At 48.1% G+C, this 220,214-nt stretch overlaps 10 protein-coding genes, 2 non-coding genes and 1 pseudogene across 28 annotated transcripts; 11 read left to right on the top strand and 2 right to left on the bottom strand.

Moving 5' to 3' along the window:
• Positions 1-6,609: 6,609 nt before the first annotated feature.
• Atp5f1b (ATP synthase F1 subunit beta) lies at positions 6,610-13,775 on the top strand. The gene is made up of 10 exons (XM_075954095.1): positions 6,610-6,771; positions 7,210-7,392; positions 7,628-7,802; positions 8,306-8,427; positions 8,654-8,838; positions 9,270-9,428; positions 9,517-9,639; positions 11,640-11,852; positions 12,114-12,315; positions 13,529-13,775. Exons 1-10 carry the CDS (start codon positions 6,645-6,647, stop codon positions 13,627-13,629), a joined length of 1,590 nt encoding a protein of 529 aa, XP_075810210.1. The 5' UTR covers positions 6,610-6,644; the 3' UTR covers positions 13,630-13,775.
• LOC142839072 (small nucleolar RNA SNORD59) lies at positions 7,476-7,550 on the top strand. Its single transcript, XR_012908679.1, has one exon. It is a non-coding gene; the product is annotated as a small nucleolar RNA SNORD59 (small nucleolar RNA).
• On the top strand, positions 8,500-8,571 carry LOC142839071 (small nucleolar RNA SNORD59). The gene has a single exon (XR_012908678.1). It is a non-coding gene; the product is annotated as a small nucleolar RNA SNORD59 (small nucleolar RNA).
• A 2,054-nt stretch (positions 13,776-15,829) lies between the features above and the next one.
• On the top strand, positions 15,830-56,296 carry Baz2a (bromodomain adjacent to zinc finger domain 2A). 11 transcript variants are annotated; one of them, XM_075954540.1, is made up of 30 exons: positions 15,830-16,012; positions 20,784-20,868; positions 34,342-34,479; positions 35,985-36,578; positions 38,163-38,348; positions 38,976-39,194; positions 39,950-40,363; positions 40,915-40,975; positions 42,311-42,419; positions 42,542-42,643; positions 42,791-43,001; positions 44,619-44,719; positions 44,967-45,089; positions 45,329-45,562; positions 45,683-45,937; positions 46,916-47,130; positions 47,419-47,493; positions 47,677-47,851; positions 47,947-48,006; positions 48,190-48,334; positions 49,786-50,405; positions 50,533-50,755; positions 50,872-51,027; positions 51,122-51,273; positions 51,762-52,051; positions 52,133-52,265; positions 52,377-52,523; positions 53,053-53,279; positions 53,365-53,508; positions 53,603-56,296. In XM_075954540.1, exons 3-30 carry the CDS (start codon positions 34,344-34,346, stop codon positions 53,766-53,768), a joined length of 5,673 nt encoding a protein of 1,890 aa, XP_075810655.1. In that variant the 5' UTR covers positions 15,830-16,012; positions 20,784-20,868; positions 34,342-34,343; the 3' UTR covers positions 53,769-56,296. The 11 variants fall into 11 exon arrangements, with proteins under 11 accessions (XP_075810655.1, XP_075810654.1, XP_075810651.1 ...); XM_075954539.1 differs by having other exon boundaries at positions 45,024-45,089; XM_075954531.1 differs by lacking the exon at positions 15,830-16,012 and adding an exon at positions 17,082-17,171.
• A 184-nt stretch (positions 56,297-56,480) lies between these two features.
• Positions 56,481-113,867, bottom strand: Rbms2 (RNA binding motif single stranded interacting protein 2). Of its 5 annotated transcripts, none has more exons than XM_075954546.1 (16): positions 113,551-113,867; positions 106,616-106,702; positions 102,336-102,396; positions 80,202-80,368; positions 74,628-74,686; positions 73,809-73,900; positions 70,895-71,052; positions 64,546-64,625; positions 64,349-64,458; positions 64,075-64,121; positions 63,853-63,946; positions 61,999-62,076; positions 61,426-61,536; positions 60,696-60,776; positions 60,275-60,359; positions 56,481-60,051 (listed from the first exon to the last, which is right to left on the bottom strand). In XM_075954546.1, exons 4-15 carry the CDS (start codon positions 80,342-80,344, stop codon positions 60,279-60,281), a joined length of 1,134 nt encoding a protein of 377 aa, XP_075810661.1. In that variant the 5' UTR covers positions 80,345-80,368; positions 102,336-102,396; positions 106,616-106,702; positions 113,551-113,867; the 3' UTR covers positions 56,481-60,051; positions 60,275-60,278. The 5 variants fall into 5 exon arrangements, with proteins under 5 accessions (XP_075810661.1, XP_075810662.1, XP_075810660.1 ...); XM_075954547.1 differs by having other exon boundaries at positions 56,481-60,170; XM_075954545.1 differs by lacking the exons at positions 106,616-106,702; positions 113,551-113,867 and adding an exon at positions 102,530-102,815.
• Positions 113,868-113,937: 70 nt separating this feature from the next.
• Positions 113,938-131,345, top strand: Gls2 (glutaminase 2). Of its 2 annotated transcripts, none has more exons than XM_075954542.1 (18): positions 113,938-114,614; positions 119,507-119,606; positions 119,973-120,094; positions 120,590-120,719; positions 122,114-122,193; positions 122,624-122,787; positions 122,972-123,030; positions 125,380-125,412; positions 125,692-125,750; positions 126,292-126,358; positions 126,497-126,547; positions 126,685-126,861; positions 128,609-128,740; positions 129,028-129,120; positions 129,269-129,330; positions 129,981-130,057; positions 130,524-130,587; positions 130,687-131,345. In XM_075954542.1, the coding sequence occupies exons 1-18, from the start codon at positions 114,502-114,504 to the stop codon at positions 130,841-130,843; spliced, it is 1,740 nt and encodes a 579-aa protein (XP_075810657.1). In that variant the 5' UTR covers positions 113,938-114,501; the 3' UTR covers positions 130,844-131,345. The 2 variants fall into 2 exon arrangements, with proteins under 2 accessions (XP_075810657.1, XP_075810656.1); XM_075954541.1 differs by having other exon boundaries at positions 113,938-114,373.
• A 522-nt stretch (positions 131,346-131,867) lies between these two features.
• Spryd4 (SPRY domain containing 4) lies at positions 131,868-133,261 on the bottom strand. Its single transcript, XM_075954550.1, has 2 exons — positions 133,155-133,261; positions 131,868-132,772 (listed from the first exon to the last, which is right to left on the bottom strand). The coding sequence occupies exons 1-2, from the start codon at positions 133,237-133,239 to the stop codon at positions 132,234-132,236; spliced, it is 624 nt and encodes a 207-aa protein (XP_075810665.1). The 5' UTR covers positions 133,240-133,261; the 3' UTR covers positions 131,868-132,233.
• An 11,513-nt stretch (positions 133,262-144,774) lies between these two features.
• On the top strand, positions 144,775-148,247 carry Mip (major intrinsic protein of lens fiber). Its single transcript, XM_075954482.1, has 4 exons — positions 144,775-145,134; positions 145,942-146,106; positions 146,459-146,539; positions 148,062-148,247. The coding sequence occupies exons 1-4, from the start codon at positions 144,775-144,777 to the stop codon at positions 148,245-148,247; spliced, it is 792 nt and encodes a 263-aa protein (XP_075810597.1).
• Positions 148,248-149,859: 1,612 nt separating this feature from the next.
• On the top strand, positions 149,860-168,857 carry Timeless (timeless circadian regulator). Of its 2 annotated transcripts, none has more exons than XM_075954431.1 (29): positions 149,860-149,944; positions 153,860-153,986; positions 154,120-154,273; positions 154,360-154,474; positions 154,569-154,631; positions 155,801-155,902; positions 156,041-156,196; positions 156,419-156,552; positions 156,737-156,824; positions 157,079-157,255; positions 157,809-158,026; positions 158,255-158,358; positions 158,460-158,629; positions 161,916-162,050; positions 162,150-162,301; positions 163,515-163,612; positions 163,697-163,817; positions 163,904-164,105; positions 164,344-164,489; positions 165,096-165,172; positions 165,261-165,372; positions 165,457-165,539; positions 165,751-165,893; positions 166,237-166,417; positions 166,502-166,570; positions 166,662-166,780; positions 167,795-168,008; positions 168,098-168,214; positions 168,319-168,857. In XM_075954431.1, the coding sequence occupies exons 2-29, from the start codon at positions 153,905-153,907 to the stop codon at positions 168,387-168,389; spliced, it is 3,603 nt and encodes a 1,200-aa protein (XP_075810546.1). In that variant the 5' UTR covers positions 149,860-149,944; positions 153,860-153,904; the 3' UTR covers positions 168,390-168,857. The 2 variants fall into 2 exon arrangements, with proteins under 2 accessions (XP_075810546.1, XP_075810547.1); XM_075954432.1 differs by lacking the exon at positions 149,860-149,944 and adding an exon at positions 152,701-152,776.
• A 4,154-nt stretch (positions 168,858-173,011) lies between these two features.
• LOC142838703 (apolipoprotein F-like) lies at positions 173,012-174,444 on the top strand. The gene is made up of 2 exons (XM_075954294.1): positions 173,012-173,171; positions 173,326-174,444. Exon 2 carries the CDS (start codon positions 173,346-173,348, stop codon positions 174,087-174,089), a length of 744 nt encoding a protein of 247 aa, XP_075810409.1. The 5' UTR covers positions 173,012-173,171; positions 173,326-173,345; the 3' UTR covers positions 174,090-174,444.
• Positions 174,445-176,268: 1,824 nt separating this feature from the next.
• LOC142838708 (chronophin pseudogene) lies at positions 176,269-177,438 on the top strand (annotated as a pseudogene).
• Positions 177,439-189,294: 11,856 nt separating this feature from the next.
• Positions 189,295-190,651, top strand: Apof (apolipoprotein F). Its single transcript, XM_075954158.1, has 2 exons — positions 189,295-189,461; positions 189,694-190,651. The coding sequence occupies exons 1-2, from the start codon at positions 189,446-189,448 to the stop codon at positions 190,467-190,469; spliced, it is 792 nt and encodes a 263-aa protein (XP_075810273.1). The 5' UTR covers positions 189,295-189,445; the 3' UTR covers positions 190,470-190,651.
• A 510-nt stretch (positions 190,652-191,161) lies between these two features.
• On the top strand, positions 191,162-211,356 carry Stat2 (signal transducer and activator of transcription 2). The gene is made up of 25 exons (XM_075954159.1): positions 191,162-191,341; positions 196,337-196,474; positions 196,600-196,747; positions 197,053-197,148; positions 197,482-197,571; positions 197,662-197,737; positions 198,152-198,237; positions 198,368-198,519; positions 200,071-200,229; positions 200,338-200,430; positions 200,906-200,965; positions 201,767-201,784; positions 202,366-202,459; positions 202,571-202,615; positions 202,694-202,777; positions 203,086-203,184; positions 203,280-203,415; positions 203,523-203,575; positions 203,688-203,782; positions 204,669-204,805; positions 205,158-205,340; positions 205,517-205,574; positions 208,983-209,236; positions 209,439-210,991; positions 211,133-211,356. Exons 2-24 carry the CDS (start codon positions 196,344-196,346, stop codon positions 209,579-209,581), a joined length of 2,490 nt encoding a protein of 829 aa, XP_075810274.1. The 5' UTR covers positions 191,162-191,341; positions 196,337-196,343; the 3' UTR covers positions 209,582-210,991; positions 211,133-211,356.
• Positions 211,357-220,214: the final 8,858 nt, after the last annotated feature.

Genomic DNA, 220,214 nt, shown 5'->3' on the forward strand with positions numbered 1-220,214 from the left:
GTGAGCTCAAGACAGGCGCTCTTTGTGTAAAAGTCCTGGAACTTGCTTTTGTAGACCAGGCTGGCCTCAAAATCACTGAGAGCTGCCTGCATTTACATATCAAGTACTGCAGCTAAAGGCTTGCACCACCAACCACCTGGCTGCCACTGTCTCTTCCCTTTCTTCCTGCCTCTTACCCACCCCCACCCTGCCACTGCCGCTTTTGTTTTTGTTTTTGTTTTGTCTCTGTAGCTTTGGAGCCTGTACTGGAACTCCCTCTGCAGACCAGACTGGCCTCAAACTCGCAGAGTGTGTATATGTCTGAGGATAGATTATATATATACACACTACATGTAAAGACTGACTTGCTGGTGCACACTTTTTTTTTTAAAGATTTATTTATTTATTATGTATACAACATTCTGCCCCGATGTATGGCCGCACGCTAGAGGAGGGCACCAGATTTCAGTACAGATGGTTGGGAGGCCGGGCGGTGGTGGCGCACGCCTTTAATCCCAGCACTTGGGAGGCAGAGGCAGGAGGATCTCTGTGAGTTCGAGGCCAGCCTGGTCTACAAAGGGAGTTCCAGGACAGGCTCCAAAGCTACAGAGAAACCCTGTCTCGAAAAACCAAAAAAAAAAAAAAAACCAGATGGTTGGGAGCCACCATGTGGTTGCTGGGAATTGAACTCAGGACCTCTGGAAGAGCAGCCAGTGCTCTTAACCTCTGAGCCATCTCTCCAGCCCCCTGGTGCACACTTTTGATCCCAGCGCTATATGAGGCAGAGGTAAGTGGTTCAAGGTCAGCCTAGTCTACGGAGCAAGTTCCGGGACAGCCATGGCTGTTAAAGAGAAACCCTGTCTTTAAAAAGCAAAAAATAAATTGCTCCATGTATGTGCAGGTTTCCTCACATGCAAGGAGACTGTTAAAGCCCCTTGAACTGGATACAGTTATATGTGGGTCTTGGAAATTGAGCCCAGGTACTCTGCGAGCAGAAGGTGCTCTTCTTTTTCTCTATAGCGCCTAAATTTGGGGGTTGGCGGGAGGAGGTATTGGTCCTTTAAGAACTCCAGTTGAATAACAAGTTCACATAACTAATGAGTTAGGATCACTGAGTGAAAAGGACACACATATATCACCACATCTAGCTCTTAAAATTTTAACATTTAACTGGGCGGTGGTGGCACACACCTTTAATCCCAGCACTTGGGAGGCAGAGGCAGGTGGATCTCTCGAGTTTGAGGCCAGCCTGGTCTAGCTAGTTCCAGGACAGGCAGCAAAGCCACAGAGAAACCCTGTCTCGACAAAAAAAAAAAAAAATTAACATTTAATCTGTACATTTGGATACAAACCTTCGAACATTCCTAAGACAGGCAAGAACAGCTTGGTAGCTCTCAAATGTCCTGTAGGTATGGACAGGGCAATCCGTTCCTTGGCTACATAAGGTTAAAATCAGCCTGGACTAAGAACCGAATCTGCATAGCACAAGCCTTGCTTCAGAGCAATGCTGTGTCTTGTCAAAGCAGTAGGGGACTAAATACCTTTAGTCTGAACACTAAGACAAGAGGCAAGCAAATCTTGTCTATGGAGCAAGTTCCAGGACAGCCAGGCCTACACAGAGAAACCCTGTTCTTAAAAAAGCAGTAGAGGGAACAACAACAGTAGAGGGAGACTTGGGAAACTTGATATACTTTGTCCTTGTCCTTATCAGAAATTCTATTCTTGGTAAACTATCCAAACCTTTTGTTGCAGTGTGGTATATGGAACAGATAACTAATGTGGGTAAAATTCCAGGGATTGGTCTCACAGCTTATAAACATTTGAGACAACCCAGAAATGAGTAGTCTATGATCTACCAGTAATGGTGGTGTATTCCTTTAGTCCTTGCACTCAGGAGGCAGATCAGGAGTTTGAGGCCAGCCTGATTTGTAGGGCCAGTTCTGGGACAGCCTGAGCTACACAGACACTCGTCTCAAAAAATGGGGGTGGGAAGGGAATGAGTGGAAGTGATGTGTCAAACATTTAATTTTTAGTGCTGGACATTTGAGTCAAGGTACTCATACACAACAGGAAAGTGCTCTACCACAGAACTACTTTCAGATACTGTTAAACATTTTGGTTATTTCTAAACAAGTGAAGCAGGATTTAGGCGAGGGTATAATCTAAGATTTTATGAGTGATCTGCATGCATATGTATATGCAATGCCTATGGAGTCCAGATGAGAATGTTGAGACTCCAGAATGAGTTAAAAGTGGTCGAGCTGGGGCTGGAGAGATGGCTCAGAGGTTAAGAGCACTGACTGCTCTTCCAGAGGTCCGAGTTCAATTCCCAGCAACCACATGGTGGCTCACAACCATCTGTAATGTTATCTGGTGGCCTCTTCTGGCCTGCAAGTATACATACAAGCAGAACACTGTATATGTAATAAATAAATAAATCTTTGAAAAAAAAAGTGGTCGAGCTGCTATGTAGGTGTTGGGAGCCAAAGCCTAACCCTTTGAAAGCACTAAGTCTCTGAACCATCTCTAGCTGGAGGGAACTAAGTCATCTTTTACACCACTTTAAGCAGTCCTCAGCCTATGGGTCTTTGGTTGCCTAAAAATGAAGAGTTATCAAGTTGCTACTCTGAAGTTTGCTGCTGTTAGGAATCATCTGAAGATGTGTTTGCTGACCCAAAGGGTTCACAGCCCACAGGTTGAGAACCACTGACAGTATGTTGCTGTAGTAATGGAATAATAGCAAAAACGAACATGTCAAAGTCATATTCTGACGGGGGATATTGCATGAGTTTGAAGGAGGGGTTTGTTTTTGGAATTTGGGGTTGTCTTCTGCTTTTATGCATGTGTGTGTGTTGACTGCATGTATGTTTGTGTACTCTGTGTGTCTGATGCCCTTGGAAGCCAGAAGAGAGCATCAGGTACCCTGGGACTGGAGTTGGATTTTGTGAGCCACCATGTGAGTGCTGGGAATTGAACTTGGGTCCTCTGGAAGTGCAGCCAGTGCTCTAAATTGCTAAGCCATCCATCTCTCCAGGCCCATGTGTCTGTTGTTTAGGTAACTGGTGTTGTCTTTCAGCAATCCTGCTTCCAGCCCTGTTGAGATTACAGGTATTGCCCCAGTATACTCTGCTCCTCGTGGTGTTGGGGGTAGGTTCTGTAGTCTCCTGTGTCCTTGGCAGGCAAGCACCTGCTACTTGAATTACTGCCTTCTGCTCTTTGCTGTTTACAGTCCTAGGAGAAAACTGGGCTGGAAATGGCAGTGGAAGTAGGCTAAGTAGATGAAATGCAAAGGCTAGCCATAAGTAAAGAGGATAAGGATCTCTGAAGCTGGACTACTGGATGGATTGTTATAGTTCCTAGCCTTAGTTAACAGTAGCCCAACGCTAACTCATAACTGTTGTTCACCGCCGGGCGGTGGTGGCGCATGCCTTTAATCCCAGCACTTGGGAGGCAGAGGCAGGCGGATCTCTGTGAGTTCGAGACCAGCCTGGTCTACAGAGCTAGGTCCAGGACAGATTTCATGAAGTATCACTTGTATTGTCTGGGTGTCCAGAAAGAGCCAGGGGTGGTGGTACACGACTTTCATCCCAACCTACAGGAAGCAAAGGCAAGTGGATCTCTCGAGTTTGAGGCCATTCTGGTCTACAGAGAGAGTTCCAGGATAGCCAGGGATACACAGAGAAACCCCCGCTCAAAAAAAAAAAAAGTCTGTTTCCAGTTTTTGCTTATATGCAGCACATACATGCCTGGTTTCAGAAGAGGCAAGAGAGGCTTCCAGATCCCTTGGTACTGAAGTTCTAGATAGATGTGAGCCTCCATTTGGGCACTGGAAACCAGACCCTGGTCCTCTGCAAGAGCTGCCAGTGCTTTTTAACCACTCAGAAATTCAGCTCTTAAAAGTTAATTTGAGGGGCTGGAGAGATGGCTCAGTGGTTAAGGGCATTGTCTGCTCTTCCAAAGGTCCTAAGTTCAATTCCCAGCAACCACATGGTGGCTCACAACCATCTGTAATGGGGTCTTGTGCCCTCTTCTGGCCTGCAGGCATACACACAGATGGAATATTGTATACATAATAAATAAATATTTTTTTTTAAAAAAAGTTAATTTGAGATGGCTTAGCAGGTAAGAGAACTTGGGTGCTCTTTCAGAGGATTGGGGTTCAATTCCCAGAATTATAACTCCAGTCCCAGGGCATCTGACACCCTCTTCTGACCTCGGAGAGGACAAACATGCAAGCAAAACATCCATACACATTTTTTAGAAAGTACAAATAGTAGCTAACATGTATGGGTCATACAACAGATATTTTTCTTGTTTTTTTTTTTTTCCCCCAAACAGGCTTTCTCTGTCTAGCTCAGGCTGTCCTGGGATTCTTTCTGTAGATCAGGCTGGCCACAAACAGATCCACCTCCCTCTGCATCCTGAGTGCTGGGATTAAAGGTGTACACATCACCATTGCCTGGCCAGATTTTGTTTTGAATTGTTTTTCATATATTACTCTGTTTAATGCTATGAGCAGCTGGTGAAATTATCCCATTACTGAACCTTTTGTACATAAATAAATGATATAGAGATAAATTACTTACCTGGTGATGTCTAGTAAGTGACAAGATCAATGTTTTACCCCAGTCTGGCTCCTACTTTTCTTAAGTGAGGATGGTGGGGAGACTGGATCTAGTGTGGACTTATTTATTTATTTATTATGTATACAGTGCTCTGCCCACATGTATTTCTGCAGGCCAGAAGAGGGCACCAAATCTCATTACAGATGGTTGTGAGCCACCATGTGAATGCTGGGAATTGAACTCAGGACCTTTGGAAGAGCAGGCAGAGCTCTTAACCACTGAGCCATCTTCACAGCCCTAGTGTGGACTTCTGAAACTTCAGAGCCCACACCCCGTGACACACCTTCTCCAATAAGGCCCTATCTCCTAATCCTTCTCTAGCACTTTCATTCCCTGGTGATTAAGCATTCAAATATATGAGCCTATGGGGGCCATTCTCATTCAACCACTACAGAGACTCAAAGTGGGAGAGGTGGTGGCCTTTAGTTCTTCCAGGGTTCTAGTCCCAATACCCATGTCAGATGGCTCACAACCATCGGTAACTCCAGTTACAGGAGATCTGATAGTATCTTTTGGCCTCCCAAACACTCAAAATACCCAACTGCATTAAAAAGCAAACGAAAGGGATTGCTGTGGAGCAAAGCAACAGCGCAAACTCAGCACGTGGTCTGTAGGTGCTGTCTGCTATTACAGCACCTGTGATGGAGGACGGCGGCAGGAGGATCTTGAGCGTAAGCGGGTGGGTGGAGAGAAACAGCTCACTTGTAGAGTGTTTGCCTAATATGTGTGAAGTCCCAGTACCACAAACACCAAAAAAGTATGTCCTGTGCTTAGACACAGCACATGGAGCTTAGCATCCCCCGCCCAGCTACATACAATGCAGCCTTTGCTAGCTCCCCACTGTCAAACGGTAGGAAACTACTTGTCATCATGCAGAAAAATGAGAAGTAATGGAAGTCTACAGCTATGTGTTCTCAGGAAGATCAAAGGTCTCAGGAAGATCAAAGGTTAGATACCCCCACTTCATCCCCATTGTTGCTGAATAAAAATGCTATTTTAGGAATAGCTGTCATTGACCCTGACTTATTCTGGAGGAACACACACTTATGGCTAGCTTCTACTTTCATTCAAAAGTCCTTTTGAGACCTGGTTCGGGCTTCTCACTCTGAACTCATCTTTTCTCTATACAAGCTTTTCACCTTAGCTCCAACTAAACAACAACAAAAAAAACAAAAAACAAAACCCATTATTTCAGGCAAACATGACCTTGGCATATTCTTCCTTTCTACTTTATCTTAGGGATTTCTAATACATATTACAGCCAAAGTCTATTACTTCTGGTCTTTCGTTTTGTGTTTGAGACAAGGTCTCAAGTTGACCACCTTAGGATAGAACTCTTGATCCTCCTGCCTATACCTGTCAAATTCTGGAATTATAGGGTTCTGCCACCACGTCTGGTTAGGACAATTTCTTCTTTGACTAGGTGACCTAAATTTACCCCTCGAGTGTTATAAATAACCTTGTCTCCTCGATGAAGTGCGTGCGCCTGTCGAAGGATGGTTTGCTTAGGCTTCTTTTATTGCATGCACGGCTTTAAATGAAGAACTTCCAGGTTTCTGACTTGCTGAGCCGCTTGGAAACTTCCACCCTCACTACTGTGGGGGGAAACCCACGGTTTCATGCCACAGAAGGCTCCTGACTTTGAGGGTGCAACCATTTGGGTTAACCTCCGAGGCTGTCACCTAACTCAAGGCCCAAGGACAATCAAAGACAACCTAGTCCACACGTTCAACCGGAACCCCGCCCCTTCACCTAAACGTAGTTCCACCAAGTACCGTTTCCAATTGACATTCCTATGGCCCAATTAGGTTTCGAAACTCAGAGCGCTGCTCCGCCAATTAAAAAAAGGCGTTTAAGATTGGCACCAGTTTAGACCAATGAATGAGGAGCTTCGAGCCTTTTTCCCTATAGGAGCGGCCCTGAAAAAGATGAGCAGCAAACTCACCCAATAGCTGCGCCGACCGCAGAGGCGGCCTCGCCCCAACTGCAGGACCAGCGGCGGGGACCGCTGCGGCGTTCAGTCTCCACCCGGACTCCGCCATGTTGAGTCTTGTGGGCCGTGTGGCCTCGGCCTCGGCCTCCGGGGCCTTGCGGGGACTCAGCCCTTCGGCGTCGCTACCCCAGGCGCAGCTTCTCCTGCGAGCCGCGCCCGCCGCGGTCCATCCGGGTAAGCGCCTTCCTCGAGTAGCGGGGTCCGTTTCTTCTCCTCGTGACCTTGAGCCTGGGCCCATCGAATCCGTGTTCCTTAGGGATTCCTGGGGCAGCGGACTACTGTCCAGCGGCGGGGGGACAAGGACAGTGGCTTGTGGGAACGTTAGTGGAAGCAGCAGTGCTCCATTTTGCGATGGAAAAGGCGGGCAGCTGCCTTGACCTTGTGCGGAGGGGATACCAGACTGAAGAATAATGGCGGTTTTGTGCACGAGGTTGGGCAAGCAGCGCGGGCGGGCCCTCGGTTGCAGGGTGGCCTTCTCTGCACGCCTTCTGAGCTAGCTGGAGACCGAGTCTGGGCGGAACGAGCCTTTCCTTGGGGATTAATCCGTTGACCTTTAGCTGTCCTGACCCCCACCCCACCCCCACCGCTGTCCAATATCTTCTTGTCTGTTAGCCAGAGACTATGCGGCGCAGACGTCTCCGTCGCCGAAGGCTGGCGCTGCCACCGGGCGAATCGTGGCGGTCATCGGCGCTGTGGTGGACGTCCAGTTCGATGAGGGATTACCACCCATCCTAAATGCCCTGGAGGTGCAGGGCAGGGAGACCAGACTGGTGTTAGAGGTGGCCCAGCACTTGGGTAAGTAGGATTTTTTTTTTCTTTTCTTTTTTTTTTTAGGAGTGGTAAGAGCTTCTTAAGTGTCAGAAAATCCACGCGTTCTCCCTTCCGTGATGATTTTATCAAAATGACTTTCGTTCTTCTGAGTTTGCTGAAGCCGCATTTGATTGCTGAGGGGGAGTTTCGTGTGCTTTTAGGCACACTTCTTTTTTTGTGGGCTTTGGGGCATGTAACCTCTAGTGCGTTTGTCCGACAGGGGAGAGCACGGTCAGAACCATTGCTATGGATGGTACTGAAGGCTTGGTTAGAGGCCAGAAAGTACTGGATTCAGGCGCACCAATCAAAATTCCCGTTGGTCCTGAGACCTTGGGCCGAATCATGAACGTCATTGGAGAACCTATTGATGAGCGAGGTCCAATCAAAACCAAACAGTAAGTTCCTCTCTTTGCATTTGTGAACCAGGAACTTTTTCTTGCAGGTTTACATGTTAGGGTAATGACTTGTAATAAAGCAGAGTTTGGATTGTTGAAAACTTGGTACTTAGAAGCCTCCATTGGTTATTTAAAGCTTTATTTACATTAAGGTTCAGGAAAGGGGGTTATTTCTTCCTGAGACAAAGTCTTTTTTTTTTTTTTTTTTTTTTTTTTTTTTTTTGGTTTTTCGAGACAGGGTTTCTCTGTGGTTTTGGAGCCTGTCCTGGAACTAGCTCTTGTAGACCAGGCTGGTCTCGAACTCACAGAGATCCGCCTGCCTCTGCCTCCCGAGTGCTGGGATTAAAGGCGTGCGCCACCACCGCCCGGCCTGAGACAAAGTCTTTATTGCAGAAAGTTAGATGTCACGTGACAGCTTACCTGGGCAGGATTAGACTGTTGGCAGGGATTTGAGTGTATTCTCAGCACATTGAAGTTACTGAACCTCTATTTAAACCTTACAGATTTGCTCCCATTCATGCTGAAGCGCCTGAGTTCATAGAGATGAGTGTTGAACAGGAAATCCTGGTGACTGGAATAAAGGTTGTGGATCTGCTGGCCCCGTATGCCAAGGGGGGCAAGATCGGTATGTTGGTGGTTGATACATGTTTTCCAAACATAGTAAGGAAAATGCCAACTTCTGAGTGTGTGTTGCTATCCTTCACTGATGATTAGCTTCTGACTTTCGTTCTTCTGAGTTTGCTGAAGCCAGATGCCATTCCTGAGAAGGGAAAAGATGACAGAAGTGGACGTTTTTTGAAGGTTGCTCAATTTGGGAATGCAGAAATCTGAAATACTTCTTCTTGACCTAGGACTCTTCGGTGGGGCTGGCGTTGGAAAGACAGTACTGATCATGGAGTTGATCAACAATGTCGCTAAAGCCCATGGTGGTTACTCTGTGTTTGCTGGTGTTGGTGAGAGGACCCGTGAGGGCAACGATTTATACCATGAAATGATTGAATCTGGTGTTATCAACCTAAAAGATGCCACTTCCAAGGTGAGTGCTGAACTCATTGCTGTCCACAGTACCTATTCAGAAAACTAGTGCCTGCTGAAACCGTGTTTTATATTTGATGTTAGGTGTCCTATGACCTGCAGACAAAATCCTTTTTTCCACCATGGTTTTCCAGTATACCAATGTACATTTTTCTCAAGTGTGAGGAATTAGACTTTGATAGATAATCTGGTTGTTGGAAAGCTAATTTGCAGGGGTTGTATGGAATTCAATTCACATGTCTCAGACAACCCTGTTGTATATATTTTGTTTCCAGTTCAGAAATGATCTGTAGTGTTTGGAATCTCATGTCTAATGAATGGGGAGAACAAATTTGCAAAGAGAAACAGTGTAATCTGAGTGGGAGACCCCAGGGTGGTTTCTTTCTCTGCTCCGGAACCTGCTAACTTTTCTGATTTGTGTACTTACCACAGGTGGCGTTGGTGTATGGTCAGATGAATGAACCACCTGGTGCTCGTGCCCGGGTAGCTCTGACTGGTCTAACCGTTGCTGAATACTTCAGAGACCAAGAAGGTCAAGATGTCTTGCTGTTTATCGACAACATCTTCCGCTTCACCCAGGCTGGCTCAGAGGTATAAGGGAAGCCTAGAGAGGACCAGTTGGGCATATTAGGATAGAGATGTAGGCACATAAATCTTGTTCTTCACTTGTGTCTTTTAGGTGTCTGCCTTATTGGGCAGAATCCCTTCTGCTGTAGGCTACCAGCCCACCCTAGCCACTGACATGGGTACAATGCAAGAAAGAATCACCACCACCAAGAAGGGGTCTATCACCTCTGTGCAGGTAAGGAGACAAAAGTTTTAGTTGGTGGAAAGGAATCCAGGAAGATAGGCCTGGAGAGACAGTTCATTAAGAACACTTCTAGCTCTCCAAGGCTTAGCTTTAGTTTAGTTCCCTATAGGCAGTCAGATGGCACGGAGCCATCGGTAACTCCGGCCCAGTGGATCTGCTGCTCTCTTCTGGCCTCTGTTGTAGGCAGCCTGCACACATGATGAACATATATAGACTCGATCATACATATATACGTACACATTAAAAAAAAAACTTTATGTCTGGGTGGAGTGGCACACACCTTTAATTCCAGCACTCAGAATGCAGAAACAGGTTGAGCTCTGAGTTCAAGATCAACCTGGTCTGTGTAGAGAGTTCCAGGAAAGGGGGGTTTATTTATTTACTTACTTTGAGAGTGGCTGTTTTAGACAGGGTTTCATCATTATTATATAGCCTTGTAACTTGATATGTAGACCAGGCTGGTCTTGACTCCAAGATCCATCTGCCTCTGCCTCCCAAATATTGGGATTAAGTGGATGCATACTCCAAAGGGGCTTTTGAATAGGGAGAGTTAACCAGTCAGAATGATGTGTAAAATTTTGTGTTTGCATGCTAGGCTGCAAAGGGTTAATTCAAACAAGCGCTCACTATCTGGGGCTAGTAGTATAAGCCTGGTCATAGCATATGGGGAGAGGCAGGGAGGTTGGAAACTCAAGGCTGTTTCAGCTACATAGTAAGTTTCCAGCTAACTTGGCTACATGACACTTAAGGTTTATCTCACAAAACTTAGAAAATGAAACATTCATCTACTTGAGGGATCTGGGGCTGAAGCAATGGCTCAGCAGGTAAAAAAATGCTTTCTGCTCTTGCAAAAGATCTGGATTCTTTTCCCAATGTCTATTGGTGGCTCACAACCACCTGTAACTCCAGTTGTAGGGGATCTGACAGTCTCTTCTACCTTCTACAGTGCATATTAACTCATGCGGGCACACAATAATAATAAAATACAACTTTTGTTTTTGAGATTAGATCTGCTGTGTAGTTCTAGCTGGCCTGGTGCTTTACTATCTATGCAGCTTAGTTTCCCGGCTCAGCAGTTCTGCCTCTGCTTTCTAAGTGTTGGGATTGCAAAGGGAGCCATCACCATATCTGGCCTTCATTGTTTCCTTGTTTGTGTGTTGTGGGGCTTGACCTCAAGGCTTTGAATGCTTGAAGATATCTTACCTCTTACATTCATGTTCACTTAACTCTTGGCCACTCTTTTTAGTTTTTATGTGGATTGGTATACATTTGTTTATTTATTTATTTATTTATTTTTTGCTTTTTCGAGACAGGGTTTCTCTGTGGTTTTGGAGCCTGTCCTGGAACTAGCTCTGTAGACCAGGCTGGTCTCGAACTCACAGAGATCCGCCTGCCTCTGCCTCCCGAGTGCTGGGATTAAAGGCGTGCGCCACCACCGCCCGGCGATTGGTATACATTTGTGTCTGTGTGAGGGTGTCAGATCCCCTGGAACTTACAGCCAGTTGTGAGCTGCCATGTGGGTGCTGGGAATTGAGCCCAAGTCCCCTGGAAGAGCAACATCTGAGCCATCTTTCCAGCCCCTTGTTATGCACTTTTATGTTCATGTTCACTTAACTGTTGTAATAGTGTAAGGTTTTGGGGGGGGGCAGTTCGAGACGGTCTCTAGCCTTGGTTGTCCTTGATCTCACTCTGTAGACCAGGCTGGTCTCAACTCAGAGATCTGCCTGCCTCTGCTTCTTGGGTACTGGGATTAAAGGCATGCTACACCAGTAGCCCACCTTGTTTTTTAAGAGCAAAACTTCCCCAAAAGTTAGTACCATTGCTATGGAGTTAAAGTATAGCATAATACATGGACCCAAACAAGAGAGTGCATAGCTGTAATCCAGCACCAAGGATGCAAAGACAAGGGTGTTGATTTTTGAGACAGGTTGGAAAGTAGATGGCCTAAGTAGGAGTTTGGTTGTACTGATCTCAATGTATTTTTGACTTAGGCTATCTATGTGCCTGCTGATGACTTGACTGATCCTGCCCCTGCAACTACCTTTGCCCATTTGGATGCCACTACTGTGCTGTCTCGTGCTATTGCTGAGCTGGGCATCTATCCAGCTGTGGATCCTCTGGACTCCACCTCTCGAATTATGGATCCAAATATTGTTGGCAGTGAGCATTATGATGTGGCGCGAGGGGTGCAGAAGATCCTACAGGTGAGTGCCTCACGTCAGGAGGACTGGATTTTCTCCAGTCATTTGTGGGATTTGTTCTGGAGCAAGAAATGTTGAGAATGGATTTTTACTGCTGCTGAGGTCTCTGGTTTCCAGGGTACTTCGCCTTTAGAGTCCAGGTTTTCTCTTGTACTTAATCAGGACTGGGAAGAACCAGACACAAATCTTGGCTCACCCAGAACTTTTCTAATAGTTGTAAATTAAAGGAATTGACTCTGTCCTTTTCATTTTGTTTTCTTTTAGGACTACAAATCTCTCCAGGACATCATTGCCATCTTGGGTATGGATGAACTTTCTGAGGAAGATAAGTTGACTGTATCCCGGGCAAGAAAAATACAGCGCTTCTTGTCTCAGCCATTCCAGGTTGCTGAGGTCTTCACAGGACATATGGGAAAGCTGGTGCCCTTGAAGGAGACCATTAAAGGATTCCAGCAGATTTTGGCAGGTGAGATTTTTCTACCAAGCGAACTGTACAAATGTTAAGAGAAATTGAAGCCCAGAGTGAATATTCTTTGTGGTGTATTGTAGCCCTTTCATTAAAGGAGCATCACCCTGCTTTGGTGACAGCACAGAAATTTTTTTTGTCTTTTTGAAACAGCATTTGTCTTTACCTTTGGGACCTGTCCTGGAACTCACTCTGTAGACCAGGTTGGCCTCAAACTCAGAGATCTGCTTTCCTCTGCCTCCCGAGTACTGGGATTAAAGGCAGGCACCACCACCGCCTAACTAACACAGAAAATATTAAACTGTCCCATTACACTGAGCCAGACTTCGAACTCAGGTGCTCCAAGTTATCTATGTGTATGTTTTTCGGTGCTTATATGCCTTTAGTGTATGTATGTTTGTGCATACAGGAACCAACAGGGGTTAGCTCCCCTGAACAGCCAGTGGAGACCAGAGGGTTACAGGTCAGGGCTCCCCTGTAACTCTGGCTGTACTGGAACTGGCTCTATAGACTTGGCTGGCAATGAACCCATAAATCTTCTGCCTCTTCCAGGTGCTGGGATTAAAAGGTGTGTGACACAACACTTAATTATGTGGGTTATTTTTTGTTAGTTTTTTGTTTTTTTCTAGACAGGATTTCTGTGAAACAGTCCTCACGCTGTAGACCAGGGTGGCCTCAAACTCACAGAGATCCGCCTGCCTCTGTCTCCCAAGTGCTGGGATTAAAGTAATGCGCTCCCACTGCCCAGCCTTAATTATGTCTCTATGTCCTATGTCTTGTTTTAAATTCTACTTGGAAGGGGGCAGGTGTAGCAGTGCACACCTTTAGTCCCAGCATTCCCAAGTAGATTTTTTTTCCCCTTGAGACAGGATTTCTCAGTATAACAGTTCTTTCGTGGAACTTGCTCTTGTAGACCAGGCTGGCCTGGAGGAACTCATGAGATTTGCCTGCCTGCCTGAGCCTCGTGAGTGCTGGGATTAAAGGCATGTGTTACCACCGCCTGGCTTGACTTCTGTGGGTTCCAGGCCAGCCAGGGTTAAGTAATGAAAACTTGTCCTACAAAACAAAAAGTAAATTTTACTTTGAAGTTTAACAAAGTTTCCTTGGATGAAGAATTCGTCCATCTGGCCCAAGGCCTCCTTTGGTGAGGTTGTATATACTGTGGAGCACTGATGTAACTCCACTTGTTACTAATTGTATTTCCCCTGTGTAGGTGACTATGACCATCTCCCGGAACAAGCTTTCTATATGGTGGGACCCATTGAGGAGGCTGTGGCCAAGGCTGATAAGCTGGCAGAAGAGCATGCATCTTGAGGGGTCCTTTTCTGCAAACTCACTCTGTACTGTATTCTCCGTGCTGAAAGCTCAGTTTCTGTGTAGGCCACACAAGAGCCTGGTTGAAGATGCGATGTCCCATCTGAAGAGTATTTAAAGTTTTCAATAAAGTGTACACCCCCTCATTTGTCTGTCTGTCTGTCTTGCTTCTGAAACAGCTTACAGTGCAGTTGACCATGAGAGGCCGAATTTAGCATAATCAGGTTATGTTTGTAACAATTATCAAAAATGAAAATCCACTCATTAATGAAATTCTTCGGGTCTTGTTAAGTTTCCTGTGGTTAGGGAGGCCTAATATCCTAGCCTTGGTTCTTAACAGTATTTGTCCAGACAAATCTTGCTTCCAAGTATTTCATATGACTTTTTTTTCTTGTTTTAGTTTTACAAGACAGGATTTCTAAGTGTCTTTGGCCATGCTGGCCTTGAACTCTGAGATGAGTTTGCCTCAGCCTCCCCAGTGCTGGGACTTCTTTTTTTTTTGAATCTCACTGGGTAGTCTTGATTTGGCCTCAATGATCCTGTCTCAGCCTTCCAACTGCAAAGATTACATGTATGCTCCACAATATCCATGCCCCACTCTTTAGCAGAATAGTAGTTTTTGGTTAAAGGGCAAGATGATTTTGTTTGAGACAGGGTCTCACTGTGTACCTACCCCTGGTTATCCTGGATCTCCCTTTATAAAAGCTCCCACTCAGAACCTGCTTCTGCTTCCCAAATGGGATTAAATGCACACACTGGCCTGGTGCAAGCAAGGTTTTTGATTGTTTTTGTTTTTTGGTTGGTTTTTTTTTTTTTTTTTTGAGACAGGATCTCTAGCTTTGGAGCCTTCCTGGAACCAGGCTGGCCTTGAACTCCCAGAGATCCGCCTGTCTCTGCCTCTTCCAAGGATTAAAGGAGTGCATCACCACCTCCCAGAGCAAGGTGATTTCAGTCCAGGAGTCTGGAAGAGCATCAGTTCCTCTGGAACTAAAGCTATAAACAATTTGAGTCCCACAGGGGTGCTAGGAGTTGAACAGCGGTTCTCCAGAGCAGCCACTAAACCCATCTCTCCAGCCTGCAGGATGATGGTTTGTTTCAAGACGGAGTAAATATTTTAGGAAACATTAACAGTTGAGGGTCTTCTGGGCCTTCTTCAGGCCTTCGTTCTTGAGAAAGTACCTAAAATACAGCATCAATATATTTCAACAAGCCTAGACGCAAGTTTTGTGCTTGAGGTTCTGCTGGCTAAGATCTCTTATGAGAATTTAGGAAGATTTAATGTTACAAGGAAAGACCAATTGTTAGTGTTACCATTGGGGTTTTTGTGCACCTTAGTGCAATATACTAGGATATATTTTGTGCCCTACAGCATGTCTGCCCAGCTAGTGTCCTCTGTGGCAGCATGTACGACTATAAGAACTGTAATCTCACCATTCTGAAATCTATTAAAGGCTATTTGCTAGGAGTATTTCTGTCATCTAATGACTGTTCACAAATGGGCTGGAGCTTTTGTCTTGAGAAAGCCTGCATCTATAAGCTCCACCTTTGCAAGGTTGTCCACACAGGATGGAAGTTGGGCAGTGACTGCTGAACTCCAATACTCCAGTTCTCAGCGGCTCCCCCCCCCCCCCCCCCCCCCCCCGTGGCCTAAAGGGTTGAGGAAGGGCTCTGGGAGAGGCTTCTGGGGTGGAGTAGAAGCCTCGAACTTCCTCCTATCTGTCTATGACGTCCTTGACTCCCGCCCGTGTCAAGATCTGGACAGAAGGTGGCGCCCCTGAGTTGTTTGTGCTTGGTAGTTTGCTCTCGGAGCTTAGATTGGGGAAACGCTGTTATGGGGGTGGGGACACCTCCTCTAGCCTGAATACAGTGGATAAGAAGCTGGCGGAGACCTAAGAGTACAGGTCACCTTTTCTGCTTTGTCACCGAAATACAGACTTGGAAACGGATCTTCTGAAGGTCATTTGCATCTCGGTGTTCACGTCTTCCAGTATTTATAGAGAACCTTCTGAACCTTTACCTCTCCTTAGCTGCAACTGTTCCCTTCTCCGATTGCTATCCTCCAAGACCACGGTCCTGGAGTGTTAACAGAGTTCTAACCTCCATATTTCTCCTGGTCGGCCCTGTCCTCGCCTCCTCCCTCTCTCCACCCAGTGAAAGCCCCGCCCTTCTCTCCTCCCTCCCACCCCAGTCTGTCATACAGGGACATCACCCTACAGCAGTTCAGCCTGTGTGGTTCGCAGGAAGCATACATTGGCTTCTTTTTATTTTTTTCGAGTTCCCAGCTCACAGTTGGGGAGAACCTAACGCCAGCCTTCGACTGAAGCGAGACCCAAGGACAGTGAGAAGCTGGGTCCTAATCTGGAGTCCTGCCAGCCTGACATGGGTAAGTATGATAGCCGCCCCTGGGAAAGGCCTGAAGGGATGCCTAGATCCCTCCCCGGCTGACTCAGCAGGGGTGGGGCCTAACCTTTGCTCTTTTGGGGGGTGAAGGAGAGGAAATGGACCGTCGGGGGGACACAGGGCTAATGAGCTTCTGGACATGAGACCCTAGCATTGGCAAACTCCGCTCTAAGGAAGAGCCTGGGGCTGTATCTTGTTAGGGCTTTCTTCCTTCCCCATGAAGCGCCCCCACTGTCCTCTGTCTCCCTATTCCCCCACACCCCCCCATTAAGCTGCTGAGATTCAGGTAGTATTTTACCGTATTCACTACTAAGTCCAGTCTTAGTCCTATTAGAGAAGCTTCCCCTACCCCTTGTTTCTCTCAAGCCTTTAAACTCCAGTCTTTCCTCCTCCCCATTCTAACCCACCACCAGGTTGGGGCTGCACTGAGCAGCTGCTTCCTGTTGCCCCAGAGGTTGCTGCAAGGGTGGTGGTGGTGGTGGTGGTGGCTGGGGCCAAACTGAGCTATGAATAAAGCCGATTCTCACAGTCCTGCACAGCCTCACTCCGCCGTTGTGGACGGCCTCTACAATACCCAGAGGGTTGACAGACAGGACAGGGAGGGTTTCTGCCTTTGTGGCTTCCTGATTCCAGAGTCTCCACAGCTGTAGTACGGATCGGGCCCGGAAGAAGCATGTTTGCCTAGCAGGGCGCTGTGCGTGACCCTGACACGCTCGGCCTTGAGTTCCCTCCGCTGCTCCCCTAGGCCTCCTTGAATCTTTGTGGTTCCCACCGTCTTCCCAGCGTCCTTTGTGAATAAGTCTTTGCTGGCGCCCCGAGAGTGTCCGCAGAAAGAGAGATCTTCAAGTACTCCAGTTCTGACCCACCGCCATCACCAACTACGTCGTCAAAGTTTGTCTTCTCCTGCATCTGGGATCCTTTCTGGTTCTGGCCCCTAGGAGACGCCACCCGCTTTCCCCTCCCCCAGCGGATCCTTCGCGACAGCCGTCCCTGAGCGCTCGTCCTCACCCGGGTAGCTCCTGCCCCTTTAAGCGCCACCTCCCCCCCCTCCACCGCCGCCGGTCTCGGACTGGGGGAGGAGGCGCCGCCGCCCGGCTCCGCCACCTGCGCCGCCGCCGCCGTCCGGCCCGGCCCTGCTTCAGGTGAGGCCCGGCATCCACCTCCAGGCCCGGAGTCCCGGGCAGGGCGTCCCCGCAGCCGCCTCCTCCCGTGGGATCCAGGGTCTGACCTTCCCTGCGCCGGCTGCCCTTCGTCTTCTCCCCCGCACCGTCTCCTCACCCATTCCTCCCCTGTCCTCTGTGACCGGGATGCTTCTCACGCCTCTCCGCCATCCTCTCCCGGGAACCCCTGTTCCGGCCCAGGAGCTCCCCCTCCCCCGCGCCTTCCTCGCCAGGAAGATCTCCCGCGGTCTAGGTTTCGCCTCCCCTTCTCTGGAACTAGCGCTTTCCCACGCCATCCTAACCCCAATGGGAGGGGGAATAACCGCCACCCCAACAACTCCTCGTCGTAAGGGGGCGGGAGAGACAAGGCACACTACGGGCTCCGTTCGCCTCGCTTCGCTCACCCTTCAAGTTCATTTAAGTCCCACCTAAAGCTTATGCCCGGGAGTTTGGGGTCGAACCCGAGCACCGCCCCGTGATGCAGGTGGGAAGGGCCCTCCGCCCGGCTTGGGGTTGGCCCCTCCCCTAGTCGGGTGCTGGGGGCAGCCGCGCTGCGGGAACCTTGTGATACCCGGCCTTAGCGGCTGTTGCGGCAGAATAGACTGAGGCTGAGTCTCTAAGGGATTTGGGGTGCCGGGTAAGGCTGAGGAAACCCGATCTTCTCTATTTCACATTTCTCCAGGAAAAAAAAACTGTCGCCGTCTTACATTTCCACCGTGGAGCTGTCCGTTGGGAAATTTGGAAATAAGGCTAAAACTGAGGGGCGCAGGCCCCCTTGGAGAAGGGGAGGGCTTATATTCCTTTATGTTCCTTCTGATGTATTATGAGAGACTAGCCTTCCCAAAATAACTTTGCGATTGTCTTGCCTGAACCTGAATGGCGAAGGGGACCAATGGGAGAGCCGTCGCTTCGGTCAGCGTGTGGGCGGTCTTTATAATTACCCCAGCTTCAATAGGGAATACCCCTTCGGCCAAGTCCAGCTGAGCCCCTAGCTCCTTCTCTGGAGCCTCTGCCTCTAGAGTGATAGGCCTGGGCGTCAGGATTCCTTCTACTATTCTGAGTCACGACCCAGGGTGCTGGGAGGTGTGTGTGTGTGTGTGTGTGTGTGTGTGTGTGTGTGTGTGTGTGTGTGTGTGTGTGTGGTGGGGTGAGCCTGTGGTGCTTGGATTCGGCGCTAGGAGTGTCTGGAAGGGGAAAGGGAAGAGAACTAGGCTGTTACACCATCAAGGCTCTCCTAGCCCCAACCATCTGCCTCCACCGTGGCTGGCACGGTGGCAGCTGACCCAGAGTTAGAGAGGTTCAGCAGGAACAAGGAGAGTGTGGCAGAGGAGGAGCAGGTGTTCACCCCCCCCTTTCAGTTCTCATCCTCCGAGGAGGTTCAGCCTATCTATCCCCCACTCTTCTCACAAGTTGCTGATGAAATGACGGTTGGCTCCTTTTGTTAGTATCCAAGGCGAGGCTTGGTGGACAACCATTTTATGGGATTGAGAAATGTTTGGGGACATATGGGGTCAGCCTGCCCTCTGTTGTCCAAATTTGGCGGGGGGGGGGGGTGTCACAGGGGCTGCAGGTCCTGGCGTCGGGCACGAAGTAAACACTTAGCTTTGGGGCATATTCCCAGTCCACCCATATCCTTCAGAGAGCAGGGGAGATCCCAGATTAGATGGGATAAAGGAGGATTTTATTCGGGGTTGAAGGTGATCGCTGTCAGCCCTTCTGTCCCCTGCTTTTCTCTTCTGATCGCAGGTGGTCTTCTGGCACACACCTTTCTTTCCCGGCTCAGGGCTGGGTTAGGGCCTAGAGGTTGCCCAGGAGACAAGGCCTGGGGCTCGGAAGGGGTGGGGACAGTGGGGCACAGGAGCAACCGGCTCTTCCGGAGCCAGCAGTGGGTGTGTGTGGGTGTGTGGTGGTGAAGCGAAGGGGCGTGGTCACGGACGTCTGACTGGCGCAGGCTCCTCCCCTGCCGGCCCCGTCTCGGACTGGTTAGCCCGGTGGTGAGGTAGGAAGAGTCCCCGCTGGAAAAGGAAGAGGAGGAAAAAAGGATACCAGCTTTTTCCTGTGCACCTGCCTCCTCCCCCTCCTGCCCACAGGTGCCAGTTCCAACGTAACATTTTTTATTTTTATTTTGTTTTTAATTTTGGGGCTAGCATTCCTTAGCGAAAGTTCACTTCTCCTTTCTCCAGAAGGACAGATTCCCGGCTTTGAGCATAGCCTCTAGCAGGTCTTGAGGTTAGTGGACTGTCGGAGGCGTGAAGTTTATCCCCCAGGTGACCTATATCCTTTTGGTTTTTCCAGACAAAGTTTCACCGTGTTGTCCCGGCTAGCCTGGAACTCGATATGTAGACCAAGCTGGCCTTGAGCTCATGGCGGTCCTCCCATCTCTGCCTCTTTAGTGTGTAGAAATTACAGGCGTGGGCCACCATGGCCGACTTTATGAACCCATTTGGACGGGAAAGAGAGGATTTTGTTTCTGCCTGTCTTCTCCTTCCCTCCATAATTTCCTCACCTCGGCTGGGGAGAGGAAGCCCTAACCTCTGCTGGCACACATTGTTGGCAACTTTTCTAAGATCTTAATGCTTTCTGAGCTGAACTTGGAAAGATGGGTGGGATATGTTTCCCACGCTCAGAATCCTCCCTCTGAAGTGGGGAAATCCAGTTTAGACTGCTGGATCTGGAGCTACCATCTTCTATCCACACCCAACTTCCCAATCGCTTAGCATCCCCCAAGAGGAAAGGGTATTTGGTGACACCACCCAACCGCCCAGGATTTTTTTTTTTTTTTTGGTTTTTCGAGACAAGGTTTCTCTGTGGCTTTAGAGCCTGTCCTGGAACTAGCTCTGTAGACCAGGCTGGTCTTGAACTCACAGAGATCCGCCTGCCTCTGCCTCCCGAGTGCTGGGATTAAAGGCGTGCCCCACCATCGCCCGGCTCGCCCAGGATTTCAGTATCCTTTCTCTGTGCGTTTTCCTAGGTATTCAGCCTTTGCTTTGCATAGTTTAGGCAATTGTTTGTATCCTAGAACGGCATTTCATTGACCTGAATGGAAATCACGGAGCCAGAAAAGGCTTGACTTGTAAGGGAAGGGGACGAAGGTTCTTTTCTGGTTGTGTAGTAGCGAATGTATGACCTTGAGCAAGTCAGTGCATTTCCGCAGCTCTTGATTTCCTCAACTGGCAAATGATGAGTGTGACTTTAAAAAAAAATCAATAAGCCTGGTTGGTGGTGGTGCACACCTTTAATCCCAGCACTCCGCGAGGCAGAGGCAGGCGGATCTCTGTGAGTCCAAGGCCAGCCTGGTCTAAGCGCCAAGTTCCGGGACGGCCAGGGCTGTACTAAGAAACCCTGTCTTGAAAAAAAAATCAATAAACTGACATCATACGACGCTATTTCCCATCGTGGTTCCCGGAAATACACATTTAGGTGAAAGCCAAACTCGAATTCCTTGCTAAATTTTACTTTCAGCAACGTTGTTAGAAGAGGTATGGGAAGAGTAAACACTAGGACATGTTATTTGTTGGTTGGTTTGCTGTTCATTTTCTACTTCTGGCCACATTTGGCTAGACTCAGAGCCGAGTCTCCTTTCCTCATGTGCAGGAATCTCTCCGACGTCCAAGGCCCTGCAGATGTCACCAGGAAAGTGGTGATCCAGGCAGGACAAGGTTGATCCTACAGAACATAGGTGAGTGGACTTCTGCTTCCCTTCATCCCTTCACCTGGTGTCAATCTCTCCCTAACTATCAATTTCCACTTTTTCGCCACCCTGCTGAAGATATAAACAGCCCCGAAATGATCCTCCAGGTATTCCCTTACAGTTAGAAAAGCCTCATCTGCCTTTGGTCCTAGAAATGTGCTCTAGTCGTTTAGACTAACCCTGGGATGGGGCTCGCCTTTCAGTCTGACCTGGGCATAGCAAGGCTGGAGATGCGGGTGAAGCGGGGACCTGGGGTGAGGGCCTCAGAGCGGCGCTAGGACCCAGATCTGGGTCTGAAAAGGAGGGAGCCGGGCACTAGGACCCTGTGGCCGCGGCCTCGGTGGGCGGTCCGTCGGCCGCAGCTTCCCCGCCCCCTCCGGCTCCGACTCACTCCTCCCCCGCCGGCCATGTTGGCTCCGCTCGGGCCCCGCGGTTGAACCGCGACCCCCTGCCCCCTCCCGGACCCCGTACCCTGTTCCCCTCTCCCCGCGGGCGTCTCCTCCCCTCCTGGCGCCCGGAGCGTGGCCATGTGAACCGCCTGTCCCCCGGGGAGAAGCGAGCCCCAAGCTCGGCTGGACGCGGTCGCCTCAGGTTGGTAGGGTGTGTGGCCCCGGGGCCTGAGGGCCGGGAGCGCAGCGCTCCTCGGGGCGTCCCTCAGGCAGCTGGAGCTCGGGAGCGGACCGGGCCTCCCTCCCCGCCGGAGCGCCGCCCGACGCTGGGTCTGCCTGCCCAGGGGGCTGGTGAGGCTGTGGGGCACCCCGGCCGGGGGCGGGAGTGGCGGCGGCGGAGCTGCTGGCTGGCGGGGCCCGGGAGGGGCTCCACCTCCTGGGGCGGCGGCGGGGGTTGCCCGCGTGCAGGGCTGGATCCGGGGGTTCCCTGGGTGCCTTAAACTGGAGGTTCGTGTGGAGCGGGGGTTTTGGCGGTGGTGAGTGCGCTGCGGAAGGGGTTTCCAGGGGTCGCAGGGTGACTCCCCGGGAGCGCTCTGGTTTCGCCTGTGACCCTGGAGAGGGACTGGCTGGGGCGAGTGCCGGCTTGCAAGGCTCGGGGCCCTTGAGCCCCGGGAGAGTCCTCTGCTCTGGAGACGGAGGTAGAGAGGACTCACACTAGGCGTCTGCGCTTGAGTCGGGAGGAGAACTGCGGGGAAGAATAAAGAGGCATTCCTTTCCAAGGAAATCCTCTGTGAAGGGGATCCCCCGTTTCCGTGCGGAAACGATGCTCTCTCATCGTCCTCCCTCCCCCCCCCCCCGCGTTCCCGACGTGTAGAAGTCAGTGCCGATAGCAGGCAGGCATCCTTTGTGGAGCTTCTTGGAGTGAGGGATTGGTATCCTTCGGGGGAGTGGTGGTGGTGGGGATGGCGTCCACCACCTCCATCTGTACACAAACTGCCCCTCCCCCAGCCTCCCGCAGGAAGTGGCCGGGAAATGGCAGCTGTGCGTTCGATGCTGCGTCTCTTGTTGTTTTGAAATGTCCATTTTAATCTGATTTGGTTTCATTTTCTGAGGGCTTGTGGGTAAACTTGAATCTTGCAAACGTGTGGCCGGAGAGACCTTTCGTTCGGCTCTTTACCCGGTAACATCCGTTTGTCAGCCAGGAGTCAACTGTAGTTGACCCACTGATCTTGATACTCCTTTGCAGACTTGTCTGTCTCTTCTGGGCACCCCCCCCCCCCCCCCCGCTTCCCCGCTCCAAGCTAGAGGTCATAGGGAATCAAACTGAGTTCTTACCAGATTGGGATCTTTGTGGAATGAAAGTGTCTTCTTGATTGGTGTAGTGTTTTTAGGTGTGACAGCGTCTTTATTGCAGAGCTTTCTTGTGAAAAGAAGGGCACTTGGAAGGGAGGACATGAGGAAGGTGTATGTTTTATGATTTGTATATAGGGATGGGGACTGATTATACATGAGAGCTGTAAGCCTGTTCCTTAGTGACGTGTCTAGCCTAGTCCTGCAGGGAAATCTCTTCGTTGACTTGGGTTCCTGGAAGTTTTACCTTCTACAGAACTAATAGGGGAATTTGCTATCATGATTTAGCTCTTTAGGCTGTTAAAAAACATTTCTTGTGGGAATTTTTTTCCTCTTGTGTAGAGTTGTTCCTGTGCCCACATTTTCTTTTCCCTTAAAAAAGACTTTGTTTTTAATTGTTCTACTTTATGTGTATGGGTATTTTGCCTGCGTATACGTATTTGTGCATCACGAGTGTGCCTGGCGCCCATAGAGACTGAAGAGAGCTTTGGACCCCCTGGAACTGGGGTTACAAGATGGTTGAGCTGTCTTGTTAGTGCTAGGACCTGAACTTGTGTCCTCTTAATTGCTGAGCCATCGCCAGAGTTCTTTCTCTGTCTCTCTGTCCCTCTGTCCTGGAACTAGCGCTGTAGACCAGGCTGGCCTCAGACTCACAGAGGTCCGCCTGCCCCTGCTTCCTAAGTACTGGGAGTAAAGGCCTGTGCCATCATACCTGGCTTAAAATAATGTATTTTTTATTTTGTTTCTTGTTTTGTTTTTCAAGACAGGGTTTCTCTGTGTCATCTGGCTGTCCTAGAACTCATTCTACAGATCAGGCTGGTTTTGAACTCAGATCCACCTGCCTCTGCCTCCAAAGTGCTGGGATTAAAGTGTGTACCATTATACCACAGAAACTTATTTTTTTGTGCCAGGGTCAGGCTGGCTTAGGACTATTTGAAATTTAAGATGGCTTTGAACTTGCAATAATCCTTCTGCCTTTTCTGCCTTTCAAGTGTTGGGCTTAACCATTTTGGGGGTTTTTTGTTTGTTTGAGTTTCTTTTTCACCCTCACCATACCACCCCCACCACAACCATAAGACAGTGTCTCATTAGTCTCATCTGTAATTAGAATTTACAGAGATGTGACTGCCTCTCTCTCCCAAATGCTGGAATTCGGTGTGTGCCCCATGTCTGGCTAAATCCCATTTTGTTGCCATTTGGGTTTCGTTAGAAACAAGAGTTTAAATCTTCAGAATTGAAATAAGATCATTTGAGATCATTTGAATTGCCCTGAAAACTACACGCACCTGTCATTGAAATCATGTTTTTTTTTAATCAGAAACTTGCCAGTTGCATATAAATCCATAGATTAAAGCTCTAAGATAGGAGCAGGCCTATGTGATTTTTGTGAAGTGGTGTCCTCATTGTTTTCCCTAGGTGCTGATAATCTGGGTACTGATGAAAACAAGTGTGGTGTCTGTTGTCTCTGACTGGTGGGTCCCTTTGACTTGTCTGTTGATCTGGGTGGCATCAGGCATCTAGATGATACCAGCTGTCTTGTGTGCTGGGGGATTTAACTCAAGGTCTCAGGCATCTATACTTAATTACCATTTTAGTTTTATTTGGTGTAGTTGTGTTTGCCACAGGTGTGGGTGCAGATCAGAAGACAGCTACCTACCATGTGGGCTGTGGGGTTTGGTAGCAAATACTTTAACCACTGAGCCTCCTCACCAGCTCCACCACATTGATTTTTAACTTCTCCTGTTTTCAGCCTTACTTACTTACTTAAATTGGGATCTGGCTGAGTAGTAAATTGGTTTTCCTTGTTGGGGTAAAAAGAGGAAAGAGGCCTGGAAATAAGAGTTTAGTAGTAACGCCAGGTCGTCATGGCGTACATCTTTAATCCCAGCACTTGCAGAGGCAGGTGGATCTCTGAGTTTGAGGCCAGCCTGGTGAGTTCCAGGGCTACACAGAGAAACCCTGCCTGGAAAAACAAAGAGTTAGTAGTAAGAGGACTCTTGAACCATAAGGTCCAAAGCCACCCTTCCACCCCAACTCAAAGTTACTTCATAGTTAAAACTCTGGTGACCTTCTTGTAAAACAGATTCATTTTCCTATCTGAAGTAAATTCACTCTCCTCCCTTTCTTTTCTCTTTTTTGTAAGATGGGTCTCCCTATGTAACCTAAGACTGCCCTTTGCCAAGTGCTGGAATGGTGATAGTATATACCTTCACATTTGGTGAGAAATCTGCAGAGAAGTAGATTTCTTAATATTCACTGGTCACTTTTTTTCTTGACAGGGGGTGAGGGAGTAGTTTTCTGCTCATTCCCTTCTTACCTCTCTTTTTGTTTTTGTTTACTGGGGGAGGGAGGGTGTGTGTGTGTGTGTGTGTGTGTGTGTGTGTGTGTGTGTGTGTGAAAACCAGACCTTTAGAAACATCGGGCTATATGCCTAAGACGCCTTTTTTGCTTGCTTCTTTTTTCTTTTTTTATTTATTTATTATTTATTTATACAGTATTCTGTCTGCTTGTATGCCTGCAGGCCAGAAGAGGGCACCAGACCTCATTACAGATGGTTGTGAGCCACCATGTGGTTGCTGGGAATTGAACTTAGGACCTTTGGAAGAGCAGGCAATGCTCTTAACCACTGAGCCATCTCTCCAGCCCTTGGGTTTTCTTTTTTCTTTTTTCCCCCCTTTGATTTTTGGTTTTTGAAGACAAGGTGTTAGTGTGTAGCCCTAGCCCATCCTGGAACTGACACCGCAGACCAGGCTGGTCTCAAACTCAGAGATCCACTTCCTCTGCTTCCCAAGTGCTGGGATTGAAGGCGTGTGCCACCACTGCTTGGCTAGTTTTGGACTTTTAAGAACTCTGGTATATCATTGATTGGCCTTGAACTCAGAATGTTCTGACCACCTCTACCTCAGTACTGGGATTAAAGGCGTGTACCACCACCCTGTCCCACAGGCTTCTAGTTTGTTTCTTTGTTTTGGTTTTTTGAGACAGGGTTTCTCTCCTGGAACTAGCTTTGCTGACCAGAGTTGGCCTTGAACTCAGTGAGTTCAAGGCCTGTACCTCCCCGAGTGCTGGGTGTAAAGGCCTGCACCACCACCACCCGGCTCGTTTTTTGTTTTTCAGAGACAAGGTAGCCCTGACTGTCTTGGGAATTATACAGACCAGGCTGGCCTCAGACTCAAAGAACCGTCTGCCTCTGTTCCCTGAGCGCTGCGCTGGGTTTAAAAGGTTTGCACCACCACCACCCAGCCTGTGTTCTATCTATTTTGTAAGTCTCTTTCTAAAAAGAAAAACAGGTAATGTGAAGAGAATTAGATGGACTGACCTCACCTTCTCAGAAGTCTAGAAGATTCCGAGAGGTTCATTTGGAAACCTCAGCATTGTGGAATCAGGTGTGCCTGTCTGTCTTCCTGATGATTTTTTTTCACATTTGAAGAAATTAAGCCAAGCTGTTCTAGCCTACTATAGAGTAATGTAAAAGTTACTAATTGATGGAGGGTTTGATCTTGTGTGTTGTGTGTAAAGAGACAGGAATGTGAGTTTTATTTTAGAACATAGAGGGATTTTCTGGGTTTTTCCTTTTTCTTTCCCCTTTTTTCTTAATTTTGCAATAGGATCTCATATAGCTCAGGCCAGCTTTGCTTTTATTTTATTTTATTAGTGAAACAGGGCCTCTCTGTATTGCCCTGATTGTCCGGAATATCTCAATGTAGACCAGAGTAGCCTTGAACTCAGAGATCAGTTTGCCCCTGCCTCCGTTAAGGATGATATAGCTTGCCTCAGGTGTACAAGGCCTTGAGTTCAGTCTTCAGCTCTGTGGGAAAGGGGAAGTCAAGAGATCCGGCCCACGCTCACTAAGAGTATTGTGTCTTGGCCTGGGGTGATAGCCCTGCAAAGTGTTTTGTTTTGTTTTGTTTTTCTGACGCAGGCTCTCACCAGACTGACTTCCAACTCACAGAGCTCCACGTGCCTCTGCTCTGGTTGAGTGCTGGGATTGAAGGCATGTTCACCACTACACCCAGCTCTGGCTGGCTTTGAACTCCTTTAGCCCAAAAGGCAGTGCTTGAATTTGGGATCCTTCCACTTTATTCCTCTGTATTTGGCTAAGATTACAGGATACACCACCAGATCCAATTCCAGATGTATTTTTCTTTTCTTGAATCCTGGGGATCAAGATCATTTTTTAAAAATCTATGTGCATGTATTGATTGCACTTTTGTGTGTGTGCTATATTCGTGCCTGGCTCCCCGGAACTGTAATTGCTGATGTTTGTGAGGTGCTACATGGGTGCTTGAAATTAACCTGAGTCCTCTAGAAGAGAAGCAGGGGCTCTTTAGCTTCTGAGTGATATCTCCAGCACCTCAAGATTCTTTTCTAGAAAAGATTTATTTCATTTTTAACATGTTTGTGGGTATGTGCACATGGGTACGGGTGCCTGTGGAGGCCAGAAGGCACTGGGTCCTTGGGAAATAGAGTTACAGGTGGTTGGGAACTGCACAGATCCTGGGAACTGAACTTGAGCCTTCTACAAGTGAAACAGCACTCTTAACTGCTAAGCCATCTCTCCAACCTCCTCTCCATCACGTTATCTTGTGATGCAGGACTTGGTATATGGTAGGGAAGTATATTGTACTAGGAAACTACATGAAACTGTTTCTTGACAATGAAGTAAGAACTATGGCAGAAAACCAGGTTACAATATGATATTTAGTTCATATAAAAAATGTTCTTACTGGTTTAGAATATATCCACAGATGACCTTGAACTTTTGAATTTCTTGCCTCTACTCACTGAGTGCTGAGATGATAGGTACGTACACCCATGCCAGTCTGGGTATTAGGAATAGGATTCCAGGGCTTTGTGCATGCTAGGCAGTTACTCTACCAATGGAGCTAACAGCCTCAGTCTTATTTTAAAGACTCTTATTTTAAGAACTACTCTTGTTCTTGGAGTGTGTAAGTCTAACATTAAATTTAGAACTAAGTTTATTGATTCCCCCCCCCAGACAGGGTTTCTCTGTAGCTTTGGAGCCTGTCCTGGAACTAGCTCTTGTAGAACACGCTGGCCTCGAACTCACAGAGATCGGCTTGCCTCAGCCTCCCAAGTGAGCCACCACAACCCAACTGTTTATTGACTTTTTAATATTGTCAGTACTTCTCTATTCCTTTGCCTTATTTTTGCAAGGGATAGCTAGTCAAAAGTCTGCTAAGGATGGTATAGCTTGCCTAGTGTGCACTAGACTGGAGTTAGTCTGTACCACAGCACTATAGGAAAGAAGTCAAGAGATTGGGGCCTTTCCTCTCTAGGAATTTTATATATATATACAAAATCTCACTGTGTAACCCTGGCTGGCTTGGAACTCCATGAAACATAGAACAGACTGACCTTCAATTCATAGACTGCTTTGACTGTGTAATGGGATGGAAAACCTCGTCTACCATGCCTGGCTGAGGACTTGAGATTGATCCCTAGAAACCAAGTAAAAATGTCAGGCAGGCTTGGTGTTGCATGATTGTAATCCTAGTACTAGAGAGGCAGAAACTGGAAGATTCCTAGGGCTCGCTGGCTGACTAGTTAGCCTGATTGATATACTTCAGGCCATTAAGGGACCCAAAGGAGATGGGTGGTGTTTCTGAAGTTGTCATCTGATCCACATGTATATGGACACACATAAACATATACATACATTAAAAAAAATGGGGGCCGGATATGGTGGTGCATGCCTTTAATCCTAGCAGATTAAATGCAGATCTTTGAGGCTAGTCATAGTGAATTCCACTCTAGCCAAGGCTACATAGTGAGACCCTATTTTAAAAAACTAATTTTTTTAAAAAAAAAGGGAGAAGGGACTGGGGAGATTGCATGCATGCTGCTCTTGTAGAGGACCCGAGTTCAGTTTCTAGCACCCACCTCAGACTGCTCACAGCAACCTGCAACTCTGGCTCCAGGGGATGGATCCAACACCTCTTGGCCTCTTGAGGCACCTGCACTCACATGTAGAAGACCTGGGTTCCATTCCCAGCACCTAAAACAGTGGTTCAAAACCATTCTTAACCTCAGGAAAAAAAAAGTGAAAAACTAAATTTAAGTCTCTGAAAACAGAAACAAGCTTGCACTAAGTTCATCATGGCAATAACAAAAACCCTAAGCCACATGTATTTAACAAATGCTTCACCAAAAAAAAAAAATGCTTCATTTGGTTCTATTCTCTACTTAGTATTAAATTAAATCCTGGAAACGTATTGGTGGAACTTAACATCCAGGTGTCTGGACATTGCGATTTTCTTTGAGTAGCGCCTTCCTACCTTAGTATAAAATTTCATCGCCTTCCCTCTCCCTCGCTTGGAATTCTGGTTTGAAATGGGTGTTAAAGAAAGGACATTTTTGAAAGAGACTGAACCTTGGACAGAACATGTTATAGTTTGTCTGGATCAGAGTTCCCGGAGAAGTTTGTTGAATAGGCCAGATAAGAAGCATCCTTCAATATGTCTTTGCCATTTGGAACTCTAATGGGAGAAGATGACTTAGGCAGGGGGAGGAGTTTTTTAGATATGCAATTTAAAGATCACTATAACGTGTTCTGGTGTGCAGGCATACATGCATGCAGAACACTATTCATAATAATAAATCTTTAAAAAATAAGAAGAAAGGAAAGCTAACATGGCTGGGCATTATGGACATTCCTTTAATCCCATCTCTTGGGGGTTTGAGGCGGGGGATTTCAGAATCCCTGGCCACGTGACTCTACATAGCTAGGTCCTATTTCAAACAAACAAAGCACCTAACTTTTGGGGGATCTGGGGGGTTGTTAGAGATTGGGTTTCTTTGTGTAGCTTTGGAGTCTGTCCTGGAACTTACTCTGTAGACCAGGTTGACCTCTTAACTCACATAGTTCCACCTGCCTCTGTCTCCTGAGGATTAATGGCATGTCCTCCTGCTGCCCACCAAAACCTATCATTTAATACAAGGGTGTGTGTGTGTATTTATTCATTCTTGCTTAACCCTCAAACCGTAGAAGCTCATAATGAAATTTTTCTAAATGAAGGCTCAGCAAGAAATTTGTCCAAGGCAAAGGTGCTAGGAAGCAGTAGAATTGAGATTTGAGCCTGATTTCTTATGCCGATCTCATAACATGTCTAGGAATGAATGAAATAGCTGTGGTTCCTGTGACCCTTCAGCTGGGGCAGGTATGGACATAGACTCAAATAGCTTTTGTTCCGTTAACATCTCTGATTTCTTTGCGTTGTCCACTTACCGTTAACAGTATGCCATTTATGAAGTAGGATGTGCTGTTTCCTCAGAGTTTCCTTGTAGATTCAACAACAAAAACAAAAAAATGAACTGTGACCCATTTTTGAGGGTATAATCAAGAGGACACAGGAAGAAAGATGTGTTACTTCGTGCCAGGCGGAGTGTGACTGCCTAAATTGCAGGAGAGAGGACAGTGCAGATCAGGTGGGATTGCTTCCTCTGGCTTCTTCCCAGAATTTCCAAAGTGAACCCCTGCATGTTCTTTGTTCTGTGGAAGCTTAAGGAGAAACCCAACCTAAAAACAAGGAGTTAGTTTTATTTTTTGTGTGTTTTAGTCAGGATTATTAATCTTACGATGCTTGTTTTTTGGACTTGTGTTCTAAAGAATGGGCTTTCCCTATGATGGGGAAGATCTGGAAGACTGCAGTCTATTCTCTGTTGATTGGATTTTTCATGGATGTGTAGCAGATTGAAGTCTGCTACTTAATTTACACTTGATCTTAGCCAAAAGTGAGACGTGATCACGACTTATGTTAACGTGTGTATATGCGTGTGTGTTCATGTCTGCACTTGTGCCTGCTGGTGGATAGGTGTCACAGCAGGCGTATAGAGGAGAGAACAGTCTGAGAGTTGTTTCTCTGTTCATCAGGCTTGGCTTGCATGCACCTCTACCTGCTGAGCTATTTGCTAGCCCTTACTGTAATTTTAGAACGAACCTGGGACATTCTATAAGAAAGATAAACTAATACTAAAAACTTCTCCTGAGTTGAGCTTGGTGACATATGCCTGTAATCTCAGTACTCAGAAAATTGAGGCAGGAGAGTTGCTGTGAGTTGTTGCCACTCAAGACTACCTGGAAGATTGTCTCAAAAAAACAGTTTAGCTGTAGTGACTCACGCCTTTAATTCCAGCACTTGGGAGTCAGAAGCAGGTGGATCTCTTGAGTTCTAGACCAACCTGGTCTATAGAGTTCCAGAACAACCAGGGCAACACAGAGAAACTCTGTCTTGAAAAAAATTAAAGAACAAAAAAGCAAGCAAGCAAAACCTAATTAACTCTCCCCTACCTCACTGCTCTCTTAAGTAGAACATAAATTGCTTTTATTTTTATTTCTTTTAGTTAAAATTGACTGTGACAATCATGATATCTGAACTATAAAATTCTAGAATTATCATGCTGTTTGCTACATGGGATTTATATTTTATATTCAAAATTATGTTGTGGATAGTCTGGAGAGATGGCTCAGAGGTTAAGAGCACTGACTGCTCTTCCAGAGGTCCTGAGTTCAATTCCCAGCAACCACATGGTGGCTCACAGCCATCTGTAATGAGATCTGGTGCCCTTTTCTGGCATGCAAGCATACACGGAAGAAATGTTGTATACATAATAAATAAATAAATCTTAAAAAGAAATTATGTTGTGGAGGTTGAGGAGATGTTTTAGGTAAAGTTTCCTGCTGCCAGACCTGAGGACTGAATTAAGTCTCTGGGACCCACAGGAGACCTGATTTCCCCAAATTATCCTCTAACCCCTGCATATATGCCGTGGCCCGTGCCTGCAAACATGCAACAGCTAGTGTGTATGTGTGTAGACTGTTGACACATATACCGAGTGGTGTCTGATTTTCAGTATATAGCATATTCATAAACCATGATTGCTTGCTTTGAAATAGGATTTTACTGTGTAGTTCAGTCTGTCCTTGAACCTTGATCTGCTTGCTGTAGCCTTTTGAATACAGGGCTTTGTAGGCACGTGACAGCAGGTATATGTTGACCAGTGATCATGTTTTCATAACCAACTTATTTATCCTTTAAAAAATATAATTAAAATATTACCTACGTTGGTTATTTCCTCAGTTTAGGAACTTAATAAAGATAGCTTTCTGACTCCTTGGTGTGGTGGCCAATGCTTTTAATCCTAGCACTTTAGAAGTAGAGATAGGCAGGTCTCTGAGTTGACGCCAGCCAAGGCTGTGACCATTTTAACTTCGCTTGTGTGATGTCTCAACAAAAATAGGAAAAAAAAGAAAGCTTTCATTTTGAATTATTATGCCCTCCAGAAGCTGTTAACATAATCCAAGAACTTTTCTTTTTTTGTATAAAAATAAGAGTCTCACATATTAGGTTAATAATCACTAGTACATCGCAAATAGCAGATCAGACTTTTCCAATAATTTTTGTTTCTGCTTTTGTTCCTCCTGGATGCTCTCAATCAGAGTTAAGTTTATTTTGATCAAGGCCTTCATTTCTCACTATTTCTAGTAATATATCATGTTATATTCAATAGATATTGAGGCCTTTAGCCATACTGTTCCTCAGTGAGCCAGTAAACTTTATAATTTCACATATGTGTAATGTACGTATTTCTTTTTCATTTGTTTTGTTTCTCTGTGTAACAGTTCTAGCTGTCCTGGAGCTCACTTTGTAGACCACATTGGTCCTGAACTCACTAAGATCTGCCTGTCTCTGCCTCCCAAGTGCTGAGATTAAAGGCGTGGGCCACCAACACCCAGCTAATGCATATATTTCAAACCATTATATTACATTAGAGGTTTTTTGTTTGTTTGTTTTTCTTTTTTTTAAGACTTATTTATTATGTATACAACATTCCTTCCATGTATGCTTGCAATGCCAGAAGAGGGCACCAGATCTCATTACAGATGGCTGTGAGCCACCATGTGGTTGCTGGGAATTGAACTCAGGACCTCTGGAAGAGCAGTCAGTGCTCTTAACCTCTGAGCCATCTCTCCAGCCCCTGTTTTTGTTTTTCAAGACAGGGTTTTTTGGAACTTTGGAGCCTGTCCTGGAACTCGCTCTGTAGACCAGGCTGGCCTCGAACTCACCAAAATCTTCCTGCCTCTGCCTCCCGAGTGCAAGAATTAAAGGTGCGCACCATCACTACCCGGGCTGTTACAGTGTTTTTATGTCTGGGGCTATAGATGGAAAACAATGGACACTGTTATCCCAGTACTTGGAAGTCTCAGGGAGAAGGATTCAGAGTACAAGGCCTACGTGGACTACATAAAGAGATTCTGTCAAAACAGAATAGTAATGAAACAGGATATACATCAAGTATACATTTCTTGCTAACACTGTGTGTTGTGTGTTTTTGTTTTTTTCCCTTGAGTCAGGGTTTCTCTGTAGCCTTGGGGCCTGTCCTGAAACTAACTCTTGTAGTCCAGACTAGCCTCTAACTCAGAGGTCTGCCTGCCTCTGCCTTCAAAGTGCTAGGATTAAAGGCCACCACTGCCCAGCTTGGTGTTGTTTTGTTCTTCCTCTTTGGCTTTTTGAGGGGCCTACCACCTGGCTCCCAAATAAATTCACACAGCTTATTCTTAGTTATAAATGCCTGACCTTAGCTTGGCTTGTTTCTAGCCAGCTTTTCTTAAATTATCCTGTTTATCTTTACCTCTGGGATTTTTTTTTCTTTTCTTCTGTGTATCTTATTTTCACTCTTACTCCGTGGCTGGGTGGGTGGGTGGGTCGCTGGTCCCTGAAGTCTTCACCCCTGTTCTCTTGTTGCTCCTCATTCTCTCTCCTCCCAGATTTACCCTTCTATTTATACTCTCTGCTTGCCAGCCCTGCCTATCTTTGCCACTGCCTCACAGTTGGCCATCAGCTCTTTATTAGACAGGCAAAGAGTCACACCTTTACAGAGATAAACAAAAGTCACACACCTTAAAATAGTGTTCCCCAACAACCTTGCATCCATAGCTTTCTGCCAAAAAGATGGCTTTGACAACTTTTGTGGACCCATGGTCAGGGTGAAAACAAAAGGATAAAGAGTATCATGTGGGGCTGTTTCATGAGAGATGGTTCAGTGCTAAAAGGCATTGGCTGCTCTTCTGGAAGACTTGGGCATCACTCTTAGTGCTCATATGGCAGCCAACAGTGTCTGCTAACTCTGGTCCCAGGGGATCAATCCACTCTTCTGGCCTCTGTGGGCACCACATATATGTATGCAGACATACATGCAGGTAAAACATACATACACATTAAAAAATTAAATCTTAAAAAAATGCACAAATCCTAACCCTAATGTTAAACTAAAGAGCTAATGTCTAAGAAGACTATATCCTGGGCCAGCAATTAAGCGGGTAGAACTTAATATAAGGTTAGGCTCTTCCAGGCTTATTGTTTTTTTTCACACTAACTTATTTTTCTCTATCACTGATAGTTAACTTTATCTCTCTGCCTATCTTAACAACTTGCTTTTAGACCGTGTGTAAAAGCTTGCCTTAAACCTGTGATCCTTTGCCCCAGTTTGCTGTGTGCTGAGTTTATAGGTGTGGTACTGTGTTTGACTTAACAGTTGGGTCTTTGACCCCGTTAAGGCCGTATTTTCTTCTCCTTTTCCACATGCACCTTCTCACAGCACCCCCAAATTGAAGGGCTAGTAAAGGGATGGCAAGGGGCACTTCCTCGATGATATAACTTCACTTAACCATGAGTATTTTTTTCTTTTCTCTCTCTTGCAGAAATGGAAGCGAACGACCATTTTAACTTTACTGGCCTTCCCCCTGCACCAGCTGCCTCAGGACTGAAACCCTCTCCTTCATCAGGGGAGGGCCTCTACACTAACGGGTCTCCCATGAACTTCCCCCAGCAAGGGAAAAGTGAGTGTGGAGGCCTTAAGACCTGGGGAGGGAATGGCATCATTTCTTTAGATCAGAGATTGAGATCTACTTTTGGCTAGCTACCCCACAACAACTGTTTCCTGGCAGGTAGTGACAGAGGAAATAAATCCGTAGAACTTACTAATTGCTAGGGAGAAATCAGACTTCTGAGAACAAGTTATAGGGGCTTATGGAAGCTGCTTTTTTTGTCTTGACTTTGGATTTCTAGAAGATTAGAAAAAACATAGAAGCTTTTTCATCTTAGCCTGCTCTTTGTCAGTCCTGTTCCCTGGCTACTGGGAACAGAGAAGGAGGTAGCTGCTGTTGTTAATAATGAGGAGGTGAACCTGTGGCACGTAAAGCTCTCTGGGAGCTGTCTTAAGGATTGGGAAATTGGTTTGGACTAGGGGTGAGGGAGGTGGGCGAAGGTTATGATAAATACACTCTAACTTGTGCAGCAGGGAAGGCCTGCCGTAGAAGTGCTATGCACAGAAGGTGAGGGGCGCAGTGCTTCCTTAGAAAGCTTTTCATTCTCTGGAAGTGCTGCTGTGGAGGTGATTTCCTTTTCCTGTTTTCTTCTGGGGTAGTGACTTGCTCTAGCCAAGGATGACCTTGAACACCATGGTGGCAGTCCTGCTTCAGTCTTCTCTCGGATTCCTTTCTAAATTTTCATAGAAGTAGAATTTCATGTGCTTTTTCCTTCCTTGCAGTAGAAAAATTCTGACTTGTACTTACTTTCTCTTCTTTCGTATATAGGGCACTTGCAGATGAATGCAAGCCCTGTTATTTCATTGGACTTTCCCACACATACATACCCACCCACCTGCTGTAGTATCCCCCCATACACAGACACCTGCTTGAAGTTTCTTTAGTATCTTGGTCCCGATAATTGTTGTCTGATGCAAACTCAAAGATGGCTATTTTCAGAGCTGTATTTTGCAGCACTGGTCATGCAAAGATTTTTACCTACTCCATATTACCCTCCTGGGGCTATGGGGAGGGGCTAAACCCAGCCTTCTGAGCTGGAATTTTGTCACTGTGGTGACTGCAAATTCTATTCTTAGCCCAGCACAAAGTGCTGGATCTGCATGTGCCAGTGAGGTGGAGGCTGTCCCTTCTGGTGCCACTGTAGGGCCAAATAGGCACTAAGGAAAGAGGGTATTGGGAATTGGAAAATTCAGTCATAACCCCCCCCTCCCCAAAAGAATTCCCATAAGGAATAAGGGTGGGAAAGTCATTATGCAGCTCCATGTAGTAGAAAGCTTGCAGCAGCAGTATCCATGGCTGCCACTAGCTCCTGTGGCACACCTAGGCCACTTCCTAGCCCCTTACTTATCTGTCTCAGCAGCAGTGCTAAGCTTAGACACGGGAACATCCAGGTTTAGTGTTCCCTTGAGACCCAAAAGCTGAAGTTAACAGAGGAGTCCCTTCACTGTTTTTGAGGTTTATTTCATAGCGTTATTGCATATATATTCATAGCTGACTCTTTTCTATTTTTCTTCCAGGTTTGAATGGGGATGTGAATGTTAATGGCTTATCTACTGTATCTCACACTACTACTTCAGGGATTTTGAACTCTGCTCCCCACTCCTCCAGCACCTCACACCTCCAGCACCCTAACGTGGCCTACGACTGTCTTTGGAACTACTCACAGTACCCACCTGCCAATCCCAGCAACAACCTCAAGGACCCACCCCTTCTTTCTCAGTTCCCTGGGGGACAATACCCACTCAACGGTATCCTTGGGGGCAGCCGACAACCTTCATCCCCAAGTCACAACACTAATCTTCGAGCTGGGAGCCAAGAGTTCTGGGCCAATGGTACCCAGAGTCCCATGGGGCTTAACTTCGATTCACAGGAGCTATATGATTCCTTTCCTGACCAGAATTTTGAGGTGATGCCCAATGGACCTCCAAGTTTTTTCACCTCCCCACAGACTTCTCCAATGTTGGGATCTAGTATCCAGACCTTTGCACCTTCCCAGGATGTAAGCAATGGGATCCATTCTGATGAGGCAGCAGAAAAGGAGCTGACTTCAGTTGTGGAGGAAAATGGCACTGGCTTGGTAGGCAGCCTGGAACTGGAGGAAGAACAGCCAGGTATAACTGGGTCTGTGAGCTGGGTGGGTGTGGAGAGAGAAAGTGCGGTCATGGGGGGCAGTGGCCTTTTGGGGTGAGGAAAACTTGTCTTTCCAGCTCTCTGCAGTAAAGACTGATTTGCATGTTGGTGATTAGCAGAGCCAAGTGGCTGGTGTTTTTGTGGCAGCAGCACCAGTTCAAGAGTGGGAGTGCGAATTATTTCAAGCTCTTGCAGAGCTGCTGCCCAAGAGAGGGCAAGTGGGCGCTGGGCAAGCCTGAAACAGCCCAAACACATACTGCATCAAGAATGGCTTTTTGGGGAGCTGGAGCTCCGTGGTTAAGAACACTGACTTCTCTTCTGAGGACCTGGGTTCAATTCCCGGCACCCACATGTGGCTCACATCTCTCTGTAGCTCTGGTTCTAGGGGACCTGACACCCTCACACAGATATACATACAAGTAAAACACCAATGCACATACAAAATAAAAATAAATAAATTTTAAAACGAAGAAAAGAATGACTTCTTGGGCTGGGAATGTCACTCAGTGGCTAGTGTATGCCTGCGTAGCGTGCATGAATGGGTTGAATGGGTTCTACCTACCTCCAGCCCTGCGAACATCATACCGGCACATGCCTATAATCTCAGCCCTTGAGAGTGGAGGCAGGAGGAGGTCAGCCTGGGACACAGAAATGAGATAGGGTGGGGTAGGGGCTTCTAAAGCAGATGAGTGGTGAGCACTGAAAGCATGAGGCTATTTTAACTGTGGCAGGATTAGGTACTGCTGAAGTGGCTCAGCTCTGGTAGTGACTTACTTACTAAGGTGAGAACACAATAGGTAGAGTGCACCATTGTGTGTCTATTCAGCTCCCTTTCTTCTCGTTTTGTTTTGTTTGTTAATATTTATGTGTGGCAACCTATTTTGTTTCCCTAAAAATAGATTAAAATATTAGTTTGTATTTGTACTTCATATTCACTGCAAGGGTGACTGCCCTATAAAAAAGTCAAAGAATAATTTCTCTGTTCCACTTGTTGGAAAAAAATAACTAAATATGCGGTAGGGTTCTTGTCTCCGCCTTATTGTCCATCTTCCCCTTTGATGTAAGATTTGTTTTAGCAGCGTGTCTCTACTCATTAGATGCTGGATAGGGTCCGTTCCTGGTTTAGACCTAGCAATAAATGTTGACTAATTAGAGCTTACTAAGAGAATGTTGTAACACAGATTTTAGTACTGGTGTGGTGGGGAAGGGGCTCCTAGGAAAGAACAGTGCACACCATGTGCTCGTGGACTTCCTGAAAGAGTTGCTTGAACATTTTTTTCTTTTTTTTAAAGCATTTTTAGTGATTTTTTTTTTATGTGCATTGGTGTTTTACCTGCATATATGTTTGTGTGAGGGTGTTAAATCCCCTGGGACTGGAGTTATAGACAGTTGTGAACTGCCTTGTAAGTGCTGGGTATTGAACCTGGGTCCTCTAGAAGAGCAGCCAGTGCTCTTACCTGATGAGCCATCTCTCCAGCCCCACCTGAACACATTTTTATAACCAGCTAATACAGCTAAATTGAAGGCACAAATTTTGACTTTTGCTCTCTCCTGGGATTACCTAGAATTAAAGATGTGTGGCTACAATGGTTCTGTCTCCTCTGTGGAGTCTTTACACCAAGAAGTCTCAGTCCTGGTTCCTGATCCCACGGTGAGCTGTTTAGATGATCCTTCGCATCTTCCTGAGCAACTGGAAGACACTCCAATCCTCAGTGAAGATTCCTTGGAGCCGTTTGACTCGCTGGCACCAGGTGGGCTTTAGAGGGTGTGTCTCTTTCCTGCTTACCTGAGCAGAAGGTGACTAACCCGTGACCTGGACAAGTTAGAAACCCAAGGAAAGTTTTAGGGAATCTGGGGTGTTGGTTTAACTGCTGGCTGAGCCGGCTTTACTCAGATGCATTGGTTCATTTCCCAGCCTCTTTCTGTCTTCCAGTTGGCCAAGAGCCCTTGGCTGCAATAATTCAACTGCCACACAGTTGGGCTATTTGGGTTCTAACTAACTAGAAAGGAAACATTTGCCAATTAAATATAAAAACAAGGCCGATTTTATGATAAATGCTAGATTTCTACAAGGATCTATGGATAGATACAAAGTCTTTATCTTGCCTTCATTTTCAGAGTCTTCTGTCCCCTACTTTTAATGCTAAATGGGGTTGCTGAGGTAGGAGGGCGTGACTTTGCCATCCTGCGAAGTACACAAGTTTCAAGTCAACTCTGAGCTAGAACTGAGATCCTTCCTTATTTCCTCCCTGCTTCCCCAGTTCAGACCCTAGAAACTAGAGTTGGATATTGCTTTGGCAAGTATTTCCTAAGGAAATCTGGCTTGTTAATTTTTTTCTTAATTTCTGCTTGTAATTTCTTTTCGCCCCCATATGCAGAGCCAGTGAGTGGAGGACTTTATGGGATAGATGACACAGCATTGATGGGTGCAGAAGACAAGCTGCCTCTGGAGGACAGCCCTGTGATCTCTGCTCTCGACTGCCCTTCTCTCAATAATGCTGCTGCCTTCAGTCTCCTCGCAGATGACAGCCAAACGGCAGCCTCTCTCTTTGTCAGCCCCACCTCTCCACCTGTCTTAGGGGAGTCTGTCCTACAAGGTGAGTGAGGAGAGGTAGGAGAAATAAAAAAGTCTTCCCTTGCAAAACAGTGCGTGTGTTCCATAGCTAAGCCCTTAACATGGGAAGTGTGTACCGCTGTCATGCTGACAGACTATGGGATGCTGTCTAGTGGGAATAAAAAAGGTACTTTGACCTCTGCCCTCTGTGGAAACATGAAGGACTTGGGAGTTGTCAAAGAAAAGATGGCCAGAGGCCTTTCTATCTTGAGGAGAAACTGTTTCTCTCTTCATTGGTGAACATGACCATCACCAGTTTTACCTTTTAACTTCAAAGATGTTTGGGGTAGGGAAAGAGCCAGCACTGTTTTGGTTTTGTTTGGTTTTGTTTTTTTGTGGTTTTTTTGAGACAGGGTTTCGCTGTAGCTTTAGAGCCTGTCTTGGAACTAGCTCCAGGCTGGCCTTGAACTCACAGAGATCCGCCTTCCTCTGCCTCCTGAGTGCTGGGATTAAAGTCATCTGCCACCACCACCCAGCTAGCACTGCTTTTTTAAATTTAATTTTATGTGTATGAGTGTTCCTGTATGTATATCTATGCACTGTTTGTGTTGTGCCCTTGGAGGCCAGAAGAGGGTTTCACACCTCTTGGGATTGGCGGTACAGAAGGGCAACACCATGTGGGTGCTAGAAATCAAACAGTGGCCCTCTGAAAGGATAACTGTGTTTACCGTAGTGTAGGTTTGATTGAATAAACTCTTCTACCATTTTCTTTGATTGATATTATGCTTTGGATTTTAGATAACAGCTTTGACCTGAATAATGGCAGTGACTCTGAACAGGAAGAAATGGGGCCTGAGTCTTCAGACTTCCCACATCCCCTGACTGAGCCAGCCCCTAACCAGCCACCTACTGTTGAGCTACATCCAGCAGCCTCCCCAGCAGCCTCCTTGACAGCCTCTCCAGCAGCCTCTCCGGCAGCCTCCTCTCTTGTCCCTCCTACGATCTTCCCAACAGTGTCTCCAGCTCCTTCCCCTGCCCTCCCAGCAGCCTCTTTGACAGCTCCAGTGACCTCTCCTCAAGCTTGCCGTGCTCCTTCTCCAGCACCCGCCTTCCAGACAGTTTCCCAAGCAAGTGAAGACAGCACCAGCATTCCAGAAGCTTCTGCTGGTTTAGAAGAGACCACTGGAGAAGCTGTCACAGTTTCTGGTAGTGGTAAGTGTCCAGATTCTGTTTTGTCCCTGACTGATTTCTACATTTTTTTTTTCTTTCTGAGAGAGGGTTTCTCTGTAGCATTGGAGCCTGTCCTGAACTAGCTCTTGTAGATCAGGCTAGCCTTGAACTCACAGAGATCCACCTGCCTCTGCCTCCTGAGCGCTGGGATTAAAGGCACTACCACCGCCTGGCCTGTACAAAAGTTTTATGTCACATGCTGCATCTATCCCTCCTATTAACCTGTAATTTTATTTTCAGCACTCAGGAGGCAGAGACAGGCAGATCTCTGTGAGTTCAAGGCTAGCCTGATCTACAAGAGCTAGTTCCAGGACAGACTCAAACTACAGGGAAACCCTGTTTTCAAAAACAAACAAACAAAGAAAAAGTTTGTTTGCGACAGGATCTTATGTAGCTTTGGCTGGTCTTTATGTAGACTAAGCTGGTCTCCAGTTCACAGAGCTCTGCATGCTACATCCTCCCAAGTGCTGTGTCAACCAGCTCAGCTCTATTCTGTAAACTTGCTTGACCTTTATCTCTGGTCTTCCCTCAAGGTGATGTACTTAAGAGACGCATCGCTACCCCAGAAGAAGTTCGTCTTCCCCTCCAACATGGGTAAGTGCTCCAGATTGCCGCATGCATTGACCTTCACAAGCCTAGGAATGACTCTTAGATGTGGGATAGTTGGGAGTAGAGTACAGGACAGTGAGGAGGGTGTACAATCCCTGAAGTTGGAGTTGCAGGCTGTTGTGTGGATGTTGAGTCTTCTGGCAGAGCAGTGGGTGTGCTTAACTGCTGGACTGTTCTCTAGACCAATTTCCTCTTTCTTATTTCTTTCTTTGGGTGGTTTTTTTGGTTTTTCGAGACAGGGTTTCTCTGTGGCTTTGGAGCCTGTCCTGGAACTAGCTCTGTAGACCAGGCTGGTCTCGAACTCACAGAGATCCGCCTGCCTCTGCCTCCCAAGTGCTGGGATTAAAGGCATGCGCCACCATCGCCCGGCTCTTTGGGTGATTTTTGAGACAAGATTTCTCTGTGTAGTCCTAGCTGTCCTGGAACTCACTCTGTAGACCAGGCTGGCCTCAAACTCACAGAGATCCATCTGCCCCTACCTCCCGGGTGCTGGGATTAAACATCTCCTGGCTACAATTTTCCCTTTCTTAGGGTCTGTCTTCCCTCATAAATAAATTCTTCACTCATCTGCTGGTTACTTTTTCTTGATCAAAGATCCTTTTCCAAGCTAAGGCTCAAGTATCCAGAGTAGCTAGACAAAACTGTTTTCAAAGAGAGGGATAGCAGTGTGGAAGAGAGACTTTCTACCAGTGAATTGGGTGGTTTTGTGATGTAATAGTTTCTGTTTTATTGCTCTCTGGAGAGCTAAGCTCTGGAACGGTAACTATGTAATGACCAAACCAGTTATCATCGAAGACCTTCTAGAAATAACTGTCTTTCTTCCCAATTTCACCACAACCACTCTGGTCTACTGGCTGTCACCAAGTCTTAGTACTAATGCAACATTGGCGATGAGGATAAGGCTGGCTGTCATAACCTACTGCTCAGATCATAGCTACTGACTAAACCTGCCCTACTTAGGTCATGGCATCAGCTTCCAGTTTATTCTTACACTTTCCTCTGCACCTGAGCCAGGGCTATTAAGAGTTTCTAGCTGCTCATTTCAGTAGCTTCATAAAAAGGAGGGGTGGAGATCTTTGTGCATAGCTGCCATTTGGTGTATTGTTTTCTTCCTGAAGTATTTGCTTAAGCAATGTGAGCCTGTTTGTCAAGCTCATGTGCTGTGCTGTTTCTGTATGTAGGACTGTCTGTAGGTCGACGTGTATGCAGGGCTAGTGAGACAGATGGAGAGGGCATCTGCTCAGTGGGCTTGGCTCCTGGGTGGCATGGGAGTGGGTAGGGGTGTGACCTGGTGGCAGGGCCCATGTGCTTCTCTGGCAGGTGGCGGAGAGAAGTGCGCATCAAGAAGGGCTGCCATCGGTGGCAGGGGGAGACTTGGTATTATGGCCCCTGTGGGAAGAGAATGAAACAGTTTCCGGAAGTTATCAAGGTAACAGCATTTGTAGCTTTTAAAGGACTTTTTCTGGCGTCGCCTGTTCTGAGACCTATTCTGGTTGTGTTATAGCTGACATGGTAGGGCTATGGCTTTACTAATGTCACTTTTCCTCTCAGTACCTGAGCCGAAATGTGGTACACAGTGTCCGCCGTGAGCACTTCAGCTTCAGTCCCCGCATGCCTGTTGGAGATTTCTTTGAAGAAAGAGACACACCAGAGGTGCTAACCCAAGGGTTAAATAGTTGGGGAACAAATTATAGCTTCTTTTCGTATAATTTGGCAGCTCAAAGAGTCTGGGGTAGTTTAGAGGGCTTAGCGACCTGCACTGATTGTCTCCTTTCAACACCAGTGTCCTTGTTCCTGTAGGGCTTGCAGTGGGTCCAGTTATCCGCAGAGGAGATTCCTTCCAGAATTCAAGCAATTACTGGCAAACGAGGCCGACCTCGAAATAATGAGAAGGCCAAGAACAAGGAAGTTCCAAAAGTGAAGCGGGGCCGAGGTCGACCACCGAAGGTCAAAATTCCTGAGCTATTGAATAAAACAGACAACCGACTTCCAAAGAAACTGGAAACCCAAGGTACAGTGTTACTTGTAGCTCAGGTATTCTGCTCCCTCCACAAGGTATTTAAAATGTTGCTGAATTGCAGTTGGTACCTGGAAAGATGAATCTAAATTCGCTCTCCCCTTAGAAGGTATGACCGGAATCCTAGCATTTGCTATACTTTTTCCAGGCAACTTCTTCCTTTGAGCTACTTTTATTAGTAAAGCCTTGGGCTGTCCCCAGATAGAGTAATGCCAACAGAGAAGAGTTCCATCTTTTCCTGTCCATCTTCCAGCTCCTTGCATATACTAATTGCATTCATGCAGTTGCCATCGTTATTGTTGTAGGGACCTGAATCCAAAAGATAATTGACATACTATTTTAGTCAGATGGGTAAATGGGAAAGTGTCTGTGATGTTTTCATTTGCGGCGGAGGAGGTTGTTTTGAGACAGTGTAATCCTCACTGTCCTGGAACTTGGGCTATGGACCAGACTGTCCTTGAACTCATAGAAATCCGCCTGCTTCTACCTCCCCCGTGCTGGGATTGAAGGCATCTGCCATCACCACCCAGTGAAAATGTCTAATTTTCTAAGTAAGCATTGCATGTACAGTATGCAGAAGATGAAATAGTCTTGTTAATTCCATTCAGGGTTCCAGCTCTGCTATCGTCTATATCTTTTCCCCAATCCTAGGACTTTGCTCTTGCCTAGCAAGTACTTTACCAGAGTTAAAACCCCAAACGCAGTGTATTTCCCATGTTTTACACATAGGCATTACTTGTGTGCCTGGTGCCTGTGAAGGTCATAAGAAGGTGTTGGATCCCCTAGAAATAGAATTGTAGATTGTTGTAAGCTGTCATGAGTGCTGGGAACTGAACGCAGGTCCTCTGCAAAAGCAGTGAGAACTCCTAACCACTGAGCATCTCTCCAGCCCCATATCTCACTTTAATAAAAGCTTTAAGTGACTTATTTGCCCATGATACTGTAGAAGGTTGCTATAAAAATGTATGATGATGTTTCTGTACCACAAAGGAAAGAATAGGTACTATTATGTCAAAATATCAATTAAAAATGAGGTATTTGCAGATTTCTACTTTGATTTGGATCTTTCAGTGGAATGAGCTGTGGAAGCTGAACGTGAGCACTGGCTTTGACAGTGTTGTTATTCTTCTCTTTCTTGTACACACTGGGTTGCCAGTGTTACAAATCAATACCGTCTTTCCTGACAGTTTAGATTCCTGTTTCCTTTCTCAGCTCTCTTTCACTAAAATCAGGCCATGTACATCAGTCTGAGCATTGCTACCCTTGCTCCATAGCCTGGGAAAGAGACAGATCATAAAGGCACTCTGCAGTTGTAGCCCCTTCCATCAGTTGGACCACTTCCAAAGCAGTTCAGTTGGAGTCAGCCTGTGGCTTCTGGGCTGCTGATGCTGTTTGAGCGCTTTGTACAACTACCTGAGCAGGTGCCTCTCTGACCTCTATCTCTTTAATGCTTTATTATGTCTATTCAGAAAACAAGCCAAAAGCAAAAGAAAATAAAACTTGTTCATGAAGCTGCGTGAGAAGCCAGCTTTGTAATAGGCATGTGCTGCCATAGATGCCAAGCATTTTTTTCTACCTCACCTCTTTCCTGTTTCCTTCCTGCCTTCATAGAACCACTGAATGAGGAGGATAAAGCAAAGATGAGTAAAAGCAAAAAGAAGATGAGGCAGAAGGTACAGCGGGGAGAGAGTCAGACTGCTGTCCAAGGGCAGGTGAGGAGGGGCAACAGTGGCTAACTTTCTATAACCAGCTTCATATTTTCTTCCATCCCCATTTCCCACCATCAGTAGAGCAGCACACATTCATTAAATGAAATTTCTTGGGCTTGATTTAGAAAAGTGGGCTTGTTCAAGAAAAATAGGGTATCTCTAGAGTGAGAGAATTGATCCATTGCCAATCCCTCATCATCCCATCTCTCACCTCTCCTCCCCAGCACCCTTTTCTGTTTTTGAATCCTAGCCCAAGCAGAGGTGCTTTCAGAGTTTGAGGAGAAATGACTTCCCTTATGGTTTACAGGCCAGAAACAAGAGGAAACAAGATACCAAGAACTTAAGGCAGAAGGACACTAAGAAGAAACTCAAGGTACATATGAATATATGTCCCAAGGTTAATTTCTTTTTTTAGGGTGCATTGTACATGCTAGACAGATATACTACCACAGAGCTAAATTCCTATCTCAAGTCTGATTTTGAAGCCACCACAGAGATTTTCCAAACAGTGTTATAGATGTATTTTGTTTGGACTCTTGGTTGGGAGGGACTAAGACCAGGCCTGGTGAGACAGGTATCTATGACTCTTGTTCCTCTCTCCTGGGTGGGTAGGCTGAGAAAGAAAAGATGAAGACAAAGCAGGAAAGACTGAAGGACAAAGTAAAGAGGGAAAAGAAAGAAAAAGTGAAAGTGAAGGTAAAGGAAGAGGTGGCCAAAGCCAAACCAGTCTGTAAAGCAGAGAAGACCCTTGCCACACAGAGGCGTCTGGAGGAACGGCAGAGGCAACAGGTTATCTTGGAGGAGATGAAGAAGCCCACGGAGGATATGTGTCTGGCTGATCACCAGGTATTAAGGGTCATGGATGGGCCAGTTCTGAGGACAGTTGTATTAACAGAAGGAGCTCTGAGTAGCCAGATGAGTGCCTGTTGGTAATCTAACAGAATGCTCTCTCACTTCTTTCTCCAGCCCCTGCCTGACTTCAAGCGCATCCCTGGTTTGACATTGTCCAGTAGGGCTTTCTCAGACTGCTTGACCATCATGGAGTTCCTGCACAGTTTTGGCAAAGTGTTAGGCTTTGACCTTACCAAAGATGTCCCTAGTCTGGGAGTCCTGCAGGAAGGTCTCTTGTGTCAAGGGGACAGCCTGGGCAAAGTGCAAGACCTGCTGGTGCGGCTGCTGAAGGCTGCACTCCACGACCCTGGTCTGCCCTCCCACTGTCAGGTGAGCTTTGCTTTCTCTCTGAGAACATTGAACAGTCACCCCTCCCCCATCCCAGAGCAATGGGGATGTGGCTCCTTCCTGTTTCTGGTTGTTTGTGCTTCATTTGTTCTTTTCTCTGTCTTTCATCTTTTTCTAGTAACTATTTTCCATAATTGTCCTTATTTTATTTTCCGTGGATAGGGGTGTTTTGCCTGCCTTTCTGTGTACCTGGTGTCCACATGTGTGTCTGGTTCACACAAGGACCAGAAGAGAGGGTGTTGTCTCTTATAACTGGAGTTACTGTTGTGAGCCACCATGTGAGCTCTGGGAACTGAACCCGGTTCTCTGGAAAAGCAGCCAGTTCTCTTAACTGATGGGCCATCTCTGCAGCCCCATGACCTGGCAGTTTTCATTGTTTTTCTCTTTTTTTAACAAAAATATCTTTTAGCTGTGTGTATGACGTACACCTTTAGCCTTAGCACCTGGGCGGGAGAGGCAGACAGGCCTCCTTGAGTCTGCTCTGCATAGCAAGCTTTAGGCCAGTCAGGATTACATTTTTTTAAGATTTATTTTTATTTTATGTGAATAAATGTTTGACTGCATGCATGTATGTATGTGTATCAAGTGTGCCCGGTGCCCCCAGAGACCTGAAGATAGGGTTGAGTCCCATGTAATTGGATTATGGATGGTTGTGAACCCTGTGTCCTTTCAACAGCAATAGCCATCTCTCCAACTGTAAATTATTTAAATTTGCATTTAGGGTGTGTATGTGCACGTGTGCATGTCTGTGGTCAGAGGACATCTTACGGGGAGTCAGTTCTCCTTCCACCACGTGCATGCTAGGAATTGAACTCAGTTTTTCGGACTTAGCGGCAAGTTGACCTCGTTCATTTTTTTTCTCTTAGAGTTTTATCTTAACCCTGTAGTTCTCTCCCAGGTTCACCCAGCTTGAGTTGTCCTGTTGCCCTTCTCATTCCCATTATGCTTTCTTTCAAATAGTCCCTAAAGATCCTGGGGGAGAAGGTGTCCGAGATTCCACTGACCAGAGACAATGTGTCTGAGATACTCCGCTGCTTCCTCATGGCATATAGAGTGGAGCCAGCCTTCTGTGACAGTCTGCGCACCCAGCCTTTTCAGGCCCAGCCACCCCAACAGAAGGCTGCTGTCCTAGCCTTCCTTGTACATGAGCTCAATGGCTCCACCATCATCATCAAGTGAGGAGCTTGGGGGGTAGTAGTTAATCCTGTAGCTTGTGTAGGAGTGGGTGGGGGAGGGGCTCAGCGCTTCCCAAGTTCCAGGGTAATGTGTCCATTGCTCTTCTCTGAGGATGCTGGGGTGACTTGAGATAGAATCTCAGACCCTCCCTTTCCTGGGAGAATGTAAGGCTTCCATTGTAATTCCTGCAGTCTGTGTACAGACAGAAGTCCCTGTTGTAATACTTTATCTTTCTTTTCTTTTTGCTGCCACGTCTCCCTCAAAAATCATCTGCTGTTGCTCTGCAGTGAGATTGACAAGACGCTGGAGAATATGTCTAGCTACAGGAAAAACAAGTGGATTGTTGAAGGCCGACTCCGGAGGTAGGGACAGGACAGAGTGGAGCCCAGAGAGAGAATGAGACATAGCCAGGATGTTGTCTGGATGTGATGCCCTTCTTTGGTTGGCACCTTGCCAGGGTTCTAAAAAATGTACAGTTAACGTCTTTCTTTTTTGGCATTATGTTCTTCACCATAGTCTTTCTTCCCTAATCTCTGTATTTCAAGACTGAAAACTGCTCTGGCCAAACGAACTGGGCGGCCTGAGGTTATGATGGAATGGCCAGAAGAAGGCCTGGGACGAAGGCGCAGTTCTCGGATCATGGAAGAAACCAGTGGCATAGAAGAGGAGGAAGAGGAGGAAACTATAGTCCATGGTCGCAGAGCTCGAAGAGATGGAGAGGTACTGACCCAACAAAAGGAAGGTGGGGGTTAGAAAGCATTCCTTCGTAGATCTGGTAACCTCCCTACTCTCAATGTCTGTTTGCTTCTGCCCAGATTGACATTGCAGCATCCAGCATTCCAGAGTTAGAGCGCCAGATAGAAAAACTCAGTAAGGTATTGCGTTTTTAATCTCCTAAAAGTTGGAAATATGAGTTGGGCAAGAACTGTTCCCTTGTTTAGAATTTTATCTATTATATAGGGAAGTTGATAAGCCTCAGTTCTCTCCCGTATATTAAAATCTTTCATGCCATTCTGGAAATGTTTTTATTCATCTTCTTTTTCTAATTTCCTACCCAGCGTCAGCTCTTCTTTAGAAAAAAGCTGCTTCACTCATCCCAGATGCTTCGAGCAGTCTCTTTGGGTCAGGACCGCTACAGACGCCACTACTGGGTATTGCCCTGTCTGGCTGGTATCTTTGTAGAAGGATCAGAGGAGAACATAGGTAGGTGTATCTGTGGACACTTGAATTCTGAGTTCCAGTAAAAAAAAAAAAAAGTAAATGCTTTTGTTTTCTTCTGCCCAGTACTCCTGAGCTTTAGTTTTCTGATGCAGTGGAGTTTATTAAGAACACGGGCTCTAGAGTAAAACTGCTTGTCAGATGTATGCTTCAGTTTCTTCATTTGTAAACTGTGTACTTCATAAGACAACTGAGAAGTAGAGCTGAAGGCGGGCACAGTGGTTAAGAGCATGCGCTGGTCTTTCAGAGGACCTGAGTCGCAGTGCCTGAACCCATGCCCCACGATTCACAGCCTACATGTAACTTCAAGGAATACATACATATACATAATTAAAGTTTTTCAATGACTACTAAGAATTAAAATGTGTAAGCCAAGTGTGGTGGCGCACTCCTTTAATCCCAGCACTCAGGAGGCAAGTGGATCTCTGTGAGTTCAAGGCTAGCCTGGTCTACAGAGTTAAGTTCTAGGACAGCCAGGGCTTTTACACAGAGAAACCCTGTCTTGAATAACCAAAAAGAAAAGAAAAAAGAAATTCTTACTGGGAGGCAAGGGCCAGTCAGTCTCTTGAGTCAAGGCCAATGTAGTCTATGTAGTGAGTTTTAAGGCCTGCAAGGGCTACGTAGATTCTGTCTTAAAAACAAGATCTCTGGGCCGGGGGATGGTGGCGCACGCCTTTAATCCCAGCACTCGGGAGGCAGAGGCAGGCGGATCTCCGTGAGTTCAAGACCAGCCTAGTCTACAGAGCTAGATCCAGGACAGGCTCCAAAGCCACAGAGAAACCCTGTCTTGAAAAACCAAACAAAAAACAAAACAAAACCAAGATTTCTGGGGCTGGAGAAATGGTTCACTGGTTAAGAGCACTGCCTGCTCTTCCAAAGGTCCTGACTGAGTTCAATTCCCAGCAACCACATGGTGGCTCACAACCATCTGTAATGAGGTCTGGTGCCCTCTTCTGGCCCTCAGGCATACACGCAGAATATTGTTCACATAATAAATAAATAAATAAATATTAAAAAAGTATGAATTAAAAAAAAAAAACCAAGATTTTTTTTTCCTCAGGTACTTTGTTCCTTGACATAAGCTGTTAGCCAGTAGAATCTTAAATAGATTTTTTTCTTTCTTTTTTTTTTTTTTTGGTTTTTTTCGAGACAGGGTTTCGCTGTGGTTTTGGAGCCTGTCCTGGAACTAGCTCTTGTAGACCAGGCTGGTCTCGAACTCACAGAGATCCACCTGCCTCTGCCTCCCAAGTGCTGGGATTAAAGGCGTGCGCCACCACCGCCCGGCCACTGCCTGGCTCTTAAATAGATTTTTAAAAGCAAGTATGTTCTGTGTTTAGAATGTGTCTCATTCTTTTCCAGTGTACGTGTGTGTGTGTGTGTGTACACATTATACAGCTGTTCGTCTTTTTAAAAAAGCTCTTTTTTTCTTATTACAGTTACTGAAGATGGAATAAAGCAGGAAGCTGAGTACTTGACGGAAGCAGTCACTTCGCCACCCTGTTCTGCCCCAGTCTCTGTAAAGAGAGAGTTAACTGGCTCCAACCCCCCTGCTTCTCCTGCCCGCGCCCGAGGCCGACCTCGAAAGTCTAAGCCTGGGTCTATGCAGCCTAGGCACCCTAAGTCCGCTATTGGAGAACATGATTCAGAACAATCCCAGGCTCAAGTTCAGCCAGAATCTCAGCCCCATCCTCAGTCCCAGCCCCCACCAAATAATGGGTTCCTAGAGCCAGAAGGCTCCCCTCTGTCTCTGGGTCAGAGCCAGCATGACCTTAGCCAGTCTGCCTTCCTGTCTTGGCTGAGCCAGACTCAGAGCCACAATTCCCTATTGAGCAGCTCAGTCCTCACGCCTGATAGCAGCCCAGGGAAATTAGACCCAGGTCCATCCCAGTCCTTGGAGGAACCTGAGCCTGAGGAGGCAGAATCCTGCCCTGCTCCTCAAGGACCCTGGTTTAACTTCTCAGCCCAGATACCCTGTGATGCTGCCCCTACACCACCCCCTGCACTTCCTGAGGACCAGCCTGCTCCCTCCCTCCATCTGCCTGCCGCCTCTAAGCCAGTAAGTAGCCAGAGCAATCTGTGTTATCTCACCCCGAACTCCCATTCTGGCTGTGAGACTACAACCTGAAGCTAGGAAACCTGTAGACATAAAGTATCTTCATTCCTTCATGTTTTCTTATTTACAGATGATTACTTCCGGTGCTGCCAATCCTTGTTCTCCAGGGCAGTTCTCTTCCACCCACTTGCCTGGAAGGGGCTCTAAGAGGCCATCAGAAGACTCTGAAGAAATTCCACAGAGTCCCACAGGACTGGGACAACCAAAACGAAGAGGGAGACCTCCTAGCAAGTTCTTTAAGCAGGTGGAGCAGCGTTACTTAAGCCAGCTGACAGCCCAGCCTATCCCCCCTGGTAAGCAAGCTTGGCTAGGATGGGGTAAACATGGAGGTGATAGCAGTTTCCATTGTGGGCAGTGCGACTCGTGTGGTTTCCACCCCTTGCCCATATACACAACCCTCTGTACATAGAGATGTGCTCTGGCTGGTGGTGGATCCGAGATCCTGAGACACTGGATGTCATGCTGAAGGCACTACATCCCCGAGGCATCAGGGAGAAGGCGCTACACAAACATCTTAGCAAGCACAAGGACTTCTTGCAGGAAGTTTGCTTACAGCCCTTAACTGGTAAATACGAAACCTTGACCTAGCCTGAGCTGGAGTAGCTGCTGTGCACAGGAGCTTGACAGCCCACTCCTCTGCTTTCTCTCTCTCTTCCCAGATCCCATCTTTGAACCTTGTCAGCTGCCTGCCTTGGAAGAAGGAATTATGAGCTGGTCCGCCAAAGAGAAGACTTACGAGACAGACCTGACTGTGCTTCAGTGGGTAGAGGAGCTAGAGCAGCGTGTTGTCCTGTCTGATCTGCAGATTCGGGTACACTGGGGTTGGCACTGGGTAGGGAGCTGTTTACGGGAGGGTTTTGTTTTTGTTTGTTTAACTCTCTGTTTTGATTTTTGTGTTGTGGATGTTTTGCTTGCATGTATGTCTGTATAGTGTGTGTGTGGTGCCCTCAGACCAGAAGTGTCAATAGCCTCTGGAGCTGGGCCTTACAGATAGTTCTGAGCCCCGTGTAGTGGGTGCTGGGAATTGAACCTGGGTACCCTGGAAGAGCAGCCTGCACTCCTAACTGCTGTGCCCTCTCTCTAGCCCTAGGTTCTGGTTTTTGAAACAAGGTCTCTGTAGTTCAGACTGGCCTGGGATTCAAGGCATTCTTCTGCCTTGGCCGTCCAGGTGCTGGGATTGCCCACATGAGCCACTACATCTAGCTGCGGGGAGCGTGTCAGGAAGAGCCCTTGAATGACCTACCATGATATGAAGTGTTTCCTTTTACAATGTGTTTTATTCCTCTTTCCCACTGGAAGGGCTGGACATGCCCTAGCCCAGATTCTATCCGAGAAGACTTGGCCTATTGTGAGCATCTCCCTGACTGTCAGGAGGACATCCCCTGGAGAGGACGGGGCAGGGAAGGGGCAGTACCTCAGCGGCAAAACACCAACCCTCTGGACCTTGCTGTGATGCGGCTGGCTGCTCTGGAACAGAATGTAGAGCGGCGTTACTTACGGGAGCCCCTCTGGGCAGCCCATGAGGTGGTAGTAGAGAAGGCCCTGCTGAGCACACCCAACGGCGCCCCAGATGGCACCACTACTGAGATGTGAGTGACTCCTGCTGCCTGTGTCTTAGCCTGGGAGGGCAGAAGTCTTCTTGTTCCTCATCTTAGATTTCCCCCACCCAGATCATATGAGATTACCCCTCGTGTTCGTGTCTGGCGGCAGACACTTGAGAGATGCCGTAGTGCAGCCCAGGTGTGCTTGTGCATGGGCCAGCTGGAACGCTCCATCGCATGGGAGAAGTCTATCAACAAAGTGGTAAGAGTCTGAAGATGGCCTGGAGAACGCTAGAGACAGCTTGGTAAGAGTGGGGTCGGCAAGGGGCAGATGGTTAGGGATTCACTCTGCTTCCTCACAACTTTGGTCTAGACCTGCCTAGTCTGCCGGAAGGGTGACAATGATGAGTTCCTCCTGCTTTGTGATGGATGTGACCGTGGCTGCCACATTTATTGTCATCGGCCCAAGATGGAGGCTGTCCCAGAAGGAGACTGGTTCTGTACTGTCTGTTTGGCACAGGTAAGGTTCAACTGTTTGATTCCATTCTTAAGCAAGAGTCAGAGTCAGAAATTTTTTTTTTCAGCTTTTTGGTTTTTCAAGACAGGGTTTCTCTGTAGCTTTAGAGCGTGTCTTTGAACTAGCTCTTGTAGACCAGGCTGGCCTCAAACTCACAGAGATCCACCTGCCTCTGCCTCCTGGGTGCTGGGATTAAAGGTGTGCACCACCAACATCCAGCGCCTTTTTTTTTTTTTTTAACCACCAGTCCCACAGATAATCCCCTACCCTCAGGCTACCCTGGAATAGGCCTCTGACAACGTTTTTTTTTTTTTTGAGTCCTTCCTTCTTTGAAGAAATCACTTACATTCTTTAGCCCCAGTCATTTCCTCCATAAAATAGTAATAACCATTCTATTTACTGCCCCTCCCATTGATTAACTGAATGAGTTCACATGCTGGCTGATGTGTGAGCATCTGAAGCCACAGTCACTCGTAGGCAGGATTCTGAGGAACAGCACACTGCTGTTCTTACTGTGTACGCCTATCCTCAGCAGGTACAGGAAGAATTCTCTCAGAGGCCTGGTTTTCCAAAACGAGGCCAGAAGCGGAAAAGTAGTTTCCCACTGAACATACCGGAGGGTGACAGTCGCCGACGCCGAATGCTATCGAGAAGCCGAGAAAGCCCAGCAATGTCTCGGTGCCCAGAAGATGGACTGTCTCCCTCCAAGAGACGGAGGCTTTCGATGAGAAGCCACCACAGTGATCTCACATTTTGCGAGTGAGTTGATGAATTATAGGGATAGCTGGCTCTGTGTATTCCAGAAGGGCTGGGAGGAATCAGAGTATGCTTCTTATACTAACAGGATCATCCTGATGGAGATGGAGTCCCATGACGCAGCCTGGCCTTTCCTGGAGCCTGTGAACCCTCGGTTGGTGAGTGGGTACCGGCGCATCATCAAGAACCCTATGGATTTTTCCACCATGCGAGAACGGCTGCTCCGAGGAGGGTAAGAAGATATTGTGTGCGCCTGCTCTCTTTTTTTCTTGTTCTTTTTTTCTCAGCTCTTAATAGTTCACAACCCCATTTTCCCCTTGACCCAGGTATACTAGTTCAGAGGAGTTTGCAGCTGATGCCCTTCTGGTTTTTGACAACTGCCAGACCTTCAACGAGGATGACTCTGAAGTGGGCAAGGCTGGGCACATCATGCGCCGCTTCTTCGAGAGCCGCTGGGAAGAATTTTATCAGGGAAAACAGGCCAATCTGTGAGGCAAGGAAGGTGGGGGCCACCTTGTGGTGTGTTTTCCAACCTTCCTAACAAGAACCTGCCATTCTCACCTGCTGACGGCTGCCCTGGGTGGACTCATCAGACAGTGCTGATGTTTGCCTCTGCCCTTGGCAGCACCACATCCTCTTGTCCCTAATCTCCTTTTATCCCTTCCTCCTATTGCTCCTCAAATAAGAGATGTAGAGATGAGGTCCTTTTGGACAGAAAGCCAAAAAAGCAAAAGAATTTTTCCTGGTTTTTTTCCTTGATTAAAATGGAGAGGGGTAAAGAAGTCCCTTCCTCTTCCCGGCTTCCTCCCCTCCCTGTACACGCCCCAGCATCCTGGGGCTATTTAACAATAGCAATAGTTCTAGTGAATGTGTGAAACCGAGAAACACTCTGTACTGTGTGCGGACCCGCAGTGACGGCCAGTAAAGTGGACTTAACTCCCAAGTGTGTCGAGCCGGACACCGGGCCCTGAACATGCTGCTTCCATGTTCAGTCCCTTCCCTGCTTCTTGCTCTCTCTCACATTTTCTTTTCTTCCCCTTCTCCTTATTTTTACAATTTTTGTCCCACCCAATAATGTAAAACTATCGTGTACGGGTTCTTTCCCCTTTCCCCTTACGTAGAAAACAAAGTTCAGAGCTCCCTGTCTCTGTGCTCATCTTCCTGCCAATAAGTAACCCTCTAAAATGTTGGATCCTCCTCACGTGCTGAGTTTCTAGCCTTTTCTGAAACTCTGTGACTGGGGAGAGGGCAGGCGGGCAGGTGGGTGCCCTGGGCCTTCCAGCCTCCTTCCCCGCTTCCCAAACCTCCCTCTTGGGAACTCCTCAGGGACAACTACTGCTGAGTCTGAGTGCTGCTCCGAGATGGAGGCCCTCAGAGAGAGGGGGAGAGGTGTGTGTGTGTGTGTGTGTGTGTGTGTGTGTGTGTGTGTGTGTGTGTGTGTTGCGTGCCTGCCCTTGCACACAGATGCTGAGCTGTGATTGTGATCCTGTTTTTGTGTAATGGGACCCATTTGTGTTTCCTCGACTATGTTTTATTTTCCCACCTTTGCCGTTCTATACCATCACTTTTTGTCTTTGGGAAAACACAGGAACTATTTCTCTGGGGACAAGGCCGTCCTCGTGGTTATTTCTGTTCCAGCCTCTTCAAACTGTGCAATCTTTAGCAGGAACTCCCTCTCCTCTCAGTAGCTTTGAGTCTTGAGAGTTTCTGGGAGAGGGGTAGAACTGGATCTTTCCTAAACCATGAGTATCTGGGTTTAGTTGTGTTTTCCTTCCTTGCATCTACTTCATATCCCCAGCAGCGGCTCCTGGAGCACAGGATGGGTAGAGAGGAGAGATTCTGGTTCTGCCACTGCCCTGTGTGTGACTAAGCCCAGGTTAAGCCCCCAACACTTGAGAGGAAAGCTGCTAACTCCAAGCTATAGCCATGGGCCTCTGGCCCCCTGCTTTCCTGCTCAGCAGAGCCCCTCCCATCAGAAATTACGGGTACTTGCACTGGGGAGGTGGCTGCTGGCTGGCCTAAGCAGAGAGCTGAGGCATCCAAGCAATGTTCCATTGGTGGGGGCGGGGTGCCAGGTGAGGTGGAGTGTTTCTTGTACTCCAGCAGTACTGGGGGTGGGGCAGTGCAGGTTCCTGGGCAGCCCTTACTCCTTTTCACCCTGCCCTCACTCCACTCCCTATTGCCTATTTCTAAAGTCGCCTTTTCTGTCGAAAAACCTCAAAACTTAACTTTATTTGAGATTTTTTTTTTTGCTTTTAAATAAGAGGTGGATTGAAGAATATTTGAATTGACTTTATATTATGCATAAATATTTATATTTTATCTAAATAACTGCGCCGTAACAAACTTTGTGTCAGTCAGATGTTTGGAACTGTTATAATTGGGGATAACTCCCCCCATAGCAAGTTTCCTTTGGCATAAAATGTACTGGAGTCTTTCATTGTTGGAGGTGGAAGGGAGAGTGTGGCCTTCGTTGTCCACTCTGTGCTCCTCTCCAGTTCCAGCTCTTTCCTAGGGACCAGGCACTCGTAAGGCGGGGTGGAGGTCCTAGACTTGATCTGAAGAAGTGGGGTAGGGCATGATCAAAGGGGCCATTCCTCACTTTCCTTTCCTCGTCTTCACTGCCCCTGGAGCTAGGTGGATCTTCTCTATTGACAGAGTATTTGGTAGGGAAAGCAGGTTAAAAATAAAACAACCCACCCCTGCCCTTTGTGTCCCCTCCCCTATCTGGTAACAGCAAGAAACCATCAACACCAACAAGTTTCCATGTTCCTTTTACAACAAAAGGGACTGACTTTTTATATAACCAAATGTGGTGTTTTAGTGACTTTTTGATAATGTACAGTTTTTTGTGAATTTAAATTTATTTCTTTCTATATTTTTAGGACCAATCTCATTTTTAATAAGGTTTAAAAAAGGAAAAAGTGTAGAGAAAAAAACCTCGTTTTTGCCATGTGATGTTCCACAGGTGCGGCTGTAGAAAAGTGCTTGTCATTGAATAAAACCACATTTGATAGAGACTCAAGAAGACTCGTGTTTCTCTCCTGAAGCAGCTTCCCTAAGGCAGAGTGAGTGTGGGGTGGGTCTGACTCCCAGGTTGACTTGTTTTCTGGGCAGAGCAGCCCCATCCAGTGTGGAGCAGACCCTGTGTGCCGTGGTGGCAAGAGCAGGCAGATCACCAGTTTTCATGGATAAGACACTAAGACCGACTTTTGTGTTTTATTTTAAAAAAGAAAGAAAGAAAAAAGATTGAAGTTAGCAAAAGTAAAGCTCTTCCAAATTACAGGGCAGGGATGTCAGAAGTGAGCCGAGGAGAGCGGGCGAGAGGTAGCACTGCAGAAGGGAGGGTGTGAACTACAGGTCTCTGGGTAAAGGGGAAATGTACAAAATGTGTTTTAAGTATAAATTAAGCTTCCTCTCCAGGGCGATAAGTGCATCCAGTAGAGTTGTCACCTGCCCCAGAGAGGGGCAGGAGCAGAGACGTCCATACTGGTCCTCTCAGCTCTGTGGCAGCCTCCAGTCTATTCTCTTATTCTCCAAGGTCTTAAGTCTGCTCCAAAGCTGGTGTTCCTGGGGTAACTAGTAATTTGCCCAAGGCGGTCACTGCACAGCCTAGGCCCTGGCTCGTCATACAGGGACCGATCTGGAGTGCTCATGCTCACACTAGGAAAGGGAAGACAATCCAGAAGGCAGTTTCGGCTCTTGAACTGAAGAGTTTGCTTTGTTTCAAAGACGAGGGCGGTGAAGGGTTAGGAAGCAGGTGCTGTGCCTGAGCTGAACTGTGAGACTGAGGTAGTTGAGTAAGGAGAACAGGAGTTGAAGGAGCAGATGCCAGTCCGAGAGCCACGGTCACAAGGGTGATGAGGGCATTGATCTTTCTGGTCACTGCCATATGGAGACCACCTCCAGCAAGGGTCAGCACAGAGCAGAAGAGGCATCCAGAGGTTTTAGCTGCTGAGGAAACGCTCTGCTGCAGCCTGTCAACTTCAGGACTTCTAATGCGTACAGGAACTTTGAAAGGGCAGGCTGCTCAGAAGTGGAGTACTTGGTTCACAGAGGAACTGGGAAGAACCATGTGACAAGGTATAGATTTGATTTGCCTGTATAGACCAACTGTTGTTTATGAGACCGGTCCTGCTCTCTGAGTTCAGGTCTAGAAAAGGCTGGGGTAAATTTGGACCTGACTCGGCTGTATTGCTCTTGGCTAAGAAGGCTTCACCAGCCTTCAGTGAATGCAGTTCTGACACTTTTCCAGAAAGTGGGAGCATGTCTGGGAGGGAAGGACAGCAGGAACAACAAACTGTCCATCTTTATTACTGACAAGAGCTGTTCCCTCTTTAGAGGCACCTAACTTCACAGGCTGGGCAGTTCTTCAAATCCTTGGCTTAAAAACACTCAAGAATCTCTCCTCATCATTGTCCCCACAGTGTCCTAAAGGCCAGTCCATCTACAGCCTGGCCCCTAAGCCTGGGAGGGATGCTGGTAACCCTGAGGTGGGTTGGGTAGGCCTGGAGCCTGGTAAAGTATGACACTATCCTAGGACTGAGGTGTTCTAACTGGAAACAATTTGGGGGTGAGATGTAAAGAGAAAGGTCTGACCTCCATGCCGGCAGGATTCAGGAAGCACTGGGCATGGTGTTGAGAGCCTTGGGTAGTGTGGTGGGGTGCTTCCTGTGGAGCTGTGTCCTGCGGACCATCCCTCTACAGCCCACATCCTTCTTTCCTGTCCCCAGTCACTACTGAGTAATGAGCCAACATGAGAGGGTGGCAATCACTAAGCAGAATTACACAGTGCCATTAGCCACTATAAAAAAAAAATTATAGGTTACCCTCATTTCCCATGCTCGCACCTGCTCAACCAGAAACACTGGAAGCTAAACAGTACTCACAGAGGAAAACCTCAGAAGGTAATTTAAAATTTTAGAACCATAAGCCGTTCAAGTTGCTTTTAGAGCTACGAAAAAGAAACAAGTTTTAAGAGGCAGTGACAGGGCAGTGGTGACAACAGGACCCTACTGGCCCTGGCCATCAGCAGAGCTTCCAAACAGTCCACTCAGTAGAGTTCTGGGCTTGGTTTGGTTTGGTTTTCCTTAAAGACCACTAACAAGAAAGCTACCTTCTTAGTGTTCCGTCACTGAGGGCTTTAACTGGATATAGCTGACCTTCCTGAGGTTGGAAGCACCAGTGGAAAAAATCTGGTAATTTTATTCTTTTTACTTATTATGTATACAGTGTTCTGCCTGCATGTATGCCTGCAGGCCAGAAGAGGGCACCAAATCACACGTGACCTATGGAAGTGTACCCAGTGCCCCCAACCTCTAAGCCATCTCTAGCCCATACTATGCTCACCACTGCCATGAGCCCTTTATTCCCAGAATGCACTGAAGTACAATCAGACCAGGATTCCCAGTTCTGCAGTATGTACAGCTGCTGCGTCAGTAAGCCAGTGTCTTTCCACCACCACGGTCAACCCTTCCTTCCCTACACAAGCTTCTGAACACACTTCCCGCTCTCCATTACTTTGATTGTCTAGTGGAGGTGAACCTGGATTTGACAGTTAACAGACATGCATTTCAAGGTCTCTCCTGCGGTAAGGAGCTGATGTATTGCCTCTTCCTAACCTAGCACCCTGTTGTCCCTCCACAAGAAGGAAAGTGATTTCTTGTGTTCTGGCTCCTTGGGGGAAGGGGTTCAAACACTCCAGGGCTGGGCAGGGTACTGCACAAAGAGCTTGGTCCTTTATCAGGCACGCCCAGCACAGTGAACAGTTCTCACCTTCAGTCCTTCAGACTGCGTTTGGCTTACGCACATGAGCGAGCCCTGCTGAGAGATAGCTCCTGCTGAATTTCTAAGCTTTAAAGACTGTTGAGTACACCCATGTGCAGCTGGGACTCCTGATGAACATTAGGAGGCTCTGTCCAGGGCTGGGCTGGGGATTTAGCCATTCCAGAAGGCAGGGAAATACTGTCAAAGATGATAGACACGGCAACAACCTCATAGGGGCGGAACTTGCACACGGGGGAAGGATGTTTAGAGGGACTGACTGAGCAAGGCCACAAGCAGCAGGGATGGGACTGTGAGACCTGGGATAGAATGAAGACCCTCCAGGAGGCAGAGCAGGCATTGCTGAAGCTGAAGCTGGGCACCAGTCAGACCCATGTCTGTCGTGGTTATCATCCTTTTGGAACTGTCACGTGTCTGCTTCCCAAAGTCAAAACTCCAGTCTCTTTTTTTCAGAGGAAAGCCACCTCCACTGTCCTTTTCCCGGTCCCACATGAAATTTAAGGCAAATTCATAAGATTAAAAACTGTAAAAAGGCAAAGCAGGCAAGGCTCAGCTGAACGGAAAAGAACACTCTAGACAAGAAGTTAAAAAAGGAAAAAACAGCAGCCAGGCATAGTGGTGCACTCAGGAGACGGAATGGGTTGGATCCCTGTGAGTTCAAGGCCGGCCTGCCAGGGCTACACAGAGACCCTGTGAACTGAAAGCTTTGCAAAACAAAAACTTTTAGGTCCGCATATTTAAAACACATGACACCTCAGAAATAGTCCATAACTAAACTTGGCAAGCAGGGCTCCTTCATCGATTTTCCAGCACTTTTTTTCTTTTTAAAGAAATCATTTGACAAGCCTTCCTAAGTAATTCCAACATACCCCAACCTCTCTGTGAAGATGGGAGGCAGCTCAGCCAGTGAAGAGCGACAGGGTTCCCTAGGCTCCATCAACAGGAAACTAGCCCAAGGCAGGCATGCAGTCTTCTTTTCTCAGGCCCTGGCCTAGGAGGAAATGATGGCCACGTTTAGTGCTCAGTGTGGTCTGCAGATCGCCTGTAACCTGGAGTCTGGGAGCATTCTCCAGAGATGCATTTCTGTTTAACAAAGATGTGGGCTCTTGCCTAAAGGAGGCAGAAGGTAGAGAGGGTGTGGAGGGGACATGACGAGACCACGCAGCCATCTCCCAGCTCAGCATAACAGCATGCCCCCAGCTTACAGGTCTTACCTCGTTACTTGCTGAACTGGAAAGGAAAGACCCCATGGTCTGTGGGTGTCTCCACTGCGACTTGACTCTGCTGACCACTGCTCTCCTGTATCACAGCCAAGGAAAGTTACTGATGCATTCCTACGCTCGCCTCCCACTGAAGAAGCCTCACTAATACAGCCAAAGCTGAGTGGCATCCTCAACTCACTCCCCAAATGCAAGTGTGCTCACAGCATCAAGCTGGAAAGAAGGTGAAGTGGTGCTACTTTGGGAAATACATAAACAACTGCCAATTTTCAGAGCATTTAAGCAACTCTAGTCAGCCCTTTCCTCCCTATACTCCGGAGTCACACCCCCTAGTGAGGACCAGAATCAGCAATGCTATGAGAGAAAGTGCTTGCTCAGGACAGAAGTCTGCCTCACTGCAAAGAAATGCTCCTACCTCGACAGAAACATTGGAGGAAGGCACAGGAGGGTACTGGGGGATGTAAGCTCCTTGCATAGCAGCGGCCGTTGGCATGAACTGGAATGAAAAGGAACATGGTTCTCAGACACTCGGGAGATTCCTTTAGTGGTGTGTGGACTTCTCACAATGGTCCCGATGATGTTCGAGGACATTGGCCTGGAGACAGGCCTGCTTGTTTTCACTGCTTTCCCAGCTGCTCCATCCCTTTTTTTTTTTTTAATATTTATTATGTATACAATATTCTGTCTGCGTATATGCCTGGAGGCCAGAAGAGGGCACCAGACCCCATTACAGATGGTTGTGAGCCACCATGTGGTTGCTGGGAATTGAACTCAGGACCTTTGGAAGAGCAAGCAATGCTCTTAACCTCTCAGCCATCCCTCCAGCCCCATCCCTTCCTTTTAGTATTCTGATGAATTCTAGGAAATGTGCGCTGATTCCTGAGCAAATGCACAAATGTTTAGAACTTCTGGGAGCCACCTAGAAGTAGGGAGTAGAGCAGAATGGCTATATTCACAGCTTGTCCTTGAACTTTTAAATATCTTCCTCAGCCTCCTGGTGCGGGGGATTAGAGGCATTTACCCCCCCCCAGGTCTGAGTGCGCCTTCACTGATTGAAAGCACAGTTCCATCCTTCGGAAGGACTGGCGCTAGCATTTCACGGGCAGCCTTACTCTGGAGGAATGATCTTAGAGACAACCCTTTACCGTGCCCAGGCTGCTGAGTGACAGGTGACTCAATTGCTGGGTAAGAGGTCCCATCATGGAGGCATGCTGGAGAGAAAGAGGGTGGTCCATCCCTGGTGTAAGAACTGAGCCCTAGAGGAGGCAACAAAGAAGATGGTTAGGCAGCAGCCTCCCGCAAAGACACCTCAAGCAGCGGCTGATGACAAGCAGGGCCATCTTTTTTTTTTTTTTTTTTTGGACAGTGTCTCTGTAGCCCTGGCTATCCTGGAACTCTAGATCAGGCTGGCCTTGAATTCACAAAGTTCTGCACGTCTCTGCCTCCCAAGTACTGGGATTAAAGGCTTGGGTGAGCAGAAGGAGATGACACATGAGCTAGAGAATCATCTGCTACCATTTTCAAGGCCTCGAAATTAAATTCTGGGACAGGAGCAGCACCCTGACCTTCAGTCTGCAGAGACCTTTGTCTAAGAACTCACAGAACGAGCTTCACAATGCTCTAAGTCAGAACTCACACCCACAGATCCTGTCATCACAGCCCTTTGCTTTTCTTTACATCAAATCATCTCTGGCTTCTGCCCACTTCTGAACACTCACTGAAGGCTGCATGAGGTACGACTGGTGTTGCATCCAGGATGGGTTAGGAACTTGTAGAGGAGATGTCTGGGTCACTCTCTGATATAAGCAAAAACAAATAAAAACATTAACTGCCTAGATTCAGTGCCCAAGAAGTTCAGCAAAGCCCCCACCAATTGACATGTGACATGGTCCTTCAGAACACAAACAAGCTGCTTTTTTTCCGGGCTATGGATATAGTGATACTTCATTTGTATTTTTTTTTTCGAGACAGGGTTTCTCTGTAGCTTTTTGTTTTGTTTTGTTTTTCGAGACAGGGTTTCTCTGTAGCTTTAGAGGTTGTCCTGGAACTAGCTCTTGTAGACCAGGCTGGCCTCGAACTCACAAGAGATCCGCCTGCCTCTGCCTCCCGAGTGCTGGGATTAAAGGCATGCGCCACCACCGCCCAGCTTGTTCTCTGTAGCTTTGGAGCCTCTCCTGGAACTAGCTCTTGTAGACCACACTGGCCTCTAGCTCAGAAAAATCCGCCTGCCCCTGCCTCCCGAGTGCTGGGATTAAAGGCATGCACCACCACTGCCCAGGTTCATTTGTATTTTAATACATAAAGCTTGTCTGAAGCTCAGAGAGCAAAGCAGCCGCACTGGTCAGCTTTACAGACCAGGTAGTGGTGACACACACCTTTAATCCTAGCAGTTAGACTAATTTGCCATAGAAACTGGGCAGTAGCCGGGCGATGGTGGCGCACGCCTTTAATCCCAGCACTCGGGAGGCAGAGGCAGGCTGATCTCCGTGAGTTCGAGACCAGCCTGGTCTACAGAGCTAGTTCCAGGACAGGCTCCAAAGCCACAGTGAAACCCTGTCTCGAAAAACCAAAAAAAAAAAAACAAAACAAAACAAAACTGGGCGGTAATGGTGCACATCTTTAATCCCAGCACTAGAGAAGAATATAAAATTGGAGTAGACAGCTCTCAGTCTCTGTGACTCTGAGAATCTCTGTGAGTTTAAAGTCAGCCTGGTCTACAAAAGCTAGTTCCAGCCCAGGTTCCAAAGCTCAGTCACTTTGGAGAAGAGGGTGGTGCACTAGCTCATCAGGGCACGGCGTTCGCCACCAGATCTGAAGTCCTGAATTAGATCCCTAGAAGCCCAAGGTGGAGGGAGAGAACCTGCCACACGTTGTCTTCTGACCTGCACAAACACGTAGAATGAGAATAAATATTATTTTTCAAAAAGGTATTGAGGGATGGGAGATGGCTCAGCAGTTCAGAGCACCTGATGTTCTTCCAGAGGACCCTAGTTTGATTCCTAGCACCCACGTTGTGGCTCACAGGCATCTGTTTCAGGGGATCCCACACCTGACCTCAGGCACACATGAAATATACATATGTACATACATAAAAGCAAAACACACTAAAATGTGAGAGTGACAATATATGTTAAATATGGCTATATTTATAAAGGAAGTTTCTGCCGAAGCCCTGTGTATCTGTTTTCATCAACATGAGAGTGTCCGTCGTAGGGTGCAAAGCTGCCTTTACTTGTGGGGCGGTAAAAACAGAAAGAGGATGGCTTTTCTTTTGAGGCAGGGTCTCTTTTATGGAGACCAGGCTGTCCTGGAGACCAGGCTAGCCTATGTCCTATATAGAACAGGCTGGCCTCGCAAGTGCTGGGATTCAAGGTGTGCAACACCATGCCGAGCTCATGAGGATGCCTCTAAAAGTGTTTATATACATACACACTGTATGTATGAGCGGATACATGCTATGTATATACACACATACGTCACACGTTATGCTCTTACATAACATTTTGTATGTGTACAATATAGAAAAGCTTCCTATTTTTTGACTTAAACAATAGGGGGCAAACATGCCTTACCTGATAGGAGGACACAGGAGATGGGAGATATGGGGAGAGCGCCGACTGAGCGAGCACCCTGCTGTGGGCAATGCTGTATGGTGCTGGGTAGAACCTGTGGGAAAGGCTTTGCTCAGGGAGGGAGCCCCCTCCATCCACTACCTGCTCTTTGAGAATCAAAATGAAACACCCGAATGCCTGGACATGCGTCTGGACATTTTCAGGTGACTGACACATCCTTACCCATTCTGAAGAGCTGTGGTGGGGTCATAGGTCAAGGCCATACCACCCTATAAGAAAGAACACAGCATTCTTACTTTGAGCCCAGAGTACCCACAAGTCCCACTACGGGGTTTTGGAACTCTGCAGGTTGCAAATCTGCACTGAAGAGCAAGGAAACAACCAGCAGCCCGCAGCTACAGATTGCTCTCGAGAGCCGCACAGAAACCAAGCCGAGGGCCACTGCCACCCCACATGAATGCCTTCAGGGTTTGTGTTTCCTCAGAGGTCTGTCTACCATGTCTCCATTCCTTGGCCAGGCCCGTCCATTTTGCACAATTTTTCCTTGGTTCTGGCGTTTCTTTGGCCCGCCATCAGCAAATTTGCAGAGCAGGGGGTCAGACGGTGCTGGCGAGAGAACAAAGCAGACAGGTGCTGGACCGCCACACTTGGCACGCTCCTCCATGGCCCCAGCCTGAGTCCCAGACGACTCACCTGCCACTCCAGGGGGCGTCTTGATATACTTCCCGTTAAAGTGGGTGATGACGGCTTCACACATCTCTGTGGACTCCATCCTAAGAAGCATGAGAGGTGAGGCTCTCCCTGTGCAGGGTACACACGTGTTCCACACACTCAGTCCCTAGTCCCATGCATACTCTAGAAGTTTTATGTGGTACACACATGGAGTTCCTGTCACACGTGTTCATCTCAGGCAGCTGCGTTTCGTTTGTTTGTTTTTAAGACAGAGTGTGTGTATTCTCCTGGCTGGCCTCGAATGCTCTAAGGATGACTTTGAACCTCCGCTGCTCCTGCCTCAGTGCTGCAGTTGCAGAAATGCTCCACCATGCCTGACTTTTATGCAGTACTAAAGACAGAGCCAGGGGCGATGCGGCTGCGACAAGCAAACACCTTACTGACTGGGTGTGTCCCTGGCCCTTTACTGTACAATTCCTAAGAGGGAAGATGAGGGGGTTCAGGGGGAAAGGCGCCTTCCAGCAGGCCCAGCGACTTGAGTTCCATCTCTGGAACCCACGTGATGTTAGGAGAGAGCCAACTCCTGATGGCTGTCCTCTGACCTCAACACATGCTGTACACACAAACGTGCACGTATGTACACACAAGACAAATTTAAAATTGTTTGCAAGTAGCTACTGAACCATTAAAAGAAAAAATTCCTCACCGGGCAGTGGTGGCACACACCTTTAATCCCAGCACTTGGGAGGCAGAGGCAGGCGGATCTCTGTAAGTTTGAGGCCAGCCTGGTCTAAAAGAGCAACTTCCAGGACAGGCTCCAAAGCTACAGAGAGACCATGCCTCGAAAATAAGTAAGTTTCAGTTGTTTTTTTGAGGAAACTGCACACGCAATGATTTTGCTAATATTTTTTATTTCTGGCAATAATTATCAAGGCCCAATTATCTATGGCACATTGTTATGATTGGCAATGAGGAGCTCACTGGGTACCACGGCCAAGCCCGATGACCTGAATGACCCCAGAACCCACACAGAATTGACTCCTGTGAGCTGTCCTCTGGCTTCCACCTAAGAGCCAGCTCTCTCCCCTACAGTTGATAAATAAGTGCTTTTTAAAGGGGGGCGGGGGGGAGGGCTCACAAAGGGGAAGGGGACAGAGAAAGAACTAAAGATGTGGGTCAGTGGCTGTGCACCACCCAAAGCTGTACGTGAGAACGCGCAGAAGATGCCCGCCTCCACCCCTCAAATGTGCACTGGACACAGGACCCACAGGCCAGCTCGATTCACAGTTCTGAAATGGGACCTTGCTTTACGAGCCACGCTAGCTGGGCTTTCAGTAGCTCTGCCCTCGGGCTGGCAAGATGCTCAGCAGGCCAAGGAGCCTGCGAATCCGATGTCACTCTTGTCAAGTCTAACGACACGAGCTTAATCCCTGGAACCCTCATGGTCAAAGAGGAAAAGTGATCCCTAAAAGTTGTCATGTGACCTGCACCCTCCTGCCATAGCACACCCACACGTAGAGACACACAAATTCATGAAATAATAAAATGTAATGAAATATAAATGGATAAACAGACACTGACCATCCTTTAGTCCCAGCTACAGGTGAGGTGGGATTCAAAATCTACCTTAGCTACAGAGTAGGGCCGAGGCCAGTCTGGTCAGCGTTTGAGACCCTGTGGAATGGTCAGCTTTGTCAACCAGACACGACCCAGACTCCCTGGGAAATCTCAGTGTCTCCAGGGAACAGTCTTCAGTTAATTCACATGGGTGGCACCAATTCCCTAGTCAGGGAACCCTAAACCGTGTAACCAGGCAGGTGAGCATGAGTTCATTCTGCTGTGGGTTTTGTTTTGTTTAACAGAGTCTCACTATGTAAGCCTTTTTGGTCTGGAACTTACTATATAGACCAGACCTAATCTCCACCTACTTGTGCCTCTGGAGTGCTGGGTTGACAGCAAGCATCACCGTAGCCAGCTGCTCTCTTGTCTTGACTGTGGGCGTGACTTTCCCGAGATGAACCACAACCAAGAACCATGAGCGGAAATAAACGTCTTTCCTAAGTTGTCTTTCGTCAGGGGATTTTATCACAGCAACAAAGACCGAACTGGGACATGATGTCACAAAATGAAAAGTCAAAAGGACAAAGATGTAGCTCAGTGGCATACTGCGTGCCTAGCGTGATGGAAGTCTGGGGTTTTAGCCCTACTGCAAAGAAAACAAACAGGCACAGGGGTGAGGAGATCTGCGTTCAGTCCCCAGCACATGCAGAGAGGACACCTCATCCTAACCCCCAAAAAGTCCACCCCAAACTGTCTGACCGTGTAATGACTTGACGTGTTGACTATTTCTTTTTGGCATGGAGGAGGAGATGCTATGCTAACTAAGGGCGCCATGAGCTAAGAGCATCTGCCCTCGAGGACACATGAGCTCAGCATAGTGGCCCAAGTCTGTAGTTCCAGTATTTAGGAGGCTGAAGCAAGAGAATCTCAAGTTCAAAGCCAGACTGGGCTTCACAGCAAGACCATATTATGTTTCAGTTTTTTTTTAAAAAAAATCAAAAAATTTAAAAAGTAAAAGAAAATATGTTTCAAAAGCAATGGACCCAAGCCCAGTGAATTTTCATCTTGTCATACTGGGAATTGCCATTAGGTGGCGCTACTCAGCTTGAGCTTATTAATTTTTTTTCTAACCAAAACCTCTATTAGTTAAAAAAAAAAAAGGGGGGTGGGGTGGAGGGATGTTTTGTTCCTCAAGATAGGTCTCATGTTGTCTAAGGGCTCCCTCTCCTCCTGCCTCTCTCCCAAATGTTAGGGTTAAAGGGTGGCCACCATACCCAGTTTACATCAGTCTTGGAATCACTGACTAAGGGAGGCTGAAACACAAAGGGCTCAGACCATTTAGTACAGTGTTTTCTGAGCTAAAAACAAGTATCAGCCCGGCAGTGATGATGCACACCTTTAATCCCAGCACTTGGGAGGCAGAGACAGGTGGATCTCTGTGAGTTCGGCCAGCCTGGTCTACAGAGTAAGTTCCATAACAGTCAGAGCTATACAGAGAAACCCTGTCTTAAAAAAAAAAAATAACAAAAACAAACCCCCCACAAGTATCAGAATCTCATTTCAAGTGAAACTCGCTTGTTTGATTTTTAATATTTTATGTATTTATTTGGGGAACCTCAGTGTCACCCTGGCTGGCCTTGAACCCCAAGTGACCCCACCTAGTTACAGCTCAGACCTTGTTCAGCTTCCGCTGTTGTTTCTGAGACAGGCTCTTAATAAGATCAACTCTGAACTTTCTAAGTAGCCCAGGTTAGCCTTGGAATTGTGACTTTCTTGCTCTGGCCTTCCAAGCCTAAGGGTATATACGACACCCAAACAGTTTTTGTTTTTATCTTGAAGACGTGGTCTCTTGACCCAAATTGACCTTGAACTTTTATTTATTACCTATGCAGTATTCTTCTGTCTGCATGTATGCTTGCAGGCCAGAAGAGGGCACCAGATCTCATAGAGCTCATTACAGATGGTTGTGAGACACCATATGGCTGCTGGGAATTGAACTCGGGACCAGAGCAGCCAGTGCTCCTAACCTCTTAGCTGTCTCTCCAGTCCGCCCTTGAGCTTTTGATCCTTCAGCCTCCACGTTTTGAGTGCCCAGATTACAGGGAAGAACATCACCGCATACCCATCTTATTTCGTGTTGGAGGTCAAACCGAGGCTTCATGATAGAGTCAAGCACTCTATCAACTGAGCAACATCGCCAGTCTGTCTCAAGCAGGGTTGAGACCTAGGTAGCCCTGGCCAGCTTAATACTCCCTATTCTATCAGATACACGGGCTCTGAACCTGGGGGACGTGTGAGCAGGGGATCGGAGGACCTGGGGGGGTGTGAGCAGGGGATGTGGAGCTTGGGGGGCATCTGAGCAGGGGATCGAAGGACCTGGGGGGCCTGTGAGCAGGAGGTTGGAGGACCTGGGGGGGTGTGTTTGAGCAGGGGATGGGAGGACCTGGGGGACGTGTGAGCAAGGGATTGGAGGACCTGAGGGACGTGTGAGCAGGGGATTGGAGGACTGTGGGGGGTGTGAGCAGGGGGGCGGAGGACCTGGGGGGGCGTTTGAGCAGGAGATCGGAGGACTTGGGGGAGTCCCTCTTCCTTCCACATGAGTCTGGGGGGCAAACTCAGGTCGGCAGGTTTGTCAGCACTAAGCACCTTTACCTTGCCAGCACCCAAACAAAATCTTAAATCAAAGAAAAGCAAATCTGACAAAGAAGCAAATATATATATATGAAAAAAGAAAGCATAAATTAACAAGCGGTGCTGGCATAACTGGATATCAACATGTAGAAGAGTGAAAATAGACCCATATCTATCACCATGCACAAAACTTAAGTCCAAATGGATCAAAGACCTCAACATAAAGCCAGCCACACTAAACCTCATAGAAGAGAAGGTGGAAAGTACACTTGAACGCACTGGCACAGGGAACCACTTCCTAAATAGAACCCCAGCAGCACAGACACTGAGAAAAACAATTAATAAATGGGACCTCCTAAAACTGAGAAGCTTCTGTAAAGCAAAGGGCACGGTCAACAAGAGAAAACGACAGCCTACAGAATGGCAAAATATCTTTACCAACCCCACATCAGACAAAGGTCTGATCTCCAAAATATACAAAGAACTCAAGAAATCGGTCACCAAAAGAACACATAATCCAATAAAAAAAAATGGAGTACAGACCTAAACAGAGAACTCTCAACAGAGGAATCTAAAATGGCTGAAAGACACTTAAGGAAATGTTCAACATCCTTAGTCATCAGAGAAATGCAAATCAAAACAACTCTGAGATTCCATTTTACACCTGTAAGAATGGCCAAGATCAAAAACACTGATGACAACTTATGCTGGAGAGGTTGTGGGGAAAAGGGAACACTTCTGCATTGCTGGTGGGAATGCAAGCTGGTACAACCCCTTTGGATGTCAGTGTGGTGATTTCTCAGAAAATTAGGAAACTTTCCTCAAGACCCAGTAATACCACTTTGGGGTATATATCCAAAGGATGCTCAATCATGCTACAAGGACGTGTGCTCAACTATGTTCATAGCAGCTTTGTTTGTCATAGCCAGAACCTGGAAACAACCTAAATATCCCTTGACTGAAGAATGGATAAGGAAAATGTGGTACATTTACACAATAGAGTACTACACAGCAGAAAAAATAACAACAGCTTGAATTTTGCAGGAAAATGGATGGAGCTAGAAAACACTATTTTGAGTGAGGTAACTCAGACACAGAAAGACAATTATCACATGTACTCACTCATAGGTGGTTTTTAAACATAAAGCAAAGAAAGCCAGCCTACAGCCACAATCCCTGAGAACTTTGACAAAATGAGGACACTAAGAGAGACTTACATAGAAGTAGAAAGTAGAAAAAGACAAGATCTCCTGAGTAAATTGGGAGCCTGGGGACCTTGGGGGAGGATTGAAGGGAGGAGGGGAGGGGAGCAGGGAAAAATGTAGAGCTCAATAAAAATCAATAAGAAAATAAAAGTAAATCATTTTTTTAGGTAGGCTAGGATCAGCTGAAGCTCCATGACACATGAGCCCAGAAGCAGGCAGCCTAGAGAACAGGAGCCGCTAAGGCTCAGAAATGTCCTCCATCACGGTGGTTGGCCAAGGCAGCAGCTGCTCTGCAACACATACATGTCCCCCTAAAGATCTAAGAAGTGGAGCAATCCTTCCTACTGACAAGGGGATGAAGTCTCCGCACTGTGGTTCATTCTCCATTAGTAGGAGGCGGTGGGGGAAGCACAGGAGCAGACAGCTGTACCGTGGGGTGGGGCATGCAGGGTGGGGCACGCAGGGTGGGGCATGCCTGGAATCCCAGCAACTGGGAGGCAGAGGCACCCATTCAAGTTACATGCTAGGACCATGTCACACACACACACGCACGGTTCACCACCAAGGGTTTAAACAGTTTTTTATTACATTTCATGTATTTATTGTGTGTGCGCACACACCACAGCACGTGTGGAGGTCAGAGGACAACTTGCTAGCATCCTTTCTCTCCTACTGGGTGGGTCCTGGGGATCAAATGCAGGTTATCAAGCTTGGTGTAAAGTGCCGTGACTTAGTAAAGTCACCTTCCTGGTTCTTAGCAGGTATTTTTGACCATTATTTTGGTCCATGTAAGGGGGAAGAGCAGTGTGTGTGTGTGTGTGTGTGTGTGTGTGTGTGTGTGTGTGTGTGTGTGTGTGCCTGTCTGTCTGCATGCCTGTGTGTCTGCTTGTGTGTACCTGTGCATGTGTGTGTATGTTGTTTCCCAAGTTATCTCTCTTTAGTCACCCTTAAAAACGTCTAAAAACGTCTCTTACCTTGCAAAGCCAACTCCCCTGCTGGTCCCACTAGTGTCTCGAAGGATTCGGGTGGAGATCACCTGACCAAATGGCTTCAGCATTCCTTCCAGTTCCTGCTCATCCATCGACAGAGGGAGGTTTGAGATATATAGATTTGTAGGGTCTTGCTCCTGTTGCTATGAACATGAAAAGTAAAAATTGATGGGATGGAAAGATGGCTCAGTGGTTAAGAGCATTGCCTGCTCTTCCAAAGGTCCTGAGTTCAATCCCCAGCAACCACATGGTGGCTCACAACCATCTGTGATGAGGTCTGGCGCCCTCTTCTGGCCTGCAGGCATACAGACAGAACATTGTATACATAATAAATAAATAAATATTTTTTAAAAAATAAATAATTAAAAAAATTGAGACTCACATCTTTATCCCCATCCCACCCTCAGGAGCCAGCAGTGATAGTGCACTCGGGAGGCAGAGGCAGGTGGATCTCTGTGAGTTTGAGGCCAGCCTGGTCTACAGAGCTAGTTCCAGGACAAACAGGACCACACAGAGAAATCCTGTCTCAAGAAACCAAAAGTAAATAACATTTGAGAAAAGAAACATTAATGGGGTTCCAAATAAAGAGAATCTTAGCTGCTTATAATATCCAATCCTATCATCACATACCATCTATCTAGCCCAGGAAGAAAAATTACAGTATTTACTATGTCTACTACTGCACAATCACTAATACAAGCCACCAGCAATGTTGGTGTCTCTGAGATCCAGGTAGAGCAAAGGCTCCTCTTGCCCAGCTTCCTGACCAGAGATTACAGATTCCCTGGGACTGGGACCACCTTGCCAGCTCCATAGTTCTGAGTAATCTCTCCCCGTTCCTTCTTAGCAGGCTTGTCTGAGTGGGTTCACCTGCCCACTCCTGGGTGGAAGGGAAGCAGGAGGGGAGGAGGAAACAGAAAGGGCCAGGCACACTGCTCAGTGCTTTACCTGGGGCCCTGAGAGTCCAGTATTCTGGACGCCCATAAGGTGAGAGGCTGCGCTTGGGGAGGGGGCGGTGATGGGGCTGAGGTCAGGGAGAGGGCGCGGGTGTCCTAGAGTACAGACTGCACAGTGGCCGTTCTGCCCTGGGGCTGAGTTATAGACAGTTGTGAGCTGCCATGTGGGTGCTGGGAATTGAACCAGGTCCTCTGGAAGAGCAGCCAGTGCTCTTAACCGCTGAGCCTCCAGGGCTGTTTTTGTTTGTTTTTTGTCTTGTTGTTTTTTCCCATGTATATGCACGTGTGGCCTGTTTTTGAGACAGGGTCTCACTCTGCAGTCCTGGCCGGCCTAGAAGTTGCTGAGCCGCCAAGGATGAACTTGAACTCCTGATCCTTCTGTCTCCTTCTCCCAGGCTCTGTGATCACAGACATGTTACACGGCGCCTGTCTCCAGAGCTGTTTTCAAGACTGTAAGTCCTCATGCTGCCTTCGTCAATAGTTCCCAGCAACCTTAATCTCATTTCCAACTTCTCCTTCCTTCCTTCCTTTTTCTTTGAAATATATTTATTTTGACTTTACATCTGTGGGTGTTTTGCCTGCAGGTATGTCTGTGTACCATGCATGTGCAGTGTTCATGGAGGCCTGAAGAAGGCATTGGATCCCCTGGAACTGGAGTTAGGATGGTTTTAAGGTACCACGTGGGTAATGGGACCTGAACCCAGGTCCTGTGTAAAAGCAATCAGTTCTCCTCTCTCCAGACTGCCTGCCTCCCTCCCTCCTCCCTTCTTCCTTCCATCTTTCCTTTCTTCTTTCTTTCTTTTGAGACTAGTTCTCAGTCTACGTTAGGCTGTCCTGGGACTCTCAGCAATTCTTCTTTGCCTCCCAAGTGCTGGGATCATAGGCCTGAGCCATCACACCCGACTTCATTTTCCTTTAACCATTAGAGAAAAGAACAGCTGTCTTGGGGCTGAGAGATGACTCAGCAGTTAAAAGCACTGGCTGCTCTTCCAGAGGTCCTGGGTCCAATTCTCTGCCCCGCATGGGGACACACAACTGTCTGTAACTCCAGTTCCAGGAAGGGCTGCCTTACCAGCTCCTTCACAGTATCTGAGACACCTCAGCAAGGCAGGGGACTGTCCTCCCTTGAGGAAGGATACCACAAAGGCTTCTAGCTTTCTAGGGACTGACATGGAAAAAAAGAGCGTACAAAATTCTCAGCTCCAGGGAGCTCTACCCAAGAGACACAGTTCTCTTCCTTGCATGCTCTAGGTCATCCGTTCCCCACCCCCTCCCAGCTCACCCCTGTCCTGTAGGAGCAGGGGCAGGCCTAGAGCATTCTGCAGAGCCTGAGTTGCACAGCTGGCTTCTTCAGAGAATGCTGCAAAACTGTTACCATCTGTCCCAGGAAAGTGGAGGAGGCAGCAGGGGGGCCAAGAGGCCTGGCCGCCTGTCTGCCACACAAAGGACAGTCTTCTCCAGCGGCTCAGCCTGTCTGTGTCCAGATGCTACCAGAAAGACGGCTCTGTGGTCAAGAGCACGTTCTGATCTTGCAGAGGACCTGAGTCCAATTACCATCACCTACATGAGGTAGCTCCAAGCTGTGAGCACGCGCGCACACACACACACACACACACACAAACAAATGCATACATACACACATATATACACACATACAAATGCACACACACATACATACACATATGTGCACATACATATATACACACATACACACAAACACGCACATATACATACACACATGTATACACATATACACACATACATGTACATACACATACATACACACACATATATACACACATATACATACATACACACATACACACTCATGTACACATGCTGTGCAAGCTGTAGATAATTCTTGCTCATCAATTTCATATTTGGGAGGCCCCAAACCAGTACTTTGGTGCTGATGGTCACCCTGGAAAGGCAGGTGGTCTTACCTTTGCCATTTGTGCCTGCACACCACTGGCTTTCAGTGCGGTGACAGCCTTCTGTGCCGCTGAGGGACTGTCAAAGTCCACAAAACCATAGCCTGGAACAGGGAAACAGCATCACGGGAGGTGGGAGGCGTAAGGAGGTAGGAGGCCCAGGCTTTTCAGGAGACAGAGGAAGGGTTATGGTCCGTGTAAATGATGTCGCGGGAGAAAGAGAAATTGAGTGTGTTCAGGCGACTGTCCATGCGACCCCTCACCCAGAGGCTAAGGATGCCAAGGGAAATGGAGCCCTTTCTCCTTCTCACTAAAAACCTGGGGCTTCAGACCTAAGGTATTAAATCCTAGACCTCAGGCACTGCTGAAGGACTCCCATCTTCTGACAGCCCCAGAAATGCCGGGCAGGGAGGAATAGAGCAGGTAGAGCAGGGCAAGAGGAATGGATGGGAGCTGCCCTTCCCTACTCTTCCCACTGCTACACCGAAAATGCTCTAACCCTCCATAGCTGCTCAGCACTGAAGAACACCTGTGGGCTGTCCTGTTTACAACGGCAGGTAGAGACAATGTGTCCTGCGTCCATCCACGGAGACTGTGGCCCAGAGTGCCCTCCAGCCAGACAAGGGAGCCCCAGGCAGTCTTCCGCGGTCAGACCCTAACAGCTCTTTCAGCTCCGGCTCTGGTTACCCAGGAGTCTAAATACCTATCATACCATATCATATCAGTCTGAAGGTCCCAAATCCCCAGCTCCTCCCTGGCACCGGGCGCTCAGACTCCCAGCGGGAGGAGGCAGAGGTGAAGGCTGGATCCCGCAGCAGCAGCCCTTCTTACCTTTGCATTTGCTCGTGGTCTTGTCCAGGATGGCCTTGGTGGAGACAATCTTGCCATATCTGAGGGAAGGAAACCACAAAGTCATGATCTGGGGACAGGGGCTAAGAAGAGGTCAAAGTGTCTCCAAAAAACAAACCAAAAAAAGAACAGGACAGAGAGCCCGGCGTGGTGGCGCAAGGCAGGTGGATCTCTAAGTTCAAGGCCAACCTGGTCTACAGAGCAAGTTTCAAGACAGCTAGGACTATACAGAGTAACCCTGTCTGTAAAAACAAAACAAAAAGACAAAAATTAATTTAAATTGCCATGTATATGTCTTTAAATCCCAGCACTCAGGAGGCAGAGGCGGGTGGATCTCTGTGAGTTTGAGGCCAGCCTGGTCTACAGAGTGAGTTCCAGGACAGCCAGGGCTACACAGAGAAACCCTGTCTGGAAAAGCAAAACAACAACAACAACAACAAATGTCATCTGTGCAGTAGGTGGTAGCAGAGGCCTTTGACTCCAGCACTCAGGGAACAGAAGCAGGTGAATCTGTGAGTTAGTAGACAGCCAGGTTGGTCTACGGAGTTGAGTTCTAGGCCAACCAAACCTATACAGTTTTGTCTAAAAAGAAAGAAAGACAGAAAAAAAAAAAGGCTGTTGTTGTTAGTTTTTATCGCCGTGACAAAATGCCTGGCACAAACACCTCTTAAGGGAGAGGCGGTTTCTCTCTCTCTCTCTCTTTTTTTTTTTTTTGGTTTTTCTTTTTTTTTTCTTTCTTTTTTTTTTTTGGTTTTTCGAGACAGGGTTTCTCTGTGGCTTTGGAGCCTGTCCTGGAACTAGCTCTTGTAGACCAGGCTGGTCTCGAACTCACAGAGATCCGCCTGCCTCTGCCTCCCAAGTGCTGGGATTAAAGGCGTGCGCCACCACCGCCCGGCTTTTTTTTTTTATGCTGGCGGTTTCTTTAGGTTCACAGTTTCATGGCAGAGAGGGTGAAGAAGCTCACAACATGGGAAAGGAAGGGAGAGAAATAGGAACCCCACCCTCTCCCCTCCCCCTGCACCAGTGAGCATCCTCTCTTTCCCCTTCTATTCCACCCCACCCCACCCCAACCCCATCTAGGGGAAGAACTCCCTATATTCAGGAAAGATTTCCCTGCTTCCCTGTCACACCCAGACTGCTGTGGTTTCCATGGGAATGGCCCCATGTCCTGTGGCTGAAAACTTGGTTCCCAGCTGATGACATTGCTTTAGGAGGTGGAGGGGCACTGGACGAACGGGCAGCCGGGACTTTACAGCCTAGCCCCGCCTGGCTGCCCTTAGCTTTGCTGATGTCGGTGTGACCAGCCACGGTGGATCGTGTCCTCTCAGACTCTGGCCGAATGGCCTTCTTCAGGAACTGCTTTCTGTCTGGTATTTATCATGGCAAAGAGGAAAGTAACAGCTATTCCGTGCTTTTCAGTCTAATCACGCCGATGAGACCGACTGTCGATTGTCCTTAACAACCCTAACCCCTCAAAGGCACCAGATGAAATAAAGTCACTACACTACAGTCCCCCCCCCCTTTGGTTTTTTTTTTTTGAGACAGGGTTTCTCTGTGGCCCTGACTGTCCTGGAACTCAATTTGTAGACCAGGCTGGCCTCAAACTCAGAGATCTTCCTGCCTCTGCCTCCTGAGCGCTGTGATTAAAGGTGTGAGCCACCACTACCCAGCTAGCTTCTTTTTTTTTTTTTAAGATTTATTTATTTATTTATACGGTATCCTGCCTGTAGGCCAGAAGAGGGCACCAGACCTCATTACAGATGGTTGTGAGCCACCATGTGGTTGCTGGGAATTGAACTCAGGACCTCTGGAAGAGCAGTCAGTGCTCTTAACCGCTGAGCCATCTCTCCACACCCCCCCCCCAACTAGCTTCTTGATTCTACTTTTCTTTCAGACAAACACATTCATCCTATTAAAAATAATAAGCCAGGCGGTGGTGGCGCACGCCTTTAATCCCAGCTTTTGGGAGGCAGAGGGAGGCAGAGCTCTGTAAACTAGAGGTCAGCCTGGTCTACAGAATGAGTTCCAGGGACAGCCAGGGCTACACAGAGAAACCCTGTCTTGAAAGCCTCCCAAAAAGTAATGATAATAATAAAATAGGTGCTGCAAAGACTGTTCACTGGTTAAGAGCACTGGCTGCTCTTCCAGAGGACCTGGGTTTAATCCCTAGCATCTAAATGACAGCTCGTAACTGTCTGTGACTCCAGTCCCAGGAGATCTGACATTCTCTTCTGGCCTCTGTGGGCACCAGGCATGAATGTGATACACAGACATGTATATACAGGCAAAACATCCATACACATAAAAAATAAAATTAAAGCGAAACATTTTGAAAATAATGAACCTCTGTTCCTCTGAGCCCCTCTTTCCAGCACCCAGCTGATGTCTTATGTGCGCACCAGCCTGATCCAAACTGTTCTGGCTCACATCTGGCTCTGTTGCCTTTCCACCGTGTGACCTTGGACAAGTCCTGTGACCTCCTGGGTCTCAGCTGGCCTCACCACCGCAACCTTCTCCCAACATAGATCACTGCCTGTGCTCTCTGACCTGGCTTTCCATCCCTCTGCCACCTTTATGAATGAGTTAAATCAATCTGTGGCTTGCTTTCAGTCTACATTCACGAGGTCTGTGTTTTTCAGCATTTTGGAAATCCTTGCTGGTGGTAGGGGCCCGCGCAGCTCCCAGCGCTTGAGCCCTGCAGCTCTCGCGTTGTGTTAGACGCCTCACTAGAAAAGCTGCTACATTCTACTCCAGTGTTGTGAACATAGCGGACAGAATAGCAGCCACGGCCAAGGTCAAAAGAACAGAGGCAGCTGTGGTGGGACAGAGGGGGGTGGGGACGGGGACAGGACAGGGACTGGGGATGGACGGGACTGCAGTTGGGATGGAAAATAAATGAAAAAATAATGTTATTTAAATAAAAAAAATTAAGAAAACAAAAAGAAGAGGGCTGAACAGAAACAGTTGGCAGGAACTAAGTTTGAGACTAAAGAAGCATTAAATAGATATCTCCTCTTATTCCTAAAGCTGGGATGACTGGTTGGTTTCCACTCCCTAGTTGCCCATCCTCCACCCCAACCTCCCAACCCCTGCCCCACCGACTTTTTCAGGGGAGCTTCTGGGACCTAAAGGATTAAGCCAGGGAACGCTCTGGAGGTTGGGAATAGAACGTGTTAAAAGGAGGTGGGGACCGCTGATCCTGGGGTCTTTTGAGGCTCCATACTTGGATTCTAGCCCAAATTTAAGCCAAGATGGAGGGGAAGTGCTGTCCGCCAGAGGACACCCAAGATGGTATCCCCATCAAGGCCCCAGGGTGGAGCCTGCTGTGGTCGAGCAGCCTGAGACTCTGAGCCAGAATTTCCAGTGCAGCTGGCAACAGCTGGGTCACAGCTTCCCATCCTCAGAAGGAGCCCCTGCAATAGAACCAGGAGTTCCAATCCCAGGCCACACCTCCCCTCCAGCCCCAGGCCACACCTCCCCTCCAGCCCCAGGCCACACCTCTCCTCCAGCCCCAGGCCGCACCTCCCCTCCAATCCCAGGCCACACCTCCCCAGCCCCAGGCCACACCTCTCCGTCAGGCCCACTAGAGTTTGGGTCTCAGCAACCCAGGAAGAGATCACTGGGACAAAGGCAGGAAGTCCTTCTGAGCAGGAGAAACATCCTTCTTAGAGAGGCTCAGCTCCCTGCTCCCCGCAATCAGGCTCCACCCAACCCGTTCCTTCTCTGCTGCACTTCACGCCTCCATTTTTCTTTGACTGATTTTTTTTTTCTTTTTGAGACAGGGTTTCTCTCGGTAACAGCACTAGCTGTCCTGGAACTTGCTCTGTAGACCAGACCGGCCTTGAACTCACAAAGATCTGCCTGCCTTCGCCTCCCGAGTGCTGGCGTACACTACCAAGCTGTTCGATTGATTTTTAAAAAGATTTCTTTTATTTTCAAATATGCGTGTGTCTGTGTGGCCATGCTCCTGTGACTACCGGAGGCGCTGGGCTGCAGCTACAGGCAACAGAGCTGCGCAATGTGAGATCAAACTCAGATCTTTAATAGCAGTTTAAGAGCCCAGCGAGCCAGCTGGTGGTGGCGCACGCCTTTAATTCCAGCCCTTGGGAGGCAGAGACAGGTGGATCTTGTTAGTTCGAGGCCAGTCTGGTCTACAAGAGCTTGTTCCAGGACAGGCTCCAAAGCTACAGAGAAACTCTGTTTCGAAAAACCAAAACAAACAAAAAACAACAACAAAAACCAGTTTATGCTCTTAACCATTAAACCATCTTTCTGGCTCCCGGATGTTTTTTGAGACGGGGTCTCATTCTATAGTCCTGACTGGCCCTTCCCACTCCCTTTCTCGACTCCTAACTCCACCCTCCATGCTGACCATGGGAGGGCAAATGAAAGCCGAAAAGAGCAGGGAAGTTTCTTAGACCAGAATGTAGCATCTGGGCAGAGGGCTTGCGGCTACAAGGCCTCAGGTTTGCAATGCAGCGAAGGTCTCTGAATCCCGAACCTTCTTGACTCCATTTCCTGAATGCTGAGATTACAGGCATGGACCACTATGCCTAGTAGGAAACCCTTATAGTATTATCTACCATATTTCTAGTAGACAGCTACCCAGACGGGTACCCTGTGAGCCAGCAATATACCCAGCACGAATATGTTCATAAGCACACACCAAAGCGTAGGTTCCCGGCACACTGTTTGCATCCAGAATAGCCACAAACTGGTTACAGTGCCAACATTTACAACAGAACGGGCGATTCTATACAGCAACAGCTAGTACAGGAGACTGGAGAGACAGCCCAGGGCTTAAGAGTACTGGCTGCTCTTCCAGAGAACCAGGGTTGGGATTCCTAGCATCCATCCATCAAGTGATTCACACCTGTCTGTAACTCCAGCTCCAGAACACCCACACATGTGGTACATATAAACTCACACAAGCACATACAAATACACATAAATAAAATTATAGCCAGGTATGGTGGTGCATGCCTTTAACTCCAGAATTTGAGAGGCAGACACAGGAGAACAAGGAGTTTAAGGCCAGTCTAGACTATATGATACCATGTTTCAACACACACACACACACACACACACACACACACACACACACACACACGCACACCATAGAGATTACTGGCATGTCTGTTGAGGGCCTCAGCCATCGTGGGCGGTGCTGCCCAGGCCTGGGATCCAGGACTACAGAAGCGGAGAGAGGGAACACAGTGGCAGCAGGGATGGTTTTCCCTTCTTCCCCGCTATGGGTGTGACCGGCAGCCTCACCTGGAAGACACCTCAAGCTATGCGACAAAAGAAGCCTTTTCTCAAGGTGATTTTGCTTGAGGCCAGCCTAGGATCCGTGAGAGGCTGTCTCAAAACAACAAAGCCAAAAAAGCAGCAACAAGAAAGAGTTCTGCATGCGTTGTGACCCTGCTGTGACTGCATGCCGTGGCTGTGAGGGAGAAACACACAACTGTCGCATTTCAGCTAAGAGCATGTGACAGGAAGCCGGCGATGGCAAATCTGTGCTGGCCCTGGAAGCCTTCCCCGGGGACCACGACTCACGGCTGACAGAGCTTGACAAGGTCCTGGTCGGTGGTGCCCGGCTGCAGTCCTCGGATGTACAGATTGGTTTTGCTCAGCTGCTCACTGCCGCTGCTCCCACTGCTACTATTAGGGGTACTGTTCCTGGGACTGGGCGGTGCCATCTGCTGAGACAGTGACACATACGGCTGCAGGGAGACATGAAGATCAGGTCAGGAAGATTCGACATGGAGGAGAAAGCAGTACCAGCAATGCATTCAGAAGGGGAATAAAAGAGGAAAAAGAATGATTGACGGGCCAATGAGATGGCTCAGCCAACCTACTGAGCGGAGCTTGGTGCACGTGGGGGAAAGCTGACCCCTAAGAGTTGCCCTCTGACCTCCACATGTGCACTGCACTGTGGCATACACACACACACGCACACATACGTTAACACACACAATAGATACAGAAAATATAAAAGCTATAGCCAGGCGGTGGTGGCGCACACCTTTAATCCCAGCACACGGCAGGCAGAGGTAAGCGGATCTCTGTGAGTTCGAGGCCAGCCTGGTCTACAAAGCTAGTTCCAGGACAGAGGGCTACACAAAGAAACCCTGTCTCAAAGAACAAAAACAAACAAAAAAGATGGGTGTGATGTCACACATTTGGAGGGAGAGGCAGGGGGATGATCTCTATGAGTTGGGAGTCAGCTTGGTCAGCCTGGGTAACAAAGCAAACTCCAGGCCAGCCAAGGCTCCACAGTGAGACCCTGTCTCAAAAACCAAACAACAATAAAAGAATCTAAGAGAGAAGAAAAGTGAGAAGTGCCCTTAAGTAACACTCATCTGGCTTCCCAAAGGAAAGGACTTGGGAAGCCAGTGTAAACCAAACTATGCTCACCTACAGGTAAGAGAGAAAACACGTTGTATGTGTAAGCAACCAGGGAGCCGGAATACTCTTACTGCAAGAAGGAAGAATACAAAAAGCTTTGTTTTGCTCAACGCCCTACACTGAACTGTCACAACTCAAAACTATTTTGTGTTGTTTTCTGTTTGGAGCAGGATCCCGTCTCTCCCAGGGTGTTCTTAAACTCCTGCTCCTCGGCCTTTGTTTTCTCAGTGCTGGAATTATGTGTGTGCGACCGGCCACACCAGGTTACAGTTCAAAACTCTGGTAGCCACTCATTTGCCGCCAAATTCGGTTTTTTGTTGTTGTTAAGATTTATTTATTGGGGCTGGAGAGATGGCTCAGAGGTTAAGAGCATTGCCTGCTCTTCCAAAGGTCCTGAGTTCAATTCCCAGCAACCACATGGTGGCTCACAACCATCTGTAATGGGGGTCTGGTGCCCTTTTCTGGCCTGCAGGCATGCACACAGACAGAATATTGTATACATAATAAATAAATAAATGATTTTAAAAAAAGATTTATTTACTGTGTATACAGTATTCCGCCTGCACGTGTGCCTGCAAGCCAGAAGAGGGAGCCAGATCTCAGTACAGATGGTTGTGAACCACCCTGGGGTTGCTGGGAATTGAACTCAGGACCTTTAGGAGAGCAGCCAGTGCTCTTAACTGCTGAGCCTTTTCTCCAGTTCACCAGATTCATTTTTGACCTGGGGCCCTTAACTTCATTATTAACCAATCACCAGGGCCAGAGAAAAATCCTTCCCATACATGAAGCCTACGTTCCTGGTGCGTAGTGAGCCGGAACTTAGGAAAATGAGAGAAATCAGCTTACGGAGTAGCTTCATTCCATACTTAAAGCTAAACAGTTTCACAGATGGACCAGGGATCCGACTTTATGACTGCAACCGCCACCGGGATATAAATGATCCCTACACGTGTCCTGAAGCTAGTGGTCTGTATGGCATGGAACACAGATGAATGTTTTTGCTTGGGTTCCAAGTCATAATATCTCCTAATAAGAGAAGGTGCGTCCTTGCTGGAGTAACAGATTCCCAGTGCTTGCTCACGAGACCCTCCAGGCTATTTCAGGCTTCGACGAACCCTTGACTTGCCAACTCCATGTGAGCACTGATTGGTCTTGTGAGGAATGATAGATTAATTAAATGGCTGGAATATTTCACAATGCTTTTTAATTTGTGCAGGTGCCAGGCAAGGACTGAACCTCGGTGTTTCTGACTTTTCATTTTGAACCATGGGCTAAATTGCCCGGGCAGGCCCTCCCACTTCCAAAAGTCAACCTGGTAAACTGCTGTCCTTTGCACTATGTGAATACATGTTGCTGTGATTGGTTTAGTAAACAAGCAGACAGACCAATAGCTGAACAGAAGAAGATTAGGCAGGAAAGCCAAACTGAGAATGATGGGATGAGGAAGGGCAGATGCAGAGGGAGCAGGAGATGAACGCACCATGTTAATAAGGTCCACCACATTGCAGAGCAGAAATAAGAAATATGGGTTAACTTAAAATGCAAGAGCTAGGCTGGGCACTGGTGGTGCATGACATTAATCCAGCACTAAGGAGGCAGAGGCAGGTGGATCTCTGTGAGTTTGAGGCCAGCCTGGCCTACAGAGCGAGTTCCAGGACAGGCTCCAAAGACAGAGAAACCCTGTCTGGAAAAACCAAAAAAAAAAAAAAAAAAAAAAAAAAAAACGGAAGGAAAGAAAGATGTAAGAGCTAATAGAGAGATACCTTGCTCAGTATAGACACGGGGGAAGGAGGGAAGGGTTCTTGGTCAAGCCTCAACCAGGTAATGGGACAGACTTCATTGAATGGGTGAATGGGGGGGGTTGGGGTGAGAGAAATGTGGGGGGAGTGGAATGAGGGGAGGGAAGGAGAACTGGGATTAATACACAAAATTTAAAAAGTTAAAAAGTAAGAGCTAGGGCTGGAGAGATGGCTCAGCGGTTAAGAGCATTGCCTGTTCTTTCCAAAGGTCCTGAGTTCAAATCCCAGCAACCACATGGTGGCTCACAACCATCTGTAATGAGGTCTGGTGCCCTCTTCTGGCCTGCAGACAAAATATTGTATACATAATAAATAAATAAATACTTAAAAAAAGTAAGAGCTAGTTAGTAATAAGCCTGAGCAATTGGCCAAGCATTTATAAGTAATATTAAGCCTCTGTTTGTATATTTGGAACTGGGCTGTTGGGACATGGAGATGTCTGTTTACAGTAAATCAGTGGGTTGTATTGGGGTTACTTACAGGAGAGTGAGTGAGGGGTTATTTCACCCCAGCCCACCCAGCACAGAACTGGATCAGGAAAGGTAGACACCTGGAGCACACTGTATAACCTACAGGCAACTTAACAGGTTGGTGGGGGTGGTGTGTGTGTGTGTGTGTGTGTGTGTGTGGTGTCTTCTCCAGGAGATTGGTTGGTCTGAGCTCTGAGCCTGTCCTGGCTACCTTTGCTGTCTGAGAACACCTCTTCATGGTCCTCACCACTTATCTAAGCCTGTGTGAACTTATTCGCACAACCCAGGGTGACTTCAGACTCCTCCCTCATGGGCTGAGTGCACAATAGTGCCAGGCCATAGTGTATTTAAACATACTCCCAAGCCTACTCCGTCCACTCTCATCCATCCACACTGGAGCAGCCGATGACTTTCACCGACTATAAGAAATTAGACGTTTCTAAAATGTGTTCAAATCCAGTCTTAAATGAGATTTAAAAACCGGTAACGGGCAGGAAAGCTGGTCCACACCTGCAATCCTAGCACTTGAGAACCGAGGGTAGAAGGATCAAGAGTTCAAAGCCAGCCTGGCCTATATGAGGCCCTGTCTAGAAAATAAATAAAATAGAATAAAATAAAATAAAAATTTCTAAAGAAACAGCCAGGCAGTAATGGCACACACCTTTAACCCCAACACTCCAGAGGCAGAGGCAGGTGGATCTCTGAGTTGGGGGTCAGCCTGGTCTACAAAGTGAGTTCCAAGACAGCCAAAGCTGTTACAAGGGGGAAATCTTGTTTTGAAAAAAATAAAAATAAATAGATTAGAAAAACAGGTGGAAAGTTTACAATAAACCATATTGTCCCCTCTGCGTCTTTTTAACGCCTGGAGTTGTGATTCTGTAGCAGGCTCTCCTCTGTGCATGTGCTGGGCAAGCCCACGTCACGCTTCGGTCCCAGCCCCCATTCACCAAAGACATCTACTAGGTTTAGGAGCTAGTCTGATATTTGCAAAAGGACCAAATCATATGAGTTCTGTCATCAGCACTAGACTGCAAACACATGCTCTCTGCCCCCGTGTCTCGCTCCAGAGGACCCACCCTGCTTCAGCCAGCGTCTTCAGAAGCAGCGCAGGCGCGGTAGCACAGGCCTGTCATCTGCCCCTGGGCAGGCTGAGGGAGCCAGGACACCAGCGGGGACCCAGCAGAGACAGGGACAGACAAGGAGGTTTCCCAGGGCCGGGAAGTTCCTACAGGGAAAGTCCACAGGTTTTTGTTTGTGGATAAAAAAATAATAATAATAAAATAAAAAAGAAAAGACAAAGAAAAAAATAAAGAAAGAACATGACAGTCCCTAGGGATGGTGGAGGAGGTTTACTGTGGATAAAGGGAGACATAGCCAGGGGCAGGGACATTTAGAGGAGTCCAGAGTGGATGTGGCCGACTGCGTTGGGCCCTGTGGGGAGAGAGGAAGGGGAAGGGACAGAGAACAGGGGAGCCCGGTGCAGCAGTCAGGAGGCCCCAAAGAGGAGAGGTAACCAAAATGGCTGGATTATATAGGGAAGGGCAGCCCACCCGCTGGGTTGGAAGCCAGTCAGGAAGGCCCTGCAATAGGCAGGTTGAGGGGTGCAGGGAGAACCTGGTGGCCACACGGATTTGGTATGTTAAACAGGCTCCTCAGCCTGAGACCTAACAGTTTGGTTTTATAGATACTGGAGATGAATCTGTCTGGTTCTAGATTTAGTATTAGAACACCCAGCAGTTTAGAAATGCAAGATCTCTTTTGTTTGGTTGGTTTGGTTTGGTTTTGATTTTTTTTGTGACAGGGTTTCTCTGTGTAGCCCTGGTTGTACTGGAACTAGCTTTGTAGACCAGGCTGGCCTTGAGCTCACAGAGATCCTCCTGCCTCTGCCTGCCGAGTGCTGGGATTAAAGGCGTGCGCCACCACCGCCAGTCTTGTTGCTTGTTTCTTTTTTTTTTAATATTTATTTATTTATTATGTATACAATATTCTGTCTGTGTGTACACCTGCAGGCCAGAAGAGGGCACCAGACCCCATTACAGAGCCACCATGTGGTTGCTGGGAATTGAACTCAGGACCTTTGGAAAAGCAGGCAATGCTCTTAACCTCTGAGCTGTCTCTCCAGCCCCTGTTGCTTGTTTCTTGACACATTGCCTAATGTAACCCAGGCTGGCTTTGAACCCCAGATGCTCCAGCTTCCTGAGTGCCAGGGTGACAAAGCTCACCACCACGTCTGGCCTGATAAAGGATCTTTTAAAGATTAGTTTTATTAATATTAAAAGTCCACTTTTATTTCTTTTGTTGGTTTTGTTTTTTGATTTCCGAGACGGTTTCTCTGTGGCTTTGGAGTCCACTGTTTTTCCTACTTAGCTCTTTTTTCTAGTTCTCAACAGGAGGGAAGAAGGAAACGCTCCAGATCAAAACCCTCAGACCTCAGGAAGTCTCAAAGTCTGGAACACGCTCTGGTGGTGGAAATGGCAGAAGAAATATCAAAGCATAGCCCTGCCAATTTTCAAATCCTGTTCCTGTAAATAGTGACGTTAGCCAGGAATGACAGCCTGCTCCCCAAGTTGCTTTGGTCACAGTGTTTCATTACAGCGATAGTAACCAGAACTGAGACAGTGGCCATGGTGCCACTGGACTTCTGATCCTTCTGACCCCGCCCCCTGATGCTGAGACACAGGCATCGTCATGACCAGTTTTATGCGGTGCTGGGACTGGGACTCCGGGCCTCGTGTATACCGGGCAGGCACTCAGCAACTAAACTACATCCCAGCACATCATTTAATGCAAGGTTTCCATTTCTCAGATGAGAAAAGATAAATTCACTTTCTGCATAATTACTCAGCTGTTCATTATCTTCAGAAATAGAATAGACAATGTTTTGATACTTTTTGTATTTTTTTCCAAAAGTATGTATCTTTAACTTTCGATAGCATTTAACTAGTAAAGTGTAGTTAAACACAGGCTTGGGGTCTTCCTCCCTTGGGGCCCTCCCATTCCCAGGAGTTCTTATTTTCCTTGATAAATCTATGAAAATCAAGCAAGTCAACACAAAGAAACCTGGGCTCAACCGTGGCTAATTTTAAACAGCAGCAAAGCTCCTAGACTCATATTCTGAAGCAATGACGCCGTCTACCATGGGAGACCAGGTGACAGAGAGGTGGGGGGAGCCATGTCACTCAGTGACTTCTTCCTGAGAAACTAAGCCACCAAACAAAAACTCCCAGTGAGCAGCAACCCTCGGTGCTCCCGCACACGTCGCCTCGATGACTCTACAATGATACCTGCTACTCCCCGTGCCAAGAACGCTTCCATCTGGGCCTCTAATGCCTGCCACTCAAACAGCCCCAAACCATGAGATGTAAAAGCTATGAAGTCAGAAACCAAAACAAACAGAAAATCAAAAAAGGAATCAAAGGAAAAAAGAACATAGGGGGAGAAAACAGTGACCAAGAGAATTTCAAGAGAGCTAAACAAAAATAATTGCATCTATGAAGCAAAAGCAAAAGTCAACATAGAAAGGCAGACACAGCAGGGCATGCAGCTGCAAGGCCGGGCAGGAGTGACAGGGAGTTCTAGACCAGCCAGGACGAGAGTGATACTTGTCTGTGTCTCCCACAAAACCAGCCAGGTGCTGGTTCGCGTATCTTTTTTGTTTGTTTGTTTGGTTTTGGTTTTCGAGACAGGGTTTCTCTGTGTAGTCTTGGCTGTCCTGGAACTCACTCTGTAGACCAGGCTGGCCTCAAACTCACAGAGATCCACCTGCCTCTGCCTCCAAGTGCTATGATTAAAGGTGTGCACCACCACTGCCTGGATGGTGTTACACATCTTTAACCCAGATTAAATATGATTTCAGATTTCAAAAATATGGATACTAAGGTTAGAAGATAGAGTAAATGGAACCTCCCAGAAAGTAGAACCAAAGACTAAAAAAAAAAAAAAAACAAATACAAATAGGGCTGGAGAGATGGCTCAGAGGCTGCTCTTGCAAAGGACCGGGGTTCAGTTCCCAGCACCCACAAGAAAGCTCACAACTGTCTGTAACTCCAGATCTGGGTAACCCAGCATCGCTTCCTGTCCTGAGAGCACTGCACGCGTGTGGTACCTAACCAGCATCGCTTCCTGTCCTGAGAACACTGTACGCATGCGGTACGTGGACCGACAAAACACCACCCCTGTGAGATAACACTTTTATTTATTTATCTATTTTTATTTATTTTTTTTTTTTTTTGGTTTTTCGAGACAGGGTTTCTCTGTGGCTTTGGAGCCTGTCCTGGAACTAGCTCTGTAGACCAGGCTGGTCTCGAACTCACAGAGATCCGCCTGCCTCTGCCTCCCGAGTGCTGGGATTAAAGGCGTGCAACACCACCACCCGGCCGAGATAACACTTTTAAAGTACAGATAATGGTAAGTGGGCATGGCTCAGTGGCACACTCCCAGGACCCATGAAGTCAAGGCTTGGGTTTCAGGCCATCCTGAAATACATAGCAAGAACCTATCTCAAAGAAACAAAACAAAACATGACAACAAAAAGAAACATAAGGAATGAACTTCAGAAAGAAAATAAAATAAAGGAAATTACAATAAACAAAAGATCATAATAAAATTATAGAAATTTCTAGGTTGGAATGAGTACCTAACTCTAAATGAACAGGATACACACAGGTAAACACCCTTCAAACTTCGTAGCTCTTGGGTAGGATCCTAAAACCCTTCCAAAGGAGACAGGAAAGGAACATTCCTAGCGGGAGTCAAGTTAGCATCAGTCAGGACAACCAAGTAATGCCCAAACCAGGAATTACATATTCAGTCAATTATCAATAAATGTTACTGTAGAAAACATTTTCATATTTGCAAGTTAAAAAAAAAAAGTTTCACCAGGTGGTGGTGGTGCACAACTTCAATCCCAGCTCGGGAGGTAGAGGCAGGCAGATCTCTGTGAGTTCCAGGACAGCTAGGGCTGTTACATAGAGAAACTCTATCTTGGAAAAAACAAAGTTTCCATTTAACTAGGTGACTCTCTCACCTAACAAGGGCTTAAGCAACAAACAAGACCCAAGTGAGACTACAGGCAAAACCATCCCCAAGAGAAGAGCGTAGGTGGACCTTAGCTGCAACCCTGCAGGATGCCGGCAGGTGGTCAGGAGACCAGACAGCAGTGTCTGGTTGTTCCCAGAACTAGATGGTAAGCCCCTAATGCTGGAGCTTCTCTGCTGGGTTGCCTTCGTAGTCCTGGAAAGTCCCATGCAGGCTGCCAGGAGAGAACTGCATCAATAGTCTCACCCATTCATGGCCTCTGCAGGCAACACTATCAATCCGTCAGACCAGATGCCCCCACGGGTGCAGAAGCAGCAATCTGTTACAAGGTGGCAAACCACGCTTGGACTGGAGTTGAGGCTCACTCCTCAGGAGAGAATTCACGCTTGGTGCTGTAACCAGTCAAAAGCGACTGCGGGGCCCAGTAGGAAGCTACTGCTCTCGTACTACTGCTCTCATTTGCTGGTGTGCAGGCGGAACAGGAAGTGAACTGAGACACTGGGCAGTACCTTGAGCATATATGAGACCTCAAAGCCTACCTCCACAGAGACACACTTCCTCCAGCAAAGCCACACCTCCTAACAGTGCCACTCCCTTTGGGGACCATTTTCTTTCAAAGCACCACAAGGAAGGAAAGACTTTTTCTTAGATGATGTCATCATTGGTGAGGTGGCCCTGCTAGGTGATGTCATTGGAGAGGTGCCCCTGGTGCTATAACCCTAAGAGGTTCATTGGGGGGGTCTCTCTCTCTCATTCTCACACATATACAAACACACACATACTTAGACACACTGACACACAAAACATACACACCCCCACACTAGCACAAATACAAACCCCCACTAGCACACACACAGACACACTGACACACAAAACATACACACACACACACTAGCACACACACTCAGACACACTGACACACAAAACACACACACACACACTAGCACAAACACACACACTCAGACACACACACAGAAGACACTAGAGCAGAGAGATGGGAGGGGATTAGTGGTAATGGGAAGGACACAAGAGAAGGTAAGGGCTATGAATACCCTCAGAATATCCTATGCACATAAGGAAACCTCTTAGTATATGTAATTAATATATGCTAATAAAACATTTTTTAGAAATGAGGACTGAGCACGGTAGTCCATGCCTAGAATCACAAGTTTTGGAGACAGAGGCCAAGCCTGAGTTCAAGGCCATCCTCAGCTAAGAGTGAGTTCCAGCTACCCTAGAGTACAAAGTGAAGCCGTGTTTCAAACAATTATTTCAGGGCCTAGAGAGATGGCTCAGGGTTAAAAGTGTCTGCTGCTCCTGCATGGGATTGGACAGCTTCCAGCACCCACATCAAGCTGCTGATAAACCTGCAACTCCAGCTGCAGGGAATCCAATACACTCTCTAGGCTTCCGCTGGCGCAGGCACCCAAATTAAAACCAAACACTGTGGTGTACGCCTTTAACACCAGCACTTTGAAGGCAAGGGTAGGCAGAAATCTGTGAGTTCAGAGACACCCTGGTCTATATACATACACACATATATACACCACACACATACACTACACATACATACACACTACACATACATACACACACTACACACACATACATACATACATTACACACACTACACACACATACATACACACACTACACACACATACACTACACATACATTCACACACTACACATACATACACTACACATACATACACACTACACATACATACATACACACACTACACATGCATACACACACTACACACATACATACACTACACATACATACATACACTACACACATGCATACATACACTACACACACACACACATAGATACACTACACACATATATACACTACACATACATACATATACTATACACATACATACATATACTACACACACATACATACACATACTATACATACATACATACACCACACATACATACACTACAATACATACATATACTATACATACATACGCTACACATACATACATATACAACACAAGTATATAAACATAAATGAACTGTTATTTAGATCACAGAGTTGTATAACCATAACCTCAATTTTAAAACATTTCCATTATTTCCCCAAAGAAACCCATCCCTATGGGTCTGCCTGTTCTGAGCTCTGCACACAATGGAGCCATTCTCCATATGCTCCCCCGGAGCACCTTTCTTTCACGAGCTCACCACTAATCCATTTGCCGCAAGCGTCTCTACTTCACGCCTTTACACGGCTGCACAGCCCGACTGTACAGACAGGCGCCGTGATTCACTGACCCTTCACCATCTGATGGGGGTTGGGAGTTGTCACGTAGGAACCATTATGAAATAATGCGGCTGCGAACACCTGTGTGCGTGTTTTCCTCTCAGGTAAACATCTAGGAATGGAATTCTTGGGTCTGTATTTAACCTTTAGTAGCTGCCAAGCTTTCGAAAGTAACATTTTACCTCCTTCTGCCATGGACCAGGGATCCAGTTACTACATGCTACCTGTCATGAGCGCTAACACGGGAGTGCAGCTATAACACACACCTTCTCAGACCCTGCGTAGGAATGGGCCCCTCTTCAACTAAACACACAGCTTTGAGGACTCACAGGAAGTGGTGAGAGGGGAAGGAGCCGCTGGCTAGCCAGGCAGATCAGTCAAGTCCAGACTGGCAACCAATGGGGGAAGAGATGCTACAGCCAGACAGCATCCACTGATATTACAACCAATGGGGGAAGAGATGCTACAGCCAGACAGCATCCACTGATATTACAACCAATGGGGGAAGAGATGCTACAGCCAGACAGCATCCACTGATATTACAACCAATGGGGGAAGAGATGCTACAGTCAGACAGCAACCACTGATATTACAACCAATGGGGGAAGAGATGCTACAGCCAGACAGCATCCACCGATATTACAACCAATGGGGGGAGAGATGCTACAGTCAGACAGCAACCACTGATATTACAACCAATGGGGGGAGAGATGCCACAGCCGGACAGTATCCATGTCACTGATATTACAACCAATGGGGAGAGAGACGCCACAGCCGCACAGCATCCACTGTTATTACAACCAATGGGGGGAGAGACGCCACAGCCGCACAGCATCCATGTCACTGATATTACAACCAATGGGGGGAGAGATGCCAAACAGCAAGATCAGGCCAAGGCCAGCCTGGGCTACAGGAGCTCCCATCTCAACAAAACAAACAGAGAAGGGAATGGGGCAGTATCACGCACACTCAAGTAGGCGGTGCTTCCCAAAGAAGGTCACAGAATTTAAGATTTTTTTTAAGATGGGATCTCTCTGCCATGTGTATTCCTGGCTAGCCTGGAACTCACTATGCAGGAGAGCCCTCAGGTCCACCTGCTTCTGCTGCCAGAGCTGGATTAGAGGGGTGTTCCTGGCGCCACAGCATTCTGGGGGCAAACCTGGCAGAGGGGCACGAGAAGCAGCATCTGGTGCTTCAGGAGACGCTTCTAAACGCGCACAGGGCGGAAGACAGTGCTGGGATTAAAGGCGAGCTCCACCACCCTGGCTCCAGGAGAAGCTTAGTAATCAGCGAAGCCCCAGTGTGGACTGAAACGGGAGAGCGGAGAACTGGGATGGACCTACAGAGCCCAAGCCCTTGACCACAGAACTCTAAACCATGAAAGAGAGGAGGTCTCTGTCCTGGCTGTCAACACCATTGCTCACCCAGCAGGGAGCAGGGAGCAGGGAGCAGGGGCTTTGACTGTGGACCTAGGAACCAGGGGAAAGAATGAAAGAACCGCTCAGAGCAGAATCCGGCCCACCAAGAAATCTGTGTGGGCGGAGATACGTGCCCCACAGGAATTCAGATTATTTACTTTAGACACGTTTTTGTGCCTAGACTGGCCTTGACCTCAGAACACAGCTGAAGCTAGTCTGGCCTCTACCTCTCAAGTGCTAGAATCATAAGTGTGTGCCACCATGTCTTGTAAGAAAAATCTGCAAAGGTAAATTATCTCAAATCAAAATCAGTCCCATGCCAGGTAGTGTGGTGCACACTTACAACCGCGGGATCAGGAGGTAAGGAAGGCTAGCCTGAGTTACAGAGAGGCCCATCTCAAACACACACAGACATACATGCACACATACGCACATATACACACACTTGAACATGCACACATACACACACAAACACACATCACACATGTACATGCATACACGCCATACACATACACTCACACCACACACATACACACGTGTGCACACATGCACAGCTAAGAGATGGTACAGCAGGTAAAAGATTTGCCAAGCAGTCTATCCCGAGAATTGGGGTTTAGATCTTGAGAACCTATGCAAATGCCGTAACTCCCTGGTGGACGCAGTGTCCACCTGCGATTCCAGGCTCCAAAGGTGGCAATGGGGCTTCTGGAGCAAACCAGCTAGCCGGAGTAGCTATACCACACAGACACATGGGGGGAGGGGGACACACGTGAGCACACATATATCCACACAGACACACGGGGGGACACACGTGAACACACATACATCCACACAGACACACGGGGGGACACACGTGAACACACATATATCCACACAGACACACGGGGGGAGGGGGGACACACGTGAGCACACAAACATCCACACATACACCACACAGACACACGGGGGGGACACACGTGATCACACAAACATTCACACATACACCACACACACACACGGGGGGACACACGTGAACACACAAACATCCACACAGACACACGGGGGGAGGGGGGACACACTTGAACACACAAACATCCACACATACACCACACAGACACACGGGGGGACACACGTGAACACACATACACCACACACAGGGGGGACACACATATATCCACACAGACACACGGGGGGACACACGTGAACACACATACACCACACACAGGGGGGACACACATGAACACACATATATCCACACAGACACACGGGGGACACACGTGAACACACATACATCCACACAGGCACCACACAGACACACGGGGGGCACACGTGAACACACATATATCCACACAGACACACGGGGGGAGGGGGGAGACACACGTGAACACACAGACACATGGGAGCGGGAAGGGGGGAAACGAAACCAAAAGCAGTCCATTTTCTTCTTTCTAAAGGCCATGGCTGCTGGGGAGAAAAATCCTAGCAAATGCCAGATGATGTCAGGGAAGGCGGGGCCTCTCACAGGCGGAATCCCTTGATTCCCAAACATTCCCCCTCCTTCCCTACTGCTCGGAGGCAGCGCCTCCAAACATGAGGGCGCAGTTTTCAGACCTACAAGCTAACGTTCTTGCTTTCTACTTTTTACCTGGTTCAAGACCATTACCATTTCTTTAAGTAATCACATTAAATTCTTGTAGAATTCTTGTTGAAATCCACACTTTTCTCTCCTCCTCCTCCTCCTTCTTTTCTCTCTCTCTCTCTCTCTCTCTCTCTCTCTCTCTCTCTCTCTCTCTCTCTCTCTGAGTCTTGCTCTGGGTGGGCTGGAATTCACTCTGTGACCAAACAGGCTGCCCTCGAACTCCACATAGTCATTTAGCTTCTGTTTCCGGAGTGCTGGGACTCCAGGCACACGCTGTGCGCTGACAAGCTTGCTTCCCTTTTGTAACGATTTTGATTCCAAAGGACAGAAATTTAATGTCCCAAGAAAGAATGCCTTTATTAGCTGATTTTACATTTTTATTTATTCGTTAATTTGTTTTGTGGTTCTGGGGCTTCAACCCAGAGTCTTGAGTGAGGTAAGCAAGTGTTTTACCAAAAAGTTATAGCTCCACTCCCCACAAAAAAAAAAAAAAAAAAAAAAAAAGATTTTTAGGGACTAGAGAGATAGATGGCTCAGTGGTTAAGAGGATCCAAGTTCAGCTCCCAGCACCCACATCAGGCGGCTCACAACTGCTTGTAAGTCTGCCTCTAAGGGATCCGGCATCCCTGGCCTCTGAGCACCTGCACTTGTGTGGACCTACCCACACACATACACATAAATGTTTTTAAAAATTAATGATCTCAAAAAAAAGACAAAAATTAATGATCTCTGTGTGTATGTGTGTGTGTATGTGTGTATATGTGTGTGTGTGTGTGTACGTACGCTCCTGAATGCAGGTACCCACAGATGCCAGAAGCACCAAGTCCCTCTGGAGCTGGATTTATGGGCAAGGTCCCTGAGGTGGATCCTGTAATCTTAACTCTGGTCTTCTACAAGAGCAGTACACACTCAATCTCAGAGACTCCACCACGGCCTCCACTTCGCTTCTTTGAGACAGGGTCTCACGTAGTCAAAACTGCCCTTGAATTTACAATCTTTTTATTTATTTATTTAATTATTTTTTATTTTATTTTTCAAGACAGGGTTTCTCTGTAGTTTTGAAGCCTGTCCTGGAACTAGCTCTTGTAGACCAGGCTGGCCTCAAACTCACAGAGCTCCACCTGCCTCTGCCTCCCAAGTGCTGGGATTAAAGGCGCGCACCACCACCTCCCAGCTGTAGCGAAACATTCTTACACACAATCACCTTCCCCCCTAGAACCCACGTGAAACCAAGCCTAGGAGTCCCATCACTGGGACAGAGAGAAGAGGATCCCCAGAGCTCAACGGTAAAGACAGCCCGGCTGGAAACTCCCCTCCCCATTCCCCCACCACACGCAGAATAAGAAAACTGTGACTTTCAGAGAGACATGGCGCCACATGCAAATTATCCCATATACTTGGGAGGTAGAGACAAGAGGATCAGGAGTCCAGCCTTTTACCAAGGCTGAGATCAGCCTAGGCTACGTGAGACCACGTCTCTAAACACAAAAGAAACAAGGAAATGATGACCGCCACGAATTACTCGGAGAAACCGTCCCTTGGTGAGTGAAATACAGGAGATGTGTGTTCTCTTTTAGAGACCTGTGTCACCATGCCTGGCTGTTGCTGTTTTGAGACAGTCTCACTAGGTTTGGGACTCATTACATAGACCAAACTGGACTCCAGTTCTGAGCTCTACCTGCCTCTGCCTCCCAAACACTGGGATTTAAGAGTATGCAAACACATCCAGCCTTTTTGTTTTTGGAAGACAGGGTCCCAAGTATCCCAAAGTAAACCAAGTAAACCAGGATGACCTTGGACTTCTGATCCTGCCCCCCCCACACCTTGCAAGTGCTGGGACGACAGGACCCACTGCACGCTGGTTTTTGGGATGCTGGGCTGGAGCCCAGAGCCTCACGGATGCTAGGCAAGCCGTTTACTAATAAGCTCCCCATTTTTACTTTATTCTCTAAAAACTGGATTATATTGGCCAGGCCATGGTGGCTCACACCTTTAACCCCAGCACTTAAGAGGCAGGTGTATCTCTGTGAGTTCAAGGCCAGCCTGATCTACAGAGCAAGTTCCAGGCTGTAGCTTTGGAGCCTGTCCTGGAACTAGCTCTTGTAGACCAGGCTGGTCTCGAACTCACAGAGATCCGCCTGCCTCTGCCTCCCGAGTGCTGGGATTAAAGGTGTGCGCCACCACCGCCGGGGCTATTTATTTATTTATTATGTATACAATATTCTGTCTGTGTGTATGCCTGCAGGCCAGAAGAGGGCACCAGACCCCATTACAGATGGTTGTAAGCCACCGTGTGGTTGCTGGGAATTGAACTTAGGACCTCTGGAAGAGCAGTCAGTGCTCTTAATCTCTGAGCCATTTCTCCAGCCCTCCACATCCCAAGATCTTTAAAATTGTTAGCTTTAGGTAAAATGGATTGGAAAAATGGCTTAGTAGTTAAGAGCACTGGCTGTTCTTTCAAAGTACCAAGGCGGGGTTCCCAGCACCCACTGTTGTCTGTTGACTCCAGTTTCAGGGGCTCAACAGCTTTTCTGGCCTCCAAAGGCAACAGGCACACATGTGGTCTGCAGACATACCTGCAGGCAAAACACCCATATACATTAAAAAAAAACAATGCACAAATTGCTTTGCCTGGTGGTGCATGCCAGTAATTCCCGGAGTCTGGAGACTGGAGCCAGCCAGGAGGGCGGCTCTGTTTGAGGGCACCTTGGTCTACACAGCTAGAGTAAATTTCAAGCCAATCTGGGTTACACAGTAAGAACTGAAACAGCCAAAAAAAAAAAAAAAGCACACGAAAAAATACATTGAAATTCTTTGTTTCCTGAAACATAGAAACAAATGTGTCAGACTATCAAACTCATCTGTCAACAGCAAGATAAAGAGCAACACAGCAGTGTCTCAGTTCATATGCCGGAATTCACGAGTCCATATATACACACACACACACACACACACACAGGAAATCAGTCACATGTCTCAGTTCATATTACACAAATTCACAAATACACACACACACAAAATCGGTCATGTGCACAGCCGCAATATGCAAATACAACTTCCAATGTTTTAGAACACTGACTGTAAGAATCTGAAGACTTCTATTTTCACCGAACATTTTCATTTACTTATTTTGTGTATGTAGAGGTCAGAGGATAACCTGTGGGAGCCTCCTTCTACCATGGGGGTTCTGGGGACGGAACTCATGTCCTTGGGTTTAAAAGCACGGCCTTTGCCAGCTGAGCCATCTTAACAGACCCCCAAAGACTTTTTTAAATTACTTTTTTACTCTTTTTTTATCATTCTAATTAGTGTATATCTAGTATGTGTGTGTGAGCACGTACACATGCCCCACTGTGTGTGTGTGTGTAGGTCAGAGGACAAACGTCAGGAAGGGAGTGATTCGCTCTTTCTTCCATGGGACCGGAGGCTGGAAATCAGGTCATCAGGTTTGTGTGGCAATCGCTTTTCCCCACCAGCCCCCAGAATTCTTGACCATATATTAGTAACAATGCAGATGTCCCCCCCCCCCTTCTAGCCACCCAGACCTTATAAATTATCAGGAAGAGATATGAGATTAAATCCAAACCCTCAGACCTATCTCTAGCTGTTTGCACTCTCCTACGCTTAGGGTCTAAACATTAGGCTGATTGCTTAGTTGCCAAGCGCGTGTCTAGCATGTGCAAGGCTGTAAATTCCAGTCCCCAAACCAGAAAACAGAATCTGCACCCTAAACACCTCTCATAATCCACAGGGAGTGGAGAGCTGAGAAAAGACAGTTTCGGTATATTCAGATCAGAAGTTCATTCAGTTTTATTTTAACCGTTATCCGGAGAAACTTGAATGGAAGAAGAAATCAGGAAGGAGCTGTAATGGAAGCTGTGGGGAGGCTGAGCCAACAGCATCACAGTTTGAGGACCAGGCTGGCCTACATAACAAAACCCTACTGAAAACAAAAAGGAAGAAGAGGAAAAAAGGAAGAAAAAGAAAAAACGATCCAGGTGCAGAGGCTCATCTCATCCATGCTCGTGATCCTCGTAGGGGAGCAGCAAATTCAAGACCAGCGTGGGCTACAGAGTGAGTTCTAGCCTGGGGTAAAGAGGGAGGCCACATCTCAAAACCCCAAAACTTACAAAAAAAAAAAAAGAGAGAGAGAGAGAAAGAGAGAAAGAAGGAAACTTTTCTACAGTACTATATAGATTTGGGAATAAAGATAGATGGCCTATTCCCCTTTCAAACAAACATACATATAAATAAATAATATATATGACAGGATATCAGTCTATACATTATCCATTATTATAAAATGTAATCAAAAATATGTATACAGCTTTCTTTCTTTTTGGTTGTTTCAAGAGAGGATTTCTTGTGTGGCCCTGGCTGTCCTGGAACTTGATATGTAGACCACGTTGGTCTTGAACTCAGAACTCGAAGATCTGCCTGCCTCTGCCTCCTAAGTGCTAGGATTCATGGCCCACGCCACCGCCTGGCTGTTGAGTTTTATTTCTGTAAGCATAGAAACAGAATGAATGCCACATAAACTAAGACCTACTAGGATCCTGCCCTGATGAGATACTAGTGTTTCAGTCTCTGAAATGGTCTCTTCAGGTCCAAGAGGACGGGAATCTTTCTCTAGCTCCAACATTCCATCAGAGAAGCTAAGCACAGAACTCTGGAAGAACAAAAATGTCCAGAATGGGTTGGAAGTTCCCCTGCTAAAGTTCCTCTCCAGCTCTGTGTGCCAAAGATATTCTCTGGCAAAGGGGCAGGACATCTCTCTCCAGGCTGTCTGATCACTCAACCATAGCTTAGCTTCTCAGGCAGCCAGGGGTTAATCATAAAGACTCCAGGAATCCTTGCTGAGTCTGGCTATCTGCAGGGTTCCAAGTATCCGCTCAAAAGGCAAGACCCAAAGAATCACAGAGCTCCCTGCCTTAATCCCAAAGCATGTTATCTCCCCAAATTCCTGCCAGGATGGGTGGAGTAGGGTAGGGTCTCCAGTCTAGAAACAAACTCAATTCTTGATGAGCCCGGAGTCCTCTCGGAATACCTGTGACTTCGGCTATCTGGTTTGTGTAAAAAGGGAGGTGGAATGGGGGTAGGGGAAGACACAAGTAGCCAAAGTGATAAAATAATCTTGTGGGGAATGAGCCCAGGGACGAGGTGTGGGATGACACGCTGTCCCCAAGAACATCGGCACATCAGCAGACAGTCAAACTAACTTCATTTCACAAGACACAAACCCGCAAAGTTGACTGTTCTTATTCCGCCGGCCATCTCCGGCCTCACAAACCCTGGATCTAAAGTCCTTCAACTCCAGAACCAGGTGTGAAAAGGCAGGGAAAGAAGGGGCAGAAGCTGAGGCGCTGAAGGGGGAGAGAGGAATCTCGTTCCCCTCTTAAAGGAGAATGCTTAAACCAGGGGCACTCCCGGACCCCTCGGAAAAGAAGGAGCAAGATTCCCCAAAAGCATTTTCCTACCTTCTTGTTGTTCTTGTTATACCCAAAAGTCGAAATCCCAGGCCTGGAAGTCACTGATAGCAACATGTTTTCTTTACTGTTAGAGAACTAAGAGAAAGGAGAGAAGGAAAGGGAGGGGGTGGAGAGGGAGGGAGGAGGGGGGAAAAGGAGAGGGAGAGAGGAAGGGAGGGAAAGAGGGAGGGAAAGGGAGAAGGGAGGAGGAGGAGAAAGGGGAGAAAAGGAGCGAGCAAGAGAGAGAGAGTGGGGGGGGGCTGCGGGGAAGAACGAGCTAGGTCTGCCTCGCGTCGCTGACAGAAGTTAACCGAGAGTCAGGACAAGCCACGTCCACTGGGTCCTAATGCCCAGGATGTTCTAGTCTGGTTTGTTTTCCTTAGGCTTAGTAGTTGGAGCTAGAGAGAAGAGTTCCTAGGTCTAGTCCCTGTCAAATGCAGACCCATTCCCTCACGAACAAGTTCTTATTACCGCAAAAAGACAATTATCCTACTATCAATAAAAGACAACGATTTTTGTTGTTGTTTTGATTTGATCTGAAACTTTCCTTCCCTCAAATCTCAGCTACAAGATTTCAAGCTCGGCCTACAAGATGGCTTGGTGGTAAAGGTTGCCAAGCCTAAGTTAGGTCCTCAGATCTACCAGGTAGAAGGAGAGGAACAAAATTGTTCTCTGACCCCCACAAGCACGCACTGTGGCACGCCATTCAAAATAAATGTAATTTTTTTTTTAAGATTTCAAGTCTGATGTAAAAGGACCCACTCTGCCTCCCAGAGCATGTATAGAAAACTGTACTGAGATGCAGTGTGTGAGAAGAGCTTGGAGCTCAAACTACTTTATATTTAGGCTGATTTTTGTTTTGTTTTTGTTTTTCAAGACAGGGTTTCTCTGTAGCTTTGGAGCCCGTCCTAGAACTAGCTCTTGTAGACCAGGCTGGCCTCGAACTCCCAGAGATCCGCCTGCCTCTGCCTCCCAAATGCTGGGATTAAAGGCGTGCGCCACCACCGCCTGACTATTTAGACTGCTCTTAACATGTTAAGAAAGAACATGGAGGCTGGAGAGAGGGCTTAGGGGCTAAGAGCATTTGCTGCTCTTCCAGAGGACCTAGCTCACACCTGGCAGGCATCCGTATCAGGTGGTTTATGATCACCTCTATTGCTCCAGCTTTCACGTGCTTGCTCTCTCTCTCTCTCTCTCTCTCTCTCTCTCTCTCTCTCTCTCTCTCTCTCTCTCACACACACACACACACACACACACATTATCACATTCGGTCATAGTCTCTCACCCTCTCTCACTCACTCACTCTCTCATACACACAATTTTTTTAAAGGTAAAAATGAACTTTTGGCAGTCTTATGTACATTGGTGTTTGGCCTGCATGTGTGTCGGACAGGTGAGGCTGTCAGATCCCCTGGAACCACAATTACAGACAGGTGTGAGCCCCATGTGGTACTGGGACTGAACCCGGGTCCCCTGGAAGATCCGCCTCTTAACCACCGAGCCAGTCTCCAGCCCAGAAAATGAATCTTAAAAAAGCAAATAAATAAATAATAATAATAGTGAAAACGCAAGCTCATGGCCTGGAAATGGAGATGCGCCCTGTAAAGCTGTAACCGCAGCACACACAAAGGACAACCGACCAAGTCTGAGGCCAGAGGCTAGCCTGATCTTCAGAACAGTAGGCTAGCCGAGGATGATGGAGGACACACCAAAGAGAGTGAGGCAGGAGGATCACAAGTGCAGGCCAGCCTAGGCTCTGGGTTACACTTTTCTTTCCTCTTTCTACTGCCACCCCCTTTCTTTTTTGGATGATGGTTCAACTGGTAAAGGTGTCCAAGATCAGGATTCAGTTGTTGGCACCACATGGTTAAAGGGAGAACCCAGTCCCAGAAGTTGTTCTCTGACCTGCACACACATACACATGCTGTGGCATGCACAGCCCAACACTCACACACACACACACACACACACACACCACGTAGTAAGCAGAACGAAGGTGAATGCACAAAGAGCAGACACAAATTAGCTATGACAGGAAAGACAGGCTGACTTCAGCTCTCCCACTTCAGAGTCTCAGCAAGGAAAGGCGCCCTGAGCCAGGCACGGTGGCTCTTTCGTGCCTTCAGTCACAGCAAAACCAAAATAATAAATAATAAGTAAATAAATAAAAGCCGCCCATCCATCAGAACAATTTCACAAAGCTCGGGGCTTGGTGATTTTTGAACAAGTAGAAGCCTTTTATTTTCTTGTCATTGTACTTATCTACTTTTGGTGGTAGCAGGGATCAGAACCAAAGGCTCCATTCAGTACGCTCAGCGCTCTACCACTCCCTAAGCTAATACAAAGTAACGTCTTCAGCCCAAGAAAAGCTATCTTATTTATTATCTATTTAACTATTTATGTAAGGTGGGGTCTCATCTGCAGCTCTCACTGACCTAAAACTCATTATCCGTCCCCTGCCTTAGTGCAGGCCTACTAGTGTAGACACGCTCAAGAGTGCCTTGTTTTGGGCCGGGCGATGGTGGCGCACACCTTTAATCCCAGCACTCAGGAGGCAGAGGCAGGCGGATTTCTGTGAGTTCGAGACCAGCCTGGTCTACAGAGCTAGTTCCAGGACAGGCTCCAAAGCCACAGCGAAACCCTGTCTCAAAAATCCAAAAAAAAAAAAAAAAGAGTGCCTCGTTTTGTGTGTTTGTTTGTTTGGTTTGGTTGTTTGGTTTGATGACGCCAGGTGACCTAGCGCTCTGCCACGGAGCCACATTTCCAGCCCCCAGCTTATACTTGATGCTTCTTTTTAAAGTTAGCTTTATTTAAATCACGTGTGAGTATTATATATCACGTGTGTTCCTCCATAGGGAGGTCAGAAGGGGGCATCAGATGCCCTAAAACTTCAGTCACAGATGTTTGTGATCTACCATGTGGATGCTGGGAACCAAGCCTTGGTCCTCTGTATTAGCTCTTAACCACCGAATCAACTCTCCAGCCCTGCTTGATACTTTAAATACAGGGTCTCAAGTAGCCCAAGCTGTGGCTGGGCTCCACACAGCCAGAAATGATGAACTCCTAAACCTCATGCCTGCTTTCCTGATGGCTAGGCCACAGATTAGACCACCGTGCCCTACACTTCGACTTTTTATTCTATTATCCCCTTAGCCCTTAAAACCCCTGAAGCTTAATTAAGTAGAAAAACTCACCAGGTGTGGAATTTCTCGCCACGCTGAATGAAGTTCGCAGAGTTAGGATATCGTCTCTGAGCTGTCAAAGAAACAAACCATAACTCTTTAAAAAAGCTCACAAAAGTCTCACAAAGGAGGAGGAGATGAGACTTTTTAGGAAAGAAGAATAGAACGTAAGAGACAGGAATCCCACACAGTTGCAGTAAACTCACCTCCGGTCTGCCCTCGAAGGAACAGTTGTAGCAAGAAAAGAAAACTTAGGAATGACCCACAGAAGTCCACCCATCTGCCCAGAACAGGGAGGGAGACTGCCGGGCCTCAGAGCTCCTGGCTGCCATCACACACGCTCCAGAAGACCTTAAACCCAAACCCTCTCTGAAATGAAGCTCTGCTTTCTGGTTTTCCCGTCACCGTTTCGCTGTGATAACGGAACAGACAGCGCCAGCATTCTGCAGAGCAAACATATGCGGAGCTATCCCCAACTCTGCTTTCATTTACAACAGGACAGGAAGCGCCTGCTCAACTCAAGGGACACAGGAAGGGTGGGGACAGCCTCGACGTGGGAATCGTGGGAATGGCCACTGAGCATGGAAACGGGAGTTCAGCACAGCACAAAAGTAAATAACAGCATCTCTTGGGGACACCACATTTTTTAAGAACTTCCTTTTCCACCCTCAGAAGCTGTTATTCACCATATCCTGACCCATCTATCTAAATATCTAAATGATATTAACTGGTATCTCACCATGGCAGGGCTATTACACAGAAAAACCCCATCTCAAAAAAAAAAGTAATAATAATAAATTGGTTTGTTGGTGTATTTGTGTGTGTCTGTATGAGTTTGTTGTTGTCGCTGTTGCTGTTGTTGCCCCAGACAGGGTTTCTCTGTGTATACCTGGCTGTTCCAGAATTTGCTCTGGAGACCAGGCTGGGCTCGAACTCACAGTTCTGCCTCCCTCTGCCTCCCAAGTGCTGGGATTAAAGGAGGGCCCCTCCCCCACCCCCATTGTCTAATCTTTAAAAAGTAGAATTGTCTTATTCTCTTCTGAGTCAAGTCTCACTATGCAGCGTCCACTGGCCCCAAACTCAATGATGCATTGATACATAAAAACATCAATATAGGGGCTGGAGAGATGGCTCAGTGGTTATGAGCACCGGCTGCTCTTCCAGAGGTCATGAGTTCAATTCCCAGTAACCACATGGTGGCTTACAACCATCTGTAATGAGATCTGGTGCCCTCTTCTAGTGTGTGGGCATACATGGAGGCAGAATGTTGTATACACAATAAATAAATAAATTTAAAAAAAACATCAATATATATATATATATACCAACATTGGCCAGTGTTTTTATGTGTATACACTGTATAATGTTTATATCGGGTTAAACATCTGTCCCTTCTAACACTTATCATTTGTGATGAAAACATTCATTTTTTTTTTGTCTTCCTAGAGGCAGGATTTTTTTCTTTTTTCTATTTTTTTAAATTGATATTTATTGAGCTCTACATTTTTCTCTGCTCCTCTCCCTGTCTCTCTCCTCCCTCTTCAATCCTCCCCCAAGGTCCCCATGCTCCCAATTTACTCAGGAGATCTTGTCTTTTTATACTTTCTACTTCCCATGTAGATTAGATCTATGTAAGTCTCTCTTATTGTCTACATTGTTGTCTAAATTCTCTGGGATTGTGGTTTGTAGGCTGGCTTTCTTTGCTTTATGTTTTAAAGCCACCTATGAGTGAGTACATGTGATAATCGTCTTTCTGTGTTTGTGTTACCGCATAATGTTTTCTAGTTCCATCCATTTCCCTGCAAAATTCAAGCTGTCGTTATTTGTCCCTGCTGTGTAGTACTCCACTGTGTAAATGTACCGCATTTTGGGGCAGGGTTTTGTTAACAATTTAGTCCAGTCCCTCTACTCGCCCTGAGAGAACTACCTCCGGTGTTTGAAACCTTAAAAGGTTTACTTTTATTTGTGTGTGTATGTGTGTGCACATTCAAATTGCATAGTGTGCTTGTGGTCACAGAAGGATTCTCAAGCAGAGTTCCTGGAGCTACTTCCCTCCAGCTACCTTGGGCGGGGTATGGAACTCGGGTCCCAGACCCATGCTCAGGTGCCTCCACCTGCTAACACAACAGTCTTTACATTTTTAAAACAGTCCCTTGTATCTCAGACTTGTAAAATGGCGTAAATAGTTACCTATTTCTTAGCATTTTAAGTGAAACAAGTCCTTCCTATGCAGCCTGTAGGAAGAGGACACTCAGGGAACACCCAGCTGTTATCGTGATTAGTTACTGTCTCCCAGCATGCACCCCTTTGAGTGTCATGTGACCAACATGGAAGCTCTTAAGAGAACATTTTTTGGAAACCAGTGCCTGAGTTGCATTCAAGATTACACTATACTATAGGGGGCTGGAGAGATGGCTCAGCAGTTAAGAGCATTGCCTGCTCTTCCAAACATCCTGAGTTCAATTCCCAGCAACCACATGGTGGCTCACAACCATCTGTAATGAGGTCTGGTGCCCTCTTCTGGCCTTCAGGCATACACGCAGAAAGAATATTGTAATACATAATAAATATATATTTTTAAAAAAAGCTTGAGGGCCATTTTATCTCTCCTTTGGATGCTGTCTTAAATCCTAGGCAGCATTCCACTCTACACAGCTGCACTTTTTCTCTGTGGGGAGACTTTCTCCCCCAGAGCAGCTGCTGATGGCTCTACCTGCTTTCTTGGACCCTAACTCAAAAGGCGTTAACTTTCTCTCTCTTTAATTCACCTCCTCCTCTTGGCCTCTGCCAAGACTGATAGTTTGACTGCCCTGTTTTTTGTTTTGTTTTGTTTTGTTTTTTTTCCTTTCAAACTCTGATAAAAAAAAAAACAGTTCTGGAACTTCAAAAGGAACATTTTAAAAATGGGGGGAAAAATTTAAAACAAGGCATGGTGGCACACACCTGTGATCCCAGCACCCAGGAGCATCTGAAGCTCAAGGTTATCCTCAGCTACCTGGTGAGCGTGAGGCCATCCTGGGCTATAGAACCAGCTCAGAAAGGAGGGAGAGACAACAGATAAGTCTTGACTCACATAAAAGTCATACTTCCCCTGATATACTACTACATTTTTATAGTCTATCCAATAAATTTAGGGCCGCAGAAACAGAATGTCCCAGATACACACATGATAGAAAAGTGAGGTCAAAGAGCACGAACAACACAAACTAGAGACTGCAATTCGGGGAGTACACACACCTTTTGGCGTGCTGGATGTCTAACCCAAGTCCGGCAGAGTGCATCTGCCTGTGAGCTTCATCCCCGGTTTTGTGAGGGGGAGGGGAAGGCAGCAGTGTGCAAGGGTTCTGCTCGGGAGGGTCAGGGAGAACCCTAACCCTCCAGAATGGCTCCTGCCTTTCTGTTTCCTTCGTTGGATTGTTCACGACTTTCTACATCTGGTCAATTTCTAATAATTAGGTCCCATGAGTCCAGCGTTAGGTTCTTTTGGTTTTGTTTGGTTTTCTTGAGAGGGGCTCTCTCTATGTTGCTCAGCCTGGTTCCTAACTCCTAACCATTCTCCTGAGGAGGTAGGATAGCAGGCAACGCCACTGAGTTGTTTTGGGAGGGAGTAGAAATTATTTGTAATACCTTCTAGGAAAAGAGACATTTATACCTTCTGATTTCGAAGCGACTAGTTTGGAACTTCTCTAGAATGTGCACTGGATGAAACACACTCACCCTTGCTGGACATGCTAACGCACACGCTTCAAGCATTTGGGAGGCAGAGGCAGGAAGATCTTTGTTGGGTTTGAGACTACATAGTGAGAGCCAAGACTGCCAAGGCTACAAAGTAGGATTCCATTTCAATACCACCACCCCCAAAAAAACCAAAAAAGCCAGTTTTTATTTTTGTGACTGTGTGTATGCCGGCCAAAGCCGTAAGAGGGTGTTAAACTTCCTGCAGCTGGGGTTTCAAGAAACAATGTAGGCACTGGGAGTCATACTCGGGGCCTCTGAAACAGCAAACACGCCTAGCCTCTGAGACTCATCTCTCTGGAACACCTTTTTTGTTTTTTCTTTTAAACACACGGTCTCAGTCTCACAATGTTGCCCAGATTTTCCTGGAGGTTAGTTTCTGAAAAACGCAACACGGTTTGGCTGTAGTTACACAGGCCTGGAATCCCAGCCCTTGAGATGTAGAGGTAAAAGGATTTGGATTCAGAGCTGGAGAACAGTCTCAATTACATAATGAATTTGTGGCCAGCCTAGAGTACACGAGACCCCCCGGCCCCGACACACAGGGATAGCCTTACCATGAATGACAACGCTCGTGAAATTTCTACCACTCACCGCTGAAGCAGAACAACTGCATGAGTTCTTCTCGGTCACACGGTAAGATCCTGTCTCAAAACAAAACAATGCAAGATATACTACCAAGTAAGAATCCCAAGCAGTTAGAGATAGATGGACTTCGCCTGTTATGCCATTGTTGTTCCCTCCCAATCAGGGTGGAGAACTGAGAACCTGCAGAAGTGATGGACTCTAGCCTGTGTGTGTGTGTATCCTTGAAGGCAGGAAGCCCGGCCAACACGCAGGTGATGGTCTCAGCACGCTCAGCACCTGGGGAATAAGGTCTATCAAAACCAAGGACACACCCCCAACACACCCCACTCCAGATAGAAAAACTCGTTCTGTTGACTAACGTGTCTGCCGCAAGTATTCTCTAACAGAAATCATCTAAAACATTGAATTTTTCTCCTCGAAAAGAGAAGAGGAAAAGCAAGGTTAGAAGAAAACAGAAAAAAGAAGGCTGAGGATATAGCTGGTAAGACACTTGCCTATCATGGCTGAAGCTCTGGGCTTGAGCCTCAGCACCGTGTAAAACAGGTCTGGCGGCACCCAGGCACCCACGCGTGTTCCCGGCACTTGGGAGGAAGGAGGCTCAGGAGTTCAAGGCAATCTTCCTCTACCATCCTCAAAGTAGTCTGGATTATGTGAGACTGTCTCGAACAACAGGAAAGAGAAGTGTTTGCCTAAGCACATATGTGTGCACACAGTGTGTAAAACTTGTCTGCCTCACACCCACGAGGAGAGGCAGAGATCCCCTGGAACAGACTTACAAGCTACCTTGTGGCTGCTGAGAACTGAACTTGGGGCCTGCATAAAAGCAGCCAGAGCTCTTACCTATTGAGTCGTCTCTCCAGGCCCCCTTCACCTCCTGCCCAGCTTTTTGAGACAGGGCTTTACTATAGAGCACTGATGGTTTAGGAGTTACTATGTAGACTAGATTGGCCTCAGACTCACAGAGATCTGCTTGCCTCTGCTCCCCAAATGCTGGGGTAAAGGCATGTGCTACTATATCCAACTTGTTTTTTTTTTTAAGTTACCATGCATAGATGTTTTTTTTTAAGGTTTATTTATTTATTATGTATACAGTGTTCTGCCTGTCAGAAGAGGGCACCAGATCTCATTACAGATGGCTATCAGTCATCACATGGATGCTGGGAACTGAACTCAGGACCTCTGGAAGAGCAGTCAGTGCTCTTAACTTCTGAGCCATCTCCCAACCCCTCCCTCCTTTTTTCTTTTTCTTTCTTTGTTTTCTTCTTTCTTTCTTTCTTTCTTTCTTTCTTCTTTTTGGTTTTTCAAGATAGGGTTTCGCTGTAGCTTTGGAGCCTATCCTAAAGCTCACACTGTAGACCAGACTGTAGTGGAATTTCACTTGTATTTTAATAAATAAAGCTTGCCTGAAGATCGGAAAAGTAAAACAGCCACACTGGCCAGCCTTACAGAGCAGGCAACAATGACACATACCTTTAATCCCAGGAGCCACACTAGCGTGCCATAGAAACCAGTGGTGCACGCCCTTAATCCCAGAACTAGAGAGGATTATAAAATGGGAGGAGACAGCTCTCAGACACAGTCTCATCCTGAGATTCCTGCAGACAGGATCACCATTTTGGACTGAGGAGAGATAAGAGCCAGTGGCTGTCTGTTTTGCCTTTTCTGACCTTCAGGTTGAACCCCAATTTCCTTTTTTTTTTTTTTAAGATAAGGTCTCCTGCAGCTCAGGCTGGCCTTAAACAACTCACTATGTATCTAAGGATGAACGAGCTCTCAGGCACACGTCAGTGAAGGACCTAAGACTGCATTCTATGCATTCTCAGAACCATCTACATTGGTGATACGGGTCTATTCATGTGTTTACTTCACACCTGAGACATTAATTTTTGTCTAGCCCTAACTATCTCTAAAACAACTCACATGATCCCATCAGGGGTATCAACTTCAATTCAACTACTAGGTTTTACCAAATTAAACTACTATATATAATTTTTTTCAATATTTTTATCATTGAATAATAATTTCACATGGTTACACTAGCATACAGCAGTAAGTGTAAAGCCATGAGGACGGCAATGAGCCAGAACACTGAGGGCTGGGGTGCAGTTCAATGGTGCATTTGCCTAGCACGCACAGGACCTGGGGTCAACCCGCAGTGTGCCCGGAGATAAACAGCAAAGAAAAAAACTATTAACTTGAAGTAGCCTTAACAATACCTGTATAGGGGGCTGGAGAGATGGCTCAGCGGTTAAGAGCACTGATTGCTCTTCCAGAGGACCCGGGTTCGATTCCCAGCACCCACATGGCAGCTCACAACTGTCTGAAAATGCAGTTCCATGAGATCTGACACCTTCACACCAACGAACATAATAAAGTTAAAAAAAAAAAAAACAATACCTGTATAAAACTGTCAAATAATAACAACAAGAATTTGCTAGGGGCCATGGCAAACAAACAAACATCCACAGGCTCCAGAACATGGGCTTCAGGTGTATGTGTCCACGCCAGCTCGGAATCTGGAATTTCCAACCTTCAGTTCTACACTGTCTGCTTATGGTGAGTACATGCCACCACACCTGCCTCTGCTTTTGTTCTTTAAAAGGAAGGGTCTTCCATAGTCCTACCTGGCCTCAGAGTGGCTCTGGAGGATGACTTTGAACTTGATTCCGTCTCTGCATCCCAAGGGCAGGCCTTACAGGAGCGAGGCGCCACAGGCTAGACAGGACCCAGTTTCTCAGCTAGGCCTCCTCGGTCCTGAGTTTTATGTGATAAAACACAGCAACTTGCAGGGAGCAAAGGGTTTATTAGGCTCATCCTTTGTCCCAGGCAGGGTTTCTATTGCTGCAAGGAAACGCCATGACCGAAGCAAGACGAGGAGGGCAGGGTTTGTTTGGCTTACACTGTCACATTGCTGTTCATTACGGGAGGAAGTCAGGGCAGGGACCTGGAGGAGGAGCTGATGCAGAGACAACGGAGGAGTGCTGCTTACTGGTTTGCTTCCCCTGGCTTGCTCATCCTGCTTTCTTCCTTTATTTCTTGTGTGTGTGTGTTGTTGTTGTTGTTGTTTGTTTGTTTGTTTTTCGAGACAGGGTTTCTCTGTGTAGCCTGGCTGTCTTGGAACTCACTTTGTAGACCAGGCTGGGCCTCAAACTCACAAAGATCCGCCTGCCTCTGCCTCTGAAGTCCTAGGATTAAAGGCCTGCACCGCCACCTTGAGGCTAACTTCTTACCTGCCTTGGCTTGCTATTGCTGTAATAACCACCATTTCAAAAAGCAACAGATGTAGCAAAGACTTTATTTCAACTTACAGGTCCCTATCCAGTCCATCATGAAGGGAAGTTGAGGCAAGAACTGAAGCAGGGGCCATGGCTGCTTACTGGCTTGCGGCAGCCACCTTTTGTGGGCTGGGTCCTCCCACGTGTTGGCAGGCCATTCTGATTGAGGCTTTTCTCAAGTGAGGTTCCCTTTCCCCAAATAACTCAAGCTTATGTCAAGCTGACAAAAAACCCAACCAGGACTCCATCCAAATATAATTTAAATTCATTATAATGACAGACTATAATTTTCATCCTTTTCAGAGTGTTTCTGGTGAGAAAGCAAGCCACCAAAGAATACCAGGAGAAACACTGCCACCTGCTGGGCAAAGCAGGACACGCGTCCTTTAGGAAACAGGATCCAATGTAGGTCAGAAGTTTGAGGGGAGAGGGAGATCTTATTTTTATTACTGGGGTGTGGGACAGGTACATGTGTAAGTCAGAGGACCATATTGTGGGGTCATTTCTCCACTTTTAACCTTACTTGGGTTTCAGGAATCAAAACTCAGGCTGCCAGATTCAGATTCGGACAGCATTTACCCGCTGAGCAGTCTTGGTCACTCCAACTTTCGCTGTTGTTCTGTTTTTGTGTTTTGAATGAGGGGAGGGGGGGGCATCATCGTATAGTAGAGGCTGGCCTTGAACTGCTCACCCTTCAGGCTCTGACTCAGGAAATCAAAGTGCACCTGAGCAAGTTCGATAGGCAACCAGCTCCCACAAAAGAGGAAAATGCAAGAAGCAGAAGCTCATTAGCAGTGATATAAAATAGATAATTCAAAGAAACAGGGATATAAATGAAGCAAATAGCTTCTGGTTAATAACTAGAATTTCCCTAACCTAAGGCATTTTTCTCATGAACAGATCTTTAGAAGGATTGGCAGGCAGGTTAGCTCATCGAGTACTGACTATGAGACCATATGGACTTGAGTTCCGACCCCCAGCACACACATAAAAAACTGGGAATCTGGAACTCGAGCGTTGAGGCGAGGTATCGCTGGCCATCCAAGGTCTAGCTGTGTCTAGGTCCAGGTTCATGAGAGACCCTCACTCAAAAAATACGGTGGGGGCTAGAGAAATGGCTCAGGAGTTAAGAACACTTGCTGCCCTGCAAAGGACCCAAGTTCAGTTCCCAGCACTCATACAGTCTGTAACTCTGGTTCCAGGGTTACCTCTCTGGCCTCCTCAGGCACCAGGTACTTATGTGGTACATGCATATGTGCAGGTAAAACACTGCACAGGAAAAGGCAGGCATGGCGGTACACACCTTTAATCAGGAGGCACAGGAAGACAATCTCTGTGAGTTCCAGGCCAGCCTGGGCTACCCAGTGAGACCCTGTTTCAAAAAAAAAAATCTTTAAAATCAAAGTGGAGATCCCCTGAGAAAGACACCTGTGCACACACAAGCACATGTACATACACCGCACATACAAACTCATGTTGATTAAGTTTATACTGAGTAGTAAAGCTCGTAATTAAACACAGGCACGGTGTTACAGATGTGTGTAACCTCAGCAGCTTGGGAGACTGGGGCAGGAGGGGGCAAATTTGAGCCCAACAACGTAACTAGTCCCCATCTCCAAAACCAAAAAGCGTTGATGCTCAGCTGGCCGAGCGCTTGCCTACATGCTTGATTCCTAGCATGCAGGAATCCTTCGGTTCAGACCCTGGCCTGGAATAACTCTGGGCGGGCAGGGCAACCGCAGGTCTATAACCCCTGCCCTTGAGAGGTAGAAGCCGGAGGCGGATCAGAGCTTCAAGTCATCCTTGAAAAGCAAGTTCAAGAGCATCAGGGAGACATTCTATCTGAAAGCAAAAACCAAGAAGTTTGCTTTCAGGGCAAAGTCAGAAGTAGGGCAACGACCTGTAGTCCCTGAGTTAGAGGAAGTGCTCCTGATAGGGGAGCGGATAAGTCAGTCCCTGAGTTAGAGGAAGTGCTCCTGATAGGGGAGCGGATAAGTCAGAGTGGAAGGGCAAACAGTAGGAAAAACAAACAGAGGGAGACCGCCTGGTTTCAAACAAAACCCCCACTCTGAACAGTAAGAAGAGCTGCCGTCCTACCAAACACGCAAGCATGTTTGACGTCTGATTTCTCATGGTTACATCTCGCTTGTGGCAAGTTCTCCTCACACAGCCCAACTGAGCTTGTCCCCCTGACCCTCTCACCCAAGCTTCTCAGACGGTGAGATCTACAAGGGTTGTACCCCGTTCTGGGCCAGGATCAGGGCCATTTAGATTCAGAAATGAAAACGGAAGAGTTTTGTAATGTAGCCCGGGCAGCTCAATAGTCAATGACCAGTTAGTTCTATCTCACAGCATAAAATAACCTTTTTCAGGAGCGAGGTCGTTTTCTCCCGGGTTGTTGATTCAGTTGTCAATTTTGGAGAAGGCTGCACGTAACCCGAGATCTGTGTGATTTCAGCTCTGGGCTCTCTTATGCAAGCAGTCTTAATTTTAATTTAAAGAGTTGGTCATCGTTCTTTTTAAACATTTATGTATCAGGGGTGGGGGGCACGCGAGTGCTTCTGTCTATGTCGTTCTCTCTTTCCACTGTGTGGGCTCCACGGCTTGAATGCAGGCAGCTGTCAAGCTTAGCAACAAACACCTTTACCCACAGAGGTGTCTCTGTTCTGAGTTTCCTCGCTTCAGAATGGGCCTAACAACTGCTTCATAGGCTGAGGAGAGAGAGACACACCATACACACTCAAGAACAGCGGTTAATATTACTCCAACTAAACAAAAGTGTGAGGAAGTGGGGTGGACTCCTTAGGAGACAGAAGATGGCCTTGAACCACTGACCCACCTGCCCTTCTGCTCTGGAGTGCTGACCATCACTCCCTTAATTCTCAAAGAGTTTTGTGTATGTTCTTCATTGAAGAGGAGATGCGTGGGTGATTAAATAGACAAAACTGGACCAGATGGTGGCACACACACTTTTAATCCCAGCACTCTGAAGGTTTAAACAGGTGGGTCTGTGAGTGCCAGGACAGCAAGGGCTACATAGAGAGGCCCAGTCTCAAAAATAAAAAAATAAAATTGGGGGGGGGCATTTATATAATGTTTTGTGTTTCTTCTCTATCTCTCTCTCCCCCTCTCTCTCTCTCTCCCTCCCTCTGTATGTGTGTGGGTTGCACACAACTGTAATCCCTGCATTTGAGAATGCTGAGGCAACACGGGCTATATCACAAGGCCCTGTCTCTAACACACTAACACGCACGCGCGCGCGCACACACACACAAGGTTTTCATGTTCGCTGTCTTTTCCTTCCTTTCTTCCTTCCCTCCCTCCTTCCTTCCTTCCTTTCTTTTTTTCTTGGTTTTTCGAGACAGAGTTTCTCTGTGAGCTCTGGAGCCTGTCCTGGAACTTGCTCTTGTAGACCACGCTGGCCTCGAACTCACAGAGATCCGCCTGCCTCTACCTCCCAAGTACTAGGAATAAAGGCATGCACCACCACACTTCTTTTAATGCATGAACTCTACAGAAAGAATATCCGCAGCCACCAAATAAACTGCAGGCAGATCACGCTAAGAACCTAGCACCGGAACGACTCTCACGGAAGCGCGGCTATTTCTGGACATGCGTTCTCCACTCACCGCCAGCGCGCGTCCGTGACGCGGTGCTCTGAGCCCGCAGCCCCACAGCAGGTGACGGTGTACGGCCGCTTCTGGCCTCGGAACGTCGCACGCCCCCGGCGCGCCACCCGCTCACTAGGTGGCTCCTGCTTCCCGCTCGCTCTCATCTTTCTCTCTCGAGTAACATTTTCAGCTGCACCAGAGAATCCCATCGTTCCCAGCCCTGCCGCTTCTCCCCGAGCTCCGACGGCGCAGAGAGGGGTTTCTCTCCCACCACCGCAGTGACGCGCCCCGGAGTCCGTGGGCGCAGGGACCTGACTCTCCCCGCCTCCCAGGGTTCTTCTTCCTCGATGATTGGCCGTGGGCCCTGTCCGTCTTGGCTCCAGGGCCCGCCCTCTCCCACGCAGCGCCTTCCAGCCGCTGCTCACCGGTGGCCGCTGCACTCCTGGCTGGGGGCGACCAGGGCGATGGGTGCACCTGCAGGACCGGAGTCGCCACGGGCCTGGCCCCTCCCCTGGTGCCAACCCCACCCACCCAGCTGGCCCTTTTCCTCCCAGGCTCGTCTGGCCGCCGGACTGTTCCCCCAGTCCTAGGCTCGCCCGTCACTCTTCCACCCCTCCCTCCTCACCACCGCTCGCACGTCTGGAGCGCCCGGGCAGAGCGGGTGGCGCACCGGGGGCATGCGCTCCATGAGGGTTCTGCAGAACGCGCTGAGCCGTGCCGGCAGCCACCGCCGGCGGGGAGGCTGGGGTCACCCGAGCCGGGGCCCGCTCCTAGGCGGGGGCGTCCGGTACCACTTCAGTGAGGCCGCTCCGCACAGCCACCAGCCGCAGCACACGGATCAGTAAGGCTCGCGGGACAGGGGCAGGGGACAGGCTGGCTCCCACTCCCACTGTCGTTCTCGCTAGCTCGCTGGGAGTGCCCTTGCCCAGAGAGCGCATCTCGTCTCCTCTCCGAGCTCACTAGCCTGCGATGCCTTTTCCTTTAGATGTGGGGATTTGGGTCCGCTGCGCTCGGGCGGTCAGGTGCCGTCCGCCCGGGAGGGCGTTTGGGCAGGTCGGTCTTCGAGATGATGCCTGTCCAAGGTGCGTACTTAATGGGGAACGCGGATGGGCGCCGAGTGTTGTCTGGTGCACACCTGCCCATCCGCATCCTCTTTCTACTCTGGTCCCGGTATTTTAGGGAAGGTCGTGGGTATGGAACAGCTTCCTGCCCCAGGTCAAAGTGCACTTGAGTCTGTGTGGTGTTTCTTGTTTCTGCGTGTCGTCAGTGGGTTCTGTGTGGTGCGCGTCATTTCTGATGCGCACGTTCTGTGCGTATGTGTCCGGCGTGTTTTTGTAGCAGAGCGTAGCTGTAGAATATCCTACATGCAGGCAAAACACTCGTAACAAGTTTCCAACTTGATCGTTGAACGTGTTGATTTTTCCTAAATGAGGAAAATCGTGAGACACAGATTTTTCCAGACCAGAGTCAGAGCTATTATGTTGCTCTGTCTCCCTGAATTGAAGAGGTTTTTTCCTTTGGGGCCCATCTTCAACCCAGGAAGTCGAGCGCCCTCCCCGCCCCCCCTTCCCCTACTGCCCAGGCAGCAAGCAGGGTTGACAGTATTGGAGAGTGGTGGGCCCTGGGAGTGTGATACTATGAGGGGTTTCTGTGTTGGGAGGGTAAAGGAGGTCAATAAAAAGGGAATACCTTGTAATTCAGATTATTTAAAAATACTTCGTGTAGGGCCTGAGAGGTGGCCCGGTCATTTACAGTACTTGTTTCTCTGGTAGAGGACCTGGGTCTGATTTCCAGCACCCACATGATGGCTCAGAACCATCCGTAATTCCCAGGCTTTCCTGTGTGTGCATTCACACAATAAAATAAATCTTTTAAAGCCAGGCAGTGGTGGCGCACACCTTTAATCCCAGCACTCGGGAGGCAGAGGCAGGCGGTCTCTGAGTTCGAGGTCAGCCTGGTCTATAGAGTGAGTTTGGATAGCCAGGAATGTTACACAGAGAAACCCTGTCTCGAAAAACAAAACAAAATCTTTTTAAAACATTTAAAAATAAAGCCGGGCGGTGGTGGTGCATGCCTTTAATCCCAGCACTCGGGAGGCAGAGGCAGGCGGATCTCTGGGAGTTCGAGGCCAGCCTGGTCTACAAGAGCTAGTTCCGGGACAGGCACCAAAGCTACAGAGAAACCCTGTCTCGAAAAACCAAAAAAAAAAAAAAATTTAAAAATAAAATTCCTACCACCAGGCGTGGTGGTGGACACCTGTGTTGTTCTTTCTCTGTGTAGCCCTGGCTGTCCTGGAACTCATTCTGTAGACCAGGCTGGCCTCTAACTCAGAGGTTCACCTGCCTCTGCCTCCTGAGTCCTGGGATTAAAAGTGTGCACCACCACTGCCTGGCTTTATGAAGTTTTTGTTATTGCTGTTTTTATTATTATTGTTATTATTATTATTTTGCTGTGTATGGGTGTTCTACTTTACTCATGGCTGTGTACTGCATTCATGCCTGCTCAGAAGAGAGTATTGGATCCCCTGGAAATGGAGTTATAGATGGGTGTGAGTCACCCATTGAACCCAGGTCCTCTGCAGGAACAGATACTCTTCACCACCGAGCCATCGCTCCAGTCCTGAGTCACCTGATACTCTTGGAGAGGGCCCAGCTTCAGTTCCCAGCGTAGCTGATTAACAATTATCTGTAACTAGTTCCAGGGAATCTGGGTTATTCTGACCTCTCAGGGCACCAGGCCCGTCATGACGGTGCATAAATTTAGTCCCAGCACTCAGGAGGCAGAGGCAGGTGGATCTCTGTGAGTTTAGGTCAGCCTGATATACAGAGTGAGTTCTAGGACAGCCAGAGCTGCAAAAAGTTAATTCTGTGATGTATCCATATATAGGTTATATATGTACATGTATATGCATATAATTTAACAAGTGTAGAATTATAATATTTTGGTGAGCTATATTTTGCACATATGAGTTTTATTTTTAATTAATTGATTTTTAACTATCGTTAAAGTATCGTATGAGTACCAGTAAGCCTTGTGCTCACATGGTCAGTGGGTAACTAGAGCTGGTTCCTTCCTTCCACCTTTATGTGGCTCCTCAGGTCTCCAGGGCTGCAGGCAATCACTGCTTCCTGCTAGTTGTCTTGCTCACCCTGTATTCAGTTTTTTAAATGGCTTTTTATAGTGTTATGTTTATTTTGTGTGTATAGATATTTTGCCAGTATGTATGTCTGTGGGAGGCCAGGAGAGGATGTCAGATGCCCTGGAGCTGGAGTTACAGACACTAGTGAGCGGTCCTATGGATGATAGAAGTTGAACCTGGAACCCAGTAATTTTTTTTTTTTGGACACAGTCTCATATAGCCTAAGTTGGCCTCAAACTCTATATAGGGGAGATCTTGAACTTGCCTCCACCTCCAGAGAGCTAGGATTACACATACCTCTTTTGGTTTTTGAGACAGGGTTCTAGTAATAGCGTTGCCTGGCCTGGAACTTCTGTGTAGACCTAGTTGGCCTGGAACCTTCCTTGATCCGGTCTCTGCCTTCCAAGACCTGTGGGGTTATGAGGATATGTTCCCGTATTGGACAAGTCTTCCCACAATGCAGTGGGCATTCAGGCACTGTCAGGCATGGGTTACCTCTTCTGGCTTGGGTCTCAAGTTTCCAGTCACGGTTTGGTCACTCCTGCAAGTTCTGCACCTCCTTTACCTCAGCACACGTGCAGGCAGGACAAATCGTAGGTTGAAGCTTTTGTGGCTGTGTTGATGTCCCAGCCCCTCTACTGGAAGCGTTGCCTGGTTACAGAAGATGACCAGTTCAGGCTCCATGTCCCCCTACTGCTAGAAATCGTCACTAGGGTCATTTTTGTAGATTCCAGGGGGTATCCATTGCACTAGGTTTCTGCCTCACTCCCCCAAATGCCTCCCAATTCCAGTCATCTCTCCCCAACACCTGATCTCTCCTGATCCCATCCCCACCTGCCCCCAGTCCAGCCATGAACTCTATTCTATTTCCCCTTCTGAAGGAGATTCATGCGTCTCCTTTAGAGCCTTCCTTGTTACTAGCCTCTCTGAGTCTGTTGGATTATAGCACAATTATTATTTACTTAACAGTTAATATCCACTTATGAGTGAGTGCATACCATGTTTGTCTTTCTGGGTCTGGGTTACCTCATTCAGGTGATTTTTTTCTAGTTCCATCCATTTGGCTGCAATGATGTTATTTTTTTTAAACAGCTGAGTAATACTCCATTGTGCAAATGTACCACATTTTCTTTACCCATTCTTCAGTTGAGGGACATCTAGATGGCTTCCAGTTTTTGGCTATTATGAACAAAGTTGCTATGAATATAATTGAGCAAGTGTCCTTGTGGTAGGATGGAACGTCCTTTGGATATATGCCCGGGAGTGGAATCGCTGGGTCTTGAGGTAGATCGATTCCCAATTTTCTGAGAGACTGCCATACTGATTTCCACAGTGGCTGTACAAGTTTGCACTCCCACCAGCAGTGGAGGAGTGTTCCCCTTGCTCCACATCCTCTCCAGCATGAGCTGTCACTTGTGTTTTTTTGATATTAGTCAATCTAAGTCATCTTGATTTGTATTTTCCTGATGGCTAAGGATGTTGAACATTTAAGTGTTTCTCGGCCATTTGAGATTCCTCTGTTGAGAACTCTCTGTTTAGATCTGTACCCCATTTTTAATTGGATTATTTGGTTTGTTTGTTCTAGTATCTTGAGTTCTTTATATCTTTTGGATATTAGCCCTCTGTCAGATGTGGAGTTGGTGAAAATTTTTTTCCCATTCTGTGAGCTGCCGTTTTGTCCTGGATGGCACTGATATTTTTGTTTTAACCCTTATTTTTATTTCTGTTTATTGGGGAGGGTTACCCATGAAGGCCAGAAGAAGGCATTTAATCCCCTGAAGAAACTGGCAGTTGTGAGCAACCCAACGTGAGTGCTGGGGAGGGAACACAGGTCTTCTGAGGGACAACAGGTGCTCTGAACTGCTGAGACATCTCCAGCCATTTGTTTCTGGTTTGCACATGGTCTCGGGTAGCCCAGGCTGGCCTCAGACTGACTATGCGGCTGAAGGTGACTCCTGATCCTCCTGCCTCCACCTCCCATGTTTTAGGATTACCGGAATATGTCACCTCACCCTGTTTGTATGACAGGTTTTTGCATTTGTTTGTTTGTTTGTTTGTTTGTTTCGAGACAGGGTTTCTTTGTGTACCCTTGGCTGTTCTGGACCTGCCGTGTAAACCAGGCTGGTCTACACCTTCAACTCAGGGATCCCCCTGCCTCTACCTCCTGAGTGCTGGGATTCAAGGCTAAAGGCACGCACTACCATGCCCGGCTTTAGGGTTCTGAGTGGAAAATGGTTAAGTTTCAGAAGGACAGCTGGCATGGAGGGCAGGGAGTATAGTAGCAGATGACAGGCAGGAAGCTGTTGATTGGCTTACTTTCTGTCACTCTGTCATGGAGTGTGGTCCTGAGCCTGACACCGCCCGTGTCAAGTAGATAAGGAGAAGCAGGCTAGCAATAGTGATCGAGCTGCCTAAGTCACACAGCAGTGGGAGCAAAGCAGACTCTTTCTAGGACACAGGAGAAAGGGGGGATTTGAGAGGAAAGTGAAGACGAATTCGTCCAGTGTTAGTGACCCACTCAGTATAGACACAGAATGTGGGAAGACTCAAAGCAGTTCTGCATTGCAGCTTGCATCCCGGTAGTTATGCGTGTACCAGCCCCTCATGGGAAACATGCGAGCAGAGACAGCTCTTGCTGGGTGCGTTCAGTTTTCAGGGTGTGTGGGACATCTGGAAGTGGAATTATCTAGAAGACAGCTTGAAATGAAGGTCTGAAAGTTCAGAGCTTTGGAAAGAAAGCTGGAGAGTAGGATTCACATCTCGTGCCGGAGGAGGAGTTAGGAGGAGACAGAGCATCCTCAGGCCCCCGCCTTCCCATCTCTTCCCCCCAAACAGTGATGTGTCAAACAGCGGCATGCTGCCTCGCCTTGGTGACCTGCTCTTCTACACCATTGCTGAGGGACAGGAACGGATCCCCATCCACAAGTTCACTACCGTAAGTGGCTGTCTGCCTGTCCAGAGAACTCTGACTCTTTAGAGGCCCTGGGACGTGAGAAAAGGCTGGTTGACAAAGTATAGGTTAGCTAATGGGTTGCTATGTGAACACTGAAAAATACAGAGGACTAATGGCTGCCTGGGCTGATGAGCCAATGCCATCGTCCAGATGATAACACTTCTCATGGAAAGTGGCAAGAGACGTACTAACCTCTGAGACTGCTTCAGTCCTTTTGCTTAGTTCCCAAACCCATGTTCTACCAATTGTAGTAGTTAGCGGTGGGGGATTTGGGGATCTATTGGGAAAGACTGAGGAATAGATTGCTGTCCTTGGCTGACCTGACCAGGCCTCTTCTCTCCCCCAAAGGCCCTGAAGGCCACTGGACTACAAACGTCAGACCCGCGGCTCCAGGACTGCATGAGCAAGATGCAGCGCATGGTCCAGGAGTCCAACAATGGTGGCCTCTTGGACCGTGATCTCTTCCAAAAGTGAGAGCCCCAGAAATGAGCATTGCCCCCAGAACTGTTCTGTAGGTAGAAGAGTTTTACTTATAATACAAGCAATACATACTCATTATGAAAAATAATACAGAAATATATTTTTTTTATACTCAGTCCTAGCCCCTTTCCCAGATGTAAACATTGTTAACAGATTAGTGAGTGTGTTCTAGAAAACGCCCTGTGTGCTCACATACACTTATGGCTGTATATATTAGGACTTCTCAACACTAGAGGCCATAGGCTATGCTTTTTCCGATTTTAGTATTTTTCTCAAAATGTCTCGGGCTATCTTATGTCTTTAGAACCCCTCATTTTGGAGGTTAGGGAATTTAAACCTCGTGAGATAAAATGACGGCCAAAAGTCACACAGCTGTTAGTCTGAAACCAGATGAACGCTCACAACCCTGCTTATCCCCAGCTTGTGTGGTTCCCATGCCTGCTGTATCTTTCCAGCCCCCTAACACACTCGTATCTGGGATCCAGGTGTGTGAGCAGCAACATTGTGCTCCTGACTCAGGCATTCCGAAAGAAGTTTGTCATCCCTGACTTTGAGGAGTTCACGGGCCACGTGGATCGCATCTTTGAGGATGCCAAAGAGCTCACTGGAGGCAAAGTGAGAGCCAGGGAATGAGGGAGGGGTGGGGGCTCTGAGCTAGACACACATTGTTTCTCAGAGACTTCCTGGGGCTGAGGTTCAGTGATACAGGCTGAGGAGCAGAGCCTCAGAAACAAGGACATGGCTTCATGTGAGTCTATGTGTACTCTAATACCATGTGACAAGACCTTAGGCTTTTGTGGACATGGATGGCAGAAGATAGGCTTCGTGGTGCAGGCCTATAATCCCAATTCTCAGGAGGTTAAGGCAGAATCAGAAGTTTGAGGTCAGCTTGGATTCTTAGGGAAGACCCTGTCTCAAAGGAAAGATATTCAGTCGAGCCTTCAAGATTTACAAGGAGTGGACCTGAAAACCCAGCCCTAGAATTGCCAGTTTTTAATGTTCAATGGGTTTTCCTGCTATTCCGCCATGGTTAGGACTACAGAGAGGTAGGGTTGCCAGGGACTGAAGACCTGGGTTCTTCTGGAAGCAGTGCACAGAAGGACTATCTGTTGTTGGTGAAGACCTGGGTTCTTCTGGAAGCAGTGCACAGAAGGACTATCTGTTGTTGGTGAGGGCTTGGGTGCTTCTGGAAGCAGTGCACAGAAGGACTATCTGTTGTTGGTGAGGGCTTGGGTGCTTCTGGAAGCAGTGCACAGAAGGACTATCTGTTGTTGGTGAGGGCTTGGGTGCTTCTGGAAGCAGTGCACAGAAGGACTATCTGTTGTTGGTGAAGACCTGGGTTCTTCTGGAAGCAGTGCACAGAAGGACTATCTGTTGTAGGTGAGGGCTTGGGTGCTTCTGGAAGCAGTGCACAGAAGGACTATCTGTTGTTGGTGAGGGCTTGGGTGCTTCTGGAAGCAGTGCACAGAAGGACTATCTGTTGTTGGTGAGGGCTTGGGTGCTTCTGGAAGCAGTGCACAGAAGGACTATCTGTTGTTGGTGAGGGCTTGGGTGCTTCTGGAAGCAGTGCACAGAAGGACTATCTGTTGTTGGTGAGGGCTTGGGTGCTTCTGGAAGCAGTGCACAGAAGGACTATCTGTTGTTGGTGAGGGCTTGGGTGCTTCTGGAAAGCAGTGCACAGAAGGACTATCTGTTGTTGGTGAGGGCTTGGGTGCTTCTGGAAGCAGTGCACAGAAGGACTATCTGTTGTTGGTGAGGGCTTGGGTGCTTCTGGAAGCAGTGCACAGAAGGACTATCTGTTGTTGGTGAGGGCTTGGGTGCTTCTGGAAGCAGTGCACAGAAGGACTATCTGTTGTTGGTGAGGGCTTGGGTGCTTCTGGAAGCAGTGCACAGAAGGACTGTCTGCCGTAGGTGGCAGAATATTAGCTTCTACCAGTTTCTGACCCTGCACATAGCTGTGCTGTTCCCCACTCTCACCTCTCTCCCCTTCTCTACCTATTCATGCCCAGGTGGCAGCCTACATCCCTCAGCTGGCCAAGTCAAACCCAGACCTTTGGGGTGTCTCCCTGTGCACTGTGGATGGTCAGCGGTAAGATCCTGGGTGACGCTGGGCCTTGTGGCACACGCCTTTAATCCCAGCACCTGGACGGCAAAGGCAGGAGGATCTCTGAGTTCAAGGCCAGTCTGGTCTACAGAGCGAATTCTGGGACAGCCAGGGCTCTGTAGAGAGACTCCGCCTCAAAAACAAACAAGGGGGCTGGAGATCTGACAGTAAGAGCACTGGCTGTTCTTCCTGAGGACCCAAGTTCAATTCCCAGCACCCACATGGCAACTCACAACTGTCTGTAAATCCAGTTTCAGGGTACCCGACACCCTCATACATGCAGACAAAACACCAATGCACATAAATAAAAATTAGACAAGCAAACACCAAGAGACGCTGGGTGAGAGGGAGGTGCTGAAGGGCGCAGGCGCAGAACAAAGCCCAACCCCTTTTTATGGACCCTCTCTTTCTCCAGGCACTCTGTGGGCCACACGAAGATCCCATTTTGCCTGCAGTCCTGTGTCAAGCCCCTCACTTATGCCATCTCTGTGAGCACCTTAGGCACTGACTACGTGCACAAGTTTGTGGGCAAGGAACCCAGTGGTCTGCGCTATAACAAACTGTCCCTCAACGAGGAAGGTGAGCGTCTCCGGGGCACACGCTTAGTCTGTCTTTCCCTTAGCCCTACCGCTCTCTTCTCCAGTTCTTTGCCTTTTCTTTCATCCAGGTAGGAGCCAAACCCAACCCCGGTTAGCTTCAGAATGGAACAATATAAAGCAGACTTTCATTAGTGGCCAACAGACTCTGGTTTGTGTTTTCCCAGGAATCCCCCATAACCCCATGGTCAATGCCGGTGCCATCGTTGTCAGCTCCTTGATCAAGGTCAGTACAAGTCTAACCCTGTGAAAGGTAATAGTCTCCCATCCCCTTATTCCTGCATCTCTGTTCATCTCTCCAGGGAGACTGGCGGGGTACCGGGTCCTTTGAGGGTTAATAAGAGGCATGGAAAAGGACAACAGGAAGCCAGATGTTATAAGCTATGGATATTAGTAAGAGTTCGCACATCACTTCCCTTACCCTAGTCCTCCCTGCCCCCACCTATAGCTCTGCAGCCCAGAGCACTGACCATTACAGAAGTGAGCAGGTCGTGACCCCTGCCTAGGACCAACAGCCAGATGCCAAAGGCAGGGGGAGGACAACACCATCAGGCATTGATTGGCCACTCCTGGGTGAGAGACGCACTGAGAAAAGGGTGAATGGCCAGTTCAGGGCAGTCATTCACGTCACCTGGGACTGCGAGCTGGCCTTGAGCAAGGGGTGTCAGGCAGGCCCTTCAGCTGCAGCTCTCCCAGGGCTTGAGCAAGAACCTGGGAGCAGCGTGGGCAGCGACACCATGGGGCCAATCACAACCCCTCCTGAGGAAGGTGGTGTTAGGAACCCTTCCCCCTAGGAGCTCAGGTGTCAGAGTCCCCGGAGTGTTGACTCTATAGCTGACATATGCAGGAAGCGATGAATCTGGGGGAGGGACCGAGGCAAATGTGCCTGGCTGTTCCCTGACAGTTTTGTCTGCAGCCCCGTCTTGGGGGTCTCTCTCATCTTAATCTCATCTGAATCAGCGTGGCGAACCCGACTCACAGCTAAGCTAAACTTCAGCTTTGGAGCTGGGGATGAAGCTCAGTAGTAGATAGAACATTTGCCTCCACAGTCTGTGGAGACCCTCGGTTCAATCTCTGGCACTGCTAAAAAGAAATGATTTCTGTTTCATTTATCAGTATAGCCGGGCGGGGGGGAGCTCAGTGGCAGAGCATTTGATCAACATACCTGAGGTCCTAGTTTCCCTGGTAATAGAAGAAAATCGTTTATCAATGTAATTGAGTATTAACACACTTCCCATTTCTGTCCCCGAGGGTATGGGAATCTGGTACAGGGTAGAGTAAGGCTAATGGGGTGTAAGGAATGTGAGTGGGGGCTGGATGGTGGCGGTGGTGTACACTTTTTTTTTTTTTTGTTTTGTTTTCTGTTTTTTCGAGACAGGGTTTCTCTGTGGTTTTGGAGCCTGTCCTGGAACTAGCTCTTGTAGACCAGGCTGGTCTCGAACTCATAGAGATCCGCCTGCCTCTGCCTCCCAAGTGCTGGGATTAAAGGCGTGCACCACCACCGCCCGGCGGTGGTGTACACTTTTAATCCCAACACTCAGGAGGCAGAGGCAGGCAGATCTCTGAGTTCAAGGCTCCCAGGTCTACAAAGCAAGTTCCAGGACAGCCAGGGCTACATGGAGAAACCCTCTCTTGGAAAAGAGAGAGAGTTGGACCATGGTAGCACATACCTGTAATGCCAGAAGTACAGGTAGAAAAATCAGAAATTCAAGGCTAGTCTGGGATACATGAGACCTTTACTAAAAAATAAATAAAATGGATGGTGGTGGTGAGGGATAGGGTCAGACTGGAGACAGGGATGACAGCTTGAGATTGAGACTAGAAAGTAGAGGTGAGGCTGGGGAGGGGGAGGAAGGGGATAGGTGAGGCTGGGATGGGGGAGGCTGGGATGGGGGAGGCTGGGAGGTGAGGCTGGGATGGGGAGGCTGGGAGGAGGTGAGGCTGGGGAGGGGGGAGGCTGTGGAGAGGTGAGGCTGGGGAGGGGGAGACAGGATGGGGGAGGTTGGGGAGGGATGAGGCAGGGAATGGAGGAGGCTGCAGGGAGGTGAGGCTAGGGAGGGATGAGGTGGGAGGGGAGTGAAACTGGGGATAGAGGAACTGATGGATGCAGTGAGGTTATCTGAATCCTCATTCTTTGATAATTTAAATTTTCATTTTTTTTTGAGGCAAGATCTTTCTATGTACCCCAAACTGCCCTTGAAATCTTTCAGTAATCCTCCTGCCTCAGCCTCCGAAGTGCTGGGAATACAGGCATGCGTCACTAAACTGGTCAATAGTTTGGTTTTCTCTGTTTCTAGACATGGACCTGCAGGCAGAAAGGTCTCAGCTAGTTAAACAAGGGTCACGTGCCTATAACCTCAGCTACTCAGAGACCACAGGATCACAGGGCCACGACTAACTCACAGACCAGCCTGGACATCACAGGCTTGTCTCAGAAGCAGCAAAAGACACTATAAAATGTAAGGTTGCCAGTAGCAAGGCTAGCCTAACATGCCAGCTCCACAATGCCCTTGTGACCCTTCTGTTTGCCGTCCGTCTAGGCCTGGAATACTGATTGTTTTCTCTCTCTCTGTAGATGGACTGCAACAAGGCCGAGAAGTTTGATTTTGTAAGTTCTTTGCACGCAACGTCTTGCTGCCTTTCCCATGGCTGCCGTCTTCTACAGCTGCCTCTGGTGCCTGGCTTAAGCCAAAGGCTTCACCAACCCAGAGCAGCAGCAGTACCTCCAGAGGAGAGGGACCCGCTGGCTTCAGCCTCTTGAGATCCCTGGTCTCCTGGGCAAAGCTGGGATGAGGACGGCGGGGTTCCGAGTGGCTTTGCCAGCCTGACCGGTGTATTCTAGGGCTCTTTAGTCAGAAGGCATCACTCCGGCCCCCTTCCCTTCCAGGTACTGCAGTATCTGAACAAGATGGCTGGGAATGAATTCATGGGGTTCAGCAATGCCACGTAAGGCTCTGTTTAGAGGACTGGCTGAGTGCGCTGTACTGTTGCGTATGTGTACGCGTGGTGGGGCAGCTAAAGAGGGAGGGAAAAGAGAACAGATACACTCTTAGGAAGGAACTCAAGGAGGGGGGTTGGCCTCCCAGCTTCCTCAGGGCCCCTTATTGACATCCATTTGCTTGGAGAGATAGCGACCCACTTCGATCTGCATGTAATGAGAAAGGCGGTGTGATAGTTTGTGTCTGAGCCCTGGTTAAGACTCAGAGCCGAAAACCGTGCCAGACTTCGCCAGACTTCCTAGACAGAAGGGCTAGACAGCTCTGGGTGGGTTTGTTTGGTCTGTTCACATTTTACCACAAAGCTACACCAAGTGTTTGCTCAGGTTCACGAGTTCCCACTAATATTCTGTGAGACGCTACAAAGGGGCTGATTCAGTGTGATGCGGCGATATAGTGCTGTACCCCAGGAAAGGCAGGGTCCCCCCTTCTCCCTCTTCCCGCCTCTTCGCCTCTTCAACTTCAAACGCTAAATTTGGTCTTTGTTTCAGATTTCAGTCAGAGAAGGAAACCGGGGATCGGAATTACGCCATTGGCTATTACCTCAAGGAAAAGAAGGTAACTGGGAGGGGCCAGCGAGAAGTCCCTGGGGATTCTGGTGCCAGGCCAGGGCCGGAGGGGTTGGAGATGGTGTGCGGAATCTGGCTAGTGAAATCACGTCCTGAAGAAACCCCTTCCCCCTGCTCTTCCCTGCAGTGCTTCCCCAAGGGAGTGGACATGATGGCTGCCCTCGATCTCTATTTCCAGGTACACAAACACTCCCGGGGGAGACCCTTCTCTCTGGTGGTCCTGGCAGATGTGCTGAAAGCTCTAGATGTCAGAACATCACTCTTGGTTGCTGTGCTCATGCCCACACTGCCCTTTTACCTCTCTTGTTTCCGTAGCTGTGCTCTGTGGAGGTCACCTGCGAATCAGGCAGCGTCATGGCGGCCACTCTCGCCAACGGCGGCATCTGCCCCATCACAGGCGAGAGCGTGCTGAGCGCTGAAGCCGTGCGGAACACCCTCAGCCTCATGCACTCCTGCGGCATGTATGACTTCTCTGGCCAGTTCGCCTTCCATGTGAGTGTCCCTGGCTCTGCTGTCCAGGGCCAAGAAGAGAGGGTGGGGTGAAGCTTACCCCTGCCTCCTTCACAAACATCTAGCCAGGCTAAAATCCTTAGAGAAATCTGCCAAACACGTCACATTCCTCAAACACACAGACCTTTTACATAGCTGACTCCCATCTTAGACATCACTTCCAAAGAGAGGCATGGTTGATTTGTTTGTAGCCTCAGACTCACAGTGATCTTCCTGCCTCAACCTCTCAATTACTAGAACTACAGCCATACACTTTCACACCTGGCCTTTTTTCTTGTTTGATTTGGTATTGAGGATCAAACCTAGGTCTTAACCGTGGTAGGCAAGTGCCGTGCCTCTGAACTGCACCCCCAGCCAGTGCTGTGCCATGCCTCTGAACTGCACCCCCAGCCAGTGCCACCTCACCGAACTGCACCCCCAGCCAGTGCTACCTCACTGAACTGCATCCCCAGCCAGTGCTGTGCCTCTGAACCACACCCCCCAGGCCCTGGAGGTGTTTCTGATCAAACAAAACCACCTCCAGCTCTGTTCAGGGCACCCTAGTCCTTTTCTTCTCCGTGTTTGTTTTAATTATTTTATCTATTTTTAAAGATTTGTTTTTTATTATGGGGGAGTATGTACAGAAGACGCCCACTGAGGCTAGAAGTATTGGGGATCCCCCCCTCGACGAAGCTGGAGTTTCAGCTGGCTGTGAGCCTGTCAGTTTTGGTAGTTGGGATTGAATGTGAGTTCTTTGCAGGAAGAGTGCAGGCTCTAATTCCTGACCACCTCTCCGGATCTCACCACCACCCCTTTTAAATCCCAGCACTTGGGAGGCAGAGGCAGGCAGATCTCTGTGAGTTCAAGACCAGCCAGGTTTACAGAACAAGTTCAGGACAACCAGGGATGCATGGAGAACCCTTGTCTCAAAAAATATGGTTTTGTTTTTATTTATTTATTTTTAAGTTATGTGTATGGGTGTTTTGCTTGCATGTATGTTTGTAAACCATGTATATACAGTGCTCACACAGGCCAGAAGAGGGTGTAGGATTTTCTGGCACTGGAGTTACAGACAGTTGTGAGTTGCCATGCTGTTGTTGAGAACCAAACCCTGGCCTTCTGAAAGAGCAGCCAGTGCTCTTAACCACTGAGCCATCTTTCCTGTCCCCAGGTCCCATTTTTAAATTTTAAAAATGTATTTATCATCAGTGTGTGCATGGTGGTGCATGTGTGGAGGTCAGAGGGCAATTTTGTGGGCTCTGGGGATCAAACACAGGTTGCTAGACTTGCACAGGAAGCCCTCCTTTTACCTGAGAAGCCATCTCCCGAGCCCCTATTTACTCTTTGCTTATCTCCTACCACCACAGTAAAGGTTGAATGAGAGACGGTCTCCTGGGGCTGAAAAGATGGCTGGGTAGTTAAGAGTATTTGCTGCTTTGGGAGAGGACCATCTGGAACTCTAGTTCCAGGGCGCTCAGTGCCCTCTTCTGGCCTCCTCAGGCATCAGGCACACATGTGTTGCACATACATACACTCATATGTGGAAAATTAAAATAAGTAAAAATGGGGACCATTTCCTAGTTTGAGACCACCCCCAGCAGAGTGCTGTTTGTGTCTTAGCAAGCATTTCCTGCTGCACTGATGCATGGTAGGAGAAGACAGCAGTCAGGCAAACTAAAGCACCGAGACGTAGAGGTGGGTGGTAGTCTTGTCCATGCTGTCACTTAGACTAGCCCGTCTTGTTCCTCAGGTGGGTCTGCCAGCCAAGTCAGCTGTGTCTGGAGCCATCCTCCTGGTTGTGCCCAATGTCATGGGGATGATGTGTCTGTCACCTCCATTAGACAAGCTGGGGAACAGCCAAAGGGGCATCAACTTCTGCCAGGTAAAGTGTTCTGCGTTTAATACTGTTTAAGAATAAATTAATGAGCCAAGCGTGGTGCCGCATGCCTTTAACCCCAGCACTTGGGAGGCAGAGAACTGTGAGTTCGAGGCCAGCCTGGTCTACAGAGAAAGTTCCAGGACAGCCTGGTCAACACACAAAAACCTTGTCTCAAAAAATAAACAAAAAAGAATAAATTAAGCTATACTATAAAATAAGCTATACTATAGTTCAAGCAATTTGAACTCCTAGAAAGGGCAAGGGGTAAATCCTTTGGCTTCTAATTCTAGAAGCTGGTATCTCTATTTAACTTCCACAACTATGACAACCTGCGGCACTGTACGCGGAAGTTAGACCCACGACGAGAAGGAGGAGAAGTCAGGGTAAGGAAAACCCCGGGCAGCCTAAAGGGTATTTCAAAAACAAAACATCCCGCGACACTTCAGCCAGGTCCTTGGTGAGGCGTCCATGGAGAGGGTCACGGGTAGGGGTGGACATGGGTGGATTCAAAGGGTACAATGTATGTTTCAGAACAAGACCGTGGTGAACCTGTTATTTGCTGCATATAGTGGAGATGTCTCAGCTCTCCGAAGGTAATTCTACTGTGACTACATGAATGTAATGGGATACTCTGGGTCGGATATCTTATTAGGGACTTCAGTTTTAGGGTTAGAGTGGACACGTTGCAATTTAGATGAGCGCATGCCTGCTTGTGTTCATGTGTGTGTGTGTGTGTGTGTGAGCGTACACGCACCTGTTTGTGCAGCTGCACATTTGTGGGTGTGTGTACATGTGGCAGCCAGAGGACACCTTCAGGTGTCAATCCTCAGGGGCCATCCTCTCACTGGCCTTGAGCTCACCAACACATCAAGCTCCCGGGACTTCCTTGTCTGTTTCCCACCCAGTATGGTTACAGGCGAGTGTTACTATGCCTGGTTTGTGTATGTGTTTTAATGTGGGTTGTGTGAATCAAACTCGGGTCTCAGTTCCTCGTGCTTCCCCAGAAAGCACTGTACTGGACCATCTCTAGCCTTAGGGATTTGTCTGTTGCTTTAAAATCAAAGTACCTGCCTTAGGTTAAGAACTTAGTTAGCTACAGCTGGCACTGTGATTGACCTGGGAATGATAAGCTTAGTCCTTCGAAGTGGGGACTCTGTCTCAAATGGGTGACCAGTATGAATACATCCAGTCCGGCCGCACTTGAGAGCGACATGGGTAACGCGAGCTGCTCCCCACCCCTCAGGTTCGCTCTGTCAGCCGTGGACATGGAGCAGAAAGACTATGACTCCCGCACAGCCCTGCATGTTGCCGCAGCTGAAGGTATTTAATGGGTTAAACAGGGGGCTGGCGAGATGACTCAGTGGTTAAGAGCACTGCCTGCTCTTCAAAGGTCCTGAGTTCAATTCCCAGCATCCACACCGTGGCTCAGAGCCATCTGTAATGAGGTCTGGTGCCCTCTTTTGGCCTGCAGGCATGCACACAGATGGAACACTGTATACATAATAAATAAATAAATCTTAATAATAATAATAATAAAGGGTTAAAGAGGAAGGGCAGAGTGTGAGACCCTTCTTTTCCACCAGGCATACCCCTATCATTGTGCTCTTAAAGGGCACAGCCAGTTTTGCCTACAGGCACCTCCGCTGACAGACTGTAACTAGATGCTGGCTGGGAGGAAATGTCTGGAACCTCCTCCCCTCTGGCACAGACTCCAGCTACCAAGGGTCCCCCCAAGTGGTCAGGCCCCACCTGGGCACTCTCATTTCCCTTCTGCTCCTATTCCTAGGACACATTGAAGTTGTCAAGTTTCTGATCGAGGCTTGCAAAGTGAATCCTTTTGTCAAGGACAGGTGAGTAGGGTTAGTGGGGACGGGAAGGCGGGTGACCTCACTGGCCTGCAGCCACGGTGCACAGACACACAACTATGGCACTCTCCTTGTTCCTCACAGGTGGGGCAACATTCCCCTGGATGACGCTGTGCAGTTCAACCACGTAGAGGTGGTCAAGCTGCTTCAAGATTACCATGACTCCTACATGCTCTCTGAGACTCAGGCCGAGGCAGCAGCTGAGACCCTGTCCAAAGAGAACTTAGAGAGCATGGTGTAAGCACAGGCCAGGGGCAGTCCCTGCTCAAGAAAAAGCATGAGCTGGCCATACATTCAATGCACAGCCACCAAAATTCCTGTGGGAAGCTGCTTCAGTGGGGATCAACACAGCCATGTGGTGACACAGGCCAGTGTTTTCTGTGAGAACAAAACCCTCCATCCCCCAGTAAACAGCACACGGAAGCCTCTGTGAACACCTGCAGTAGAAGCTAGCCTCAAGGTATAGTTCAATGGCTTCATCCACTCAAAAGTAGCCCAGGTCTTTACCCAGGTCCCCTGTTCCTCTCTGAAGAAGTTACTATGAGAACAAGATACTTCCTTGGAGAGGCTGTAGCCGCCTGGCATATGCATCTGCCACAGAGTAAGAGATGCGGGCAGAGTCAAAGCGCCTGGCCTAGAAACCTGCAGAGATCTGTCCCCTTAGCAGGACATGCTGCCACCACTGACAGCGATTTTATAGACAGAGAAAGTATTTTGTGTTGAAATAAACTTTAATTACATGATTTTTTTTCTATATCTAGTCTCTTTCTCCCCTAAAGATACCCAATTTCATCACCATCATAGGTAATAGAATAAGACGGAACCATGGGGTCAGACAAAGTCCAAACAATATTATATTCCACACACATATCCACCTATTCCACCAGGTTTCCCTCAACCCCAAATACTGCTTTAATTAAGTATATTCTGTGGCCAAGTGGGACGGGAGTTTTGGGTCTGAACGGGCTCTAAAATGGGTTGTGTGAACTCCCTCTTCTCTCTGGAGCTTCCAACTCTGGCAGATAATGTAGCTGGAACTTCTCAAATATAGAGTTTCTGGCACTACAGTCCCACATGTCCCCCGGGTGTCTCTTCCCCTCTGGTCACAGCTGTAACTGGCACACTGGCTGGGTATCAGAGGTGTGTGGAGAGCTGCATCTGCGTGGGACTGACGTCTGTGTGGCTGCCTACTAGTCAATACAGCAGGGAGGGAGCCAGAACCAAGACTCAGGTGCATCGGAGAAAAGGCCACCACTCCTCCAGCCAGAGGTAGAAAGCATTTACTCTGGAGAATCTGGTGAACCCCCAAAACAAGTTACATGTGGGTAAGGGAAGGAGAGGTAGTGGCGGAACAGGCTAAGACACCTGGGCACAAATAGAGGGCCCCAAGGAAGCAGCTGGAGAAGATCACCCGGTGCCCTGGGAAACTGGCAGTAATGCGAGGGCAAAGTTTGGCTGTAAACCTAGCTTCCAAGGAGTAGGGATCGGAGGAAGAGGACTCAAATATTGCACAAAGGGTCCCTACTGAATTTGAGGGCTACCAGTCTCTTGAGACAAAGTACAACAGCTTTAGACCCTTTGAACAGAAAGCCGACCGTGAGCATGATTAAAGGACTTAGGTAACGGCCACATTAGAGACCTTTGGGCACTTCTAGTCCTGAGTGGGTTAGCAGCTCTCCATCCCAGAGGGCAAAAGCAGGCGTCACTGGGCCCCGGAAATCTGTCTGAAGCGTGTGGACCACAGAGATCTGACTCACATCCACCAGACACAGCTTCTTTGCCTCATAGTCCAGCAACAGCCCCACTTTCTCCGGATGCCCAATTCCCTCAATCGGGGCTTTCTCATTAGCCAACATACTGTGCCACTTGCGCTGGGCATAGGAGAACACCCAGGAACGATCATCAGCCCCGACGCAGCTGTCCCGGGACATGTCCACATCTGCTACTCCTATGCGGAACTGCTGAGAGCGCTTCACCGTCACCTCCCAGTAGTGTCTGCCACCGGTGACTGTGGCGTCTGCGAGCACCACTGCCCACTCTCGGAAGCGCTCCACGTTCAGGGCCACCCTGGTGGGTTCCAATCCCACCAAGCCGTATTTGACACCCGTGTCGCCTCTGAAGAGTGCCAGGCTGCTGTGGGCAGTTTTTTCTTCCAGTTTGAAACTGATGCCTGAGGGCAGAGCAAAAATAAATAAATAAATAAATAAATAAATAAATAAATAACAAAAACAAAAAAGGAATGGGTAGTGACAGGTTAGAACCTAGGGCTGGTTTTGATCTGAAGTAGTCGGATGATGGGAAAACGGTTAAAGTCAAACGTTAAGATGGAAAGAGTAGAGATGTGGCTTTAGTATAACAGCCCCGGGAGCCGCAAATCACGGCCGGGGGATGAGGGAAGCCACCGACTGGTGCCCCAAGTTTGAAATCTAGACCAAGGCAGACTGGGGGGGGGGCGGGGGGTGGAGATGAGGAATGGGGTTCTCTGAGCGCGCTCTGGAAATAACACGTTAACTACTACTTTGGTGTGAAAGAATAACAAGAAAGAACGCTACCTCTCCGGGCTACCCCGGCAGGGACCCCCCATCGCTTGGCTCCCCAGCGGTACAAGTTCCAGCAACGTGCGGAGGGCAGCGCCATCTTGTGCCCCCAGAAGCACAGGGCACGCCCCCCGGCGGGAGACCGACCAATGGCTGGCCTGCGTTCGGAGCACGTGGTGCGAGCGCGCCTGCGTCTGCCCTGCCGTGCGGTTTGTGGTCTGGGTAGGCTGTGCCTAGTTTCCTTATGGAGAGACTGTAGGTCATGTCTCACCTAAGTAGGACCTCCAGAGACTTCGTAACCAGAGTCTGTCGTGTGTTTGTTTGGTTTTGAGGCAGGATCTTCGGTATCCCCGGCTGGCCTGGAAGTCACTCTGTAGACCAAGCTGGCCTCGATCTCATAGAGACCTTTGCCTCTGCCTCCCGAGTGCTGGGATTAAAGGCTTGCACCACCACCGCCCGGCATAGTTTAAGCGCACTACTTTAACCCCAGCACTCGGGAGGCAGAGGCAAAGGAATCTCTGTGAGTTTGAGACCAGCCTGGTCTACAGAGCGAATTCCAGGACAGCCAGAGCTACACAGACGCTGTCTCGAACTCCCCTCGCCCCCCAGATGCACACACGTATATACACACACAGTTTAAAAAAAAAAACACTTAAATCTCTGGCTACTACATGCTTACTGCTTTTCATGTCTATCTTGAGACAGTATTACTGTGTAGCCTTTGCTGGCCTCGGACGCCAGGTCCTCCTGTCTTAACTTCCCAAGTTATACTCATTTTTGCTACTATTACTACCACTATTTATTATTATTTTAATAATAGGGTCTCACTATCCATAGAGATCGGACTGTCTCTGTCTGCCGAGTGCTGGAATTAACAACATGGCTCGTGCTCATTATTTTTTAAAGAATAAATAAACTTGGAGGGGATTTTTATTTTTTATTTTTTGAGTGTAGTGACTCATTCTCTCCACCAGGGTTCAGTCAGGCGTAGCTTTTTCATCCACGTCATGGGAGAGATAGTTTGTTGACATTTTTTCTAATTACAAAGCTGCTTTTAATACTTTGAGGTGTGCCCCCAGGAATAAAAAACGGGGAAAGGGTAACCTCACCTCCAGGAGTGGCCCAGGAGGAGATAAAGGAAGCTTGAAAGAGACCCCCTGCAGACTGGGTGAAAGGAAAGCCCATAGATGTTGGGACCTGTGAGCGCTACTGGGAGAAACGGCAGCGTGGTGGGGCTGGCTCCTGGCACATAGGAAAAGGGCAAGAGGATTGATGGAGCTGCTTAGGTTCCTTCTTGTTTTCTTCCTTCTGCTTCGGCTGTGCGACCTCCGAGTCGCTCCGCCTGCCCATCATCAAGTCGCTTTCCCTTAACCAGGTCCCTCTGCTCCTTCTTCACGCTTGGTTACCGCGGTCCCGTCAGAGCCTTCTGGTTTGTTGACTTTTCAATTCTAGGAGGAAAAATGGTGAGGGAAATCCTGCCCTGCTTTGCTAATCCTTTGGATTTGGGTAGTAATGAGAGAACTGTTTCCGAACTGGGTCCCTTCCTTGCCCTCCCCTCCCCTTTTTTTCTTTCCTTTCTCCCCATCCTCTCTTTCTGTTTTATCAAGACCACTGGGCCTTTTTTTAACGTATGTTTTGTTTGTTTGTTTGTTTTAATTTGGAGACAAGGTCTCACTAAATTGGCTTTGGAACTCACCTGCAGCCTAGGCAGTATTTGAACTCTGGGTCCTCCTGGCGCAGCCTCCGGAGTAGCTGGGATTATTAGGTCTGTACTGCCAGGCCTAGATATACCCCCGTTATTTTATGCTCATTCAGGGATTAGCTTTACCTGTCATTTCTTATTTTATTTTTACCATCAAATAAACTTACCTTCATAATTCAGATGATTTATCTGCCTTATTGTTTTTGTTGTTTTGGTTTAGTTTTGTTGTTTTTTTTTTCAAGACAGGGTCTTTCTGTGTTGCCCTGGCTGCTGGAACTAGCTCTGTAGACCAGGCTGGCCTCGAACTCAGAGCTCTATCTGCCTCTGCCTCCCAAGTGCTGGGATTAAAGGCATGTGCCACCACTGCCGGGTGCATCAAACAATCAATTCTTTTTTGGTTTTTTGAGACAGGGTTTCTCTGTGGCTTTGGAGCATGTCCTGGAACTAGCTCTGTAGACCAGGCTGGTCTCGAACTCACAGAGATCCGCCTACCTCTGCCTCCCGAGTACTGGGATTAAAGGCGTGCGCCACCATCGCCCGGCTTAAACAATCAATTCTTAATATTTACGAGCATCCTAATGGGTAAAATATAGAATTTTGCCTGACAAAGAGGGCAAGGCATTTTCGGTGGGGTGGGAGCTTAAGCCAAAGCACTGGGTTATAAACAGAATGGAGTACATCAGGAACCATCAGGAACACAGTATCGCCAGAGTGTGGAGCTGAGAAGATGGGAGGATACTGTGCACCCCAGACTGCCCTCCTGTTCCTCCCAAGCACTCTCAACCTGCCGTCCTCCCTGTTTCATCTCTCCCTCCTCTGCTTCCTCCTCATTTATGGCCCACTGAGTCCCCTTACTGCTGCCTGTTGAACCGCTAACTGACCTTGTTGGCCTGGTCCTGTGTAGGTAACCATAGCCGCAGGGAGTGTGTGAGTTCAAAGACTATGTCCTGTCCAGAAGATGGCGCAGCTCCCCTCCCTGCCCTCTAGCTCTTGCTCTCTGCCTCCTCTGACGTGAGGGTCCTGGACCTTGAGTGGGAGTGGATACTGTACCCTTGGCATGTCCTTTTTTTAAGACAACAATAGAAGTTTCCCTCCCAGGTTTTTTTACTTCCCCAGGAGTGGGCTTTTTTTTTTTTAATATAGAGTATATATTTATTATGTATACAGTGTTCTGTCTGCCTGTATGCCTTGGCATCAGATCTCATTACAGATGGTTATGAGCCACCATATGGTTGATGGGAATTGAACTCAGGACCTCTGAAAGAGCAGCCAGTGCTCTTAACCTCCGAGCCATCTCTCCAACCTGCAGTCATGGGCTTTTGCCCTGGTTTGCAGTACTAGGCATGCCTTTGCTCCTATGAAGCAGGCCTCAAATCCAATCCCAAAGTAGTTGGTTGCCCCACGCATTCATGCCACTGTGGCACCAGAGGGCCTGGCAGGTCTGTATTGCAGCATGCAGGGCTCACCAACAGATAGCACGATCGATGGCTTGTCTCTGGCATCGCATCTCGGGCACTGTGACATCTAGCCAGTAGGGGGAAGTTTTTAGGTCAGTTCCGCTAGGTTTCTCTGTGTCCTTCCACTGAAGTGTTCAGCAATACAGTCTTACCAGTTAGTCCGGTAGGCAGCTAAAGCAATGACAATAGATTGGGTTCTTTGGGGGCCTCTGGGGCCTCGTTGATCAATTGCATCATGGGAGGCCATGCACAAGATTTTCTTTTTTCTTTTTTTTTTCATATACCATGGCAATATTTATTAAAATACTGGTGAAAAATAGAAGTCTCTTGGGCTGCTCAAGACAGGGGAAAACAGACCACACCACACTCAAGGTGTCTGCACCTTCTTCCAGGCCACTTTCCTTTTCTTGACCCCACTCTGGAACAGGCTGGGGCTCCTGTTAACCAGCGACAGCCTTGCCCTTTTTCGTGGCAGGGAAGACTGGGGGGTCTTTCTCAAGATCTCCTTTGTGGGAAGAGCCTTCTGGTAATGTTTTTTGCCTTCAGGCTCTATGGGGGACACAGGAGTGGTTCCATTCACCTGTGACAGCTTCTCTTTTTTCTTCTGTAGTTTTGGGGTCTTAGCAGGGGTGCTGGGGCTTAGGGTGGGGTTGTTGGAAGCTGGACTCTTGCATGCACAAGATTTTCATGGGATAACTCATGCCTTCTGGGAAAGCACTGTCCACCCACGCATGGTGCCTATGTTCAATACCCTCTCCATTTATTCATTTTATTTTACTTTTGTTTGTTTTGAGACAGGGTTTCTCTGTGTAGCCCTGGCTGCCCTGGAATTCGCTGGCTTTGAACCCAGAGATCCTCCTGCCTCTGCTTCCTGCGTGCTAGGATTAAAGGCGTGTGCCACCACTGTCTGACTTTTATTTTATTATTTTTTATGATTTATTTATTTCTTATGTATACAGTGTCCTGTCTGCATGCATGCCTGGAGATCAGAAGAGGGCATCAGATCTCATTACAGATGGTTCTGAGCCACCATGCGGTTGCTGGGAATTGAACTCAGGACCTTTGGAAGAGAACCCAGTGCTCTTAACCTCTGAGTCATGTCTCCAGTCCTCATTTTCTTTAGCTAGTTTACAAAGTAGTGGGTTTCCATAAGGGTTTTCCCCACACACTCAGTTCCCGCTCCCATATATGTATACATTTCAAGAGAGGGATGTTTACAGATGAAAGCATCCAAGGAGAGGAAGTAGAAAAACAACAAAGATGCAGCCCTAGGGAACAACAATATGTGAAGGGACATGCATAGGAACACACATAAAATGCTCAGAGTGGAACCTGACCTGTAGGTCTGGCCAGTGACTCACTCGGAAGGAGAACAGAAGGGTAGAAACCCCTTGGTTACTCTGTATCCTGAATTATGAGTTGGATTTCAAAATACATAGGGTCCTGATCTGACCCAGGTGCTAACTGGAGCCCTTGACTCTATATGGGAGAGGGATGATAAACTGGGAGCGATTGTTCTAGACTATGCCAGGAGTGAGCAGTCAGCAAAGCATAACCAGAGAAATCGAGAGAAGGGAGGTGGCCTCAGGAGCTAGCCAAAGGGGCTGCTGGGCTGGCTTGTGTTATGTTGGGGCCTTTGTCCTACTGAAACTGACCGCACAATGGAGCTGCGTTACAAGCTGACAAGGCATTCTGAATGTGGAGCTGGGACAGAGAGTCTACGTGATGAAAGCAAATGAATGGTCACCTGTCCCCGAGGGCCACAGCTCTCTATTCATGAACACTGAAATCGCTAGAGAGGATGTTCGACACATGATAAATACAAATTATGTCAGTGTATGATTAATTCACAAACCAATCAATTTGCATTTTGATTTAAGGTAGCTAACTGAACATACGTAGTAGCAACATACATGTTTGCCTATCATGCACCAAGCCCTGGGTTCAATCCCCAGCACTGCATAAACTGGACTGGGAAGTACACACCTGAAAGACATTCCCAGCACACAGGAGGTAGAGGTAAGAAAACCACAAGTTTAAAATTGCCCTCGGCTGCATGGTAAGTTTGATGCCAGCCTGAGATTATATAGATATAGATATAGGCCGGGCGATGGTGGCGCACGCCTTTAATCCCAGCACTCAGGAGGCAGAGGCAGGCGAATCTCTGTGAGTTCGAGACCAGCCTGGTCTACAGAGCTAGTTCCAGGACAGGCTCCAAAGCCACAGAGAAACCCTGTCTCGAAAAACCAAAAAAAAAAAAAAGATATAGATATGGTGTGTCTCATTTGATTCCCATACTCCTCCCTCATCTGCCATAAGATCAACAAGGTCAATATTTTCAATATTTTATGGAACTCAAACCTGGTTACTTTTTAGATACCAAAGACAACTTGGCTAGAGAGTGGCTACAGGAAGGTGGTACATCAATCATGGACCACCTTGGGGGTTGTTATGGCAACTGCACAGCCCCAGCTATGAAGGAATGAAAACAAATAGCTCTGCTTGAAGAGCCCTTGAGCTGTACAGAGCTACTGTCTCCCTGTTAGTGTAGACAGTGCTTCTGCAGCACTTCCCCTGTGGGCTGAGGAGAGGGATGGCTGGCCAGAGATATCCAGGTTTTATAATTAGTCACCAAGAGATAACTCAGGCAAGTATGAACACATAAAACTGCAAGATGGTTACCACCCCAAGGCATTAATAGTACAGAGAAAAGCTGGGCACAGTGGCACACACCTTTAACCCAGCATCTAGGGACAGGCAGGTGGATCTCTTGAGTTCAGTGCCAGCCTGGTGTATGTAGAGAGTTTCAGGACAGCCAGGGCTACACAGAGAGAACATGCTAGTGCACACACTTGGGAGGCAGAGGCAGGAGGATTATGAGCTTGAGGTCAGCTTCAATTATACAGCAAGTTTCAGGTAAAGTCTGACCTACATGAAAGACGTTGCTTCAAACAGACAGTGACTGGAGATAGGGTTCCGTGGTTAAGACCATTTGCCGCTGTCCCAGAGGACCCGGGTTCAGTTCCCAGCACCATGTCAGGAAGCTCACAACTGCCCGAGACTCTAGTTTCAGGAGACATGAGGCCTCTGGCTTCCCAGGGCAACTGCGCTCACACCTGCACAATTAAAAATAGTAAAAACAAATCTTTCAAACAAGTGCAGGCGACTAAATGCAGTGGTGTCTGTTCCTAGGAGGCAGGAAGACACTTAAGAACTCAAGCCTAGTTTTGGCCACATAGACATCATGTCTCAAAAAAAAAATTAAATAAGTAAGAAACAGAGCTGACCTATGACTCAGTGGGTAAAGACACGTGCAAGCTTGACAGCCTGAGTTTAGTTCACGGAATCCATGTAAGGATGGACGAAGAGAAACAATGCCACAAAGTTGACCTCTGACCTCCACACACACAACCCTACCTGTACACCCACCCACCCAATAATAATAATAAATACAATTTATTAAAAAGACATAATTATTTTGAAAACACCTAATTTTATTATCTTACAAATCCTTTCTCTTCTTCTATAGTTTCTATTGAAAACAAAAACTCAGGGCTGGAGAGATGGCTCAGTGGTTAAGAGACTAGCTGCTCTTCCAGAAGATCTGGGTTCAGTTCCCAGCACCCACATGGCAGCTCACAACTGTCTGTAACTCCAGTTCCAGGAGATCTGACACCTTCACCCCAAAGCACATAAAATAAAAGTTAAATAGTTTATTTAAGTCAAGGAGCTTAGGATGGCGGAGTGTTTACCAAGCATGTAGGAAGAGCTGGGTTAGAGCTCCAGAACCAATCAACTGGGAGTAATATTCTCCTTCCATGTGTTGAGGTTCTTTGGGGAAAGAGAGTGAGCAAGGATGCGGAGGATGTGGAGAGAGAGGCTGATGCGGCCGCACAGCAAGCTTTGTCTTGCTTTACTCCTTTTCTGGCAGAGAAGACCTGCGGAGATGGTGGACACTTTGTTTGTTCAGTTTAGTTTTCATTTATTTATTTTTTTATATTATTTAAAAGGAATAATGGGTACTGGGCAGTGGTAGCGCACGCCTTTAATCCCAGCTCTCAGGAGGCAGAGGCAGGCGGATCTCTGGGAGTTGGAGGCCAGCCCGGTCTACAGAGTGAGTTCTAGGACAGGTAGGTCTGTTACACAGAAAAGCCCTGTCTCAAAAAATAAAGAAGTGGATGAATGAATGAATGAATGAACGAACGAACGAACGAACAAATAAATAACGGGGAAGGTACAAACCATAGCACTGGAGATCAGAGGACAACTTGCTGGAGTCAGTTCCCTTTCTCCACCAGATGGACCGCAGGGATCAAACCCAGGTCACCAGGCTTGGAGGCAAGCGCCTCCATACATTGATTCATCATGAAGGACCAGAAGATCTTGGTGGAGGCAATCCTTGAGGCTACATGCCCCTTAGAGCTCCACTCTAAGAAACAATGTCAAGACAATTGTCATGTGAAAAGAAAAGTTTTACTTTTTGCTGGTGTTTCTAACAGTTCTGGCCTGAGCCCAGGTGTCTTTGTGGATTAGGGCCTCCGGGGAGTGCAGGCATCTGTCAGTGAAAGTGCCAGGCAGTGTGTGTGTGTGTGTGTGTGTGTGTGTGTGTGTGTGTGTGTGACATCAGAAGCCAGGAGACACAGCAAGAGAGGAGAAGGAAGAAGGAACCAGTGTGGGGAAGCCCCATTTAAGGGCCCTCCTCCTTGACCTAAAGACCTCAGACAAGGACAACTTCCTCTGAGCCCCACCACCTCCCTGTGGCACCACCCTGGGAAGCAAGTCCCTTAACTAACACAGTGACCACTGGAGAATACAATTCTTACTCAAGCCATAGCACGGGCAGACGGTGGAACTTGCAAACAGTGAGGGGAATGTTGGGTCCTCCCACCCCTTGTCTCATGGGTGAGCAGGAAGCCCACAGGAGACCAGGCTCTGAGCATGGAGCTTTTGTGCATGTTCCAGCGGGCATTTGTCATGCTCCCTGCGGCTTCCAGCAATGATGGGGAAGCACATGGACCTGGCAGAGGGGTTCCCTAGTGGCTGGATCAGCAGCAGGGGTAAGAGTTCCTGCCCACACCAAGCAAGAACTTAGGCAAGAACTTAGGCAAGGTCAGATTCACTTCTCAAGAGAAGCACAGCTTGCATTCAGTTTTTTGTTTTGTTTTGTTTTAAGTCTGGGCGTAGTGAAATGAATCTAAAACTTCCAGCTACTCAGAGCCTGAGGTAGGAGGATTGTAAGTTCAAGGCCATTCTGGACTATACAGTGGGGTCCCGTCTCAAAAATAAATTAAAAAAAGCTAAACTAGTAGAAATCAACTAAAATGAGAATTATCTGTGAATATATGTAAAATTTAAGTCACTTTTGTGAACTTATCTCCAGTTAGAGTTTTGTTTAATTAAGTTTATTTATTACTTATTGTGTGTGTGGCCAGGGTACGAGTGTGGAGGTTAGTGAACAACCTGAGAGAATCCATTCTCTCCTTCCACTATGTGGGCTAAGAGATCAAACTCAGGAATCAAATCAGGCTTGGTGACAAGCAACTTAACCCACGGAGTCACCTCCCGGGCCCCTCCAGCTATGTTTGAAAGACACTGGCATTTAAATCAATGAGGAATGTCGTGAGGAAGGAAAGGGCTTGGGGTTCAGTTTTTTGGTTTTTTTTTTTTTTTTAGTTTTTCAAAACAGGGTCTCTCTGTGTAACAGCCCTAGCTGTCCTGGAACTAGCTCTTATAGACCAGGCTGGCCTCGAACTCCCAACACTCGGGAGGCAGAGGCAGATGGATCTCTGTGAGTTAGAGGCCAGCCTGGTCTACAAGAGCTAGATCTAGGACAGGCTCCAAAGCTACAGAGAAACCCTATCTCAAAAAAAAAAAAATAGTAGAGAATTCTTTCTGGGTTACCCGACTGTCTGGTTCAAGAAATACTGAGGTTCAGATTTGATTGGAAAGAAGTGACGGTCAGTGGGTCTCCAAAAGGACACCCCGATAGGAGCGAGGAGGTAGATGACACAGCTCCCAAGGATGAGGTAGAGGAGGATTGAGTGGGCTCAACCAGTGAGGTAGAGAAAGAAGATGCAAAGGCCTGAATATGCTGGTGTCCCAGGGATCCAGGGAGGATCAGACTGAGTGGGCACAAGCTGTTCAGTATGTCGTCATGCAAGAACAGGGACTGTTGGACTCTAGCGTCCAAACACCGAGGAGTCACCCCCAGAGACCATCTCATACACCACAGCCGATGCAAAAGCATGAGGATTTTATTAATTCTGTCATGACAGGGTCCCCCAGCATTCGGGAAGCCGAGGGACCTCGAATAGCGGGTACAGTCTACTTTTAAAGGGGCCACAGAAGCAAGGGGGGTTGTTCTTTGACTATTCTGATTGGCTTATTCAAAAGGGCTATTACCAATAATTGACTGGAGAGCTGTTGCCAGATCAGATGAGGTAAGAGGTCATTTTGACCCCGTTTCCCAGGGGACCGAACTAAAGCATACATATATGGGTAATTGTTCAGGAACTGAGTACGTGCGAGTGTAGCTGTTAGGTCCTTGGTTCCCAGGGGAGGAGGGGGAAGCACTATGGCACACAGGCTGAGAGGATTCAAAAATGGCTTCAGGATTGTCTTAAAGTCTTACAGGACCAAGGGCTCTGAGCCAGAGAGAGACACAGTCGCCTGGTACCACCAGGACTTCGAGAAAAGCCGGAAGGCAAAGAGAGGACTGTGCTCGAGAGAGGAAGCCTCACATCCAGGGGAATGGTCAGAGGTAGATAACCCTGCCAGAGACCCAATTGTTGGTACCAAAAGGAAGGCAAAGCCATCAGCGAAAGAGAAAGCAGCCATTTGGATCAATATCTAAGGGGTATTGAGACCAGGTCTGACTGCAAAGGTGGACGCAGTTCCCATGAGTGAGACAGAGAAGTAAGATCCAAGGGTTTGCAATTGCTAGTGTCCCAGGAATTCAGAGAGAATTGGATTAGTAGGCACAGGCTGTCTTGTGTGTTGTCATGCAAAGAATAGGGATCAAGGGCTCTGAGCCCTAGAGAGCTGAGCTGTGGTGGTTGCCTGGTACCAGGACTTGGTGAGGCCGAAAGGTGAGAAACCACGCTGGAGAGACAAGTCCTCACACATAGGAGATGACCAGAGGTGGAGAAGGGGGGCTCACCAATTGTGCCGGTTGCTTTTGCTGTTTTGTGACTGTGAACAGCTGTTCTTGGACATGTCTGCTGGTGTGTGTATAGAAGAGTTTCTTTTGGATAGATAAGTGCAATCCTTGGGTCAGAAAATATGTATCTGTTCATTTTTTGCACATGGTGCTGCATTGTATATCAAAGGGTCTGTCTTTACACTCTAGCATTGAAACTATTTCTGTCGCTTTGTGTCCTTGCCCACTCCCACCCCGGCATGTGACTAAGGTCTCTCTTCTCTTATCCCCGACATGTTTACACTTGCTCCTGTCTGAGGACGTTTTCTAGAAGCAGCACAAACCCTGTCTTTCAGGGGTTGACAGAGGTGACCAGGATCTAGGGGTGTCACTGGGCGAGATGGAACAAAGGACCTGAAGTCAGGAGACTTGAGAGGCTCCTGGAACATTAGAGAATTGGAGAATGTTGTTTCTCCTCCATCGGTCCCTCCGAGCGCCTGTGACTTCAGCATCTCCTGCTGCTCGGTACTTAGAGCCCTTCCACAGACACCAGCCCTTTTCCCCATCCAACCTCAAACTGGATATTGCAGTTTCCTCAGAAACACAGACGACCTCTTTCCCCCTCTCGAATCCCCAACTCCACTCTCAGCTTATACTCTTCCTCTCTGCTTTAAAAGGGCAGACTGAGGGTTTGGAAAGGGAGGTGCTGGCATGGGCTGGGGGTAGGGAACCCGGGGCTCTGAGAAAGCCAGACACAGCAGAACTATTCTGTTTCAGAGCTGCAGGGTCCACAGATTCCTGTTCCAACCAGCCAATGGGAGAAGGCCCTCTAATCCTAGGGAACTAAAGAATTCTCTTCAGTTATTCAATTTCCCTGCTGTACCCCACTCCTTATCCCTACCCCCACCCTTAACCCTGACAAAGTCAGAGGAGCCTGAGACCCCCCCAGGAGCTAGCCAGTCCATATCCCGTGAAGTGAACTCAACCTGACTACCTTCCAAGAAATTTGAGGAATATTCTAAGCCAGATGTCAATCAGGACTGTGAACCCCAACTTTCACACAGACAGACAGTTTCAGTTCTCCATCTGAGAACCCCATACTCATGGCTCCTGGCTCCCTGACTCCCTGGCTCATGCTCCAGATGAGGACAGAAAGGCAATTCCAGCTGCTCCATCAGATGTTTCAGACATCCACAGCCAGGAAGGGGTTAAGAGGCAGAGCTAGTTACCCCAACCTGCCCCTCCCAGGGATTAAGAGTCCTCTATAAAGGGGACTGTCTACCCAGGCAAGTCCAGGGGGTTATTAGGGACCCAGGCACTGTGCCCACCCCCATTGCCATGTGGGAACTTCGGTCTGCCTCCTTTTGGAGGGCTATATTTGCTGAGTTCTTTGCCACCCTCTTCTATGTCTTCTTTGGGCTGGGAGCCTCCCTGCGTTGGGCCCCTGGACCCATACATGTCCTGCAAGTGGCTTTGGCCTTTGGCCTGGCCCTGGCTACATTGGTGCAGACTGTGGGTCACATCAGCGGAGCCCATGTCAATCCTGCGGTCACGTTTGCCTTCCTTGTGGGCTCCCAGATGTCCTTGCTCCGTGCCTTCGGCTATGTGGCAGCTCAGCTTCTGGGAGCTGTGGCTGGAGCAGCTGTGCTGTACAGCGTCACCCCACCAGCTGTCCGAGGAAACCTAGCACTCAACACGGTAAGGGGTGGGGGTGGGGCAGGATCACTGTGTCTGGATCGTTGCCCTTACATGTTTGCTTATGTGTGTACATAGACCTGTGTGTGTGTGTGTGTGTGTGTGTGTGTGTGTGTGTGTGTGTGTGTGTGTGTGTAGGAGCAATGAATGCTTAGGAGGGGAAAGGAAAGTATAGAGGCCAAGAAACTTGAGTTCAAACTGGGCGGTGGTGGCAGCCGCCCTTAATCCCAGCACTTGGGAGGCAGTCAGGCGGATCTCTGTGAGTTCAAGGCCAGCCTGGTCTACAGAACGAGTTCTAGAACAGGCTCCAAATCTGCAGAGAAACCCTGTCTCGAACCTCTGCCCCCTCCCCCCCAAAAAAGCTTAGCTTCCATTCCAACTTATTAGGTTCTTCTGTTGTTGCTGTGAGAGGGGAGAGAGCTAGTCCTGGCCTTCCTATATAGCCAAAGATAGTCCTCCTGCCTCTACCCTCCAAAGTGCTAAGATTACAGGCACGCCCAAACACATCCATTTTATGTGGTACTAGGAACGGAACCCAGGGCCTCAGGCCTGCTGGGCAAGTCATGCCAAGTGAGCTGCATCCCCAGCTCTCCGTCCAGGTTCTGAAGGAGACTTGGAGTGCCTCAGTGTCCCTGCCATGTAAGTCAGTCATTTCCACACAGCAACAGAGCAGCACTGTTAGGAAAATCTAAGGTAGAAACACATAGCCTTCCTGTCCCGGGAGCTGAGCTGTAGGTGGGGACTGTGAGTGGACTGAGGTGGCCGTAGCAGGGCAGTGCTAACGGTTGCCTCCTTTCTCCCCTTGGTCAGCTGCACGCTGGGGTAAGTGTGGGCCAGGCCACCACCGTGGAGATCTTCCTGACGCTCCAGTTCGTGCTCTGCATCTTTGCTACGTACGACGAGAGGCGGAATGGCCGCATGGGCTCTGTGGCCTTGGCTGTTGGCTTCTCCCTCACCCTGGGGCACCTCTTTGGGGTAAGCAAGAGAGGTAGAAAACGTCTTACTCAAGATTCTAGGGTCCCCGAAGCGTTAGCAACCTGTAAGGGTTCTCTCTTCCCCACTCTGCCTTTAATCACGAGTATTCTCCACCTTTTCATTATCAGTTCGCACAAGGGATCAATTTCCTTTAACTACCATGTCGAATCTTTCTTGACTCCAGGGTGGAAATGCACGCACCATGGGTAGAACCGGGCTGTTCTGGGTCCATAAGTCTGTCCCCAGATGGAATTCCAGTGCCACTACCTACTGTGGAGAGTTACATGTGGGCTGTAGGGAGAGAAACTGGGAGGCTGGGAGGCTGTCTTAGCTCCAGCTGTGTCTTTTGCAGATGTATTACACTGGCACTGGGATGAATCCTGCCCGCTCCTTTGCTCCTGCCATCCTCACCCGGAACTTCAGCAACCACTGGGTAAGCAAGAGTTCAGGGTAAGAGCATAGAACACTTTTGGCGGGCCGGACTGCAGGCTGTATTCCGTCAGGTTGTGTTGGCTGCTCTGCCAGCACGCAGCTAAGGAGGCTGTCAGGGACCCTGGCAACGCTTGCATGTGCGCATTGCATTATTGTTTCAAAAAGAAACACTCTAAGCTGGGTGTGGTGATGCATGCCTGTAGTTCCAGCACTCGGGAGGCTGAAGCAGGAGTACTTGGGCCCAGGAAGTTGGGGCTAGCATGGTCGGCACAGCGAGACCTCCTTTCTGAAACAAACAGACAGGAGGCTCTCGCCGTACTGGTCTTCTCTTGTCGGTGGGGCTTTTTAACTGGGTATCTGCCGGATTCAAGAACTAAAGGCTATTGGATTGCCAGCTACATCTAAGACAAAAACTCCGGGTTCCAGAAACCAGAATGTATGCCCACAGGCCCAGTAGCACCTCAGTTCGACTGCACTGGTCTCATATGTGATTCTGACAAATAACTCATTCTTTGCCTCTGTTTATCAGCCACAGAGAATTACATAAAACAAATGAATTGACAGTTATCTGTGAAGCAGCTAGCACAGATTCTGGCATGGAGTAATCTTCAATAAATAGTGTAATGCTTTTGTTGCTTTGGGCATATGCAAGATAAACATGGAAACAGCTCAAAAGAATCTGCCAAGCCGGGCGGTGGTGGCACATGCCTTTAATCCCAGCACTCGGGAGGCAGAGGCACGGGATCTCTGTGAGTTTGAGGCCAGCCTGGTTTACAAAACAAGTTCCAGTACAGCCAGGGCTGTTATATAGAGAAACTCAGTCTCTTAGAAAAATAGGAAAAAAAAAAAGAAAGGAAATGGTTAATGATTGTTTTTTAAAAATATTTATTTATTATTATGTATACAATAGTCTATCTGTGTGTATGCGGAAGGCCAGAAGAGGGCACTAGACCTCATTACAGATGGTTGTAAGCCACCATGTGGTTGCTGGGAATTGAACTCAGGACCTTTGGAAGAGCAGGTTAAGATGGAGCCATCTCTTCAGGCCTGGAAATGGTTAATGATTGAGAAGAAAAAACAGGTTTTGATGCACAGTAGAGTCTAGATAGTTCTAAAAATAGTATTATTTATATTTTTATTTTGTTGTAGTTTGTGAGCAGGTCTCACTAGGTAACCTTGACTGCTTTGTAAACAGGCTTGAAACTGGCTTTGTAGATTAGTCTGGCCTTGAACTCCCAGAGACCCAGAAGCCTTTGCTTCTTAGCTAAGGGTGAGCACCACCACGCACGCTATATTTTATTTTTTTAATGTATATAGGTATTCTGCACATATGTCTGTGTGCTCCATGCCTGCCTGGTGCCCCTCCCCCCAGGCCAAAAGGAGTATTCAGCTCCCTGGGGACTGGAGTTACAGATGGTTGGGAGCTTCCACTTGGACAACGCCCAAGTGTGTGGGACACTTGCAGGAAGTCTGGTTTTCCCAAGAGCCCCCAAAACCTGAGCATACCTTCTTTCTTCCCCCAGGTCTACTGGGTGGGCCCGATCATCGGAGGGGGTCTGGGCAGTCTCCTCTATGACTTTCTCCTCTTCCCCCGGCTCAAGACTGTTTCTGAGAGACTGTCTATCCTGAAAGGAGCCAGACCCAGTGACTCCAATGGACAGCCCGAGGGTACCGGGGAGCCGGTGGAACTGAAGACTCAGGCCCTGTGAACGATCCCGTTAGAGAGAGGAGTAGAAGGAAAAAGTCTGGGTTTCAAGGAGGGGCCAACCCAGCCCTCGGATGAAGAAAGAGACTGTGGGGAGGGGCATGTACTTATTTTTTAACTTATGTGTTTTTAATTCTTTTTCTTTTGCTGTGTGAAATCTTTCAAGTTGCATTCACGATCTTTTGGTGCAAACTCCCTTCCTCCCCACCCCAACCACCTTCGCCGTGTGTGTGTGTGTGTGTGTGTGTGTGTGTGTGTGTGTGACTGTTCATATGAATGTGGGTGCGTGTGGCGGTGTCTGAGTTTGGGGACACAAAAGCTAGGGAAGGGAAAAGAGGTGTCAGCTTGTTATGTCCCTCCCCCAGCCCAGTTTGGTGAGCACGGAGAATCGGAGACCTTAAGTTTCTGGCCTTTACCCTGCTTCCCTGCTTCCAGTCAAGTGTATGGAAGTATGAAGGATGGGGTGGGGGGTCACTCCTCTCAGGAAGCAGACAGCCCGGAAGGGGAAGGCAAGGCATTCCAGGGATTGGGAGGGTGGATTCAGGGAGGTGGGTGGGAGAAGAATCAGGGATTTCCTTTCCAGATCACTGGGCAAGTGTACCTGAAAGTTTTGAGGGATTTTATGGGAGAATATAGCCTACTTATCTCGGGGATACTTGCCCCAGACACCGGGGCGGAGGGAGCTCTGAGAAAGGAAACACGGCCTTGAGTTGTCCTGTAGAGGGGCACAAATCTGTCTACATCTACTGACTGGGTCGCATGTTCATTCAGAGGCCTTGGACCAGGGACCTTCCAACCGAGACAGGGCTTGGGTAAGCCTAGAGTCTAGAAAAAAATGAAGTGGTTTAAAAGGCCCGCCTAATAGCTCTTTGCAAATGGTACTCAAGCCCCAGAATTGATGACCGGGGCTAAAACAGGAAATCTGGTATCTGAAGCAAATTTACTTTTGAGGGGGGTAAGATGGAGATTATTTAGAGCAAACCGAAATTTGCAGATGGCGTCTTCGTGTTCCCCTCACTATCTCCGCCGTCTTTCTTCTTTTGTATGTCTTTCCCTTTCTCCCTCCCCACGCCCCAGACAGCGGTCTCCTCTAGCAATGCTTAATTACGGAGATGATTTTTTGAGCCCTATCTTGTATTGTTGGTAAAATAGCGACGTCTCGGCAGGGGTGCAGGTGACCCTGAACCGAACAATGAATATTTATTGCAGATCTTCCTATTCTGAGTCTCCTGTATATACTTCGCAAGCTTTAAAACGTATGCCCTATAGTAAGACAGACAACCCTAACTCTAGCGAATAAAACACAACTCTGCACTTCCAAATAAAACACAACTTTTCTAACGAGCTATTTAAGACTTTGGAATAGTCCATCAGGCTGGAGGGGGAAGAATGTCTGTAAATTCTACTTTAATTCGACCTGGATTCATATTATAATTCAGTAGAAAATCCATAGCGTTTTGGTTTTTAATTGAGTGCAGACGTCCGACTCGGATAAAACAATCCTTCTTGGTTTACCTTCTTATTTCATCACCAATCACACCTCTCCCCTCTCCCGGAGTCAAGTGGATTTGCCCGGCTCGCCCCGCCCCGCCCCCGCGCAGGCGCAGACCGGTCGCTCCCAGCCGAGTGGCGGGAAAGGCAGTGGCCCCGCACCTCAGGGCCTCCGGCTGTCCGAGGCTCCGGGGAACTCACAGAGAGCAGGTGAGTGTATCGAGAGGACCCAGGACCGTCTCGGGCAGCTCCGAGGCTGCGGGGCTATGTGCGACCACGTCCCCGAGGCCGCGATTCCCGCCGCGCGGTTTAAAGGCGGGGGGCGGGGCGGGGCTCCCGGCGCGCACGCGCGTTCTGACGCTGCTCCCCGGCGGGCTTGCAGAGTCCTAGCCGCGGATCCGCGTCTCTGTGCAAGCTTTGTACCTCGGCTGGGCCTGGGGATGTGAGCCCAAGAGTTCCGGAAGCAGAGCAGGAGGCTAGCGGTGATTGCCACCTTGCAGCTGCCATCCAGTCCTGACCCGAGGACTCATCGGCTCGATGGCCGTCAGGAGTTGACTTTCGGGTTTTTATAGACTGGGTTTAATTCTCTTCACCCCCCTCCCCCCGATTTGGTAGGAGGATACGACCTCTATGTTGGGAATATCAGCTGGAATAAGAGCCATGAATTAAGCTTCTTTCCGGGAGTGCCATTTCTTTGTCTTTGATGCTGTCACTAGAACCTTATTTATTTATTTATTTATTATTTTGGTTTTTCGAGACCGGTTTCTCTGTGGCTTTGGAGCCGGCCTGGAACTAGCTCTTGTAGACCAGGCTGACCTCGAGCTCACAGAGATCCGCCTGCCACTGCCTCCCGAGTGCTGGGATTAAAGGCGTGCGCCACCACTGCCTGGCCATGCCCGTCGTTTTACCTTTACTTTGAAACTCCATTTTACCCATCCCATTTGACTCCTAACCTCAGGGAAAGGATGTGTTACCTGCTTTTTGATTTTTTTTTTTTCCTGCCTTTCCTGGGACGTTCTCGCCACTTCTCTCAGGTGAACATGTCTTTAAGGAGTAAGTGTGGCTGCCCTAATATCCAGCAATTCCAGTTATCTAGCCTTCCAAGCTGGTCACTCTCCCCAGCCCTACTTTTTTAAAAGACAGGGTCTCTGTATCAGACGAGATGGCTCAGCTTGTTGTGCCTAAAGAACTGGGTGCAATCCCCAGAGCCCACGTGGTAGGAGAGAACAGATTCCTGCAAGTCGACATGTAAATAAAGGACAGTCCTGGCTGGCCTGAATTCCCCGTGTAGACCAGGCTAGCCTCTCGCTCTCTCTGTGTTCCTGAAGTTTATCGTACCTTTGTCTTTTAGCAGTGACTCTTAACAAAGTGTGCTGAGCTCCTAATGATACGGTGTGCACAGAGATGAGGACTCGTTCTGCAGTTACGGTGGCAGAGTGACAGGGAGTCCTCCCTAAATCCTCACTGTGCTCCCTGCCGTAAGTCCTGATGCCTCCAGATTTCCAGCCTTGACCCCCACCCCACTACCTAGACTTGTCTGCTTTGGTCTAGGAAATGGCATTTATCAAGCACGCACGTATGTTATTGCTGGGTCAAAGAGTTGACGTTCAGTGCAGCTGCCGGCTGAGTTGAATCAGAGGCACCTGAGAACATTTCCTTTCCTTTCTCATCTTCCCACAGTGAGAGCTGAACCCAAGGCCCATGCACACCAAGCCTTGACACGACATCCTAACTAACCTGCCTTAGTTAAAGGGAGAGGCCCCCTGAGTTACCCACACTGGTCTCTGCCCTGTGATCCACCTGCCCGAGGCTCCCAGGTGCTGGGGTTACAGATGCCCCCCTACTCCCAGTGTAAGCAGCAATAGGAGTGGAACCCAGGGCTTCCTGTGTCCTCGGCAGCCAGCTGAACTCCATCCCCTGAGCACCCAGTAGCATTATCAGAACACTGCCCAGGCTCCACTCCCTGGAAATCAGTAACCATACCCTGAAAAATCCACGATGATTAGAAACTCTAAGGTTAGTGAGGGGAGTCAGCCAACATCCTGCTTTAGTATGTACACAGAATGTAAATGCCATGAGGTAGAAGTCTGCATGTGGCCCGGGAGAGGAGATGGCTTTTCAACCAGCTGAGCTGCGTCCCCAGCATGACCTTGAATCCCCCCCCCCCAAAGATACTACCTTTTTTTGGGGGGTTTTCAAGATAGGGTTTCTCTGTATGACAGCTGTAGCTGTCCTAGAACCCTGGAACCAGCTCTTGTAGACCAGGCTGGCCTCGAACTCACAGAGATCCGCCTGCCTCTGCCTCCCGAGTGCTGGGATTAAAGGCATGCGCCACCACCAGGCTCCAAAGATTTTACTTTTAATTACATGAGTTTATGCAGTTGTCTGTAGAGACACTTGCTCTCCTGTGAGCTGCCATGTGGGAACTGGGAATTGAAACCTGGGTCCTCTGGAAGAGCAGCCATCTCTCCAGTCCCAGCACAAACTTCCTTGAAGAGAAATCTGAGCAGACCGCTCCATGACTGTGCCAGTACCCTTTCTTTTCCAGAGGCCCAAACTGAGACTGATTTGGTAGAGGGTGGGCAGGCTGCAGCGTGCGGTGAGCTAGGTTCTGACGCCGTCTTCTGACCTCACAGTGCATGGTTGCATCCTGCAGCCTTTAATGTTATCCCCCGTGTGAGAGCTACTGAGTTCAGTGCATTCTGTAGAGGGTGGTGACTGGTGAAGATTTCTGATCTCCCCCAGGAGTGGGTAAAGAGTAGAGGGTGCTTTGTGCATCTGGGGTATTACTGTCAGGTCCTGAGTCACTTAGGAGTCTGGGTTGTGCCCACCTGGTTACCTAGAGAGGGTGCAGGGACCTGGATGAATGAGGGCATGCTTCTTGAAAGGAAAGTGCTGCAGCTGGGGCCGCGGAGGGGTTTGGGTTGATTGTTCCCGCTTGCTGACTTTACTTTCTGGTCTGCTAGAGCTGACTTCTGCTGGGCCAGATGAGGAACTTTCTTACAGATCTCAGGGCCTCAGAAACCACGGAGATCCTATGAGGTATATCTCTCCCCGGGGCTGGAGGCAGCTCAGCTGATGGAAGTGTCGTACAAGCACAGTGACCTGCATTTGAGCCTCAACACCATGTTAAAAGCCAGGCTTAGTGCTTTGTGGTTGTAATTTCGGCGCTGAGGAGGCAGAGACAGGAGGATCCCTAGGGCTCTCTGTCTGGCTATTCTTGTCTGATCAGTAAGCCCCCAGTCCCAGTGAGAGGCCTTGTCTCAAAATGATGAGCTGGAGGCTCCTGAGGAACAATACCTGAGGTTGACCCCTGGCCTCCACACACGTACACAGACAAGCACATATATGCCCCTGTGGACTCCACCCCCTACATACACAAATCTTGTAATCAGTGTGTGGTTGGAGGGAGGGAACATGTGGAGGTCAGAAGGCAACTTGCAGGCATCAGTCTCTCCTTCTACCGTGTGGGGCTCTGGATAAATACTCAGGTTCTCAGCCTTGGTGGCACCCTTACCTGCTGAGCCCTCTTGCCAGCCCACAGCTAGGGCTCTTAACTCCTGTGTACATATGGACCAGGGCCACATGAGGAAGAACTGTAGAAGACGAAGAGCAGAGCTCTCCCGAGGTGAAGGTCCCAGAGCCAGTCCTCCTTTTTCCTGCTGGGTGGTCTTAACTCTGAAGCACGTTTCTTTGGTTTCAGGATCTGGCTCTAGTGTGGGCCAGGTCTTAATTCATACACTGGAGTTTCTTTAGTTTTTAATACAAAGAAGCCTCGCCTACTATGCACAGGGGCCTCCCTGAGTTTGATTCCAAGCACCACAATTGATTAGTAAAAAGTTTACTTTCCTGCCAGGTGGTGATGGTGCACACTTTTAATCCCAGCACTTGGGAGGCAAAGGCAGGTGGATCTCTGTGACTTCGAGGCCAGCCTGGTCTACGGAGAGACTTCCAGTACAGCCAGGACTACACAGAGAAATCCTGTCTCAAAAGACCAAAAAGGGGAAAAAAAGATTAAAAAATAGTTTTTCCTTGGCCTGGGAGCATCACTTTTAGTTCTGACAAAAGTGAAGCCCAAAATATTCTTGAGTATTGAGCCCTCGCTTGTCTGTTCTCACCACACAGGGCCCTGGCCCTCTCCCTTGTCTCTGGTGTCTGAACTTGTCCGTGATGAACTGTGAACTTCTCGCCACGTGCAGTGCCCTTGGGTACTTGGAAGGGGACACCTACCACAAGGAGCCAGATTGCTTAGGTAAGCGCTCATCCGAGGAATCAGGTGGAAACACACTGATTGAGGTCTGGTGGATTCCTCGGGCTGTGTACGAATGGGCGGGGGCAGCTCCTGTGACCTGGGGTCACAGGCAGGTGTTTTATTCTCTCTGAAGAGAGTGTGAAGGATCTGATCCGGTACTTGAGGCATGAGGACGAGACGAGAGACGTGCGCCAGCAGCTGGGGGCTGCACAGATCCTGCAGAGCGACCTCCTGCCCATCCTCACCCAGCACCGGGGTGACAAGCCCCTCTTCGATGCTGTTATCAGGTTCCTTCCTTGGCCTGTTGACTTCTGCCAAGTGCAACATCTGTTGGCAAGGAAACCTAATTCCTTCTTCCTTCGTTGTCTCCCAGGCTGATGGTGAATTTGACTCAGCCAGCCTTGCTCTGTTTTGGCAGCGTGCCTAAGGACCCCAGTGTGCGGCACCATTTCCTGCAGGTTCTAACTTACCTGCAAGCCTACAAAGAGGTGAGGAGCCTTTCTCCAGAGGCGCTAGGTCCGAGTATGGAGAGGGATGAAGGGGAAGATGGGCACTACCACGCAGCTGTTCCCTGTTCAACAGGCCTTTGCCAGTGAGAAGGCTTTTGGAGTCCTCAGTGAAACCCTGTATGAGCTGCTGCAGCTGGTGAGTGAGTCTCCGCCCTCCGCTTCCCACAGGAGAGGATGCCTTACCTCCCCAGGCGCAGTGCCGGGGAAGGTCCTCAGCCCTTAGTGATATGGAAGTCCACTCTGGAGTTTCTAGCCGCCTGGGGACTGCTGTGCGCACACGCGTATGCACGCACACACACACACATACACACATCCCACTTTCTTTGCTTTCTTACTCTTTTTTTTTTAAAGTTTATTTTATATGTATGTGTTTTTTGCTGGCATGTATGTATGTGTATCATGTGTTGGGTGCCCTCGGAGGTCAGAAGGGGCATGGGATCCCCGGGACCCGTAGCTGTGGATGGTTGGGAACTGGAGCTGACTACGGTCCTCTGCGAGAGCAGCCGATGCTCTTACTGCTGAGATTGAGTCTCCTGTAGCCCAGGCTGCTTCACACTTCAGTTCACTACTTCGCTGTGTAGCTGAAGCTGGTTTTGAACTCATGATCCTCCTACCTCTTCCTCCTGAGTGCTGGGATTATAGCTGTGTACTCCCATCCTCTGCCCCCTGCCCCATAGTCCTGGGGATTGAATCTACCACTGAAATCGATCCCTAGCTTCTTTTCTTTCTCGTTTTTGAGGTGAGGTCTCGCCATACTGCCCAGGATAGTCTTGAACTCACTCTGTAACCTGGGCAGGCTTTGAACTTGCAGTCATTTTGTCCCAGTCTCCTGAGAAGCTGGGATTACAGAGCTGTACCTCTGGGCTTGGTTCACTCTCTTCTTGTTTTATTTTATTATATTTATTTACTATTTGTTTGTTTGTTTGTTTATTTTGAGACAGTCTCACTTTGTAGCCCTGGCTGGCCTGAAGCTCAGAGATCCTTCCCCTGCCTCTGCCTCCTGAGTGCTGGGGTTAAAGACATGCCACCATTCCTGGCTTTTCTTTTTGTTTTTTAAAAATTGATTTAGTTAGGGCTGGCGATATGGCTCAGTGGTTAAGAGCACTGATTGCTCTTCTAGAGGACACGGGATCAATTCCCAGCACCCATATGGCAGTCTGTAACTCCAGGATCCAGCACCCTAACACAGATAAACATACAGGCTAAAACACCAATAAAATAATTTTTAAAAAAGTAAAAATTGATTTAGTTATTAGTGTACGTTTATGTGTCTGTGTGTGCCATTTTTTTTCTCTTTTTGCCCAGGACTGGGAGAATCGGCAGGAAGAAGACAACTTGCTGATTGAACGGATCCTGCTGTTGGTCAGAAATATTCTCCATGTCCCAGCTGACCTTGAACAGGAGAAGGTGAGGGTCTTGGGGCATCTGAGTTCTTGTGCTGTTTAGGGTGAACTCTCTACTTCCAGGTTTTCTGTCTTCTGCCTTGGGGACTTTGGGGGCAGTCATGGAGCTGAGCGTGTCCTTCCTCCCTCTCCACCGACTCAGAGGATCGATGATGATGCCAGCATCCATGACCGGCTTCTCTGGGCCATCCATCTCAGCGGCATGGACGACTTGCTCCTCTTCCTGTCCAGCTCCTCTGCTGAGCAGCAGTGGAGTCTGCATGTGCTGGAGATTGTTTCCCTCATGTTCCGAGACCAGGTGAGCCCTGCGTACTCTTCTGCTCCCTCCGTCCCTGTGCTTCCTGTCACCTGGCCTGTTGCTCTGGTAATGATGGGGAGGCAGGTAGTTGGTGCCCAGACTGTCCGAGGCCTGTCAGCAGTTATGTATGTCCATCCGTGGTTCTCGTTCCTACTAGGAGTGAGCTAAGGCTTAAGAAATGCATGTCCTGATTCTGATTCTTCTTCCTCGTTCCCAATCCAGATCCCTGAACAGCTAGCTGGAGTAGGGCAGGGACGCTTGGCTCAGGAGCGAAGCACAGATGTGGCAGAACTGGAGGTTCTGCGCCAGCGGGAGATGGCGGAGAAGAGAACTCGAGCCCTCCAGCGAAGCAACAGGTAGGTGGCGGTATGCTCTGCTGTGCCCTGGGTCACAGCTGCAAACACCCAACATGGACAGCTTGAGGCTGGGGCTGCTTAATAATATTTTAAATGAATTCTTACAAAGCTGTTGACAGAAGAGAGTTGCCTCCACTTTAAGGGAACTGAGGATTCATTTTGGAACCTTTTTTTTCCCTTGAAGGCACTCTCGATTTGGGGGCTCCTACATTGTCAAGGGGCTGAAGTCCATTGGGGAGAGGGACGTCATCTTTCACAAAGGCCTTCACAATGTGAGTACACACAAGTACTGGGCAGAAACATTGGAGTTGCAGGACCTGAGGAAGGCTCTGTCCTCTAGCTCAGAGATTGGTGACCACAGTAGAGGTGGTGTTGACTGTGTTGTCTCCCCTGATGCCATCACCAGTACCAGAGGCAGACACCCTTCTAGGCATTTCTCCCAAGAAGACAGGCTGGTGCCTGTAGAAAGAACTGCAAGGTGTGGGGCAGTCAGAACTTACTCTAATGGTGCAACCCATACCCTCAGCTCCAAAACTACAGTTCAGATCTGGGGAAGCAGCCCCGGAGGGTGCCGAAGCGTCGCCAGGCTGCCCAGGAGCTGTCTGTTCATCGCCGCTCTGCCCTCAACGTGAGACTCTTCCTCAGGGACTTCTGCTCTGAGTTCCTGGAGAACTGTTACAACCCACTCATGGGTGCAGTCAAGGTGAGAGCCCGGAAGGACGTCTAGGCCGTTAGGGGTAGAGCAGAGGGGCAGTGTGGTCAGTGGTTGGCAAGGAGGACAGGGGGGCCGTGGAAGGCTGGCTGTGTGGACTGCGGAGGGAGTGGGCCTGACAGAATGAATATTATTCGCATGACTGAAAGACAAGTTCTCCGTGGGACTGGGCAGTTCACTGGCTGAGAACACTGCTCCTGCAGAGAGCTGCATCCCAGATCAGGTTGCTTGATGCTGCCTAGAGCTACAGCTTCAGGTCTGATGCCCTCTTCTGGCTTCCGTGGACATTGGCAGTCTTTACACACCCACACAGAGACGTGTGAATTACAAAATAAAATGAATCTTTTCTTAAAAGAAGGCTCTGGAGCAATTTCCTCAGAGGAAAGGGAGGAGAAACGAACAGAGCTGAGGAGAACAAGAGGAAACTGGAAATTGTAGATCCTAGGAAATATTGTGTTGATGTCCAGGGTCTAACCCCTCATCTCAGGCAAGAGCAGCTAGGAGGGAGGTAGAAGCCCTGAGGTCATGGTGGTCTCTTTCTTAGGATCACCTGCTTCGGGAGCGAGCCCAGCAGCATGATGAGACCTACTACATGTGGGCTTTAGCGTTCTTTATGGCCTTCAACCGAACTGCCTCCTTCCGCCCTGGCTTTGTCTCCGAGACCCTCAGTGTCCGTACCTTCCACTTCGTGGAGCAGAACCTCACCAACTACTATGAGATGATGCTGACTGACCGCAAGGAGGCCGCGTCCTGGGCACGCCGGTCAGTGGGAAGGGCATTGGGGATCACAGCAGATACCTTAGCCTGCTGGGAGTCTGACCACCAGAATCGTGCATAGTCTTTTTCCTGTTTCAAAATTGAGGTGGTCAGGCTAGTGGAGGGACCGGTGTGTCTTCTCATTTTGGAGATACTCTTGGGGAGGGGGTTGACATTTACCTTTGCCAAAGCCTTAGTTGCCTCCGTCTTACCTGTTGCCCCCCACTCTGTCAGGATGCATCTGGCTCTAAAGGCCTATCAGGAGCTGCTGGCCACAGTGAATGAGATGGACATGTCCCCAGACGAGGCTGTGAGAGAGAGCAGCCGCATCATCAAAAGTGAGGCCTTCCCGCTTCTTAACTAGAGTCTCATCCTTCCACATCCCGGCGTCATCTTTCCTTTCCCGGTCCCTCTCATTCCTTCTCGTCTCCACCCCTAGACAACATCTTCTATATGATGGAGTATCGAGAGCTCTTCCTGGCGCTCTTCCGGAAATTCGATGAGAGGTACCACCCACGCTCATTCCTTCGTGACCTGGTGGAAACCACACACCTCTTCCTCAAGATGTTGGAGCGGTTCTGTCGAAGCCGTGGGAACCTGATGGTGCAGGTACTGGGCAGCTGCAGGGTGTGGGAGGAGCTGAGGGGAGGGTGAAGGACAGGGCTCCTCGCATTGAGGCTCATGGTATTGCCAGTGTGGAGTTGCCCGGTAGGTTCATCTTTAACCTATTTCAAAAGGGGAAGGTAGAAGGCATAGTGAAAGACAAGCCAATCTGTACTGTGCATTCATGCATACAGGTTCACACAGGAGGTCAGGCTAGTCCTATTTTGGGGGGGGGGGGAGATTTTCAAGACAGGGTTTTGCTGTTTAGCCCTGACTGTCCTGAAACTCACTTTGTAGACCAGCCTGGCCCTCCAACTGACAGAGATCTGCCTCTGCCTCCCAAGTGCTGGGATTAAAGGCGTGCGCCACCACCACCTGGCCAGGTTGGTCCTCCATTAATTTCGGTTAGAATACACTCAAACAACGTATGTCAGTCTCTAGGTTCCTTTTTTTTTTTAATGTTTATTTATTTATTTATTATGTATACAATATTCTGTTTGCGGGTATGTCTCCAGGCCAGAAGAGGGCACCAGACCTCATTACAGATGGTTGTGAGCCACCATGTGGTTGCTGGGAATTGAACTCAGGACCTTTGGAAGAGCAGGCGATGCTCTTAACCACTGAGCCATCTCTCCAGCCCCCATGTCTCTAGGTTCCTAAATTGAAATTGTGTCCAAAACTGATTAGTGGATGAAAAGCCAAAGACAGAAAGTCAACAAAATCTCCAGTGGGTCTCTGTCTTAGATGCACAGAGATTTAGCCTGGTAAACACGTTTATTTTTTAAAAAGTTTTTGTCTGGGGCTGGTAAGACTGCTCAGCCGGTGAAGGCACTTACTGCCAAGCCTAGTGCCCTGCCTTAGAGCCTTCGGACTCACGATAGGAGGAGGGAACCGATTTCTCCAAGGTGTCCTCTGATTTCCATATGTCTGGCTATCTTTCCCTTTCTATCTCTCTCTCTCTCTCTCTCTCTCACTCACACACACACACACACATACAATAAAATAAAGTCAGATCTGGGTCTGGAGAGACGGCTCAGTGCTTAAGAGCACTGGCTGCTCTCCCAGAGAACCCAGGTTTAATTCCCAGCACCCACATGGCAGCTCACACTTGTGTGTAACTCCAGTTCCAGGGCATCTGGCACGCTCACACAGACATACATGCAGGCGAAACACCAGTGAACATAAAATAAAAATAATCATACAGTGTCAGAACTGAGCTACAGATGTGGCTCAGCGATTAAGAGCACTTGCAGTCATTGCAGAAGACGCAGGCTTGGTTCCCAGGGCCATGTGTAGGCTCAACCATTTGTAACTTCATTTCCAGGTTACCCAGAACCCCACAGGGCACCAGTCACATATGCTGTGTGTGTACATATGATAACAAAACATGTACAATAGCGAAACACTCATGCACATAAATATTAAAGAAATTAAGGCTGGAAAGATGACTCCGTGCCCAAGAGCACTGTCTGGTCTTGCAGAGGACCCAGGTTCAGTTCCTTGACACACAAGGAAGCTCACAGTGCTCTATACTCTAGTTCATGGGGTTACTCATGTCCTCTTCGGACCTCTGCAGGTGCTGCACACGTGAGGTGCACATACATTCATACATTCATGCTGACAAAGCACTCAGACACATAAAATAAAAATAAATCTCATTTTTTAAAAATCCTGCCAGAACTTTACTTGAAAGGCAAAAGATTGAAGAAGACTTTGATTTTTGCGCTCTGGACTCTGAGCATTAGTGGCTTGTCCTCTGCTTAGTTGTCTGTGTGGCAGCTGCTGTGCTAATGCCCATTAGCGTTATCCCTGTGCCTAAGGCTCCATATACTGGACTCTCACGTGACCCGTGCGGTGGGCCCTTCACAGCCGTGACTCTCACGTGACCCGTGCGGTGGGCCCTTCACAGCCGTGACTCTCACGTGACCCGTGCCGTGGGCCGTTCACAGCCGTGACTCTCACATTATCTGTGCAGTGGGCCGTTCACAGCCGTGACTCTCACATTATCTGTGCAGTGGGCCGTTCACAGCCGTGACTCTCACATTATCTGTGCAGTGGGCCGTTCACAGCCGTGACTCTCACATTATCTGTGCAGTGGGCCCTTCACAGCCGTGACTCTCACATTATCTGTGCAGTGGGCCGTTCACAGCCGTGACTCTCACATTATCTGTGCAGTGGGCCGTTCACCGCCGTGACTCTTGGGAGCAGAATGCAAAGCTCGGGTTAACTCATATGCCTGGTCTTCAGAAAGGAAAGGTTCTAGGCTTTCTTTCTACATGCTTTGCCTTTTACATTTATTTATTCATGTGTGTATGTGTGGGGGAGCATTGCCATGGCACATATGTGGAGGTCAAAGGCAAACGTGGAATCAGTTCTGTTCCTCCAGCACTGGCTCTGTAGTCGTCAGGCCGACTGAAAGCACTGTTACCTGCTGGGCCATGCTGGGCCTCCTCCTCACTTTGCACGTGTTTTCCAGTTGTGTGTCCGTCCCTACAGCAACTCTCTGCTCCATAATCGTCTTCAGGTCTTCCTGGGCTGACAAGATAGTCAGTGGGTAAAGGCCCTGGGCACCAAGCCTGACAGGTGGAGTTTGGTCATCTGGATCCACGTGGTTGAAAGAGAGAACTGACTCCCACAGGTTTCTCTCTGTTCTGCTCTCGTGCCAGCACACACGCATCCCCGTGAACACACAAAATCAAAGACATTGTCGGCCTGGTCAGATGGCTCAGTGCTTAAGAGCACTGCCTGCCTACTCTTCCAAAGGTCCTGAGTTCAATTCCCAGCAACTACATGGTGACTCACAACCATCTGTAATGAGATCTGGTGCCCTCTTCTGGATAGCAGGCACACATGCAGGCAAAACACTGTATATATAATAAATAAATAAGATCTTTAAAAAAAAATAGAAAAACATTGCCATGCGAGGCATGGTGGCACACACCTTTAATCCCAGCACTCGGGAGGTAGAGACAGGTGGATCTCTGAGTTTGAAGGCAGTCTTGTTTACAGAGAGAGTTCCAGGACAGGCTCCAAAGCTACAGAGAAAAAAAAAAAAGACATTGCCGCTTTTGGCAAGCAAAAGAAATGGGCATTTTGTGCTCTTCCTCATCATAGCTCCGAATGCACTGAAGCGATGGCATTTTCTCTTGACTTGCTTGTTTCTTCTGGAGGACAAGGAAGTAGTGTCCATTGCTGCTCCCCGTGTCCTCTGTCTGCATTCCACTTCTCTAACACTGAAGGGTAGAGACTTCTGTGGCTCTTCTGCTGTTACCAAACAGTTCTTTCTCCGTAGAACAAAAGGAAAAAGAGAAAAAAGAAAAAGAAGGTTCAAGACCAAGATGTTGCTTCTGGTAATGTCTCAGCTGGTCCTGGGGAGCTGGAGGCCATGTGGCCAGCCCTGGAAGAGCAGCTGCTTCGGTGTGCCCAGGTCGGTAGTTAGAGAAGGCCTATCCTCTGTGCGGACGGTACTCTTACAGACAGCCTGGGCTTCCTCCAGCGCTGCTCCCATGGCGGTGTCTGTCTGTAGGATCCCGAGCTCAGTGTCGACTCCGTTCTTCCCTTTGATGCGGCCTCAGAGGTGCCCGTGGAAGAGCAGCGGCTTGACGCCATGGTGAGGATCCAAGACTGCCTTCTGGCTGGCCAGGCCCCACAAGCCCTGGCCCTCCTGCGGTCTGCCCGGTAAGAACCCTGTGTCCCCTTCTTCCTGGGCTCTGAGGGATGGGGAGGCCTTATTTAATGTGCATTGGTGTTTTGCCATGGGGTCAGATTTCCTGGAACGGGAACTGCAGAGAGCTCTGAGCTGCCATGTGGATACTGGGAATTGAACCCAGGTCCGCTTAAAAGCAGGCAGTGCTCTTAACTGCTGAACCATCTCTCCTCCCTGAGTATTTTGTTTTTAGAAGTGTTAGTAAACACAGTTAACTGAGGAAGAAATAAATGCAATTCTACCAGCCAAGGTTAGCCATGGGTAGCATGTTGATGATTGACCTTTAGTGGCTTCTGTGTAGAGCTACTGTATGTACACCTGCAGACATGACTACCGTGTTCCTCACTTGAGTAGTGATGGAGGAAGGTCATTGGTTAAATAAAAAGAAACTGCTTGGCCCTCATTGGTTAGAAGATAGGTGGGAGGAGTAAACAGAACAGAACGCTGGGAGGAAGAGGAAGTGAGCTCAGACTCCACAGCTCTCCTCTCAGGAGCAGTCGCCTCAGGGAGACGCCATGCTCCCAGCTCCCAGGCAGACACACGCGATGAAGCTCCGACCCAGGATGGACTTAGGCTAGAATCTTCCCAGTAAGCGCACCTAGGGGGCTACATAGATGATTAGAAATGGGCTAAATTAATATGTGAGAATTAGCCTAGAAGAGGCTAGATAGAAATGGGCCAAGCAGTGATTAAATGAATACAGTTTGTGTATTGTTATTTCGGGCATAAGCTAGCCAGGCAGCCGGGGTGCTGGGGACGCAGCCCTGCCGCCCATATTACCACGGAGTAGTCTATTGTATGTACACCTGCAGACATGACTACCGTGTTCCTCACTTGGTAGTCTTTTTCACTTCTCTCTCGATATGTATATTAGGTTTATTTTATTTTATGTGTGTGAGCATTTTGCCTGAATGCATGTATATGCACCACATTTGTTCCTGTTTGCCAGAAAAGGATTTCAGATCCTCTGGACCTGGGGTTACAGATGGTTATGAGCTGCCATATGGGTGCTGGGAGCTGAACTCAGGTCTTCTCCAAGAGCAGCGTGCCTTGTGAGAAAAATTCCCTAGCCTGTCTCATCACTGAGGTAGCAGTTCACGTTCTCTCTTGGGTTGACACTTTCTCTTCCAGTCCTAACTGCAACTCCAGTTTCCTGTGCTCAAAGCCTTGTCTGTCTGTCCCCAGGGAGGTGTGGCCTGAAGGAAGTGTGTTTGGCTCTCCGCTCATTTCCCCAGGGGAAGAAATGCAGTTGCTGAAACAAATCCTGGCTGCGCCCCTTCCGAGTGAGTCTCCTTCCCTTCCTGTGTCTTCCAGCTGTGCCCTGTACCAGCATGGCAGAAACCCAGTAACCCTCACTCTTTGTCCAGGGCAGCAGGAGCCGATAGAAGGAGATGCAGAAGAGGAGGAGGAGGCAGAGGAGGAGGAAGAGGAGTTGCAGGTGGTCCAGGTGTCAGAGAAAGAGTTTAACTTTCTGGACTACCTGAAACGGTGCGGCCTGAGAGGACTGTTGGGGCCTGCGAGGCTGAGCTGCGGCTGTCCGACGCTGAATAACTTCCCTCTGTGTTTTGGTGCAGCTTTGCATGCTCAACCATTGTGCGAGCCTACGTGAGTCTGCTGCGGAGCTACCGGCAGAACAGCGCCCACACCAACCACTGTGTTGCCAAGATGCTGCACCGGCTGGCCCATGACCTGGGGATGGAAGCCCTGCTTTTCCAGCTCTCGTTGTTCTGCCTCTTTAACCGGCTGCTGAGTGACCCGGCTGCTGGAGCCTACAAAGTGAGGGGCTGTCAAAGGGTGGCCACGTGGGGTGTGGGTGATTCTCGAGAAAAGGAGGCGTCGGGGCGGAGAGATCCTCATCCACACAGTGAAGAGGTCAGCAGGCAGGTTGAGGGAGCCGCACAGAGGAGAGAGGAGAGAGGAGAGGCAGAGGCAAGCTGGGAACGGGTAGAGAAACGGGGCCAGGTCTGCAGAGTCATTTGGGCTGAGGTGCCATCGCAGCTTTTCTTTCTTACAGGAACTGGTGACTTTTGCCAAATACATCCTTGGCAAGTTCTTCGCAATGGCTGCAGTTAACCAAAAGGCTTTTGTGGAGCTGCTGTTCTGGAAGAACACTGCGGTGGTTCGAGAGATGACTCAGGGATATGGCTCCCTGGACAGTGGGTGAGCAAGGGGGGCTGGGGAGGCGCGACCATCATGTGATCTAACGTTTCTTCTCCTTTCGGAAGGGAGGGAGGAGGCCCATGAGGTGAATGCTGTTCCTGAGCTTACCCAGGCCAGGAACAAGACTGGACCTAAGTCTGTCACCTTCCGTTTCCTTCTCTGTCAGCAGCCTTCACAGTGGCTACTGATGACAGTGGGGTGATCCCCAGAGAGTCCACATGTGCTTTCTTAAAATGTGCAGGAAGTCAGGCTGTGGGTGGAGGCCGTGGCTGAGCCCAGCTCTGAGAGGAGAGTAAAGGTCCACCTGGGTCACATGAGACCTTGTCTAAAACAAGGCGTTTCACAGAAATGGCTGTCCTCCTGTCCTTATCTCTGGTCTCACTGCTCTTAGTCCTCGGAGTGTCAGGTTCTGTACTTCCAGAATCAGAAATCTCCTGATTTTGGCCTTTAAATTCTTATGCAGGAGAGCAAAGGCCTCTGCTTCCTGCCTGTTTGCGTCCCCTCCTTTACCCTTTGTTCTGGGCTATGGGGGAGAGCTCCAGATTTGTCTCTATGAACCAGTGGCCTGCGTGCACCTGTTCCTTTCTCACTGTTCGTGTCTTCCAGCCAGAGAGCCGCTGCGTGGAGCGCTGAGGAAGAGGCCCAGCTTCAGGAGCTGTACCTCGCCCATAAGGATGTGGAAGGTGAGAGGCTTTGAGGTCTCAAGAGCCTGAGGGGGGCAGCCTAAGCCCTCAGACTCCTTCATACTGCCCCGCTGCTTCTCCTTCACAGGCCAAGATGTCGTGGAAACCATCCTCGCGCATCTGAAAACTCGAACACGCAAGCAGGTCACCCACCATCTGGTGCGGATGGGCCTGGCCAACAGTGTCAAGGACTTCCACAGGTAAGGCCCTCGCTCTGGAGGGAGTGGAGGTCAGGAACCCTGTTTGCCCGAAGCCTCCCCCCGCACTGACACCTGCCTGAACAGGAAGGGGACCCGGATTGTCTTGTGGACAGAGGACCAGGAACTGGAACTGCAGCGGCTCTTCGAGGAGTTCCGGGATTCTGATGGTGAGTCGGGGAGATAGATGCTCAGGAACTGCAGAGCTGAGAGCCAAGCTGCCCTCTTCCCCGCTGCCTCTCATTCCTACTGAAGCTTTGTCCCACCCTTCTGCTCCCTTGCCACATTTGTGTCCCTTGGAGTGACCTAAGCTGGCCTTTGATTCCCACTGCTCAGTCCTTCCCTGCTGCTCTAGGGCATCCAAACGCACTCTCTCTACAGATGTTCTTGGTCATATCATGAAAAACATCACAGCCAAACGTTCTCGGGCTCGAATAGTGGATAAACTGCTGGCCATGGGGTTAGTGTCTGAGCGGCGGCAACTATACAAGAAACGAAGAAAGAAGTTGGAGCCCTCTTCCATGGTAACCATCGTCCTCCCTCCCTCCCTCCCTCCTTTCCGTTCCTCTCCTTTTTTTGGATTTTTAAGACAGGGTTTCTCTGTGTAGCTTTGGAGCCTGTTTTGGAACTCACTCTGTAGACCACGCTAACCTCAAACTCACAGAGATCCACCTGCCTCTGCCTATGGGTGCTGGGATTAAGGGTGTACACCACTGCCCAGCTCCTCCAGCCTGGGTCTTGCCCCAGAAAGCACTCTTGGATTCCTGCTCCTGCAGGCTATTCAGGCCAGGTCCCTTCAGTGGGTGGAGAGGGAACAAAGCCCCAATGTTCCCCTGAGACCCTACCTCTGTTTCCAATGAATTTCAGTCAAATGGAGATGAGTCCCTGAAAGATTCTTGGCAGGAAGATCCTGAGGAGGAAGAAGAACACTCGTCGGAGGAGGAGAGTGAGGAAGATGAAGAGAAAGAGGAAGGCTTGGAAGCAGAAGCAGTTCAGGGTAGCTCGTTTTTCTCTGCTGAAGACCTTGGCCAGAGCCTGTGTCGGGAAGGTGAGGACTTCGGTTGGGAGAGATGTCAGAGATGGAAGGCTAGGAGGGGGTGGGGACCAAGTGCAAGTTTCCCTCTTCACTCAGGCCTCTCCGCCCCCCTCCTGTGGCTCCAGAACTGCCTGACTCGTGCAGCAGATGACCAGGAAGAGGCTGGTGAGTGCATTGGAGACCAGGGCTGCTTGGGCTCCTGCGGCTGAGGCAAGTCCTGCCTTCATCCTCACCACGTGCTGTGGCTCTGCTCCAGGTTGCTCCCAAGGCATCCCTTTGGTGCCCCTGACAGAAGAAAATGAGGAAGCAATGGAGAACACACAGTTTCAGCATCTTCTGCGCAAGCTCGGAATGCGGCCCCCCATCTCAGGGCAGGCAAGTGTCAAAGCAAGATGATCTCAGCAGGCTGGGGACCCAGCCCCCCACCTCAGGGCCGGCCAGTTGAGCTGGCACGGTGGGGCAGGGTTCCTGATCCTGTGAGAACACCCCTTGTTGCCCTGCTCTTCCCTGCTGTCTTGTCTGTGCTCACCAGGGTTCCTGCATCAGGTCTTACTGTCTCTCCTTCCTAAGTCCATGCCCTAGTTCCCATGCAGACCCTCTCTGTGCGTCACAGCCTCCAGGTGGCATGCCATCTTTGCATGGCCATTCCACACACACCCCTGCTCCCCGTCATCCCGAGCCGCCTTCCATCCTGCGGATGCATAGCCAGTTCATCTTCCTTTTGGAAGACTCCTGCTACACAGACGTGCAAACTCCACCCCCGCATCTTCTTGTTGAACCTCAACTAGTAGGGATCAACTCAGTGTCCCTTCCTCAGAGAAGCAGGCTTACTGCCGTCCAACCCATGAATCAAACGCACTTACTTTGGTGCCCAACCCAGCAGCTCTATAGCATGTTCTTCTCCCATCGATTCTGAGCATGGGTCCCACCTGGTTCCTTTCCTGCATTTCCTGTTAACAGCTGGGCTTCCCGGGCGCCTGATGGAGTCCTGAGCTATACATTGGATATATGCTTTAAATGAAGACGTCAAGTTCACAATTCCTTTCCATTATTCTCCGCATACTTATTTATTTATTTATTTATTTATTTATTTATTTATTTATTTATTTATTTGGTTTTTCGAGACAGGGTTTCTCTGTGGCTTTGGAGCCTGTCCTGGCACTAGCTCTTGTAGACCAGGCTGGCCTCAAACTCACAGAGATCCGCCTGCCTCTGCCTCCCGAGTGCTGGGATTAAAGGCGTGTGCCACCATCGCCCGGCTCCGCATATTTATTATTTTATATTTTACTATTCAATTTATTTCTCTTCATCCAGTGAATAATAGAGAATCCAGTGGCCAGAGAGGCTGGTACTCTCTGCGTACTTTATCTATCTGCTGTCTTCCTGCAGGAAACCTTCTGGCGGATTCCAGCCAAGCTGAGCTCCACCCAGCTTCGCAGAATGGCAGCATCTTTGAATCAACAAGAAAAAGAGGAGAGGGAAGAGGAGCGAGAGCTTCACCCAGGAGTCCCTGGAGAGCAGAGTCCCAGTGAGCACCGAGCCAAGGCCCTGAGGGCCCTCTTGTCGGCCCGGAAGAAGAAAGCAGGCCTGGTGTCCCCAGAAGGTAGAGTGTCACTGCTCACCTCTTGGTTCCACTCATGTGGGTGTGAGGGCTGGGAAGGAGTTTGGGGGTGATGCCGACCCCTACCTTAGTTCTGTGTCTTACAGCTACTTCAGAGGAAGAGACTCCTGGGGAGGAAGAACGGAAAATAGTGCCCAGGAAGCGAGAGCTGCTGGACAGTGATGAAGATGACGAGGGGCAGGGGCCAGGTAGGGCTCTGATCGGGACCCGCCCTTCCTTCTGAAGACACTCTGCTGTTTGCCTTAGCCTTTACACTCAGATGTTTTCTCTGTCTCACCTGTCGTTTCCATAGCAGCAGCGCTGGGAACTCCAGTCATCCACAAGAAGAAACGGTTTCAAATTGAGGATGATGATGAGGACTGAAAGCCAGGCGCCTCTCCTGGAGACGGACACAGTTGAGGCATAGAAGCTGCTCTGCTCGCATTGAAGGTGCCCTTCCCTACGCTGATGGCCAGGATCTTAGGCAGCAGCGTTGGATGGACTCTGCGGGCCAGTCCTGCCCCAGGTTCATCTGTGTGTACAGCTGGTCTCTGGAGATGCAATCTCTTCTGGGAACCGTTTCCTAGGAAACAGGAGTAAATTAGCTCCACAGGGCAGCCTGCACTCACTCCCCCTTTCGGCTTTCTGCTGGAGGAGGTGGGTCCCAGCCTCTTTCTCAGTGTCTTCAGAAGGCCCTGGGTTCCCTCTCCTTTTCATGGCTGCTCCCAGGACACATGGTTGAGCCCATTCCTGCAGCTGAGAGAAAGTTGGGATGCGCTGCTCTCAAGATGATAGACATTCTTGATTTATGTCTCACATTAAGCCTGTAAGATTAAAAGTTGCTGATCTTGATGTGACATGTCACTCGGAGCTCTCCAGCCTTCTCTGTGTTTTTGGAAGAACTTTAAGAGTTAGAGTTAAAATCATCTGAGCTGAGCGTAAAGGCAGAGAATTACCACAAGAGGAAGGGGAAAGCGTGGGTATACCACCAAGCCTGACCCAATAAATATAATTTTAGAAAGAGAGACTTCTCTTTTCTTCCAACCTTCCCTAATAAACACAAAAGCAATGTAACCTCAAGAAGCTTCATCTTGCTGGCCATAGGGTGCATCCTGTTGGTTCAGCTCCTCATGAGGGATAAGATCAACTTGAATTTGAGGCTATCCTGGACAAGCTAGTGAAACTCTACCTTAAAAAACAACAGCAACAGAAAACAAAGTAACAAAGTCAACCAAACAGTATCAAGAATAAATCTTTTTTGTTTGTTTGTTTGGTTTGGTTTTTTGAGACAAGGTTTCTCTGTAGCATTGGTGCCTGTCCTGGAACTAGCTTTTGTAGACCAGGCTGGCCTCGAACTCAGAGATCTGCCTACCTCTGCCTCCTGTGTGCTAGGATTAAAGGCGTGTGCCACTGCCACCCAGCGAGAATCTTTAAAAAATTATTTCATTATAGGCATACCTGTGTAAGTGTACCAGATGTGTGTGTACACATAGGTACCCAAGAGGCCAAATGAGGGCACTGGGTCCTTGGGAGCTACAGTCATGAGTCATGGGCAGTTGTGAACTGCTGGGTGTGGGTACCAGAAACTTGTGATGGTTTGAAAGACAATGACCCCCAAAGGGAATGGCACTATTAGGAGGTGTGGTCCTGCTGGAGCAGTGTATCACTGTGGAGGTGGGCTTTGGGATCTCAGTCTCAAGCCACACCCAGTGCAACAGGCCAGTCACCTTCTGTTGTCTGCCAGTGAAGATGTAAAGATCTCAGTCCCACCATGATGATAACAGACTACACCTCTGAAGCTGTAAACCCCCAATTAAATGTTTTCCTTTATAAGAGCTGTGTGGTTATGGTGTCTCTTCATAGCAGTAGAACACTAAGAACTGAACTGGGGTTCTTCCACCCGTCTCTCCAGCCTGAGAATGGTTCTTAACGCATCTGCACCGGGGACACACAGAAGCTACAGTTTAAACCTGTTTGTTGGCATAGGGCAAAGGAAAGGACAACAGACCGGGCGGGAAAGTCCTGGGCAATGCAATGTTCTGTATGAACAAAGGGCAGGTGCTCAGCCTTGGAGCCAGCTTCGTGCCCCTGGCTCCCAGCCAAGCTGAAGGTAAGATTCAGAAAATGACCATTAAGAGCCAATGGCAAGCTGGACTTGGTGGTACTTCCATTTAATCCCAGCACTTGGGAGATAGACAGGTGGATCTCTGAGTTTGAAGCCAGCCTGGTCTACAGAGTGAGTTCTAAGACTGCCAGGGATACACAGAGAAACTGTCTTGAAAGAAGTACAGTTTCCAAGGACTTTGGTACCTTCTGGCTCTAGCCAGTCTTGGCATCTCTTGGTCCTGAACCCTTCTCACGTGCCCTCTAAGTACCGCTTTTTTTCCAGAAGGGCTATGCAGGCCTGTCCCTCCCCATTGTGATCAGGCTGAGCTCTGTGTTGCCTTTGACTGCTGTCGTCAGAACTCTGACCTTCAGGGGGAGTTAGGAAATCCATTACATAAGCAGGGTTGACTATTGATTACAGTCGTTGACCACTGCCTTATCAAAGTTGACCCCCCCTGGCCCCCTTGTGAGCAGGTGGAGGTAGGACTGAGTGTGTTTGATCCTATCATCATGGGGTTGGTTCCCCTGGCGACTTCACCCGTCACCTTAGCATGCCTCACACAGCAGACTGTAAGGATTTAAAAACATATTAGAAAACAGTGAAAGCCAAATGCTTCTCTTTTTTTTATTTTTATCTTTTGTTTTTCGAGACTGTTTGTAATCAGGCATCTGCACTGGCCTGCCCTTTGGGTCCTGACAGGATATGTCCTCAGCTGCAGCCACTAAGAGCATCTCCTGTGCACAATCGCTATCTTCCCTTTTTTAAAAATTGCTTATTAAAAAAAAACTATCCCTTCATTACACACACCAATCTAAGTTCCCACTTCCTCTCCTCCTATTCCCTCCACAAACCTTCCCACCCCACCTCCATCCAGTCCTCAGAGAGTATAAGGCACATTGCTTTGAGGAAGGTCCAAGGCCCTCCCTACTATATCTAGACTGAGCAAGGTATCCATCTAAAGAGAATAGGTTCCCAAAAAGCCAGTACAAACAGTCGGGATAAACCCTGGTGCCACTGCCAGTGGCCCCTCAGTCTGCCCCAGCCATGCAACTGTCACCCACATTCAGAGGGACTAGTTTGGTCCTATGCTTGTTCCTTCCCAGTCCGGCTGGAGTTGGTGAGCTCACATTAGCTCAGGTAGACTGTTTCAGTGGGTGAGCCCATCATGGTCTTGACCTCTTTGCTCATATTCTTATTCCTTCTACTCTTCAACTGGACTTTGGGAGCTCAGTTTATTGCTCCGATGCGGGTCTCTGCCTCTGTTTCCATTAGTCGCTGGATGAAGATTCTATGATGGTGTTTAAGATATTCACCAGCCTGACTACAAGGAAAGGCCAGTTCGGACACCCCCTCCTCTACTGTTTAAGGTCTTAGCTGGAGTCATCCTTGTGGATTCCTGGGAATTTTTCTAGAGCCAGGTTTCTTTCTAAGCCCATAATGGCTCCCTCAATCAAGATATCTCTTTCCTTGCTCTCATCTCTGTCCTTCCTCCATCTCAACTATCCCATTCCCTCAAGTTCCCCTCACCCCTTCCCTCTTTCCCTTCCACTCTCCCTTCTCCCCACACCCCCATGTTCCCAATTTTGTCAGGCGATCTTGTCTGTTTCTACTTTCCAGGTGGGTCTATATACGTTTTTCTTTGGGTTCACCTTATTACTTAGCTTCTCTGGGATCATGAACTATAGGCTTAATGTCCTTTGTTTATGGCTAGAATCCACTTATGAGTGAATACATGCTATATTCATCTTTTTGGGTCTTGGTTACCTCATTCAGAATAGTGTTTTCTATTTCCATCATTTGCATGCAACATTCAAGATGTCAAAGCTCCAAAGCCACAGAGAAACCCTGTCTAGAAAATCAAAAAAAAAAATTCAAGATGTCATTGTTTTTACCACTGAGTAGAACTCTAATGTGTACATGTGCCACATTTTCTTTTCTTTTCTTTTATCGAGACAGGGTTTCACTGTAGTTTTAGAGCCTGTCCTGGAACTAGCTCTTGTAGACCAGGCTGGCCTCGAACTCACAGAGATCCGTCTGCCTCTGCCTCCCAACACATTTTCTTTATCTATTCTTCAGTTGAGGGACATCTAGGTTGTTTCCAGATTCTGGCTATTACAAATAATGCTGCTATGAACATAGTTGAACAAATGCTCTTGTAATATGATTGGGCATCTTTTGGGTATATGCCCAAGAGTGGTATTGCTGGATCCTGAGGTAGGTTGATTCCCTACTTTCTGAGAAGCCGCCACACTGATTTCCAAAGTGGTTGTAAAGTTTGCACTCCCACCAGCAATGGATGAGTGTTCCCCCTACTCCGCATCCTCTCCAGCAAAGGCTATCTTGGTGTTTTTGATCTTAGCCATTCTGACAGGTTTAAGATGATATCTCAGAGTTGTTTTGATTTGCATTTCCCTGATGACTAAGGATGTTGAACATTTCCTTAAGTATCTTTTGGCCATTTGAGATTCTTCTTTTGAGAATTCTGTTTAGTTCTGTACCCCAACAAGAAGCCCTCTACCTGAGCTCTGTCACATGGTGTCTTTCTCTCACGCACCCCTGTATGGACTGAGGGGGTGGTCCAGTGGTAGCATGCTTGCCTAACATGCATGAATCCTTGGATGTGATTCCCAGTACCACATACACCGCACATGCTGGCACATACTTGTAAACCCCAGTGCTGGGGAGGGGGTGGCAGAAGGATCAGAAGTTCAAGGTCCTCCTTTGCTACTTAATGGAATTCCAGGCCAGCCAGGGACACAGAAGACCCCGACTCGAAAGACAGAGAACAAACTTTCCGTTACCTAGGAGATACAGAGGACTTTGTCTGGTCTGGTTTATGACCAAATAAGAGCTTGGGTTTACCGGACGATGGTCTGGGGAAAACAGAGCCACAGGGAGGAAGCCCCGTGTCAGGATGAGGTAATAGCTGGTTGGACAAAGTCTAGCCTAGAAAGAGGTAATAAATATTTGAGAATGATCGTTTTCAGTCATCCGATCCACAAGGCAGCCATACAAGACAGAGGACCACCTCGTCCTTCTGGCCACTGCTTTCAGGACAGGTGAGGATGACAAACAGCCGCTAAGGGGGTAGACACAGGGAAGCTGAAGTCTCCCGAGACTAGGACTCTTCCTAGCTCTGACTGTTCTAGGCGCCTGTTCACGTGGGGCATTTCCCCCACCCCCCTTTCTCTGAACTCTTCTCCTTCCCAACAGAGCGGTTCAACGGAGCCACCATGATCCAGGCTGCCTTACTCCTTGGCTGTGTCTTACTGTCCTCAGCGGTCCCCTTTCCAAGGAACCCCCAGACTGGCGCTCTGCCCGTTCAGCCGGCCGTCAGAGAGACTGAATCTACATCAAATGTGCTCTCCAGGAAGATCCTTCCTCCAGCCCCTGGCACCTGCCAGGTCCTCTTGAACACAGTGCCCTCCTTAGCCCCCTTCCCTGAGCACTTGTCCCTCTTAGCGCTAAAAGTGGCCCTGGAGGACGTGGGCTGCCCTGCTGAGGCCCAGTCTCTGCAGCTTCAGCTCAGTGAAGCAGGAGGGGAGGATGACACCGAAACCCTGGTCCTCCAGAGTCAAATGCGCAGCAAGGAGGAGGTTCTGAGGGGCCTGGGGGGGTTCCCTGGGGAACTGAGAAGGGTGCGGCGCTCAGGTATGCTGCCCGAGACGTGTCCGGATGAAGGAGCATGGGTGCTCCAAGAAAGTGCCTCGATTCTTGCTGAGCTTGCTGAGAAGTTCCCTTCTATCGACGTGGTGAGTGAGTTCAAGGCTTCTGTGGCCAATGTCACCCAGAAGTGCACCATCGAGTCTTGGGAACATTTGGAAGAAGTACGCATTAGGATGATGAAAAGCCCAGAAATTAAGAATGCCACACTCTCCACAGAAGATAAAATATACTTCATTTCTCGGCTGGTAGTCCTTCTGAAACGTGTTTTCATGAGCCTCCTGTTGGAGTATTTTTGGAGTTATTTTGGCTAGCAAGTCCTCATGGGCATCACGCGTACTTTCTCATAGCCAGTCTGCACACACAGACCATGCGTAACATGGAGCTAGATGCTGGCAGTATTTCATGATTGACGCACATCTTCCTTTGATCCGTGTGAGCACACTCTCGGTATTGAGATGTCTCTTTTCACCGACTTAACACTTTCTAATTCCCCAAATGAATGCTGTACCTCGGTGTGTTCATTTTCATTTGTTTTGAGATATTAAAGGGGTAGTGTTTTGTTTTGTTTTTGAGACAGGGTCTCACTGTGTAACCCTGGCTGGCCTGGAACTCAGAGATCCACCTGCCTTTGCCTCCAAGTACTGGAATTAAAAGCATGCGACACCATGTCTGGATTTGTTTTGTTATTTTGAAACAGACTTGCTATGTAGCCCAGGCTGGCCTCAAATTTATCAGACTCCTACTTCAGCCTTCCGAGTGTCTTACAAGGTTTATTTATTTATTATGAATACAGCGTTCTGCTGGTACATGATTGCACACCAGAAGAGGACACCAGGTGTCACTATAGACAGTTGTGAGCCACCATGTGATTGCTGAAAACTGAACTCAGAACCTCTGGAAGAGCAGTCACTGCTCTTAACTTCTGAGCCATCTCTCCAGCCAGGTTGTTGATTTTTGACCCTCCCTCTGAGGGACAGAAGAAGCTCGTGGGTCCTTCTCTGAGCATTCATCCACCCCTCCCAGACAATCACAGGCAATTCTGCCCTAATTGTTCATGGCTTCAGGGCCTCAGGGAGGGGCTAGTGTTTGAACTGGGGCCCACGGGAGGAAGGGGGGTCAGTGTTGGGGAAGCCATCACTATCACACTAATCTCTGTTAAGGTCCGCCCACACTGCTATTCATAACCGCTTTCCCATGCTCTGTGAGGGGCTCTAACAAACTCATTGGCTCCCACGGCTAGCTTGGGTGGACCGGAGCTTTGGTTTGCCATTGGGACTTTGTGAGGACAGGACGGACATTGCCTCAGCTCTGCTCCAGGCTCTCTTCAGACCACGGCCCGAGGGAGGCAGTTCGAGAACTGTTTGTCCTTACAGCGAGGTCTGATCCAGCTAGGCTTCCCTGCCGCCACTGTGTCTTGCTGAATTTATTGCCATTTTCTTATAGACCCCAGATTAAGACTTGATTCCCCCCCTCCTTTTTTTCCCCTCATATCTGGAGGTCTTTTTTTTTTTTTTCCCAGATCCTGTTCCTAAACTCCACAGGCTTTTGACTGGTCCCTGGGGCCTAATTTCTGTGGCCTGCAGCTTTTTCTGTAGTCTGAGAGGCATGCCGGCTTTTTTCTTTAGCCAGATTCAGCTAGCTGCTTAGATAGGGGTTGTCCAGGGGATGTCCTGGTCTCTCTCGGTCCTTCGGCTCTTAGGGAAAGTTGCGCCTTCCCCACCATACCCCACCATACTGCGCATGAGCAGGAACAGAGGATGAACGCGTGGCAGGGGCCGGCTCTTGCTCGGAGTGGGAATCTTCTGTACTTGGGCACAGCCTTGCACGCTGCCGCTCAGATCCACTCCATCAAACCCGAGGAATAAGGCTGAAGTGAGACCACAGGCATTGGATGCAATGTCTCTGACCACACCGAGGCTGCCAGAGAGACCCCACTGGATGCCCAATGCTACAAAAATGCACTGAAGACTGGGGTTCAGCAGCTAATAAAGGCAAACACCCCTCTGCTGGAGATCAGGAAGGTTGGGGGTCACCACAGATGATAACCAACCAGCATGGCCTGCTAGGGCAAGAGTTAGCCAGGCTGGAGAGAAGGCTCAGCGGTTAAGATCACTGGCTGCTCTTTGAGAGGACCCGAGTTCAATTCTCAGCACCCACACAGCAGCTCACAACTATAACTATAACTATATAACTCCTGTTCTGGAGGACCTGACTCCTTCACACAGACACATATACAAGCAAAACACCAATACACATTAAAAATAAGGCCCCGAGTTTGGTTTCTGCTACACTCAGGTATTACCTCAAATCCAGGACTTTAGGAATTCTGGGCGAGGGTTACATGCTTAGTGCACAATTCTCTTGTACTCGTCTTGGCATGTAGCTGTGTCTTGGCACTCACTACCGTAGCCCAGCTGGCCTTGACCTTGTTGCAGTCCTGGCTCAGTCCCTCAAGCACTGTCATAATCATCTTTTTAGAGATACCTGGAGCCGGCTGCATGGCGCGCTGCGAGCGGCTGCGTGGCGCGGCCCTGCGCGACTTGCTGGGCCAGGCGCAGGGCGTCTTGTTCGACTGCGACGGGGTGCTGTGGAACGGCGAGCGCACCGTGCCGGGCGCCCCCGAGTTGCTGCAGCGGTTGGCGCGGGCGGGCAAGACCACGCTTTTCGTGAGCAACAACAGCCGGCGCGCGCGGCCCGAGCTGGCGCTGCGCTTCGGCCGCCTGGGCTTCGCGGGGCTGCGCGCTGAGCAGCTCTTCAGCTCAGCGCTGTGTGCCGCGCGCCTGCTGTGCCAGCGTCGTCTGCTTGGGTCGCCGGGCACCGTGTTCGTGCTGGGCGGTGAGGGGCTGCGCGCCGAGCTGCGTGCGGCGGGGCTGCGCCTGGCGGGGGACCCCGGCGACCACGGCTCGCGCGTGCGCGCCGTGCTCGTGGGCTACGACGAGCACTTCTCCTTCGCCAGGCTGAGCGAGGCGTGCGCGCACCTGCGCGACCCCGACTGCCTGCTCGTAGCCACCGATCGCGACCCTTGGCACCCGCACAGCGACGGAAGCCGGACCCCCGGTACCGGAAGCCTGGCTGCAGCAGTGGAGACAGCCTCAGGACGCCAGGCCCTGGTGGTGGGCAAACCCAGCCCCTACATGTTCCAGTGCATCGCCGAAGAGTTCAGTGTGGACCCCACCCGCACACTGATGGTGGGTGACCGCCTGGAGACCGACATCCTCTTTGGCCACCGCTGTGGCATGACCACTGTGCTCACACTCACAGGGGTCTCACGCCTCGAAGAAGCCCGGGCTTACTTGGCAGCTGGTCAGCATAGCCTTGTGCCTCACTACTACGTGGAGAGCATTGCAGACTTGATGGAGGGACTGGAGGACTGAACCCACCTCCCCCATTCCCCGATCCCGTAAATGGAGGCTGCGGGCCATGAGTCACATTCGGCAACATGAGCTACCTGGCCCAGGTGTCTACCCCAGTGAAGGGAAGCTGGAATCCAGGAAGGTTTGTGGGCCCTCATACCCCTCCCAGCAGTGGCTGGACACTCTGCTGTTCAGAAACTGTCCCTCCACATCTTGAAGGTTCACCCTGGCCTGACCCCACCACCTGGGGTCACCTCCCCTTCTTAAAATAAATAAATAAATAAATAAATATATATATATATATATGGCTGGAGAGATGGCTCAGAGGTTAAGAGCACTGCCTGCTCTTCCAAAGGTCCTGAGTTCAATTCCCAGCAACCACATGGTGGCTTACAACCATCTGTAATGAGGTCTGGTGCCCTCTTCTGGCCTGCAGGCATACATGCAGACAGAACACTGTATACATAATAAATTAAAAAATATATATGTGTATATATATATATATATATATATATATATATACACATTTCATTTTCTCCAACCCTGAGTACTTAATTAAGCTCCCTCCCTTCCCTGGGAGCTGTAATGCTCTGTCCTTAGGTCCTTGTTGACCAGTCAGAAGTCTAGGGAACTCCAGATATTCCTGGCCTGCACAGGCCTATGGAAGGAAAGCTACCAGTATTGACTGGCATGTTAGTGTCTCACAGTGGGCCCTCTGGACCAAGTAGAAGCTTAAAGATCACCTTGCAGGGGCTGGAGAGATGGCTCAGCGGTTAAGAGCACTGGCTGCTCTTCCAGAGGTCCTGAGTTCAATTCCCTGCAACCATATGGTGGCTCACAACCATCTATACTGAGATCTGGCACCCTCCTCTGGCATGTGGGCATACATGGAGGCAGAATGTTGTATATATAATAAATAAATAAATCTTTAAAAAAAAAAAAGATCACCTTGCATACCCTGGAGCCCCAGAGCACCAATCAGAAGGATAAGGAACATTGACCTCTGGATGTCCATCACGACAACAATGATCCCCTGGCCTCTTAGATTCCAAACAGAACAATCTACAAGTCCGCAACACGGTGTGTAGGGTTAAGACAACCCCTCTTGGGGGCGGGGTTTGCCTCGGGTGAATGCCTGCCAATAAATGGACGCGTGGGGAGGCCGCTAGCTCTCTTTTTTTTCCCTCCCTACCTGTACTACGCTGGAACTTTGGTTCTGTAAGTTTATCATTAAAGTGGTAAATATTCTTTGATATCTGCATTGCATTTATTTTGTGCGGGTACAACGGTGGCTTTTTGATAATCCTGGGCTGACTGGATCAGCCAGGAGACCAGGTCCTAGGAGGGCAGGGTGATGAATGCCTGTCCTTATAGCACTTGGGAGGCTGAGACAGGAGGATTGCTCTGAGTTTGGTGACCTGGGTTGCAGAGTAAGACCTCATTTCAAGAAGACCAACTTGAAAGTCATCCTCCTCCAGGAACTGATCCGTGGGCCCTCTGTGACCCAGGTATTGATGGTTGCCCCAACTTGGAAGAGCGACCTGATTGTTTGTATTTATTGTGTGCCAGTGGGGGCGGGGTGGGACCTTCCCACCACCTCCACCCTCGTTGTAACCAGTCCTTGAACTTAATAAAATGTAAGTGGGAGTGTCTGTACCCCAGTCTGTGGCTCCTGCAGAGGACCGGTTCAATCCCAGCACCCACATGAAAGCTCATAAATCTCCATGACTTCAGTCTCAGGGGACCCGAGGCTTCTTCTGACCAGGAATGCACATGGTGCACAGACAGATGTGCAGGTGTGTGATGTATCTACATCACATCTGGAAGCAAGAAAACTTGACTCAAAAATAATGTGATTTCTCGGGTGAGGAATAACCTGAGAAACAACCCCTGAGGCTGACCTCTGACCTCTGGCCTCCAGCGTGCAAGACACACAACTGAATGCATACCTGCCGGCACACACATGCAAAGTAAGTGTCGTTGTTGTCATTTGTGGTGGTTGGTTTTTAGGTGTGTGTGTGTGTGTGTGTGTGTGTGTGAGAGAGAGAGAGAGAGAGAGAGAGAGAGAGAGAGAGAGAGAGAGAGTGTGTGTGTGTGTGTGTGTGAGAGAGAGAGAGAGAGAGAGAGAGAGAGAGAGTGTGTGTGAGAGAGAGAGAGAGAGAGAGAGAGAGAGAGTGTGTGTGTGAGAGAGAGAGAGAGAGAGAGAGAGAGTGTGTGTGTGAGAGAGAGAGAGAGAGAGAGAGAGAGAGAGAGATTGAGAGAGAGAGGGTTTCCCTACATAGCTCTGGTTGTCATGGAACTCTTTATATAGACAGACCAGGCTGGCCTTAAATTCACAGAACTCTGCCTCTGCCTCTTGAGTGCTGGGATTAATGGTTTGTGTCACCACCCCAAGCTTGGGTTTGTTTGTTTAAGGATTTATTTTATCATCAGCACTTGGGAGGCAAAGGCAAGCAGATCTCTGTGAGTTTGAGGCCGGTTGGTCTACAAAGTGAGTTCTAGGATTGTCAGGGCTACATCCAGAGAAACATTGTCTCGAAAAAGCCAAAACAAAGCAAAATGCTTACCTGTGTGAGTATTTTGTCTGCATGTATTTCTGCGAACTGTTAGAAATAAGTTTGGAGGGGCTGGAGAGATGGCTCAGAGATTAAGGACACTGCCTGTTCTTCTGGAGGACCTGGGCTCAATTCCCAGCACCCACATGGCAGCTCACAACTGTCTGTAGCCCCAGTTCCAGGGGATCTGATACCTTCACACCAATTCACATAAAATGAAGTTAAAAAGAGAGAGAGAGAAGTTTGGAGTCACAAAGAAAGAGACCACCATTTCAGGTAGTGTCTTAACAAGGCAGAACTTCTGGTCCAAAGGGCACTGAGCTCCTGAAGGCAGACGAGCACACGGGCCAGGAAGAGTGCGTGGCTGCGACTCTGACAGGGTGGTGCTGCTGTTTCCCTTTAGCTAGGGTTTGGCTTCACGTCGTTTGTGATGGGCTAGTTTTTTTCTTTTTGTTGTCGAGTTGCTGTTGTTTTGAGACAGGGTCTCTCTACATAGCCCCAGCGGACCAAATAGTGAGCTAGTGTGTAAATGTAATAAATAGTGAGCTAGTGTGTGAATGTAATAAATAGTGAGCTAGTGTGTGAATGTAATAAATAGTGAGCTAGTGTGTGAATGTGATAAATAGTGGGCTAGTGTGTGAATGTAATAAATAGTGGGCTAGTGTGTGAATGTAATAAATAGTGACCTAGTGTGTGAATGTAATAAATAGTGGGCTAGTGTGTGAATGTAATAAATAGTGGGCTAGTATGTGAATGTAATAAATAGTGGGCTAGTGTGCAAACGTAATAAATAGTGGGCTAGTGTGTGAATGTAATAAATAGTGGGCTAGTGTGTGAATGTAATAAATAGTGGGCTAGTGTGTGAATGTAATAAATAGTGGGCTAGTGTGTGAATGTAATAAATAGTGGGCTAGTGTGTGAATGTAATAAATAGTGGGCTAGTGTGTAAACGTAATAAATAGTGGGCTAGTGTGTGAATGTAATAAATAGTGGGCTAGTGTGTGAATGTAATAAATAGTGGGCTAGTGTGTAAACGTAATAAATAGTGGGCTAGTGTGTGAATGTAATAAATAGTGGGCTAGTGTGTGAATGTAATAAATAGTGGGCTAGTGTGTGAATGTAATAAATAGTGAGCTAGTGTGTGAATGTAATAAATAGTGAGCTAGTGTGTAAACGTAATAAATAGTGAGCTAGTGTGTGAATGTAATAAATAGTGGGCTAGTGTGTGAATGTAATAAATAGTGGGCTAGTGTGTGAATGTAATAAATAGTGGGCTAGTGTGTGAATGTAATAAATAGTGGGCTAGTGTGTGAATGTAATAAATAGTGGGCTAGTGTGTGAATGTAATAAATAGTGGGCTAGTGTGTAAACCTAATAAATAGAGGGCTGGTGGGAACCCGGGCCTTTAGCTGTCTCCTCAGCCCTCATTCTTCTCGCTGTGAAGGACCTGCCTTTTGGGGTAAAGGTCTCAGTCACCAGCAGGGAGAGGACACTGGCATGGACTTTTACGGGTTTCCTTTGAGATATTACCCCAAAAGTCACGTGGCCGGGATCCTGAGTCCCAGCACCAAGTCACTCTTGGACTGATATACACAGCATAGTTGTCTGTTATATAGATAGCTCTGCTCTGCTGTAGGCAGAGGAGGTTCTGGCTGCAAGAGCCAAGATAGATAATAGATGGATGGATAGATAGATAGATAGATAGATAGATAGATAGATAGATAGATAGATAGATAGATATAGATGATGGATGGATGGATGGATAGATAGATAGATAGATAGATAGATAGATAGATAGATAGATAGATAGATAGATAGATAGATAGATAGATAGATATGATGGATGGATAGGTAGGTAGATAGATAGATAGATAGATAGGTAGGTAGGTAGGTAGATAGATAGATAGATAGATAGATAGATAGATAGATAGATAGATAGATGGATAGATGGAATGCTTCATGAATTTGCCGTCATTCTGAAGCGTCTGTCACACGTTAATTCCCTTAGCAGGGCTTAAGGTGAACCTGCTTTCTGAATCCCCGTGGCCATTGAGTGTTAGGTCTCCACCTGAGCCAGCAATTCCAGTCTCGTGACCAGGAAGTGTTTTCTCTCCGAGACTAAAGATGTTGACACTAGAATCATGTAGGCACCAGATCAGATATCAGAGCCTCCCCCAACCACCTCCCCCTACACACACACACACACACACACACACACACACACACACACACACCGGCAAAACAAAACAAAACCTTTTGACATCTTTGGCCTCTGGCAAGGATGAGGCTGCTAAGAGTCCCAAGGATGTTTCCAAATTTTAGTCAAGAGATAAACTGGTTACTTTTCTTTGGTTCTTTTTACCCTAAATTGCCTAGCTAAGTTTTACTTTCTGTTTTTCACACACACAGAATCACCCTAGAATCACTCGTACATCAGCCAGGTGAAGTGAGAATAGGACTCCTTGCCCGGTTTCTAGAAGGAAATGAAAGGAGAAGTAAAGGCAACAGTTATTAGCTTGATGAGCCCTCGGCAGAGAACCCAGAGAAGCCAGATCACAGGACCCTTTTTAAATATCCAAGTCAAAGTCCGTTAGCCTCTCCTGATGGCTCACACAGCATCCATCTCTTTGGCCTCTAAGGCTGGTCTCTAAAGCAACAACCTCATGATTTGCTTTGATAGCTCCTGGAGAGGCTTAAATCATCTTGGTATTCCTCCCATATGGGTTCAAGAGACAGAAGAGATATTTAGCCATCCTTCAGTTTTTATTTTCAAACAATAGTGGACTTGTCTCTCTTGGATATAGAGGTGCTTCTATGAGCCCAGGGTCTGAAGTCTGATATTTAGGCTTCGTTTCCTTCCTTCTATTTTTTAAAGTTTATTTATTTTTATGTACATTGGTGTTTTCCCTGCATGTATGTTTATGTGAGGATATTGGGTCCCTGGAACTGAAGTTACAGACAGTTGTGAGCTGCCATGAGGGTGTTGGGATTTGAACTCGGGTCCTCTGGAAGAGCAGCAGTGATCTTAATCCCTGAGCCATCTCTCCAGCCCTGGGCATCATTCTCTCATCAAGATGCAAATCATTAATTAGAGATAGCTGTCTGAGTAACATAGAGATTTCTTTTTTGTTTTGTTTTTTTGAGACTAGGTTTGACAGACAGTAGCCTGGAACTCACTCTGTAGACCAGGCTGGCCTTGAACTCACAGAGATCCACCTGCTTCTGCCCCCCAAGTGCTGGTATTAAAGACATGAACCACTACTGCCTGGCCACAGAGATTTCTTAAAAATATATTTTTAATTAACTTATTATTGTTTCAGTAAAATAGGTAAGAATGTCCCCACTTTCATTCCTGACTGAAGTCATTTGGATATTTTCTTTCTCTTCCTGGTCACGGAGGTAACAATGTGTTGTTAACTTTGTTCAACTTTCTAAAGAGCAAGTTTTGGTTTCATTGATTTTTATCTCTTGTTTTCTGCCTTCCATCTCTCCTCTATCTACTTCCTTCCTTGTGCTGCTTGTGGGTGTAATCTTTCCCGAGGGTTTTATGTTTTGTTGTTTTTGAGAAAGACTCTCACCCTAGTCCAGACTGGCCTCAAGTTCCTGCGGTTACTCTGGCTAGAACCTCCCACACTGTGGGACAGGGCAAGAGTGAGCATCCTTCCTTGTTCCTTCTTTTAAGAATTGTGCAATATTTTTAACTAGAAAGGAAGAATTAAAGAAAATAGTAAGCCGGGCAGAGGTAGCACATGCCTTTAATCCCAGCACTTGAGAGGCAGAAGCAGGTGGATCTTTGTGAGTTTGAGATCTCTGGTCTATAGAGCGAGTTCCAGGACAGGCTCCAAAGCTACAGAGAAGCCTATCTCGAAAAACCAAAAGGAAAAGAAAAAGAAAAAAAAAGAAGAAGAAGATTGTCTGCAGGAAACGGAAACAGTGGCATACATGCCTACAAGGTTTAAACACAGAAAGGAGCAGGAGCATCACTATAGCCCGGGCAAGTCATCTTGTCTCTGACGATGACCACAGCAATGACGGAGTAAGAGAAGAGGAGGTGGAAGAGAGGAAGGAGAAGGGAAGGATGGAAGGGAAGAGAAAAATAATTTATAAGGATGATGGTGAAAACCAACTCCCTTTTCTGGGGGTGGGACAAGACAGAACCCATCTATGTAGCCCTCACTGTCTTAGAATTCTATGTGTAGACCAGGCTAGCCTCAAACTCAAGGAGATCCACCTGCCTCTGCCTCTGCCTCCTTAGTGCTGGGATTGAAGGTGGGGGACACCACCGCCCAGCCTGCATGCACACTGAAAAGTTTCTGCACCCCATAAACCTCTCTGCTGATGCAATAATCCAAATCTGATCAAATCAAACGGGATCAGAAAAAGCCCAGGATTTTAATGGATACCAATGCTCTCAGTGGCCTTTCAGCCCCCCAAAGAGGAGCCAGGGATGGGAAGGAAGACCAGAAAACCATGCATTTGTTCTCTGTGAGAGTGAACTTGAGCCTCTCTGGGGGGAGGGGGGGTGTCACTGGCCGGCTTTCTCGGAGGTGGAGTCTGGACTGTGGCAACTCCTTGGGGAGGGGGGCTGGCGTGAGGCTTCCACCCAAAAATTCCAGACTATTAGATATGTGGATACCAGTGGCTGAGGTGAAGTTTCCACCCAAACACACACGTTTGTAAAAAGTCAGTCGGTTGTGTGTGTGTCTGAGTGTAAGCACTTGTATGTGTGCACATGTTTGTAGCTGTATCCACTCCCTGGAGGCCAGAAGACGTTGCTGTCCTCTTCTGTTGCTTCCGCTTATCCTTATCTCCCTCTCCCCCTAACCTGAGGCTTGCATCTTCTTGGCTAGTTTGGAAGCCAGCAAGTCATGGGGATCCTCCTTCTCCTACCACCCACTCCTCTGGAGCTGGGGTGTTACAGCCATGAGCAGATGTCTGTTCACTACAAGGTGTTGGGTTCCAAACTCTATTCCTCAGGACTGTACAACGAATACCACTAAGACAGCTCCTAGCCTCCTGCATACATTTTGATATTAAGAAATAAGCTAGGTCAGGCAGCGGTAGCACATGTCTTTAATCCCAGCATTAAGGAGGCAGAAGCTGGCGAATCTCTGTGAGTTTGATGCCAGCCTGATCTACAAAGTGAGTTCCAGGGCAGCCAAAGTTACACACAGAGAAACCCTGTCTCAGTAAACAAACAAAAACAAAAAATGAAGGAAGGAAGGGGGCGGGGATAATCTAGCCTGGCATGGTGTCAAATCTCTTTAATCCCAGCCCTTGAGAGGTGAGGCAGGTGGATTTCTATGAGTTCAAGGCCAGTCTGGCCTGCAAAGCAAGTTCCAGAATAGCTAGGGCTGTTACTCGGAGAAATTCTGTCTCGAGAAACAAACAAAACAAAAACAAATAACCTGGGTGGGGGCCGCAGAGATGACCCTGCAGTTTAGAGCACCGACTGCTCTTCCAGAGGACCCAGGTTAAATTCTCAACACACATGGCAGTTCATAATCAACTCTAATTCCGGGGGAAATGAGGGCTTCTTCTGGCCTCGGAGGGCATCAACATATGTGCTCGTGCGCCTGTGCATGCGTGCCTGTGTGTGTGTGTGTGTGTGTGTGTGTGCATGCGTGCCTGTGTGTGTGTGTGCGTGCCTGTGTGTGTGTGCCTGTGTGTGTGTGTGTGTGTGTGCCTGTGTGTGTGCGTGCGTGCCTGTGTGTGTGTGTGTGTGTAACAGGAGGAGCAGAAGTTCAAGGTTCAAAGATGAACCCTTGATGACTTAGACTTCAAAACCAGCCCAGATACATAAGACCCTGTATCTAGAAGGGGGGCACAATTTATGGGTTTAAAGATTAATTTATTGCCGGGCGGCAGTGGCGCACACCTTTAATCCCAGCACTCGGGAGGCAGAGGCAGGAGGATCTCTGTGAGTTCGAGACCAGCCTGGTCTACAAGAGCTAGTTCCAGGACAGGCTCCAAAGCTACAGAGAAACCCTGTCTCAGAAAACCAAAATAATAATAATTTATTTTTTGTCAGTTACATGTATGTAATCTATTCTGATTTTATTCACTATCTCATTACCTCCTCTCCCTGTCCCTTTCATGTCTCCTTATCTTCCTTTCTTCCTTCCTTTCTTCCTTCCTTCCCTCCTCCTTCCTTTCTTCTTTCTCTCCCTCCTTCCTTTTCTCCCTCCTGCCTTCCTTGCTTTTTCTTTTCTTTTCTTTCTTTCTTTCTTTCTTTCTTTCTTTCTTTCTTTCTTTCTTTCTTTCTTTCTTTCTTTCTTTTTGAGACAGGTTCTCACTAGGTAGCCCTGGCTGGCCTGGAACTCACTATGCAAACCAGACTATCTTGGCATTCACAGAAATCCACTTACTTCTGCCTCCTAAATACTGGGATTAAAGATGTACACCACCATGCCCGGATTTTTTTGTCACCAACTGAGTTTAATTAAGGTTGTTTTCATGAGCGGGAGTGTGGAATTTACCAAGTTTGTGTATTTGTTTGCTTTTTAGACTATGTTTCACGCAGTCCAGGCTGGCCTCAATTCCTGATCCGCCAGCCTCTGGCTCATGGGTGCTGGGATTATAGACGTGTATTAACATGTCTGTTCTATGTAGCGCTAGGGATCAAACCCAGAGCCTGCAGCATGCTAGCAAGCACTCCTCCAACAAATGAATTGTGGGTTTCGTTTGCTTGCGATAGAGCCTCATTCTGTAGCTTCCATGGTTGGTCTAGAACTTTCTAAGTTGACCAGCCAAGGCTTGAATTTATTGGGATCCGCTTACATCTGCCCCTTGAGTGCTGGGAAAGACAGGTATGCACTACCAAGCCCAACTTTTTATTTATGTTTATACATAAAACTTTTTATTTTGTATCTTAAATTCACTAGTTCTTTTTTGACTAAGATTTTATTCATGAAATATTTTATTTATTTATTTATCTATTAAAAATTTCCACCTCCCTTCCTCCCATTTCCCTCCCACTCCCCCTCCCTCTCCAGTCCTAAGAGAAGTCAGGGTGCCCTGCCCTGTGGGAAGTCCAAGGCCCTCCCTGTTCCATCCAGGTCTAGGAAGGTGAGCATCCAAACAGACTAGGATCCCAAAAAGCCAGTACATGCAGTAGAATCAAAATCCAGTGCCATTATCATTGACTTCTCAGTCAGCCCTCATTGTCAACCACATTCAGAGAGTCCGGTCTGATCACAAGCTCGTTCAGTCCCAGTCCAGCTGGCCTTGGTGAGCTCCCATTAGATCAGCCCCACCGTCTCAGTGGGTGGGTGCACCCCTCACGATCCTGACTTCCTTGCTCAAATTCTCCCTCCTTCTGCTCTTCATCTGGACCTTGGGAGCTCAGTCCAGTGCTCCAATGTGGGTCTCTGTCTCTATCTCCATCCATCGCCAGATGAAGGTTCTATGATGATATGCAAGATATTCATCAGTGTGGCTATGGGAGAAGGCCAGTTCAGGTACTCTCTCCTCTGCTGCCCAAGGACCTAGCTGGGGACATCTCCTTGGAGTTCTACTCAGTGGTAAAAAACAATGACATCTTGAATTTTGCATGCAAATGGATGGAAATAGAAAACACTTGACTGGGGCTGGAGAGATGGCTCAGAGGTTAAGAGCATTGTCTGCTCTTCCAAAGGTCCTGAGTTCAATTCCCAGCAACCATATAGTGGCTCACAACCATCTGTAATGGGGTCTGGTGCCCTCTTCTGGCCTGCAGGCATACATACAAGGAATGCTCTGTATACATAATAAATAAATAAATAAATTTAAAAAAAAGAAAACACTTGACTAAGTGAGATAACCCAGACCCAAAAAGATGAATATGGTATGTACTCACTCATTAGTGGATTCTAGCCATAAACAAAGGACATTGAGCCTATAGTTCGTGATTCTAGAGAAGCTAAATAAGAAGGTGAACCCCCCAAAAAACATATATAGATGCTTCTGGAAATTGGCACTATTAGGAGGCATGGCTTTGTTGGAGTAGGTGTGGTCTTGTTAGAGGAAGTGTGTCACTGCGGGGGGAGGGGCTTTGAGGTTCCCTATGCTTAGGAAGCTGCCCAGTGTCTCAGTTCATTTCCTGTCCCTGCAAGATCTAGGACTCTCAGCTGCTCCTCCAGCACCACCTCTGCCTGTCCACCGCCATGCTCCCCTTCATGATGATAATGGACTGAACCTCTGAAACTGTAAGCGAGCCACTACACTGAAATATTTTTTTATAGGAGTTTCTGTGGTCATGGTGTCTCTTCACAACACCACTATCAGGGAGACACATCTCTTTTTAAAGATTTATTTACTTATTTATTATGTACACAGTATTCAGCCTCCATGTATGCCTGCAGGCCAGAAGAGGGCACTAGATCTCATTACAGATGGTTGTGAGCCACCATGTGGTTGCTGGGAATTGAACTCAGGACCTCTGGAAGAGCAAGCAGTGCTCTTAACCTCTGAGCCATCTCTCCAGCCCCCGAGACATAGGTTTTATGTGTTTCATGTTGAAATCAGGAAAAGAGAAAATTAAAAGCCGCTTTGAGTCTGTTGTCAGTCTGTCCGTGTATGCGCTGTGCCGTTTAGAGGCTTCCTACCAGAGGTTGCCAGTCTTCTGCTTTATCTGTCTCCAAAAGACACTGAGAACCTTTCTCATTTCATCTATAGGTCTAGTGCAAAACCTTAGGACAAGGAGACGGAAGGATGGACAGGAATCAGAAGGGGGAGAACAGATTGCCAGTATGGGGCAAAGGTGAGGACGGAGTTGGCTCCAGTAAGAATCGGTAAATATTTGTAAATACCAGAACCTTCATTTTCTAAACCATAGCTTTCTGGCTTTCTAACGATGTGGAGAAGATGGGATTAAGACAACGCTCATTCAGATCAGGAAGACACCAAAGCAAATGGGATATTTATAATGTCAACTCCTTCCAGTTTTCCCTCTAAACCTAGTGAAATCTCCCATAACTTTTATTTCCTCAACGTGTATTTTTTTCCTAGACAAGGTCTCTCTGTATAGCCTTGGTTGTCCTAGAATTCACTCTGTAGACTGGGCTGGCCTCGAATTCACAGAGATCTGCGTGCCTCTGCCTCCTGAGTGCTGAGATTAAAAGCCTCACCATTAGTGGTCCTCCTGGCTGATCTCACGACTTTTAAAAAGATGGGTCATTGGTTAAGAGCACTTGCTGCTACGCACAAGACCAAGGTTCAGTTCCCAACACCCACAGAGCAGCCTATGAACGTCTGTAACTCCAGCTCCAGGGAACCCAACACCCTCTTCCAGCCTTCTTGGGCACTGTACACATAGTGTACACTTACATACACACGCATAAAATAAAAACAAGCCAGGTGGTGGTGGCGCACGCCTTTAATCCCGGCACTCGGGAGGCAGAGGCAGGCAGATCGCTGTGAGTTCGAGACCAGCCTGGTCTACAAGAGCTAGTTCCAGGACAGGCTCCAAAGCTACAGAGAAACCCTGTCTTGGAAACAAAACAAAACAAAGCAGGTGACCTTATTGGAGGACAAGATCGATGCCCTCATTAAAGCACCTGGTTTTGCTGTTGAACCTTTCTGTCCCTGCTATTTGCTAAGGCCCTGGCCAATGTCAACATCTGAGGCCGTATCTGCACTGTAGGGACGGATGGGCCTGTTCTAGCTGTCAGTCCTGGCCCTTCCACTGCAGTGACTACAAATATCTCCTCTCTGCAAGGGACAGAGAACTAGACAAAAGAGGAGGAGCCACCAAGCCTACCCCAGTGGTCTCACTTCTCCATGACCGGACTACATGGTAATCTGGGCCTCTATAAATGGGTGGGCACAAAACAGGGAGGTTTCTGTGACACAGAGATAACAGAGACCAAGGAAAAATCGCATTGCATTTCCCTTATTCTACCCTTTACTAAAAAGAACAAAAGGTTGGAGGTAGGTGATAGAGAAGGGGGCCCCCTGAGTCTTGGGCTCCCTTAAAACCATAATTTCAGTGAGATGGTTTGCATGTTTTGGGGTTCTCCCTTTCCCAGGGTACTCTGCTCCAGACATGCATCGCGTCCGAGTCATCGTGATGCCAATCCCAGTGCTCTGCTGTCTCCTGCTGTGTCCCGCGGATGCCGTGCCACACCCAGAGCCAACCGGTCCCTCTACAGTGCTCTCTCCCTCGGCGTCCCCACACCCCTTGTCCTGCAGGGCTCTGCTCCCAAAGTCCCTACCTGGCTTCTCTCATCTCCCACCTCTCCCCCAGTTCCTGGTCGGCCTGGCTCTGAGGAACGCTCTGGAGGAAGCTGGCTGCCAGGCCGACGTCTGGGCTCTACAGCTTCAGCTGTACCGGCTGGGAGGTGTGGAGGCTACCCAGACCCTCATCCACCATCTTCAAGAGCTCCAGCAAGGCGGACACGCGGACCGGCAAGTGTCAATGGACGCCCTGACCTCCGCTCTGCAGCGCTCAGCCTGGGAGCAGCCAGGTCCAAACAGGGTCCGTCGCTGGCTTTCCTACTCCGACTGTGACAACGAGCAGGAGCAGAGCGTGCACGACATGGTCGGGCAGCTGCCGGCAGTGGGGGCCTACTACAATCTAGGCACAGCTTTGTATTATGCCTTCCAGAGTTGCTCTGACAAGGCCAAGGAGCGAGGCAAAGATGGGGCCATAGATCTGGGGTATGACCTTCTGATGGCCATGGCGGGTCTGTCAGGGGGGCCAGCTGGGGTGGTCATCAGTGCTGCTCTTAGGCCAGCAATGAAAGCTGGGGTTCAGCGGCTGATCCAATATTATTATGGTGAGAAAGAGGTGAGCGTCCCTTAGCCAGAGACCAGGAAGGATGGACCCTCACACGACCTGGAGGAAACAGCCGTGGCCAGTTTTCTGTCAGAAGCTGAAAGTCCATCTTCCTATTGAGGACCAACTTTAGTCAAGAATTATGGTGTCTTAGCATACAAGAGATTGTAGCAGAGCAAATTCTGGCAAGAGATGGATGGATGGATGGATGGATGGATGGATGGATGGATGGGTGGATGGATGGGTGTGGGGTCCTGTCATCACTTGCCGGTCATTTCTTTCTTGAAACTCAGCTTTTACATTCCTAATGAGGGACTAGTGAGTTTTCACCTGAGCAAGTGGTTTCAGAAATAATTAAAAACTGAGAGCCTGAATTTATAGTATGTATGAATATATCCTCAAAACTACTTACCTCGGCTCTTCCCTCCCTATCCTAAAGTGTCGAAATGCAAGTCCCACCCCTTCTATGGAGTCCTGGGCGCCTCTGCAGGCTATGGTTTCGTTTCCTTTCCCTGGCGGAGCTGATTCAGAAAAGTCAGCTGCTTGAATTCTTGGGTACGACACTAACTGGGCTCCGCCCATCTCGGTCGAGGGGCGGGCGCTAAGGGGAGCCTCTCCGCCAGTCACTGAAGTCGGCGCTGAGGTTCCGAGCGGCTAGTCCAGCCCGGAAGAGGGCGGGGTTTTTGGCTCCACCAATGAGGCACGTGGGGGGCGTGGCTGAGCTCGGGTCGCCTCGGAGAGCCCGGAACCGCAGGTGTGCAGCGCTGGTGACTCGTTCCGCCGCTCACGATCTGGGTCCGCCGGAGTCGGGGGCGGGGTGGAAACGGTTCTTGAGCCGCCCGGAGGATTGCAAGTTGCCGCGGGAGCCACTGGGAGGAGCGGCCCTGGACCCTCAGAAGGTACAGGCCCCGAGAGGTGTGCGGAGCAGGGAGGCGCGAGTTCGTTCCCGGGACGGGCTGCCGCCCCCCCCCCCCCCCCCCCCCCCGGTGATGCCCCTGCGGAGAAGGCTTCTGCTCTCTGGCAGTAGCTGAAGCTCTGGTGTGTCCAGAATGTCACACCCCCGCTTAACTCTACTTCTCAACCCTGTCGTCTTCCTTCCAAAACTCCTCCGCAACCCCTGAAGCCTGGCATGTAGCATTTGTTCCTTGTCATAAGCCAAAACTTCAACCTCTGCTCTGCGTTATCTATCGATCCGTTTGTTTATTATTTAATTTGTAAAGGTGTTTTATCTGTGTACCACATGCATGCAGTTATTGTGTTGGTCAGAAGAGGTCGTCAGATCTGAGACTGGAGTGGTGGCCATGTAGGTGCTGGGAATCGAACCCAGGGTCCTTTGGAAGAGCAGCCAGTGCTCTTAACCGCTGAGCCATCATCTTTCCAGCCCCTTTGCATAATTTTTGATCCTTAACTAAATAAACAAACAAAAACACAGGCATCCTTATTTATGTGTGTATATATGCACATATATAAACAAACAATATGCATATGCATATATGTTTTAGATATGTAAGTATAAGGTCCTGGAAGGCGAAACTGTTTATAAACACAAAGTCTAATTTATTTTAGAAAATCTTACTTAGTGCAAAACTGGTGTTTGAGAGAGTGAAGCATTTTGTTGCAGCCCCTATAACTGCAGTAGAAGACTTTCTTGTTCGAGGCAGGGTTTCTCTGTGCAGCCCTGCCTGTCCTGAAACTTTTATGCAGAACAGGCTGCCTCCCATGTGCTGGGATTCATGATGTGCGCCACCACGCCCAGCAACTCCTTCCTCCCTCCCTCCCTCCCTCCCTCCCTCCCTCCCTCCCTCCCTCCCTACCTTCCTTCCTTCTTTCTTTCTATGCTGTGTATCTTTTATATGATGTATCTTTTTAAACAATCTGCTTATTTTTACTTTATTTGTATTGGTGTTTTGCCTGCATGTATGTCTGTGTGAGGTTGTCAGATCTTAGAGTTACAGACTGTTGTGAGCTGCCATGTGAGTGCTAGGGCTTGAACCCGGGTCCTCTGGGACAGCAGGCAGTGCCAACTCTCTAGTCCCTACACCATGTGCCTTGACCCTTTCATTTCCCCTTCCCTTAGCATCCACCCTCAGCCCCAGCACGCCCAATAAAACAAAATTTAAGAGAAGAAAGGGAAAAGAAAAAAGGTGAAGAATTTTAAAATCTCATCACGGAAGCTGCGGTGTCACGCAGTAAACCCCGTTGTTCATGGATCTCTACTTGCATGTATTTGTTGCAAAAAGCCATCGGTCTGGTCCGGGGCCTCTGGTTTCTACTAGACGTCGATGCTGGCCTCTTCTTGGCTGTCCTTTTGTTGCCCTGTGTTGTGGGGATCATGCAGCTTTAGAACTTTTGTTTCTTATGTTTTGGTTTCTTATTTAAATCTCAGTATTCATGCATTCCCTTGCTTTGATACCAGCCCTTTAATTCCCGAAGAACTGGGATCTTGTCCTTAAAATGAAGTTCTTGTTTCATAAAAGCAATACAGGGGCTGGGGAGATGGCTCAGTGGTTAAGAGCACTGACTTTTCTTCCAGAGGTTCAATTCCTAGCACCCACATGGCAGCTCACACCTGTCTGGAACTCCAGTTTCAGGGGATCAAACACCATTATGCAAACATACAAGCAAAACACCAATGAACTTGGCGGTGGTGGCGCACATCTTTAATCCCAGCACTCGGGAGGCAGAGCAGGGACTGTGAGTTCGAGGCCAGCCTGGTCTACACAGTGAGTGCCAGTACAGCCAGGCCTACACAGAGAAATCTCATAATTTTAAAACAAAACAAAAACAGAAAAGCAACACAGTATATAGTTTTAAGGAATCAAATACCATCTGAGATTTAGCTCAGCTAGAGCATTCCCAGGGCACAGAGAGGTCCTGTGTTTGATCTCCAGCAAGGGTTGGGATCAAGGATTATTAGTAGTAAGCTAAAATGAAAAATTGGCTCTGTGGGGTGGAGAGATGGCTCGGTGGTTAAGAGAGCTCACTGCTCTTGCAGAGGACTGGGGTTTGATTATCAGCACCCAAACCTGGAGACTCAGTACACCCTGAAACTCAAACTCCAGAGAATCTAAAGCCCTGGTCCATTCCACCCCAGCTCTGCACACCATTATACACAAATAAATACTTTTTTGTTTGTTTGTTTTTAAGAAAAATTTGATTTCCTGCCCAATCTCTTCCCTTCTCCATTCTACTCTCAGAGGAAGAAAGACAGTCACGGACTCTAGATGTTTTTGTTTGCTCTGTAGTAGAGTCGTGTGACTTCGAAGAACATGCGTGTGCTTGTTTCTCCTGATCTTCCAGGCTTCAGGTGCAATAAAAAGTTTTTTCTTTAAATTTATTCTCTCATACAATATATCCCAACTGTAGCCTCCCTTTCCTTCCCTCCTCCCATCCGTCCCCAACCCTCTCCCCCACATCCTCTGCTCCTCTGTTTCCCTTCAGAAAAGAGCAGGCCTTCCAGTACACTGAGCACTGCATAACAAGATGCAAAAGACTAGCCACGAACCCTCATGTTAAGGCTGGCTGAGGCAACCTAGTAGAGACAAGCCAGTAGGCGGAAAAGGGTCCCAAGAGCAGGCAAGAGTCAGAGCTACCTCCACTCCGACTGCTAGGAGTCCCACAAAAACCCCAAGCTAAGCAACCACAGCTTGTATGCAGAGGACTTAGCGCAGACCCTTGCAGGCTCCATGATTGCTTCTTGAGTCTCTGTGAGTCCCTGTGACTTCCCACTTAGTTAATTCTGTGGGCCTGTCCTTGGCCCCTCTAGCTCCTACAATCCCTTCTTCCCCTCTTCTTCAGGGTTTCCTGAGCTCCGACTGAAAAAGAAAATCAACAAAATGATTTCTAGTGATATTCTGTTCTACTCATAGCTGTCTGTCATCAGAGAGGCTTCCTCAGGCAGCTGAGGGGAGCAGATGAATTCCCATAATAGATAAGAGATGGCAGTGGGAAGGGAGAATGTGCCGAAATGCACGCGGCACTGCCTGCTTCATGTGGGGAAAACAGTTTTGTGTGAAATGTCTGGGTCTTTCCAAATTTGGCAGTTCTCCCAAAGACGAGGGATTGACAGTCGTAAAAATGCTCCAGTCTTAGAGACTGAATGACTGGCACTTAAGCCACCTTAAACAGAGGTCCTTTCGTAGGTGATGGGCAGTTGGTAAGGCATGTTTCCTTCGCTGACCTAAATAAAACTCCAGGGCCAGCAAAAGTCATGAGTACTCAAGACCAACATTGATCTTTATTGCTTCTCCTTCATTCCTGAATAAACAAACACAAACTCACAAAGATCAAGCAAATTAAGTGGATGAGGTAGATGGCATTAGATTGTGGGAATATTATTTGTTAGGTTGGATAATGTGTACGTAAGCAACCCTCTCTTTTTTTAAATATTTATTTATTTATTATGTATACAATATTCTGTCTGCGTGTATGCCTTCAGGCCAGAAGAGGGCACCAGACCTCATTACAGATGGTTGTGATCCACCATGTGGTTGCTGGGAATTGAACTCAGGACCTTTGGAAGAGCAGGCAATGCCCTTAACCTCTGAGCCATCTCTCCAGCCTCCTCTCTCTATTTTTTTTTTTGAGGCAGAATTTCATGTAGTCCAGTATAGGTAGAGTTTTTCTGTCCCGCCAGTCAGTTCTGACCCACTAGCCAGCTCCCCAAATAGCCACACAGAGACTTGTTATTAATTATAAATGCTCGGCTGATAGCTTAGGCTTGTTATTAACTGACGCTTACATTTTAAATTCATCCATTTCTATTCCATTTCCTACAAGCTTTGTAGGAAAAGGCCTGTTTATTTATGGCTTGTTACCTTATTTTGTACACGTCCTCCTTCCTCTATGTCTGACTGGTAACTCCCTAGATCCCACCCTTCTTCCCAGCGGCCTCCTAGTCTGGCTCTCCTGCCCAATCTCTTTCTGCCCAGCTATAGGCCAGTCAGCTCTTTATGAACCAATGGGAGTAATACATATTTATAATGTACAAAGTCGGCTCCACAGCAGTCCAGCCTGACCTAAATATACCATGTAGCTGAGCCTGCCCTCCATACGCCTGCCTCCAGCTGTCAAGTGCTGTTATTACAGGCATGTGCCACCACGCCAGCTCTTCCTTCTACTTTTGTGTGTTTGAAAGTTACCAGTAAAGCAAAAAAAGTACCACATATTGCAACTATTGAATAGTATTCCCCGGAAAAACCGCAGCAAACTGCACTAAGAATTACATCTAAAGAGAAAGGATGGACCCAAGATTGAGAGGAGGAGCAACGTAAACTAGTCTTTTCTGTATCTTATTTTATGCGTATGAGTTTTGCCTACATGGATGTAGACATACCACTTAAGTGCCTGATGACCTCAGAGGTCAGCAAAGGGCGTCAGATCCCCTGGTTGTCAGTCATCATGAGGGTGCTAGGAATCAAAAGCTGGTCCTCTAGAAGAGCAAGAAGCGCTCTTAAACACTGAGCCAACTCCCCAGCCCCTTTTCTGTATCTTTTAATTGTATAATTAAAATATTTTAAATTAGAACAAAAATCTCATAGCCAGACTTGATGACTCATGCCTACATCTGAACTCTTAAGAGGCTGACGTGGGATTGTTATGACTTCTAGGCCAGCTGGGTTACTGAGTGAGACCCTGGGTTTGTTTTTCTAAACAGGGTTTCTCTATGTAGCCCTAGCTGTTCTGGGACTGACTTTGTAGATGAGGCTGGCCTCGAACTCACAGAGATCCTCCTGCCCCTGCCTCCTGAGTGCTGGGATTAAAGGCGTGCACCCCCACGAATGGCCTGTTTGCTTGTTTTTTGTAAACCAAACAATAAATTCATGAATCGTCAGACTCTGGATGATTTGGTTCCGTAGAATGTCCAGCTGAGAGCTGATATCTTTTCCACACAGAGTCCAGATGGCGCAGTGGGAGATGCTGCAGAATCTTGACAGCCCATTTCTGGACCAGTTGCACCAGCTCTACTCTCAAGTCCTTCTGCCAATGGATGTTCGACAGCACCTGGCTGCCTGGATCGAAGACCAGAACTGGTGAGGGCTTCGGGAGTTGAGCTGGTTTCTTTCCTCTGAGCCTTCAGGGTCCCAGAGACTTCCCGGGAGGGGCGGGCGATCTCACAGCAGCTGAGATCCTAATCCTTGTCGTGCCTGGTCCTCAGGAGGGAAGCCGTGCTAGGCAACGATCACTCCAAGGCCAACATGCTGTACTTCAACATCTTGGAGCAGCTGAAGCAGTGGGACCACAGCTCGGATCCTGATTGCTTTTTATTGCAGCATAACTTGCGAAAATTCAACCGGGACATCCAGGTACTTGGGAGAGTTGGAACTAATAGGGTGGGACCAGCGTCTGAGAATCGGGTAAGGGCTGGGGTACAGAATGTTCCTAAAGATGCAAAGGGAGGCAGACCTGGGGACCAGAAGACAGAGTCTGGACTTGGGGTGCTACTGGCAGATTAAAGGACTGATACGGGTAGATACAGAGTCTAGACAGAGGTAGGAGGTGGCCAGGGACCCCGAAGGCAGGACAGTACAAGGGCCACCAAGAGCAGGGTCTGGAATGGCAGGTGGGTAAGGTAGCTGAATGGATCAATTCGTGTGTGTTTCTTGCTTAGACTTTACCCAATGGTCCTACCCAGTTGGCTGAGATGATCTTTAACCTTCTCCTGGAAGAGAAGAGAATTCTGAATCAGGCTCAAAGGGCTCAGGAGGTAAGGACAGCGTGGTGGCAATGTTGAAAGCTGGGACGGAAGGACACCACGGAAAGGATGCAGGGACCTCGTCTCCAACCAGGATCTCTCCGCATCCTGCAGTAAAATTTCAAGTCCTGATTTTAGGGATGAAAAGTCAACATTCATTCTGGGAGGGGGAAGGGAGCGCACGCCTTTAACCTCAGTGCTCAGGAGGCAGAGGCAGGCATATCTATGAGTTTGAGGTCAGTCTGGTTTATAGAGCAAGTTCCTGGACAGCCAGGGCAGCATAGTGAAACCTTGTCTTGGAAAAGAAAGCCAGAGTTGGAACATGTTGAGAGCCTCTTGTTTCAGGTGCAAGCTGACCCAGCTCCTGAAACAGCGGCGAGAAGCCAGCAGTTGGAGATTGAAACCCGAATCCTGGATTTACAGGCTGTGGTTGAGGTTGGTGGTTGTGGCAATTGTCGGGTGGAGAGGATTCAGTTCTTCTGCCCCTTCAGAAGCCGCCTTACTGGGGTTGCATCTTCTCTACAGACGTTTGTGAAATCCGTCAGGCAACTGAAAGACCTGCATGATGTCTTCAGCTTCCGATACACGATTTTCACTCAGAGTAGGTCCTCTCGAAGTGGGAGAAGGACAGGGGTCATCTTGGGGACCTGGTGTGGATGATGACAGAAGCCGAACGCTCCAGCGAGCAGCAGTCACCTTGAGTGACTGCCGCATATGTGGCGTCGGTAGTCCCGTGGATACAAAGGACAGTGGCGCCAGGCTGTGCTGTGGAGATTGGAATAGCGAGGCAGCTGAGGAGCCGCTAGGAAATGATGGCGGGCTTATGTCGGAACTGCCTTAGCAGGCTGAGCGGGCTTCTAGGCCGTTCAAAGTTTGCCTGTGAGACCCCAGGTGCCTGTACTTTGCCTGGTTCTCCCTTCCTCTCCCTCCACCCATCATTCCCTGTTCCTGACTGAGACCCTGGCTAAGGAAGAGCAGAGGAACCCGCTAGCTGACTCTTGGGTTTGCCTTTCAGAGAAGACGCCATCTTTGGACCCCCATCAGAACCAACAGCAACAGCTTGTACAGACAACAGCCAACGAACTGGACAGAATGAGAAAGGTGAAGGGCCGGACAGAGCCGGCAGCAGGGAACTGCAGGAGAGGGGGCTGGGGGCTCTGGCCTCTTAGCCTTGCTGGCTTTGTTTCCGCTGATGGAGAGAGGTGCTTAGACCACATTCTCCCTTTGCTAGGAGGTGCTGGATACCTCCAGGGCCCTAGTGGGCCGATTAACCACCCTGGTCGACCTGTTGCTGCCAAAATTGGATGAGTGGAAGATGCAGCAGCAGAAATCCTGCATTGGAGCCCCACCACCGGAGCTGCAGCTGGAACAGCTAGAGCAGTGGTAAGAGGAAGCCATATTTCTTTTCCATCCTCATGCACACACCAGGCCCAGCCTCACGGAGCTTCGTATGCTGTGAGGTCTAGGGATAGCAAGTGAAGGGCTGGGCGGAGCGCGGAGGTAGAGCGCTTCTCCACTTCTCTGGCATGCACAAGGTCTTGGGTTTGATTGTCAGCACAGAGGGAGAATGGAAGGGTGGGAAGGGGAAGGAAGAAGTGCAGCAAGTGATGCCGTGGCCTCGTCTGCCACGTTTTCTTGTATGACCATGGTCACACTCTGCTTGTTGTCTTCCCAACTCAGGGAACCTCAGAGTCCAATCTTCACTCTGGTAAAGAAATAACGTAGAGTAATGAATTCATCCACAGTCATGATTTCTCCACCCTTTGCTTTGTTTGGTTTGCTTTTGAGACAGGGTCTCACTATGTAGCGCTGGGTAGCCTGGAACTCGCTGCGTTGACCAGGCTGGCTTTGAACTGACCAGTTCTCCAGCCTCTGCTTCCCTAGTGTTGGGACTGAAGGCAGGGGTTACCATACTTGTTTAATAAAATAAATCTTTAAGAAAAGAAACCTGGACTAGAGAGATGGCTCGACAGTAGAGAGTGGCTGTTCTTCCAGAGGTCATGAGTTCAGTTCTCGGTAACCACGTGGTGGCTCAGAACCATCTATAATGAGGTCTAGTGCCCTCTTCTGGCGTGCAGGCATGCACGCAGACAGAACCCTATATACATAATAAATAAATCTTTAAAAAAGAAATGAAAAAACCCTGCCTCGGAAAACCTAAATAATAATAATAGTAATAATAATTATGATAATGATGATAATCAAATAAAATAAATGAACACTTGGGAGGCAGAGGCAGGTGGATCTCTGTGAGTTCTAGACCAGCCTGATCTAGAGAGTGAATACCAGGACATCCAGGGCTACACAGAGAAACCCTGTCTCAAAAACAATCTCCTCCCCCCAAAAAAGAAAGAAAAGAAATGGAGCTGGGCGGTGGTGATGCACACCTTTTAACCTTTATCCCAGCCCTCGGTGGGCAGGAGGCAGACTTCTATGAGTTCAGGGCCAATAGAGCAAGTTCCAGTACAGCCAGGACTGTTTCACAGAGAAACCCTGTCTCACAAAAACAACAACGACAAAATTGTGTGGAATACTCTACCATGTGCTTCCTGGATTCTGTTTGTGACAGGGTCTCCGGTTTCCTAGGCAGGCCTTGAACTCGCTATATAGCTGAAGATGAATTTCGGATCTGGCCTCTGCCTCCTCAGTGTTGGGATTTCCAGCGTGTGATGCTATACGCAGTTTATACCGTGCTGGGGATCAAACCTAGGACTTTGTGCTTTTTCTGCCAAACAAGCAACATCATTAACCCCTTGTATTTTGTCAGTTTTTTGAGGCAGGATCACATTGAGTTCTTGACCCCCCTGCTTCAGCCTTGAGAGTGTGGGAGTGGAGGGGCGCAGTGCACACCAGGCTCTGTTTCCAGTTTCCGTGTCATTAAAGGGAGGGCCCCGTAAAACTACACATCCTCTCTCCCCGTCCTCTGTCACCCAGGATGACGTCTGGAGCAAAACTCTTGTTCCACCTCCGGCTGCTGCTGAGACAGTTAAAGGAAATGAGTTACATGCTGAAGTACGAGGGTGACATGTTTAGCCAAGGGGTGGACCTGCAGAATGCCCAAGTCACGGAGTTACTACAGCGCCTGCTCCAAAGGTCTGGCAGCCTGGGAGGACTCTCCGGTGGGAGAAACAAGGAAGAAACACGGGGATACGGTTGCTACAGAACTGAGCTGTTAACTTCTCTGCACACCTCTTTCCTCAGGTCCTTCGTGGTGGAAACCCAGCCCTGCATGCCCCAAACTCTCCACCGACCCCTCGTCCTGAAGACTGGGAGCAAGTTCACTGTCCGAACAAGGTTGTATTTTTTTTTTTTTACCTCTGCCTCCTCCCCGGCTCTGCCTTTCTGACTTTGCAGAAGCTCCTGCTGCTGGAAGTTTCTTCTCTCCTCCAGTTCACCTTCCGCACCCTGTCCCCTGGTCCTCTCTTCTACACATCTGGCTTTATCAAGAATTTGAGAGCCAGGTGTGGGGGTGCATGTCTTTAATTCCAGCATTTGAGGGACAGAGCCAGGTGGATCTCTGTGAGCTTGAGGCCAGCCTGGTCTACAGCACTAGTTCCAGGACAACCAGCACTACACAGAGAAACCCTGTCTTGAAAAACAAAACAGCAACAAATTTGAGATTGACCACTGTGTCCGCCTCCTGCTCCCCTAGTGTGAGATTGACCACTGTGTCTGTCTCCTGTTCCCCTAGTGTGAGATTGACCACTGTGTCTGTCTCCTGTCCCCCTAGTTTGACAATGACCACTGTGTCCGTCTCCTGTCCCCCTAGATTGCTGGTAAGACTCCAGGAGGGCAACGAGTCACTCAAAGCAGAAGTCTCCATTGACAGGTAAGTTGAGGCAGCCGAAGGATGTGACTGAGCTGGCCAGTAGGAGCAGCCGGTACCAGTGGTACTCACCACAGAGCCGGCCCCTCAGGCTGTCCATGCCATTCTACCTTACAGAAGTAAAAACACCTCCCTCAAGCCGGACATGGTGGTGCACCCCTTTAATCCCAGCACTCAGGAGGCAGAGGCAGGCAAATCTCTTGAGTTCAAGGATATCCTGGTCTACAGAGTGAGTTCCAGGACAGCCAGGGCTACACAGAGAAACCGTCTCAAAAAACAAAACTAAACTAAACCGGGCGATGGTGGCGCACGCCTTTAATCCCAGCACTCGGGAGGCAGAGGCAGGTGGATCTCTGTGAGTTCGAGACCAGCCTGGTCTACAGAGCTAGTTCCAGGACAGGCTCCAAAGCCACAGAGAAACCCTGTCTTGAAAAAGCAAAAAAAAAAAAAAAAAAAAAAAAAACTAAACTAAAAACAAACAAACAAAAAACCAACCCCCCCCCAAAAAAAACACCCCTAAACAACAACAAAATGCCGACCTCCCCCTCACGGAGCTCACGCTTGGTGCTGTGCAGCAGGCCTCGGGCTCATTTCATTGTATAACTCCACCAGGTGGGTGTTAGCAGTGTGTCGGACACACAAGGACGTGAACTCAGACAGTGTCTCTTTGCCAAGCCATGTGGCCAGTGAGCTCCAGAGGCTTGTCGCTCACGTGGAGCTGGATGGGAAGGGCTGCTTCTGGGACATCTCACCCTCCCGCTCTTCCCCCACAGAACCAGTGACTTTTTTTCCCTTTCTTTTCAGGAATTCAGAGTTATCGGGGTAGGTACATGCGTGCATGACCTGCAAACCACATTGGCAATCCTGGTGGGAGCCCAAGGGAGGAAGGGGATGTGGGTGGGATGAGGACTAGGAGAAGGGGGAGTCTGAAATGAACTGGAATTTTTATTTTCCTGCTATTTTATATTTTTTTATTTTAATTTTTTAAACATTTTACCTACAGAAAGGGTGTGAGTGTGTGTATATACATATGCATGATCAAGAGAGAAAAATATGGAAATGCGTATAGGTCAGAGGACAGCTGGTGGGATCTGTCCTTTCCTTCCACCATGTGGGTCCTGGGGATCGAACTCAGGTCATCAGGCTTGGCAACAAGCCTCTGTACCTGCTGAGCCATCTCACTGGCCCTTTCCTGCTGGTTCTTAAAACTAATTCCGAGCATGGAATGGTGGAACACAACTAAAAATTCCAGTACCTGGGAGGCTGGGGCAAGAGGATCTCTGAAAATGCAATGCCAGCCTGGGCTACATAGTGAAACCTTATCACAGAGAGCGAGAAACAGACAGACAGACAGACATGACATTAACCTTACTCTGACTCCATATATCTTTTCCCTGGAACAGCTTCCGGAAGTTCAACATTCTGACCTCAAACCAAAAAACCTTGACCCCTGAGGAGGGCCAGAGACAAGGCTTAATTTGGGACTTCGGCTTCTTGGTAAGAACGGTTAATAGAATTGTCAGCTAATCCAAAGGAGCAGGAGTTAGGGTCTTTCCAAGCTCGGCCTCCGGGTCCCTCCCTGGCAGTGTGTTTCTCCTCCATTTACAGACGCTGGTGGAGCAGCGTTCAGGTTCAGGAAAGGGTAACAATAAGGTGAGTGGGGACTCAGCAGAGCTGCGAGCTGGGACCAGTGACTCAGCAGAGGGCCCTCTGACCACTGTGACTCTCCAGGGGCCGCTGGCTGTGACGGAGGAGTTACACATCATCAACTTCATGGTGCAATATGTATACCAGGGTCTGAAGATGGAGCTGCAGGTGAGTGAGGAAAAGCAGGCAGCAGGTGTAGAATAGTTAGGGCCATGCTGGCTCAGGCCTCTAATCCCAACACTGGGGAGGCAGAGGCGGGCGGGTCTCTGAGAGTTCGAGACTGATCTACAGAGTGAGTTTCAGGGCAGCCAGAGCTGCATAGAGAAACCCTGTCTGGAAAAACCAAAACCAAACAAACAGAAAAACAATTTAGAAGAAGACACACAGAGGGCACAAACAGAAGAGACCTGGAGTGGGATGTCACCCAGGCCCCGAGGCAGACTTCTGCCACCACCCTGACTGCTGAGTTCTTCCAGACGGACACACTTCCTGTGGTGGTCATTTCCAACATGAACCAGCTCTCCATTGCCTGGGCCTCAGTTCTCTGGTTCAACATGCTCAGCTCAAACCCCCAGGTAGGAACAGGAGGTGCCTGGGTGAGGAGAAGAGGGGCGTGGGGGGTGGGGGAAGGCCTGCTTCTGAACTGGCTCACCTCCCTCTTCTCCCCCAGAACCTCCAGTTCTTCTGCCAGCCCCCCAAAGCCCCCTGGAGCTTGCTGGAGCCTGTCCTCAGCTGGCAGTTCTCCTCCTACATTGGCCGAGGCCTCGGTTCTGAGCAGCTGAGCATGCTGAGGAACAAGCTATTCGGTACAGTTCTCTTGTCTCTCAGCCTCTGCCTACCCTGGCCTGCTCCTACCCTGTGTCCTACCCCAGGCCCTCGGCCCGGCCCTGAGGCCTCTTCAATCACCCCACAGGAAAGAACTGCAAGATGGAGGAGGCACTGTTGTCCTGGGTGGACTTCAGTAAGGTAACTCCCTGCAGCCGGTCCCTCTGTCCCCAGTTCAAATCCTGGCCCTGCCCCCACCCTTCCCTCTAAGGGCAGCTCCACATCTCTTCCTGCCTTTCCATTCCTCCTTCAGCGAGAGAGCCCCCCTGGCAAGATCCCTTTCTGGATATGGCTGGACAAAATTCTGGACCTGGTCCATGACCACCTGAAGGGTCTCTGGAATGACGGGTAAGGCCTTTGGCAGAAAGCCTCCCTGTCCCGTGTTTGTGCCCACTGGTCTCAGGCGTAGACTTCGTGAGCCCCCCTGTGACACAAGGGAGAAACTACAAACTAATGGAAAATCTGGTTAGAAATAGGAATGGTGGCCCTTACTTGTCCAGTGTCTTTGCAGAGCCTGCTGGGTGCGCTCGTGAATTTGTTCATATAGTCCTTAAAACCGCGATGGATGGTGGATAGTTCCACCTTCAGTCCCATGAGGAAACCCAGTCTTGGAGAAATGAGGAATTTGCTCAATGGACAGAGTTGGGAATGGCCCAGGCCTATGCAACTGCGCATCACCTGGCCTTTGTTACTTTTTACACACAGAGACGGACAGGCAGGCAGGCAGGCAGAGAGGGTCTCTCTGTTATGTAGCTCTGGATGGCTGTCCTGGAACTGGCTGTGTAGACCACGTTGGCCTTGAACTCACAGATCCACCTGCCTCTGCCTCCCAAGAGCTGGCATTAAAGACATTGGATTCCGTGGCCTGCCTTGCTATATTTTTATGTAGTGTGTGTGTGTGTGTGTGTGTGTGTGTGTGTGTGTGTGTGTGTTGCCAGGGGATAGCTTACAGGAGTGGGTTCTCTCCTTCCACCATGTGGGTCCTACAGATTGAACCCGGGTGGTCAGGCTCGGCGGCACCTGTAGCTGCTGAGGCGCCTTGTGCTTCACCAATGTCTGACTGAATCCTCGCGCCTCTTCAAACCTTGGGGGCAGGAGCATTGTCACTAAAGTTACGTGATTTGATCAAGATGGAAAAGTGTGTAAGCGACAGAAACGGGGCCAAAGCCCCCGCTTCCATGTAGATGGGACCGGGACCCGGGGATCTATCACATCGTGGCTTTGTCTGCTCCAGGCGCATCATGGGCTTTGTGAGCCGCAGCCAGGAACGCCGGCTGCTGAAGAAGATGGTCTCCGGCACCTTCCTGCTGCGCTTCAGCGAAACTACCGAAGGCGGCATCACTTGCTCGTGGGTGGAACACCAGGATGATGGTTGGTCCCATCCCGCCCCCCTCACCCCGCCCACGCCCCTCACCCCGGCCATTCCCGCGGTCTCTGCTTTCTGGGGGCGTTACTTGCTCTTGGGTGGAACACCAGGGTGATGGTCGGTCCCGGCTCCCCCCCACCCCGCACCCTCACCCTCACACCGCCCTCCTTTGCCGTTCCTACAGTCTCTGCTTTCTGCCACGCACCCCACTCCGCCAATCCCTTCTGACCCTTTGCCTACCCTTGGTTTCTGCCTGGATCCGTGCAGTAACTTTGGTGCTGGGCAGCTAGGGACGGGGAACTTGGGGACTGGTCTCACCTCTTGAGCCCACTTGTTCGGCACCTGTCTGTCCTTCAGATAAAGTGGTCATCTACTCCGTGCAGCCCTACACCAAGGAAGTGCTGCAGTCACTCCCGCTGACAGAAATCATCCGCCACTACCAGGTTCTTGCGGATGAGAACATTCCTGAGAACCCCCTGCAATTCCTCTATCCCAGAATCCCTCGGGACGAAGCTTTTGGGTGCTACTACCAGGAAAAAGGTGGGAAAAGGGTTGGGATCACTGACATACATCCTTCCTCGAATGAAAGGGATCTCAGATATTGGCAGATCCTTCCGCACACAGCACGTTTGCCCGTGGTCGTGCTCTAGGGAGGTCCAGTCAGGACCTGTGTGTCCAACACATTGATCTCTCCCACCTCCTGTCTGTCCCCACAGTTGATTTTGAAGAACGGAGGAAATATCTGAAGCACAGGCTCATCGTCATCTCTAACAGGTGAGGTACAAAGGCTTCTCTCCAGTGCAGCTGCCCAGTTCCGCTCCCTCCGCCTCCTCTCCCTGCAGACCCCCCACTCGCCAGCTTCGCTCCTCTCTCATGGTTTCCTGCGGTCTCCAGATCAGTTCCCCCATAGTCATGATCACAACCACTCATGGTACCCCTACTGGTGCCAGGCCCAGGATGGGATGCTCCGGAGACTTGTTGTTTAACCCTTATGAGGCCCCACTGGAGTAAGAGCTAAAAGTGTGTCATTTCTGGGAACTGGGCTAAGTGTTTTTGTGTGTTTTCTTATGCTGTTGACTCTTCCCATTCCGCCCTTGAGGGGTGCTGGTATTTCAGGGTAGTGAAGCAGCATTCTGAGCGAGTCAGGTCTGTCAGAGCCTTCTTTCCTTTGCTGATTGACCAACTCTTGGCTTCTTTGTTGTTGCTGTTGTTGTTGTTGTTGTTGTTGTTGTTGTTGTTTAAGACAAAATGCTGCTGGCCTGGAATCTGCTGTGTAGACCAGGCTGGCCTTGAACTCGCAGAGATCCTCCCAGGTGCAGGGTTAAAGGCATGAGCTACTGTGCCTGGCTTTTTTTTTCCTTCTTTAGTTTATAGCTGGCATATAGTATTTGTATGTATTTACGGGGTACAGTGTGATAATTTGATAGATGCCTATATTATATTAACCAACTCGGGATAATTGGCATTTATTATTTTGTTTTATATGTATGGGTGTTTGGCCTGCAGGTATGTCTGTGTACCGCTTTTGTGTCTGTTGCCTGTGGAGGCCAGAAGACAGTGTCAGATCCCCCGGCACCAGGGTTGCAGTGGTTGGGAGCTGCCATGTGGCGCTGGCAATCAAACCTAGGACCTCTGCAAGAGCAGTAATATGCTCTTAACCGCGGAGCCATCTTTCTAGCCCTTCCCCTTTGTTTGAGGCAAGGTCTCATGTAGCTGAGGCTGGTCTTGAACTCCTGACCACCCTGCCTCCGCTTTCCAAGTGCCGGGATTGCATCCCCCATTTCTATTTTGCGTCTTTTGTTTGTTTGTTTGGGTGGTTAGTCGGTTGGTTGATTATCTGGTTGTTTTCTGAGATAGGATCACACTCTGTTGCCCAGGCCTGTTGGAAGCTCATTATGAAGTCCATTCTGGCCTTGAACATGTAACCCTCTTCCTGCCCTGGCCTCCTGAGTGCTGGGGTTTTTATAGGTATAAGCAGTCCCACCTGGCACTTTGGATTCTCTCAATTAGCTACTCTAGCAACGAGATGCGATCCCACTAATTTGATTGGCATTTTCTTGGTGATTAAACACTTTTCCACGTACGTCGCCGTCTGCATATCTTTTTTTTGAGAAATGTCTACGCAGGTCTTCAGCCCAAGCCAGGTGTGCCTGCAGTCCCAGCACATGGGAGAATGAGACAGGATCGAGCACCAGTCTAGATAACATGATGAGACCCTGTCTTAGAGAAAAAGAATAAACCTTTGTGAGATCATTTGCTTTTTAAGGATATGTTCATTTTTACTTACATGTGTGAGTGTCTTGCCTACATGCCTGCCTGCGCATCGTATGTGTTCCCTGCTCTCGGAGGCCCAAAGAGGAGACATCAGGTCCCCTGGAGCTGAAGTGACAGCCTCCGTGCGGTTGCTGGAACCCGAACCTCAGTCCTCTGCAAGAGCAAATGCTCTTAACCACTGAGCCACCTCTCCAGTCCCCTCCCTGCTTTTTTCCTCTTGAGTTTTTTCGTTCCCTGTAGCTCCTGGATACGAACTTCTTCTTCTTTTTTTTTTTTTTAAATCTTTTTTTTTTATTGAGAAAATGAGAAAAAAAAGTTTCCACCTCCTCCCAGCCTCCCATTTCCCTCCCCCTCCTCCCACCCTTCTCCCCCTCCTCCCACCCTTCTCCCCCTCCTCCCACCCTTCTCCTTGATGAATAGTGTGTAAGCGGTATTTCCTACTCCATGCGCCGTCTGCTAACTCTGCTGGTGGCTGCTTTTGCTGTGGGCATTCTTAGTTAGGTTTAATTGCCTCTGGTCTGTTTTTGCTTTTGTTTTATGTGCTTTCAGGGCCGCGTTATTGTCTCTACCAGTGTTTCAAGGTTTTTCTTTTCCTTTTAAGATTCATTCTATTTTTAATCATATATGCATCTGTGGGGGTGGCGTGCAGAGAGGGTTTCCTATCCCTCGGATCTGGACTTAGAGGCCGTTGTGAGTTGTGGGAATTGAATTCAGGTCCTCTGCAGGAACAGTACTCTCTCTTAACCACTGAGCCATCTCTCCAGCCCTGAGGTTTTTCTTTTATATAATGTTATAATTTCAAGTTTTGTATTTAGGTCTTTGATCTATTTTGTGTTCTTTTTTTTTTTTTTTTAGTTTTTCGAGACAGGGTTTCTTTGTAGCTTTCGAGCCTGTCCTGGCACTAGCTCTTGTAGACCAGGCTGGCCTCATATTCACAGGGATTCACCTGCCTCTGCCTCTCGAGTGCTGGGATTAAAGGTGTGCACCACCACCGCCTGGCTAATTAGGGGTCTTTTGAGAGTGCATATAAAGTTTGTTTCTTCTATTTCTGGGAAGAGTGCCATTTGGTAGAAATTGCATTAAATTGTAAATCATTTCAAGTGACATCCAGAATTCTTCTTTTGACCATCCTGTTGCCTCTGTAGAGTTTTTAAGCACCATCATTCCCATTTAAGTGATGGTCTGAGCCTAGAGAGATGGTTCAGCAGTTAAGAACAGTTGATTGCTCTTGCCAAGGACCTGGGCTCAGTCCCCAGTGCCCACTTGGTGGCACACAGCCATTCATAATTCCGGTTCCAGGGGATCAGATGCACTCTTCTGGCCTCCACACATACCAGGCATGCTTGTGGTGCACATACAGACATACACACGGGCAGACATACACACGGCAGACATACATGCGGGCATACATACACACGGGCAGAATGCTTGTGCACAGAAAATAAAAATAAAGTTTAAAAGCTGGAAATGATAATCTGATGTTTATCCAACTAGTAAATGAGAGAATTCACTCTAACAAACCTGGTCTCAAGGCCAGATGTGTAGTACATGCCCTTAGAGTAGAGGGTAGGAGGTCTAGCCTTGACTACGTAGCGATTTGAAGGCCAACCTGGGCGACGTGAGACCCTGTCTCAAGAAAAGAACAATAACAAATATCCTAAAATCTTGATGATAAAGCCCAGGATCTTTAGCCCTTTTGTTCCCCCACCTCACCCCCCAGGCAGGGGGTCTCACTCTGTAGACCAGACTAGGCTCAAAGTCACAGAGATCCACCTGCCTCCACCTCCTGAGCGCTGGATTTAAGGTGTGCACAAGCACGCATAGCTCCCTGCCATCTTCTTAGACTGGAAACACTTTTGCTTTGCCACTCACAGAGTCTCGTCCCACTGTCTGTCCTTGTAAACCTAGACAGGCGGACGAGCTGCAGCAACCTCCGGAGCTTCAACAGGAGCCAGAACTGGAGCCATTAGAGCTAAATGCAACCATGGCAACCATGGAGTTAGAACAAGACCTGGAGTTACCGATGCTGCTGGAGACAGGGCTGGAACTAAACCCCACACCATGTGTGACCCCACCGCCAAGTCTGGAGACAGACCCAAGACTCTTTCCAGAGTCGGATTTACCTCATGATCTGCAGCAGCTGAACATGGAGGAGATGGAAAGTAAGTGATCCGGCTGGGCTGGGGAAAAGGGGATACCTTGCTCTCTGACCCGTTACCAAAAGGTGAGCTCCAAGTCCTCCAGTGTCCGACCCCCTTCTTCCATTTCCCAGGAGCCCCTTCAGCCCCAGAGTGTGCCTTTCCTGCTAGAGTCGGGAGCTTCTAACTTGGGTCAGGGCCTGACATTTTTCTCTGTGTGGTCTAGTCTTCAGAAACAGCATAGACATTCGTAATATCATGCCCCACGGGGACCCACTGTTGGCTGGCCAGAACATCGCAGACGAAGCCTACATGTCCTCCCAAAGCCATTTTCATGTGGATGGACCCTTGATTCCTTCTGATGACTAGGAGCCACGTTCCCGTTTTGCCCCCCCCACCTCGCACGCACCAGGACGTTGCTTCCAACAGTGGCAAATGAGGCCTTCGAAGCTGCATTAGCCATGAACTTTGGAGTAGGAGGGAAAAGCATAAGATGGCTTGGAAGCTGTGCCAAGGAGTCAGAAGAGACACTGGCTGTAGTCGCACTAGGATCCGAAGGCTGCCTGCCATGCTGGAAGACCCAGGGGTCCTGAGGGCAAGCAGGACATTTGGGAGATTATTAAAGGGTCCAAAGCAGTATTTCTCCAGCATGGGAGGATTTTAATGGAAGGATGATCGGTAAGGCTAAACTGGTGTGAGCCATAACTGGGTCTTTGTGGGGAGCACAGAGATGGACGGAATTTTGTCTGCCCCCCACCCTTTGCAATCCTGGGTCTTACCAAACCCAGAGTCTCACATGTGGTAGGCAACCACATGATACTGAGCCATACCCGAGTCCTTTTCCCCTCCCTTCACTCCTGACTCCGGTTCTAAATATCTTTGTTCCCTGCAGAGGCTGAGAGCTGTCTGCTTCAGCCCATTATGTGAAACTCTGTCCCTATCTATGCCGATAGGGTTCCTCCTACAGCGTCTGCCCGGCGGCGGCGCATTCCTCCCCTCCACAGTAACCCTGAGACTCTTCCGAAGACGTGAAGCTGTGCTGCTTTAGCAGCCTTACCTCTGCTTCCCCAGCTCTGGGGGGCATCCCTCCTAGAGGTCTGGAAGGCAAGGTGTCCGAGCGCTGGGAATCCTTTTCGTGGTGTTCAGTAGGACTGTCTGACAGGAAGTGCCGCAGCTGGGCTGTGCTAATAAGTTGTCACTGCTTCTTCTGTACATTGTTAACATGAAAGCACAGCTCCGTCCCTTAGGCGTGGCCTGGGCAAGGACCTCAGAGGCTTCTGGACATCCTTAAGCCTCAGCCATTGCCAGGGAGCCTGGGAGCAGCTGCCACTACTCTAAGGTCGGCCTGTGATAGGACTTGGTTAATGAACCTGAGGGAGGCATACTGTGACCGTTGCTACCCGGGGTGTCAGAAGAGCAGTCCTGTTGAGGGAGGGTGCCATGAAGGGGACTTGAACAAAGCCAAGGGACTAGACGTGGAAGATGCACAGAGGAACAAGGAAACTCAGGGAGCTAAAAGCAGAAGTCATGAGAAAAAGGCCCTGGCTGACAGGTGAAGTTAAGATTCCAGCAGAAGCTGGGCTGGGTGGCGCACGTCTTTAATCCTAGCACTCCGGAGGCAGAGGCTGGTGGATCTACGTGAGTTCAAGGCCAGATGGTCTACAAAGTGAGTTCTGGGATAGCCAGGGCTACACAGAAAAAGCCTGTCTCAAAAACCTAAAACACACAGACACAGAAAAAAAAAGAAAGAAAGAAAGAAACCCTGCAAAGCCAGGCAGGGTGGTACATGCCTTTAATCCCTGCACTCAGGAGGAAGGCAGATATTTTTGGATTTTGAGACACACACACACACACACACACACACACACACACACACACACACACACACAGAAAAGAAAGAAACCTGGCAAAGCCAGGCAGGGTGGTATATGCCTTTAATCCCTGCACTCAGGAGGAAGGCAGATGTTTCTGCGTTTTAAGGCAGCCGGGGTGACATAGTGGGACCCCGTGAGAGAGATGGTGGCAAGGCTGCATTCCTTACTTTGTAAGTGCCTGGGTTCCCTGCTGCAGCAACCTTCACCGTGCTACCTATAGCCAGAATGAGTCTTTCGTACGTCATAATAAACTCTTGCTAAAAACACAAACAGCGGGAATGTCTCTTTACAATTGCTTGTGTTTCTCTGTCCCCGAAAGCTAATTCCTTAGGGCCAGCAAGGCCAGCCATGTGCAGGCGTTAGGTCATCAAACCCTCTCTCGTCCCTACTACGTCACAGCCCTCCTTTCCTCTGGTTGGTGCGGCCATTTATGTCCCTCAGACGGATAGCTTCAGTGTTACTCAGCTGGTTGGCAAAGTCAAGACATAAACCTGGATCTGGTCGTGCCTGGTGACAAACACCCATTATCCCAGCATTTGGGAGATACAGGCAGGATCAGGAGTTCGAGGCTCAGCCGAGGGTACGTGTTGAGTTCCAGGACAGTCTCAGCTGCAGGAGTCCCTGGCTCTAAAATAAACAGGGATCGGACTCTACGCCCCCGCGCACCTCCCTTAATCTTGTTTGTTTGTTTGTTTTGCAGCTGGAAGGGGCTGAAGCCTTGGGTGGCCTGGAGCTCGCAGTCAGACTCTTCAGTTGGGCGGGTGGGTGGGGATTTTGTAGACAGGATTTCACTAAGTACTGCAGGCTGACTCGTGACAGGGTCACGAGTGCTGGGGCGGGACACAGGTGGATCTCATTGGCAAAGTGTACGTCCTTTGGTGTCCATGGGAAAGGACATAAGCAGGATGTTGTTGCGGACACCTGTAATCCTTGGGAGAATGAGGCAGGAGGATCCCCACGAGTCTGAGACCAGCCTGGTCTATATATTATCCAGGATTACTTAATGAGACCCTGTTTAAAAGAAAAAAAATCACCGTCTCCTTTCCCTTTTTATTTGTTGAGACTGTGATATAATTATATCATTCCCCCTTCTCTTTCTTCTCTCTCAACCCTCCCATGTGCCCCTTCCTTGCCCCCTTTCAAATACAGGACTTCTTTTTTTTCCACTAACCTCCCACCTCTTTAATATTCCACCCTTTGTTTTTCTTTGCTTTGTTGTTTTGCTTTGAGACAAAGTCTCACTATGTAGCTCTGGCTGTCCTGGAACTCACAGAGATCCTCCTGCCTCTGCCTCCAGAGTGCTGGGATTAAAGATGTGCAACCACTGCTTCTGGCTTTGTTGGTGGCTTTTTTTTTTTTTTTTTGGTTTTTTGAGACAGGGTTTCTCTGTGGCTTTGGAGCCTGTCCTGGAACTAGCTCTGTAGACCAGGCTGGGCTTGAACTCACAGAGATCCGACTGCCTCTGCCTCCCGAGTGCTGGGATTAAAGGCGTGCGCCACCACCGCCCGGCTTCTTGTTCTTCTTTTTGTTTGAAGCTAAAGTTTTTAACTTGGGTGCTAGACTCTTCTTTCTGAAGGAGTCTACAGATATCCTTAAGGGAGAATCACATTGCCTTGGGAGTTGCCTTCATCTTCCTCAACTGGTTGTCCCGCTCAAAACTGAAGTTGAAGGCTAGGGCTATTGCTCAGTGGTAGAGCACTTGCCTGGCTTACCCATGCCCTTGAGTTCAATACCCAACGCTATGATAAAACACAATTCTGGCATGATTCTGGTGATCTGAGTTCCTGCCTTTGGCCAAATACACCCTTGGCCACAAAATCAGGGAAGAAAGCAATGTATCAGGAAAGTCAAGGAAGGAGGCCTGCCACAAGCAGAAAACCTGTCTGGGCTGTCTGAGAAGTCAAACCAAAATGTTGCCAGGCTTGGTGGTACACCTGTAATCCCAGTACTTGGAAGGCAGAGGCAGGAGGATTGCTCTGAATTTGGCATCATTATGGTCGATATATCAAGGAGTTCCAGGCCTACCAGGACTACATAGCAATACCCAATCAAAAACAAACACCAAAAATTCAGACCAGGTGTGACAGTTCACAGCACTGAGGCAGGAACTGCCGTACATTCCAGACAGGCTGGTGTGAAAAACCCTGTTTTAAAATGGAAGGCAGGAAAGTTGGGGAGATAGTTTAGTAGGTAGAGCCTTTGCCAGGCAAGTATGAAGACCAGGGTATGGAACTTCAACACCTATATAATTAATGAGTGAGCAGTGATCCTCACCTGTAATCCCAGCACTTGGGAGGCAGAGACAGGAACCCCAAGGCAACAAATTCTGCAGGAGTGGAACTGAACAGACACCTAGGACAGAGAGGGCCTGAGGAAACAAGCTCCATCAGGAGTAAAAGCCAGGAGCAAACGCAGTCCTGGGAGCCAACCCAGTCCTGGAACACTGGTGGATCAGGACTGAGCCAGCGACCAGATCCAGAGTCAGTGATCTCCACCAGAACAGGTCCAACTCCAAGCCAGGGACTTCTGCAGGAGGAGATCCAGACCAGGATTTACAGAAACAGATCAAAGCCAGCAGCCTAGGCCAAAGTAGGCCTGAGGCAGCAAACTCCAAGGGAGCAGAGCAAAGCACAGGAGCACTGAGCTACCTTCAGGAACAAGGAGTAACCAATGGGTTAACTAGAACTGTGGCACTGACCTGTACCATGAGGAACAAACATCTGAGCTTTGGATTCACTGGCACCTACAAGATTATTCAACAGAATCTCAGATAGCCCCAACCACACCTATTAGAGGAAAAGATGAGTAGAAAAGGTAAGATCACACACCATACCACAAAGAGCAAAACAACACCAGTAAAACCTAAAGACCCTACAACAGCAAGACCTGAACAACCAAATATGAATGAGCCAGAAGAAAATGATCTAAAAAATAAACTCAAGAGAATGTTCGAAATTTTTAAAAATGAAATGAGCAATTTCCTTAAAGAAATGGAGGAAAAAGCAAACAAAAAATTGGAAGATATCAGCAAATCACTTAAAGGAAACCAAGAAAAAGAAATCAAACAGGCTGAGCGGTGGTGGCGCATGCCTTTAATCCCAGCACTCGGGAGGCAGAGGCAGGTGGATCTCTGTGAGTTCGAGGCCAGCCTGGTCTACAAGAGCTAGTTCCAGGACAGGCTCCAAAGCCATAAAGAAACCCTGTCTTGAAAAACCAAAAAAAAAAAAAAAAAATCAAACATATAAAAGAAACTATTCAGGACTTCAAAACTGAAATATAAACAATAGGGGCTGGAGAGATGGCTCAGCGGTTAAGAGCATTGCCTGCTCTTCCAAAGGTCCTGAGTTCAATTCCCAGAAACCACATGGTGGCTCACAACCATCTGTAATGAGGGTTGGTACCCTCTTCTGGCCTGCAGGCATACACACAGACAGCATATTGTATACATAATAAATAAATAAATATTTTAAAAAAAGAAAGAAATATAAACAATAAAGAAAACACAAGCTGAAGGAATTATAGAAACAGAAATCATGAGAAAAAGATTAGGAACCACAAATACAAGCATGAACAGCAGAATACAAGAAATAGAAGAGAGACTCTCAAGCGCTGAAGATACAATAGAAGAAATAGACTGATCAGTTAAAGAAAACATTAAATCTAACAAAAGCTTAACCCAAAATATCCATGAATATGGGACACCATGAAAAGGCCAAATCTTAGAATAATAGGTATAGAAGAAGGAGAAGAAATTCAACTCAAAGGCACAGAAAATTTATTTAACAAAATCATAGAAGAAAACTTTCCCTACCTAAAGATAGATATGCCTACCTAAAGATAGATATGAAGATACAAGAAGCTTACAGAACACCAAATAGACTGGATCAAAAAAAAAAGTCCTCTTGCCACATAATAATCAAAACACTAAACATACAGAGTAAAGAAAGAATATTAAGAGCTGCAAAGGAAAAAGGCCAAGTAACATATAAAGGTAAACCTATCAGAATTACACCTGACTTCTCATTGGAGACAATGAAATCCAGAAGGTCATGGTCAAGCATTATGCAGACATTAAGAGACCATGGATGCCAGCCCAGACTACTATACCTAGCAAAACTGTTGATCGGCATAGAAGGACAAAACAAGATATTCCATGACAAATCTAGATTTCACCAATAGCTAGCCACAAACCCAGCCCTACACAAAATACTAGAAGGAAAACGCCAACCCAACACCAACAAAAAACACAGACAATTGATGATCTCATTACAGCAAATCCCGAAGAAGAAAAAAATGCACAAATTAACATCACCAACGATGAAAACTAAATTAACAGGAGATAACAATCACTAGTCATTAACATCCCTTAATGTAAATGGACTCAACTCACCCATAAAAAGGCACAGGCTAACAGATTGGACATGAAAACAGAATCCATCTTTCTTCTGCATACAAGAAACATATCTCAACCTCAAAGACAGACATAGTCTCAGAGTAAAGGGTTGGGAAAAATATACCAATCAAAGGGACCTAAGAAACAATTGGGTGTGGCTATCCTAATATCTAACAAAATAGACTTCAAGCTAAAATCAGTCAAAAGAGACAAAGAAGGTCATTTCATATTAGTCACAGGAAAAATCTATCAAGAGGAAATTTCAATACTGAACATCTATGCCCCAAATACAAGGCACCCTCATATGTCAAAGAAACACTTCTAAAGCTTAAATCAGGGGCTGGAGAGATGGCTGAGTGGTTAAGAGCATTGCCTGCTCTTCCAAAGGTCCTGAGTTCAATTCCCAGCAACCACATGGTGGCTCACAACCATCTGTAAAGAGGTCTAGTGCCGTCTTCTGGCCTTCAGGCATACACACAGACAGAATATTGTATACATAATAAATAAATAAATATTTAAAAAAATAAACAGAGAAATAAGAAAACCAACAGATGTTATGACTCAAATGGACTTAACAGACATTCATAGAATATTCCATCCAAACAGCAAAGAATATATCTTCTCAGCACCTCATGGAACTTTCTCAAAAATTGACCACATACTCGGTAACTCAACAAATGCAAAAAATTTGGAATAACCCAATGTACCTTATCAGATCACCATGGTCTAAAACTAGAAGTCAACAGCAGTACTAATTCCAGAAAGTCCACAAGCACATGGAAATTAAACAATGCTCACCTGAATCATCAATGAGTCAAGGAAGAAATAAAGGGAGAAATTAAAGACTTCCTAAAATTCAATGAAAATGACCACACAACACACCCAAATTTATGGGACACAATGAAAGCAGTGTTAAGAGGCAAATTCATAGCACTAAACACATACATAAAGAAGCTGGAAAAATCCCACACTAGTGAATTAACAGAACATTTGAAAACTTTAGAACAAAAAGAAGCAAACTCACCTAAGAGAACTAAATGGCAGGAAATAATCAAAGTGAGAACTGAAATCAACAAAACAGAAACAAAGAAAACAATACAGGGGCTAGAGAGAAGGCTCAGCGGTTAAGAGCATTGCGTGCTCTTCCAAAGGACCCAAGTTCGATTTCCAGGAGCCACATGGTGGCTCACAACCATCTGTAATGAAGTCTGGGGTCCTCTTCTAGCCTGCAGGCATATATGCAAACAGAATATTGTATCCATAATAAATAAATATTTTTGAAAAAAAGAAAACAATACAAAAATCAATGAGACAAGAGTTGGTTCTTTGAGAAAATCAACAAAATAGATGAATCTTTATATCTAAATAACCAAAAGGCAGGGAGAGAATATCCAAATTAATAAAATCAGAAATGAAAAGGGGAACATAACAGACACAGAGAAAATACAGAGGATCATCAGGTCATATTTTGAAAACCTGTACTCCACAAAATTGGAAAGCTTAAAGGAAATGGACAACTTTCTGGATAAATATCACTTACCAAAATTAAATCAAGACCACATAAACAATGAAACAGACCTATAACTGCTGAAGAAATAGAAACAGTCATCAAAAGTCTCCCAGCCAAAAAAAGCCCAGGACCAGATGGTTTCAGCTCAGAATTCTACAAGACTTTCAAAGAGGAACTAATACCAATACTCCTCAAATTATTCCACACAATAGAAACAGAGAGAACATTGCCAAACACTTTTTATGAGGCTACAATTACCCTGAAACCCAAAACCACAAAAAGACATTACTAAGAAAGAGAATTACAGACCAATCTCACTCATGAACATTGATGCAAAAATGCTAAATAAAATACTAGCAAATCGAATCCAAGAACACATCAGAACCATCATCCACCATGATCAAGTCGGCCTCATCCCACAGATGCAAGGATGGTTCAACATATGAAAATCTGTCAAGGTAAGAGCCGGGCAGTGGTGGCGCACGCCTTTAATCCCAGCACTCGGGAGGCAGAGGCAGGCGGATCTCTGTGAGTTCGAGACCAGCCTGGTCTACAAGAGCTAGTTCCAGGACAGGCTCCAAAACCACAGAGAAACCCTGTCTCGAAAAACCCAAAAAAAAAAAAATCTGTCAAGGTAATCCACCATATAAGCAAGCTGAAAAATAAAAACCCGCATGATCATCTCATTAGATGCCAAAAAAGCTTTTGACAAAATACAACATCCCTTCATGATAAAAGTCTTGGAGAGAGCAGGAATACAAGGAACATACCTAAACATAATTAAGGCACTATACAGCAAGCCAACAGCCAACATCAAACTAAATGGAGAGAAACTCCCAGTGATTCCACTGAAATCAGAAACAAGACAAGGTTGTCCACTCTCAATATAGTTCTTGAGGTCCTAGCTAGAGCAATAAGACACCAAAGGGAGATCAAGGGGATACAAATTGGAAAAGAAGTCAAACTCTTAGCCGGGCGGTGGTGGCGCACGCCTTTAATCCCAGCACTCGGGAGGCAGAGGCAGGCGGATCTCTGTGAGTTCGAGACCAGCCTGGTCTACAGAGCTAGTTCCAGGACAGGCTCCAAAGCCACAGAGAAACCCTGTCTCGAAAAACCAAAAAAAAAAAAAAAAAAAAAAAAAGAAGTCAAACTCTTACTGTTTGCTTATAATATGATAGTTCTACCAAGGAACTTCTACAACTTATAAACTTATAAACACCTTCAGCAATGTAGCAGGAATCAAGATTAACTAAAAAAAAATCAGTAGCCCTCCTGTACACAGATGATAAAAGGGCTGGGGAAGAAATCAGAGAATCAATAACCATAAATAGCATAAAATATCTCAGAGTAACTCTAACCAAACAAGTGGAAGACTTGTATGACAAGAACTTTAAATCTTTGAAGAAAGAAATTAAAGAAAACACCAAAAAGTGGAAAGACCTCCCATGCTCTTGGGTAGGTAGAATTAACATAGTAAAAATGGCAATCTTACCAAAAGCAATCTACAGATTCAAGGCAATGCCCAGCAAAATTCTTCAAAGACCTTGAAAGAATGGTACTCAACTTCATATGGAAAAGCAAAAAACCCAGGATAGCCAAAAAAAAAATCCTGTACAATAAAAGAACTTCTGGAGGCATCACAATCCCTGACTTCAAACTCTACTAAAGAGCTACAGTACTGAAAACAGCCTAGTACTGGCAAAAGAACAGACAGGAGGACCAATGGAACCAAATAGCAGACCCGGATATCAATCCACACACCTTTGAACACCTGATCTTTGATAAAGAAGCAAAAAATAGCAAATGGAAAAAAAGAAAGCATATTTAACAAGTGGTGCTGGCATAACTAGATATCAACATGTAGAAGAATGAAAATAGACCCATATCCATCACCATGCACAAAACTCAAGTCCAAATGGATCAAAGATTTCAACTTAAAGCCAGCCACACTGAACCTTAGAGAAGAAAAGTGGGAAGTACACTTGAACGCATTGGCACAGGGAACCACTTACTAAATAGAACCCCAGCAGCACAGATACTGAAAAAAACAATTAATAAATAGGACCTCCTGAAACTGAAAAGCTTCTGTAAAGCAAAGGACATGGTCAACAAGACAAAACGACAGCTTACAGAATGGGAAAAGATCTTCATTAACCCACATCAGACAGAGGTCTGATCTCAAAATATACAAAGAACTCAAGAAATTTGACACCAAAAGATCACATAATCCAATAAAAAAAATGGAGTTCAGACATAAACAGAGAATTCTGAACAGAGGAATCTAAAATGGCTGAAAGACACTTAAGGAAATGTTCAACATCCTTAGTCATCAGAGAAATGCAAATCAAAACAACTCTGAGATTCCATCTTACACCTGTAAGAATGGCCAAGATCAAAAACACTGATGACAACTTATGCTGGAGAGGTTGTGGGATAAAGGGAACACTCCTGCATTGCTGGTGGGAATGCAAGCTGGTACAACCCCTTTGGATGTCAGTGTGGTGATTTCTCAGAAAATTAGGAAACAACCTTCCTCAAGACCCAGTAATACCACTTTTGGGTATATATTCAAAGGATGCTCAATCATGCCACAAGGACATAGTGTTCAACTATGTTCATAGCAGCTTTGTTTGTCATTGCCAGAACCTGGAAACAACCTAAATGCCCTTTCATCGAAGAATGAATAAGGAAAATGTGGTACATTTACACAATGGAGTACTACACAGCAGGAAAAAATTACAGCTTGAATTTTGCAGGAAAATGGATGGAACAAGAAAACATTATTTTGAGTGAGGTAACCCAGACACAGAAAGACAATAATCACATGTACTCACTCATAGGAAGTTTTTAAACATAAAGCAAAGAAAGCCAGCCTACAAACCACAATCCCAGAGGACTTAGACAACAATGTGGACACTAAGAGAGACTTACATAGATCTAATCTACATGGGAAGAAGAAAGTAGAAAAAGACAAGATCTCCTGAGTAAATTGAGAGCATAGGGACCTTGGGGGAGGATTAAAGGGGGAAGGGAAGAGGCAGGGAGGGGAGCAAAGAAAAATGTAGATCTCAATAAATATTAATTAAAAATGTATAAAATCATTTTTTATTAATTGTGTGGCTATGTGCGTCTGAAGGTGTGTGCCACGTGCATATGGACTAGAGGCATTGGATGCCTGTGAGCTGAAGTCACAGGCTGTTGTGAGCCACCTGCAGTGGGTACTAG

Source organism: Microtus pennsylvanicus, chromosome 20 (genome assembly GCF_037038515.1).
Source record: "Microtus pennsylvanicus isolate mMicPen1 chromosome 20, mMicPen1.hap1, whole genome shotgun sequence".
Classification (NCBI taxonomy): domain Eukaryota; kingdom Metazoa; phylum Chordata; class Mammalia; order Rodentia; family Cricetidae; genus Microtus; species Microtus pennsylvanicus.

What these genes read in the sequence shown, in the direction of transcription:
- Atp5f1b (XM_075954095.1), top strand. Translation starts at nt 6,645, where the DNA reads ATGTTGAGTCTTGTGGGCCGTGTGGCCTCGGCCTCGGCCTCCGGGGCC. An exon ending in GGTCTATCACCTCTGTGCAG is followed by an intron (nt 9,640 to 11,639) that starts GTAAGGAGACAA and finishes TTTTTGACTTAG; the next exon opens with GCTATCTATGTGCCTGCTGA. An exon ending in GGGTGCAGAAGATCCTACAG is followed by an intron (nt 11,853 to 12,113) that starts GTGAGTGCCTCA and finishes GTTTTCTTTTAG; the next exon opens with GACTACAAATCTCTCCAGGA.
- Mip (XM_075954482.1), top strand. Translation starts at nt 144,775, where the DNA reads ATGTGGGAACTTCGGTCTGCCTCCTTTTGGAGGGCTATATTTGCTGAG. An exon ending in GAAACCTAGCACTCAACACG is followed by an intron (nt 145,135 to 145,941) that starts GTAAGGGGTGGG and finishes CCCCTTGGTCAG; the next exon opens with CTGCACGCTGGGGTAAGTGT. An exon ending in CCCTGGGGCACCTCTTTGGG is followed by an intron (nt 146,107 to 146,458) that starts GTAAGCAAGAGA and finishes TGTCTTTTGCAG; the next exon opens with ATGTATTACACTGGCACTGG.
- Gls2 (XM_075954541.1), top strand. Translation starts at nt 114,210, where the DNA reads ATGCGCTCCATGAGGGTTCTGCAGAACGCGCTGAGCCGTGCCGGCAGC. An exon ending in CAGCCGCAGCACACGGATCA is followed by an intron (nt 114,374 to 119,506) that starts GTAAGGCTCGCG and finishes CCCCCCAAACAG; the next exon opens with TGATGTGTCAAACAGCGGCA. An exon ending in ATGGGGTTCAGCAATGCCAC is followed by an intron (nt 125,751 to 126,291) that starts GTAAGGCTCTGT and finishes TCTTTGTTTCAG; the next exon opens with ATTTCAGTCAGAGAAGGAAA.
- Baz2a (XM_075954529.1), top strand. An exon ending in TTGCTTACAGCCCTTAACTG is followed by an intron (nt 51,028 to 51,121) that starts GTAAATACGAAA and finishes CTCTCTTCCCAG; the next exon opens with ATCCCATCTTTGAACCTTGT. An exon ending in TGTCTGATCTGCAGATTCGG is followed by an intron (nt 51,274 to 51,761) that starts GTACACTGGGGT and finishes TCCCACTGGAAG; the next exon opens with GGCTGGACATGCCCTAGCCC.
- Stat2 (XM_075954159.1), top strand. Translation starts at nt 196,344, where the DNA reads ATGGCGCAGTGGGAGATGCTGCAGAATCTTGACAGCCCATTTCTGGAC. An exon ending in AAGTTCACTGTCCGAACAAG is followed by an intron (nt 200,431 to 200,905) that starts GTTGTATTTTTT and finishes CTGTCCCCCTAG; the next exon opens with ATTGCTGGTAAGACTCCAGG. An exon ending in CCTGGGTGGACTTCAGTAAG is followed by an intron (nt 203,576 to 203,687) that starts GTAACTCCCTGC and finishes TTCCTCCTTCAG; the next exon opens with CGAGAGAGCCCCCCTGGCAA.
- Timeless (XM_075954431.1), top strand. Translation starts at nt 153,905, where the DNA reads ATGAACTGTGAACTTCTCGCCACGTGCAGTGCCCTTGGGTACTTGGAA. An exon ending in GCCGCGTCCTGGGCACGCCG is followed by an intron (nt 158,027 to 158,254) that starts GTCAGTGGGAAG and finishes CCACTCTGTCAG; the next exon opens with GATGCATCTGGCTCTAAAGG. An exon ending in CGGCTGCTGGAGCCTACAAA is followed by an intron (nt 164,106 to 164,343) that starts GTGAGGGGCTGT and finishes TCTTTCTTACAG; the next exon opens with GAACTGGTGACTTTTGCCAA.
- Rbms2 (XM_075954543.1), bottom strand. Translation starts at nt 99,216, where the DNA reads ATGTTGCTATCAGTGACTTCCAGGCCTGGGATTTCGACTTTTGGGTAT. An exon ending in GACCACGAGCAAATGCAAAG is followed by an intron (nt 73,901 to 74,627) that starts GTAAGAAGGGCT and finishes TCCCTGTTCCAG; the next exon opens with GCTATGGTTTTGTGGACTTT. An exon ending in GACGCCCCCTGGAGTGGCAG is followed by an intron (nt 64,459 to 64,545) that starts GTGAGTCGTCTG and finishes TTCTCTCGCCAG; the next exon opens with CACCGTCTGACCCCCTGCTC.
- LOC142838703 (XM_075954294.1), top strand. Translation starts at nt 173,346, where the DNA reads ATGATCCAGGCTGCCTTACTCCTTGGCTGTGTCTTACTGTCCTCAGCG.
- Spryd4 (XM_075954550.1), bottom strand. Translation starts at nt 133,239, where the DNA reads ATGGCGCTGCCCTCCGCACGTTGCTGGAACTTGTACCGCTGGGGAGCC. An exon ending in TGCCGGGGTAGCCCGGAGAG is followed by an intron (nt 132,773 to 133,154) that starts GTAGCGTTCTTT and finishes CTCTGCCCTCAG; the next exon opens with GCATCAGTTTCAAACTGGAA.